Raw genomic sequence first — 232,219 nt, forward strand, 5'->3', positions numbered from 1 at the left:
TTTTATTTACCTCCTCTAAATATATATATATACACCCATACACACATACATACATATATATACATGTAGTAAAACTGGTATTTCAGATGACTATTGACACCACCACATACATTCCAATGTTTGGTAACTTTCTGGGCAAGTAAGATAAGATTGATTGGAAAACTGGACACACCTTAAAAGGAAGGAAGATAGAAAGAGTTATAATTTGTTTTGTGCTAAGGATATAGTGCAAAAATGAGTTTATCAGGGTCAGGTGGGCAGAAATTGAAAGGAAAAACCTTAGGAAGGAACACAACAGGATTCATCTGGGGTTTTGTCACCTAACAGCCACTCAGATTTTCTTGAGGCTTACTGTTGATACAATTGTTGATTAGAGTAAAATTAATTTCTTCAAAACGAACAAACCCTTGATCCTCACATAAATACATCAAAAACCTTATTATCGTCTCAGCAGTTTTCCTAGCAGCTGTGCACCTTCAGGGGACTGCAGAGTGAGGGTGTAAATGATGCGTTCATGGCTTTGTGCTACAGTGTTCAGTGCAGGGAGCAGACGGAGCAGGGATGGGGCACAGGGAGCGCCCAGGACGGCCCATCCCTCGCTCAGTGCTCCCGGGGAGGGTGGCCCAGCACCCCAGCAAAGAGAAATGGGTACTGAACTGGTACCTGCAGCTGGCCAGATGCTGCCTGAGCCTTCTGGCAAGTGGTGAAACATTGTTAGATGCTGCAACTACTAATTGAGTCTTAACCTTATTATGGGCAGACAGAAGCCATCTTTAGAGCAATCATGTTATGCTGAGTGAACATAAATTCAATTAAAAATTATAGTGAGGACAAGCAGACTTCCCCTCCACTTTAGAGGGAAACCCACATGTCAAATCTGACTGTGAATACCATTGCAGTGTACAGGATTGTCATGGAGTTACTTTACCTTTAAGGGAGTTAGAGTTGCTGGGAAGTGCTTGGAGTTTTTTCTCCTGACCAATTATCGGTCATTGCTGGGAATTGACAGCAGTTTAGGCCATTGAAAAGTGGGATCAACTTGTGAACCCTACCTTAAAATGTAAAAGCAGAGCTCTCTGAGTTCTCTTTGTTTTTTCTGGCTGTGGAGAGTGGCTGAGCTCCAGGCCTCCCGTCCCTGCCCAGGCCATGCGGCCAGGCGGGGATGGGGCCGGGCCTGCCCCGTCTCCCGGCCGGGAGATGGGGGGGCCTGGGGAAGGTTTTCCCCGGGCCGGGCCGAGCCGATCTCTGGCTCGGCTGCAGGTTTTGCTGTAACTACATTCACTAGAAACTGCCCAGTGAAGGAAGAAGGAAGCCTTGGACTTGCAGCAGGTTGGAACAGCGACCACACGCTCCAGAGCAGCCATGAGGAACTTTCCATCGCAGACAGCTCCAGCTCCTGTTCGGCAGAGATCACCGAACCATCTACAAAAGCCTGGGCAAGATTTTAACTCTTTCATTACCCAGATGAGACTTGCGGATTAATCTTTTTATCCAGAGAGAGAGAGAAAGAAAGATCAACATGAAAAGAGACTTTATAAACTACCAGTGACAAGAAAGAAAAGAAGCTTCAGGAAAGGTAGAGAATTAAGAAGATGCTTTGATTAAGCTGAAATATCTCCCTGTTAAAACTATGGAGATGGACAATAAAGTCCTGAAAAGAACTCCTTTAATTCATGATATAGGATCTAGAGAGGAATAGTGTTCAAAGTGTAAATTTGAGTAAAAAGTAATTATAGTATAGTGAAGTACTGGGAGATTAAAAGCCTTGAGAGGCAATGAGAAAACTGTTGAGAGATTTGAAGCCCTGAGAGGCCATGAGAAAACTGTTTTCTAGTGAAGCTCACAGAAACAGATGAAGAAGACTTTTTTTGCCTTTGAATAACTTATCCTTAAAAATGTTATCTCTAGACACATGGCCCATACTTACTTCAGAGTGATGTGAAAATGGGAGGAGTGAACTCTAATAATAGCAGCTCTGAGCAGCTAACATTAGGGCAATAGAAAACTATAACAAAAATAGTTTTCTTGTGAGAAACTCCATAAATTAGCAGGAAGAAACTTCTGTTTCTCTATAAAGACTGGTGAACATACTAGCAAGAATTGGGACTGTTTTAACCATCAGAGTTCCAGAGTTTTTGTCTCTGTTGTCATGTGAACAAGAGAATAGTGGGTAGATAGGAGATGGAAAGGTTTTTCTGGAAGTTTATTCTGGTGTTCTTATTATTGTGGTTTGTCAATAAACTTTCTTTTTTTTCCCTTTTAAGTTGTATGCCTGTTTTGCTCTTATTCTAATCCATATCTCACAGCAAGAAGTAAATAATTTTCTTAGTTAGTAGTTTAAAACCACGACAAGGATAAATTAAATATGCTTGGATAGACACTAAGGTATTACAGCATGTTTCAAGTGCTTACATTGCTCCCAAAAACCTTTGCTCAGTTTCACATTTATGTTATTTTTCTTTCTTTTCTTTCTTCCTTTTTAATGCATCACACAATGGGAATTTGTGTGCTTGAAACAGCAAGATTCTGGTTTATTGGGATTTGGAGCAGGTCCCAAATTCTCTAGTATTTATTGTGACTTGATTGTCCCACCAGCCTGCCCCAGCAGCTTTTGGTGTACTGAGCTATTGTCTTATTGCTGCTGGCTTCTGGTGTCACTTTGTCACCAGTCTGCACCCCAGAGCAGCACCTGCTTGTCACTCATCCATTTGCTCTCCAGTGAGCCTATGATGGACAACAAGCTATTCGCTCACAATTCCTGTTTCAATTCCCACAATTTTCAATTTACAATTCACATTTGCCTGCCCATTTATGTGTCCACTTGCATGCTTACCTCTCCCTCTGGCCAGCCAAAGGGAGATCCACACACTGCCTTTGCTTCCTGCTAAACCATCACACTTTGAAATTGGCTGGAATGGAAATCCATCAGCAGAATGAAAACTTTGAAAAAAATTGCAATTCCCAGCACACACAGAGTCAGGTGTGTCAGTGTGCTTTGCATGGTTCTCGTGCCAGCTCCATAGTGAGGAAGCATTATGCATTAGAAAAGTTTTGTACTGGATAAAATGTACATCACAGGATAGTCACAACAGCATCCCTGTGCTGCCAGAGGTGAAATTGCCTGCTGTGCTGAAAGACACACTGCCTTGCCATTATTTATTTTTATATTTATCCTTACGTTCTGTAGCAGACCAGTGTGACAAGTTTGCTTACTTATTTCATGCCTTTCTGTCTTAACTCAGACATGAGTTAACAAAACTAGATCCAACATGTTTGAAGAACCCAAAGCATGTTTTAACAAAACGAGAACCCAGCTGGTTTTGAAAACTCACTGTGCTGCCCGCTGAGGGCATGATGTGCTTGTTCCAGGGTATGATGCTGCACACCCCTCTAATGCCTTGCTCCTGTCTTTGCTTGGGTTTGGTACGAGGATTTTCCTTGGTGGATCAGCAGCCACTTGCAATCAGTGAGTTTCTGCGGTTAATTGCTCCACACAACCCTTTCTCCAACACAGCACGACTTCTCAGTGGGCTTGTTTTTTCCAAGGGTAATCTCATAGGAGGTGGTCTGGGTACAGGATTACTCATAGAAGGACAATCTCATTAATAGCTTCCCCTCCTGAGATAGATGCATTTATGTATTTTTGGCAACTCTTCATTGTTGTTAGTAATGTAATTCCACTAGAGACAATGTTGACCAGAAGTTCTCTTTAAGCCAAGCCAGAAACTCCATTTGCCTTTATTTCCCAATGTGTTTATTATACACACAGACTACAAACTAACAGAGGTTCAAATATAAAGCACCATCTCTTTTCAAAGCAAGGCAATTTGGAAACGGTGAAACCTGCTCTCACTTTGAGCCTAACATGGATGTCACACAGGACTCTGGTCATTATGTTTGTCTAACATTTAAATCCGAGACCTAAAACCCTTAGAGCCCAGATAAAACAGCTGCAACAAATGATTCAGTTAGTTTTCAAAGGAGAGGCTTTGGGGTGTTTCCTGGGGAGACATTTCAAACATGTGTTAAAACCCTTTTTTAATCCCTTTTTTGGTCAACAAATAATTTATCAAGCTTTTCTCCCTCCCCAGTCCTACATAAGAGAAGTATTTTAATTACATCTGACACCTCCTGCAGAAAAATTCACATGAGGAATTTCACATGGGTTCTTTCTGTTCCCTTTGTTTTCTGAAACCTTGGCTCTGTGTGGCATAAGCTTCAGTAATCCCTGACTTCTGTGAATAAACTTCCTGTGGTAAAGGAGATGTGCTGCTGGATGTCTGAGGGACAGAAAAGTCAGTCCCAGTTTCACACAGCTCTTTGCTTTGGGCAGGTTAAATGTGAGGCAGCAGGGAAAGCCAACAGCATGCTGGTTTGTGCCAACTGAAGCACAGCCAGGAGCTGGAGGGGAGCAATGACTGCCCTTTCCTCAGACACAGGGATAACCTGGGGGGGAGGGAGTTCAGCAGGAAGACAGTGCCAGCAAAGCCAGGCTCTTCCCAGGGCTGCATGGCAGGAGGATGAGAGGGTGAAATAGAAATGGCTCCATCTAGACACAAGGAAATCATTGTTCACTCAGAGGATAAAAAACATCACAACAGGGGCCCAGGAACAGGATTCCATCTTTGGAGGGATCTGGACCCAGCTGAACAAAGCCCTGAACAGCCTGGTGTGACTCCAGTCACATTTGAGCCCTAGATGACCTCCAAACTTCCTTCCAACCTGACTGCAGCACCTATGACTTGTACCAGTTTCACAACAGAAGTCATGTCAAACCTAATGGTAAGCAGGCCATCGCTACTTGGTCAACAGACAAACTCATATTGATAGTTTTATCTGAATAACAGCTGTCTTGGGTTTACATATTCTCTGTTCTAAAATTTCAGGCTGTGATGCTCTGGAGAAAACAGGTACAAGTTCAGAGTGTTTTATTGGAAGACCAGTAGCACCCAAGACTGCTCCTTGATTGATTCTGGCCAATAGATTATTTTCAAGTGATTTTATTCTCCAAACATATTTCTGGATAGAATCAAACTGCAGGAGCCTATTTGTCTGGCCACAGATCTGTTAGAGAGAGACAAGCTAGACAGTAGAGCCGATTGAAAATCAGGCAAACACAACTTCTACTTGGTTTCCCAAGTCTTTCCTAATAAACTAGCCCATTACAGCTACAAGAAAAAAAAAGGAACTGTTGCTGTAATTATTTCTTTGATACCTCACTGTATTTTCATTAAATTCTTAAACAATTAACTACAGTATATACAAAACAGCGAGTGAGTCAGTAAGATATGTAGGTTAAGGAGGAACTCTGGCACACAATATTTATTATAGCTGCCAAATAATGAATTCATGTGGAAATTAGCAAGAGCACCAAACTTAATTTGTCCCACTGTTTTAATGGGAGGTTCGTACATTGGCAGGCAAAACAGCAAGAAGTCTTCCCACTAACTGTGGAAACAGATTACCACTGGCACTGCAACAGAGCCTGCCAGCATTTGGCATGATGACAATGAACAAAGCACTGCCAACTGCCCTTCCCTTAACCAAGAAAGCATTGAAAATATCATTGTCTTCTATTTTACCAGTGGATTAGGAGAAAACTGCTATAAAATTGTTTTCAGTATTTGCAGATGTTTCATTAGAGAATCCTAACAAAATTAGAAAAAAAATATTTTTTATACCTTTCTTTTGGCTACACTAAGACACACTGCATTTTGTTAGACTGTTCCTTTAGGTAACAATAAAATTTTAAGGTGCCCTGATTTCATCATACTCAACTGGAAAATTATCCTCATCTCTTTACAACTATACCACTGGCTGAGTTTTCTTCAGGAGGATCTGTTTTGATTTTTAATGCTATTTATCCAGATGAAGGAATATGTAATTATCTTTCATTTGGAAGAAAATAAATAAGGGAAGACAGTTCTCCATCAGCTAAAACTTCTGGGGTATTTGAGATTTACAGCTCTCACTAGGAGCAGAGTTTGCTAATGAAGCTTTTGAAGCCACAGTGGCAGTGTCTGATTGTAATTGCTGAAAGGTGACTCTTGAAGAGCTTTATTTGCACTAATCAACACCACGTTGTGCCTCAAAGCTAGAGTTCCCTTAGAAGCACCATCCCTACTGAGTTATTCTGAAAGAACTAAACAGGCTTTTCTGTTTACTTCTATTTTCCAGAAGCAAAAACTTATCTATGTTTTTCAATGGGATCCTTTGGAATTGCGCTCCAAGCCTGTTATGCAGTTAAAATTTCATCATTTCTTTCTAACACTTTTCTCTGGTATTCCCAACCCTTTCTCTTCTGGTGCCAGAGCCGGAGACCATCTGCAAAGGTGTTGATGTAAAATACCCAGGGGCTCAGGGGTGGCCTGGGAATATCAAACCTGTTAGATGTAGAGTCACAATCATTTCTTATCTTCCTGATGGTGGCCATTTGGAAACTACATTCACAGTGCTGAACTCAGCTGGACAGTATTAGAGAGTGATTCTGCTTCATAGCTGAAGCAGCTCTGTGCTTCCTTTATGTTAAGTTGCCAGCAAACTGTTCAATTACTTTCCTGTAAAGAGAAAACACCTGAACTGAGTAGCTGTGTAAGAAGATCGGTTAGAAAGGTGAGATTACTGTTCATGTGTCATGGGAACTCCATCCACTAGCAGCCACCATATCACCAAATACATTTTCGGAAAAATAATGTTGATGCCATAGAAAAAATGCAACAACTCACCCCAAACTTGTCCCCAGCATGTAGTTTTGGACTTGTTTAATTATCTTGGAATAAACTGTTCTAACTCTGCTCTAAATTCCTTTCAGAACAGTTTGCACTGCAGACCATGCTGTCACATTATAGAGATACCCCTATTTCACAAAATCCTCACCCATCAACACTGAGCTCACTGAATTGTTCTAATGCTTATTAACATGAAGCAGTTGTGGAGCTCAGCACACAGCACAGTAACGGTGTCCAGCTCCCCAGTCTCTGCAGGCCAGTTACCAGCGGATATCTGTGCTTGTGTCTCATATGTGAAAGGAGTTATCTCTACAGCTCCATTTGAAGGCATTTTGAGCTGCATGAAATCCTGCTCTGATGAATCGTAATATCACCTTCAATGCAGAGCAATACATGAAGAACAACATCATTAAGTGAAAGGCAGGACCCACAGTGAGATGACTTTTGGCTTTAATGATGCTAGGTTTGGAGTTTCAGTGCTATTGCTGTGGCAGCCTAAGGCAATTACAGATGTTGCCTTAACAAACAGACCTTTCCTGCATAGACACATTCCCTGGATGTGTATAGTGCCTGTGGGAGGCTGTCACTGAAGCCAATTATGGAAAAAAATTGAAAAGTCTGTAAAGGTGTCTGGGAAGTGAGAAATAAATCCCACCTGTCATTTCTTACTCAATCCCCCTAGCAAATCATAATCCTCAGTCATCACCACCTTGGACCTTGGAGCACGGGAAGGATCTAGCTATGAAGAGCAAGAACTGCATGTCACTTTGGGAACTGTGATTAGCCCAAGCCTTAAGTAAATGAGTTTGGATCTGTCAGTTCAGTCAATACTCTAAAGCCACTAAGCAGGGCTGGCACACACAGTCCCCACCGGCTCTCCGCCTGCGACAGCGGCTTAGCGGGAGCGAGCCCCCGGCTGAATTACGACTGCTCCCGCAGACAGGGTGAAGCTTTCGGGCGAGGCTGAGCTCATCGGCCAGACACTGCTGAGGAGCCATCTGCCCAGAACACAAATAGAAAGCAGGCACTTCAGTAAACAAAGAGGCTTTTGCAATAAATTAACATCTTCTCAAGCGTGGGACAAAACCAAACGCGGGTCTCAGCCACCAGGACTGTGTTTGACCTCTGTAAGGAAAAGGTGCTGCCTGTGCCTGCTGGGCACTGCTGGAGCAAGGGATAAGGGACACTCACGGGGTCCCTCACCTCACCCTGGCTCATTCTTTCCTTCAGCCCACTTCAAAGAATTCCCCCCAGCCTGGCACATTACCAACACTCGGTTTTGGAAAGGCTTTAAGACACAAACTACCGAATACAACATTGTATTACTTGGGCCGCTAGTTGCTGCCTGTGTTGTGTCTCTCAGCCCTGGAGAAATATTAAGGCAGCAGAGAATACCTGGAGTTATCTGACCTGCAGATCAGAATTCAAAGTTGGATTTAACTCCCCTAAGACATAGTTCTGTAAGGTCATTGCCACATGAATTTTGAGAGCAAAGCCTTCCCTTGCTCATTTAAGTATACAAATGCCTTATTTTGGTCATAGATTAAGTATTTCTCATGGGTACAATTTTACATTGGACTGTAACAAAAACCAATCTCAGAGAAATTTATTAACATTTTGGGGCTCTCTGAAGGTGATATGTAATCAAGATTTGAGGCAAAAAGAAGGAGATACTTGTCTAAAGCAAACATTAATTTGATTAGCCTTGAAACCTTTCAATCTACTGGGGCCAAAACCTTTCCTAGTAGGCAAAGGAGGTTCCTGCTGTAAGTCAGGGTAACAAACCTCTTCCAAAACTGACATGCAGAAGGTGAAGCTTCATCTGAGTGTTTCCAGGTCTCATGCCAATGACTGGAAACAATTTTAAGACTTCAAAACTTTAGAAAAAAAACCAACCCCCAAAAAAATTCAGTCAAAAGATTTAGAGTCGCAGATGCTGAAGCCATATGACTTCAGGAGGTACTTAGTTATCATTAGAAACATCTCATCCACATGATTGCTCACAATCAAGTAGTCCAATTTCAGAGAAGAAAAAAAAAGCTCCAAATCTGTTGCACTTTAAATTCAATCTGCTGGGTTTGGCTGCAGGTTTTTGTGTATGTGGAATCAGCAGAATGAGGAAGGAGTGGACTCAATCAATCAGTAGGTCTTTTTTCTTCATCTGAATACTCAGGGAATTGTCATCACCAACAGTAAAGTCTAAATGCCACTTAGCCGAGATTTACAATATGGATGAATAAGGAACCTCCTTTTCTCAAAGTTGTGGTATGCTCAATCCACGTCCAGACGATACTGACTGTATTTTTTCTCACCTTTTTCCTCAAAATGCAGATGTTTTGATTTTCCACAGAATGTAAAATCAAACATCCATTCACTCCTGACCTACATTTGCTGCAGGTCATTTAATTATGAATGAAAATGTCACTTTGTTTATATAAGTTCAATTTATGACAGAGATTAATTTATGAAATTTGTTCTCCTGGCATCTTATTAATACTGCTCTGCTGTAAAATTCCTCAGGCAACAGGCAAAATAATGACTTAAAACTGCAATGAGATAATTACCTAACAGTGCAGGCATTCTGAAGAGAGACGTAACTCTGGATTTGAAAACACAATTTTTAGGACCTTATCCTTTATATAAAGGGTATAAAACACTTACAATTACCTTAATTTATTTTCACGACATTTTGGTTTAGATGCAATCAATTCCTAGTACATTAAAGAAAATTTTGTCATTATTCAATAACAGGATTTAGCTATTCACAGCAATTTTCTTAACCTTTAGTTCTGAAAAGGTAAGTCTTCAAATCTTGGCAAAATTACATTTGTGCCATGATGAAACACTTTGATCTATACACTACCTTTATTGCATCTGGTATGCCAAGATGCTTTGATGAATGAAAAAAAGAAAAAGAGCAAATTCAGCACTTCCCATCAACTTCCAGCTGAAAGGCAGTTGTACATGTGCAGAAGAGCCAAGTCCTCACTGATGCAATGCCATGGAAGAGGATTCTTCTGAAGAATCTCTAAAGCACATGTCATAAACTACATCTAAATCTTAAGTGGACACAATTAATTAATTTATTTGAATTAGCTCCCTCTCCTTTCAAATGGAAGTAAATACGATTTCTCTGTGCTTAGTGCTAATTCACACAGCTCAGGATCATGAACTTTCCTAAGCATCCCTTTATAGGCAACACCTGATGTAGAAATAGCACAAGAGATGAATCCACAAGAGCGGAGCGGGTTAAACTCCTGGGAAAAGATCTTTAATATAGTGCTTTTCCCCCTGGTCAGTTCTGCAAGGCCAAGAGTGCCAGAGGGGACACCCTGCCATCTCTACACATGGATCCAGCTCCTCACTGGCCTGCTTATTCACTGTCACAAGACGACCCCATTAATATGAGAACATTGTTACTGATGAAGATGCACAAGCCCATGGGAACAGTTCACTGTAAACCTACTCTCTGGTGTTCCAGGTACACAAAGCAAAACAACTTCAACCAACCAGGCAGGCTGGAGAAAGTTTTCCGTATTTTTTCTTATTCCGACTCTAAAGTCGCAAGATTCTAGACAAGCAAGGTGCTTAACTTCATCATTTCCCCACACAGCTCCAAAACAGACATGACTTACTCAGACACTTATGGTCAGAGCTCACATTGGTATTTTCAGAGAAACATTACCCTTGTGTTTTTTCTCCCCTGTAAGAAAAGCAAGACTACTGTCAAGATACAGTCAGGACAGTCTTTCACAAATAAAAAACATCAATCAAACAGAAACCAAAGGAAACACATACAGGTCTTTCTGCTTGGACACCAACACATGGGAGATGGCAACCCAGCAAATGGGAACACAAACAAAACTCAATTGCCTCCTGAAAGTGTTTTCTTACCTTTTTGCAACTAAAACTACAACATCAGTTTTTGAAACTAAAGGCTAATTGGGAACATACATCCCTGCCCCCCGCTTACAGCTGGTCTTCATGATGATTTCTGAGATAATCTAAGCATCACATTTAGAGAGCATGAATATAGAAGATTACTGTAATAAATGTGAAAACATTGAAGTTTGCCCCTGATTCTGTTCTTGCTTTCCTGGTTTATTTTTTTAACAGATACTACTAGCGATTTCTGAGAATAAATGTAACGGTTTCCCGACAATCAAAATAATTTTCTGTCTCTATCAAGTGAGTGTAAAAGAAAGGTGAAAGCACTGTCTCTGAGCAAGAAATTGGCAGTTCTCCCCTACAGCCTCCTACCACACTCCACCACCCTGAAAAGATTTCAGATGTTCAAAAGCCATTAAGAGCACAAGCAGACAGGATTTATAGGGGTTTAATTCCTCATGCACTCCAGATGTTGTTCTGAGTGTAAATTACAGTTTATAAAAGCTAGCAAATATTGTCCTTCCAAGCAAAAAACACCCATAATGCCTGTAACATTTAGCTAAGGTCAGACATATTAAAGAAGTGATGACATATGGTTATATTAAAACAAACAGTTTGTAATTTTTCATTACTACAAAAACAGCCTTGGAATGAAAGTTCATGATTTGCATAGGGACAATGATTAGATGCCAACACACATACGGATGTCTTGGATCCAAACTGGTAGCATCATGTGTGGTACTGCATTCTTGTTTCTTGTTAACTCTGAACATGGATTTTTAAAACAAACCTGTCTCACTGGTCCTTTGTTCCCTTCCTATTTAGCAAATGCAGCTTTTATATGTGCAGAATCTCACTTTGATAATATTAATTACAAAAGGAAGCAGTTGCAGTAGGTATAAAAATTCCAATCATTTACAGAAGGCATTGTTAAAAAGTAAGCAAGAAAAGATGTTACTGAACTGGGCCTTCCAAGTGGAAACAACTGAGAGCAGAATAGACAAAGCCTCTGTGGAAAGTTCTGTACAAAGAAAGTTCTTATCTGCATGTTACATGAATTTTCCAGAGAAGATTTACACTAAACAATGTTTATCACTTGGGCAGAAGGAGATGAGGCTTTTCAGTAATCTTTACTGGCATACTCTTACTGTTTTACACCCAATGGAGAAACGCCTTCATTGTATTCCCTTTCTTTAAAAGTTTGAACAGCAAAGTGGTCCTCTTAGCTATTCAACAATTAAAAATAAAGGGAAAAAAACCCCTCCTATTTTTAATATCATCTGTTCAATTTACTATTAATTAATTAATTAAAACCACAGCACAAAAACCTGTTTTGTTATTTTTAGGCACATCAGCTATGCAAAGAGTTTTCAGGGCAATCCATCAGGGAGAGGCAGCTGATTGCAGAAGGCTGAGGTGTGTGAACTGAGCATACCACAGAGCCAGCAAGCACAGCCAGCTTGTAAAGACAGCACAATCTCTCTCTAGGTTCCTGTCCCCTGCTTCAGATTTACAGCTGGTAAGTTACATTAGCAATGATCCTCACTCCAGTTCATGGCGTATTCTTTAAAGCTTCTTCAATGTGTGTGCATGCACAGCACAGCAGGCACACACCCACACACATCCCACAGTGTCAGCAAGAGGACTTGGAACACACCAGTGCCTCCTTTAACTGCGGACCGTGTGCCACTTACCAGGACCACGCAATGAAAGCCTGGCTGACAGCTCAGCTCAGCAGAAATTGATGGTATTGCTGTAATGGAGTTATCAGTGACAAATACCTCCTATGCAACTTCCAGGTCACACTCACTTAAGCAATGATAAATGAGCATGAAACACTGTTAGCACAAAACAAGATCATAAATACTCAATTCTGAGCTTAAAAAACACAACCATTTCAGACAGCTGTTGTATCTTGTAGTCTCCATGATTTTATGGATGCTCTCACTCTTGTCACAGAGGTGCCAAAAAACAGCAAAAAATGACTTTATGCAGATATTAAAAAAAAACTTAAAAAGAAAGAAAAAACCCAAGTCATCCATCCAGAGCAAACATTGCATCACCCTACACTGGCTAATAAACAATTACCTCAGTGAACCTGACAGAGTCTGTAACAGCTTTTGGAATCCCAAGGTCTGACATCCATCTGTCCATCCTTCTGTCATAGAAAGCTGCTCAGAATCAGAGGATGCAGACTGTGAACACAAACATGAGTTGTGAAACTCAGATGGTTTGGGATTCCTCTGACCAAACACTGACAGAGGTGGGAAAACAATGGAGAAAACGAGGGAAAGTCCATGGTGAAGCAGCCCTTGGAATTGTGCTTTATCACAGGTTACCTCACAGGCTACGGTGGCTTTTAAGAATTAACAAAGTGTATTCCTGAGGGTGTTTGCTGATTACAGTGAGATCAGAAAGCTTGGGACAGACTGGCAGTTGCTTCTGCACTGCAGCAGCACAACGGGAGCACCTTCTGTCTCCCCTGCACCTGGGACTTCCAAGGTACATGAAGGGCATCAACCCTTCTCTCCTTCCCAGTTGTCACTCAACCAAAGCCCATCCAGCTCATCCAGAACTCAGCCAAACACTGCTTGTGAAAATGGGATCCCTCTGGCCATTTCCATGAGCAGAGCTATCTAGGCACAGTGCAGGAAGCTCCCTGCTCACCCACCACCAACCTACTCATTCCTGCTCCCCCAGATGTGTCAGTTGGTCACCATCCTTGTTTCCATTGCTGCTGTTTGATGGATGAAATCCCTTAGTATCAACAATGCAAACATCATAAGCACAGCTACATATAAAACCTTAGGAAAAATCAAATTATATCTTTATCCTAATTTCCTGTAATACTAAAAAAATTAATTCCTTACTGTCTTAAAAAAACATTTTGGAAAAAGTTTGAAAGGGTTTTATTTAGGAGAATCTCAGCCCAACTCTTACAAATCATAAAAACCCTTATACAACATGTTAATTATTTATATATTTTTACGGGGTTATTTGCTTTTATTAAGTGACATTTCCTTCATGAAGTTTAATGAATAATCCAACATCTACTTGCTTATCAAAAGTTTGGAAACATCAGAATATCTGCATATGAAGATGAAACCTCACATTCCCACTGACACCCATCCAATTTACAGTAGCTAATTGTATTTTACATTGCTATGCAGACAGAAGCAACCTCACAATACTGTACAGGAAGAATAAATTTCTCAGCTCTGTGTAATGTGTCAATTTACTATTGTAACTATTCGCAGTATTATGCCCTGTGCATTCAAATGTGCTGGAATTCTTCTGTCCTGGAAAGCATATTAAGTGACAAATTGCACAACATGGCTTCAGTCAGAATTTTTTAATTGTATTCCTACAAAATTATGTAAACATTAGCATACAGATCCAGAAAAATCAATACAATATAATGGTGCATAAACTGTAAGTTTAGAAGAATGTCAGGAACACCTCAACAGTTTATAAATTAATATATACAGTATTGGATATGCCTCATGGGATAAGGAAACCTCAAAACAGAGAAATTTAGGTGCAAGAGCTGTAGAACAACAGAAGTGCTCAGACACCAAACTTGACTATGAGACAACATTGCAATCGACATGACTGCCTGTTGTTTCATTTTAAGGATTCAATTTAGCTGCTAAGAAGTTCAAAACAAAAGTTTTGGTAGGAAGTCTATTTTTATTGGAAATCATACAGCAAACATCCCTAAAATAAAAAATCCCAAACCCAGAATACTCCATCACCAGGTTTCTGGAAGAGTGAAACTGAAGCTTTCTAGGCTGCACAAGGAGATTACTGGCATCTCCATTCTACACTGCTTCCCCCGAGCACTGAAGGCATTGCCAGCTAAGGGAGTTTGGAAATGGGGAGTGGTGGGTGGGGAGAAAAAGAAAGATGTAGAGCACATATTGAGCTGACATGCAGCAATCTGGGCAGTTCAGCTTTTTACTGAATTAGAACATCATGGGAATGTAATACCACTGTTAACTAATTCTGGGCTATTTTGCTTTAAAAAAACCCAAACCAAACAACAACAAAATAATCTTCAGCCTGACTGTGATCAAAATCACATTCAAAGCATTCTTACAATGCTGCCCTTTACGAGATCAGGAACACACCACAGAATCCAGGATATATCACTTATATTATTCAGACAACACATGAAATGAAAAAGTAGTTATTTTCCTTTGTTCCTGTCCATACAAGCATAATTCACAAGAGAAAAAAGCATGGTAAACACATCCTAATGAATGATCTCAAACAAAAGGCATTCTTCCCTATATTAGAAAATGCTCAGTACTCACTGAAACAACAGACTGCTTAAAAAGACTAGGATTATCCTGAAAGCATTTGACACTGCAAGAACTCTTTTAATTGCATACCTATAATATGATTATAAGAGAATCTCTCCAAAGTTAAATTTTTCTGTTTCTATAGTTGAAGTAGAATTTAATTCCATCATATTTTGGTACTTTTTTCATACCTGACCAATCACTCTTCACAATGACAATATTGCACTAATGAAGAAGTATTTATATATAATAAGGGGGAGGTAATTTCTAGCAATCTAAAGCTTTTTGTTGTATTTTTTCCAGTTGTTTAGGAACAAATTCTGTTAATCTCTTCTATATGAGATCCTGAGTAGTAAGGTGAAAAAGGTTTGGCTGATAGCACCAGTTTTCCATCACTTGTCATAATTCACAGGGTATATCTATCATCGGCAATACATCTAGAAGCACTATCATACTTGAACCTAAATGCCCAAATAAGAGCTAATAAAACAGTTATTCCTATTGCTAGAATCTGAGCCAACATCGAAACACTAAGAGCAGGAGAAAAGATTTCTGCTAAATCTGAGGACACAGGTTGCAAACAGAAAAAAGCCTGAAATTCTAACCAAAATCTCTTCATTTTAATGGATGGGGGTGGAGAAAACTACAGCTGGTGGGAAGAACAGGAAGAAACTTCTGTGTCCATCATTTCCCAAGTAACACACCTGCAAGCTGCCCACTTAGAATTAATGCCAAGGTACAGCACCCTGAAGGTGTTTACAAATGACCCAGACTCTTTCCTGTTGCTTCCCCCAGAGCAGATCAAGCAGTGAGTGATTTATTCTGAGCCAGACTGGCAACAGCTTCTAGCATTTAATTACCATGGTGTGTTTTAGGCTTGGAGAGTTTTATCTGACATAACTCAAAAGGATTCATTGATTAAGAAACTTAGGTCACTACATTTCCTGCTGCAGTTTTTACTTGTATTGCTAACTTGTAATAGCAACTATGACAGACAAAAAAAAATCTAACACAGAAGAGGTTAAACTTAGGAATCAGGGCTGAAACTTAAACTGGGCTTAAACAACGAATAGACAAAAGTATCACTGGATTTTCCCTGTACAAAGACCTGAAAAAGTTTTATCACAGATGTATCTGCAGTTTTGTGTAAACTATTCATGTACTACAGCAACACTAATTTGGTATTCACAGATAGTAAAAGCACAGGTTTTACACGTTTTGCCAACTCTTCATTGTTATTCCCATGTCTAAAATGACACAGGCAGAAACTCCTAACAAGACCTCATGTTCTTATCTGTAGCCTGTAGGCTTTCCTCCCACTGATATGTGATTTGTTTCCTCACTCACATATCCCATGGGGATCTTATACTCACATATATGCACACTGAGATAAAGGAGAACTGATATGTCAATATAAACACAACTAGCAGACCTTAACTCAAATATTGCCAGCAGCACTGAACCTTGAGAAACTTCCAATAGACTAATGTGTCAAAGACCTTGTTCAATGTGGTAACAGCACCAACAAAATGGTATTGAAGAGTTTCACGTGAAAATCTTTCCCTCTGCTTCCAGCTTTGGTCACATTTCTGATTTTCCCACTCTTGTTGTTTTTTCTCTGCTTTTTCATGCTAACTTTTATGTCTAATTTAGTAAAGACCCTGCAGTTGTGAAATACATTCTTGGCTCCCCCAGAACTTTTCAATTATTAACCATTTATTAAAAAAATAAATTAGACCCAGGACATTTTAAGTTAAATGATGAAAACTTTGGTAAGAACACTGATGGTACCTTGGCACTCTTAAAGATTATGACAATTTTCAGCAATCATTAAAATGCTTCTCTCTAACATCATTCGAGGAGTTACACGGCTGTCTGTACTCCAGCTCTAAGCCTCTGTGAGAAATCTACATAAGAGCTCTGAAAAATAAAGGCAAAGGAGTACAGGGAAATCTAAAGTTTTTCAGTAATCTCGAGTGAAATATACATGTGTACCAAAATATTCTACTTAACAAGGTATAACACAAACCTGACTTACCAAAGAATTTTTTCTGTACACACATGAACAAGGTTTTCATGTATGAAACCATCAAACAAATAAATCTTGACTCTCAAAGCTGTTTGTGGGGTTTTTTTTGTTTGAGTGTTATACATAACTACCAACGCAGTCAATATAAATTAAGCCAGCTCATTCATTATGTCCAGCAATTCACACAATATACCAGTGGGAGGAGATAAACATTCTGATCAAATACATTTCTTTTAATCTTCAAAACACAACCCTTTTTCTTCATCCTCGTCATCATCATCAGTAGAATCTGCATAGGACTCAATGGTGTTGTATATGAAAGAGTACAGCTTGATATCTGGTCCTGAAGTAGAACAGTTTCTGCATTGTTCATTGTAGTATCTCAGCAACAGCCTATAAATGTCCCCTTCAAAAATCAAAAAGAAATCATTAAGCATCATGTAAGAACATGCCATATGAGCAAAGTATGATTGCAAAGGAAGGCTAGAAATGCACATGCACACTGAGATAGTATGCATACTCCAAATGAAGCAGTGACAGTGGAGGCAAACCACTGTGTAATGGGAATGTTGGCAGGTTATTCAGAACATAGGATAGGCTCCCTCAGCTTCCTGCACAAGCTATCCTAACAGTAGGCTTGCATAGACATTACTTACAAATGCATTGCCAATTACCCAGCTTTGTGCTTCTGGCCCAGAAATTAAAAGACACAGAACAATTACAGTAGGACAATGGATACACTGCTTTTCTAGTATTGCAACTGGATAACATGTCACACCACATCTAGCAGCATCAAGACCAGATCAAGACCAGAACCACTGGAAGACAAATTTATATCAAGAATACCAAAGCAGCTTTTCCCTTTTCAAAGCATTACTGAGTTACATCAAAACCTTTTGCACATGTATGTTTTTTTCAAATTCTACAGCATGACTCCTAAGTGAATCACAAAAGCATTTAGAAGTCTTCTAACTGATTAGCACTGTGCAGTAGATCCCGAATCAGAAATTCCCCATTCTGAAAACAGGTACAAATAAACCAAGAGCCATTTCCTTGTGTTCAGGACCTAGTGATGACAGTTTGTATTGGTGAATTTCTAATTAAAGAGATGGTTATGTCTCTTTAGTGCACAAAGATTTCTTTTTGCTCACCAATAGTTTGGCCCTTCTCACAGAGAAAAGTATGCATGCTGTAAATGTCCCGCATCAGCTCCACATCTCCAAAGGTAAAATAAACAATATCACGTCCAGCCTCAGCAGCTGCCAATATCTGAATTAAGGCTGAAACAATGAAAAAAGATTACACATAAATACATGATAAAACAATTTGCTGAAGAAAAAAAACCAGCTTAAGTTTACAGCAAGCAACCACAGCATCCATTTCCATGTGGATACTGCAAAGCAGAACAAACAGGTAGGTAAGTATTACTTCAATTTTTTAAATAAAGTAAAGAATGCTGGGCATTGCAGGTCAAAAGTGCTGAAGCACTCTGCTAGAGCTGTTAGTGACATCCACCCTTACTTCCAGATAAACAATGTGCTTAAAACTGACAGGAGTTTATTTTGGTCCATGTCTGACTCCAAGCAGCATGCAGCCATTAATTAGCCAATAAACGCCTGTGGCAGCAGAAGGCAACAGAGCAGCACCTTCCATCCTGGTTTGAGCTGCCCATACAGCCACAGACAGTGGGGTAAAAAGCATCCATGAGCACTTGGCAATTTCCATTCTGTGCCACCTGTAAGAAGGAATGGAGCCAATCCTTTCACTAGGTAAGCTATGGAAAGTGAGAGCTGACCCAACTTTTAGCTCCAAGAGAAGAGGTTCTGCAGCCTCTTCCTGCACAATTTAAGGTGTCCATAATACCTACAGTAGAAGTATGCAGTGTGGAATACGATGGCTTATTCTGATCTGTGAGGGGTGATGTCAGCAATGCAGTTCATGTTATTTAACTTCCAGCTATCTGTCAAACTCATTGGTTCAAGATGCATCCCAAGTTCTGCCAACAGCTAACATTACAATATACACAGACTTTGTTCCTCTATATTCAAAAGAAAGAAAAATGTTTCCTATCTTGGAAACAGTTTTTTGAAGATTCACCTTGAGAAATCATCTGGACTATTAATCAATAGTGCTGCTGAGCCGAGCTAATGACCCATTGCAATTGGAGAAAGTAGCTCTGGTCCACTTCTCACCCAGCTTCTGACTTCTCTGCAGCTCTCTGGTGCAACTGATGTTCACCAGACATTGTGCCAGTTCCATTCACCAAACTGGCAGAAAAGTTATAGATGAAGAATAAAAGCTAATTGTTTGCTGCTGGAACAGCAGCTGAATTGGCAGAGTGAAGGGCTTGCTAAGAGCCAGAGCTGAGGCAAGGGAGGGCATCAGACCACAGAGCCAGGAACAATGAAGGGGGAGAAGAAACTATGAGGGGAAAAAGAAAACCAGGATCCTTTTAGGCAGCACCAAACTTAGAAGAGTGCAGCTTTCTCACCAGCCAGCACTACCAAGCTGGAGTGCCACAGAGGTGTCCAGTCAATCACAGGTTCATTTCAGGGAACTGCAACAGTCCAAATAATAGACCCCAGCAACTATTTCATCTGCTGCAGCCTTACTTCAGAGCCTGTTGGTGCAGCTCTGATATTAATTTTTCTTTTTTCTACCCAGTAAGTAGAGTTAATTAAAATGTGATTAATATTGTCTTTGTAAAGATTAATTTTAAATAAAACAGCATACATAGAGCATTACCACCAGCTAGTGGAAGCTAAATAGAAAGCTGTTCAGAGCTCAGCTCAATAATCTTGCACATTTTTAAACAGAGACCTATTAAAACACTGCAGTCCTTAATCAAAAAAACCCCACCACTTGTAAACCCATAGCCAAAATTATAAATTACATGATTCACATATGAAATTAATCTCAATCTGGGAATGATATTTTAATTAAACTACTGAACCAGCTGTGGATTTAGTAAAGCTTCAGTAGTTCAGCTTTTAAAGAGTCTAATTAACTAGCTTGCATAGGGGAACAGAACCTAATGAATCTTATTATTCATTCCAAACAAACAATGCAGTTTCACTTTAAAATATGTTAAAAATATCCTACTGTTTATTTTGAATTGCTACAGATCTTATGAAACAAGGATCAAAATTTCTGTCAAGAATCAGACTTCACAATACCCTGGACATGAATGATACACAATATTGGTATACCATGGTACTGATACAGAAAGAAGTATCAGAGCAACAGAGCCTGTGGTATCAGGGTCTGGAGGGATCTGAGCTCTCTTGCCCCTTGCACCCAGCTGATGTAATCCCACTTAACTTCTGGACTTGCAGCTGAAGCAGTGGCTGTACTGACATCCCTTCTACATTACAAAACCATACATGGGATACTACAGTTCAAATACAAGATCTTACACAAATTGAAGTATTTACTAAATCTTCCTAATATAAATCAAGTATGCTCAGATCCTACAGTAAATACTAGTTGTGATATTGATAAGATATGCATCTGACAGCCTATTTTATCTAATGCAAATCAAAAAACAACTGCCATGAACTCATTGAGCATTGAGAAAAAAAATATGTACTTTATGAATTTCATTCTTAATGAAATTAAGCTGATAGCCTGATGACTGTCTCACTGTACCTACCTAAAGCTGTTCTGAAAAGCACATTTTAAGTACTCTCCAAATGCTTGGAAACAACAAAAAAATGTAAATTTTTATTTAGGATTTTATGAACCAAGATAAGAATTTATATGTCAGGATCTATCACTTCTTGAATTGATGGAAAAGGTCTTAAATGAATATAGGCATGTGATATCTGCTGCATTATAAATACTCTAATTAAATATAAAAGAACATGAGAAGTCAGGAAAGAAAGCAGCATGACTGAGTGACTGGCATACAGCAATGTATTAAGCAGTAAAACTAAACATCCATTGCCAGCAAATTTGTGAAGCCTTGCAAATTACCAGGTACTTTAAGCAGCTTTGCAGAGATATGAATTTCAGGCAGAATCTAAAAAGACTGCTCCAGAAAGGTCAACTGATTTACATGACTGACAGCTGCAATGAATATGTTCTTCTGTAAACTAAAGCTGCATGTTTGTTTTGGAAGGTTTCAGTGCTACAAGTCCTTGCAAACTCTTGCATTTCACCATCACAAGCTTGCCCCAATCTTTAAACTGAAAACAGCATAAAAGTTTAAAGCACAAAGAATAGAGTAGAACCCTCTTTTATTGTTTAAGGCACATTACTCGTGGCCTAAAGATCAGCACTAATGAACCAATTCTATAGAATGCCATTTCTTGGTAAAAATGTATTCACTAGAATGAAAGCAAAAAATGTACTTGGACAAAAACATATGGCCCAGGATCAAAATGTAAGTTATTTCATTAATTTGAGTATTAACTAATTGTTATGATTTACCTTTTAATCGGGAGTCCCCTCCAAAGGCACCACATCCCCAGTTTCCTGTGGCTATTGCAGAGAGATGTTGAGGTGGAACGCTGGGACGAGAGAAGCCACAGTAGGCCTGCATGTACACAAGAGTCAGAGACAGATTTGAGAGGCAACCTGGTGCCATACTTTCAAACAATAAAATGATAACAAAAGTCAGTATTGTCTTCTAGCAATACCAAATTCAAACTACTTCAATATGCCATTAGTCTTCCTTCAAATTCAACATCAATAACAAAAAAATTTAGGGCAGGAAGACTTTTGCCTTATTTGGACCCAAGTTAAAAATTAAAATACAGGTCCTGAGTCCCAGGCATTTCCTCACAGCTACAGGAAACTTTTCAGGACAGCCTGAACAGAAAATTAACTCAAGACTTAAAATTTTCTTTATATACCAATCAGTCCTTATAAAAAAACATCAGCAAAGCCAACACACCTTATAAACATTGCAGTGACCTACCGTAACTTATTTTAAAAACCCAAACCAAATCAATACACTGAAAATTGTAGGCAGATCATAAATTTACTGATGTAGGTAATTAGAATTTTGTACTACGATATCAGTGAAGTTTATAAACTGTACTTAACTGTCTTTTTTAGTACTAATTTCATTACCAACCATGAAGAAACAAGCTGATGGATGTTACTCTAGTCAAGATGCTAAGGTTTCACAACTAATTTAAATTAGTCCTTCAGCACTGTACATCATTTCAAGTGGGTGTATTCCCTTTCCAGCTGAGAATTAGGGTGGTGTGTTCTTATGTTTAAATTTATTTAAAATACATTCTATAATACGCTATACCCTCCTGTACTGCAGAAAGCAGGAGGCTTTAACAACAGTAGCATTGAACTCTTATATTCAACACTCACTGCATCTGTAAATGTAGAATCACACTAAGAAGACTCATCAGCATGTTTTGATCCCAAAAATTGGCACACTAGCAGAGTATATCTGAATTAGCATTCTTGTACTTCACTGCCCAGTAAAAACAGCACTGCCACTTCTAGAACAGTACACACACCTCTCACCACCTATGCCTTATGCTGGGAATGCAAGGCCCTAATTCTGGCCCATTAACCTTCCTAGTAACTTAGGAGAATCTGCTTGGTGAACTGGAGACTGATTCCACACACAGCATGTCACCAGATAAAATTTGTGCATGGGATAACTGCAAAAGCCTTGAAAACATGGCACAGGTTGAAACCATAAGGTTTCATAACCATAAACAGCTCACTGATGGCAATTACTAGTCCCTGTAAAAGTACAGCCTTAGAAGCTGGGAAAAGATTGCTTTAGCTTCAACAAAAGAACAGCAGCAAAACAAGAAGAAAAACAAGTGACAGGAAAACCTTGGCTATGCAGATGATAAAGCACCTGACACAGCTTTGGGAATATAACCCAATGTTCCCAAACATTATGTAGCATGTAATTCAGGGCAGAGACCAAGAGCTGGGAAACATCTCAAATATCTTACTTAAGGACAAGATCCCAAAGACCAATGGCAGAGGAAAAAAAAATATGTCCACCACAGTTCCAGCTTCCCAAAGAGCTCTTCAGCCTGGCAACTTTGATGTGTGAGATTATCAAGGACCACAGTCACTGCAAAGTGCAGTTTTGTACGCACACAGCTGACTTAGGGCAGGGTCAAGGACTGACAACTTTGAATATTTAATGATAATGATCAATAATGTGCAAGAATTATTAGTAGGAAGTGTGTTAGTTTTGAACATCAGCCCAGAAGTTTTGTTTCAAGGATTAAAACTAGCCTGCATTGTAATTTTTGAAGGTTGTAAGCTCTGACTGGCATGTACACACACATGTGTAGTTATAACAGCCCTTACAGCTATTGCAAAAATAAAGAGGATTTATGAACAGCTGGATCTGATCTCAAGAAGACATCAGTATAGAAAAAAGTAAACTCCCAGGCAATATGTCAATATCTCAAAAGAAAAGAAGAAAAGTGGAAGAAAAACAAGTGGCACCATATTTATGAACTGCCCCATGTTAAAACATGAGGCACCTCCTTTTCCACCTTGACTGCACAGCTGAGTAGGATTCAACAGCACAAATCATACGGAAAGGACTTATAATTTAGAATTATAGAATAGCTTGAGGAGAAAGGGACCTTAAAGAGTACCTCATTCCAAACTGCCTGCCATGAGCTGGGATGCAATTCACTAGCTCAGGCTGTTCAGGGCCCCATCCAACCTGGGAACACTAGCAGGGACGGGGCATCCACAGCTTCCCTTGGCAACCTGTTCCAGTGCCTCATCACCCTCACAGTAAGGAATTTCTTCCTAATACCTAATTTAAACCTTTCCTCTGTCAGTTTAAAACCAGTGCTCTTTGTACTGTCACTATCTGCCCATATTAAAAGTCCCTCTCCTTTGTTTTTTAAAGCTCCTTTAGGTACCGAATGGATAAAATAAGGTCTCTCTGAAGCCTTCTCTTCTCCTTGATGAGCAACCCCAACTTGCAGCCCATCATTTGGAAGCAGGACAGGGAAGAGTTAACAAAATGTATATCCAAGTTTCATTTACATCTTTGAAAGTTACATAAAATACACCTTTGAATAACACATCAAAGGACAAGAAATATATTTGACAATCTTTTGCTTTACCGTTGGACAGCAAAACCCTGTCATGAGACACAACTAAGTGAGAACTACCTTAGAACAAGACAAAAATATAAAAATATTTGAAAAGGCTCTATAAACATTAAACTGCAGGTTGTTGTAAGAAGTTACTGGCCTTGTTGAGCTCTCTTCTAATTTTCTCTGGACCAAACTGATCAAGGAAACGTCTGAAGTGAAATGCATCTATAGCAACAATTTCAGTGTAGCGTCGTTGCCATTCATCCCTAAAATTGGAGGGGGGAGAAAAGCAGATGACATTAGTTGTTTAATATCAGCCATATAAACCCAATTCAAAATGAGCAATTCCCTTCAGAGCTTCTCTGCTCTTCTTCTCTGCTGAAAAGAAGCTGAAAAGTTGAACTGATAACAGACAATGGAATACTTTGTGGGTTAGGAAGAAAAGCAGAATCAGAAATGAGACATGCATTCCCATAAATTTAGAAATAACTCTGGCTAGACTTTGGGCATGAAAGTGAAACAAATCTAATTATACAGCACTATTTATCAAGTATGTAAGAACACTGCAAGGTCAATGTTTCTCTGTCTTCCTCCAACATTTAAACAAGAGTACACTGTGTATGTTTCTATACCAAATGAGTAATTTTGTGTATACACTCTAATGACATTGCTGGAGAAATAAATTCAAGAGCTCAGAGCTTTCTACGCAGATTCATGGTATTGATTCTTATTTTGCAACACATCAGCTGCACTGTGGCATCTGAGGTATTGCTGTCAAACTTCTTGTGACATTGCAAACCATAGTTCAGTCAGTATCTTAACAAAAATGTGCATTAAATACTTGTATCTCTAAACTGTAAAAGATATTGGTCTAAGAACTGACACAAGGGCAGGTACCACTTATCAGCATTAGTATGGTATTACCAACATGATATAAACTTTCTTAGCTTGTTGGTTCTACTGAAGAGAGCAACATCAAGCAAATGTTAAGGAATACTTAGAAGTACCAAGTTTTCAAATTACTAACATTTATTTCTTCCTTCACTTAAAACACTTAGGTGGAACTTTACCTAGGGGTCTTATCTTCATGGCTCCTTGCCCAGCGGTAAGTCTCTGCATAGCCTGTGTACTCACTGTACTGCTCAGTACCTGAAACAAATGATTTTCCAGATTACATATAAAATATGTACATATTTTTTTCACTTGGCAAATCTTTGATAGGAATCACTGCTTCTCCAAATGAACACGCAGCTCTCAGAAGCAATGGGAAACAGAATTTCTATTTGCACCATGAATACAAGATTTCCTTGTAAAGCTCCCTTTCCACAGGTGATGAGCAGCACCCACCACAGAACATTACGAGTGCAGATCTATGTATGCTGCCCATTATATAATGAGAAGTGGTCAGCACCAACAAGCTACCTCTGTAAAAGCACAAAGACCCAAAAAACCACAGTCTGGAACATATTTGGCTGTTCTTGAAAAGGTCCAACAGGGTGTCTTGGCAGGTAATAAAGGCTGTCAGAAAGCAGCTCCTTAAGGCCACTAAAAAAAGTAATTTTAGCTACTGTGCTCTGCTGTACCAACTCCTTTTCAAAGGTTTATCCCAAGACAAAGAAAGAGTGTAACTGAGAACAAGGATCACAACCTTTCTAAAAGGCTGCCTTTCACCTCATTTTATAGAGCTTCAGGACCTTGCCTCAGAACCTGGGCATTGCACAAGTGCTTCAGAGAAATACCCCTGAAGTAACACAAAATCACACCTTTTCCCCCTGTTCTGAGCTCATAACAGCTGAGTTTCAGAAGAAATCACAGAACAGTCTGGGTTGGAAGGGCCCCCCAAGGATCATCAAGTCCACCCCTTCAGTGAACTCACAACATTGGCATTATTGGCACTGTGCTCTGACCAGCTGAGCTGACTTGTTTGGAAGTTCATGCAGGTATAGGTTGGCACAATTATAAACAGTAAGAGTAAGAAGAGAACTGTTAAGCAACCTCTTCATTTGTGCCACCAGCTATGCCTTTAAATAGAATGGGGAAAAACAGGTTTTAAAGAAATGCAAGCTGACAGCATAAAGCATCTGATTACTAAGACAAGAATACTGCCTAAGTATTGCACACTCAGCAATACCCTGAGAACACAAATGTTGACATTTAATCTAAGTTTTCCCATCCCTAAATAAAAATGCAGTTGAAGTTGAACAATCAAAAACATAAAACTATTAACTTTAAACCTCACTGACAAGGAAATTTGAATGTTTACGTCCAGTAGTCTCAAGCATAGGAAACAAGCAGTTAAAAACTGTTTAGGATGATGCATATATGTCAAGATATTTTCCCCATTTGCCTAAACTGATTTTAACTGACAAGACTTATCAATGCTCATTTAACTCATCTACCCTGTTACCCACTCATTATTTATTTAGTCTAGAAGATTAATAATTCTGAGGGCACATAAATCTCACTCAAGGCTATTTTGAAAAGTTGCTACGCAAAATGCAAAATGAGTGGGATAGCACGAGATTCCTCACTGAGTTCACTTCCTGATAAATCATCTGAAAAATGTGGATAAGAAGATCTGCCTATGTATTCACACACATCCATGCTCTTGAACAAAGGACAACCACAAGCAGCTTCCATATTCAGAAATCAGTCTTCTAATTGAATTGCAGGCTATCAGCCTACACTAAGACTTTTCCTGACATGAGTAAAATTTAGTTCTCTTGATATGCTTGGTAAAATTGTTGAGCACAGAGCAAGAAAAGTCAGATAAGGAAAGTATGTGACTCTACTGAGAACTCTTTTTAGGGGACAACCTAGCAAAACTTCCAGCTTGAAAAAGGAAGCATTTCCTTTGGTGTCTAAGATGGTGAAAGAGAACTCTAGGTCATCAAGATATAGATAAAGGATAGATTAAATGATAAAGTATTAGGCTGGCTTTTTCAAGGTTCATTGTTTTCGTTAATTTTTATGGAAGTGTAGTGCCTGACGACAAAAGCACCAGGAAACAAACAAACAAGCAAATACATACATATATCTATAAAAAAAAAATCAATACTGGAGAAACTCAAGGAAATCACAGACTCTAAAGTCATGTCCCAGAAACCTGAAGTTAATGAAAATCAATGAGTTTTCATAAGTGAAGCTCTGGAAATTTGTCAGACAAAAATGATTATTCGACTGGCAACACTTCTGCCTCTGAACTACTGGGATACAAACTTCTGTTACTGGAAGAACAGAAGCAGTATGGGATAAGCTGCATACATTAATGCTTCTGGTTAACCTTTCTTCCTACTAAAGAAAATAGAGGTGAAAAAAGGCAAACCACAAATAAAGTTCCACCAGAACTGAAAAGCAATCTACAAAACTAGAAAACAAATCTAGAAAAGCCTACCTAAAATCAAAAGAACATATGTACAAGAACCATTCAAAAATTCATCCTCTGTGAGACTTGTAAAAGTTACAGCATCAGACAAAAAGAAAACTTGCCAAGTGTTGGTGTTTATGGGACCTCACCAATTTAGACAGGTTTGCAATTATTACTAAATATAAACATACCTTTCTCAGACTCCATAGTCTAGCTTTACATTTGCATATGATCTGTACAGCACTATAACATTTCCAGAGATTGGGAAAAATTCCGCTATAGTGTTCCTCTGGTATTTCTAAAAAGCTAGAAATTATACTCCTGAAAAGGCAGGACCACTAGCACTAAATAAAAAGTAGATGTGAAAATTGCAAGAGTTTAGTTTTGTATTCATTGACATAAAGGCACTTTTAGTGCCATAAGTGAGAGGAAGGTGCTTCTTTCCCTTTCAATCAGTTCTTCCAATCCTTATCTTGTACCACCATTAGTCTTTGGCTCTCCCAACACTGGCACAATCAGCCTGCTAAGTCCAGCTGAAAACCAATTTTCCTCTCTGAATATATTTTCAGCCAAACCAATTATCTCATCTCTTTTGCTGCCTGGCTAATGTGGTCAGAAGTCTCCAAAACTGCCCTGCTAAAATGTAGTCCTGACTGGCCATTGGTAGATCTTTTTTTAAAGCAAACAAGGAACACAGCTTCTTCATCTGCTCTTAACACTGCCTGAGGATGTGTGAGCTCAAACAGGGGGGAAAAAAGAAAGAAAGAAAAAAATCTGAATGAAAACCACTCACACTTAGTCACAGCTCTACCAGAAATGCAGCTGTGGGAATCTCTGGTGTTGCTGCTGACATTTCTGTAGGTAAATGTCTGTGTTGAAGAACTTGACTGTTTGCATGACCAGTTTCATAGTCATTACAGCAGTGATCTTAACCAGATACTGTGAAATCACAACAAATTTAATTTATCTCCCAATTTCTTGGGCTCCTCTGCAAATTTAAGCTACAGTTATATCCATTAGGCTGCCGACTCAAGATGCATCACACAGAATGTAATTTATCAAGAGGATCGTGACACAGAGGAGACTTGGCTAAGAAACAAGGTGGAAAAGCTCCAAGGATTAAATAAAATTGATGGAATGGATATTTCCATTAGAGAAGAACTCCATATCCCAAATACTAATTGCAAAACACTGAAACATACAATATCAAGAAAGACAAAATATTGCTGCAGTGAAAAAACATTTCCACCTTTACTTGTCCATGCCAAATCACCTTTTTTGTTTGCAGGGAAATGGAAGAAGGTATTTCAAAACACTAATTTAGTGTTTCTCCTAATCAGTTATTACCCAGATTGAAAGCTGTGCTCTGTTTTTACCCTTCCCAAAAAAGTCTCTCCCAGAGGACAGTGCTTAAAATATGTTAATATAGTATCATATAAAAACATGGAATAGAAGTCTCTGATAGCCAAGAACCCTTTTTCTGATTAATTTTTTGAAAATGTAATCACAAAAGGCAATTTATCAAAAACTTTTCACAGAAAAGGTATTAATTCTGGCAGAGTGGAAAAACAAAATAAAACACCGTCTTAAAAAGATTACCAAGCATAAGACTGGAAGCAAAAGGTGCTCTGCCCAGTACAATCAATAACTTAGGACAAAATAAGACCTGCAAGATTTGAGCTCAAATTTCTACTGGGTATGCATGTAAGAGAAAGAATTGTTATTGATGGATTTTTCCAAGAAATGTGTTCTAATACCTACAGAAACTCTTGACTTTTAAGACAGCTCAGGTAGCTAAACCAAACATTTCTGCTATAGCAGATTGAAAGATATAAATAATCTATTATACTATTTACCCAGATGACCTCTCTGATCATATATATTTTTTTTATAGTTGCTCTTTAGTGCAAATAAAGTAGTATTATAGTATCATTTTATTTCTTCGGTCATGAAAAATGCTCATTCATGCATAGAACTGAGACTTGCAGCATGACCTTGGCTGCTCCAGTTCTTAGCAGTGACATTTGGTTTTTCATGCTGTTTTAATCCAATGGATAATAAAAGAATCCAAGTTCTATGACAGAGTGGGAAGCAAAAGAAAAAGCCCTTTCAGCTAAGCTCTGGACAGACAGGAGGTCTCCACACACAACCCCTCAGCGACATACTGAAGAAGCAGGTTGTTTTTGATGTAATTAGGAACCCATAATTAACTTACAAGTAACACAGATGTGGAACTAACAAGACCAGAGACAGTTCCTAGCTTTCTACCCTTTTCTAATGGATGCAGATTTGCTACTCTTCCATCTCCTCCCCTTTTAGGTAATCAGAAGGTAGCTCCTCTTCCTAAGAGTGTTCAATCACGCTGATGACATCAAATGTTACGAATTCAGGAAAGGAAAAAAAATCCCACATCACTGAATATAAGAGAAGCAATATCAGCTAATAGCTGGAAATTTTGGGTGTTACCTACATTGCCCATCAGCATTCTTTAGCTAAAGACACAAATTCCTCAAACACATTTACAGAGGATAAAGTAAGTTCTTCTGCTTGCTGTCACTTCTCTTTTCTCCTTTCACAAATTAACTATGGAACAGTGTCCCTTGTGGTGTTAGATGGGATGAAGCAGGAGGCTCATTGTCAAATGAGTGTCAACTTTTTTTTCCCTTTTTTTTAAATCCTTACAGCATTTAACCATACTAAACTTCAACTTGAAATGTATTTTGTATATATAAAACCAGAATTCGATGTGAAACATTTTCTGCAAAGACTAACCTGTGATGATAAGACATTCATTGTGATCCAAGACTTCAGTGATGAGCCTTGATACAATCAGTTCTGGATTGATTAAAAACCGAATTTCTTCTTGTACTAGTCCTGCCCCAGTCACACCACCTCCAACAAAACGGTTTGCAAAATCAACCTACCAAAAATACATTCAGGAGGATTATGATAGGATAAGAAAAAAAAAAAAAAAAAATCCTTTCATTACCAAATTAAATAAAATCCTGTACAAATTCCAATTATTTTGTTGAAATCTGCTGCTATCACTTAAAACTACAAGCAGAGAAACGGATTAACCTGATCATGTCTCTTTTTTTCCCTTCAACTTCTCAGAAAACTTATGACAAATGAGACATTACACAGCAAAAGAAATTTTGAATCTCAGATGGTCCAAATACGAGTTGTGTGGGTTTCCCTTGAAGAGGCATATATTTCAGAATAAAACACATTTCAGTAAATGTGAAAGATGAAAACAGCATTCTTTTCAGGGACATTGAAAAATTATTAGTTTGTCCTTTGGAAAGCATTCTCCCCCAAATGTCTACACTGAAGTATCTTTAGATTAGCACTGTCACTGTAACAGCTCTATACCAAAAAAACCCTCTAACAAATTCTTCTTGAAATGTACTGACAATATCTTACCAATTGTCCATGAAATGCATTTGAACAAGGCAAATCATTTTGACTCTAAAGGTTTCTGCTTGAAATAGAGAAGCTCTGGACTATTTTTTGCTGCAATAGTACGTATTTTGCCAATTACATTTTCATACAGACAACAGTTTTAAAAGGAGTTTAGTCAATAAAGTAATTACTATTCACTCAAATTAACTACCCATATAAAGTTATAATTTTAAAAGTTATTTCATCTTTTGAATGCTGTTAGCTTCTTACTGGTTTTTACTTAGGTAGCTGATGACAGCATAGGTACAGGAGGGGGACAGAAGTTGCTGGGATAACATGAACACCTGTGTAGATTACAAACTGACCCAGAAGGCAGTGTCCAAAGCTCACCAAGAGCCAGCCTCTACAGCAGCATGTGTTCCTTTAGTCTATCCTGGAAATACCAACACATTTCAGTTGTTTAGGATTTGCTAAACTTGACTATGATAAAAAGTTATATGAAAACCACTCAGATGTGCAGCGTGCCAGGGCCCCGAAGCACTGGAACTGTGCTGAGCAGCCTCCCCTGGGTCCCCGACCTTGTCCCGCACAAACACTCGCCCTTGTCCTGGACCTCACCTGAGACACATCACATGTGGGCTCAGGTCCAGCCCTTTGTTCTGCTGATGCCCACGTGCTGACCAGACATCTCTCACTGTCCTTGCTGCCCTGACTCACCACCTTGCCTTTGTCTGATGGCCACCAGCCAGTCAGCAGGAACTGTGATCGTCACTGTCCCTGCCCAAGGCTGGGGTCACTGTGGACTCCTGCACTGTCCTGCCTTGGTCATCCTGCTCCCTGCTGGAGTGGCAGCTCTTCATCCGAGCAGAGACCTTTTGTTTGATAATACTTGAAACAGCCAAGAGGAAAACTATCACATCCTAGGCAACACTCCCTTATACAGAGTGCAACACTAGAAAAATGGTCTTTATTGAGCAGTTGCTGAGTTCTTCATAATTTCAGCACACATATGAGTGCTCGAGTTTCATAAATTTAAGAGACATTTTAAAGTCTGAGCAAAAATCGTTGCAGAAAAACGTCCTCCTCTTTCCTTCCTCCTCATTCAATGCATTACTTTGTCCCTGGCTAAAAAAGTTCTAATTTTTACTTTATTTTTTGTAGAAGAATTCTAGAAGGCATACCCATTTAAAAAAAAAAAAAAAAAAAAAAAAAAGCACGAAGTAAACAACTAATTTGAAAACTCAAACATGTTCCTTCCCATAGATATGGACATGACATCCTCCTTATGAATTTCTTTTGCTGACTGCCTCCCAGACTGAAACAGTGGTGCTGGCAGTAGCAAGAAAGTCTCCTGGAGCACTGACCTGGTCACTGTCTGGGGCACAAGAATAATATTTTTAAAATAAACTGAAAGTTTATTTTTTGACAAGTCATCACGATTACAGCCTGAATCTTTTGTCTTGTCAATCTTTGATCCTGGCTTGAACCAGAAGACCTGAAGCTGTCCAGGACTCGTGATTTTCTGTCAGCCCTTTCTGTAACAGGTACACATGCTACCTCGATGAGCTGGGAAACACTGACAGTACTAAGACTGCCCATGGAATTAATTTTGATGGGGTTTTTTATGCTGCACAACATCTTGTCATTTAAGTTAATTGAAGATAAACAAGTAACTTTGTTAAGCTGGCAGACCATGAAATTATGACAAAAACATGAAAGCCACACAAACTGTTATATGCACTTACCTGTAGCATACCTTGTCCATTGCTTTCAATGGTGCCTTCATAGGTGACATGCAATCTAGATAGTTTTTTCTGAGATCTACCATTGAGGAAAAATATTGTACAGAAAGGATCATTTCAGAAACCCCATAAAAACACATTCATTTTAAAACAAAATTCACTCAAACCCAAATTGCTTACACACCTTAAACATAAGATGGTTTAAAAAAAAACAACAAAAAACCTGACAGATTAAAGAAAGCATGTTTGCCTTGCAGAAACAAGGTGGGAAAGTTTAACAGTCATTTGTTCAGTTTCTTCACCTTTTACCATAAAACTCCAAAACTGAAGTTTTTCTTGCTCCCCAGCAATGAAGCTGCAATGTTTGTGCTCATGCTGGTCATCACCCATACTTCATTATGTTTCCTGTCATTTCTTAAATCAAGCCATCCCTCTCTTTTTTCCCCCCACTCAAGCAATGCCACCAAGGATTTGCTACTGTTTTAAAACTTCAGTAACGACTTGCTTGCTTTACAGACAAACATATGGGAAAACTCTGGACACAAACTACTTGTGGCAATTCACCCTCTGTATTTCTTTCTGCAACAGTTCATAGCAAAGATTGTTTTCAGTAGTACTTCTAGACATGAATCAATTCCAAATGAATGACATTCAGTTATTGAGGACTTAAGATATGTCTTGCATTTGAAAGGGTGTTTGACTTACCTCTCCCAGTCTGGAAACTCCTGCAGACACTGCCTTGTAAACGTCACCAATCCTGTAGGTTCTACAGGCAAAGCAACCCCAAAGGAAAAAGTATTGAGTGTGGGAGCTTAGCCCTTAGATTATCTTCACTGGCAAGCTTTGAAAACTACAAACACCACTCTTGGTAGATACCAAGAGCTTAACTTTTTTCAAGAGTGACTCTGATTTTTCCCCTTACAGCCCATGCTCTAAATGAAGACAAGTAACATGAAGACCAAAATATTACTTCTCTTCCCACTTTGCATTTTGAGTATTTTAGTTTTTCCAGATCTAAGAAAAACTATTTCTTACGTGATTTTCACTTTAACAACACTAAATAGTACTAGAAAGACCCAGTATTTGAAGTAAAATGTGCTTCTTTAGAGAAATAAAGATTGTAAACCTTTAAAATCAACTGCTCAGTGTGAACAGACAATCTAGAGAGCATTCAACCTATGGAAGGAGGAAGCAGCAGCTTGTATTTCTAAGAAAGTTCAACTATGTCAATAAGCAAGCAGTGTTAGCAGATTCCAATTCAAGCAGTTTTTAACCCTGCCAGGATGCAAGTGAAATTCACTGTATTCCAACTGAGAAAAGACTCCCGCCCTCGAGGGAAAAAGAGGAGCTGTTGCTCATTGCATGAAGGATGCAGTATCATCTTTTCTCCTCATTTCACTCAAAAAAGTTCAGTTTTGCAACAGAAAGAAAATATAAACCTTTTATTAGGTGATATAATCTTAATAAAAACTTCAATTAAGACTTATTTCTCTGCTACAGGAAGTCTACTGTGATTTGTGAAAACATTGAGAACACTATGTAAAGCACAAATGCATCCTTCTAAAAAAGCCTTAATGGGTCCTACACTTTGCTTTAAATTTAGGTTAAAAAAGGGTTACTTTCTCTGAAGAAAAATACGTAACTTTCAAGTACAGTAACCAAGTGCTCTTTCACAAGGGAATTCTGGTATCAGTTGTGGTATTCTACAAATCAAGCATTCACCTTTTGAGCACAAATTCTTCAGTTTCCACTGTGTCCTTTTACAGAGAACACAATTATTATTAACAATAAAAAGAGTCACAAAATTATTATGGTAATTTATAGAGCTAAGATACTTCAGCCTTACTAATTCCTGGGGAAAAAAAAAAAAAAAAAAAAAAAAAAAAGGGGATATTTTAAAGTTACAATAGGAATTTTTAATTCAATAAAAGAGCATTCGAGAATATCATTAAATATTATGTAAAGTTATAATGTTAGGAAATCTAATATGGTAGCTTCGTAAAGCATGTTCCCATCAGATTTCACATGCTCAGGGGCTCAGGAACAGCTGCCTAAATCTAGGACTTGGTTTGCACAAAAACATTATTACTCAAGTATTAGAAAAAGCTGGTACACTGTATCTCTTCTCAGTCCCACACAAGTTACTTTTTACCTCAGAGACTTAGTTCTAGATATTGCTTCCAGTCTGACAGCTGAAATTGGATACAGATGCATTTATTTTGATGAAGATGGTCTGAACCAAGTAAGGGGCTTTTATATTTAATGGCTTAAATCTGTCTTTTAAAACAAACCCTTCTGAGAAAGTATGAAGTTAATAGTAAAATGCTGACATATAAATAAAAAGTTCTTAAAAAAACCTTTTGTAAGGGTATTGCTGCAGATCTGATGTATGCTACTACAGTATAATCTCTTTCTCCCAAAAATGCAATATATAGTAGTATATATGTATATACGATATTTATCACAAAAATAAATCTGTTTTTGAAAGCTTATGCAAATGTTCAAATCTCTGGTAATAACAGAAGATCTGACTATGCACTAAATTCTCTAAGAGCAGCAGATATCCCATGTCTTGCTATCATTTGTTTTATTTGAACTGGGCAAACTTAAAAACAGCTTTGCTTTGGAACCATAGAAGGGAAAAACATGAGATACCAGTACAAGTAGGGGAAAAACCCTCACAATGACAAGCATTACAGTCAAAAGACTAAATATGCATTCTGCAGGAAAAGTGAAGCTTGACTCAAAACCTTTCAGCTTGTTATTTTAATGGCAGTAATGGTGCCAAGTTCCCTTTACATCCTCACTTTGATGTGGTGAGGCAAGTGGTTGCATATATTACTAGCATTATATACATACATATATTTATATCTACACATCTACACCGTGATATACATACACATGTTTAAATATATATATATATATATATCTCTACAGGGAGCTAAAAATATATCTCTGCATTTTACACTCACCCCATATATTCATACATATATATTTATATATATTTATCAGAAAAAAAATAGAATACACTTTGGGCAAATAATTTGCATGCAAGAATCATAAATATGGTAAAAATACCATTAGTATGAACATCAGTGTATTTTGCAAGCTGTCTTTTGTTAAATATTTCTATCATGCCTGCGTAGCCATTTCTAAATTTAATGGGATTAAGTTTTTCATCTATCTGCTTTGCAGCTCAAAAAAAAGAATAAAGGATATACTTTTTTCTGTGACTCTTCTAAAATAGCAGAAAAGGGTCTTAAGTTTCTCAGGCTTTCTTGGTGACCTCCCTTCAAACAACCTGAAAAACAGGAAATAAAAGCAAACAATTAGATCTCAGGGATATAGTGCAGAGCAATTAGTGCTACTTACTAATTGCAATTTGATTTTTTGTAATTATTATGCACACATTTCATTAGCCTTGCATTTAAGTACTGTACTGTTGAAAGAACACTCTAGACAGCCCCTCTGTAATTCAAGATTTTAGGACTAATGAGTTTACTGACTTCCTGTATTTCTGATGAAGATGCCAAGTGAATGCTTCTCTCAGTTTTCTAATACCAAGAAATGTAATTTCAGTATGAACATTTTGGAAAGCTTCTAGTTTTATTTGCAACAAATTGAAACATTTAACAGGCCATTATGTGACCAAGGGGTGAAAACATACATGTTGAGTACTCCAATATGCAAATATCACCCTCCTTTCAGCTCAGGGAGTTGGTCAGAAGAATTAATGCAACCTTGTCGCTTTCAAGAGCTGCACTGCACCAGCAGCATTTCCAAAGGAAAGAACCTTCCCCCACAGAAATGGCTCCATCCACTGGGCTGTTACAGACATTTTAACAGTCATTTATAAAAAGCCTAAGCATTAAAAGGAAGGACCCTATTTTTAGTCACTAAGTGAATGTATTCTTTTAAGGTTAGCTGAAATACTTTTACTGCATCATCTATCTTCCAGCAACTTGAACATGCATTACTTCATTTCACTTCCAGCAGAGTGACAAGGCATTGTTATTGGCAACACATAATGGAATTTATCTGGAAGGAAGAACAGCAGTGACTTCAGAAATAATACCCTTTGAATAGGAAGTTTACTAAAAGATGTCTGATCCACTGAAAGCCCTGAGGATATAAGATTTCTTCCCAATAAACAGTCTAAGTAAAGCAATGACACAACATTATTCAGTTGTTTCTGTGTAGTGGAATGACAATCTGCCTTTAAACCACAATGCTGAGAGGTGAATTGAACTAGATTCAGCAAGGAAGTGAACTAGATTTTTTTCAGCATTTAAAAATCCTTAATATGTATACAGACTGAAGAGATCAATTGCACCTGAAATCTATACTAAGTCCAAGAAGTTAATTTTATTAGCACTTTATTCTTTGAGCAGTGAATCGGGGTTTTAGGAAGGTAAACTCAAGACTTTCACAGTATATTCTAAAATAGGCCTATATGCAAGCTCTATCAAGGCCTTAAGCTTGCACAGGTAAAAAGGAGTTTATAAAAGGAGTTAATGTGTGCAGGTGCTGCCTACATTATTCCCTTCCTCTTATCAAGAAGTCTCATTTAGTATGAAGCCTTTAAACTGGTTAATTTATCTGTCAGCCTGATCATGTCTTTACTAATTTTCTGCCTCTTCACATCAAAGTGACATCTTGCTTACGTTGCAAACTCTCAGGAGAGAGTTCTTCATGTAACAAAGGCAATATGTGATTCAGTATAAACAGCAGGCTGGGCAGGAAAGGTGCAGAACTATGCCTGAGGTAAGTCAGATCAAGCTAAAACCAGTCATATTTGTAAATGCAACAGGAAAAGCAAGTGATATTTACAGGATTCAAAAATGGACTGATCCTATCCCATTAATTTAAATGAGGACATCACCTGGCAAAGTTACAAACCTTTTAACCTTGAACCTTATTTCTGAAATAATCAGTTGGGCAAAATTATGAAAATTTTGTTTTTGAAGTAAATATTTTAAAGAATAAAGCTATATGAAGGCATCATTAAGATATTAAATAAAATTATTCTTCAAGTGCTGAGACACATATCCAACTAAAAATGCACCCAAAAATCTAAGTGGAAACCACATAATTTCCTGACAGAACCACCTAAGGCCAAAACCCATCAATTTCAATTAAAGAACTCATCCAAACAAAGTGCACTTTAAATCACATGCAAAGCACTGCAAGTCCACTTTCAGGTGAAGTAATTGAAATCTTACTGGCAACTGCATATGTCAGCTTTGTACAGGATGTTCCCACTGCCATGCAATAACTTCAATTTCTCAGCTACAGGAGCTGAGAAAGCCTCCAGGACTGATCACCAAATTCATCTCTGGCTCTCCAGCCAAGCCAGGGGAGTAGCAGTGTTAATCAAACAGAAGACTTCCATGGAGATACATTTAAGTATTCGAGGCCAGAGATTTTAAAACATAAGAAAGTAGATGTGTGAACTTTGTGTTTATGACATTGTAGAGTGTTAAAGTCAAAGTGGCTAAATGAAAAATCTTTCCTAGCAAATATTCAGACATTTTATTGTTCAGAAAAGAAATCCCATACATGAGACATAAAATACTAAAAATAGAACAAATATTGGGAAAATGTAAAACAACTGTCAGTAAGCACACAGTAAAGTTACAATGCAACAGTTCATACCATTTCAGCAATTATTACAAAAACACACACATATTTTTGCATGAGCATTTTCCTAAAAATTTTGGGGTGGAAAAAGAAGCATTAAAAAGTGCAATCAATATTCTGGCTTTTGCAGTCTTGACTGTCAACTCAAAATTGTCATATTTGCAACCAACATTTCCACCTTCTAAAGCTGGAGTCAAAAGCTCCAAAGAACCACTCCCAACTCCTTCCAGTGCTGAGGCAAGTGGACTTCGAACTTGCAAGGAACTTCAAAGGGTGCATTGAAAATAACACAAGAGAAAAAATATTTAAGAACATTAAGAGCTTCACAAAAGTGACCTTGGCTTGCATGGAGTTTACTGGGGAGAATTTGAACCAGCTTAAGTAAACAGTTCCCAAATACATTGTTTCTAATTAAGGCAAAATTAAAATACAGTATTTACCTGTAAAATTTAATTTCCAAGGAGTTAAATTGCTCCCCTGATGGTTACTCTAAGAACTGGCTCCAGCAGGAGCCATTACAGTCATGTGATTTAATCTCCCAGTTCAATAACCTTATAATGATATTTCCATACCCAGGCTGGGCTTCCTTTGAATGTTTCTTTTCAAAGAGAATAATCATGTCTTTACATTGAAGTTGGAACCTATTGTAAGACCCAGAAAGGTGTATGCTCTGTAACAATATGCAAAAGTTTTCAGTATGGATCATGCTTCAAAGAATAACTCCCATTCATAAATCCATGGCATTCCATGGCCACTCTTTGCAGAAGTGTGGATACACAGTTTTGTACTTGTGATCCCTACAATTAACCATGTGTACTGTTTCCTCCACTACCTCACAGGCACTAAAAACTTTCTTTACTACTGGACTTGTGTTGTTTCTCATATTTTAGTATCATCTCACTAAAGATAATGGAACATCTGAACAAGTACAAAATATTTTACTAAAACCTGATCTTCTCCTACAAATAAAAGTCAAAGAAGGACTTAAACAGAAGTCATATGGATAGATTAATTTCACCCAGTAAAGGGACTGAACAGGTGGAAGGATGGAAAGTTAATGCAGAAATGAAAATATTGGATAGATATTTCCTTCCACTTCAAGAAGACAGCTAATCACTAAACAGTTTTAATCTAAGGTATTGGATGACAAAACACTTGGAAACGAGAATAAACCAAATACCTTACTTTTTCTATCTTGCTGCATCTCAAGCCTATGCTTACCTGATGTATATATACATGTAGGGGTAGAAATAATATGCTTAAGTATGTTATTATCAAACTTACATTGCCCTCCATATGACTGAGGGGTATTTTGGTTAAGTGGCTGAGCATCCTCAGTGGGAACCACTGAAATTTCAGGCTGATACACAGCACCCTAAAGGAAAAACTAATATAGTGCTGAATGGTCCAATAACCTCATCATTTAGGACTGCATTAGCTGCACGGGGGAGCACATAAGCATCTCTTCCATCTTTCTCCCAACTTCCTGGAATAAAAAAGTGAAATTCTAGAAATAAAAAAAATATAAAACTCTTTTTTTCAAAACCAGTATCATATTTCTAATTAAGTATTTTTTGAGCTTTGACTTCCAATACTAAGCACAGCTTATCAAAACAGTTTCAAAAGGACTCTCAGTATGATTTCACTTTTTTTTATTCAATTGTGCTCAAGGGAACCTTAGTCACATCCACATTTACGGACTGCCTATAGATATTAGTGTATTGAAGGTCAAGCAAAGCTGTGTGCATTAATGTGCACAGAGAGAGAGGAGGCCACCATGTAAGATTTGGAATGTGTCTATAATTATGTGTGCTTATCATGCAATTGCATGGGACAGACAACAATTTCATTCTCTAAATATATGAAAGCAAACCTGTTTACCACATAGGAGTAACTGGAATTACATTAATTACCCCATATCCTTTGCCTTCAGTATTTCCTGAGAATGCTGTTTTGTTGACTATTTATTGGGTGAGGTTCCCCCATATAGAAACATATATCTATGTTTTAAAATGGAGTTTTAAATCTCTAAATCTTCACTTCAGTGAAAAAGATAGGAGATAGGACCAGTCAAGGATTTTTCATGAAGAATGAAGCTCCAACAAGTGTTTCATTGCTGTAATTTATGCTTTCCTTCCCAAGAGAAACAAACTATGTTTTGTGAAGAGCAATACCCCAGACCCTCTATGGTCTCCAAAGTACCCCATGGGGTGTGCAAGACCATTCACTAGGCTGCAGAAGGAATATATTTTTGTTTATTCACTAAAAAAAAACCAAAACATTTTGAAATAGTGGTTATTTCATCCTTATCCTTTATAAATGTTTTGCTTGTTTTATAATGCAATATATTAGTAAAGTAGCACATCTATGTAATTCCTAAGTAAATAAATACGAACACAGAGGGGGCCCATGATCAAAAATGTTTTACTGATAGATATGTGTGACCAAAAAAATTTGGAGACCACTGCCCTAGACAGCTTTAAATATAAATATTTGAACATCAATTAGATAATGCAAGATGAGGAAACTTTAGCAAATTTAAAGTGGGACATTCTTATATCCAATATAAAATATAAACCCTTACTAGAAAGTCCTGCAGTCACTGAAAATATTTTAAGTGATAATTAGAAGAAAAACCATCCATTATATTACAACTTTACTTTCTGAAATTTGGACTTAATGGAAATCAAAAGCAGAACAATCCAAATGAGAAATTCCTTCCAGAGAGATGAAAGGCAGGCAAATTGACCATCCCTCTGACAAAACAAAAGGAAATGCCACTGTCCACATCTTGCACTTCCTGATAGAAAAACAGAGCACAACCTCAAACAAGTCATGTACAGCAACCTCGGTTCTGCTTTTCTGTGCCTGGTGTGTGCCTCTTCCACTCAACATGAATTCTGTCCTTCTGTATTAAAACTGCCTTCCTTCTCTTGGCTTATAAAGGACATCATTTTAGTTTTCTAATTTCCTTCATATCAAGCAGGACAAAAACAAAACATTCAATATTTCAATCTCATGGGCAATTTCTTATTTACTGTGATGTGTCATAGGTAGAAGCTGTCGTCATCTGAGAAGTTATTTAAGAACACTGCACTATTCAACAATCTTATGTTGAATTAGAATTTCATCTCTAGATTAAATACTGACTTTTAAGATGTAAACAAAAAAATGGAGCAATGCAATTTTGTTGGGAAATCCAGATGAAAAAAACTATCTTTTGTCTCAGACACTCCTATATACTCACATCTCTCCTCTCTGTGCTTTTCATTTTGTAGTTCTGTTTATTATGGCAAGTAACTTGGTGTATTATAAATCTGTTTTAACAAAAGGTTTTGGTGATTTATGAGTCTTAAAATACATCAGGTTGATATCTGATCTTGATGAAATGGTAAGATGCTAACTGTGAGTACTCAGCACCACAGAATAGCAGGGGTAAAATGTTTTACCATGGGGATCTAAAATAAAGGACAACCAATAGCATAGTACAGCTAAGTTCTGGACTACATTATTGTATTTACTAAGCTAAAAACTATTCAGATTCAGTACAGTTTTAATCACTGCAGTAATTATGCCAGATTCATCGTGTCCTTTTGAAGTTGTCTATTTAAAGAGTGTTTCCACATTTACCAAACACAAATGTTAATTTAAATTTTTCTACAGAAAATTATACTTGACTTAAAGTAATCTATCCAAGCCTAATCAGTTCACATGCCCAAAGTAGGCATGACAGAACAAGTTTTGTAGGATCAGTGTCCTTTAACTCAGAAAATCTGGAACTACTTATCAGAGGAGCAATAGATCTCAGTCCAAACCAAATTCTCTCAAAGTCATTAGATAATTTATTCCCCAGAGAATATTCATTAGTGTTGTGAAATTGATGTTGTTTATGGAGAGATAATTGCATTACTTGTAAATTAGATTTCAATTCTCCTGCATAAATGTACCATACAGTTTCCCATTTCCTTTCATATATTATATATTCCATAAAAGAAATATATCTTAACTAGCATGTTTTTCTCCTCATTTCCCATCACTTGAAATTACTTTAAAGGTTTGTTTGATAAAGATGAAGAAATTCAGTCCTAGTGGAATACTGGTGGTTTCAGACCAGAGCATGCACTAGTATATGTACCAGAAGATCTACCAGGCTCATGTTGTTAGACTTACTGCCTTCAGTTCTGAATTCCAACCCAGTGGCTTTGATGGCAGCTATCATATCTCCAGTTTAACTACAGAGTTTTTGAACATGGAAAATGGAAGAGTTCTTCTAACTTGACACAAGCTAAACAGATCTGTAGGAGGTCAAAGACACAGCAGAAGCAAAGCAGGTCCTTGACAAATTCATGTCCTTTCCAGAGCACTGATTCAATATTGCAGACATTTTTCCTCACATTTTGCTTTCACATATAACCAAACTAGACAGTTTCCTAAATTAACAAATTCTGTTGTGTCTATAGTGTAATTACAACCATCACCACAATCAACTACTTTAAACTCTGTAACCAACTTCATAAATGTAGAGAGTCAATGTAATTCAGGCTCTACACTCAACCAGAATGCAACTTCCAGGAAAAATACATCAATAAAATAAATAAAATGGCAAATTCAATTATTTATTTCTTTTGTGATGGGTTATTTTGGAATAAAACTGCACAATCTATTGTGATCATCGATATTATAGCACTGTTTTTTAAAAAGAAAAATTGAACACTCTAAATTTAGCTTGATATTTTGAAAAGAAGCAATATTTTATGCCATTTAGTATGATCTAATGTTTGGCCACTGAATGGATGTCATTCTATCTACTCAAATTCATAAATATTAAAGCTTTTAAACTATGAATCCCTTTTTATCAACTATATTTGAAATTAATTATGTTATTAAATGACTTAAGACTCACAATAGTCCCATCCCTGCTGAGCAAAAAAGGGAAGAATTCAATTAAATTACTGAGTATTTAATGATACACAGGTGACTTTCAGTCTGTAGCAAGATAAGGAAACAAAATTGACAGTCAGTGTCACAACACACCATTAAACCAAGTGCTTCAGTGTCAAAAGAGGAATGGCCACATTGATTCTCCTCTCATTTGGCAAGACTAACAGCAGGGGAGGAGAGGTAAAGCATTGATGATGTAAGTTAATACTAACATACACAACAGCCTTCCTCCCAATCAGCTGCATTTATGTATCTATGAATCTTAAATTTTAAAGCATCTTGCAGTGACTGTCTTGTTTTGTCAAACAGATTTCTACCCTGGGGGGAGTAGGGGTAAAACTTACAATATGATAGCTAATAGCACATAAAAGCCTAAAGCAGGGAGAAGACTGGGAGGAAAGAAGGAACATATAAGCATTTAAATGTAAAAACTATAATTATTTTATAGTGTATAAAAAGGTACTAATGTTAAAGTCTGCATAAAATGACCTGATAAAAGACTACTATGTAAAACCAAAAACACAAGAAAATTTACACAGTTGTGTTTCTAACTTAGATGTGGCAAATTTCAGTTTTTCAGTCTCAGAGATCTGAGGGGAGGAATGGGAGCCTTTCGTATGAATGTAGACAGGACACGGATAAAAGAATCAAGGAACATTATCTTTGCTGAAGAAAAACCCCTCAAATGCTAGCATCCATGCACTCAGTAATTTGACTTTGTTAGGGAACAACAGCAGATTATTTTTGATACCTTAAGAACAGAGTCATTCATTCACAGTCATGTAGCAAATAAATTATGCTGAGGAAAGAACTAAGTCTGAAAAAAGCTACAGACCATAATACTTTGGGGACAAAAGGTTGGTGTGCAAACAATCTGTTATGCCCATCTCTAAGCAGACAGAGCAGAGCAGCAGCCTCCAAAGCCTTTACATCAAAACATTTTTATATGCAGGAAAAAAAGTCACAAATATTTTAACTTCAGTCATTGCCTACTGCCTTTTGAGTACATCCAGCTTCCCAAAAAGCTGAAAACACACTGCAGTGAACCAAATCCTGTCATCTTTACAAGTCTGAAACAATAGCTGAAAACATGATAGCTTACTCTGTCCTTGGTACTAAAGACTTTGCAGGGCAGGAAAATACAGGGTTGACAGGAAGAAGAAAAGACATAAGATACTATCTATCCTCCTTCTCCACCCTCAATTTAGATTTTAACTAAGTCAGGTTATATACAGTAGCAGAAAACTATACAGTCTTGTAGTACTCTCTGCACAACTCTTCCTTTTGCTTTTATCCTACCAGTCCCACTCTCACTGACACAGTCTCAAATTTTATCCACTGCCTGCCACACCTTGTATTTTACTTCGCTAATCTGCTTATTATCAAATTCAAAATACAGGGGGTACAGGAGCGTGGATTCGGTGCAACAAATGGTTAAGTAAAAAAAGGAATGGAAAAGGAAATTGTACTTATTTAATAAATGCATAAATTGGCAAACACCAAGGAAGAGCCACTTCTAATCTTCAATAACAAGAGGACATTACCTTCCCTCTTTTCTCCAGTTTGGCAACAATACTGTTGTTCCTGCACAAATAAAAATGCCTTTCTAGCCTATATGACTTGAAGCTGAGTATTGCCTCACTCATAGTGCAAAAGGAAAGCCTGAAGGTTGTCTGCTCTATTCCCCTTCTAAACAACATTGTGGGACCTTACTATGATAGCACCAGGCAGCCACATCAGAAAACAATGCAGCACTGGAGCAGAGCAGAAAATTCTGAATGCTTAATACTTTATACTGGTCATTCTTTGAGTCCACAACAGGAAAATATTTGCCTAATAATTTGCCAAGGTTTTTTATTTAGTAGTAGTTTGCCATATTATTGCCCTGAGTCAACCACAAGTAGAGCACTGTAATACTATCACCTCACATTACTCTGCAATGTTCATAGACGAGTATATGAATTTACTCCAGCTATTTAACAGTATTTTATTCTGTAGTTGGTAAGAAATTATCCAACATGCAAAATTTAACTTCTTGGTTTATAAAATGCTTAAATTACAACAAAAAACAGTAGCTTAAAGTCCTTTAAAAATACCACAAAATACAGCTGGAAGTGTGCAGTCAAAGAGAACTCCTTCCAGACCTTTCACTCTCTAATTTCAATGCTGTGAACATCAGTATTTTTTAATGCACCCATGGTACTTTTCATTTCTTTGTTCTTGGGAACTACTGGTAGAAAAATACATTAAATTGTGTGGCATAATAATGTCCACCCACACTTCCGTAACCCACTGCACTCTTGGGATAACCACCAAGGCAGTGACCCTGGTCTCTCCTCTGAAATACACAATATGGACAAACCTGTGATAGCCCTTAAAGGCAGCAGCCACCAAAACCATCATTAGTACATTGGCATGCCTGACAATTTATTCTGGGAAGCCCTAGTCTAATACAGCTCTCATAATACATGCACCAAACTGTGCTGGATCACAGGCAACACTGCTTTTATATTTCATCTCAGCTGTCAGAGCACATACACTACATCTGCTAACAGTGAGGAATACGATAAAACTCTAGATCAATAATCTATCCAAGCTTCAGCCTAACAAACTTACCGTTGATCTACACTTGTATGGAAGTGCCAAAAAACAATGGACTCATGTTTCTAATCTACAAGTCCATGTGAACCATAATATTCTGCAGCAGAAAATGTCTCCAGCTACTTTTCTCATTTAAAATTGAACTAAGCATATAAATTATAAAAAAGATGTGAAGAAAAAATTCTAATCAAATTTCTAAACAAATTTTCAAATCTGTAAGTTAGCACTAAGATAAAAAATAAATGTTTGCTTAGACATAGGAGAATCTTTAAGTAAATTCTTATTGTGGCCTTCTTAGGCTAACTTGCAGCAAAAAGAAACGGTTAATTTTAATATGCAGCTCTACAACTGCCTTAAAATAATGGTATGGTTGCTGAAGAATGAAGTCTTATTGATCTGACTTATTGTGCAGATCACCACTGATAACACAGGAGACAACAGAAACGTGGCTGGGGAAACACCAGCCTTTAATTTAAATACACACAGAACACTTGAAACACAACTAAAATATACCATTTGCAGACAATTGGCTTATGAGGAGGCAGGGAATTACATCAATCTAATTATGCCAGAGCAAGAGGGTGTCTGTGCATGCTCACGGACAAAATTTGGAAAATTAATCATATATTCCTGTGCACAATATCCTTTCTTACATAGATTCACAGTCTTCTTCTCCCTTAGAGGTAATAGGAAAAAAAAACAACTAAAAAGGAAACTAGTGAATTTAGTGAAAGGAACATGGAACAAATGAGTTTCTTCCCAAAAGGACAACACTATTTTCATGGCAGGGTTATCAGGTTCATTTACTGCTGAGTGCCATACCTGTTGAAGTTAATGTCTGGATAACTGGAATACTCAGACTTCATCTTCGCATTGCGACGTGGAAAAGTACAGAAGAAAGCATTGGCCAGAAAACTGGCGATCTGTTCCTGTGACATTGTGATGGAGTGATTCATCTTTTGTTTCAGCAGAGGTATTGGCTACCAAGAAAAGAAATGAGGGGGAGGAAGGGGCAGGGGAGAAAGGAGGGAAGGAGAGAGAAGAATAATTAGCTTACCCTTTTTGAAAGAAAAAACAGAAGCACAAAATTACATTTGTTATATCAGAGCAAGAGTAATTTAGGCCATTGGTACAGCCTTTAATCAGCAGCACCGTTAAAGTCAAGAACAGTTTATTCAAGACAATTCAGAAAGGGGTTGCCTGGCCAACTGCAGATTTCTAATCAATAATAAAAAGATCAGGAAAACACAATTTAACAAACAAAACCATCAGGAATGCAGAGGGGGGAAAAACAGATGGGATGTTGCAAATCCTGGGCAATGTTAAAATCTGAAATAAAAATCCACTTTAAATAGCTGCATAGTTAAGAACCCTTAGGGAACACTTTCAGCTACAATAACCATGTTTTGAATTTTACACAGAAACATGGAAGTCATGCCACAGATCATAACTCTATGACTTGCTTTGAACCTTTTTTCCCTACTTGAAGAAATAACACTGATGGTGTTTGTAGAAAGTGTGTAATTATTCGTTCTTCTATAATCAGAATGAACAAAAAGCTTAGCTTCACTTTGGTCTTCAGTTTGAAGTTTTATTTTACACTGGTCAGGGCTTCCTTAATATAAAAAGAAATAAAGGGGCAGAGGGAAGAAAGAACTCCCCAACTTGAAGCATTAGATACCTTTCATTTTATCAGACATTAGCCTTCTGATTTTGAGCTTTGGCTCACAACATCCATGGTATTTTATTAATTATGTGACAATATGGAGCATAGCAGGGGTACATAATTCTGACTGCTGAGTCCAGTAACCACTACGAGAAACCCATTTGACAGGAGAAAGAGAACACAGTTTTCACCTTCTTCAAAAATTCTCAGCCATCATAATTAGCTGAGCTCCAGTACAGCTTCATTTTCATCCTTCTAGCTCTGAATACAGAAACTGCTGTTGATTTAGACCATTGAATACACAGCTCTGTTTACTCCAGAAAGCAAATAAGTTTTCCTTCATTCTTATAACTACTACATTCACATTCACTGAATCTCATTCTGTCTTCTGGCTATTTAATTAACAAGCTATATTATGATGTCTGAAGTTATAGAGCTAGAGGGGGAGAGACGCCTGACAAGCTCACTCTAATAAGTTCTAGAAACCTATAAAAACAGAATATTTTGGATAGTGTTGTACTGGAACAAATTTATCTTTATGTCTAACCAAAAATTGAGTCTGACAGAGATCTTCACAATTTACATTGCCAAGCAGTACGTGATCTCCTAAAGTCTTGCAAGTCTTGTGCTTTACTTGTGTTTAGAAACTTCATGGCATTTTCAAACAACTTCCCTCATTGAGCTACCAGCAAAAAAAAAAATGTAAGAAATATTCATAGATTGAAATTACATATCTACTTCAGGGCCCTTGCAGCATAAAAAGTAGAGGAAGATTTTCCCTGCTTATTCCCAACAGAAGCAATTTAGAAAATGGTAACAAAGGAGTTGACAAATCGTTGTCACCCTACTAATATGTTACCTATCATGCATCTTCACTTGACCAGCCCTACTCACTTTCATCAGCTTCACTCCTTACAGAACTAAGTCCTATAGCATTAATACAGAATTAGTTAAGGTTTGTATGTGTGCAAGTATTACATGCTCTAAACGGAATAAAGTATGTTCCCAACTAAATGAAAGCTTTATCAAAATACCACTTCTAAGATTAAAAAAATTCCAAAATTAAAAATTAGATCTGATTGAAATAAAAAAATTGAATCAGATTATTCAGTGGTTCCAGTTTCTAAGCGTGATTTTAGAACCTCATTTGTTGCATGGTCATTTCATTTAAAAAATGCAAGAAGCCACTTCAGCATATAGAAAGTTACTGAAGTTCAGGCTAAAACTATGACAGTGAGTTTTACTTTTTTTTCCACATTCTATGGCATAATTCCAGATGTGTATTGTCCATTCTGCTCCCTAGGTCTCATCTACCTTTAAGAAAAAAATTACAGCTTTTATTAAGAACATAACATGATATGACCCTGATGTTTTTACCTTAGCCATCAGCTGCAGTTTGCAGAGAAGTGCTCTGCCACAGAGCACCTGCTAGCTGTGTTTTCTTACCTGGGTGCAGATACTAGGGAGACAGAGTGCCAGCTTGACCATATCAGGAAGAATGGACTGGAACAGATGTTGAGCCTCTGCATCTTCAAGAACCTGTTAAAAATAAAGAAGGACAAAAAAAGCTTTTTACCTCACAAATAACAACTGAATTAAAAGTTTGTGAAAATGGGACCCATGCAAAAGAAATGAGAAAATAAAGAGGCCCTCTTAGCTTCATGCCAAATCTCTAACATTTTCACAATAGTGCCTCACTGAGTTTACCTTGCAAAAATACACTGAGATATAGAAACACGTCTCAAAAGCTGCAGTTAAGAAAACATGTCACCAAGTGTCTTTTACAGTAAGCTTGAATATGTTACCATTTTACTATTTTCAAGGCAATGAACCAAATTTTCAACTGAAAAATCACTACCTGACCACAGAAGTACTGAAATTATTTACTCAAATTTCATATTCAGGTCATAGTCCAAGACAACTACCTGTGATACCCTCTTATTAAGGACAGATAAAATGCACTTCTGGCTCAGATCAGTGGGCCTCTGCAGCAGCAACAGGAAATCCTATGCAAGAGGATGCAATCCTGGGCATTTCCTGCCATCCATCCCCACCATGTTTCCTCAAGAATTACAGCCATTACATAACAGGTGCAGCCTGCCAGGCCCCACATGCTAAAGCTGCAATCTTCCTCCAGGAAGAGACTATTTCAGCTGTCTCACCCTCTCTTCTAATATACCATCTAAGAAGGGGACACCAGAATTGACAGCACTGAAAACAAACGGGCACATCAATGTTTCACAAGGCTTCTCAAAGCTTTTTTCCCCAAGAACAAGTCACACCAAACCTTTCTTGTCCTGTTCTGAAGTCCCCCCCCTCAACAGTGTCTGGCTCACTGTTGATGTGTTTGGCTGCCAAAGCCTATCAAGCCAATATATTCAGACCAAGTCCAGGATCTCCCTTCCAGTTGCAACTACCAATTATGAGTGCACCATCCCACACCCAGGGTTTAGATGAACCCTCCCACATGCCTATTCATGTATCACGCATCTATTTTTCAAAGATGCAAAAATTTCTTTCAGGTGGACAATGCTCTTCTAAGAAAACCTATGATAGGTTTTAAAAAGAAATGCAACATAAAGTGGCACAGTTGCAATATGTGAAGCAGCACAGAAGCCTCAAAACTCTCATAAGTCTGCTGAATGAACAGGCTGAAGGGAGATGTAGAGAAAAGCACATTTCTATGCTGTGGAAGTTTTTCCCATTATCTGTGGATATGGGCATCAGATGTGAGTGCCTGTTAGATTTGGATACTGCATTCAAGGCAAAAAGCAGAGAGAACACACAACTTGCTCTATAGCTGGGGAATGGAAGACAAAGGTCACAGCTCAGTTGTCTGCCTCCCTCCTTCACCACACCCTGCATCCAGGGAATCCGGACTTTCTACTGGTTTCCAGACTAAAATCCTCAAAATTCTGAAATGATGGATTTAAAACTACACAATACTATTTTTCAAGTAACACTTTAAAAATTTATTTGCTACCAGATTTGCACAAAATGAGCTGCAGACAGAACGGATGAAACAGCATGAAGGTATTATCAACTTTAGTCTGTAACACTTAAGGGTAATTGTGAAATCACAGGAAGTGATCTCTTTAGTCATGTTATCAGGGCTTTGTAATTCACATTTCAATGGAAAATTCCACATAGACTTCAGAATATAAAAAGACACTGGCAATTCTCTTGAGAAAAAAATATGGTGCCTCTGACTCAAGATACACTGATCCTCATAAACACCAAAAAATACTGTTCGAAGGCTGACAACTTCTTGTCTTCTGAGATCATTAAAATAACTATAGAAATATATTGGCTCTGTTGTCTCCTGCTCCAAGTAATATAAAGGGATAAGCGTACTCAGGAAGTAAAAAACCAAAACACAAATGCTCAAAGCACAAATTACTTTTTGGGAAAAGGGAGGAAATATAACAATGCCAAGACTTGCACAGTTACTTTCTATGCATTATGTGGGGTACTTGCGGAAGCACAAGAATGAGGGTTTAATATAAAATTTTAAAATTAAAGAAGAACTTACAAAGAACAACAAGCCCAGGAAACATGAAAATCATTTGATATGAGGAAGAATCCAAGTAATAAACAAATTACTTTTGAAAGTAAATTTATTTTTAGGATGGGAAATGAGCAATATGCATCTCTCTCCTGTTGCTGGCTGCATATGCACCTACATTTTTACACAGCATAAGTCAAATCCTGAAAGCTATGACCTAACCTTTAATATTAATCTGCTTTAGCAGGAAACTCTGCTCTGTTCTTAGGCACAATATTTTTAAGTGCCATAAAGTAACCAAATGAGCATTTAAGTCTGGAACTTCAGATCTCAACCCATAAAATGAATACGTAAGTTATAGCTATTTAAAAACTGACATTTAACCCCAGATGTCTACCAGGCTGTCAAATTCTGATATTCTCTTCCCTTCGGGTAACATTTCCTCTCTTCTAGAGCTGACATATAAATAGTGGCTGCTGTGCTTTGCTGACTGCCACAGACTATACAGTATCACTTATCTGGTGACACATTATGGCACCGGACTTTGTCATAGCTGTCAAGACTTCAACCTTTTCTTTATGCTTCTTTGAAAACAACATAATAGTGTGAGACAATTTCTTCTGCAAAACAGAGGCAGACCAGCAATTGCACAGCTCAGCTCTGATGCAGAATACTTAATTATAAAGGCCACTTGTACTCTGAAATCCTACTTTTCCTTCTTCTTACCTTCCTAATGACGTACTAGAGTATGCTTTCTTTTCTACAGTATTTCTATGTAATGAGTTTTACTAGATCTCCACTAATGAAAAAAATCAACATTTAAGGTTACTATTGCCCCAAAGTGTTCTCATTTACTTCTGATTACTCTTACATGTGAATGAAGTGAATTTTGAAAAGAGTTTTGGGTGCCATGAAGACCCCACAACTTCAAATATATGATTGCACAGTTCACAGACCTTGTCAAGAAACTGCTAACTCAGCATTGCTCTCTATCAAATGGTCACATCCATGTAATTAAAGCTTACCCCATCTGCCCATACACTCTTCCTGTACAGGTAACATTCCTTTGAGGTTTCTGTGAAAAAGAACACCTGTAAATCCCTGGCTGCTTGGCCCTCAGACTCTTCTGACCACTCACCCCACACACCATAACAGGTGCAGCTTTGCACATCTACCACTGCCACTGTATATTCTCAGCTATGCTGAATGAAACACAGAGCCTGGTGTTACCTGTGACAGCCTTTTCAGGCTTTGAAAGCAGCAAAAAAGAAACACTCAGTCATGAAAAGTAAAAGAATTCCAGGACATGGAGTGCTGACAACACAGCTACATCTGGCAGACATGCCAAAATGCAAATGCCTACCTGGAGAACCTAGCACTGGCAGACAGAACACCTGGCAGAACTGAGGGAAGATTTATTTAGAAGGCAACTCTCTTCAGGAAGCAGTGACTTGTACTGATGTAAAATCCAGATATTTAGATATTTAGATATTTAGAGTGACATTACACATTCTACTTATTTGATGCCACTGAAAGAGGGATGTGTTCACTCTATCCACCCAAACACGCACACACGCCTCCCCCCACACACCACATTTCAGCATTTCCCATGTTCACCTGACAATTTCCTGAGATCCTTCATCTTGCTGATTCTACAGAAAAATAACCTGGAGGTGGGGGTAGTCTGCCCATGCAGTAATAAGTTGAAGAAGCCTACCAAAAAGTCATGTATAATTAGATGTGTGCAGAGTGGGTGTAAGTGAGAAAGAATCAATCATGACCCTTATCGATGGGCTACAAAGGCAGATCTCAGCTGCAATTCTCACTTGAAAAAGCAGGAATGTTCTAGTCAGAATGAAGCTGTTAGAACAAGGACCTCACTTGGAAGTAAATCTACTAGTACAGGAATGTCTGTATGAATTCACTAATGTGCTTTTACGTGTGTACAACTTTTTCAAACAACTCTGCAAACTTTAAGAGAAAGGACTGAGTTTCCATTTTTAAAGGAGCTAACACTTGTTTTATAACTTAAGCAATTCTAAAATATGAAATGGTTGTCAACAAGTTCTTTAAGTACTGTAGCAATTTTTGTTTTAAACAATTGATCAGTTTCTCCTTTCCTTGTTATGCACTGTTGTCCTTTGCAGTTTCCTTCAGTATTTGAAACAAAAACATAGAGTGTTGACTTTATTCAGTGCTCCAATCATGCAAAATATGTAGGAATTAAATACACGCAGGGGTTGTACCTTAAGGGAAAAGTATATGGAGTCAGAGTTGCAAAGCATGACTTGCTCTTTACCAATGAAATAATTTGGCAATTCCATCACTATCTTCACTGGAGTGACTGATTAAATGAACAAAACTTAGGGCTCCAATTCCTAAGATGCAAATTGCTCAGTGAGCCGTAGCAGAGGTACGAGCTCTTGGCCAAACCTGCATTGCAATTTAGCAAAATGAACATTTATCCTGCAGCAAAGAGGCCTGACTAAACACGGCTGTAAGTAATGGCCTCTTGTCACTATAAACCAGTCCTCCAAAACGCAGCGGACGAATATGCCTGACAGACCTAATAAGAAGGATCTGAGGTAGCATGGGGTGATAGTGATGGTAGAGAGTTTAAATCTAAATCTGACAGCTCATCAAAGCAAACAAACTGCACATAGGATACACAAATTTGGACAGCTCCATCTATCACATGGGAAGGCACAGCCATCATGCCAACAGGCAGCCAGCACGTTAAGACAGCAATGACCTAATGCTTTCAATTTGTTTGGTTTTATATCCCCATATTAACTTTTGTGGCAGGACAAGGACCAATTGAACCATATTCTTAAGGATGAAGAGGAAAACCAGAGTGCTTCCTTCAGACTGTGTGTCTCTTATTTCCTAACTCTAATGGATTTTGACCTTCTGACTTTTTACTTCACAGCTGCTATAATGCCTCATGCTCTCAGTGCTCTGAACCATCTACAGTTAATACGCAGAAGTTTCCAGTAATAAGTTTCAAAATTATTTTAATGTAAGATATCATATGGTTAGAGGTGATAATGCTGAAGTAAATAATTGGACAAGCCAAATAACTTGTATGTACTCTGTTTACAGTAGCTTCATTCTCTTAATTTTACATATAGGGTTTTTTTTCTTTTTCCCTTCTCCATTATCTTCAATTTGCCTCAAATAAAATAACTCTTTATATTTTTATAGGATATTTTGAGGCACATTAAATACTTCAAAGCTGAAAATGACATCCTTGGAGGTATCTTAAAAATTCGTGGATGTGGTGCTTAGGGACATGGTTCAGTGGTGGAGTTGGCAATGCTGGGTTAATGTTGGATTCTATGAACTTCAGTGTCCTTATCAACCTAAATGTCCCATGATTTTGAGACACTAAAGTGACACTTGAGTGTGCTCAATCACAACTTATGGCTGCTCCTTTATTGCACTGTTTTCATTTTCTCTTCCTTCCAGAGCAGCCTGTACTTATTTCCCTGTTCTCCTGTCTCATCCAGAAGTCCCATGATTTTTTTTTGTACATTAACACTTTAAACATGGTGGAGTCTAAATCTATGACTAGAACTCAGCAGTGCCAATAAAACAACTATGTCACTGGTTACAACATTGAAGAACTTTACCTGAAAGTAACCAACCTCAGACTGGCAATCTGTACTCCCTTTCTTCCTCTAATCCTGTGACAGGTGACAGGTGCCTTTAAACATTACAGAATCCTAAGAGCAGACTTTCTCAATCTGATATTTGGAACAGCTGTTGAAAAACAACAAACACACATACAAACAACAAAAAAGCCTCTGCAACTTCTAACTGGGTGACTTAAATCTATTTAGATTCCATTCCCAAAACAAGGTTCACTAAGCAGCACTCTACAAAACCTTTCTTTCTGAAGAGGGAGGAGATCAATTCTACTTAAAGACATGATGTGACAACTATCACTGTACTCATACCCAGACAGAGACACCAGGTTACTGCAGCTCAGTAACTCATATGCCTCCATAAAACAGACTCATCATAATGTCAAATACTGTACATATTAACAAGACTGAAACATAGAAGAAATGTGGGGTGAGGGGTGTGGTATGAGTGCATTCTAGTTCCCATTTAATCATGTCAATGAACTTCCAAAACTGCAGGAATCTGCCTCTCCCAGTTCCCTTACAAAGCTAATTCAGTAGGAAACATACTTAGCTGTCAAATCCATCCCATTTATTGAGCACTTGTCTGATTAGAAACAAAAGGAAGGACAAAGTAATCTTTGGAGGAAAGAAGAAAGAAACCGTAACATTGGATTATGCAGAAAAGAATCTTATTTGAGAACAAGAATGCTTCTGACATTTATCAAAACCACAAACTGACACTTAAAAAGGAAAAAAGAAGACAGCTTACAAGGCAGAGGTTAATTTGGTTTTGTTTAATTTTTTTTCCCCCAAAGGTTCATTCATGTCTTCTGCCAATCCAACCTTGGAATAACCTCTCAGGTGTATCATCCTTAAAAACTGCTGTGTTGTTCTCAAACCTTTTAAACGTTCTATATAAAATCTGAGAGAAAAGTGTGTGTTTGTTTTTCAATCTCCCCCCAGTTTATACTTCCAAGGAACTGGAAATCTATCCTCAGTCATTTTCACTACTCTTCAGACCACCAATAGCTTCTACCTCTATGCTCCTGCAGAGTGATTCTGTCATGGGTAGAAGCAATTTCCATCACAGCCATTTCCAAAGCAGTGGGAGAATCCTGGGATGAAAAGTCAAATATGACTTTCTAAGTACTTTCAAGTTTTTCCAGGGAAGTAAAGCAGTAAAGAGGACAATGACCTTGTCTCCAGAGAACAGCTGTAACATGAGGGAAAGATAAAGTACCTTTGACCTGCCTGATACAAGTTACAAGTGAAAGGGATCTGTTTCCAGGCTCATTCAAAACTTTTATCTTTCTGAATACAGTCACAGAGAAAAAATATTTACTACTGCTGTGATTTATAAAACATTTTTTGAAAACAGTGTAGAAGCATTTGAAAGCCATCATACTAAATACGATCTGCAACCACTTTTGAAACCTTGGCACAAAAAGTTTCATGAGACAACACAGCTGTTAACCTTATGAAAACTGTATTTTCTTTAACATGCCAAAAAACCAAACCAAACAAGTCAAGCACAGGGAAAAGGGAAGAAAAAAAGGATCAAGACAAAACTATACCACTGCAGATTTTAAGCAATCTATAGACCATTTTTTGCTTGACTGGTAGCTCAAAATGACAAATAATTAAAGAAAAATACCCAGTAATTACTATTACTTATGTTTATTTTTATTTATTTATACTTATATTTATTATGAGGGCTAAATAAGACCCTCAGACCATTTTGAGGCTATACACCTTGCCACCTTTGTAAATATCCTGTTCAAAGAATGCATGGCAGCAGAAAAAATCTCTCCAAGGAAGTCTTCTAAGCAAATTCAGTTTTTCAGATGAAAAGGAAGGAGAAAAAACCCAGGAATATAGTTATAAATAGTCCACTTTATTTATACATCGTAGTCATCCTAAAAAATGGCAATGCCTCTTTACCACTTCCTTACCTACACATACACCTTTTCAGCAAACATTTCTCTTGAAAGCTTTGACCATCAGGATTTGTTTCGTGGGTCTTTTGTATTCTAACTGCTCAATACATTAAAAATAAATTTTTTAAAAAGATCCAAAAGCACTAAACAGCTAAGGAAAACTCCCCCACCACAAAAAGAAGCTTCTCTTAGTCATTTGGGATACATAGGTGAGCACAGATAAATGATAATTTACACATAATCTAGTGGAAGAAATCTATTCAACAGTACTCTGACCCCCAAAACAAAACAAATATCAGAAGGCAGACTTTAAACCCAGAATTTTATATTTACTGGGGTTTTTTTTCTTTTGTTTTTCAAACAGGAATGTTCTCAATACAGTGAAAACCTATGAACAAGATGCTCAGATTGTGTCTTTACATAGATCTTTACTAAAGCATTGAGTATCCACAAGCACTTTGGACACAGTATAATTACATCTCTGCACCTGCTATGTACAGCTATCCCTTCCCTGATAATTCCAACTCAGCAGTCATTGCAACAGTGCTTACAAAACACTACTTAAAAAACACTCAACTGTTCTGCCAAGAAAGTACAGAAAACTAAGAATAAGCCTGTAATTCAATGCTCTTTTTCCACAATGCTTAGTTTCTAATGTTTTTGAATGTGTACGATGCATATTCCCCCCACCACAGAAAAGCTCACCCTTTGTTCAATATGGGAATAAATTCCTTTCTGCTGCTGTGAAAAGAAATGGCATACTCAAAAGACCTTTTCAGTTTAGATTTTAAAAAGGTAATCTGATGTAATGAAAATTGCTTGAAAACATCTGGACTAAAGTAAAATCCAACAAGGAGCAATGGATAGGCTATTTTCAGCCTTGGGACATTCTGTTTCTTGCTTAAAAGCCTACATTTGTAGTGCTGACATCTCTATACAATGTTCACTTCTGTTAGTACTGTCCAGACAATTATAAAAATGATTTATCAAAAACCCAGTCACCAGAACAATTTGGTACTTCAAAATTCCTTCTATTCCAGTTTCACTGATTACAGCAATCACTTTTTCAAGCAGGTCATTCAAACAACAAAACAAACAGGAAAGACTGTCATGGTTCATAAGACCTACAAGGAGACAGAAGTGGGGTGAAGCCTTATTAGAACATAAAGACTTCCCAAGATATGCACATATTTAACTGTAGCAGTGTTCTGTGTTTGATCTTTTCCAAATGAATGAAAATCTAGAACTCAACCATAATCCAATTAAACTATACTTCATTTGCATCATCTTCAGTTGTTGCATTTATAGTCTTATTTTTTTTTTAAATGAAAGTTTGAAAAAAATGGTAAAAAAAATGGAACCATAATTTCCAAAATTACCTGGGTAATTTGAAAATTTTCTCAAGTTAATTTTGAGATTATTAAAGATAAGATTATACACCCACAAAAACTGTGTTGTTCTGTGGTTCTCTGCAATTGAAGTAGAGTATTTCACTGACAAGACAGTTCTTAATTTTATTCAGTTATCTCAAAACACAACTGATTCTTCTTAGAGAGGAAGCAGACACACTGCCAAATATTTGCATGCCTGATTGTTTTGGGCAGTTCTCTATCATTCAGTATGCACTATCTTAACTCAATTACTTGTATCTGACATTTTCTGAAAGTAACAAGTTCAGGCCAAACATGCCAGTATGCTAGGTAGTAGCATACATTTAAATGAGGAACTACACTATGGCCAAAAATTGCACTAAGCACATTCTGTAGACATTATCCCAGGTTTTACAGGTTTGCACCCCAATTAGCAACATACATGTGCTAGGTGTTCTAGTGAAAAACATTAGTGTTCTATCTACTTTAATTATTCCTAAATGCAAAGCATTGACTAACAAGACTCATTGTAACAAGCTCCATGACTCCTCACTTTCAGAACATTCTCTTATATTCTGAAACCTGCACACAACATCTGCAGTAGAAAAAGTGGTATTTTAGAAAGTGTGTGTGCACATACCCATATAAATACTGCTAGGCCAAAATTAAAATGGCAAGGATTTGTGAAAACAAAAACCAATTTCTAGTTAACTTCAATTTTTCAAGATAAGGAAACTAGACTTATGCAAGATCAAACCATATATAATATGGATGCGTGATATTCGTGGAAAATAGAAAAAGCTGTATTTATAGACCAATTTCTTTACATATTTATCTTATTAGTTAGTTTATGTGCCTTTAAATTACATTTATGGAAAATTCTAAAATAGCATTAAGTGAAGTTCCAAAAACTTACAAACAGAGACCTGCCTGTAAAAGCAGACTAACAAAGTCTCACATGCCAGCTATTCTGGACTGCTAAAAGGATCCAGCATGCAGTTAGCACCTGTCATGTAAGTTTTAGTAGAAAGAAGTGAGAAATGGAACTCCTTTTCTAATCTTGTATCAAAACTATTTACAGCTGTAATTCTAAGACAACACTTTTAAAGGGTGTAGAAAAACAGCAATAAATTCCTTCAGTTTGACAAGTGACTTTGTACCCTCACTATATGGCTTTTTATCAGATTTTAGAATAAGCTGAGATTTGTGCCACAGAACTCCAACTGCTAACAGTCTGTTTTGAGGCTAAAGCCAGTGAACTCACGCTTGACTGGAAAAGGAGAAAGAGAAGCACAGAGAAAGTAGTCTAGTAAATTCTTCTCTCATGCTGAAGGTTCTTCTCTGTAATTAAATATAAAGAAGGGAAGAGACTGGTCTTTTTAGACAACATTATATTTTTTCTTTCAGTCTCCTAGAAAACTTTTACCAAAGGTAAAAGTTAAACAGCTTCATTTGTAATATAAAAGGATTTCCTGAATTTACATGGGAATCAAAAGCAAATATGTAATTACTGGCCATTAAATAGACTCATTGGCTTCAAACAGCTTTCCCAAAAGACAAAAAGACCATAAGGCATCCATACACAGGCACTGCAGACACAGACACAGTTTTCTCTATACTAGAAGCAAATATAACAGTTGGAAACTGAGTATTACACAATGGAAAGTGTCTTTGTAAAGATACGATATGATAGCATACTCCCCTTTAAGTATTCCTACTTGAGTTAAGTGGGCACCAAGGATTTAAAGAGAGCCTGGAAAAGCAAATTTTGAAAGGCATAAGTGCCTTAAGTGATTCAAGCATTTAAAATGTCAATGACCTTTAGTATTTTTGCCTCTTTAAAAAGGCTATTGTATAGATGCCATACCCTTCTGTCAGCAACATCTCATATTGTACACCATGCAACAACAGACCCTGCATTGACAAGGCCACTTGTCTCAACTTTCAGCTTCAATCCAGCCAAGCCATAAGAATGCAAAAATGGACAATAGCTCCATATACAACACAACAACAGTACAATGAAAGCACATCAGCAAAGCATTCCTAGGAAAGTCTAACAGCAAGAAGCCTAAATAATCAGTAGCACTTCCTCATTTGCAGCCATCAGTATCAGAAATTCCAAGAGTCCACAAAAATATCTCTGTGAGTGTCAATGAGATCTTTCTAACAGCAGCTTCTCCAAATTCCTTCAAAACCTGATGTAAGGCCATAGCATCTTCTAGCTCCCCTGACAAGGGGTTCCACAGCCCTCTATTTAGTATCTCAATAATTACTTTTGTCTGGTGTTGAAACCCTTACCTGCCAAGAACACTCATCTGGTGTCCTTTAACTGCTGTACCAAAAGAATGGACAGTCATTTCCTCTCCACCCTCTCTTACATTTCTTTTGGCCAGTACTGTTATATCCCTTATTCATGTCCCTCAACTAAGATGAAAAGGTGAAATGATCCTAACTTATTTAGACATTCCTCATATGCAAAATATTACATACCTTTGCATCAGTCCTGACTCTTCTGCCTGTATCTTCTCTATTTCCTAAACTTTCCACCAAGATGATCAAACAAACTATAGTTATGAATTCACTGTATTGTAACTGCAAGATGTATTGTAATCCACTTTTCACACCACTTGCAGAAGCTCAGAGACAATCTCTGCCTATGCCACACAAATTTACCTAAAGTCAATCTTTGGTCTATGCCATTTTCAGATTTAAACACTCCTTTGTTCCTGAAAGGGCAGGACAGATGCAAGCAATAAGAGGAAGAGTTCATTGACATGAATTATGCTTAAGCTCTAAGAGACTTTAAAGCAATATAATAAAAACAAAGCGTGTCCAGCACAAGGAGGTCCAATCTAAAGCAGCAGACCATGTGATTCTCCCAAATGACAGAGCCCTACTTTTTCCTTTACATGAAGTTGCTGCTGTCATAGATTAGTCTAAGGCATAAGCCCTGAATGACCTAACTAAACTTTTTATTTCATGCACTTGGAAAAAAGAAAAAAACCCACTTGATTTATTTTCCAAGTTTTGCCTGAAAGTGGAATGGCAAATCTAGAAGACAGAAAAATAAAAACTACTACAGTACATAGCACTGCTGAGCAAAAGCATGTAATTAATACCCAGCCCATCATCATTCCCAGAAATAAAGCTCATCTGTAACATATTGTGGGCTCCAATACAACTCCATTCATAGTGGTTTTCTCACATTTCCTTTTCTGCTTATTGCTTATTCTTTCCTGGCTTTTATGTAAGTTCTGGGAAAATATATGCAAGGATGACTTCCAAGTGACAAGAATTTTGCATGTAAAAAGGAAATTATTAGCAGTAATAACTTTCATCCAGAAAGTAATAACTTGAAGAAATCCTAAGCATGTATGTCAATATCAACAGAGATGGCAAATTAACACAACACTGGAAATTAAAACAATCAGATGTCTGAAGTAAACTGACACCAAGATCTTTACATACATTGTTCCATGAGTAAGTTCTATGTTCTGTGTAAAGGTTCTATGAAACTGTCAAAAGAAACAGAAAAGAATCCAAACTTCCCAATTTACTTCACGGTACAAACAGGAATTATACTTCCACACATTAACACATTCAAGAGAATATTTTGAAAAGTGTGAGGGCTCCCTCTTCTGACAACACTTTGACCAGGCTGCAGAACTTGTAGGCTTGTGTTGCTCCAGAAAAACATCTTGACTCACATACGTGATATTTATTTCCTATTAGTTAAGAAAGCCAGGAGTGTTTTCATCTTAAGGGAAAATAAACCTAAGCCAAATAAACTGGTAATTACTGTTGTTACAAAAAAAATTGACTTGAACCTTACAAAGTAGTGTTTAAAAATAATGCATATTTTTATAGTGTAACTTGCAAAGAAATACGTAAATATGAAGCCCAGTGCAAGACTGATATGACAGTATTTAAGAGATTAAGAGATGAGGTGAGCTGCATCCATAATCAGAAGATAAAATAACAAATGGTACTTTGACCAAACACAGACCTATTGAAGTAATTTCTGAATAATCCTCAAAAGCAAGACACCACTAGATTTATGGACAGCTACCTGCTAAATCAGACTACAAAATCTTTGGTAAAGCAGGCACTGAAAGTCAATAGTGCCCAACAATATAGATACATATCTGACAGTCACAGACTCTGTTTTAATCTTTTTCTTTTTTGTGACCACATCTTCTGTTGAGCTGCTGCCACTCCCTTTGGGCTGATTACTCAGGCCAGCTTTCCTTTTAACCAACCCCCTCAGTTTTGGGTGGGCAAACATGAAACAGCTCCTCTGTACCCTCAAAATCATAGGATAAACAAGAAAATACACAGACCATAGTCCTTAATCATTAACTCACAAATACAATAAATTCAAAAACACTACAGCTCACTACAGCCAGTATATTCAGGTCATTTCCACAGAGGATATCAACTTTCACACAAGTGCTGCTTACTTGAACAGACTGCAAGCATTCTTTGAAAACAGATGCCTTGTTAATTTACAAAACTTGGAACGTTCACACATCCCCTTAAATTTCCCTGCAACATCTCTCCACATGTCCTGTTCATACAAAATGAAAACTCAATACATTCAACAAAGCAAGCCAGGGCTTGCTTTTGCTCCTGTGGTCTACAAGAGGCGACTCTGTCGCAACCCCTTAACTATTTCTTTAAAATACTGTTGCACACTCTTTTAACTTAGTTGAAAATCTGTGTATGAAACAGATCTCCTCCCTTCATCTGAGAACCACACAAATAAATCATCATTCCCAGGATTCAAAAATTTTCTTTTCATCCTCATGCAAGATTGATGCCCGATCCCTAGTTTATTTCCTGATTGTTCCCTCTCCTCTGGAGACAGCTGATATTACTTACGCTCTCTGGCTGATGATCTCTGAATCTAATCACCCAGAGTTTCTGAAATCCCAAGCACAGTGTGAACACATCAGGACAAGCTCAGTTGTACTTGCAGCAATCTAATGCAAATCTGGTACATTCCTGAGTCAGATTTTTAAGTGAACAGCACTCATACTTTAAAACATTCTAACTTAAGTATGTTTACTTCTGTAGCACACAAGTGAACTGAACAGGCCATGGTAATTTTGCTTAGCAGGAGAGTCAACAGGAGCAGAGATTGACTGTCCACAGCCTTTACAATGGAGCCATGGCAGCAAGCCCAGAGATAGAGGGAGAGCACTAAATCTGCAAGATGGGTGAGCACAGCAGCTCTTGTGGCTTGCAACTACGATACCACTGGGATTTTTATAGATGCCTTTTGTCACTAGTAATACTGCGCTGCATGCAAAAGAAAATTCATTCTGTGAAAGAGCAGTCCTCACACGCAATGGAGACAGGCAACAGAGAGAACAAACAGAACAGCTCCTCCGATCACATGGTCTAAGCAGACATCTACTTATATATATAACGAACAAAATTCACTTCAAATTTAATTTCCACTGAGTCTTAATGCAGCTTAGCAAGCCCCTCCCAAGAAAACAAGTACTTGTGTTTTAGAAGTACTTCTGAAGTGTTGAAGAAAAATACAACAATTTCTACTGCATCTCATTTAATCTTTCATTATGCTTCAATTAATAGTTTCTGATTTTCAGTCAGGATGTACATTAATAATCCAATTTGCATTTGAGACCTACTATTCATTTCTCTTTTCCATCCTCCCCATGAAAGTACTAATACCTAATACTTGAAACTATAAAACCCACCACAGTTTTTCAAAGACTCTACAGTTTAAATCCACCATCTCACCAGATCTCAAAATTTTCCTGCTATACCAGCAAGGCACAGTCAATACAAACACCAACCACTGCAATGTAACACTAAAGTTTTACAAAAAAAAGGAAAAAAAAGACTAACACTTTTTAAAACAAAAAAACCCAAAACATTGCACTGGAATTATTAATACAATTTCTTAATAAATATGGTTGTCATAAAACAGGAAAAGAGCATTTTTCACTTTACCTTCAAGAAGCTCAGATATTACTGAAGAACCCAAATTACATGTATAAAATTTAAAATTAAGCCATTTTATAAAGTATAATTATTGTTTCAGCTGAAGTTACCAGCCACATAGCTGCTCACTTAGATGTCTGACAACTGGAAACATTTACTCTTGAAATTGGAAATAAAGTCAAAAGCATTGAGACATATAGGCAAAATAGTCACTTTTATATTACTATTCTTCCTATTTTAAATCAACTTGTTTTACCTTCTCACAGAAGTCAGTAAGAGCTGTGAAGTCCCATTTCTTGGAATAAGCAACGTTGTACCTCAGTATGGCCTCCTAAGGAAGAAGCATAACAAAACAGAGCTTAAGAGATAATTATTAATGGAAGAAAAACGATTTTAGGAAATTTCCCTGTTGAAAGAACAGCACCATCTGGTGGCTAAAATCTGCCACAGAGCCTACCAAAATCTGTAACACTTAATTTGCTCCACTAATATAGAGCAAATCCTTGATACTGAACCCTCTGTTTTGGGTCTAGCAAGGAATAAGCTTCAGTCTATAGGGTTTTTTCTCATAATACAAAACAAGACAAGGCATATCTCCCAACAAAGAACATAAATGTTCCTCGTTCCACACTTGCTTTTGTTAACAGTACCAATAAAAGGTATTTAAAGTATAAAAACAATATAGCAGAAGTTGTACCGGTTTAGGAACTTAATCAGAACCACAGCAAAATTAAATAGATCCTTTATGACAATATCACCCTTAAAAATTCACAAGAAGGAAAAAAAAACTAAATGAAATAACAAAGTTGCTGGGGAAGCTCTATTTATTTATTTAAAGGTTATCTATGGCTTTTGCATCCTTCTCCTTCCCTGCTTTTCAGGTATAACCTAAATTACATTATTCTTCACCAAAAAACGTAATAGCAACCCTAAGCTGCTCCAAATCAATATTCATGTTACTGTAAGACTTTATGTCAACATAAGAGTTAAAGAGCATTGGTCTCCAAAATCTACAGATTTTTGTTAGCAGCTTGAATTGTGATTTTAGTGGAGTGAACTGATGCGAAGAGTTATTATTTCCAACTCTCTCACCTGTGCATCCCCAACCAGCTGGCTACACAAAACCCTCACACTATGTTTACCACAGACTAGTATACACTGCTGGACAAACATCGTTTTGTGTAGACTTAAAAATGGCAATTCATTTAAATATTCTGAATAAATTCACTGGTAACACTTAGTACTCATTAAGAACCTTCATTCTTTAGGAAATCCCTTGAAAAGCAGAGACTTTTTTATTCTTTATTTTTCTAAGTCATTAAACAAACAGAACCAAGCCAGAATCCCTGGCAGTATACAAACAACCTGAATATATTTATATACATATAGACTGGATTTCAAACTAACAGGCTTACCTTCAAATCATGTGAGCAGGTAAATTTGTTAAGTAAGGCAGTTTGGATTAGTTCCCATCGACTTCCAGCAGTTCTATCTCCATTCTTTAAAATAAAAGCCCAAAACAAAGTCAAAGTTATTCAAAACATAAAGACACATTTACTGTCTTCTGTAAAATTGTTATGTGAAAAGACTGACCGTATTTAATAGAGGCTGTAAGAATTGTTTTTTTCTGAGTCGACTATCAATAATCATTGTAGAGCTTTTACTACAGGACAGACTTGCTGATTATATTCATCCTAGATTGAAGTATTTCAGTGGGTATGTTTGAGTCTCAAGCAGTGACAAGAAATACTAGACTAATAAAGCATGCAGGGCTACTCTCTGCAATTGTCTTAGCAGAACAACGGTCAGATACACCTCACTATCAGCAATACCTGATAGAGTATTATAATCAAACTGTGATTACATATTCATTCACATCTGTTGAAACAGCAAATTGCTTCACACACACAAAAATATATAACATATAAATATGCTAGTAAATAAATGTGTCATTTATAAGGAGTTCAAGTTTACACTCCATGTAAGTACAGAAATATATATATATATCATCAAATCATTGGCTAAGCAAAATAATTACCAGGAAAAAAAAGTTTTCTATTCTATCTGAAGCATCGTGACCCAAAATCCAGTTTTTCAGACTTGATTTTCTAATTCCATAATCAGTCTAACAATTGAGCAAATCCAGTAAACTGAAAACTCATCTATGTGGAAGCAAACTTATTTGATCACACAACTGTAAATACTAAATCTTACCTCATCCTCTACAGGGTATAAATTTTGTTCTGAGCAGGGCATTTTAACATGCTTGTTATCCCACAAATCTTTGTAGTGAGTTGGAAAAGGTTTAGGTACCTCTCCTTCCCTCAGAAGATCTACCTGTAAGACAAAACGACAGGGAAAAAAAAAAAATCAGATTCTACTTTCAAGTTTTTAAATGGAAGAAATAAAAAGTAATCAAAAATACAGTTTAAAAAGCTCTCCTCTACAGCCATCCTTTTTGGAAAGGGCAAAGCTACAAATTAAACATAGGATAGCTACTCAGAAAAAAAATCCATCTGTTAACCTCACATTATACTTGTTGATAAGAACACCACCTTAACACACTCAAATAAAGGTAATATATTCAATTACTATATATCAAATCACCAGCTAAAAATTTCCTCATTTATCAATGCAAGTATCTACATATTTTCATCCAAGTATTTTCAAAATGGAGTTACAAATGTAGCCATAGTAATGAGCAGAAATAGTATTTTTAACCTAACACTGAAAGGGATGAGGAACCATTATACAAAGAGCAATATCTCAAGTTTACTCAACAGAACGTCAGAAAAGTAAAAAGAAAGAACACCACATTCTTAAAGACTTAATTTGCTATTCAGCCCTCTAGCAGCACTAGGTCTCTCAGAATATGTATTTAAACTCAATGTTTATCCTTCTTTTGGTTGGGATTTATCCATCACCCCATAGTTTTCTGGTCACATTTTGTTTCAACAATTGGATTGCATACTGCTCCAAAGGATTAAAGGAAAACTTATCAGATTTGATCTAAAATGCAGTGGCAAAATTGCAAGAAACTCTGCTTCATTCCTTGTCCTTTCCATATCTTGACTATCTTGAGCCTTTTGTGTGTCTTGAACCCAAACCAGAATCACATTAAAATGAAAACATAGCATGAAAACATTGGAAGTACCAATTTTACTTGTAGACTTATTTAAATTCCCAAACTTTACAGTTCAGTCAAGGAAGCACTCACAATCCCCCATAAAACAAAAATACTTGCCCCTGAAAAGACAGAGGCAGCAAAACCATTATTGTGTTTCTTCTGGATCTTAATATCCCAAATCTATGGATCAGAATAACCAATTTTCAGGAAAATCAGTTGCCCTAGTCCACTTGCAAGGAATAGCAAGAAATAGTACAAGCAGGATGTCAAAATCTAAGACTAACACATGGGATTTCATATTACTGAACCCTTCAGGCAGAACTCTGACTTGAGGCAATGCAGTGCATTACTGTACCCTGACAGTCACGGTGTGGTTGCCTGAGGGTCGCAGGTGAGGCAGACGGGCCCCACACGCCGGCATCCTTCTCATCTCTTCAATCGGGGTCCCAAACCATTTCTTGTTGGTTGGCAGAGGAGGTGGTGTATATTTAGCAATCTTCCTTCCAGGCCTCTGGGGTTTGAATTCACACTTTTCTTTCCTGCTGTTAAAATACAATACATTGAAACGTTTTACTTCCCCTGAAAAAAAACTGATGGGCACATACAAACTTCGACCCCAGGGTTACAATAATAGCAGTCAGTTTATTTGCCAGCCTTTGCTGCGGCCTCATGTCAAAGCTTTATCTGGGGAGAACTCCCACCAACAACAACCTTCCCCCTCCCCAAGACACACAAGCACATGTCTACCAAAACACTCTTCTCTACAGGCTGACAAAGCTCTTCACAGAACTGTAGTAGGTTAGCAAACAGGGTATTCCTCTAGAGAGTCCTGCTCTTTCCCAAAAGGATCTGTATCCATGGACAATGCCCCAGTAAAGATGTGCAAAACTACTTTCTTGCCCTACCTGAAGGACTTGAGCCAAGTCAAAGAATTGCATGTTATACCAAAATACAGTCCTTTTGTTTCTGTGCACTCCTTAGATGCTTATTCACTTTCTCCCACTGAAATCTAAGGTCTTCAGAGCAGAGCAGAGATTATCCTTTTGTCCTTCCACAACACCTGGCATGCAGGGTCCTGTGACGTGCTCAGGGCTCCTGTTCTCATTGCTGCATTGTAATCACCAGTCCTTCTCTCTCCCAAATTATTAATAGAGCCAAACAAAACAATCAAAAAATCCCCACTCAAACCCAAAAAATCAACAAAAAAATCCAAACATCTCTACAACTGCTCTTGAAAGTGAATTTTTCCATGTCTATTTCAACTAAAGCATCAATAGCATTGATGGTTCAACAAAAGAGATTCACTATTTTTGACAGATCAAACTAATAAGAATTCTAAGAATTGCACTGGACAAACACATCCTTCAAAAACCCTGCAAATAATCCCATTAAAAATAAGTTATTTCAATCTTACGTCAGTTGTCTTTGTATCTTAAAATACATTTTGCAAAACTCTTTATACAATCCAGCCTCTGAAATTCTACCAAAGAGGAAATTTCCAAGCATGTAAAAACCAGGTGAAGAGGCAGACAGAATGCTACCTTTTCTCCTCAACTTTAGGTATCCTCATGAAGTGAGAAGTGATTTTGGAGTCCCTCTTCACACCCGGTTTTGCACCTTTGCACTCTGATGATGGAGCAGGAGAGATCCCAGGTGCCTTTGTATGCAGACTGTCCTCTTTAACAGAATTATCTACTTCCTCAAAGCTTTCACAGCCCTTGGCAGAAAAACGTGATTTCCTTGACTCCAATTCAGCATCCCCATATTGAATTTTAAAAGATTTGTTTATGGGTTTTGACATATTAATCTCCTCTCGTTCATCCAGAAATGGGCTTGTTTCTTCATCAGCCTCTGACCCATGGCAGCTATTTTTAGAATTATCCACATCCATCGGTGACTCTGGTTCACTTTCTTTCTCAAAAGCAGGCGAGTCCCCTGAATTGCTCTGACATTTGCTCAGTTTCCCAGGATCTCCGAGATCAGATGTACAGGCATCACAACCAGCATCTGAAAGTGGACTTTCTGGAACTACATCCCCTTCCTCTTGTTCACCCATTAAACAGACAGAATTGCAACTCTTCAGCTTCTGTGAATTGCATGAAGCCACTTGTCCATCTGTCTCGACATCTTTTGAAGAAGTTTTTGAATTTCCCATTTTTGAAGCCCGGCCTGCTGATAGTTTCCTCTGAGTCCAAGTGGCATTGGTTTCTTCACAGGCTTTCTGCTTGCCAGTTTTGTGCATCTGATCAATGTTGGCATTTTTAATGAGGTCTGCAGACTGTGGCCCCTTCATGGGATCTGTATCTAAGACTGTATCTTTTTCCTCAGCCTCCCAGTTACACATGCTGCCTGTCTGCGGCAAATTTACTTGCTTTGCACCAACTTCCACAGATATTTTTGCATAATTTTGCTGACAAGTATTCTCTAGCTTTTTCACATCATGCTCACAAAAGTTCTCTTTTTTAATGGAAGTCATCTTAGGATTTGCTTCAGTATTGTTATTAATTTTGCTGTGTAAGCTGTGGAAGAGAAGTAAGGGAATTCAATGTCTTATTTCCAAATTAAATTTCTGTGCTTATTTTTTTTTTTTAAGGAACAATGTTAAACTTAACAGAAAGTACAGATTTTTATTCTATCTACTCTGTAAGTGAGCACTACTAGGACCAACAGCTTTTACTGCACTGAGCTCACTAGCTCAGTGCAGTAAAATCACCAAAGGACGATTAATCAACTGCTTACCTCAGAAATATACTAGTCATTCATATCTTTATCTTCAAATCTAAACATTTTGACACTATCATCTAGCTATTTTCTCCAGATTAAAAAAAAATTAGAAATTGTAATAAAGTCCTCCATAACTTCCATTTCTATCCATTAAATACAATGAGCAAGGAAATCATTGGTTTTATGACCATTCCCTCACAGTTATAAATTCACCAAAGAGGGCACAGCAATCCGTAGTCTTACTCTCTTACTTTCATATAAAGCCCATGACTTCAAGAAAACTCCATACAAAAGTTCAAGTATAAAATGTATTTCAAACCGATAATAAAAAGTAAAAGATGCATAAAAACTTCCTGATTTAAAAAGAACCTGATCTGTCTTCGTGTAAGGCAGGGCAGGATAGAAACATGTCCTAATGGTTACACAGGGAAATTAAATGAAGTGTATGACGAGATGTCAGAAAGTCATTTCACATTTACATACTAATTTATGTGTCAGTGTATTGATAAAGAATTAGAGGACACATGAATATTAAAACAAAAACTGACTAGTCTTGGTGAATACACTACTCTGAACAGTATCTTCTCCTGAATGTGCTGTTACAACACTGTATATTCCTTATGCAAACTGAGCCCACTAAACTCTAGTTATACATCTAATCACTGCCCAGCTTCCCATTTACACTAAATAAGAAAATATACAATTACCACACCATCCTAAATTCAGCCATTGAACATTTTAATAGACTAGAGATTCCTAAAGGCATTAACTTTCTCCATGAATGGTAACAGATCCTCTTCTAAAAGACCACTCAGGATAAGCAGAGATGATAGCTTGGGACTTCATCCACAGAATGATTATTTGAAAACAAAAGGATCTTAGAGGTCTTTATTTCACAATAATTTAACTTCCAATGTATGCATTTATTCCTGCAAATTTTGATGAATAAAACTAAGAGTTACGGTACTGCTGCCTTCTCAATGACTCTTTAAAGGTACTGCCAATATCTGTTGCCAACCTGAGAAATTGAATCTAACACAAATTTAAATTTGTGATGCTAACTGCAATAGAAAGGCACATGAAATATTTACACAACAAATCTGTTTCTGAAAGTTGCCTGGGCTCTAATCTGTCAGCAGGGATAGAGAAGGGCATAGAAGAACAATACTCTAAAGGGAATATAAAAAAAATAAAATAATTCATTCCCTCCTTAAGAATCCTCTTGACATCCTTGATTTACTGGAAGCTGTAAGCCTCTAATTAGCCCTGCATATTTCTGTATTAATCATTACCACAAGTCCTCACAGCTATTTTTAGCACTGCTATGGACTTAGATCTCTATTTATTAGAAAACATCAAAGAAAAATAAACCAGCACATTTATAACTGCAACTAAAGAAAAATAATATCTGATATTCCTCTGCACCAGACAGTTAAATTCTCTGGAGTATAACTTTAAGGCAGTTTTGCAATCACTGCTCCTGAGAGAACACGTTAACCAAAAATATCAAACGTTACCTGGTACCATTCAGCAGCAAAAATTTGTAACATGTTTCATATAAAAAACCTCAAGGCACATGACCACCTGTAAATCCTGTCTATAATTAAATCAAGCTGCACATATTTAAGCTACAATTGCAGTCCAATGAGACAAACCAAAACAGATTTTTGTCTGTAAATTAACAAAACAGTGAGCTGGCCACAGGACTATCAATGCAAATAACTGTAACTGTTAGTGCCCTATGTCAAACAAAAATGAAAGCAGAACTTGACTAACGACATAGTCTGATATTACAACTAAATTGATCCAGTGTTTGGCTTCCACTGGAAGCAGCACTCCCACTTTGCCTTCCCTTGCTCCATTTTCTCACCTGAACAGTGACACGCTTCAGGAATCTATGTCAGCAATAAGTTTGGACTTGGGTGATTAGAGAGGATGGGTGGGGGACTAGTTAGTTAGCTGTTTGTTACTCAAGATAATGTGCCAAGGTAAGGAAAGCAGCAGAAATGGGGCTGCCTCCATTTAGCCAGCTGTACTGGCAACCTGCACTTCTGGCTCCCCCTAGGGCCCCTCAAAGGACACAACTTTTGAACAGGTTTATGTTGTGCTTTTTACCTTCTGGACTCCGTTGTCTTGGGTCCTTTATTCTCCAACCAGCTGGTAATTGTCCGCTGTTTACAAACTGAAAAACCACAATTCACTGTTATTACATGAAACATGATAAAACTGCAACATCATTGCATATGAAAAAGATAACTTGTACTGGGTGAAGATAAAAACACCTCCAATTAATCTCTTATTAGCATCTCTACTACAGGGAGCATCCAGACACTAGCACTATTAAAACTGCATGTAATGCAATGTTTAATTTGCATCAGTCGGCAGCTGTAGGTTTTTTAAATAAACCATACAATTTCCAGGCATGGTGTAGTGGAATTTGTTTCATCCAGCCTCTTTTTAAAATACAGTTAAAAGGTTAAAAATATACAGTGAATGTGTAGAACTAAAAACAAAGGAACTTGAACTTTCTAGTGCTCACCATTACCTTTAATCACCACCACAGTGAGCCCCAAAAGCTTCTGATGAATTTTGGAATGAAGAGGCAACATGACATAACTTAAAATCAATAAAGAATAAACAACAAGGCATCTTTGATGAACCATCCAAGAACTTTATTTGCATGTAGCATACTGTGAAACATAAGGCTCAATATAAACATAACACACACTAGAAGTACGAAAAGGACTTTTTATTTTCTCCTCTATCCATCAACAGCTTGAAAAGCTTTTCAATGCTTACTCCCCTAAACAGCAACAAAACGAAGGACACAATTTCTTCAGATTTACTATCAATAACAGAGTTCCAGTTTTATCTGTGTGTTGCTGCAGCTCAGACAAGCTTTCAACAGAACAGCATCATGTAAACTGATTATGGAGAGACTCTGGGGGTGGAACAGGGAGAAAAAATTCAAAGCAGTTCTTACAAAACTAGAAAAAAAAGTTTTTGTAAGTAAAAAGGGTGTTTAGTTTTGTTGTTTTTATTTAAAGATATTCTGCAAATTTGGCAACTAGCTTCAATACCCTTTCTTTCCATTTGCCAAGAGAAAGCATCTCCCTGCCACTGCTGACTGTGCAAGGAGTTTGTTCACTGCTTTCAACTGGGTAGAGAACAGCTGGAGTACCTTATTGTAACAATAGTTGTGCAGAACTTCGAAACCAGCAAATCAGATCTGGCTCTTCTGAGTATGGGAAGTCTCAGCAGTGTTCTGCAAATGGAGGTTGTGTAACTTGTAACAAAGATGGCTTAGGCCATAGGTAACTTAAGAGACATTGTTTCCTAAACACTTCCCTAGCATTCAAGGCCATCAACACTTTTATACAGCTGCTTATCAAATACCCTAATCAGAGGACACCGTAATTTTTAGAATGAGAAGTAATCTCCAAAAAATATTGAAATTATTTTCTGCTATTCCGTAATGGCACAAACAACAGTGCAAAACTGCCACCATGTGACTGGGTTACCAGGAAGCAGTGCCAAACTGGATGTAGGCTACAAGGATACCTGTGCCATAATTAGCCACAATCATAAACAAGTCATGAACAATCAGCTTTCCTCCACTCAGACACAAATACCAGACTGACAGATTTTATTAAAAAAAAATATTTTTATTTCCAAAGATTCACTAAATATAAGTCTAGTAGTCATGTTGATTAGAAAATTTCACCTTCTTATACTATTTGAAGTGTTAATCCAAATTGCCTACAGGTAAGCAGCCAGAAAAAAACCCAAAAAACAAAACAAACAAAAATCTGAAGAGACATGTTAAAACATGGGACAAATAAACCTCTTCAAAGGCAGCTGACTACCTCTTGAGGTGTAAACTTGTGCTAAGAAAGAAATATTTATTCATTAGCGCAATAAACAGAAATAATGACAGCAGCAGCAGAACAGAACAAAATGGCTTTAGTTTGGACTTCAACATGTGAGCAGCCATGTAAGCCCTCCAACCAACAAAACACACATCACTTTCATACTTCCAGCATGGCTTTTTGCTACAGATAAGGTGGTGAAAACAAGAGGCAACAAAAAGACAACACACACTTATTCTCAGTGTAAACAGAACCAGATTTTGCTGACATTTTTTTTTTCCAATGGCATCTTTATTTCTACTCAAAACTCCCCAAACCATTCCCATAAAACAAATCATCTCCTACAATCTACCTAATTTTCAGACGATTGTAATTTACTCTGTAGGAGTGTACACCACTAACACCAAACTATCATCTATTCAAAGTTGCCTCTTAGGAGTCAGTGAGTTAGTAAGGTTTAACTATTCAGCTGCAGATGACAGCAAATCTGTTTGGGCTTTTTTTCCCCTTCCACGCACTCCTTTCTATTCCTGAAAGAGGTGCATTAAAATTTTATTTTGGCAGCGTTAGCTCCAAACAGAAGACAAAACTAAGGAAACCACGTGGGAACTTGGTCTACACAGCTTTGTTAAGAGGCAGGAGCCGCCACCCCACCCCAAAGGGCCAGCAGCGCTCCAAGCTGGCAGCCACGTGCTTGTGTGAGCTCCTGTCATTAGTCTTGGCTCTCCCTGTGTGACAGCCTGGCACAGCCCCCGCCGAAACCCTTATTTCCCGCAGTATTTGTCCCCCTTCTTGCGGAACACGCTACATTTTGCGGCTCACACCTCTCTTCGACGATTTGCACTCTCAGTGGAAACTTGCAAAGAATCAGGCACAAAACCAACATAACGATCCTGCACCCAAAGCCGTCTCTAAGGGGAACCAGCGCACACTGACCACACCAGCGGGCTGGGATACAGGGGACACGCTGGCACCGGGAAGCGAAGTTAGAGACAATTCCAGCCCAGAGAGGAAGGGCAGCTCCAGGCAGGCTCCGTGCACAGACACATGCGGCCTCCGCCGTCCAACGCTGCCCAGGCAGGCAGCAGCACGGCAGAGCTGCCCTGAGCGCCAGAGCGGGACACGGCGACTCGGAGCCTCCGGCTCGGTCGCCCCCTCCTCCTCCCGCCCAGGCCCCGGCGCGACCCCGACGGGGGGAGCCGAGCAGCGCTCCCATCTCGGGCCAGTTCAGCGCTGCCCGGGCACCGCCGGCCCGTCCCGCACCCCAACAGCGAGCAGGCTGCCGAAGGAGGCGGGGGCGGCACGGACGCCAGAGAGCCCCGCTCCGCGCCTGGCCGCGCCCGCCGCCCCGGGGCCGGTACAAACCTTTATTCCCCACGGCGGTGGCGGAGCTGCTGCCCCCGGGCCCCTCCTGCCGCTGTTCCTGGGAGCCGCCGCCGGGGCTGCCGGGGCCGGGCCGGGCTCTCTTCAGCGGGGGTTCCCGCTCGCAGCCCGCGCTCATCCTCGGCGGGGCCGCCCTGCCCGCCGGGGCCGGCCAGCACCCGTCCCCTGGGGACGGCGCGACGCTGCGACAGCGGCTCCGCCCGTCCGCATCCTCCGTCCCGCACGCCGGGCTCTTCCCAAAGAGCGGGGGGCGCGGCGGGGCCGGGAACGAGCGGCGTCCGGCGAGCGCGGCCCGGCGCTCGCAGCAAGATGGCGCCCGGCGCGCCTCACCCCGTCGCCATGGCGACCCGCAAAGCAGCGGGGCCGGGCGGCATTTTGCGGCGCTTTACGGCGGCGCTTTGCGGCAGCCGTTGGTGGTGGCGAGGGCGGCGGGCGCGGGGCCGCCATGGAGGGCGGCGGGAACTCCAAGGGCACCGGGCTCGGCGGCCTCTTCGGTGCCGGCGGGCTCGGGTACTCTCACGCCGACCTGGCCGGGGTGCCGCGTGAGTACTGGGGCGGCCGGCGGGGCCGGCGCAGGGGGCAGTGTCCGCGCACCGGCCACTGCAGGGCCGGGCGGCCGGGACCGATAGCGGTGGCGGTTCCGATCTCGGGAATCACGCGGCCCCTCGGGCTCCGCCGCCGCCCGGCCGCGGGAAGCCCTTCCCGACCGGCGGCCCCTCCCGAAGGGCTCCGCGGCGAGCCAGGGTGGGCGCGGAGGTGGCAGGCCTCGGCGGGGGCCGCGTGTCGCGCCGGGCGCAGGGACATCGCGTTCACCTCATCCCAGCGGCTCCCATCCCGCTTCCCGGAAAGGGGGGGTTGCCGACCCATGCCGGCTTTTAAGGAGTTGGGCAGCCTCACGGCAGAATTTTCGCTGCTGCTGCGCACGAGATCTGCCCCTTTTTGCCTTACAGGATGTAAATCGTTATACGGAAGTTGGTATTGAAGTGTTCTATTTTTTTTTCCTTTTAGTAACTGGGATGAGCCCTTTGTCACCGTATTTAAACTTGGACCCCAAGTACCTAGTACAGGTGAGAAGGTGGCTTGTATTTATTGTGTTGAACTCGATTTCAGTGTTTGCATGTTCATACGTGAGCACCTCAAACCTGCAGTGCTGGGCACTGTGCACTGAAGTCTTGAACTGAAGAGCAGTGGAAAGAAACAATTTTTTCAGTATTTTCCGTAATATCAGATCTGTCTTGGAGTACTGTGACATCTAGAAGAAAATGAGCGCTGGTAAGGCAGAGGATAGGTTGGGCTGTTGTGTCAATACGAGCCTGCTGCTGTTGGAAAGAGATCTCCCTGCCCTGAGGCAGACAGCCCAGCACCACCTCACACAAGTGCTGGCACTGATCACACCTCCACTGAGCCCTTTCAATCAGTAAGAGCAGCAAAAATCTCTGCCTTCTTTTCATGGGTGAGTTTTCTGAACTGAGTTCTATCAGTTTGCTGAGGTGTTCAGCCAACCTCCAGATCTGATAACAGGCTTTGCCATCATGGCAGCTGCAAATTTTACATCACTGTCCTTATGTCATTAGCCAGCTGAAGGGAGACCATCATGAAGTAAAACTAATAATTCTATTCTGTAAAATAATGTAGCTGTCACTCGTGCATATCTTAATATTAGTTAATATAAAACGAGGCCATCATAGAAAAAAAAAATCAAGTAATGTTTTCCTTTTTCATAAATATTAGCTGTAGCTGAAAATGTTTAAATTAATCCAAGTTAGGATGAAAGTCAATGATTTTATTTAGTATATTTCTACATATATGGCTCATAATATCTTAGAACATGAAGTTCTGTAGAATTAGCACTTAAAGGTCAACGGTTGCATAGTGTCTCCTAACTTTTGTGCCTTGTTGCCTGGTACGCTGGGTCACTGTTTCTTTTCTAAGTGGAAGTTCTGCATGCAGTTCTGTGGCCTGGAAGCTGTTGTAGTCCAGATTACAATGTAACATTCCCAGAAGGCTAGAGAACCACAGCTGTGCCTCTGGTGGAAGTGGATTCAGTACTGTGGCTGCTGTTGTTGAGTGGTCAGAAAGAAGCTAAGATTATTTAGACTTTCTCCAAAAACACTCTCTAAAGTTGTTTTGTTTAGAAAGTTTGTCTGAGAACATGTTGGTGTTAAAAATTGTGTAGCAGGGATTTTGGAACAAAATGTGTGTGTTTACTAGGAGATTTTAGAAACAAAGGATAAGTTTGCTTTAAATGCAAAGGGATTGGCATTTATGTCATGATACAGTTCTAAAAATACCTATTGATGTAACACTAGAGTCTGCAGTCTTCGTTGTAACACTTCTCTGCCCTTCATGTTTAGCACTAGTGTGTTGAAGTAATAGCAAAGTGCATTGAAATAAAATAGAATTCAAGTTGCCCATACAAGCAGTGAGGTCTCCTCCCTTAGAGAGTCACAAGACATGGGAATGGCTCTGAGTACCCAGCACTAACTGACCCTTCTTTTAACAATGGGGATTGCACTAAACAGTCTCCACAGGTTCCTAGGATTCTACATACTGGAGGAAAAAGACATGGCTAGTATTTCAGAATATAAGAAATTATTAGCCTTCAAATTTGGGGTTTCTGTGAAGGTGCATGTAGAGGGAGAGATGAGGTTCTCCTGGTGTTTAAAGACTTTGTTTTCAGAATGCAGCAGGAAAGCCAGCCTTACTGTTGAGAAGCTTACATTTGGTTCATAATAACAAATCCCATAATAACAAATGGTACACTGGTACTTGTTACTTTAAACCTCACATTTCTGGTTGGTCTATGAATGCAGGCACAGAACAAGATGTTTTCTGCAATGCTGTGTTGCAGCATTGTTATAAATTGCATTTATAACAGCACTTGTTATAAATTTGCATGTCAGCCTTTGGCAGAAGCCTAGAGGATGGGCTTTTCAGGTTGTCTCTAGAAACTTAGATGTTACTTAGGCAAGGATTGCTTCATCTTGACTTTTGGGACTCTAGTGAAAACTTAGAAACTGCTGACTCGTGTAAATACTGAATTATTCCAACTGTAATTACAAAGAAGATAGAAACCATATTATAGGTTAATTTTATTGGTAACACTTCACAATTTTAGGATCTATTTTTTCTGTATTGCTCTTCGCATTCAGTGTCAGGTCTGGGCCAATAAAATCCCTTAGAATGCATTTCCTTGAGCCTGCAGCTGTTTGAGTCTTGTATCAGTTAAGTAGGAGCGGATAATGCTGTGACTTAAGTACAGGAGCTTAAAAGAGATCTGCTGCTTTAGCACCCTATCAACAATAGGTATGTTCAGTGTCTCCTGCTGAAGAAGTGCCTTGGCACACCTTATCTCTATACATATCCCAGTTTCTCTAGGCCATTTCTCTAGCTTTTTAGACCACTGATTTGCCAGAACACAAGTGTGTCCTTGTGGGAGAAAGATGGACAAGTAAAAAGTCAACCAACCTCACAAAAGTGATGCCAAATCATCACTAGTTTTCAGTGATTTCCCTGAGTTTTTCACATCCCTAAAATAGGTCACTTAGTGCAAGGAAATACCTCTTTTCATAAAAAGGCAGTTTTTACTTAGTATCAGAGTAGTTGGAAACTTAATTAATGTGCTATTGTATCAGACTGGGTTGCTCAGTGAGGAAACAGTGCTATGTAATCAGACAACAGGAATGTTTTCGGAAGGGTTGTATTGCCTGCTCCAAGATGTAATTAATAATTAAGCAAATAGTCATAGAAAACAAAACCAGCCAACAGCCCACACAGTATGAATTCCTTGGCTGACTGATGTAATTTATAAAAAGTTAGCACAGCTGGGGGAAAAAAAAAAGGCACTCAGCCAATTGACCTTTTTACAGTCCTTTTTCATGCTTAATACAGTATACACATAGTACATTCCATCCTTGTACTGCTGTAGGCAAGAATTTTCCAGAAATACTCATCCATCTTTAGTTTACTGCATGGATTAAGGAAAAATGAATATGGCTTACATTTTGAACTAGACTTGGAAAATACAAAAACATTTGTTTTTGTTTTCTCCCAGGATACAGATGAGTTTATCTTGCCCACAGGAGCCAACAAAACTCGAGGCAGATTTGAGCTGGCCTTTTTTACCATTGGAGGATGTTGTATGACAGGTAGGTAGTTGTGGTTTTCACTTTCCCCTGTGTCCAGCTGTCCAGGTAACACCTATGTACTGCAGTGATTGATGAGATTGTAAATGTCTTTCTCTGCAAAACATTGTCTGTTCTAGTCTTAAATAAAGAGATATTTGGTTTTAGTTTATACACTGAATTCTATTCTCAATATTTACTTCTAGTATTGTTTATTTTTTTCTTCTTAAAAACTAATAACTGATATTATTCCATCTAGGGGCAGCATTTGGTGCATTGAATGGTTTAAGACTTGGCTTGAAGGAGACACAGAATATGGCATGGTCAAAACCTAGAAACGTACAGTAAGTGTTCCATGTAAAAAAATGTACTTCTTAGTAACAAGAGTTTTTTCTTCCAGTTTATCAAGGTTAGATCTGAAAATACTGCAAAAATAAATGTTTTGGGGTTGTTTTTTTCTTTAGTGGGGACAAATGGGAGTCAGTATTTGTCTTGATCAAGTTATTACATGTTTTTACAGGGATGTTCAGTTCAATATTTTTGCTTTTTACTTAGTCACAATTTGCATGTCCTGTGACTTAACTTATATATTTGAAAAATAATTACTACTTTGATGTTCACTAAAAACCTACTTCAAAGTCAAAGCAATGCTTTTCTGTGTAGAAATATTCCCAGAAGCAGCAGTGTTTACTTTGAGCTATTTTTTGCTGTAATTTATCTGAGCACGAGTCTCTCTTCTTTCCCAAGCTTTTCACAACCAGGATAAGATTCAAATGCAGAGCTGACCCTGCCTGGATTAGCATTAGGGATGACATTGGTGCATGCTGCTGAGCAGGCATTGCAGGGGGGAGCTGTTCTGGGTTATGGCATCTGTGAGCACCCATGACATTGCCATGTTTTTGCCTTACCTGATTTAAAACCAGCATTTGAAAGAACGCAGCAAAGACAGGAACATTTGTTTCAATAGGATGCCTCTTCTTAAAATAATGGTAGCTTAGACATAGCCATAGGAAAACCTAAGTGAAAGAGTCATGGGAAACCAGAAAAAACATGTGAAATTTTCACTCCCAGAATACTTTGGATCAAGGGAACTTTAGAAGAGGAATTTCATATTTCCTGGTACAGTTTATATTGGCTCTGCTCCTTTTTAAATTGTTTCTATATTCATCCCCTTCTTTATTAAAATATTCAGCACTATAGTTTATGACTTTCATAATGCTCTAGATGAGCATAATTGTATTTTAGGGTTTGGAATGAGCAGAGTTGGACAAAGCCATGATAATCACAAATTTTGGCAAGTCAAGCCCAGGAGGTGGCAGTCAATGCACACTCTGCTCTTATCCTGGCTCTGCAAGGCAAAGGTCTGCTAAAGGTCATCACCTTCCATTAGTGCATTAAGTTCTGTTTTTCCCTCATCTGGCGCAGAGAACAGACTTGATTAGCTAGATTTCCTCCAAATTTATCCCTAATGTACACACATTTCTTTCCTAATGAATTTTAATTTTGCTGTTATATCAAATACCTCACCATACCATGGTTGTTAGAATTACTGATTCTCTTATCAATTTACAATTAATATAAGGTTCAAATATGGGAATTGTAATTAAGGAGAGGTTATCAATACCCTAGCCTTTTAAATTTTTTTTCCTTTTGTTTCAAAATGAAATGTTCCATTACTGTTTACTTCATTGCCTAACTATATTCAGTAATGACCTGTGTCCTAATGAAAATTATAAAAAAGGAAAAACAATAGAAAGTTAAATCAGAAGGAACATAAAGCAATGAAAGTGTGAGACATTAAATGCCATTCCAGTTCCAGTGGTAGTCAGCTGTCCAGAGCAATACTGTGCCTGTGATAGTGTTACACTGCTGGGAGATAAAGATCAGTCATTTCTTCTGGCTGCTGTTGTCACCGTTCTGGAGACAGTTGGTGGCAGCAAGAAGTGGCATTGTGCTTCCCTGAGAGCGCACTAAAGGTTCTCTTTTCCTCTTTAGTGCTAGTCTGGAAGCCTACACACAGACCATACACACAGACATGCCTCTTGGCCTTTTGCTGGGTGCACAGATGGGATTCTGAGGCACTGTCTCTTCCCAACTTGCTCAGTCCAGACTTGCTTTATTGCCCCCAGAGTTTGCTCAGGCATCCCCACGCTCCCTGACACATGGTCCTTGTAGAGGAGCACTGAGGCTTTCTCGGAGACCTTTCACCCAGCTAAGTGTGCATAAGTGTATCCCTTATTCCAGGAGCTGTGTGTAGTCACCATGGAAGGAAGGAAAACTCAGCTTAGAAAGACATTAGAAGGGAAGAAATTTGAGTCTTGGGAGAGTCAAGTTTGCCTTGAAAACTTTTCTTAAGACTTGACAGGACTGAATATTGCTTTCAGAAGCTTTTAGTTCATCACTTCAGTTTTATTAACTACATATATAATGTAAACACAGAAGCCCTACTGTCATAAACACTGCCTTGATGTAAACACAGAGTGCTAAAGGTTTTCATACCTCTTTAACTTCTTTATAGAATTCTAAATATGGTGACAAGGCAAGGAGCGTTATGGGCTAACACTCTGGGATCACTGGGTAAGTAAAGTCATTCCTTCATAGGGAAAGGAATTTAAAGATGTAATTGTTGGGAAAGTGTATTTGTGTGTTATCTCAATAAGAGTATTCTCTAAATTTTCATTATTAAATCCATCAGGAAAAAGAGCAGGTTTTTTTCTTTGGGGGCTTGAGGGTATTTCAGTAGACATGAAAAAAGAAATTAAAGGCTAAAATAGGATTTGTAGCCAAAAGCCTTTAATTAAAACCCCATTTTTTTGCATTTTTTTACATATTATAAACAAACTCTAGTCATAACAGAAATAATTAGAAATTACAGATAATGTTTGCTTGCTAATAATTTCCAGTTGAATTATAACTTACAGAAAAAAAATATAATTTAATATTTCTGAAATGACTTTAATAACCTACACTGAGACTGTGTGGTCATATGATCAACTGCCCAATGTTTCTTTCCTGTTATAGTTAACAAAATGTTTATGTGAAGAAGAAATGTGAGACTCAGTACAAAGATTTATCCTTTAAATGATGGTACATTAGCTAGAAAAATCATACATGATACTACTGACTCTAAACCTAAATGTTGCTTGTAACTAATGTGGGTTAGGAAAAAATAGAAAAGAAAATGACCAATGGTCTGATGTAAGAGAAAAAAACTTCTATGAACTGAAGTTTGGGTGGGAGGGGGCTGTGAAATAAAATCACATCAGTTGCCTCAGAAAAATGAGATTATTTCATAAAAGTCAGTGAAATAATTAATGCCCTAGAAACTACAATTTTTTTTTACCTGCCCCAGTCTTCCACAATCTTAAAAAATGAAAACTGATGCAGTAACTTTAAAAGGAGAAATCAAAAAATTGATTAAATTATTTTGAAGAAAAATAATGATGGAGCTTGTTGTCCTGCAAAGTTGTAGTAGAAGTTAGCAATATTTTAATCAGAGACTACATCATGTTATAACCCAGTCTACATCTGTTTGACTTTTGAGAAATGCATCAAAGCATAGGCTGAGTTGCATCTATGACATTTTATTTCAATCTTATTTCTGAAGAGCAGATTAGCTGACATTTACTTTAGGCATTAGCTTTTGGGGCATAGTATAGATGGTTGGAGGTTAGGCATGGTTAGAGATAGGATTTTGAGCTACAGCAAGAAAGCCACTTTTTCTATAAGAAATGTGTGTTGCCTGCTGAGTTTTACTGGGACATTTTTTGTTTGGATTTTTTTTCTCTTTTTTTGGTACAAGTCTAACAAAAACATGTCTGAGAACTGAGATGCAGGCACACTGCAGTTCAAGGTTTAAGTGACACATTAACAGGTTTTTTCAGCTGTGTTTGAAAAAAGATTACTCAAGAAAATGTTTGTGCATTCCACTAACAAATTGCTATTTTTCTTACAAAATACGGCCTCCAAAATCACAGAGTTAAGCAGAACTTTATATCTGGGATTCTGGTAGACCTCTGTCTTGTCCTAGCTCCCAGAGAAATTCCTTTCAAGGAGCTCAATTATTTTTGCATCTTACTTCACCTTGTGCAGCCTTTCCGTACCTCAGAGATTATTTTTGTCACTACTGACAATTTTTGTCATTCTGTTCCTGAACAGAGGCAACAAATGTGGAACTGTTTTAAAAAATTATGTTTTGTTTTCTTTCCCTCATTGTTAATATATTTGCTGCTAAGACAAAAATACCCTTGCCTGTGCTGAATGGAGAGCAATGCTGCTGTTAACTCATTGACTTCATTATGGTTGCTTATGAAGAATTTACTTCCTTTTAGCAGAAGGAAAGATTTCAAATGCTTGGAGGGCAAGGAAAGAATTAAATGGCATTACCTTTATCACTTCTAAATGATGACATACTCTACTGTTCTTTGCCAGCATGAAATATGAATGAGGGGTGAGCATGGGGGACCTTTTCCTTTCATCAAAATTCATAAATGACAAATGCATCCATGCTAGAAAGCCCTTGGACTCTTACCTAGTCCTTTCCAGGACAGTCCCTAAAGTTATCCCAAAGCAAAAGGCCCTCTGGGAATAATGGTTTCATGCACAAGCAGAGGTGAAATGGCTGCAAATGTCAAATATCAAGCATTCCAATAGTAATTTTTTAGAGGAATATAGTCCATTGTACTCCAGCTCTTGGTAGCATTATCTGAATGTTGTACTTAACTCAAATTTCATCACTGTCACACAGGACAGCAATTATCTCTGCCTAGAAAGTGATGGGTTTAGTTTCATGTCATCCACAGAAGACAGTATCAAACTGGCAGTTCAAATTTAAACCCTGAATTTTCATGCAAATTCGAACCAGCAAAACAGGCTTAAACTTTAGTCAGTGCTTTATAGCACATGTAATAAAGAATGCTACTTTATAACCAAATTATAGCTCAAGCAAAAAGAAATAGCTGTATAGAAAGAGATGTGGAAAAGAGACACCAATGATGGGATTTTGCAGAGGATTCCCTTCAAATAAGCAGCAAATCTGTTCTTCAGAAGCATGGTCTAAATAGCTGCACCAAGCCTGGATTCCAAGCCTTGGGCCTCAGACCATGGAAGGTTTTTTTAATCTTTTTTTCCCCCCACCCAGCTCTACTTTACAGTGCATTTGGAGTCATCATTGAAAAAACACGAGGTGCAGAAGATGACCTGAACACCATAGCTGCTGGAACCTTGACAGGAATGCTATACAAAAGCACTGGTACAGTAGCAAAATATTTCTCCTTTTCCTTCTCTTGTGCTTATCTTAGTAATTAGGATTCTCATTACTTCTACTAAATACTGTCCTGCTCTGAAAATTGACAGTGTAAAAATGGCTATTAGCCCAATGTCCCCTAATCCATGTTTTTCACCCAGCTAAGGCTACTTAAGGAAAACTTGCACTAAAAAAAAGTCCAGCTGAACTAAATTTGATTCTTTGAAACTGCACAGGACTAACAGTAACCATGAGAGCCAAATTATGACTGTTGTACATATATACTGAAGAAGCAGTCTTTTATTTCCTCAGATATGTGGTGAGGTTGTGTAAAATACACACCCACCTCATTCCTAGCCATGTTTTCAGCAATAGCAGGAATAAAAGTAATTGTTCCTCAAGTCCATGAGTGGGTGCAGGCAAATGGGAATTGCCTTCCAAAGTGAATGGGGACAGGGAAGGAAAACAGAACACAGAGCTTGATTTCATGAAGATGAAACCTACTACAAGTGATCCATGTGATAGTAATGCACATGATAGTGGTACCTGGAGCTGCAAAAACCCTACACACAGAGAAACTGATGTACTTATGGAATTATTACTAAGGTGTTCATGAAACTGCTGTCTTATGGTAGGATTCTTGTCTTTGCATAGCGGTCAAAGCCAACAAACAAGTTTATTTGAGAACAGCATAGATTTAAGGTGAGTTTACTGATGCAACCTGAATTGTTTGCAGGAGAGAAGGTCTGAGCTTCATCAGCAAAATGGCTGTCAATACATGTTCCAAGCTTAACAAGTGGAGGAGTCGTCATTTTTAGAGGATTGCTGGGTACCACAGGTTGACAGTGGCACATGGAAAAAAGTTTCATGTTTTAAGTAACTTAGTAAATGTTTGGCTGGATGACTCACATGCGTTTTATGGAGGAGATAAAGCAAGAATTAACCTATGTACTTTTGCATATCTAACTGAGCCGCAGTGTCTTAGCAGTGTTCCTGAAGGCCTGCTTCATGTATGGGGCAAAACAGTTTGAGTAACTATTTTCCTGATGGCTTAGACTACCTGAAACCAAAAATAATTGGCTGGAGCAGCCATCATAAATATGAGACTCTTAATTTTGCAAGGGCACAGAGCTCTCCTGTAATCCATTTCTTCCTTGGAATTTCATGAGTGATATGACAGATTACCAAGAACAGCCAGAAAGGGTAGCATATAGAAGCCTAATATTTTCTGTAGGAGTTTATTAACAAGGAGAACTGTCATCTAATACTCCAGCAGAAGCATCCCCCTTACCTTTCTGAAGTATAGAGCTGGCATTATGTGTAATCTTTTTTTGGCACAGTGCAACCATGGATAACTACTCCAGTCACATGCACAGTCATCTGACAGCACTAAGGTTTTTATTACCAGAGCACAGTGGGACATTTGTTTTGTAACACAAGATCTACAGAGCTAGTGGCAGCCCTGATAAAAGCAAATTAAATCAGTAAATCTCTATTCATTACAGTATTGTATTTCAAGTGTGTGTTGGGCATATGAACCAGAGCAGTGCAGAGAAACTGTTGCCTCTCCTATCACCTTATGCCAGAACACCCTTTCTTCTTCTGTATGGTAAAACTTAAAAGTTCTGCCTTTACACTGCATCAGTGTATATATTTACCTTAAAAGCTTGACTATTTAAACCATGCAAAAGATCAGCACACATCTGACATATCAAGACTGTAATAATCACCTGTGTTACATGGAATACCATGACATGTTGGCATTAAGAAAATGTAAAAGCTTGCCAAGGACACTGAGTTATAAATCTCCATATTTTAGTGTCAGCTGGAAGCTCACACAAACATGTCATTGTGAATCAAGGCTGCTCTGTCGTCCACAAGGGGTGGATACAGAGTTGCAGGCAGTGCTGTTGAAACACACAAATTTCCCACTTCCATCATTCGTGCTTTGTAAGGAGATCAGGAACATGCTTAAGAAGAAATGGGATAATGTATGGCAGGTCTTTTATAACTTCATGCTTAACCATAGCACTGATGGAGGAATCACATCAGCAGCCCTGATGCACTGCAAAGCACTCCTGTGTACACTGCAAAACCTAGATTGAATTTCTGAAACCAACGATTAAACATCTGATGCATGGACAGGAAAAAAATGCAGTGGGAAGACTTTGTTAAGGCTGAGATTTGTTGCCCAAACTGGTCCCAGTTTTCACAATTTGTCCTTGTAGAAGTGTTAATCATTACCAAAATGGCAGCAGTCAAACAGAACGTGCACGTTCTAAAGCCATTGATTGTGAGCAGTTTTGTGTAAAGCTACTTGACACAGCTTGTGTGGGAGAAGATAAGAGAGGATTGAAAGCTCTGCAAGGGAGGACAGTGGCAATTCAGCCCCCTCCCTGTGTTCACTGGCAGTGCCATCACTCATTGAAACTTGCCATTGAAGTGACTGAAGCAGTTCAGTCCCCATTAAAAGCAGGTGATAGCTGGGCTCCATCTCAGCAGTACTGCATGGCTTAGGTCATAAAACACCTGTTGAGTGGGAATGGAAAACTGATGTGAGGGGTTTTGAAACTACTTCTTGATTCATCTGACCAAGTGATCTCCAGCTTTTACATTTATTTCAATTTAAGTTTAATGCCACAATTACTGACTAGATTTTAGCCCAAATGCAGAAATAAGAGTACATATTAATTTGTTACACCAGTCTTACAGCTTCATGGGAGAAATTTTGTGAGCTCACCACTTGACTTCCACGCAGGACATTCAGTTTGGGTAACAGTTAGAAAAAAACCCTTAGGATTCCTCTGCCAGTGGCATATAGAATAGAAATGTTACCGCAACTCAGTTAATTTGAGTTTTGCTAAAAGGGAGTCTGATATCCTAAGTCCACAAGGATGGCTCTTCCGTTTAATAAGATACTATTCTTTATTCTTCAATTTTAAGCAAAGGCAGAAATTAGTATCTGTTATGCCGTGTTTCTTCTGATAAATGTTACAAAAGACAGATATGTCTTAAAACAAATGTTTAGCCTCCTTGCATGCGTTTCCAGCCTCTTTTTTAAACTGACCGTTTTTATTTGGTTTTCTTATAATTGTATTAGTCATGAAAGTAACAAAAAAAAACCACCAAACAGAAGTGATTGTCGCTGTGCACCATGTTGCTGTTTTACCCTCCCATCATGAAAATGCATGGTTCCAGTTGTCACAAAGGTACAGCTGCCTGAGGCTCCTACAAGCATGCAGGATTAATCACTCAGGAAAAGATACTGAGCTAGGTGGGACTTTGGCCTGACCCAGTGTGACAGCAATTAATTTCTCACTGGAATTCCTGACAGACTTCAGTAAGCAAAAAAGTTAACCGACCTTTACCTCTTCTCTGAAGTAGAAGATCTCCACAGACTGCAGATATTCTTTTTCTTGGATAATTTTTTTCCTCTCTTGAGATTAGGGATAACAGCAACAAAAGTAAACTAATTCTTTGGACAAACAAAATTCCTTTGTTTACTTTCGTGCAGTAGGAACCCAATCCTAGGTACAGCATCTCATGCCTTTGAACAATAGACATTATATAATTTGGTACAGAAAATGGTGTGTGTCTGAAAAATTACATGCTAGCAATAGATGAATGTTATTTTAAGACCTCAAAACACAACCCTGAAAAGTCAGTATGTTATGAATTAGGAAGGGCTAAATGTTTTATTGCCAGCAGTAAAATCTGGCTGAAGCTAAAGATCAGTTTTGTGACATCCAGTGGGTACTTCAGGGCAGTTATGTTAGCTGACAGCTTCTTGAGCTGTAAAAGGCCTGTTCTCTGCGCCCAACCCATGTTTTCCTTTGGGCCAGACAGGGCTGTTTCCTTGCTCCTTTTGGCTGGAGAGGGGGAGAGAAGAGCTTTGGGGGGAGTGCTGTAGGTACAGGCCTGGGATATCCTACTCTTCTGCAGTATTTAGAAAAAACTGAAGAGCTTGCTTGTCATCACTTAAGTTTATGGCTGGCATTTTGGAAATTTAAGAACCCCTTTTCACATAACAAGTCTGTAGGATTATCAATCAAATGATGTTTAGAGAAAGGATTTTTTTTTTAGTCTGAAATAAGGAAGAGATAAGGACAACGTACAAGCAGCACTACAGGTAACAGCTTGTTGAGCCTTTCTTAGTTACTTGAGGACTGATGTCTGAGAGTGTGTGTGGCCACTGAGCACTAGCTCTGCTAGGCAGGAGCAGTGAACTCAGAGCTGCAGGGGTTTTCAGGGTTTGCAGGTGCCATTTACAGTAGCTGAAGTAGCCTCCTGTCAGTCAGGTGCTGCTGCTTTCACTCAGTGAGAAGACAGCAAATTTTAATCATGTTTGCAAAGTAACTTCAACAGCTCTAGTATTTCCAAACCAGTAAATTAAATTGTAGATTCCTACTGCTTTTTTCTAATTTAGCCTTCATACCACAGTAACTGCAGGAAATGTTCCCTCTTTTAAGCTTTGTTGTTTCTGTATTCTAAGCACAATACTGCCTTAGCTGCAGCAATGTGAAAAAGGAAGATGCTTTTCTGGAATATATCTTGCTTCCAAATAGAAGTTTATCAGTTTCCTCAGTAATTTATGAGTCCACTGACTTTGCCCACTGCTTACAAGATTTTATGAAATGAACCCCATGGAGCAGCAAGAGGAATCTCTTGGTATTTTCTAATGACATCAGGCCACCCACAGATGTTCAAACAAATGACTGCTTGGTGGTTCAGATGGTCTGATTACTGAGCTTGAATATGGAGCAAAACTGAGATTGCTTTGTATACTTGAGTCCTTTAAACCATTTTGAAGTATTCTTGTTCCTGAAGGCCCAGAAGGAAGAGAAGCTGTTTTCATTCAGAGTATCCAAGAGAGATTGGAGGGCAGAAAACTAATTGCAATTTAAAGATTATTCTTCTTTTGTTTGGCATAAGTATGTGGGTCTGAGGTCTTGGTGAAGGTATTTGTAATGTTTGCTGCTGGATGGTTCTTGCTTTAAACATTCAAGGAACTATCCCAGGACATTGAAGTAACATTCTGAAAACAGGGACCGTAAGGTTCTAAATGGAAGATTCTGCCCTCACGGTTTTACCTACGGGACAAGTGCAGCTCAGAGTTAGGAGTGGCTCCTGCCATGCTGGAATGCAGAGCTATGCTGTGGGAATGCTGTGAGCTGTGGCACAGTGCACTGGGATGCAGAGCTGTGCCACAGCACAGTGGAAGCTGGGACCTATTGAAAGGCATAGAGGAGGGACAACACTTGGTGATGAAAGGGTGCAGCAGCTGAAGCCAGAGAACTAACTTCCCATTTAGAGAGCATCAGATCTATCTTTGGAAACCCACAGCAGTTCTCAACTCTTGTGCAAGGTGCCTGATCTCAAAATACCTGCTTCCAGAAGTGTCTGTCAGCTGGAACCTTTATCTTACTGGGACATGCAAGATTAGGGGCTCACTGCCATGTCTCAGCAGGGCTTGTCAGGGCAGACTTGGTATCAAAGGCTTGCAGAGAGTGATTGCAGAGGAGGGGTGGGAACGTGTTCTATCATGCAAACACAGCTGGGATGGGAGTGGAGAATTTATTTTTTATTTTGTTAACAAGTTAATTTTCTCAGAGGCCCTAAGATTTTCTGACCAGTGACAGGGCTGCATTCTAAAGTGCATTACTGTTTGTAGTCTTCCACAGACCTGGACACACTTACTCAAACACAAATCTGACCAGTTAGGGAAAAGAAAATTTTCTTTCCCTTTTTTTTTCTTTTTTGTAATTACTTTCAGTAGTTCAGAAACCAGGGGCAACTGCTACAAAAAAAACACAAAAAAACCACAAAAACAAAAAACACCCCAGCATTCTGTAGCAGAAACATTGTATGAAACACTGGTCAAGAAACACTTCTTGCATGTTTTCTTGGATATCTTCTCTCTCAGTCTTTCACCTGTACCAACTGCACAAGTTTAGTACCCTGTTTATGAAACATCTCCAGCAATGTCCCTAAGTTGTCTGCAGGCCTAGAGGTGGCTTTAAGCCCTGTGATTGACTTGCCAGGAGGGTCAGAGCTGCCATCCTTACCTGACTGGGTCAGCACATGAGAACACCAATATCTACTGTGGTGGGAGCAGCACATCTAAAGTCCTCATACATGGATGCTAGAATAGAGCTTGGCAATCCTAATGAAAGATGACACCTTTCTTGTACAGCCCTGACTTTACAGAATCTGGACCCAGGCTTGATCGTCCTTCAACTACATGTTCTTGCATAGGAAGAATTTTAAGGATTTTAAGGGGAAATGAGAGGAATTGAACCTGGGGGATGAGGAAAAAGCCTCACAGTTCTGTAACGCATTTCATTCTGTGGGGATGTTCTAAATTTCCTTGTACACCTGATGGTCATGAGCCCCCTTTGGGGGTCCCTGCTGTGATCTCTTGAATCCTGATAGGAACAGGACAGAGTTGGGCTCTAATGTTGTATTCATTTACCTCAGCAGGAATGAAGAGTCAGTATTTTACAGATTATCTCAAATACTTGTTTTGTACAAAGTGTCCTTTAAATTTCAGCTGTGGCTTTTTGCCAGACACTGCTTGCACATGGTTAGTTTTGTGTACCCAGCTGCAAGCCCTTCATGTGAAAAGCTTTTTGTGCAACAAATTCAGGATCAATTATCAAGCACAGACATCTACATTTGCTTTCCTAAATGCTGATTTAGGCACATAGATCATATTCAGTAGGGCTTTTCTTAGAGCTGTGAAATTCTCAATAGCTACAGCAATGAACTCAGCCTTACAGCCTAAAAACCTCTCAAATTGTCACAGCTGGTCTGTCAATTAAATTTTTAGAAACTATGGCTAGACATGGCTTCTAATACCAAGTCCCATTTCTTGTTTTCATTGCATGCCTGGGCAGTACAGGGGGGTTTAACAACTCCAGTGAAACCCATTTAACCTTACAGCACAGTTAACAGTGTCAGTCTAGCTGATGCCAACAGCTTCTTGTCTCACTAAAAGCTTAAAAGCAATTCCGTGAGACAGCTTTATGACCCATAATGGAAAGAAAAAAACACAAATACAGTCTCTCTGATTACTGAGATATATTTGTTTTCAAGTTTGAGAAACCTGAACTGCTCTGCCAGTTTCTCCAATAATGAAAGCAGGGTTTTTTATCTTGCTAGCAGAAACTGGCCTTGTTCTATATACACTGTACACATTATCTAGCTTGGTTCAGCTGCAATGATAAACATTGCAGAATCAAACTCACTGAAATGTTCCTAGCATTGAGGGTCAAATGCCCAGGTGTTCTGTGCATTTACAGTGCATTTTGGGAGCTCTCTCAAAGCACAGAAATGTTTTGCTGTTTAGTAAAAGCAGCAGAAGTCTCTACTTGTGCCCCTGTGCATCCCAGTCCTTATGTGGATGGAGTGGAGGTAGGATGCTGCCTGACTCCCAGCTCCAGCCAGGTGCACTACCTGCAGGCAGTAGCCAAACTTGTCCTGTATTTCTCAAGGTGCTCACCAATACCTTAAGATTTCCTGTGTGACTCTATTTTTACAATTGCAAGGAGATAATTCTGATTATTAATAAAAGAATAAAGAAAGCTGTTCAATATACAACACAGTAAATACCTGCCAGTTAACCCTTTTCATCTACTTCCTATTTTTTAATCAAAAAGTTTTAAAATTCCAAAGACACAAAAGCATTTACAGGTTTTGTATGATGGCCCTAATGAATCTCTGGAGCCCAATGTCATGTCCCTATCAGCTGCTGTTTTGTTCACTTATTTGCTGCCTGCCCAGAGCTAATTATCATAACTGAAAACCTGAAGGCAATCTTGAAAGAGTAGGAGAGTGTGTCTAACTGTAAAAAGAAATGTAATAAGGACAGAGAGAATGGATTAAGTAGGACTTGGGAAAAGCCACCTTGACTTCCAGTCCTCCGTAATGGTTCCCTGAAGCAGTAGTGCTAACACGGTTTGAGAGGAAGTCATTGCAGCAGAATGAGTGTCAGGATCAGGAGTGAGTGACCATGAGCCTGGCAGCAGGTGTTGAGAGGAAGGCAGAAAAAGCACAGGGACTCTTTCTGGAGATTTAGCTCAAGAAAGGACTGTCCATTAAGATGCCTCTGGGTTTAAACAGCTTCGTGGAAGTTGCTGCTCACTGACCATTTCCTGAAAGTAACACTAATGAGCTGCAATGTGTTTTGTTTCTCGCAGGTGGAGTGCGCGGGATAGCACGAGGTGGGATCGCAGGCCTGACGCTGACCGGCCTCTACGCCCTGTACAACAACTGGGAGCACATGAAGGGCTCCCTAGCCCGGCAGTCCCTGTGAGCAGGGCAGAGGACACGCTTGCTTAGTCACCAATCAAATCAGTTGTGAGATCTATCTGGTGCCCCTTGCTATTTTATTTACAATTAGTGTGAAACTGATGGAAGCTGTGCTGGAAGGAACGTCTTGACACCGTGTGGCTGGACTGGCCCTTCCTGCCAGCCAGTTGCTGGACAGGCAACAATATTTGTTGGACGTGCAAGTGAACAGAGTGGCCATGGCCACCGAGACAGTCTCCCTGCCACGCTCCCCAAGCAGCCCTGGCCAGAGCTGCCAGGCATGCTGGGTCCCCATAGCTGCTCCTGCTCGCTGCCAGGTTTGTTGGGTGCCTGTAAGGTCTGTCCACAGAGCATTCCCAGCACCTCACTGGCCAGGCCAGCAGCACAGCCCCAGTAGCCATGGCACAGGCAGGGCTTGCTATTCTGACAGCACAAGGCAAGCTAGCACAAGGGACATCATCAGAATAAAAAGGGTGGTCTTACTCAATACCATTTCTATCCTTTGCTCTTCCTGCTACAAAAGTGTGCTGCATCCAGTGACCTATTTATGGATTCATTTTAAAGGACCAGTGTGGTGAAATCCTAGGGGAATTGGTGGGTGAGGGGAAGTGGACAAGCAGTGTGGTCATCTCTTGATGGGTGGTTATGGTAAGGCACAGCAGGGCTTGACTTCACTCCCTTATTTGCTCTAACAAATAAGGACCTGGTTGTTTATGGATGAAATACAGTTGCTGTTGCAGAACAGCTGCCAGTTGATTATCAAAACATTTGGGCGCTCCAATATCTGAGAACTGATTCAGCCAACAATTATAAACCAAACAGTATAAAGACTGCACTCATTACCTATTACAGAAGTTTTAATTGGCAAGAAAGTTTTTGCCTGAAGTGCCATTCATGGGTTATTGGTGGAATAAAGACTGCGATGAACCTACATGTTCTCCAGTGTTAAAATTAAACCATGTACCAAGCATCATTTGCAGATAAATTAAACAGTAAGTTGGGAATTAGTTCAGCAATTAGAGTTACTGTATAACAGCTCATTCCTTCCACATTTAAATAAGTAAACAGGTGAATTATTAAGGGAAGACAGGGAAGGCAGAGCTAGGGAAAACCAGGAAATTAACTGGTCAGTAAACAACTTAATGCAAAACAAGTTTTTACATTTGAGTTTTTGCTACTGAAATGGCTCTTAATAATTACATTGCATACACCAAAATAACAAAAAGCAGTAAAGGGAAGGCAGTAGCTCTTACCTTCCCCCAAGAAGTACCACTTTGCTAAGAAGCCTCATTGGCAGCAAATAACCACTGAGACCAGCTTTTAATAGAGCAAGTCTCCAGCTAACAAGCCCTCATGGGTGAATTCAATCAGCCTTGCTTGGATACCAGGTCAAATTAGATGCTTTATGCCAGCACTTAAAGTAGGATAAAGGAAGCAGGCCTTTCTCACCCCCTGTGTCAATGCTGGTTTTTGTTACGCCTTATTTTCCACAGTTCCAGTGCTCTGCATGTTACTGTTGTGGTGTGAGAGCTGGACTTCCTTCCTAGCATGCATTTTTTGAGGGCCGTACCACCAAAGAAACTGTCCCCCACTTGCAGAGGGGTAACTTGGGCTTCATCTGCACAATGCTGTCACACAGGACATCAGAAAAACACATGCACTTTATCCTGAGCTTTTTCTTTCCCCACTGGCATCAGTGAGTTCCTCCCCTGCATGTTTCCTGGTCACTGTTGGTTGGACTTGTGTTCCTGTACTCATGCTGGATGAAGGATTGAGAGCTGCTTTGGGGGTTGATGAGGGGCAAAGGTGGCTTTTTAAATGCCAGGAACTCTGCAATATATCTTAGGTTTTCTAAAGACTTTTTCAGGACTAAAAAGTGACCCAGGAACTGTCTGCCCTAATTGAAGCGGGTAAACCATGAAGCTTAACAAGTATTTCCTTCATCAGGTGCACTGGAGATAACATAGAAGCCTTTTCAAATTCATAGCACAACCTTAAGGGTAGGCTGACTCTTGAACAACTTAGCATGTTATCTGTTCTGCAGTGCACCCAGATTTCCTGGAACTGCTCGCTTCAAGGGCAGAGCTGAGAGCATTTTTCTGAAATAGCTGAGTTAGAGCTGTTAAAAGTTTTTGTATAATCTGTTTGTATATGGAGTAATCTGTAGCTTGAGCTATGAAACACAACCAGCACAGAGGCAGCAGTTAGGGAGGTGAATTTGTAAGATACAATACAGAGAATGTGTTTACAATATTCTGTGACATGACGTACTGCATTCACGGTTTACTTGCAATCAGTATAAAATTGCTACTTTATATTGTGACCAAAAATATATCCAAGTTCAGTAGGAATAAAAGGATGTAAAAATCAAGTTGAAAACAGGATTTGGCTCAAATTAGAGCCTTTACATGCAGTGTTACATAAATGTGAGCATGGGAGACCTTGACTGTCTTGGAGGAGCGGGGTTTTGGTGCCAGTTGTGATGTCTTTGGTGATAGATCCAAGGCAGCTTTCCATGCTGTGGCACCAAGTGAGGGAGCTGAAACAGCAGGAATAGTGGAAGGGTTTTGAGTCTTGTGAAGCTGGTGCTGCTTAGTCTGGAACAGAAGGGCAAATCCACTTACACCATTCCCTGTCAGCAGGTGACTTCTGTTACTGTTGGAGGAATTTGTTTAAAAATTACTGCTTAGGAGGGAAATCTCTGGACACCCTGAAGCAGAAGCAGGTTCTGAAAACAGAAGGCAGAAATGTTAGGGCATATAAACAACCCCATGTTCATAGTCTGTTTTCTGTGATCTAATCTGGGACTTCAAAAAGAGGGGGGAAATCCTTTTGTATGCTTTAACAGAAGGTTAGCCCTATGCTTAATAAATTCTAGATAGGAAACTGGTATGTTTAAAGTGGAGCTTTGTGCACTGTGTGAGTACTGGTCTGTGCCATTCAATGCCAGCCAGTGCAGGGACACCAGAGGATACCCCAACCCTTTTTGGTACTTTCCCAGCATGATTAATACCTGCTCTGTTCCTCACAGGTATTTCCCCCTTTGTCAGCCCCCCTCTCCCTGTGCCCTGTGGGAACAGCTGCCCCACCCACTCCACAGCTGCTCTGAGGACAAGGAGTTAAGGGGCTGGTGCCCCTGGAGCCTGTGGCCACCCTGCTCCAGTGAGGTGTGGGATGGAAGGAAGCGTTCCTCAGCAGAGGGCATCAATCTCATAGCTCAGCTTGTTCAAAGAAAGTGCTCCAGCCATTTGAGAACCCATGAATAACATTCTCTTCCTGCTAGTCTGTCCTCCTTGTCTTGGGCTAATTTTCCCTTTTCCCCATCTTTGAAAGCTAAACATGTGACTACTAACAAAGAACTTCCAGTCCACTTTAAAAAAAAACGTGTGCACACCCCCACAGGAAGTTTGAGGTACCGTGGTTGAAAGGCTGCCAGGCCCAACTGTAAGTGTTCTCCTAATGAACAATACAGGCTGCAGTTTAATTACTGGAGAATGCTTAGTGGAGGAACCAATCACACAGAGAGGCTGATGCTCAAACAGCAGGGAGAGAGAGAGGAACTCGGTCCAATTGCACAGACAGATCATAGATGCTCTTCAGCCATGGGAGAAGGGGACCAACTGCTACTAAAAATCCGTAAATCCTCACTAAGTATTCGAGAGTAGCAAGAAACAAATGGGTCATTTTGTCCAAGTCTATTTCTTCCAACATCTGAGCAAATCCCAGGTGACTGAGACACCCACTGCATGTCCAGGGCATCACAGTGCAAGGCAGTACCCTACAGGAGTTTCCCACTAAGTGTGTAGGATTGTGCCAGCTCCCAGAGGTTCCCTGCTCTGGAGCTCAGTGCAGCTCCAGGCAGTGGTGAAATGAACTAAAGCACAAGTGCAGCAGCTTCCAGACAGAGGCAAACTGCACACGTGCCACAGCAGCTTGTGCTGGTCATCTTGTAAATGAGACATAACACACACTTTGGTTGCAATTATTTTTTTTAATGGAAAAGACTAATCAATGTTTTACATAAATATCAATTAGTGACAAGAAGTCAGTTGAGTAAAGGAATACATACCCCCAGGTTTTAAAGGCTCATAATGAACTGACAAAGTAGCACACAATGACAACTACGTGGAATTAATTGGAAGAGGTGGGCTGCACGTCAATCACCTTCATTAAGTTCAACTGCTAATCACATCAGGCTGTTACTGGAGTAAGTCACAGTGCAGTCTTCCCAAGCAGCAACAAGGACATGTGTGAAGGGGAAAGTGGACTCCTAAAACACCTCTCTGCCTCCAGCAGAAAGCCCTGGCTATGAAAGTACAAAAGCCTCGAAGTGTTTTCCTGATGTTAAGTCCTTTCAGGGTCTGGTTTCAGATGTGCAGTCTCCCCTTCTCAGACTAAAAACTTACTTTTAAATGAATGCACAGGATTGATCAGACAGGAATGTGTTCACACTACAAAGTGACACCAAGGTCAGCTCTAAATAATTTCTTTTCTACAGGGTTGTGAAGAACTCAAATTACTTTTATTCCCAGACAGGCTGCAGGGATGGGGAGAAGAGGGCCTTTTTTTCATAGTCACTAAGAGCAATTTGTTAAGTGAGTAGAAGCTGCACTAGAAACTATGGAATTTCACAGTTTTTCCATGGAGCCTGACAGGCATGATCCACGTTTCCATATAACATCTTTGCACTCGTTCCTACAGGCTCAAAAGGCTAAATATCTGAAGAGGTATTGCTCATATTATGTCCACAGCTTCAGGAAGATCTGAGTTACTGGACCCCACTTTCACATACATAATCACATGGAAACCACAGATTAAATACCTTTAAACTGCATCAGTGGGAGCCACAGTTTGCCAAGTTAGTGTTTCCCAACTAAACAGCATGACATCAATCTGCTGAAGGCATCTAATTCCCCAAATATTACCTTTAAATTTTAGGTAGCTAAGATGCCTCCTTTCCAGTGGTTTAGTCAATAAAAATTCATTATGACTTATCTAGAACTAACAGAAACACACATTTCATTTTACAGCTTTTTCAGTGACATTCAAATAGTTTGTAAATGCTGGGGATAGTAGGGCCTGATCTACTGGTGCATGAAAATTAACACCCTACCCTGTTCTCTGAAAGGCTCAAAATTCACAAGTTTTGATTTAAAAGTAAGTTACCATTTCTCCTGTCACGTGTTAGGTCCCGTAAATCCATGTCTTTTTCAAAGTCTGGATTTTACATATTTAGCTGGGAAATGCACCAACACAGGACGCAAATGAAACCTCTAAAGTGAGCAACTGCTCCATAAAACAAATTGCTTGCAAGTACAGCCTAAATAAGCTGGAACCCAACGCATGATGAAGTTGTAGCAGCTGAAAGGGACAGCAGCACTTCTGAAGTCACTGTCAAAGGTGGACGTTCCACAGCACCAGGAAGATTCTGCTTTATACCTGCCCCGGCTTCAACATACTTCAAGTGACAACCCATTCAAGATCCTTGTATTCCCATAACATACAAATTTGCTAACACCTCTAAAGCATCAGATTGCTTATGGTCAGTGGGTTTACATTTCAGAATTAATGACAACGAAAAGGGATCTTCTGCACCATAACTCTGTTAGGTAAGAAATTTTTCTTTTTGTTATAATTTTAGAAGAGAAAGCAGACGGCCAAACACAAAACACAAGCACTCAGCTGGCTGCAGTCACTCAGCGTGATGTGCGACTGATAGCAGGAAAGGGATGATTTCAACACTTCCAGTTCTTCACATCTAAACAAATTTAAAATAGGGTTATTATCTTTGATAAACAACAACACTTTGAGGAAAAACAAACTACAAGATACCCTTGAAAAAAGTTATATTAACATTACTAGAACTGAATATCCTGCCTTTTAGGGTTTGAAGTACTGCTAAGGACCATTTTCATTAATTTCAAAAATAAGAAAGAGTTTATCATCAGAAAGAAAAAACATGATGTCAGCTGTAAATACATTACTAAGGTAAGAAAGAAGCCGCCTGGAGATTGACACATTAATTCTATATCTTGGTTACAGACTTACCAAGTGTCAATCAGTTGAGAGATTTACACAAGAACAGAAGTAATTCCCTTCCTGGCTTGTGATAGAAGGAGGAATAATAAAGGAGACTGGTCCAAGCTGTTAGAAAAGTCTATGAGGGCATAAATTACTACACTGTTAAACTAACATTTAAAGAATTGAAGATGACCATTAGCTGCCAGTGTCTGTTCAAGTGATGACTAGGTTCAGCTGTTCTAACACATTCTGTATCCTACCTGTAAAGGAGACCGATACAGCCATTTTTCGTTATCTCCGCTGAGTTTCATACAGGCAAAAAGGTCACAAACTGTAGGAAGGCCAAAGTCCTGAAAGAGAAGTTATCATAATTACCAACCCCAAACATAAATACATTTTGATGTATCTTCAGCTTCTGTAGTGTTCAAAACTAAAATCAATTCTTGAGTCTTTGAGATTTATGCTTTCTTCATTTAGTATAACATACTAACTTGTTTAGTGCTAAGTATCTAATAACTGTGAAAACATTAAAAGAGCCAAGAAACCTAAAAACTTTCAGTCTGTATTATCCAGAAGAGCTACGACTTTGGAAGAGAATGAAGTCATTAAACTCAGCAAAGCAATAAACCTGGCACATAAGACACAAAAGTATCAAAAACTTATGCTCACTTGTGCTTTCTTGCGCAGAAGCCATTTATCTTCCACTGGAGGTGGGTTTGCATTTTCTAGGTTATTTGAAGTCAACACCCAACTGTTTACATTTAAGGGGAGGTGGAATGGAGCCAAGATGTCTAGGAAAGGACTCTTGAAACTCTTGTCTGCTTTTTCCCGACTCTCCTTTTCTTCTGTGCTTTCTGCTTTGTGCTCAGTCTTGACCAGCCAGCTTGTCAGAGGCCTCTCAAGCAATGCTTTCCAGGGTTCTGCGATCTCTGCTGAATAATCTGCTTTCTCTGCACTCATGGGTTCCCCTGGGAGCTGTTGTGCAGGGCTAAGCCAGGAACTGGCAGCAAACTTGGTCTTCTCATGCTCAGGGTCTGGTACATCTCTCTGACTGACCAGAACTCCATTTTTGTCCTTCCCATCTTTCTTCAGAAGCCATTTGCAAAGAGCCTCTTTTCCACAGTTTTCATCACACACACATTCTGAAAAGCTGGCACATAGATCATTAGCTTTGCACACATCTTCCACTTTAAAGGGGGCCTGAGGATGCTGAAGAAGCCAAGCATTTACAGCAGATGTAGTGGGTGATTTCTTTCCATCAAGATGCTCATTCAGGCACTTCAGATTTCCCAGGTTCTCAATTTCCACACTTTTGCTCTGGCTGCCACGACAACTGGTACATGTTTCAGCTTTGAGGAGCCAATCATTCAAATTGCATTCTTCCCTAAAAGGTTTAAATTCATTCTTCCATTTCTCATCTGAAGCAATACTTCCATTTTCTGTGTCAGGAGTAAGCAGCCAGTCAGAAAGGTCCATCTCTTCCTGTTCAAGGGATTCTAATTCCTCCACCTTTTCAATAGTGGAAAAGGATGAGTTGAGAGTAGAGGTGGAGTCCTTGCGACCAGGGGAATCTGTTTTCCCAGCAACATCACACTGCTGATTGTGCAGGAGCCAGTTCTCCAAATCCTTCAGATTTCCCCAGGCTTGCTCAAAATAGCAGACTTTGGAAGAATTGAAATCCTAATAAAGACACATTGAAACACATCTATTAAAACTAAAAGGCAATGTTCAGTAACTGTTTGCATAGTTAGAGCTCAGAGCATTCAGCTAGTAAGTGCCAAAGCATCAGTTGAACATGAGGCAGAATGAAGAATACTAGAGAGGGTTTCATTCCCACCATATTCTGTTTGCAATCAGATACAGTGTTTTCCCCTCTGTTCAAAACTACGTTAGTGCACAAAAGGTTTACCTGGCTGGGATCTGACACACACTTTTGGGTAACCCATTCCTCAAGATTGGTGCTGGGAACATAGGGAGCCTGGCGCACACCCACAGGTCTGCTTCCGAGTAACCAGTCAGCCAGCGAGGCACTCACTGTCCCACACAGCATCTGCTGCTGAAAGAATGTCCTTGGTTAGGAGAAATACTGACTGCTGAGCCAATCTGTGCTGAACATCAACACAGGCATGCAGCAGGCATCAGTATTTCTGCATCAAAAGTAAAACCAGTCCCCTTTAATTACAAAAATCCCATAGGAATTGGATAGTTCCAACATCAAGAACATTCAATTAAAAATATCCCATCAGTCACACCCCACATACATTTTCATACTCTGTTCTTGCCTGTCTGTTCCTGGAGCAGCTGCAATATCAGATTACTCTGCTCACCATAGCCACTGTTACTGGCTACTCAAGCATCTTAACAAACAAACACAAGCCATTACTCAAGCTCACATAACATGCTTGAGTTCTCCTCTTCCCTCTAATGCAATTAAACACTCACAGACACAGGGCAATCTTACCTGCTCACAGTTCATTAGGGCACAATTCTGCCCTGGGAACCAGGGAGAAGCATTCTGTCTCTCTGAGGTTTGCTAAAAGAAAAGTAAAAATTAATTTATATCTCCATTTTATCCAGTTTCTAGGACAAATTCTACAATAAAGCAGAAGTAAAGCACAGTTACAAATGCTTAATGCTTTATGGCTAATAATGTTCTCAACACTTACAAATGGAGAAAGACTGACTACCTTGAGCCTGCTTCCTTTAACAGAATTGTCTCAAATAATACAGGAAATATGTCGCTTACATAAGAATCCCAAAATACTTTTATCACAGAAAACATCTACAATGTTTTAACTATTGCAATCTAAAGAAAACAGTAACAAATTTTCATTTGATGGAAATAGAGTAAGAATGCAGTAGCCATTCCCTCATCCTCTGCCAAAATACATTAAAATAACATGTGCTTAACTAAGCTCAGTGAAAACTACATGCAATAATTAATAAACCACTGTGTATTTATCATACAGCTAAAATTATATGATTCATGCACAGGATCCATTCAAGCTGTCACTAAAAGCAAAAATATCACTTGGAATATATTGCACTATTGAAAAAAAAAAAATCTCTGAGGCAAGTATTCCAACCCAGGCAAGTCCTACTGCTTACCATCGTTTTAATGGAACCAAATGAGGTAATAGCTTGGCGAAGGTGAGATGTGTCAGCCTCAAAATTCAGGATGGAAGACTCTTCAGGTTTAAGTGTAAGACTTCCCAGTCTGAAAGAATAAGGTGGTAGTTACAGAAAGGAAAAAATGTTACAATCTTTATCCATCCTGTTTTGGAAGTCAGTCCATTATTTCATAAAAAGGCTTTCAAGCTAATTGGCAGTAACTAGGTAAAAAAGAAGACTTTTGATACAGCATACAATAAAGGAATCGCTATCTACAAACCAAGAACAGAATAAATTGCCAGCAAAACACAAGTTTCACCTTCTTACTTCAACTGCCATCAACAACTAGTATTTGAAATAATCTGCATAAATGAGTACCTCTCCTGCTCATTATAGTCCTGGTTTATCACCTCAGACTACTTTAAAGTTCTTATTTCTAGGAATTATTAAAAATGTAGGAACAGTCAGATCTATTATTAGTTCTATTAGAATGAAAAATCAGATTAAATTCATAAACTAAAATAAACCAAACTGTGTCAACTTGCATCATAAAACAGCTTTACCTCTCCAGGCAAACTGCAATCTGGTTTGCCAGTTCATTACTGTAGGAGCGTTCCAGCTGATGAATAAGGCAATTGAACTGTCCCAAGTACTGCATGGAAGACAAAACACACATTATTGTTTTGGCCTTCAGAAATAAAATTGAGCCAATATTTGCAAGGACAACGTTTGCTTGAAAATGCCAGTGCAGCAACTGACAACCAAAGCTCACCCAGTAGAGCTGCTGTGCCTGCTGCTGCAAGGCCTCCTCTTTGAGCTGCTGGATGAGATCCACCTGCTCGAAGAGCCACACCTCACGGCTGCGCAGGCATTCCAGCTGCCGGCTGATGTGGCTGTGGATCTTGGCCTTGACCTGTCAGAGAACACACACCATGTGTACATCTGTCAAGCAGAGTGAACCTACATGTGCTGCAGTGATTACAAACTGCTGTTTGTCAGTCGCAAGTGATAGTTTTGGAGTTAGTTATTTCTCAAAAATTCATCACAGTCACCCACAGCACCACATGACTCAGGTCAGTAACAGTTCCAAGGCTACCTTTAAAGAGTTATCAAAGAATAATATTCTTTGTAATCTCTCTCTATTCTGAGGTTTCAATCAACAACTTTCTGGAAATTCTAGATGCCTAAGTTAGCAATACAGGAATACCTTTATCAAGAGCATGGCCAAATGACACAGCAATGTGTTTGCAAGTTGCAAAGAAAATTTCAATCCACCATAACAATAGTAAATATTCTGGAATAATAAAAATTCAATTGAAGTCTTGTTAGTTATTAAAAAATCTTTAAGAAGTAATTTAAAATTACCTCCCGCCAGTTTTCTTTAATCTGCTGTTCAGCTTTGACAATTCCAGATATAGCTGTTTCCAAGTCCTTCTTTGCTTGAAGGCACTTTGCCAGAGTCTCACTGCTGCAGGAATTTCTATTTCTATCTTGTGGTGGACTCATTCTTGAAGTGTTCCTAAAACACAATGGAAAAAACCGATTTCTTAATAGTTTCTATTCCTCTTTAACAGAAGAGGAAGGGCATCATATGAAGAACCATCTGTTTTACTTCACTATAGAGGTGAACAAAACAGCCTCTAAGACCCTACAAAGATGCAAGTTTTCTAAACATAGATAAAGCTCTCCTCCAGGAGCAATAACAGTGTCTCAAACACTTCAGCCCACGGAATTTGCACAATCACAGGAAAACCAACAGATATTTGATAAAAGCTTCAGCCACAGGAGTTTAGGCAATCCTCCCCTGCCAGTCACCTTCCTCCAGCTTTTATGCCTAGCCAGCAAACTCCAGAGCTGAGGGGCTGATTCAGGGAAGGTTCAGCAGCAATGCTGAAGCTGGGGGAGAATGGCCTGGCCAAGGACAGGAAATATTTCAGTCATCCTTTTTTCCTCTGCAGGCAAATTAGCTGATTCCCATACATGAGAAAATTCCAATACAGTTTCATCAATTGAAAACCCACATGCTACTATGAAGATCACTCTTTAGTAAGCTGCAAAGGCCAGAACTTTTAACAGCGACCCATTATTTTGTCCTGGTCACAGCTGTGGTAACTTAGCTTCAGCACAGTCTCAAGAAAAAGGGGCTCAAATACAAAATTTCTACAAAAGTTATATTATCAAAGATTCTGCAAGTAAGGGGAAGAATATAGTATTTAGTAACTTTTAGTAAAGATGAGAAGGATCAGCGTAAGCACTTTTCCTAAATAGTGGGTTATTTTGTTACTGAAGAGTTTGAATTCTCCTGTCAGTCTCCTGGGATTCCTAAAGCACTAAACATTCATAGTATTTGCTCTATTTAAAACAAGTCCTCAGCAATGACAGCTATGGAAACTCACAGCAAATTTAAAAGCGTACACATGTGCCAATCTAAAATGTCAGAGATTTTACCACTGCTCTGGAGGGAACTGAAAGTAGTTTTGAATATGACAGGACAACCATGAGCTTGTGGTACTGAGCAGCTATTTAGTCTGCAATTTCCAAGTCCCACGATCATATAAAGTGCAACTCAAAAGTCCTTCTCTACAGCCAAGCTCTACCAGACAAATATAAAAGTGTGTTTCACACAGGAGAGGGCTAAAAGTGGCTTGTAAGTGGAAGGTGACAGAAAAAGCAATGTTCGCCATGGGGCAGGAGCAGAGGCTGCACCCCCCTTAGTTCTCTCAACACTGTGGGCCTTCCTGTCTCTCCAGCGCCTCCAAACACAAAACATACACAAGGCACAGAAGCCACCCCAAGACCCTACACGTAACTCAGTCCCATCCTCACCATAACATCTCATCTTCTAGGAACTCAGAGCACAAATACAAGAGAAGAGAACTCAAATGTAATCTTTAAGCTTATGTTATTTTGCATCAAATCAGTGCAGAAGTCCAAAACACATAAAACCCCACGCTGTGCTATGAATGCCAGTTTTGCCTTGGTATTTGCACACCCTAGCTTGTTCACAGGTTCACTTCTGTAAAATTTCATGATCTTCACCATGTCAGCAATGTTCAATAAAAGGTAAGCTAAGCTTTTTTCTCACAACACTCCCTAGACTTTGTCTTGCTTTTCAACTCTCATGTACAACCTACAGGAAGTAGGAGCCAACAGTGTAAGTGGGAGCCCTAGCTCTCAGATATAATCTAACAAACAGAATGACAGCAATACACCCAACCAAGAAAACAAGGACCTTAGATACCTTAAGAACTATCACATAGTCGAAAGTAAATTTAAAAATTCATACTGGTTATTATTTCATTTTTTATATTCTTACATAACAGCGAGTCAAAGTGTGAAAGACTAAATAAAACTACCATCTTTGCTCCCACAGTAGTTAACATACTTAACAACTCTTGCGAAAATTATGTTAACCTACTTTATCTGTATTAGCAAATTCATAATGGCACAATTTAATTTAAGCTTACACACACTTCTCTAAAATGATCTCTGAAATTACTGTTTACTTTCCCTTTTATCGATGATTGCAAGAGACTTCCTCCAGAATGTACAGAGAGAATGAATGCTGCCTTCCTCCAGCCAGCCAGCTCCTGTTAAAATGGCTGTTCTTAGGCTTTGTCGCAAATAAGCCAGTAAAACTCGCATATTGTGCATGAGAGCCAATCCACCCTTCCTTTCAATTTCCACGAGCCTCTAACGAAACTAAGTGGAGGCAAGCACCTATTTCCTTGCTCCCAACTACTCCCAAATAGAACTGAGAATTTAGACATTTTCAGGTCACATGCTCTGAAACACCCACGATCACACACTTCGGCTCAACAGTAACAAAATACAATTACTTCTGCAAGAAAACGCACGGCTGCAACACGCCGTCACCTGCTCTGGCCATTTCCTTGCCATCAAACTGTTTCCAAGCACACGGGGGTCCCCACCAGTCCCTGCTATGTGCGTCACGGGATGCACACACCCAACACATGAGCTCGCACTTACTTGCCGCGCTCAGAAAGCAATCCCGCAATGTCCTGTTTATAAAGCGGCTTCCATTCCCAGGCACGGCCTCCGGAATGCTCTCCGGAATGCTTCCAACCCTGCAAATTCCGCTCCAAGCCCTGGCTCGCCGGAGCGGCCCCGCGCCTTATCGGGGCGGCCCAGCCCGCGCCCCGCCCCGGCCACCGCGCCCGGCCGAGCCGCACGTCGGCAGCGCCGGGGCGGGCCCGGGGCGGGCCGCGACCACCGGCCCCATGCGGAGCCGCATCCGCTCTGCCCCGGCCTGGCTCCGCTCAGACAAAACACCAAGTGCCTCCCAACATCCCACTAGCATTTCAAACAGCGAAACCTCAACGTTTTGCAACAAAACCGCTATTTCTTGCAACTTCAAATGTGTGGCAATGTGCCTTCTTCATGCAACAACAAAGCAGACCCGAGCGCTGAGGCATCCAGCGCGGATGCAGCAGCAAGAGCTGAAGAGCTGCGAGGCGATCCAGCCGCCGAGCTCAGCCTTCTGTCCCTGGCCAGGCACAGCCCGTCAGTGAGGCTCCGCATCCAACACTGAGCCTGAGACGTGCCAGAAATCCTGACACGGGGCCGCTCGGATACAAGTTAGCTCCTGGAAGAGCCAAAATGACACGCACACATGCACAATTCTTGTCACATCTGCTCTTGCTTCCACAATCTCACACACGCTGCTGAGGAAGGCACACAGAATGGCCTCGGTTGGAACGGACCTTGAAGATCATCTTGTTCCAACACCTCTGCCATAGGCAGGGACACCTCTCACTAGACCAGGGTGCCCAGCGCCCCATCCAGCCTGGCCTTGAACAGTCCCAGGGATGGGCCACGCACAGGTCCTCACCTGCATGTAATCAGTAAAAATGTTATAGCCATGAAATCAAAAGAACTGCCTGAATCATGAGGAAGATGACATTATTGTTCCTAATAGTAAAATAACCACGTGTTTACAGGAAGACTTTTGGCTCATTGGAGAGGTGTCACCACAAGACCCTGCAGCTGTAACTCCTGGTCACAGGTGCTCTGTGCAACCTCCTGGCTACCTACACTCCACCCTGAGATGGTAATTCCCATAGGTCAGAAACTGCTGGACAAAAATAATTTTAAGCTTTTAATTAAGTATCCGGTGGCTGGGGAGCAGAGGAGGAGACAATCCTGCATCTTCTGCACAGTATGCAAACAGGCCGTCAGGAAACTGGTTCTACCAGCTTTTCACTCTCGGCACAACCATCCACACTGTCCTTGAGAAGAGCATTGTTTTACATTTCAAATGGGTGTGGAAAAATCACCTCAAAAACAGAGCTGTGCAGAGCCTTTGTTGGGAAAAAGCTGAAGGGAACGAAGCCTCCCATCGAACAGGCTCTATTTATAAATGTGGAATGATTTCTTCCATTTGGCAGGACGAGGCTGCTCCAAAGGCCTCTCTGACCTGTCTTTATGTAGCTTTAAACCAGCTGGCTTGTTTGAATTGAAATCCCCATGGATTTCCATCTAACCCCACCAAAAAACAGTAGTTCCTCTTAAGAAGCACTCCCAAATTAGGTACATGAGAGTTGTGGTCAGGGAGAGAAGTACTCTAAGCACATGAGCTGAATCTGGGAACTTCCCATTTACATCCAAGCATAACAGGCACTTTGTACAGTGCAGCATCAGCATTACATTCCAGTATCTGTATGGAGGTTCTGCTGGGGAGATTATTTTACTCCAAAACAAGCATACAACACCCTAATTTTAAAGTCACAAGCCATGTGAAGAAGAAAAAGTAACCTTTAGCAGTTTCAAGTAAGAGCAAAAGTGAAATAAACACCTTAAAAAATTGTAACAGAAGTTTCAGGTATTACATTTTCTAAAATTCAGGTAGTTTTCACCTCTCTGCACAGTATATGGCCTGTGCCACACACCTGAACACGTGTGACTACCTTTTCTGCCAGTTTTAGCCCCGAAACAGCCTGGCCAGTGCACAAAGCACTTGTACTGAGATACCCTCACAAGAGCTGGGCTCTGAGCAGTCACAAGTCACTAAAGCAACTGTCAAGAAGTCTGATCACAACTTTATTCCATCTATCATAAATATGTATTTTATGCACAACAAGCATATTACTGAAATCACAAAGTGTCTGAATATGAAGGCCTGAAATCTCTATGCTATAATTAGTGACAATATCAAAGAAGATACCACAGAGTGGGGAAGACACACACTTACCTTAATGCAGATTGCACATTACAACGCATCTTCCAGAGTATTGCACTTAAAAACCCTTCAAAAAACAAGTGAAACCCCTGGTTCTGCCTGAAGCATTTAGGCCCAAAGATACCACTCCCATGCTCTCTGCCCACCCATCTATCCAATACTATGCACTTGCAGCGTGATGAACAGTGGTTTTTACATGGGTGCCAGCTTTCTTCTGCTCCCGTGACTGCATACCTTATCGAAAGTCTTGGCGGAAGGCCATCTTGTTCCTCTGTCAATTTTTTTCTTTAATCCCAGCCATAAACAGAGTTTAAAGCTGTCAGGATGCCTAGCACACAACCCCCGGAAGGGCTGGCTCACACCACTTGCCAGCATCCAACGACACAGGTCTGCCAAACTTTCAACAAGCACGATTCGGCACAACCCCGACCATTCCAAACCCAGACATTTACTGCTTATATAACCTTTGAGAAGCGCAGCTGCTAACAAAAGCCTTTGCCTTTGCAATTAGGAACGCGGCTTTAGGAGCGCTCGCGGCACCTCTCCGGGACACGGAGAGCGAGATCGGTACAAAACCCCGTCTCCGTGTCCCGTGTGAGCCCTGCCCCGCGGAGCGTCCATTTCCCGACCGACCTAAACCACCCAGGCCGGGTGCCTGGGCACTTCCCGCAGCGCGGCAGGGGGTGCCTCCGGGATGCCTTACGCGATTCCTCGCGGGATTCCTCGCGGGACTGCTCTCGGATCCCCCCGGATGTCTTCCCCGCCGTGCCGGCCCCGCCGCCCCCTCACCGCCGTCCGCGCGCCGCTCCCTCAGCCCCGCGCCGGCCGGCCGTCCGCCCGCCGGCCCCGTGCGCTCTCGCGAGACCGCCGGCCCGCGCGCCCCCTGCCGGCGCGGCGGAGCGGCTGAGGGAGCGCTGAGGGGCGGTGCTGCTGCTGCTGCTCACGGCAGCCAAAATCCGGGAATCGCGGCTCACCCGGCAGGGCAAATCCTCGGAGCACAGAACGTGTATCATGGGGCGAGCCACCGGTTTGGATTTTTTTCGTGTCCACCGGAAATTCCCCAGAGTACCTGGCTTGGTTTGGCTTTCCACATTACAGGTTTTGGGTTTTCCTTTCCGCAAGTGTGAAGCACGGCAGAACACCTCCCAGTACTGCCATCCCGCTTTCCAGCTGGGAAAAGGCTCCAGTTACTGCTCCCCTCCCGCGCGCTTTATTTGGTCAGGGGCGAGGAGATCCGCTCAGCTGGCCCGAGCGTGGTGCCCGTAACGCCGACGTGAGGGCTCCGTCCCTGTGAGGGCCATTCAGGAGCTGGACTCGATGATCCTTGTGAGTCCTTTCCAACACAGACAATTCTGTGATTATGTGAGATTTTAGCCTTTCCGTGACCACCGGCTAGCACATTTGTGAAGTGCTGCCTTTTGTAGGTGTGTGCATAGCATTTAAAACCTAACAGATACTGTATCCTTTCTTCAAGCAGGCAGGACTTCAAATGGAAGTCGAAGTAGCTGAGTACATGTGGTAACTGAGTCGCAATTTCCTAACACGTTTCGTCCTCGGGGCACAAATCAAGGAGCCGTTCTTTTGAACGGGACCTTACTCGCGGTTACAAGCACAAATTATTCAGTGCTGGCATAGAAAGCAGAAGTTCAGCCACCTAATCCCAGATGTGCTGTTACCCTAGGAACAAGCATTTCAGGTATTTGGCTTCCTTGTCTAAACACGTAAGAGACACGGAGTGTGTTATATAAACCTCCTCTGTGTACTTGGATTTAAGAGGAAAAATAATACCAACCCTGCCTGACCTTGGAAAACCAGGAATGCTCATACACGTGTCCCCCCATGCACTTACCTAGCAGTGCTCTCCAGAAGAAAGCAAGCTGCCTCTCCTGGGCAAGCAGGCACACACAGGTTTCTGTCATGTCTTCCACGGGTTTGACCAAGACAATATCATAATCCAGATGGTCTGAAAGATTTTTTTGTTGGTAGAGTTGCTTCACACAGCACACTTTTTTTGTGGATTCATTGTGGTTAAGGTCATGCCTTCCTAAGAGGATTTGCTCTTTGGATACATCTTCCATCTTACCCCCTAAAGGAATATCAAGGGTAAGGAACCACATGCATCTTTTAATGGTCTCTCTCCTCCCACCCTTCATGGCAGTACACTCTGCTCCTCCCTCAGCCATAGCCTTTGCTGTACCACATGTGCCTTTTTACACAAACCTGCATAGCTGATCAGAAAAATAAATTCAAATTGCATCAACTTAAGCAAAAGGCGAATTTGTGATCTACTAAAATAGTGGCAAAAGGTTGGGTAGAGATACAGTTTTATGGAAAAATAAACAGGATCATCTGCTCATATTAAAACAGCAGCAAAGATAGAGATGTAGTGGGCATTTCCTCAGCACTGGATAAAACTGCATATCAGTGTTCACAATAAACCTCCAACCAGAGTAGGAAGAAAAGGATTTTGGATGCATAAAAGGGATCTAAATACACATCAGAAATAGTTAATGAGGATAATTCAGAAGTGTGTGACACATAATGCACACCTATACCCAAGATTCAGTGCTATTTCTTGCTGAATGGGAATCCCCACTTACAGTTCTGCAGCATAAAGCAGCAGAATAAAGCAAGCTTCCTTGATTTGGCAAAAGCGTATGATTCTCTTGTCACACTCAAAGACATTCTTCCTTGCTCATCTCTAGTGTGGGAATGAAAACCAGGGAGAGAGTCATCCCTCCCCATTCCCTGGAAAGGGAGGTTTGATATGAGGTTTGATAGAGAACTGGAAGCTTCTTCTAAGTTTCTTAGGTATGGGCCTGCAAAACACATAGTAGTGCCCCATACAGGGCACTACTCAAAACACAAAGAATTTGAAGAATATTCTCTGGCACAATGGCTTTAGAGCAGATTTTATGGTGTTTAAAGAACAGTTCTGTTTTCTGTTTATATTGTTCCTCTTTCAATAACTGCAATAATGTAGTTGAAGGGCATCAGCTGAGTTAACTTCTCTGTTAAGTGCCCCAGAATGTGATTTCCCTGTTCTGCGATGCTACCCCACAGCTGAGCAGTCCACCCCTGCCTCGTAAAGGGGGAGTAAGGAAGCAAGCCTGGCAGAGCTGCGGGTGCAGCCGGTCGCCAAGGCAGACCAAGCCGCCGGCTGCTCCCGTCAGAAGCAGCAAAAGTCCCAAGGCAGAGTATGAAATTCTAGAAGAGTCGTCATTGGAGCTGTCAGGAAGCCTCAGGCAGCTGCCGTGGGAATCGCCAGTTTGCCCAAGCTCTGCCGCTGGAAAGGGACTGTTTTCCCTTCGTCCCTGTCAGCATGACCCTCCCTCGCACGTATCCTCTCTGACGTGTGTCCTTGGTCCCCTTCCAGGCAGGCCATGACCTGGCACTCGGTCCCGCAGCTGTGCGCCAGATCCCTCCCCTGCCTCCCCGCAGGGGCCGCCGCCTCAGGGCGACCTCAGCCCCAGCCCGCCCAAGGAGCCGAGAGGAGCAGCAGCCACCTGCGCGGAAGTCCAAAGACTTCACTGCCCTGCAGGGCACTTTCAAAGCTCTCTGCACTGTATTTACTCACCTTGAATCTCTGCTCTTTGTGTCGAGCTACCCCAGTGCCATAGAGGAACTAAACGTTTTTGAATTCTCACACAAACAGTTTCACATATAGACTGTAAACAGATGTTTTAATAGCCTTTTCCTGCACACCACACACAGCCTTTTTCTTTTCTATAGTTTAGGGATTTCTCATTTCTGCAAACTTTTTAATTACAATTACACTTCAGTCTATTCTATCCAATTTCACAGTGAACAAATGTACCGACTACATCTAACTCCACACTCATCTTTCATTTAAAGAGGTTCTCAGGAAGGTCTTCTGTAACTTCTCCAGACAGCCTAACCAAAAGCAGAACTTATGGAAGTAATGGGCTGCTTTTGAGCATTAGGGTCCCACCACAGACATGAACAAATCTCTTGCTGTGGCTCAAACCTGTCAATGCAAAAAATAACAGGCACAGCACCAACGGACTCATATTGGAGGGAGAGAGGCATGTAAACAGTGCATAAACAATTTTAACTAAACTAAAACTGTTTTCACAAAGCTTCAACCAACTCCAGAAAAGTTGTTCTATCACAAACAGAGATTGAGCCTGTAGGAAACCAGCAGTGTGATTTTGGTCACTAAATATTTTGCAGCTCCCTCCAGTATATATACACACACACACATTCCAGTCAAAACCTGAGCAGGAAAGGACTCATAGTGCAGACTTGGAACACAAGGGCTGTGTTCCAGCTCCAGGGTTTGCTCTCATTTGAATGGGGGAGCAGGTTGTTGAACAACATGCAGCACACAATCGAAACAGGTCTCTTTGGCTTTCTCAGAAGCATTTGTCTCATACTTTCCCAAAATCCTTTTTAAAAAAGCAGTTACAGCAGCATGACAGTAAATCAACCCCTCATTCTATTGTCAGAGTGAGGTTGATGCTGAAAAAAACATGAAATTTAGAAAACACAGACCACTACGAACAAGGAAGAAATTACAACATAACGAATTATAACATCATATTGTGAATTTAAATCAGTGTAAAAGCTTTTCTAAAATTGGATTCTCTGAGGCAGTGGCATTTATAGGATTTTCCAGACAATGTGAACACAAGAGAGCATTCAAACAACCCGCACACAGGAATTTCTGTCCAGTCCCATCTGAAGTGCATCAGTTTGCACTACAACCAGCACCAGAGGCAGTGTAAACAAACTACCTACAAGCCTGCAAAAAGCCATCAGAGGAGGGGAAAGGCCTAACTTTTTATGTATGTGTCATCACTGAGGGTGCTGTGTCTGTGTCTGGGAAGGACCCGAAACTCCAGCTCCCGTTGGAGTTGCTTTAAGGGCAGTACAGCACAGGTCAGGTACTGGCACTCAGGCACAGACAGTTCTGTGTGCTTCCTGCACCACAAAAAGCTGCCCGTCAGCGTGTCTGCTGGAAGGCACAAATAAAAGGGTGTTCGGGCAGGATTCACTGCACCCCAAGCTGTGACCCCATCTCTGCTTTACAGTAAAAATTGTCGGTGGTGAGCAGGGACCAGAAGATGCCGGAGATTAAGAGTGGGTGCGTCCTGCAGAGCTGTGCGGCGGCGCTGAGCACCAGGTGGAGCTCGGAGATCTAATCCTGGCCAACAGGAGTGCACCAGAGCGCCTGACCCACATTCCTTAAGCCCTATTACCTTTAACACCTCGGGGGAAAAATCCCCTTCATCACACCTGTAACACCATTGTTGCTGGAGTTGTCTTTAGTGCCTGTAGGCGAGCAGGAGGTGGCTGGAAGGGGGTGGAAATCTGCAGCATCATTTCCTTACCTGTGTCCCTCCCCTTTGTTTTCTAAGCTTCCTTCACATACCATCTGAGTGGCATAGCCTGTAGTATACTGAAAGCCTGATAATAAGACAGATGACATCTGTTTAGGTCACATATTTGAAAGGATTAATGCTCCCAAAGACTTACAAGCTACAGCTTAGTACTCTGCTATCTGAACACATTGGCCCTGGTACATGTGATGGCTGCCAGCTCAAGCCTCAGCACTTCTACAGCTCGAGAAAGATGGAAGCCAGACATCCATGCAGCCATGGCAAAGGATATGCAGTTAAAGCCACAAGCAACTGTGTGCCAAGTCTGGTGAAAGTCTTCCAGGAGAAAGGAACAACTTCATAACACTGTTTTAGCCTGTGGCAGGGTGTTGCCCCACAGAAAATGGACATGCTCATTTCAGCTGGCAGAGGTGAAAATGGAGCACAACCATTTTTATATGGAGCAGAACTGCTGTGGAAAGTTGTTTTCTGAGCAAGAAAAGGAAGAGAATTCTCACTAGTCCACATCACCCACAAGGCTTACCCATTTCTTTCCCTTTAAAACCACATGGCTCTGTAGAATTTCCCCTGTAAAGCGGCAGGGGAGTGCAATGACTGGACTACAGCATCCACAGAAAGCACCACATCTCTCTTCCTCAGCAGGCATGAGTGGTTTGCAGGACACACATTACTTGTGGACAGGCAGTATTTGCAGACACGAGTAGCCCTCTGCACACAGGCTCACAGGCATTAGATTCCCATTTCGACGAGGCTCAGCTGGATCTTGCTGCCTGTGTAAATAACAATGCTTTGGAAGGAAGTTGAATTATATTCTCCATTTCAGATCCATACTTCTGAATGGAGGGAAAATAAACAAAACTTAGAAATCAATCCTAAAGTCCCCTAAAGGGGAAAGACACAAGAGATTGACGCAGCAAGTTCTACTAAGTTATTTAACTGGTACTGTGAGAGTTGATTAGAATTATTTATTTCCAGCTCATAAACCCACATGCTGCCTCTTTCTCTCTTGCCAATTAACAGTATTACTTAGCACTAATAAACTGCTTTCAATTTCAAGTGGCTTAAGAAGACAAATTAATCACCTCAACATGCCTGCAAGGAACAGATGGCAATGAAGTATTAACATTGCAATTTCACAGTTGGAAAAGCTCCTGAGAGAGGGGGCAGTAGCAGTGTCTAGAGGACACCTAGCCCTGTTCCCTCTGTGGAGCTGGTGGTCCCACGATCTCACCTCCACTCTCAGCTTCTGCTTTAACCCAGCCTCACTACACATTACTTTTCCTAGAGCAAAGCTACACTGTTTTCCTTACTCATTCTTTAATAGTGAGTTACATCCTTCTAGAAGGCCTCTTACCTCAGCACATCTCCAGACAGGTCGTTACTGCTTTGGATTTAAAAGACTAAATGTCTATCCAATAATGCAATTAGTCCAGCCTGTCATTATTCTTACTGGCTATAAGGAGAGAAGCGATCAGAAAGAAACACATCGCTGTCTGTACAGTGGAGATGCTCTTTTTCCCTGGAACATCTTGCTTACATTTCAGTACAGAACAGCTGACTGCCTTTTCCCCTTCTCACTCGCCCGTCTCAGATGACTGTGCAAAAGTGTAGCTCTGTGGGGCCTTTTGGCTCAGCTGAACAACACAACCTTTGTTAAGCTACATCTGGAAGACAGGCTTTCTGTGGAACAGGGGTTCCTAAAGCAAAACATCCAGGTGAGGACCCAACAAATAAATACAATTATTTTAATAGTAACCCATATGACAATGACTAAGCAACTGTTTAGTGTGTTGTTTTGGCATTTTTGAAGAACTGGTTTAACTATGGAAGGTTGTTATTTAAAGCATTGAGATAATACCCTCTATTTCAATATTTAACTGCAGTCAAAAATTATCTCAAATTCAAACTGCAGTGATAACAGTCAGTGTCAAATATCTGACAGGCTTTGGCCTCTCCTCTAGGAATGGTAACAGTATATCTTCCTACTTCAGAAGGAAATGAATTATTCTAACACCTTTTAAGAACTATTTCAACAGCATACTGATATTAGTATCAATTGCCTTCAATCTCTGCTGAGCCACTGAGCTAAGCATCTCAGCCCATTATCAATCTCAGCCATCAAGTATCAATGTACAATGTGCAATGAAATCCTTCTAGAGCCATTAGTTAGTGTCCAGGGACAACGTAACATATGCAGAATACTGCATTAACTGCAGCTGTTCCCATATGTTAAGGTGAAGATGGCACACTGAGACATAAGGGTTAAGCACCCAGTGCGCCAGTGCATCCCTCCCTGAGAATTCCTGGAAAAGGCAGCCCCAATCTGCTCAGCTGGAACTGGTACCTGAGTATTCAGGCTGGGGAGCAGAGGCAGCATGATGCAATGCACTGGTTTTCACATGGGCTTGAGAAAATAATACATCCTGATTTCACTCTAGCTTGACAAGCATCTGTGTTCAGCATTGACCCATTCAGTTATAAATCTAGTGTGAGTTTTCCTGCTACTTTATTTATATTTAAGAGTAGAATGTAATGGATTTGGATTTTCCTAAGTTAGAAAACATTAAAAAACAGAGTTCTCACATTTACAAGAGTAATACTTCAACAGAGAATACTTAATATACAAAATGGCTGCATTTGACTTTTTTAAAAAATTGAACCCAAATGCAAAATTAATCCAAATAGCCTTTTTTTCAAGACTCCAATTGTACAAGTAAAGCAACTTGTTTTATCCTTCTAGCTAATATTCAGATGAATGCTTGTTGTTGGGCTTTTTACCTCAGATTTCCATTATATTCTTGCACTTTAAACCTTTCCAAAAGTGTAGGAAGTCCTCAAACATAAACACTACTTTTTGTAAATAACAGCAACCCTGATTAATAAAGTGAAGATTCAGAATGCTCATAATGAGTGAGCATCAGTTTTTCTGAACTTGCAAATCATTGGTATCCTTTGCCTTGACTTGGAATTTATTTTTCTCTTCCAGGAATGATAATCAGTGTTTATGACTGTAGTAGCAAGTCATACCAATGTATAAAGTAATGTAATTACAATGTAAGTAAGTGACACCAGAACTGTATGAAATACAAGAATTCTTCCAGGTTTTACAGCACAACAGCCAAAGAATTCAAGGGACTTTGCCGTATTATTCCAGTTCCTTCTGCAAACTCTCTCTTTCTGACCAGTTTGATACTGGTCTTATTATATAATTTTCCTACAGCTGGGGGCTTTATTCTGAAGAGGTGCTTGGAATGGCAGTGGTGGGAAGGAGAATACAGATATTCCACATGTCAAAGTATGGATTACAATGACCATGGGAGAAAGGTACTCTTGCTATTTTAAAGCTTTAGTTTGACTCTTCCAATCTTTAATTCTCCTGCACACCCAAGGACAAGCTAACAGACAGCACAAGGTTTTAGATCACTAAAGTGCTTAAAATTCTCAAAGTGTAATGTTTGAGGAAAGAAAAAAAAAATTAATGTTCAATATTCTGGACCATAAAATAAGCTGTATAGAAACTGTTTAGCTAAACTCTAAATAACAGCAGAGTAATTTTTTTTAGTTATTCATTACTTCCTTACTCCTATTAAAGCTTCAATAAATGGAATTTTAACATCTGGAATGATTATCAGAACTGAGATGCTCACAACTACAGAGGCACCCTGATTAAGGCATTATATTCCTGTGGTTTCACGCTTGGTTTGTATAAAACTCATTTTTAGCACAGATGTCTTTGAGGCCAAAATCACAGGTCTGAATGAAGCCTCCTTTGTGCAAGATAAATTTCACAGGATCCAGCTGTTAAATCCCACTTTGCCCAGGAGTGAAAATTTGATCTTGAACTACTCTACATCATTAAATTAATGCATCACAGAACATTCCAGCTAGGAGGTTCTACATTTAAAGATTTTCTAGATGAAAGTTTAAAGCTGTCTTAATCACCAGAGGTTCCTCTTGATATCAAATGTCAGGTGAACATTATGAGGACAGGGTGCTAACTTACTGGAACAGAAACGAAACCAAACCAACAAAGCATAACCACACACATTTGAAGTAACAGTGGGTAACTCCACAGCAGTAAGTCCTCAGGCACTGCAAATTTTCCTTTGAGACAGAAATGAATGTTTCTCTTCTCTCTCATTAAAAAAAAAAAATGTCATATCTCATTCCCCCAAGAATCTTAGGCGTTCACCAAAGGCACGTATGACACTGGAAATAATATTCTCACCTTCCTTGACAAACCTTTCACTTAAAACAGGCCCTGCACCATGACTGCATTACACTATCATAACAGGTTTCTCACAGATAACTTGTTGGTGAAGTTGTTTTTAGAAGAAAATAAATCTTTAAGCTGCCCAAATGACCAAGGCACTCAGAATAACCTTAGGACTGTCCTCTGGAGAAGACACAAAGTCTCACTTTCAGTAGATGCCTGACGTCAGACCAGAGAGGGAACATAAGACAGGCAAAGGTTACATGCAAACTGTCCCCTGTGGCTTATGCAAGAGCCAAATAACCACTGCTCAGGAGAGATGCACATAAAAAGAACTCACTGGAAATTATTTTTAATATAAGCAAACCAAAACTGCTTGTGAGTTGTAGGGTACGGTGATGCCACAGACTAATCTGAACAGCTCCCATTTCAGGTCTCTAAAACAAGCATTCAGTAAGTACTTCACATTACATCAGTCATCTTTGGTAATATTGTACATTTGTGTCAATCACTTGGTAAACATAAGTTCTGGGTATTTAGAGTGTAACTCACTGTAAATACAAACTAACTGGAAAGTTGATGGAATGTCCTCCAGCTGTACATGAGCTTGCTAAGGGAAGAGTTCAGACTAGCAACACTGAAATTACTTCACAGTTATGTAGAAAAAAGTTACAATTCTTTTTCATAGAACATTACACTAGTTTGTTGTTTTGTCTACAGTTAAAGTGGGCTTATAGTCAGGATTATTAAATGAACAGCAAAACAGCTGCCAAAACAATTTAAGGGAATGTGATTGAAAGCGAAGAACTTTGATTAAAGTATAATTTTTAAATTTTGTTTTCTAACCCTAAATTATTAAAATACAGAAAAAAAGTCATCATTATTTCAAAAAAGACACATAATTGAAAAAGAAGTTCCATTCCTTACAATAAGGTTTAAAACTAACATAGAAGAAAACAGTGCTACATTAAATACAGTCAAGAGCATTTGGATGGCATTATTTAAGCATAATCTTATGTTCTCTGTTATATGGTCCAGCCATGGACTTTTCATTGCTTTAATGTACATTTGATGACCACTAAACCTTACCCACTCATCCTGATGTGGGCTGTCCACATACACTGTGTTAACACTTAAGAGTCAGCATTTATGTACAATTTAAGAGCAGCACAGCTATCCTACACCCTACAGCTGTGCTCACTCCACTGCAGTACTGGAGCGAGCACAGCAGCTTGGATATCTCAGGGAATGCATCATTGTTCTGAAAGGCCTTTTTTTCCCAGTTTTTTCAGGGGGTGGCTCCTCATTACTTTTCTCAGCTGCCTCAGCAGGCTCTGTCTGGAACTGTTCTATTTGAAACTCGAGATGTTTTTGGATGGCTACCCCGAGGACTTCCGGATCCACAGATGCCCCATATACTTCCCATGTCATTCCTTCATCATCCCATCTCACTTCGCGAACTGGAGATTTGGGGGCCTCCAAGTCTTGTTCCAGGTTCACCTCTGGGAACACATGTGAGTGACCTTCTGCTGCAGCTGCTGGGCTTGTTGCCACTGATTTGCATTCCATGGTTGAAAGAGTTTGTACCTCGGCATCTCTACGCTCCAGAGCTGGTTTCAGGCCTTTGGTTATGTCATTCATAGAGGTCATAGTCCACATATCCTTAGTTGTCACTACCACATCTGCACCTTGCTGGCTGCTCAGGGCAACACAGGCAGCCTTGGCTTCTGGAGGAGCTCTCTCCTGCTGAGCAGGTTGCAGTTGCTCTCCAGGAATGTTACAGCACTTCAGGATTTTCTTGGCATCCAGGCCTGATTCACTTACTGAAGACACCAGCTTAGGATATGTCAGAATGTCTGAAGCAGAAAAAGAATTAAAGTAGCCAGGTGCTGCCTGCTCTTTTCCTGTCTCACTGACGGAGCACACCAACCGTGGAACGAGCTGTATGGATGGGATGGGCAAGGAGTGGCAATAGGCTGGGATGGTGGCATCTGCCTTCAAAGCATCCTGCCTGAGACTGCAGGGCCCCAAAGAGTTGTTGTGAACCGTCATCACCATGGGGGAGTACACAGAGTTTGGAATATTACCATAAGTCAGACCACCATGAACAATCCCAGGAGCTTGACTGAACATTGTCCTGTTTGGGAAACCATTTCCAGGCATGTGGGGTCCTAGAACAGCAGCATGAAATGTGCTAGGATCTGTGTAAACAGTAGTGTTATGTGGAATACTGCCACTGCCAAAGGTATTTGTGGGTACTTGTTGGTCTCTAGGTAGGACTGGAAGATGAGTCACAAGGTTTTGATAGTGAGATGTATTCTCATTTGTTTCTGATCCATATCTCTGCGTTTGGAAAGACATCCTAGCCACTGGCAGACAATGCCTGCAGCCAGAAGAGTTTAGGCTGGAGTGAGTAGAACTGGTTTCTATGTAAGTGACATAAGTCTGCTGTTTGCAGCTGCAGGTTAGGTCTGAGTGGCTTCTCTGAAGGGCAGTTCCTGATTCTTCCATTTCACACTTGCCTTGCTGGTGAACAAAGCAGGCTGAAGAAACATTCTCAGCAGTGCTGCTCTTTACACACATCTTAGCGTCCCCAGCTTCCCAGGATGCTGAGACCTGTTCAGTGACAAGAACATGGTTTGTATTCTTAGTTCTGCCCCCTGAATGGTCATTGGCTGACAGGCTTTTATTTATGCTCTGGACCTCTGATCCAAGTCCCATAACCCCAGGTTGAGAGGAGGACCATCCGGGACTCCCTGCATCACTCCCTGCATCACTCCTGTTTTCCAGAACACGGCAGATGGTGCTGCTATGGCTTTTCTTCAACTCCTGTTTGTTTTGCCTTTCCTCTAAACTCCTTGAGTGCCCAAGAGAGGCCAGATTTGAGGAGCTCTTGGATAGGGGGTGGCTGTTGACATTCAAGAGACTGTGACAAGTAGAGCTTAGTGAGTCCTGGTAGGAATGGGTGTGGAGCTGGTGGCTTTCAGATGACATGGCAAAAAAAGAGAGATCTGCAAGAAATGGCGGAAAAGAAAAAGGAGCAATTTAAGTAGGAAATAAGTGTAATGGAAACTTTAATCTCTACTGACCTTCTGCATGGGCTTCTTGCCTTTCACAGTTCAAAAATACTTTTTAAAAAGCACAGTACTCTAGTCTAAGTGTACTCAGACCAGTTGGTTTCCATTTTCACTTTCCCCAAAGAGTTTTTCCCTAAATTAGATTCAGGGTTTTTGAAATTCTGGTGGTTTTTTCCCAATTCATAAAACACAAAAGGAAAAAATCCTTCTTGGTTTCTACCTTTTAACAATAACGATCTCAACATTATCATCTTCCCAAATTCATTGGAGCCATTTTTGAAACATCCAGACGTGTCAGGTAACTTAAGCAAAGACACAGATATTTTCATACTAGATAGCTTTTCACCACAGTGGTCATTATTATGACCAATGATATTAACTGTATTGTCAAAACAAAAAAAATAATAAAATTAATTTTTAGTCTCTTGACATCATAATTTCAGAAGTTATCCAGTCATTGATGGAGCTTTTAAACCTTAAAGCCACAACAACTGAACAAGTTCTCCCCTTTCCCCATACCTTTTCTAACAAGCTTCTTGATATTTCATGTTACAAGATCACTGTTTTAGTCCACTGCTTTCCCTGAGCACACACAAGTGTACAGTAGGTATGGACAAAGCTGTTTTAATGTCCTGTGACAGAGATTACCTGAAACACAAGGAAATGACCTCTGCCAGACCAGTGCAGGGTCACTGCCAGTGTTCCCAGAACAAATAATGTTGGGCAGTATTCTAGCTTGTGCTCACCTCTGGCACCACAGGAGGTGGCTACAAAGATAGATCCAGAGAAAGGCTGGAGATGAAATTCCCCTCTCTCTGTAAGGAGAATCTGCACCTCAGCACTGCCTCTGTAAAGGGTGCATGCTCTGGGCTCTTGGGCTGCTCACCTTTGCAAATTCTCAAGCTCATGCTGGCTGTGGAAGGTGCACATTCATGCCACCAGATACAGGGTAAAAATGAAACAAGAAAATCTTTAGCCAAAGTCTTGAAGTTCTTCTGTCCTTTTTTATAGTGTACTCAGTCATTTCTAATTTTAGAAAACCCTTTTTTCTACCAGTTGGTTCAGTACCCTATATGTTATTAAAATTTAACAGTTTCATGTCAGCAGTTTCACATCTAATGGAAGTTGTGATTGAAGATTTTGAATCTCACCAGATTTAGCTGATTGAATCAGATATTCCACTGATTCACTATACATATTGCCTTGCTGTCACAGAGGTGTTGCAACATTTGTACAACTAAAGTTATTTTAACACGCTGATACACCTATATCTATCCACCCAAATACATATATGTCTTTTCTACAAGAACTCACTGTATTGAACAGAAATATTCAGAGTATCTGTGCTTTGCTTCCAGGCCAAGTACTACCAGATATCCTGTTGTGCAGATGTAGAGTGAAAGCCAGAATTTCTCATTTTGGACAACTTTCCCTTAGATATCCTCTATGTACTCTGTCTCCTTAGCAGGTCTCGTGATAGAAACCTGTACAATTTCTTGCGCACTATATCACTAAAATAAAAATGCATGTGTGGAACAGGAAAGGTACATACACATGGTGAACAAAAGCACTCTGCAAATGTAACAGGGAGGTACCATCAAGGACACAGTGGCTGGCTGCAAGGGATCACATTCAACCCTCTCAGTGAGAAGCTTCTCATCTGTGATTCTTTTATGTGATATTTACAGGCTTCAAAAGTCATGTACCAACATAACTGAAAAGAACATGCCTTTGCTACCTCTGCCAACCAAGAGTGCTATAGCTGATTCAGGCTGCTATCAGTGCTTGTAATTCCATTTCCATTGTTAACTTCAGCAGGCTAACAAGTTGCAATTTTCCCAACACCTGAAATCCACTCGTGTTGGCTGTTTTCCATAATGAAATTAAATTGAGCATGACAACATTAAAAAATAATAATATTTGCAATCACATTCTTACAAAAATTCTCATTGTGGGCTGTGTAGCAGGGACTTGTGACCAGCAGCAACATCCTCTAGCACAGGGTTTGCTCCAATTTAGACTGTATGCAGAAAAAAGGTAATTTCCCATCCTCCATACGTTACCTCTCCTGTGGCCAGTTCCACGCATGACTATAGTCTGCCACACAGGGTTCAAAGGAGTCAAGAGGATTAAACACCAGAGCAATAGCTGTCTACAAGGTGAAAATCTTACATTTAATCTCTTTAGAAGATAACACCTGCAAAGGCTCTCACACACACCTGGATGAAACAACACTTACTAATGGAAATCCTTAGACACAAATATTGAGACTCAGGTGAAAGGAAGCTTTAAACATATCCTGTTACAAATGATACAAGGCTGTGGGAAGTTTGAAGGGCTCTCTTACAAAGTTTACAGCATTCAAATATGTACATGTACACAGAAACCAAGGCCTTTATTTGCTTTCTTTATGTAGCAGTAGACTGCAGAAGCCTCTGTAACTGAAAGAAGTGATGCATTTGAAACTAATTTGTCACCTCACATACAATACGTTCAGATGGATCAAACAGACCAAATACAGTGACATCGCTGAAAGCAACATCCAGGGTGATGTTGGCAAGGAAATCTCCAGAGGAAATTCTGAAGATATTTATTTTTGCCCACTGTAGGTGAAATCACTACCAAACACGGGCCGATGTGACATATATTACACATGCACATGTAGAATATTCTAACCAGCTACTCCCAACAGTATCTGAACATTGCTGCACAGGCAGACCAGTGTTCCACACTACCATAATTTTCATGGTTCTCCTATGGCCTTGGGCTTCCCAAACTCTGCACTTCACAGGTGCACCGCTGGCACTGATTGCTCAGGGTGCACAAAATGCCCTGAGAAGAGGCCCAGCACTGCACACACACCTCCCCAGGTGCCAGGCCTCCCTCTGAGCCAGTGTCCTGCCCACAGCTTCTGGGAAAGGCTGGGAAGAAGAAGGGTCTGGATGATCCTTCCGACGCCCCTGCCAGCGAGGGGCTGGGTCTCCTACGGAGAATGAGGTGCCAAACGTTTTAAAAATCCAACCCCAAAACATGGAGCCTCTTCAATGTCACAGCCACGCAACACCCTTTTATTTTGTGAATCAGCTAATCAGGAATGGATTACCCACATGAAACATGGATAGAAACACACTGATTTTGGGTACATAGGCACCCAAAACAACTTTCTTTGTGCATGCTGGGCAGAGCAGACTGCTTGGCTTAACTTTCATTTTTAAAATGTAAAAATATAGTTTATAGGAAAGGAATTTTACTCCAAAATATCTACTTTAAGTTTTGAGTCTGTCTGAAAGATTTTGATTTGAAATTTCAAAGGAAATTCACACCTGAATACACAAACAGGAAAGTATGAATTTTTGAGGCAGATATTCTGCTATGAATATATAGAAAATTGTTAGACAAGCAGAGAAAGGATTAGGATAGAAATGGAATTAACATCCACTATTTTTGGCTTAGCTTCAGATAGCTTATGAGGGGATCTAGGCTGCTTTCACTAATTCCACTGAACTACTTTAAAGCAATGAACATATATTTTGCTATGACTTATGATTAAAGTTTTGACCTATTTAATGCACCAGTAAATTCAGTCTCAAAATATTAAATATAATGTATGTTATCAATTGAAAGACATTCACTGTAAATTAACTATGATTCTAAAATCCATTGGTTTTTTTGTATTCTGCACATGTACTTCAATTGAAATTTTCACAACACTCATGTTTTTGTTTGAAACTGTTCTCCCTTGTCCTATCTGCCCATGTTAAAAGTCCTGTTCCCTCTTTTTTTAGTACTTTGTTACTATAGTAAGTTAACAGACAGTGAACCAGTGAGAATCATCTGACATGCTGAACAACACAAGTTAGTTGCAGAATTTGGGAAGAGTCAGAGAAATTTAGTACTATTTACTAGAAACATGCATGCAATGCCAGAGACTTCTCTAAATCTTCCAGTTATTTTTTCTTTATATAACTCTGATGGTCAACCCACAAGTCAACAAGATTTGTAATAATGACTGCAGCTGTTTCACCCATCTTCACTTGGCTAATCATACAATAAAAAAAAAAGTTTTTCTTAATTTTATGCTTTCAAAACCAGCATCTGACTGCAAAATAAGGTATAAAATCAAAGCCATTTCAGGGGTGAGAGCACTAATATGCAAATGTGGAATTTGGAAAAGTAAGCTACCTGATCCATAGCAACATTTTTGGATAATGACTCTTATTTTTGGATGCTGACCAGGACCCTCCATGGCAGGACTAGCCCATTCAGAGATGACACTTTCTGAGAAGTGTTAGGGGGTTGCAAGGTCTTTGTCCTGAATTTGCTCCTCCATTTGCATCACTCTGGTCCTGCAATAACCAGCTCCACAAGGCAAACACAGAATTTCTGCAACACCTAACTCCAAGACAAACACAATTATATTTTATTCATGAAGAATAGTGCCATTTTAATAAAGAAATTTACTTGGATAGAAGGCTGGCAGATAGAGGTTCTTAACTTTATTTAATCTTATTACAAACACCATGGTTATAAATTTGAAAGTTAAGAGCAGTTTATGGCTAAAATGATGGAACTTTAATTACATCCTAAGGGGCAGTGGTCACTTAGCCATAAATACTGGTGACCCCTGCCTGGAGCACAAGGCAGCATATACAGGATAACCTGCATTTCTGCCCAAACAGCCAAGCTCTCTCAGGTACCAGAAGCAATTCAGTATATTCATACTGGGTTCTCTTCAGGCCTGGCATTTTATAAGCAACGATTCCTTACTGCAATCCATGACTAAACTTCTAAGATACACACTTGAGGTGGTAAAATGACATAAAAAGGAACATCATCTAATATGACATTCATTTATTTTAGAGTTGTACTAATTTTAAAGAAACTTATACCATAAAATTAATAATTAAAAAAAACGTGATTGTGTCTAAAAATTGTACTTGCATGCCCACGTGGAGAACTATTTGCACAAGATAAGAAAGATCTGTTTTGCTTTAGGCAAAGATTGGCATGATAGCATTATGAGATCTGATGGCCTCTCACTAACTACTACTACTACTACTACTGAAGGAAATAGTTCATTAACAGTAATCACTAACATTTACACTGGGGGGGTGAGGGGGGCACTTGAAAGGCAGTGGCAAAACAGGATTAGCCATGGTAAAAAGCTTAGAGATTCAAGTATCTGGGATTAGGAGTTTTGTTGTTGCTGTTTTTAATTGTTATTTTATTTTGGTGAGGTGTAAGTGAAAAGAAGAAACAGAGGAGTTACAGTAGAGGAAAAGGTATCTCTTTTCCAGGAACATAAAAAAATTCCTCTAAATTCTGTCAGTACAAAAAAATAATTTCTCTAAAATCTATCAACTAGATTAATAAAGACTCAGGCTGAGACCCCAATCACTTAACTTTTAATCCATCATCTTTCTGTAGGCTTTCCATTTTGGAATAGCATTATAAACAAACTATGCCTTGTTCAGTTTAATCTGCTAATGCCCTTTTGTAAATATTTTCTATCATCCTAAGTATTTCCAAGTATCAGCCAGATCTACAGAACAGACTGGGTGGGCATCTGGAGATACCAACAGACAAACACCACAGATGAGAGCACACTTTGTATGCAAAGGAATGGGGTTGTTTTCCAGTTCTGCACTGCAAGAAGCACTGGGGACAGTGGGGCCATGTCACTGGGACCATAATTCACGAGTGGGAGGGGGAGTACACATGACAGGCTAGAAAACATGAGAGCAGGAGGGCTGTGACCCTCAGTGCTCAGCACTGCCAAGGCAGAGGCCTTGTGTCTGATGGCCTTACAAGGCCAATGGTCACAGCCTCATTAGTTTCTGCTAATTACCACTTTGGCCGCTGGGTTTTCCTAAGAGACTTTTGTCTTTTCCCCATCTTGTGCTGAGCATGTTGGGCAGGTATCTCTGCAGTGACAAGACTGAGAGTGAAGAGTCCCCTTTATCCTGAGTGTTAATGAAGCTTGGCTCTCTCCTTCTCAAGGGCCACAGCAGAGACCTTGTCCCCCAAACACCGAGGGTGCCACGGGTGCCCTGGCTACCAGTGGCCTCAGCAGTAGTCAACAAATGAGTTACCACATCAGAAAATGAACAGATTCCAACATTTGCCAATGCATTCACCTCAGCATGGAACAACAAGGCCACTGGCCACAGTGCTCCCAGTTATCCCAACGGCTTAGAAGAGCCATGCAGGAAGGTTAAGCATTCTCTTTTAAGGACCAGGCACAGCCCACAGCCCTGGCACAGTCTGAGCCAGCAAAGCAAAGCTGACAACTCTGAATTCTAAAACTAAAAAAAGGCTAAAATGAAAGTGCCATGAGAGAGGATCCTGGTAGGGATGAACCAAAGGACCATTTCAGTAACACCTTCAGCTGAATTCCCAGGGAGGACAATTCACATGGCTGTGTATAAATTATTGGGAAACCAGAGAGAGGTGCACTCTGACACAAGGGAGGCATGTACTGGGACATTGTCCTGACATCACCACATGATTTACTACTGCAACACGTGGCATCTTCTTTGCCACCTCTTTTATTTAATCATCTCCCCCAGAAACAACTTCAAAAATCTCTGGGACTTCATCTTTTTTTAGAAGAATTTTACGAGCAAACATTACTCCCACTATATCTCCATGTGGAGATCTGCCTCAGCATACAAACTACCCTGGAATATACTCAACAGAGCTAAAATATGAGATATTGTACAGTCATGTTTGATGCGCACTTTTACTGTTTGATGGCTCACTTCTTTAAAGCTCATCTCTTCAGTTAGAAGACTTCAAACTTTAATCACAAATTAAATATGATGACAGGGTCATGAAATCAGCTGTTTTCACCAGCTGGGGCTTAAAAAAAAAATCAAATATAATGACAGCAGGCAACACTGACCTAGAATCATGCTTACAGTGAATAATGTGTGCTAAAGAAGTGGTATATTAATATAATTGTCTTTCTGGCTTAAACAGAACAGAATTAACCAAAATGAAACTGTTAATTCAGCTGCCAGGATTATACTGCTAAGAATTGGTGCCTACTGATATCCACTGGTATTGCAGAAATCCTGTGACAAAAATATTTGATAGCTTCTTTAGGAATTCATCTTTAATGCAGAAAATATGCAGTGGCCTATCCACATTTGGATTTCTTTCAGAGAGACAGACACTAGTGAGCTTTTTCCTCTTCACAGCAGGGGATCAAATCCTGGTCCTTCACATGTTCCAACTTTGAGGAGACAGAATTGGTCTGGTGTTGGACAACTGATGCTCCTCAGAGCTCTGCTTTTGTACCCACTCTTCAGTCCTAAACAGACCAGCTCCAAAGCAACCCCACTGATCTGGAACTTTGCAAAAACACATAGCTTTGTTCAGCAAGCCTCTGCCTGTCAGAGGCCCAAGCCTGCCAGCTGTGTGAATCACAGCTGCCTGGGCAGCAGCATGAACTTAAAAATCATACAGAAAACCAGAAGCTTGCTTACAGCCTCTTTCCAATCTCAGAGTACAGCTGGATATCAGTGCAACTGCACAAGAGCCCTCAAGGTCGCACATCCAACAAACTCCACCCAAGCTGGCTAAATGATTAGAATATCTACTTGCAAATTCATGTGTTTTAGTAGAAAATACTACAATAAAAATTTTTGCTGCTTGCTTGAAAGCTTAACAGCGACAGTTACAGGGAAAGCACAAACTCAGCTTACTCTCCCTGCCCTATGGACATCCCAGCTTTAATGCCTCTGCACTTTTGAGTCTGAGGGCAGTGGGATACCCCTCTCTGCCAGGTGAATGCACCTCTGACAGCTAAAGCTGTGTCACAACCCATGTGAGTGGATGTGCAGTCTGTGTGCGTGCTCTGTGCTGGCTGCAAGGAGGCAGAAAAGCACAGAGCCTGTCTAACATGCCCAACCTCCCCATAAAACTCACTCCCTTGCTTCAGTGTTGTGCCAACAAAGATAAAAGCTTTACAACCAGCTGCAGTAGCAGACAAAGGAAGCTCAAATCTGCCTTAAAAACACTGAATAGATATAGCCGCAAGTATAGCAGCTTTTCATGTTCATATACCATCCTTAATTGAAGGATGGCAATTCCTACAGCAGCATCAAACAGGAATAACAGTGATATAGTCTCCAAACAGCTCCATTAGGATAAAGACAATATTTTAGATTGAAGGATGCCTCACCAAAACAATTAAAGATAGTTCATTATTCTTCAACATGTAATCATTGATTCTCTTTCCTACCTAGAAAAACGTGGCAACTTACCTAGCAAAACCTAGAAACTTACCTTCATTGCTTGTTCCCTTATTTTCCCCTGTGACTGAACACTATACAAGGGCCACAAAATCCCCTTCAATTCTTTATATAAATAACAGCATTTCTGAACTGTATGCAAAACCTTAGGGAAAAGAAGAATTCAAAAACACAATCCATCTACCTCTAGAAGCTGCTCTCAATGGTGGCAGAGCAAAGATTGACTTTGACATTGTGGACTGACAGAAAACTGACTTCCAGTACTTAAAAAAAAAAATTACTCAGCAATTAGAAAGAGGAAACAATTGCTTTCTAATTCTGTCTGTGCTCACTGACATGGTGTATGACCCTGAGCAAGTCATTTGCTTTGTGACTCAGTTTACTCATCTGTGACTCTAAGATTAGATGCAGAAGCCCCTCATGTAGGTATTTAAAGGCTTAACTCATGATTGTAGAGCATTCTCAAATCCTAGAATAAAAGATATTAAATATAAGATGCTGAAGATAATGTATTCTGTCCCTTCTTTTGTAATATTTGGATTGGAAGAAATAAATAGAGCATCTCTACAGGAAGTTCTTGTTGCATTTGCAGAAAACTCACCTTACCAGTAAAGTTCAGACACTATGTGTGCTTCAGAAGCATGTTTAAAGCATCCCCTGCAACTTTCTAGCATCGTGAGCATAAGTAATCTCAAGGATTTCAAATACTCAAACTCAGCAGAGTTTCTCAAATGAGGTGTTGCATGTATATACAATATGCATGCTGACAATATGTATATTGTATGTGCATGGTATATTAAATAGCAATGAGTAATTATTTTAAGCAGCTTCATTAAACTTTCTAAGCAGCGTTGTCACAATTGCAGACTGCGCTGTCTTGCAGTGCCACATGCACTTGTAGGCTTTTATTTACTATGATGAACTTCTCATGAAAAAGAGATTCTGTGACTAATTTAAGCCTTCAGGTCACACTGCAAGCTGTCTCCTATATATCCTTAGGCTGGAAAAGAGCTGGCAACCTCTATCCAAGGGGCTAAGTGAGTATTGAAAAGAACTAAAGAGGGGACTAGATAATCATGCTTCATATCATTAGAAGTTGTCATTGCAGTAAGAGCTTTGAAACTATTTAAACAAAGAATATGGGAAGAGAAAGTTTTCATTTCAAACTTGGTGTTTTGTCATAAAAAAGCATTATGTCAAAATTCAATGTCTGTCTCTCAGAAAAGCAACTGTCCCAGTTCATCTGTGGTCGAATTAGACCTATGCAGGGAATTATTATCTATAGTTTTCAAAGAACATCTGAAAGGGATGAAAGGGAGTATTTCTCTACTCTCTCAGGAGTGAGAGAAGAAAAACATTAGAGCCTGGCTAGAGGGGAGCCCCTGCCTCCCAAGGCTTGACACCAGAGATCGAAAGGAGAAAAAACCCAAGAGAGAGTAAAATAACAGTCCAATGCAGCAGACTAAAGTTTCCAAATACTTGGTCAAATCCAAGTATGTGAAGGATATAGAACTAACGTTTACACCCTACTCTATGCAAACAAACGAATTTCCCCTCCTCTTGGTTAATCCTAATCATAAACCAAACTGCAGAAGTCTCCACTTCCTAATTAACATTTAATAATGTCAGAATCACAAAGTTTTGAGGTATAAATTTGGAACAAGTCAAGAGCCACAAGACAATTCAGTTCCTGTCATCATTCAGATAGAGGAAGATCCCACTTGTGTGACACAGACAACTAGAGAATAAATCTTCAGGCATCTGCTGTTAAAACTGCTAGCAACAAGATACTGATTATAAAGAATAAAGGCTCTACTACAGGAATTCTTTGCTTTTAAATATTAGTTTGACCATATTCAAGACTCACACAGAACCCTAAGAAATCTAATCTGGCCTCATAGCTGTCTCTGCTTCAAGGAGGACATCGGAATAGATGAATTCACAAGGTCTCTTCAAAAATGACCATTTTTTATTCTTTTCATAAATACCTGCTTTTATGCATCAGTGCCAATGAATGTCATGTACCTTTTCAACCTGAGAAGCTGAAATGTGCAGCCATTTTGCAATACTGAACAACTTTTAATTGATAAGTGGAATCTGTACATTTTACTGAAACCTTAATACCTTTTATTGAGACAGGAATGACTTTGGAAGGGAAGCACAAGGATGATCCTCACATTCTACATGAAAGGTGATCTATACGAAGGATGCAGTGACTCCAAAAGTTTCTTCCCAAAACATTAGCACGTCTCCTGTTACTAAATCAACAAAACCCCTTTCACAGTTTAGAGGCCATTGAGAACCAAATAAAACTGCTACAACAAGATGTATGTTTTCCCTTGATGTTTCACAAAGTATTGATCTACCCTGCTCAGTCATAAGCACTGAACTTTTTCAGAAGATTCTCTGCAGGAAGCAATAATCTTAAAAGTCTTTAAAAAAAAAGTCACATTTATCAGAGCAAGGGTGGCTTTACACATTCTTCATCTCTCAAATTTCCATGTCGGGTTTGCTTAGCTTGAGTTGAAAAGGATCTGGATCTTTCACTTCAGATCAGATGAACTGGGTTCTGTCAGTCTTCAGACAGGAGTAAAGCTCTGCAAGTCAAATGAAGGTCTTACAACTGCTCAATCCCATTAACCTTCATTTGCACACTCAAGTGGACTCTTGCTAAAGCTTAATTAGCAAATATTCTGCAGATGGAAAAAGACTCCTGCTCCTTCCTCTGCTTTGTATTAAATCCACACAGTGCACAAGCCAAGCCATCATTTTGCAAGAACTTCCCCACACAGGGACAGGCCAGTTTAAAGGTGATCTTTCTTATGAAGCTTTTTTTGGTGCAGAATGATGTATGGCTATAACTCACATGCTTAATGCTCACACACCAAACTAGGAAAGACCTGGCTGATGTCTACTTCATTTAGTTGGCCTGACCCAATTCCCATGCTCTGAGTGCATCTACCTAAGCAGCCCCAATTGGTATTTTTTTTGTGGCTCCTGTTGCTAAAGATAATTTCTCAGAGTGAACTTTATTCTGAAGAACTTTAACAGCTTTTCTAAATGGAAGAGGCCAACTTCTTCCCAACAATCCCCTAAGCAATCAGAGAATACTCATAAAGGAGAGTTCTTAACATACACATGAACTACTAGCTGCACAACTATAGATTAATTCAATTGTTATAAGGCATCCATAGGAAATACTGCATCAAATTATCTTAACCAGAGAAAAACTCAGCAGTATCTTTCAGTTCACTGCCTTCTCATTGTATCCCTCATGCAGCTATTCCTGACCACTCTACTCCAATATTTATTTTGATTCTCCCCCTCATTTTGCTTTTACAGAAAAGATTTCTCTCACCACCGAAACGCTGTCCCAACCCCCCCAGAAAAAAAAAAAAACAAGGCTACTCAAAGTTTGGATAATTCACATCCTCCAGAATCTTAATATCCCAGGGAGATACTGTGTATGCATACAACTTTACTGTTTACACCAGTTAAAAACCTCTTCTGTACAATGAAGCTGCAAGAATTAACTAAAAGGCCAGTGCCTGCAGTCCCTATGGAGTGGCTCATGGCCATGGGAATTGATTTTTTTTTAAAAAAGAGTTCAGGCCTGACAAGGAAAGTAAAGTGCAAAATCATTTGCAGCCTATGATTACTGCTGTACTGTTGCTCTTGGGCCAAAATGGTTTGAGACTAGAAGCAATGAAATATCACACACACCTGCCAAAGCTACTTGCTGCAACAAAAATATTGGTATGATAACAAAAATAAGATTTTTTTCCCTGATTAATTGGAAAAAATACTTGCAGAACAAATACCATTAACAGGTCTTTTTTAAGTCCCTAGCCTTGGAAAGCATCATTCCTAGGCTGCATTCTCCTACACACTATGTATCAGATTGCAATATTCAAATACAAGGCACCAGTGAAGTACGTGCCATCCTCATTTACAAACATTAACTCCAGAGCAAAGGAATGAACAATTCAGTCTCTCTAACCTCCAGAAGAGTCCACTGGAGAAGAAGCAGGATTTGTTGCTGTTCTGCTCAGAAATAACCTGCCTGCAGTCAGGTGTAACAGTATCTCACTGGCACAAGCAAATATCTCTGCTCATCTGCAGTGGTTAAAAGCTACTTCCAATTTGCCCTTTGTCATTGCCCTAACAGGCAAGAAAGAAAATCAAACTTCAGAAGTCTAATGATCATTAACAACAATTTTCCTCTGTTTTACCCTCCTTCATATATTTTTATTTTTCAAGTGTAGTTTGAATATGCATAGTTTACTGTGGAAGATAAAATGTAGTTTTGGCATGGTTATCTGATGGAAATTTATCACATTTCATATTATAAACCAACTCTGACACCACAAAGCCATATACAGTTTACTGTTCTTGTTTATGCACCCCTAAATAACTGTCAGATAAACTAAATTGCAATTCCAGCTTTCCCTGGAATACAGTTAAGATAAAATATCTGGACAATAAAAATCAACAAAACCCTGTAAGTGGAGAAGCGTTTATGGAGTAACCAAGACATGGCATTAAGACACAAAGCCCTCATCTAATCCACCCTCCTAAATGACAACTTCTCAAAACCTCATTGTTTTACACAAAGACTCCATGCAGAGGTCTCCAAACTCAGATCTGACTACAATCGATGTCCTGCAATTATTCAAACATACACTAAAACATGCAAACCATCTGCAAGCTTTCATCAATGTCTTGGTGCAAGGAAAACACTGATAGTTTTTACATTTTTGTATGAGATTATTACTTTGAAGCATGAGTCAATGGAAGAGAGGTAGATTTTGATCTATATAAGGTCCATCTCATTTATGTACGAGATCAACATCTTGCAAAATATATTTATCTGATGGCTACCTTCCCCATCACCTTTCATGCTTAGGGTTCTGTAAATGGAAATAACTGCTTTCTCCCTCTCCCTTTTCCCTCTTCCCCTAAAATCCAGGCGTGCATCAGCACAGATTATTGCTTTTAGTCACAACATATACACAAAATAGTCTTCTACTAAGGATTCTGATATAAAATGTTTAATCCAGTGACAATAAAAAGCCAAACCAAATCAAATTTGTGACTTTGGAAAAATCATGTTTTGATTTAAGAGAAAAAAATTATTTGCCATTTTAAATAGCAATTGACCATTTATCTAGGAAGGAAAAGTGTAAAACAAAGCTGATATGCAGAAAGCACTGAAATTTTCCACAGATTTTTCTAGTATTGGATATTCCTAGGAATTCAGAAAACACGTGGTACACATGGTGGAAAACAGTAAGGTAAACAGTCTTCTGACACATTAGTACTAAAACGTAGAAATTTAAAGCAACAAAATTTAGTCTTTTTTCTTATTTTTAATATCCAAACCCTAACACACACACAAGAGATAATCAAAAAGCATCTTCATAAACGCACAGGTGTGCAGAGGAATAAGATGAACAAGCTTATGGAGGGGTTTTTTTTCCCCCAAAGAAACAGTGACACGTATATTCTGGAAATATTTACTAAAAGACAAAGACACATGTAAGTGAAAGATATCAGCACAAAAAAAACACCTTCTACAGAACCACATTAAATTCAATTAAAGCTCAGAGTCCTAGTTCCCATCATTTCATTAAAAGAGAAAGCTACCATTTCCTGAGATTTTTCAGTCCAGCTAGCAACCCCCTGCTGCCAACACAGCACTTACAGAAGCCTGGGTTTGTCTCTGTGCAGCTCCTCTCCCTTTCCTTCCCCTCATCTGCTTTGTTACTCTCCTGGCAAAACGGAGAGGGCTCGGTGTCCTTACAGGAGACGAGAGAACGGGCAATGCATGACTTCCGTGGTCCTTACCTTCCCCCCACTCAGAGATTGCACATCCAGCCTCCCTGCACAAGTTACTTGGAGGGTATTTAAAAACAGATGCTCAGAAATCTGAGGAGAACAAAAGCCCAGAGAGTTCAGATTTCCTCTCCTTGATCCGCCTGATGCTGTTGACACTAAGGTGAGCATATGATAAGGGGAAGGAGGTGGGATTGTTAGAGAGCATCAGAGGCAGGAGATTGGGAGATGGGGTTCCCTCTGCCTTGACGTGGAGCCCCTTCCTGGCTCCCCCCTTGGCTGGAGAGGAAATAAAATGGAGCCTAGGAGGGAGGGAGAGAGATAATCCTGCAGCTTCATCTGATTAGAGAAACTGGGCCTGTGCAGAGCTGCCAATGCCGCCAGGGAAGCACAGGGAGGGGAGGCAAACAGGGGCAGGAAGAGGAGGAGCAGGGAGGGGGGGAATAAAATTGTAAGGGTTAAAGGAAAATTATAAAAGGTATACAAATGAACTGACTCCTGGGCCAAGGCATCCTGGTATGTGTCCAATATCAACCCTCATATAAAGGTGAAACCACCAGTAGGAAACACCCATTGCTTCTCTTAACATGGAACAATCAGAAAGAAAACAAATCAAAGCCCAAGCCCAGAATGCATCCATCCTGGAGGCACAGACTGGGAACAAGGATGTATCCATGGACTACAAAGAGTGAGATTGTTTGTGCTGAGCAGGAAGAAATGGGAAAAAAAGCAGTATCTACAGATAATTATCTAGTTTGTGCCAAACAGGACACAATTTAGAACACATTTTCTATTGCAAGTCATTTTCCAGAACCTGTTTCCTCTAACTTAAAACACATCTTAGTTGAACCAAAGTGACTTCCAAGGAGTTGGTGCCAGCACACACTGGGGGGCTTGCAACTGAGGCTGCCATCCTGCGTGGCTCCCACTTGTGCCACCCTCTGTCCCACACCTGGCACAGGTATTTCTGGGCTCACACAGACCACGGCCATCCCCACCCCTGCGGTATTGCAGCCCTCAGGGGATCCCAGCCTGCCCTGCCTGAATACAAACATGCATCCCTCACCCTCAGCCTGACACTGGGGCTCACCCAGGCACGGGCAGGGTCCTGAGGGTGCTGCCTTTGAGTATCCCCCACCTCTATCCTCACCCAACTGGAATATCCTGCCTTGAGGAGACAGGCACACAGGTCCTCCAAGCTGCCAGGTGTGACCTGTGGTGCACTAGGGAACAGTGTGACTAGAGGAGTCTCGTCCCCATCCACAGTGGCCCATTTGTGTATAGAATCTTCTCTTTTGCTCACCTTTATGAGGGGCTACACTCAATCCTTTCCCAAGGGTCATTCCAAGTTTTCACATTGTAAGCCACTTCTATTCCTTTCTAGCAATCTATTCCCTCCATATAGAACTTCACACAAGGAAGGGTGGCTGGATCTCTAGTGGGGCAAAGAGAAAGATGCTGAAACATCAGAAAAGAACCCTTTCAAGTCCCGTTTCTTTCTGTTCAGGAAGCAGTTAATAATTCTTGTTACATTTGAACACTTACAGCAGCTCTCAGTTTGTTCCTAAGCCTTCACAACACCCTCCCATCAGACCTAGCTCAGCTGAGAGAGGGGGATCAACACCCCTCCCAAATGCTTTTAGGAATGTACAATTGCTCCCTGAGTCTTCAGAATGGGCTGCAAAACCAGTAAATTTCCTATGTGCTTCCAGGCTTTGTTCCTAAGATGCACAGCCCCACAGACTCACTGAGCAATCGTGCCCTCAGGCTGCAGGTCAGGAAGCATTTCGGGGGTTAAGAGCCATACATGGGTCAGCAGCAGCTTTCTGGCTGTGTTATTTTACCTGCCATGTATTACAGCAGTGCAGCAGAGCAGGCACATGCAGTCAGCTCTTTGTGCTGACCCTGACATCCTTCCTGCCAGGCTGGAAACAGCAGTTCATTGAACCTGTCCCTTCCAGCACATCCTTATCAGCACTCCTGCTGGCCCTAAACCAGGCCTGCTTTTCCCCTAAACCCATTACAGAGCAAAGTTGCAGGGCTTTCTTGTCCCAGATTTTCTATGTCCAGCAAGGTTGACTGTTTTCATTCAAAGCATCAAAAATGTGCTTACTGGAAGATACTTGTGACCAACTTTAACATCAACAGGTCTCAAATCTGGGCAGCCATAATGATGCAATTGACATACAGCTTTCTCACTCTAAATTTGATGAGAAAAAGTATAAAATTGCTTGAAATTCAGATCTGGAGAATTTATTCTTTTATCTTTCTTTAAGAAAATTGATAGTTAAAGGAAGCTGAGTAACCAGTAGCCTACAGATCCATTAGGCCAAATCCAGACAATGCTGATGAATTTCTCTTGAGAAGAAGGACAGCATTCTTTTTCAAGAGAATGATTTCAGAACATTTCTGCCACTGTGGCTCAGCCTGACTAGCATTCATGTTTTCCTGAGAACTCCAACCAGAGCTTAGACATGTGAGAATGTATTTAATTTCATGAAATTAAAGTCCTATGCCCAGCCATGGAAGAAAGCTTTCAAAATTACAGTTTACTGATATGGGTGCTTGGGGGTCATATGAAAGCAAGCCACCAGCTCCCTGACTTTGAGTCACCTTGTGTGAGGACAGGCAGTCAGCTCTGCTTGCCTGCTGAGGAAGGGCACTACCCAGGCAGAGCTGTCAGACCTGCAGGTCAGCTTTTGTCAGTCTCCATCCAGGCAACCAGGGCTTCCACATGCAAGAGAGGAGAAATCCAGTCCTAACCCAAAAGACCTTTATCTAACCTAAAATTCACTGGCACACTTTGACCATCTACTCCTCTTCAGAAGAGGAAATGGGGTAGGAAAACCATCCTGATTGATTGGTGCATCCTAAAACCATGTAGAGAAGTCCTTCTCTCACCCCTTCCCGTTTACAACCCCACAGTCTTTTCTTGCACTGCCTGTCTGCTGTCATTTAGAGCAACTTTTTCCTGCCAGGTGGGTGACCTGGACCTGCCCAGACTGTGTCTCCTGAACACCTTCCATCAGCCCTGAACCTGCTGCTCTTTGGGGGGCAGGTTTGAGTGCCCACAAACACTGCTTGAAATTTGTTCACATCTGTCTGGAGGCTCTGCATGCAAACCCTGGAAGGCTGATACTTGCTGTCTGTTGATTCAAAGCCACTCAAGCCAGTGAAACTGCACCTTCCACCAGGCAGATTTTATCTTAATGCATTTTTGGGATATGTTTTAGTCTTCCACAATAAGGCAGCCCTCCAGGAACAATATGCTGTCTTGTGGGTAACACTGCTCATTTGCCTGAATGTCATCTGCCACAGCCAATTTGGATCAGGTTTTGGATATCTCCATTGTAAAGTATTTTCAAGTGTTTCTGAAGAATAACAGCCCCTTAGCACAGTCTGAGAGAGTCTTCAAGATAATAACTAATGCACCATGGACAAATTTAACTTTTTCAATGCCTATAACCAGTCAGAAGCTCTCCACTCCAGATGCTACTTGTACCTTATTGAAATTGGCATTCTGTATGCAGTTCCAGTTTTCAGTTTTTACATATACTGAGACACCCAAAATAATTCCAGTCAGTCAGGCGTAGGAGCTAGCACAGTAAGTGTTCACACACAAACTCGAAGCAACTGAAATGCACCTGAGACTGTTTAAAAACATGAAACTGACCATCACCTTCCATTTGACATAAACAGCAGGGTTATTTCTTACAGAGATCTATAAAGAAAGCAATCCTGTCAGGTAAGTGATATCACATTAACTTCAAACTTTCCAATACATCCCAATTAATTACCACAGATATCATTCCATTAGGCTATGTGCCACATGTCTAACACATCTGTCAACCTATTTTGTCTATAAACACTCTGTATAGAGTTGTGGATATAAACATAAACACTATACAGAGTGTTTCTATCCAACGTGCATCATGACAAGTTCTGCTTCTTGTGCCTGGGAGAAAACAACTGCTGGTTAGACATCCCAATTATAGCAGGCATGATCTCTGAATAAGCCTCTATTCTGCAATTTTATTTTTCTGAGGAAAGGAAGATGATTTGTGTGGGTTTATCTCATACAGTCTCCATGAGATCTGCCAGGTCACCTACATTTATCTTCATTGGGAATAATGCCGTAACACTACTGACATGACTTTTTTCAAGGAGCAACATAGATGCAGCTCTCCTCTTTGCAGAATTAATCTTTTTGAAAGCTGTCAGAATTTTTAGACCTGTAAAAACTGGTGGTTTTGAGCTCTGTCATCTCCTTGCTTTTTCATCTTGGATATAAGACCAGCTTTCTCAACAAAGCAGACCAGTTCTTTTGCCTTTATTTTACTTTGGCAGTTAGCAAGGCAGCCCACTGATACAAACAATCTCATGTGCTTCAAAGACTTAGCAAATCTCTACAAAGCACTATTTTTAGTTTGGTTATCAAACAAATAGAACAGTAGCTTATGGAGAATGAAAACAAGGTCCCTTTTTTAAGCATGTTTTGCAATAAGCCAAAGATGATATTGCACAAAACCTTACATCTCCTCTTAAATCAAGGGACTATCACATGGACTCTCTGCTCTGCTTCTCCCAGATGTCATTTCCTCCCATGCACAACCACCAGAATGTCTTCCTTACACTTCCTTAATATCCATTAGCAAAAAGCAATAAATAATTGCACCAAAAAAACCTCAACCCTTCAGGCCAGTTTTGGGGTAGCTTTAAGCTGCCTTTCATGCAATAAGGGCTTTGTCCTTTTGATAATTTAATCACATGTTTAGCTTCACCCTGCATTTGATTGCTATCCTTCCATCTGTTCTGCACTCTCAGTTGAAAAGGAGGCAAGCTAGGACCACATAAGCAGGCAGGGCTCCCAGGGCCTGCTTCCAGAAAACAAACCACTACAGAACACCACACTAAGAGAAGTCACCACTAATTCTGTCCTTATGTGACTTGCCCACCAGGATATTCTTGCAAGTTTGGGCCTTATTTTTTTTTTTTTTTTTTCAAAACTACATTCATGTAGATACTAAACCTCCTTGGTTTACTTTTACAAATGATGTCATTCAAAAAAAAAAATTACTTGGTCTCTGAACAACAACGTATCAGAGTCTGTTCTAGATGTTAACTGGTGCCCAGGGCTGAGGGCTATGAACAAAGCCTGCTGTAGAGAGAGTTTGCTTTACTTAATGGGAGTTAAGCATCTAAATAAAGACTTGAACTTTGATGCCTCAATTCCCATATGTAAAATAGTGAAATGGGATCTGCAAGAAGCTGGGGAAAGTGCAAAGGAAAATACTACACAAGAGGAAAGTACTGCAGCCTAGGAGCATAATTTGCCCTCATGCATTTAGAAAAAACGTAGTTCTGCAGCTCCAAGAAAAGTGTGCTCCAGTAAAGGGTGTGACCTAAAATATTCCCATACAACTCAGCCATCATAATGTCTCATGGCCTGTGGATCAGCTCCAGTCCACTCAAAATTCCTAATCCAGGCTCTCTTTCCCCAGACAACACTCCTGGGTAACATACCCATGTTGGGAAGGTAGAATTAGAAAGAAATTATAAATGTGATTTTGTAGCCAGAAAGGCTAAGGAAGAAATACAAATGATAGCACGGTTTGAATAATTCAAAGAAACCAACCGGGCTGGTATGCCAGAACACATTCTTTCCTGCAATAAAACCAAGCTGAGACCCCTCATCCCAGCCTTATAAGGAAAGGTCTGAAAGACCCTGAGATAACTAAAAATATGCAAAAATAGCGATTTCTATAGGTTGTACACAAATGTTACTATATTAGTATACTTAGAAAGATTGGTTAGTTAAGGAATAGAATATTCAAAGGTATAGGTTATATAAGTAGTAGTATAGAAGAGCTCGGTCTCTTTTTTCTCTGACCCTCCTCTTTTTTTGCTCTCTTTTTGCTCTTTCACTCTCTTTTCACTCTCTTTTTTTTCCGGGCTCTCTTCTCTTTTTCACTCTCTTTTCACTCTTGCTTGCTCTTTTTTCTGTCTCTCTACCTCTCTACCCCACGCCCTGAAATAAACTTCTAACACTTAACTCGATTATAGAGGTCTTTGCCGTGTCTCTGACCGTCCCCAGAAAGCGTCTCCTACAGATTGGCGAGCCAGGCAGGAGCAGATCGTTTTCTTCAGCTGTAAGAGACCCTCATGGACGGTAACTAACACTTATCTGTCGTGCCTGCTTTCCCAGTACCGTGAGCAAGGACCACGCTGCTTAGCAGCGAGTTGGGCCGAAGCTCTTTAAAGTTGCAAGGGGAGTTCCTGAGTCCAGAGACGCTGAGGATCGGTGTCTTTTGGAGCTCTGGGAGACTCAGCCCGGGATTGGAGCACAGCGAGGTGCCTGGCACCGCTTGGTGCTGTGCTGGAAAGGGGTTCTGAGCTCGCTGCAGTGTTGCAAAGCAACAGCTAGAAGCGGAGCTTGGTGAAGGAACCCGAAAAGCAGCGTCTGGAGCCGCAGCAGGGGAGCCTGGCCAGCCCCCACGAGAAGCTGGGATTGGATACGCTGTTTTCTCCGGTACTGAGGTTAGTGTGCACAAGTTTTAATCATGGGACAATCTTACTCTATTCACGACAGAGACCTCTATAAGCGACTAAAACATTTATTACGCTCTGAGTCCAATAATTTACCGAAACAAGAGCTAAAAGATCTTTTAGAATGGACTCTACTTAACTTCCCCAACGCTGACCGTTCAGCTGTATTTACTAGAGATTTTTGGGACACGGTCGGTATTAAACTCTTTAATAATATCTCACACCGCGATATGACAGCCGCGCAGCTGGTCCCAGCGTGCAGGGCCCTGGTAGAACTCTTTCATAATAAGCAACAACCATCAGTGGCTGTCGCGTCGGATCCAGTCCCTACTACGCGTTTGTCCCTGGCCACGGAGACCCGAAACGTGGCCAGGCCCGTTCCGGCCCCCCGAAACTCAGCGACATCCGCAGTTCCGCGCGTCCCTTCCCCACCCCCCCCAGCCCCCGTGATTTCGCAATCTGTTCCGGTGATCCCATCCCCCTCGGCAGACCCTGCGGCCCCCGCCCCTGCTCCCCCTCCCCCTCCCGATACTGTTCCCGCCCCCAGTGTTGCAAGCGGCGAGCTCCCCGCTCCCTCCAGAAGCCCCGTCTCCGCTGTCACAACCCCCGCGCTGCCCACCCCCGGCTCTGCCCTCGCGGTGCACCCCGCCCCTCCCGCTCCCGTCACCGCTGCGACCCCGCCCCTTGACTCCGCCCCTGCGCCTCCGCCCAGCGATGTCATCGTGGCTCCTCCCCCCGTCGGTGCTGTCGCCTCAACTTCACCACCCCTCCTCCCCACCGGAGAATCTCCCGCTCCTCCCCCGCTGCACCCTGCGGCCGTCATTGCGGCTACTGCCTATATTCTATCTGCGTTACAAAATCACACTTCAGCCTCTTCCTTAACTCTTCCACTACCTCCTGTCACCGCGGAGTCAGCCCCGCCGGCAGCAGCGGGTCACACCCCGGCCCCTGAGCCGACACAGACCACTGCTGCCTCGAACATCTCGTTGTTTCATTTTTCTCCGCCTCCCGTTTTGCCGCGACCCGTAGACGTTCCAGCCTCCGCTGCCCGGTCCACCCCGGCCGCCTCAGCTCCTTCTGCTGTTTCTCTCTGGCCACGTGGTCCCGAGCCGCAGCAGGTCCCGGTTCTGTCTGCCACGAAAGCGGCCACCACCGACCCCGGACCGGAACTTACACAAACGCAGTGTCAACCACAGGTTTCCACACGGTCACAAAACACCGCGCTACTCCCGCCAGCGTCTGGTCCTGTGTATTCCCCCGATCCTCTACCAGACCCGGCTGTAATATCACCAAGAACTGCCGCTTCGCTGTCAGATGCCCCCGCGTATTACAACTGCGAACAACTAAAACCTGCTTCCCTGCCCCCGGCCGTGCCGCAGCTCCCAGAGGCTTATCCGCAAGTCCAGCACCCCGTTCTGCCCCCTGACCGTCCCCTATCGCAGCTACTGTCAGCCGACACTACAACTACAAGGCCGCCGCTACACCTGACTACACAAAAGGTACAAAAGGAAAGGGGAATTTCTAACACAGTATCTGCATTAATAAATACAGGAGAGACAGTGAACTATTCTATGCATGCAACAGCTAATCCCCTGACTTTACCACTTCAAAGTGAGATTGTAAAATCCGAAGCTCCACTACACATAAATTCCCAAGAATGTTATGATGATAGCCAACTTACAAACTGGCTGGAAGTTAAAAGACAAATTTGCAAAGAAGAAAACATAAACCCCCTAGCAATGCCGGTGTTATTTAGTCAGCAGGCGGGCGGTCCAAGAACATGGACAGCTATTCCACCCCAGGAGATAAAAGAACTGCGAAAAGCGATAAAGGACAGTGGCATTTGCTCTCCATATTTTAAACAACTACTGAAAAGTACACTAGAAGAGCATACTCTCACACCCAATGACTGCAAAAATCTTGCTAGCATCACCCTTACAGATTCGCAATTTATGCTATGGGAATTGAAATGGAAGAGACTACTCAGAAATGTATTGGACAATTATAGACGTAGTAATGATCCAGATTTGCGTGCTCTCACCCTGTCAAAGCTCACAGGTGAACCTCCAGATGACCGAAATGAAAATCAGATAAACCTGCCTAGGGTAGCATTAGATGACATCAAAAAAATGGCACGCCGAGCCTTTTTGCAAATTCAGCCTGCTGGAACTTTTGAAAAAGCTTATAACCTTATTAGCCAAGAAGCCTCTGAGCCATTCACAACATTTGTGGATCGTGTAATTCAAGCTGCTGAACGCCAGTGTGGTGATGATATAGCCCGTCCAATTATGATACGGGACATTATCGAAAATAATGCTAATGCCGAATGTAAGAAGGTGATCAAAGCCCTGGGAAAAGAAAAGCCAACAGTGCCAGAAATGATAGACACTTGTAACAAAATAGGAAGTCCACAACATGTAGCAGCAATTCAAGCAACTGAATTGAGGAGAACCTTAGGAGAGAAGCTGGAAAAAGCTCTTTTAGCACAAACATCACAAGCTGCAGTAATCGCAGCTCAAGCAGAGGCACGAGATCAAAAGCTCACTGAAACCCTACTGCACATCGAAGTCTGCTGAAACCTCCACACCAGCCAGTGAACCTGCAAAAAAGAGCCAAGAAGCAGACGCCCAAGCCTGATCTACGCAGAATCTTCAAGAAGAAAGTGATCTACCAGAAGCAGCTCAAAAAAAAAAAAAAAAAAAAAAAAAAAAAAATGGAGTTCTGTCGTTTACCCAAGTGCATGTTGTTTTTATCTTTTTGTTTTACTCTGTATAGTGATAATTGTAGTTTTAATAGCTATACCTTGTATACTCCAATGCATGCAGAAACTAATGAGTAGAACCGTATCTAATATCTTAGTTATTCATAGACAAAACGGGGGAGATGTTGGGAAGGTAGAATTAGAAAGAAATTATAAATGTGATTTTGTAGCCAGAAAGGCTAAGGAAGAAATACAAATGATAGCACGGTTTGAATAATTCAAAGAAACCAACCGGGCTGGTATGCCAGAACACATTCTTTCCTGCAATAAAACCAAGCTGAGACCCCTCATCCCAGCCTTATAAGGAAAGGTCTGAAAGACCCTGAGATAACTAAAAATATGCAAAAATAGCGATTTCTATAGGTTGTACACAAATGTTACTATATTAGTATACTTAGAAAGATTGGTTAGTTAAGGAATAGAATATTCAAAGGTATAGGTTATATAAGTAGTAGTATAGAAGAGCTCGGTCTCTTTTTTCTCTGACCCTCCTCTTTTTTTGCTCTCTTTTTGCTCTTTCACTCTCTTTTCACTCTCTTTTTTTTCCGGGCTCTCTTCTCTTTTTCACTCTCTTTTCACTCTTGCTTGCTCTTTTTTCTGTCTCTCTACCTCTCTACCCCACGCCCTGAAATAAACTTCTAACACTTAACTCGATTATAGAGGTCTTTGCCGTGTCTCTGACCGTCCCCAGAAAGCGTCTCCTACATACCCATCCTCATTTCTGCCCTGTTCAGCAGGAGCTGCTTATACTGGTCTCCTTGACTTCATCCAGGATATTCTGGGGAGAGAGTATGAAGGAAGAGGGACAGAAGCTTCAGGAAAGTTGGGGGGAAATTTGAAGAGGATCTAGGATGCCTGGATCTAGGCCCTGTGGCTGCCTATAGTGGACCAGTCACATAAGAGGTATGATGATCCTTGGTTAAATGAAACAGAATTATTGTACAACCAATATACTGGAGTGACATCCCAAATCAGACAGGAGCTGAGAGCAACACCACTGTATATTAAATAAGGCTTGCAGCACTAAGACCTAGATTTCAGAGGAGCCCCACAGCAGGAGAACAATGCTACTTCAAATGTATCCAGTGTCAGAGGCAGTCCAGCAAGATGGACTGTAAGCCCCAGGCTAGCTTTGCCTGCAATAATCTGTTGGCTTGACTCTGTGACAGATTGAAATGCAGTAACAGTGTTTATGCAACTAAATCTTGTTCTAATCTATTAGTTTATGTAACCTTTGCTCATGGACATACTGACTCATAGGTCTCAGGAATCTAAAGAAAATCTCCTTTAACTCTCTCCCATCCTTCAACCCCTGGTTGCCCAATAAACAGGTTGTCAGAGATCTTGTTCATTCTCTTTGAGGAAAAATTATGTTTGCAATAGGAAAAAAGGTGTCAATTAAATTTCTCAAAACCAGTGTATTTCTCCATGCATGCAAATGTAGTTATATAATAAGCTCACCCACGCTGTGCAGGTGTCCTTCAGGTTAGTATTTCCAACCACAGTATGCACCACTTCAGCCCTAGGCTGGGAAAGGCACAGGAATTGTTTGCTTAGCTCCTACAGAAAAAAACCAAACCACTGCTTTCTAGCATTTAGACTTTTTTTTTTTTTTTTTCCCTAAGGAAAACAAGACAACAATACCTTGTCAGTAACACTTATTCTTCCTGGCTTGAAAGATTTACTTTCATCCTTCTCATCTTTCTTGTATTCCCTAGAACATTCTCACCTCTATTTTAAGTGAAGAGCTAATCACAGGAAGAGTGTGCAGCATTCTTTCTGCAGCAGTCACAACTCTAATAATTACCACACAAAACGTGCCTGCATCAGCTTATTTTATCCCTTCCTGGCTAGGCTGTAATCTAGATTTTTGTCAGATTTGAGTTAGATCAACCCTTTTTGAGTTTTTTGGAATGTGGGGTTTTTTTGTTTGGGGGGGGGGGGGTTGTTTGAGGGGAGGATTTGTTTGGTTTTGTTTGTTTGTTTTGCTTTTGTGTGTTGGTTTGGGGTTTTTTTGTTGTTTTTTTTTATTTTTTTGTTGTTTTGGTTAGGGTTTTTTTTCCTTTGCTGTCACTGGAATAGTTCACACAGCTGCTGTAGTGTTTCCCTCGTGACATTTGTTAAGTACCCTATACCCGATTAAATTTCTAACCCTTTGTATCTAGGATTCTGACACAAGCCAAACCTAGTTTCATCGATATCAACTGGAATGAAATTTGGAACCAAATCCCATAGTATTGGGTGTATTTAGGAGAGATCATTATGTATTGTTGATTCATGCTGGACACTATCAGTACTAGATAAACATTCTGTAAATGGATCAAGCATTCCTTATTACTTGTTGCAAAAGCAGCGTAAGAACGGGCAGAGTGCTTCTTTCTATTAAGATCCTTTGCAGGTGGGATGGTGCCCCGGTGGATTCTCGGTCACACTGCACCGTTTACTCCGGCAAAGGCAGAGGCTGTGTCCGAGCGAGGCCGGTCACCTTCCAGCACCGCCCTGCGGGGCTCCTCGCCAAGGAAATCCAGCAGGGACAGCCCCAGGATGGCGCCTGCTGGCCACCTCCTGGCCACTTGGCAAAGACAATAACATCACTTACCCACATGAAACAATGACTTAATTATATGAAAGGTTTACCCCTTTTTCCCTACACTCAGCATTTTAATTTTTTTCCTTACACCATTGATCCTCAAGAGCTCCCTACAGTCTTTCCCAGGCTTTTGAGCAAGCTTTATTTCTTTTTAAACACAAAAATGTATGGGATGACACCCTTAAATCTGTTGCTGCTATACAGAGAGCAGTTTTCGGTGCATGTGCCTGCAGAAACATCTTTAAGTTAGAGCAAACAGCTCTGCAGCTTCCAGTATCTAATTCCAGATGTAAATGCTTCCAAAAAGAAACATCACCTTTTGCTCTCAGTTAAAAGTTTGCATCCCATAAAGCTGTACCAGTTAGGGCTGTATTACACATGGTGTAATTGTTATGCTGCATATATGATTTTGTGCTTCCCTGAAAATCTTAAGATGGATTAGTGTCTACGAATTCACCTGCCTGCTCAGCAATCCCTGCCCATTTGTCTAATTCACATTATGTCTGGCTTAAATTCATTATCCCTCATTCAGAGAGGGAGAGGCTTTGGAAAAAATGTCTAAAATATACACCAGTCTTGCCTTAGAGCAACTTCTGCTGTTCACTACAGCTGTGTGAACAGTTCATTTTTCGTGTGTACACACATAATCTTGCAAGGCCCTGCCAAAGTTATGGAGTTTAGATTACTCTTATCAAGGCCAGGAAGTATACAAAACTGGAACAAAAAGCCAAATATTGCCCCCAAAAAGCTCGAAAACTAAGCAAAATAGACCTTCACAAGTAATTTTCTCTACAAAAGCCTCTATTTGTGCATATTATCTCTGAACTTGGAGTTTATTAATAAAGTCACTTTAAAAGGAACATTTTGTAACCTTATTTTCTTAAAACATCAATAGCCAGCTACTAACTTTCTTAGTGCAATTTACATCAGAAAAAAAACCTTGCAACCATAAGAACACATTCTAGTAAAAGCAAACCTGAAATTCCCATCACAAAACACAGGAAGGAAAAGTCACTCGAAAGGAAAAAAGTTCACATTTTTCCATTTTACTTCATACATTAAAAAAATGGTCACCTTTAAGAGAACTTTTTGCTTTGCTCTATTATTTGCACCAAAGCTCAGGTTTGGACAGGAGGTGGTGCTATAGCCTGTGTAAATTTTGCTATTAGACAACACCAACAGCTAAAGCTTACTAAAAGCAAAAGGAAAAGGTAAAAAAAGAGAAACATTCTGAATCCTGTAGAGATGCTGGCATGTGGATTTTACCTACAGATGCTTTCATATCAGTAGGTATTCTGTAACAGTGCTAAAAAGGTTTGTAAGGCATTCAAATGTTCGTGTCTGTCAGGGATTTCAAATACCTAACAAAAGATGGCTATCAAAGCACAGGAAAAATCTGTCTGACACAGCTCTGTCCAAGCTGTAACTGTTTTTATGTGGCAGAGGCTCTGCTGAGCAGTTCTGTGCCATGAGGAAACCGATGGAACAGTGGAAGATTTTTGCAGATCCAGAGAGAGCATTCTGTCTGCCTCTCCCTGAAGAATATCAAGGTTAGCTGCAGGGTCAGTTTCACTGGGCTAAGATGAAATGCCAAAGTACAAATCCAAACCCCACGGCTAGGTTAATGCTATTTCCCCTCAGCTCCTTTCTTCTTTTGCTGCCTTTCTCCTCACGCCTATCTAGAAGCACCAAACATGGCACCTTGTGAAGATTTTTTTTCTTGTTGTCCATGTTCCCCTGTCTCTACCCCCATTTCACACCTGTAATTTTACTGGGAGAGCTATTCTGGGTTGCAGTCTGCTCGGCCAAGCTGAGAGAAAACAATTGTGGAAGACTCATTCCCTTCTGGATGCACTTCTCCCATTCCCATCTTTTCTTTGGAAAGGAAAATAACAAATAACTCCCAGAATGGATCCAAAGGGCAGATATTTCTTTCACATATTTTTTCTGAAACTGTCAATTATCCATATCCTCCAAAGCCAAGAACTAGGTGTCAGACTAAGGCCAACAGTAAGACTGTGGGAGAAATTCTTATCTCAGTTACACAAGTGTGGATCTGGAGGAACTCCAGTTATTAAACAATCTATAAAATAAGGATAACAATAACTATTATTTCAAAAAGGTTTGTGATGGTTAACTACCAGTAATTAATGCTGGTATAGAAATCAGGAAATGATTGCCTGGAAATGAAAGGCACTATAGAAATTCTAAGTACTCATTATTTCTGCCATTTGCAATTATACTTTTCAATGTAATCTATTTCTTGTAGTCAGGGTGCCCATCAGTGCTCCCTGCAGACCCTAATCTATTGTTCCTGAATAATTCAACAGTCTCAATAACATTAGTTCACATTTAATTGGAAAAAAAAAAAAGTTTACCTCTTTCTAGATACCATTACAGATGACGGTACCACCAACATGGAAGTCAAAATTTACAAACACGAGGGAGTGGGTATGAAGGCAGAATAACTTGAACATATTTCACTTGAAATGGATGGACTTGAAGATCATTCTACAGCTGCAAAATGGGATTAAAAAAAAGAAGAACAAAAACGCTTTTATTAAATGAGATCTGTTGAAAGTTTATTAATAAATTGTAGTAGGAGTTAGACCTCAGTGTAAAGTGATGCTACAATTACTTACCTTTCTAAAGACCTATTGATGTTTGTGATCCTACACCTATATCTTCTTTAAATACTTTTCTATCCTTTTATCAAGGGATGTTCTTATAAACAGCTTTAAGTAATTACATGCAATAAAATTAATGGTAAATCAGAAGGGGATAAAAGGGCTTATATGTCAAGCAAATATTCACAGATTTTTTCAAGGATATCCAACTTAAAAAATACACATGTTGAATTTCACCCAGTCTAGTGGGAATTACATGAATATATGGTAAATTATTTACTGTTACTTAGATAGCTGTCAAATGAGCAATGTGACATTGCTGTTTTTGAGGTACCACAGTTTGGAAAATTATTTTGTGACAGATTTTTTAAGTGGTCTTTTAAGGCTCAAGGTTTGACTGTAAGATGTCCCTGCACAGGACCAGAAAAACGTGTATGTTACAAAATATGCACCAGAAACATAGAGTATTTATAGTAAAATATCCAGGTCCACAAAACCTTAAACTCTCAGCTGTTCCAGGCATTTAGGCTAGGAAGGAGACTAGCAATCAGAGATAAAAGAGGGTACAGTTGTGTTTCATGTCCTGTATTTATTCTGATTTCCAGCCTTTGCAAGAACTCAGCACAGAAAGACTGGAAACAGGAACTTCACAGTGGAGCACAGAATCAAAATTAAAGCTCCTTGCTCGACAGCTTTGCCATTAACTCCTTCCACAGGAGCTTGGGGAGGGTGAGATCTGCCCCTCCAGGTCTGTCCCATCCGGGGCTGACTGAAGCAGGAGCTGAATCCGCAGATGGTTACTGGGCATTGCTTCCCAGATTCCCAACTTCCCACGCCTCCACACAGGCAGCACGGCTTGTACGGGAGACTGGATATCTGGCACGGATCACTTTACCGCTCGACAGTGTTCTGGGAAGCAATCGGCTGTTTAAAGCTACTGTAGCTCTCCTCACACAGCCAAAAAAGTGAGCTCAAGCAAGAACGCTGCAAGAGAAAGCAGACAGTTGTCTTGCCACACAACTCAAAATTTTTGATGCTTATAGATGTTATCCCGACAAGTGCAAAACTGCTGAGCAAAAATCCTCCACTTCAGTGTTTGCACTAATTCAATGGAGAAATAAGAGTAGCAAAAGCACTGACTGTGCAATATTTATTTAATAATTAACTATCTTATAAGCATGAAACTAAAATATATAAAGCTTTTTCTTTTTTGGGTAAAAATTCTCTAAATACTTTCTTCCAGAGGACTCAAAAGTTTATAGAAAAAGCTTAACTATGTTACATTTATGGCAGAACATTTTAAATGCAATAAAAAGAATTCTAAGATTCCACAGAAACAGAGGATATTTCATTCGGATTCTACTGGTTTTAATTCCTTTGCTATTCTTTGGCTTTTAGATTAAACAACACCATGCACTATACATGCAACAATTGTGAAGAGAACATGTAATACAAACAGCTGTTAAATTTAAGGTGTAGGTTCTCGTCATACTGTGAATGAAGCATTAGCAGACAAGAAGTGATGGCAAATACTTTGTTTCTGAACTATGCATGAGTAATTTTGCTGGTTAAGATCTGGTTGGTTGTATTCATTAGAAACTCAGAGCTTAAAGATCATTACGTTCATAAATACAAATAGGAAAGGCTGTGATCACAATTGTCTAAGGAGATCCATGTTCCTTTGTGCTTACATGTTTTGTTAAAGATATAAAAGACACGCATGTTGCTTTCTTGCCCACAGGAATATTCAGAATTCAGCCACTAATACTGAAGAACTTTTCTGAGCGTAACTGCAGTTTTTGGAGTTCTCTCACACAGTCAGTGTCGCACAGGTACCTTTTTAGGGCTGACAGAAGATTTATAATAATTCCTGCCCCATTCCAGCCCTCCCTCCCCAGAAGATCGGCAATGTCTGTCCCTCTCTGGCCGGGCTCGGGGAGCCTGGGGCGGCGCGGAACCTTTCCCGTCCCTTTGCTTTTCCTCCATGGGGCGCCAGGGATGCCCCTCTCTGCAGTCCGGTTCCCAGGCGGTGGCGGGGGCGAGGCGGGGCGGCGGGGGCGGGCCGGGGCCGAGCGGCGCTCGGGGCGGTGGCGGCGGCGGGCACTCGCCCCGGCCCGCAGGAGCAGCAGCAGCCATGCCCGGTAAGTGCCGGGCCGCGCACGGGGGAGGCAGGCAGGCAGGCAGGGATGGGGTGCCCGGCTCCTCCCGCGGCCCCGGCCGGGCGCTGCCGCAGCCCCGCTGGCGCCGGGGAAGGCTCGCCAAAGCATCGGCTGAAACCTGTCCCTCCGGAGCCGGCCAGGGGAGAGACAGCCTGGAACTGCAGGTCTGGGAGGCACCGCCCGGAGCGCCTCACCGAGAGCCCGGCTCTGGAGACAGACACAGCAAATGCGGAGCCTTGCCTCCACTCCCCCTCAAATATTTCCTTTATACTGTACATGTGCCTAGAATGTGTCTTTATATGGGGATTAAAACTCTTGGTGGAGAACGGGCTGCTCGTAACTCCAAAAGTTACTTACAGCAGAGTTTAAGTAAAGCTTATTAAAAGCATATAACCAGACAGTATGCAAAAAGGGATGCGATCCCAGAGGAGACAGAGGATGCCTGCCAACACCTCCTCTATGCTAGGACAAACCTATTAGCAGGAGACAGTCCCCGGCTCAGGTGGGGGGAGATAAAGCGATGCAACAGGTCGCTTCTATCTCCTGTTGCCATGATCCTGTGCCACAGCAGGATACGATACACCCATTTCTCATGATGATAGGTAGTTTTTTTAAAATATACATATTTTCTCCCTGCACACAATGGATGCAACTTATCTCAGTGGCCGATTTTAGGGCACAGTGTTGCACTAGTCACAAGTCACTGGTTCTGTTGCTGATCTAATCAGGTAAGATGGTCTAAAAGTGAGACAAATTCTCCTTTCTCTCATTAAATTACAGGTAACTACTGAAATGAGTAAAAATTTACCTTTACAAAAAAATTTACAGCTGTGTAAAGTTAAAAAACCATCAGAATTTGATTCGATGGCTATGGGTGTGTCACAAATTCTTAACATCATTCTGTTCCATAACTTAACATCCTAACCTTAAAATCTTAACATCACTGTTCTGCAGTGAACAAATTCAGTACATACAGACTAAGAGGCTGGAAACTCATTCTCTTATTCCAAAACCAATGCACACCTCATCTTACTGTCTTTAATGGTAAATGGTGACACACTGGCTATAGAGGAACACAGGACTGCTGCTGAGAGCATGAAAGACTTGTGAATGAAGAGGACAAGTTAAACAAAGACCTGTACAGCTTGCTTGAAATGTAAACCTTTCAGATAGTTATGTCAGACAGTAAAACTACCAGCCAAATAAATATTTGTTTATAATGCACCTACATGAAGGAAATAATTAATTTCTATTATGTTCATGGGATTAAACAGAAGCATTTTCTCTGGCCTTCTGGGATGCAATAAAATGTGAGTCTGACTGAAGACATATTCGAGCATGCCTTGCAAAACTGAAAGGAACAAACACACAAAATTCCCATGCTCATATGCATTTCCTCATACTGTGTACTCTTATCAAGGAAAACCAATTTACCCACATGACACAACCAGACTTGTCTCTGTATTAATATTAACCCACACCAAGTAGATGCTTGTTTCCTGTTGCTCAGAAAAAGGATTGTACTAACAGTCTGGCTGAACGCTGGAACCTACTCACTTCACCTACAGCTGCAAGGACAGCACAGTGCCGTTGCTGTGGTGCAGCCGTGAGCAGGGTGGCTGCTCCGTGGTGGTGCTGGGAGACAGGAGTGTGCCTCACTGAGTGTGCCTCAGGGAAGCAGACAGGCAATTCCTGCAGTGGGATAAGGCAACACACCTGGAGGGGAGCTGCAAAACCAACTTGGCTCCAGTGGCTCTACCAAATGCAGGAAAATGAGTCAGGATCAGATTAAGGCCTTTGAGGCTCTATAGCCAGGTTAATTTTATAGCACAAGGTAATTACTTAAGTGTTCCGTAGCTGAAGGACATTTCATGTCATTTATTACAACAGGGCAACACTGAAAAAGATCAGCAATATACGTATTTGCAACTCACCTCCCATAGTCTCTACAGCTCTAATGAATAAACTAAATGAAATAAAATTAGTTTTTAACTATTCAAAACTATCACTAGTGTTGACTGATTATTTTGTGCTTGTATTGTCTTTATTTTACTTGTACTGTTGTGTGGAGATGGCTTACTGCAAGGTACCTACCAAGCACAGATAAAAAGAAAAAGGAATAAAGCATAATCACAGTTATCTCTACCTAGAAGCACAGAAGAGGAAAAAAATTCAGTACCAATTGTGAGAAAATGCCAGGACACCTCACTACTTCAGTTTCAGGGGAGACCTTGAGAATTACCAGCACCCAGTACTTAGCTGCTCCTGAGCTGCCTCCCATGGCTGCAGGGTGGAAGATAATTCTGGAGTTTAGGCACAGAGCAAAATTATCTTTGCAGCCTATCCCTCCAGCATTCTCAACAAACATGTCAAAGCAATGAACTGGGCCCTTTATCAATTGTCTACCCTTGGTCTAATGAGAAATTCTCATATTTATATTAATTAACTAAACAGCATTTCTCATATTTATATTAAACACATTAATTAGGTTTATTGGGGTTTTGGTTTGTTCACAGTAATTATACAAGATTTTGTTGTAGGTTAAGTTCTCACAGTTCAGGAAACTGTGCTTAACAGATATTTAACTCTGACCTCACAGATCAGGAAACACATGCATCCTTAGAAAGAAAACAACCCATAGGTTTACTTCATTCCGTGTGCCATGGTCTAGATTCAATTCAACATAGATGAATAGTTGGAAGAACAAACCAAACCAAAATAATGGTACCTTTCATATTAGGTGTTCCTGGGTTCTCTTTTTCTTCCATTATGCAAGCTCCAGCACTTCTGCCATGCTAAGGTAAATGCTAATGCAAAACAAGAGCCTGAACAATTCTTTGGCACTTGGGTTTTTTCCATGTCTGTAGTTTCTTACATTCCAGTAAGTGCCAGTGCTTCTGAACACTGTAATCTGTCATTGTCATATGTCTTCAGGTGCTGCACCATGCTATAACCAAGAAAAATGTGCACATGAGCCAAATACTTCATTTAAAAATAATTTTGGAATGGTTTTTGTTAGCTTTAATACTGCTGTCTACACACAAAATACACTTTGCTCTTGCTGTGATGTTACATGTGCTTTTATGTTTGAACAGAACAAGCAGTTGCTGTGGCTGGAGGTATAATAGGAGGAATCCTTTTCTTTGTTCTCCTTGGAATAATGGCGTATCTGCTCTGGAAAAAATTTTTCCGCCTCTTTTCTTACGAAAAGCTCATCAATCCTGTCAAAACAACAAATGCAAATGCCATTTTCCACGACCAGGCAAATTCTGAAATTCAACTAAAAAGCACAAGGTACATATTTTAATTTTGTTTCTAAAGCATACGCTATGTAATTTATTTCAGCTTGTCAAATCTCAAATGAGCAGGTGATCCAAATAATATGCATGTACAGAAATAAAGACGATCCCTAAATTATATGAAAACATCAGTCATGTTCTGTTTGGTTCCTTTAGGAAAAGGATAAACTATGAAAGTGATGATTATTTCTGATTTATTTGAAAGAGAGAATATATTCAAGTGTAAGTGGTGCATGGATAGCATTACCTGTTAGACAAACCTAGCCTATGTTTCAGAGTCATTTTTAGTCTAATAACAAAAGCAATAGGACTTCAGCTCAGGAAGGAGACTCTCTTAGAGAATTAATCATTGCAGGGGTTTTAGGCTCTAAAACAAACAGCTGTAGTTAATTCTTCCTTTCTTTTGAAAGATAAATAAAGGGAAGAAAAGTGGGAAAGAGAAGAATCAGTCAGAAGAATTAAGACCTAATGTGCCTCACTGGGTTTTTATGCATTAAGCAATTGATTTTATTTGCTTTTGAATTCATTTTTACCTTTGCATGTCCATAGAATTTTTACATTGTGACATAAGAACAGTAAATTTACTACTCTTACAAAGTTTGGTTTCCACATTTAAACCAGAAGAGTCAATAGGCACTGTTGTCTTGAGCAGATCCAGAAGTGTTCCATTTATCATTCCACCAACACTGCATGGGCGAGACTGGATTCACCTGACAAATGAAGAACAGGTTCAGGAAGACAGGGACCCCTACATGACCCCTCAGTCTGGGCCACGGTCATCATTTCATTCTTTGGGTATGGCATTGCAAAAATGGGAATATTTTTAAGGGTAGGGTGGCTTTATTATTATGAAGCATGTATCTTGGGGGCACACCAGAGATAGCATTACACAGCACAAGCCCTGAAAACTCCAAGCACTTTTAAGTGTAAGAATTGGGAAAGAATGTAGTTATTTTGGTCCCAGTGCTGTGATACCTTACACATCTGGCAGACGAAGCAGTCTCTCCTCCCATATTTTGTAAAGGCCACGAAGTGTCTGTTGTCCCCAGAAACAGCAGATTCACCAGTTGTAGACTGCAACAACAAATAGCTAGAACTAACAAGGTACAATCACAGGAATAAGAGAAAGAAAAGTGGTGCAGCTTACAATTACTCCCCCAAATTTGAGGGAAAAGGAAATAAAATATGAAATTCTTACCAAAAATTGATTGTTAATAAAGAGGGTAATCTGATTTACCCAAATACAGCAGTGGTTATAAAAATGCCTGCAACGGTTCTTGAGGCTAATCTGAAGGTGCTTGTTTTGTCTTTTCTTGAAGCTGGAGCTTATGTTGTGGGGACCATTAACCCAGATCTGTACAAGTCTCCTGAAGACAAAAGTGAAACAGATTTTCCTGATGGCAACATTGGCCGCCTCTGGTTCTCCATAGAATACGAGCAAGAGTCAGAAAGGCTCCTTGTCTCCTTGATCAAAGTCAGAAAGCTGCAGCCTCCTGCTGATTCCTGTAGTTCATTTGTGAAAATCTACCTGCTGCCTGATGAAAGAAGCTACCTGCAGTCCAAAACAAAACGTAAAACTCTTAACCCGCAGTTTGATGAAAATTTTGTTTTCCAGGTACTTTTGATGAGGCAGATTTTTGTTTGCAAATATTAACTTGTCAGTACATGGACTACAGTACATGTTTGTATGTTCACAATGCTTCTATCATGGTAGAAGTTGTTTCCACCAGAGACAGGATTTTTTCACTGGGGCTTCTGGAGATCTTGGGCTACTGAAGCGTGTGGCTCCAGAACTGATCTTACTGCATGTCTGTACCAAACTTAAGGATTCCAGAACTTGCCCTGGGAATAATGAAAACTCCAGCTTGAACTACAGCTGAGCAGTTCAGCCCAGCAGTTCTAGAAGTCCAGAAGGAGCCAATACAGATATATTGCTTTCACAGCTTTTAGTTTTTTTGCTGTGAAAGTAGGCTAAACAGCAGAACCTGGGAGGAATGTCTGGGCTGCTATTTGTATTACAGTACTCTGCAGCTTGGATCCCCATGCTAAGAGGCTTTCAGCACACATCACAAGACAAAAGCTTGAAAACAAAAAAAAAGTTTGTGTTTCAGACAACTGAAAAGAATGTTTACATATTGTAAACATTTGTGTCTGAAAGTGAATGCATCACACAGCAGTAGATCCATATGAGCTAAAAACCCACCAACTAACTTCACAGCTTTCAAATGAGCTTGGGTTTTAGCTTGGATCTTGACTTCTACACAGCTAAAACTTCGGCAAATTTTAAAAGTAGACTTCAAATAATTAAAGGAAATCTCCACCTACACTTAACACACTTTGAAAATTATTTCCTTTGAAGTCATGCTAGAGTAGAAAACTGTCAGATGTTTTGTAATTATTAATATTCTTCCTTTTCCTGTACAGGTTTCCAGTAAAATGTTGCTCCAAAGGACTCTAAAGTTTTTGGTTTATCATGTTGATAAACAGAAGAAGCATCATCTCCTAGGCCAAGTTATCTTCCCACTAAAAAATGAAGCATTAACCGAGGACAACAAACTAGTCATATGGAGAGATCTGGAGAAAGATAACTTGGAGGTATGTGATACCAGGCTTCTTGGCACTGTGGAACTTCTGTCATCTTACAAGTATTGGAAGGATATAGCTGAAGTAGAACTATGTTCTACCAAGTACCTCAAATGCAAAAGTATTTGATAAACATTTGGAACTGAAATTCCCATCTTACCAAATGGCAGATCTGTAGCCATCGTAAAGAGATTACCCAAATGCTTGGAAAAAGTCACATGAATCAGGAGGTAATTACATAAGAACTTTTGTTATTTGCTTCTATTTTCAATTAGCAAGAGCAAAAAAGAGCAGAAGAGGCAAGGAAATAGATGACCCCTAAAAAAGAATAATTCTGAGGGTTAGGAAGGCTGATTAATTGGTGCCATCAAATGTTATAACAGCATAAATAAAGTCATTACATTTCACTCACATGCCTTAGTGTAACAGATACCATCAGTATGAAAAAGGATTTTTCTCCCCATTTGATGGGGAGAAATGGCAAGAGTTTTCCAGACGGATTTGACAGGTGTTGTTCTGCTTCCAAAGCCTCCTTCAGAGCATGGTGATATCCAGTTCTCCCTGAGTTACAATGACTACCTGGGCCGTCTCACTGTGGTGGTTCTGAGGGCGAGGGGATTAAAGCTCCAGGAGGAGAGCCCTGCTGTTGGTGAGTGGGATTTCCTCCCTGCTATCAGCGCCATAATTCCTGTTTTAATTTGCTCCTTCCTCTGTCTACCCAGGCTTGTGCTGTGGGACTCTGATAGGAGCAAATAAACATCCTGGTGATTCGAGTGGAAACAAGCCATATTTTGCCCTGAGTCAATTAGATTTTGATTGCTTAGTTCTGCAATGTTTGGGGTTTGTTTCATAACAAATGATTTGTCCTGTGACAAATGATGTGTCCTGTGGTACCTTTTTTCTCCTGTTTTAGTACAGTGAGCAAAATCCTTCTGCTGCTCTCCAGTCCAGAGAAGGCAGCATTTCAGAGGATATTGACATAAACAGTTGCCTCAAGTCAAATTCCCAGAGGTAACAGCTGCAGGACAACTGCTTATGGTGAACAGCTGTCTTGGGAGGAATGGAGTTGGGAGAAAAAATCCCACTTTATGATAACCTGGCTATTGTTTAAAGGACCATGGCGTAATTTTCTCCCTTACTACAGAGGGTTTTTTCTGGTACATCGTATCCACGTGTCCCTGGTCTCAGAGATTACCTCAAAATGCTGTTTTTAAAATCCAACACTCAAAGCAAAAACAGATGAGGATCCAAACTTGTATTTCAGTCTGTAGTGATTTTTTGCAGAGTTTTGAAGCTAAACAATACAAATGCAGAATACACCTACCATTTAAAAAGAAAAGAGGTTTAGTCCTCTATATACACACATCAACTATGAAGTTTTTTTGACTGAACAAATTAAGCCTACAAAGAAGTCTCCATCAGATGAAGGGAAGGCACAGAAATGTAAGATCAAGGATGCAGGGTGGCAGATCCCAATCTGGCTGCTTATTTTAACTGCACTTATATTGTAAAGTCCACTGCAAAACTGCACCCTCGGTACTTTCTGTACTCCCTCCTGTCATGAGTGTTCCATGAATCTTTCACAATCTGATGTTATACTTGATATTGACTCCCAAAAGGAAGAAATACCTTAATCCATCTCCCAACTGCTTCTTGAAGGTGTCTTTTAGTCTTGAATTTCTTTTTCTCTAAGGTGTGTATGTCAAAGTCTCACTAATGAACCATAATAAATTCATCAAAAGTAAAAAGACAGCCACTCTTCTGGGAACTCCCAATCCTGTGTACAATGAAACCTTCAGTTTCAAGGCAGATCAGACAGAGCTGGATACAGCAAGCCTGAGTCTATCTGTGCTCCAGAGTAACAAAGGAGAAAGTAAGTTACATAAATTATTACAGTCATATAAATTATTACAGTCAAGGTGTCAAATCTCTTACATATTTGAGACATGTTTAAACCTGAGAGGAAGTAAGTCCTGTTCAGCAATAATCATAAAACAGAAGTGTTTTGGTGTATTTCAAAAGCTGTCTCTTTAAAAGAAGAACAACTTATTTGTAGTTAAGCACATGTCTCTTTCAGAGCCTAAATTTCATGGAAGACATTAATAAAATCACTGTAGACTAGTCAATGCCAGTACAAGCTGTGCCTCTGTTTCACTCCAGTATCCTATCAAAACAAGCTTATGTGAACACTTGTGTGTATAACATACAACCTCCAAAATTTTTTGGCCATTCCCTCTTTCTAAGAAAATCTGAAAGAGGAATAGGAATTTTAATTCTCTCAGCAGTGAAGAATAAGGGAGATTAGCAAACATCTCCATTCCCTGGAAGAAAACCTGATGCTTGAGGCCACCTCTTACTAATTGCTAGAGTATCCGTTAAGGAGTTCTGCTTACAGAAGCAAATCAGAATTCAGTATTTCCACTGCTCAGAAGAAAAACATCTTCCCTGCAGTGCAAATATGATGTCAACTTTCCCCATTCATAGCTAAAAAGTCCAGGCATGAATAAACAATCTGCTCCTCAGCAGACATCTCAGCTGTCTCAGCAACTGCATTTGTTTTCTTGCGAAAATCAATTGCAAAGCATCATATGAATCCTAGTGAGGTTGCTGATGCCCAAAATTAAGGCACACTTCCACAATAAACCTGAGGTAAAGGGGCAGAGCAGATACAGATATTTGTACCTTGAAGATGTTTTAGTTTAACTGCAGGCAAAAGGACAGGCCTGCATTGACTGAACACCCACTTACTTCCAATACCTTTTAATGCTGAACCTCAGCAGGCAGAAGTTACAGAATCTGAAGTCCAGACTTACTCCCTCCAGAAATATTTTTGTTTTAAAATACCTTTGAGAACTGGCAGTACTTGGAGAAATACAGGCTGATATTCTAATCCAGGCAAGCATTTCAGAGAAGCATCACAGATATTCATCACTAACTGCTTTCTTTTTTCCCCAGAAACAGTTCTGCTGGGACGAGTAGTAGTTGGGCCTTTCATGTACACACGTGGCAAAGAACTGGAACACTGGAATGAGATGATCAGCAAGCCCAAGGAACTGGTTAAACGATGGCATGCTCTCTGTCATAGCATGTGAACAGCACTGAGAAAAAACCAACCTTAACATGGAAAAGCTCTTACTATCTTTCTCATCTAAAGGGTACAAAAATCTTTGCTAAGATTTTGTATCCAAAGTAGAAAACAGTAAACCAAACACAAATAAAAGATTTGGTCCCTGGTAGACTGGGAGTCTCTCTTTCCTCTTCAAAATATATGTTAAATTTAATTAATGTGCAGCTAAGCAAAAAAACCCCAGCGAAACATGATCTCTCAGTATTAATTATTTTGACTAATAAATTCCACTTCTTGGTCATGAGTTCTGGGCACAAATGACCACACATCATGTAGACAGAGCCCAAAACGACCCAAGAATTGCCAGTGATGACACCAGACCTATCTGCCCATTGCTCCACATTACCACAGTGGCTTCACCAAAGGGGAGAGAAGCCTAGTGAGCATGCCAAAACAGACAAAGCCCAAAAGATACTGACTAATACATGTAGAACTTATCTAATATAGAGGCATTATATTTAAAGCCTCTTTTGAACAGGAAGGGTGAAGGCACTGCTTATTGGTCACACACCTAGAAGCAGCTGTTCACATCCCTCAGCACAATGTATTTCCTGCAGTAACTCAGTTCGGTGTTTTCAGCTGACCCCAGCACTTTGTGTTGACAATAAGGGACAAGCAGAGAAGTCACAGAGTCACCAGTGACTGGAGGCTATTCCAGTACTGGAGTGTTGGAATACTCTGAGACAGTAAGATGAAGACCTGTCCTGTCCTTTTATATTTCTCTCTAAACACATCTCTTGTGGAGACAGAGCACTGATTACAAGAGCATTGGGTTTGACCTAGTATGACCATTCTTACTCTGAAAATCCAATTAGCTTAAGGCCCCTGGGCATGTGTCTGTTTTAGTAGTAGAGTCTTCTTCACTAAGTAAATTACTGCTCTGTAAAGTCATTCAGAGCAATTATTCCTAATCAAAATAACATAGGACATTTTTCTCTTCTTGATTTTTCACTGGGGACCTGAGCTCTGTACCCTTCTCACTGTACAGTCATAAACCAGACACACAGACTGCAGCAAAACATTTTGCACAATCGTGTTCCATAACCTCTACAGCTGAGATCAAACCAACGTACTTTCAAACAGGATATTAATTCAAAATCTTAAAAAAGTTAGGCTTCTCTGGGGAGATGAAACCACTTTCCATTGTGATATTTTTATTACCTAAAGGAAATGTTATGAATGAGAAGATATCACAGAGGAATTGTAATACAACAGACTTCCCTGATCCACCATCTGATACGTTACATGGTACCCTCACAGTCTGTCTTGCTAATTACACCACTGGATACAAAATGAGCCTAAACTCATTACATTTAACTGAATTTGACAAAGTGCTCAATCCTCCTTATATCTTTGCTGAAGGAGTAATACCAGCAACTTAAACCCAAAGAGCTGTATTCCAATTTAAGCCCCACAAAACTACTGCAAACCAATCTGATAAACAAAGTTACTGCCTTTGTTCTGTAGAAAAACTACACAGTTATTGTACAGCTTACATATTACTAGAATATAATGATTTTACCAAATAAATTTTGTCTTTTATTATTTCAATCACACCAATAAGGATCTTAAAAGTTGTTAGTAGTGTTTCAGACAGTTGGTTTATGAGCTTGTGCAAGAAGATGCATGCAATGTAGTGTCTGTTAACAAATACCTCTAAGGTGGGAAGTCACCTGTATGACCTGATGTACAGTATAGTCCTCTCTTCTTCTTATACATTAAAGTAACAATACTTTCAGCTTGTATGTTCAGCAATTTCAGCTAAATTGTGAAGTAAAAAATTCTAATGCACACACCAAGGTACTTGTACTCATGGTCATCCAAGTGAAACAAATAAGAACGGCCCTTTTTGACTCTTCTTGAAGAAGAGCTATTTCAAAGTGAGAAACATCACCAAATAAGGAGATGTAATACAGTGTTTTTAACTGTCACATAATGAGTAATTTTTTGTACCTACTGCCTTTTATATAATATCCATCTAATCCTGTGCTTGAGACTTACCTTGAGCTGAAGGAGAATGATTATAAGACAATTCTGTTTTACAAGAGAAAAGAGGAGCAGCAAAATTGCTGAGAGCAAATGGCAAAAAATTCTGCTGTTAAACCACAACAGCAAAACAAAACCACCAAGCTACAGATAGCATATGGGACAAAACAAACAAAAAAATTGTGTAACTAAAATACTACTGAATTCTGTCTGTCTTCCTCTAACGTGCCAGGTCTAATGAAAATTCAGTCTCTCAATAGTAGTGAATTTTTCTGAGGAGAAAATACTTCAGATACTAAAGAAATTGCTGGAGTTTATTAACATAATTATTAACATAAAAATACATGTATAAAAATATACTTCATGAAAATTCATTAGTATTACTCCCACAGTATATACTATCAGCAGATATTCCATACCAGTCCTTTTGATGGTTTTGCTTTTTCCATAAGTTAAAACCAAAATCCTATATTATAGAGATTGCTTCCTTCAGCTAAGTCATTTTTCTTCTGCTTCATATCTGTGTGTCCTTATGGTCTTTGTTACTCAGTAAGTGCAGAGGTCAAAGATCAGGATGAAAATTAAGCAGATGGAAATCTTTTTGTAAAGGATAGCTGTTGTCATCTAGCACAAAGTGGCTTCTGATTTCCAGCAAATAGGATGCTTCTGTATCTGCCAGCAGTGAATGACACAGATCTGCTACTATTGTGCTGTAAGTTATATCTGAAGAGGGCACTGCAAAACACAAAACAATTCAATTTACACATGATTTTCACAATAGCACCTAACATTGAAGTTCTACCTCCATGAAGCTCCATGGAATTACTGGAAGTGAAGTGCAACATCTGAATAGAAAAATAACTTTTATTTTTAATTCTTTTTTAAAAACAATGAGCTGAGCCTGTTTCTCATTAAACTGTTAACACCTGTGAATCACATAAACCACCTCTCAAGTGAAACAGTATTTATCAAGTGAAGCTTGTCTGAAACACAGCTCAGTGTTTCAAACCATGAAAACATGCCTATTACTTCTAAAAGCTCCTAAGAGTCTCTATTTTGCACATAAGGAATCCATTTAGTTATTGAATATTTAGGTTTATAACTACAACTATTTAGTTAAATAATAGGTATTCACATCATCTCACCTCCTGTTGTTGCAAACTCTCCTCTGAAATTCTGAGTCTGCCAGACAGCCACTGAAATATTCTTTGATGTTGGTTGTTTAGGGATTTTTTAAACTGTCAATGATTAAAAATTTTGCTTCCATTGTGAACTTTGCTGCCTGTTTCTATCACAAGTAATTCATGAATCAGTACCTACTGATCTCTTCAGCCAGTCTGCAGGAATATTGAGGAAGATTTTTTCCAGTAACTCAGACACCACATGAACATAAATTTCATATCCTTCATCTTCTACTGTCATCAAAGCAGGTCTAGATCAGAAAACAAAAGTTTCATGAAAGTTACCTGCTATGGTTTGTTTTTTATTGAAGTAAAACTTAAGAAAGCACTACAATTTAATCTTACTCTGCAACAAAATACCAAGAAATAGAAAAGTGAGAAAATCTCTACGTACTCATCTGTCAAATCTGGAATCAGTTTGAGGAATACATAAGGAAATGGCCTTAAACTGAGACAGGAGATTCAGATTATACATTAGAAGGAAATTTTTCACTGTTAGGATGGTCAGGATTGTCCATGGAGGTGGTGGAAATGCGAAGTGAGGAGACAAGCAGGGTGTATCACTTGGAATTGTACCATCTGTATCAACATCACTCAATACTATGTCTTAATACATCACTTTATAGCCACATAATACCAAGGCATATCTTTGTACTGTAATACCATGTTTTCACAAGCAACTGAACAAATAAAAATCCCTCCTTGAAATATTCCCAAGTTGATGCATTCTTACTAAATTGATCAGAAAAAAAAATTTCAGTGAAAAATGTCAGGCTTTTCTCTGAAAAAAATGGATATGCAAATTCTACATTTAGAATCTGCATTCTCAGGCTGAGAATACAAACATTGGAAATCCTTATTATTTTTTTACCACCTTTTTTGCAGGAACAAATTGAGGTCCTTCGTACCCACTGAGATTTTATAGTCTTATGAAAGACTGGCAGAACCTTTTCAGTTAAGAAAAAAAACCTCATTGCACTTAATCCTCCCTCACAGGAAAACAAATAGCACATAAAGATGTAAGACTATTTTGCTTACAGGAAAAATACTAAGTCACTACCTGGTTAGATAAATAGAATATTTAATTCATAGTTCATTAAGTAATAGTATTTAAGCCAATGACTCATTAAGCTCATTATGAGTTTAAAAAGTATTTGAGAAAAAATCTAGATAGAAAATTTACATATTCAAGAATTCTATTACATCCATAGTTGCCTCCATAAACATTCTCTACCTACATGTCTTTCTAGTCACTATGATAATTACATTTCAAAAGCCTATTTCAAAAGAGAATGTGAGAATTGAACAATTAGCTAATAAAGATGTACCTACATCAACTGGATTCACTTAATTTAACTTCCCTAAGTGTGAATATCTGTGTCTCACAGTGCCATCTGGTGATAACTCACTATCTCTGCTCTCGGAGAAAGTTTATTGAAAACATTTCTCAGTATTATTTCTGCACAGCTGTAACTACTAAATCAGTTTAAAAACATGCTTCTGCATTCAAATGATTTCAGATTTAGGCTGGAATGAGATTCTCAAGGAATTTTCCTTTGGTCCTCAAGCTTCTAGTCCATCTTAGCTTTATCTGACACTGTACTGGGTAAACATCATTCCTGCATGATATAGTATTCAAAGAAATTAAACACTTAGATTTAAACTAAGAATATAATGTATAAATAATGACAATACAATACAGCAATTCAAGAACAACAACTTAAAAACTCATTAGAAAGACAGGGATTGCTAACCACACCTTAAATAAAGAATTTTAGATATGGGGGAAATTAAAATAAAGGAAGTTTACTTCCCTAATAATACACATTACTTTAGCTCTATTTTGTTTACCTGTAGAATGTTTTTACTTTGCTGTATGGCAAACATCTAATACACTGCTTGTAGATCATGTTCTCATCTGCCTGTAGCTCCAAACCACATTTGGCACAACCTGAATATGTAATCATAGGCAGAGAAGCCAAAACACATTCCAGTGAAGTGTCAGCAGAGAAGATGAGTTGCTTGTACTGACCAGTGGAAATGGTAAATTTCAGTTCCAAGATATGGGCTTTCACTTGAATCACTCCTACAAAAACAGTTCAAATCTGAATTAAGTTTTATTTAGAACTGAAAGCAAAATCAATGGCTACAGTTGATTCAAAACCAAAATTGCTATCAAAAACTTTCTTAGTTTTTCCCCTTTTGTTAACACATGATCAAATTTTTAGATTGTGAAAAATCCTTGTGGTTAAATATTATTTTAAAATACATAAAAGTACTACATTTTCAGGTACTTTATCAGTAAATGCCAGCATAGAAGGTGCCTGAATAAGAGATCAAAATTGTGCAAAGTGATTTTCCTCCCACTGTTTCAAAGACACTGAACAGCATAGATTAAACAACTTAGCTTTCCATTATTTATACATAAACTAGTGTTAAATGCTGCAAGAACAACTTTAATCACTTCCTAGAATTTAACACCAACCATAGCAATCTTCTAGGTTCATCTGGAAGAGTATGACTGTGTAAAATGTCATCTTTGTCCTTTTGTAAGAAGTTTTCAATAGCAGCAGCTATTTTACTCTTTACTCTCGAGAGTTCTAGTGTTTGAGAAAGACTGATAAACTTTCAGTAATTAGTCACATCATTACTGGGCTGGTTGGTGTGGACAAGTCAGCATTTCCCTCTGTGTTCCAAAGCTGTCATCACACACAACTATCTCTCCCCTGGGCTCATGGGATGAAGGCTGCATTCAGTTTGGCCAAGTACAGAGCAGCAGCCTCCAGAAAAAATTCAGAAATTCAGAATAAATTCAGAACCAGACCTGGGCTACCTTAAAAAAACAGCCATCTTACTTCATCAACAGAGCATCTATTTTGCCTACTTATGCATGGCACAACAGACATTATAGAGTTATGGATAACATTTACCTGAGCATTTTTCTTCCAGGTGTGCCGAGAGCTTTGTCAACTCCATGAGGGATGTTTGACTTTTCTGAAACTTTTCCTTAAATTCAACTGCCCTTTTGTCATCATCAAACAAGCACTCATAGGATGACCAGGGAGTCGTGTGCAGTTCCAAGTCACCTGAGACAGAACTATGTTGGACCAGAAGGTATTTAAAGTCCCATATGTGGTCTACAGAACAAAAGAGCAAACAGAAGAGTTTACTTTCTATACAGTGGCTAATTTACAGGAAGCCAAAGGTCACTTGCAAGACTGAGAAACAAATCAGAAGACATTCTCATATGGTCAGCACTGGCAACTTCATTTTAAGTGTGATGACATGTAAGGTTTTTCCTTTCCCTATAAACTTTGCATGAATTGTCTCATAACAGAAATTTCATTTCACCTCTACCAAATTCAGCTGTCAAGACAACTCAGCCTTTTCAAAAAGAAACTAGCTCTGAAATTTGTTGTTAGCTCTAATGCTGTCAATGTCTCAGAGAAAAAAATCTTCATCTAACTAATCAGCTTCCATTTCTTTAATATGTCCATTTTTTAATCCTCTATCTTCACAATTAATAATTTAACACAAACCTAGTTTAACCTAAGAGAACAAGACTAGGAATAAATCAAAATTTCGTAGTAGTCACTGCTGAAATACATTCTGTGTAATTCTTGCAAGAGATGCTTTCACTTAGTTACAGCTGGACTTGATCTCAAGACCATCAACAAAATATATAAAGCCTGACACAAGTAAGGTGGAAAGCAGAAAATGAAAAAAGGATTAAAAAAACCCAGCAATTCATGTTAAACCGTACCTAGACAATTGTAAGGAAGACCCAGCAAAACTGGTAACACACTTAAAACTCATGGATTTTTATAGTTACATAACCAGGCCCTATGCAAATAAGTGCATCTTGTATATAGATTCAAGTTTTTGAATATTTATGCCTTCTCAGTCTTCTAAAGTGCATTCAAATTCTGCTGCTGATGGCACTGCTTCTCAACAGAGGAGACATGTAAGAATTAGCATAAAATATGTTGCCCCTCCAAGGGGAGTATTTAAGGGTTGAATGGATAAATGTTACCAGCTGAACACTTAAAAGGAACTAACAGCATCACAAAAATCCTTCTACACCTACCAACAGGTACAAGGACCTTACCTTTTTTCCTCTGAAGCTGGGGGCACCAGGCAGCCCCTGCTCCCCACAGAACCATCCTACAGGGTAGATCTCTGTTCTGTTCTACTGTTAGAATAACTTTTCTTTGGCTGCCACCTCTGTAGCTGTACACAGACTCTGAAAAGAATTGAAATTACCGTACTTCTACAGTGAAAAGTATATAAGCACACAAACCCCATGTGCCTCAGTGTTACGGTGAACTCATGGTGTTACCACATTTTATGCTACCATTAAAAGCAAAGAAGAATACACCTACAATTTCTTCTGGACAGAAAATAATCTGATTTCTTCTTCAACAGGAATCTAGTTTGAGGGAGTGCATAAAGTATATTAATTTACTTTTATCCATCTAAGTACTCAGTAATTGGACAACTCCCTTTGAAGCAAGAGGTAGTATCTCAGCATCTTTCAGCTCCTACTCATCCTGCCTGGTATTGAGTAGAAAGAAATTGTACTCAATCTCTCAGCAACTGCTGTAATTGGAAGTTCCCATAACTTCTGTAGAATACAATGAAAGAAACATTTCCCTAGAACTTTTCACATAAAAGAAAACTATAGTCATGTATAGTCAAGGCATACTAAAACTATTAGTAATAGTACATAAAAATTGCAACAATTGACATCTCTACACTACCCTTATCCAGGATACTACTGCATGTTTGTTTCAGTTCCACACTAAAACTACAGCATTTTTCATAAATAATTTTTAAACAAGATGAAATATCTAACTAATATCTAGCTCCAAGATTTACATACTAGAGAAAATGATGAAGATTTCTGTCTTCCAAATTCTGCATTTACAACTAATAAACATGATATTGATGATGTGGGTAGAAATTTGTATTTTATTAATTCAAGATGAGAGTGCAATGTGATCAAATTTTTGTGCAAAGCTTGAAGTCAAGCAGTGAGAAACATTTTGCCTTGCAAAACAACTATTTAAGTTCCACCTATTTCAGAAGTCAAAGTTCAGTGCATGAACTTACCTGTTAACACAGAAATATTGGTAATTTTCAGGATTGAGTGCACCAAAGTATTTGGCTGGAGCTGATCTAGCTGCACATACCGAACATCATCCAGTCTCTGAACTTGTCGTTGTGGAATGTCTCTGAAGTGTGGAAATTCTGATGAGATGTATGCCAATAAGCCAAGGAGAACACCACCATCCACTAGAGGATAAACTTATATGGAAAAAAGGCCAAGTCACATACTGCTTTTTACACTTAGAAGTATATCACTTATGACTTGGAACATGTTTACACTGACAAAATCAAAAACAGTTTAAGAACAATTTGAAGGTAAGAAATTCCTGAGATATCTAACACTTGATCTGAAATTAAACTGCACTTCAGGGTATCAAGAGGAGGCAGATGAAGCTAACCTAAGTGCAATACTTTAAAATACACAGAAAAAAATCTCATATCATAGCTTGGTAAGAAGAAAGCCGTTCTTGATCACTGACCTCAGAATCTGCTGTAAAGAGCTGGCATCTCAATAGCAGACACCACAAAGACAGTAAGAACAATAGTGATACTTCCACAGTATTTTCTCCTCAGTCTCCAATCCTCTTTGGCCTGCAATTAATCACTTTCCCTGAATGGATCTTCTTACTCCATTTTGCAAAAAATTTAATCCTCATGAAATCTCAGACATCACACAGCCAGGTCCTGGGATAACTGCTCTTTCTTAAGCTAAACTTTTTTTTTTTTTAAGAGTTCAGAGTAGTAGACATCAAACTTTACCATGGTCTCCACATGCCTATCTGATGTTATGTCCACATCTTGTGCTCAGGTGTTCCTGTCACACTTTTCTATTGTGTTTTGTACCTCTCAGTTGCACACAGTTCTGTTTTATCCCATGTGTGAGACATTGCCAACAAAATGGAGTGCTTGAAATAGCTCTTTGACTGTGATTTTCATGGCAACTTATGCACTAAAATCTTACATTCTTCTGGATTGAGAGCTGAGCAGTTCCCCAGATTCAGTAACTGACTGGTAAATGTAGACTGAAGCATGACCTCTCCGCACCAATGATTCTCATATATTATTACATCTGCAAGAAAAAAGCAACCTTATCAACTCATGTGTCAACAATATTGAAGTGTATCATATTTTTCTTAACTATATAACCATCTTACATACAGATATATAAGGAACAGGGTCTGAAAGAGATCACTTGGAAACACAGTGATTATTTTTTTAAATCTACCAGCACCATTTACAATGAGCTAAAAAAAAAAAAAATCCCGTTAGTTTGATGTAATTCTGAAATTCATTAGCCTCCTAGCAGACACTGCTTAGGTCTGGTAGCAACTTGTACTTTTCAGGAACAACTGTTTTAAAACACTGGCACCTTACAGAACCGACCTGCCTCCCCATGGCTGTGTCTGAGGGCAAGCTTCTATGGAATAGTCAATGTTCCACTGGCAGGATGACTGAGAACTCAAATGATCTAATTGATGTAAGAAAGCAACTTACAAATGCTCAGCCGTAGTTCCAAATTACTTCTAACATTCTTCTACTTTAAACAGGCATTTTAAAGATCCATACTTTAAGAAGGCAAACAAAAGAACTCTTACCTGTAAGCAGTACGATATCCCCAGGAAACACAGTGAGGGACCAAAATGCAGCACCACGCCACAGCACCACCTTTTTCTCAGTTTCTGACTGGTCAGTAACAACAATTGTTGCTACAGGAACCTTACACGAAGATTTTGGTTTAGTCTTCATCTGTATTTCTTTGATATGAGACGGATGTACAACTGTGACCAAAATATTGTACTTTTGATTTTTGCTGCAGCAATTCTTAAGTAGTGATAGTTTCTTCTGGAGTTTCTTGAACTCTGTCATCCTGTCTGGATCCACTCTCACCCCAGAACCAGGTGGAGAAGAAGTCAATTTAGCTCTCTTGGATTTCACCTGTCTTTTAAATGTGGAGTGAAAAAGAGGAAAGGAATCTTCATACTTGCGGGGTCTTTTAGAGGAGTTCTTTTGAGAACAGTTCCCTTGAGAGCACAGTATTCCAGAACTCAATGGCTCAATATGGATTTCATTTACAAATTGCTCAGCAGGAACATTAAGTTCTTGAAACTTTTCTGCATTTTCCTGAGCACTTTCTTCCTGTCTTGTAGCTTTAATCCAAACATTTTCCCCATCATCCTCGGAACTGAAAAGTTCAAGAGAACTTGCATCCTCCTCCTTATATTCATTTTCAGTCACATTAGTAGTACATGTTCCAAAACCAGAATCACATTGGAAGTGATTATACTGTCGTTCTTCAGCTTTTTTATCTGCTTCTATTTCTGATAGTTTTACAATTTTTTCCTGCATTTCATTCTGTGCAAAAACAGCCACCTGACTCAAAGTCACTACACTACGAAATTCAGTGTCTGCTGACACTGCAGAGTCTGCACAGACCTTCTGTTCTTTTGGTTTGGACTCCAGACTTTCTTGGAAACACAGATCCATACATTGACTTAGATGTTCATGATGTTCACTTCTGTGACCTGCCTGAAGTCCCAAGGACCGTAGATGGATGCTGACCTGCTCACTACTGGCAACCAAAGCAGGAATGCCAGAGCTGTTAACTTCCAAACGACTGGCTTTTCTCTCAGTGAGGTCTGGGCAGCAGGCACGTGATGGCTTCCCTTGTCCAGCTGATTCTGCACAGCTCTGGGGCAGGTGCTCCCCTGCAGCCTGACTTACACCTGCAGGTGTGCATCTATCTTTGGATACTTGACCATCAGAGCAAGTTAAACTTGTGCTCTTTTTAAATGTGCTGGTACAAGTTACTGCCATAGGGGCAGGAGATGTCAAATCTTTTCCTTCTTTTGCCATGAACCTGCCCTGCTGAGTGCTGTTCCCACTTGCAGGGACTCCTGTGAGTGTGGAGCTTTCTGCCTGGGGCACCGAGGGGGCAGCAGCACCCTGGACCTCTGCAGAAACAAACCCACGTGTATCACACAAACAGTGCAGTTCTCGCCATTTCTCACCAGCAGGGGCTGAACTACTCTGCTCTAACCCCTCCAGCAGGCTCGGAATACTGGGTGCTCCCACAAAAATATGAATCTGAGATCTTTTTGACATTTTTGACTGCTGTGTGAGTTTGGCTTTAAATAACGTGGTTTATGCAATAAGCACAATAATAAATACTAGCAAATGCAAAAAAAAAAAAATTTACTTTTTCCTTTACAATTTTAAAAACGCCTAAAATTCATAGTTTAGGGAGTTTAATTTATAATTTATAATTCATTTAATAATTTAACTGGGAAAAACACTACTTGACTATTTAAACCCTATAAAATTAGACATACTAAATCTAAAAAGGGGAATTTATTTTAGATATATTTAACATTTATTTGTGTCAAACCTGCATAGAAAAATAAAATTACAGCAACACCTAGTTTCTGATTCTGACACATGGAAACACATTATAGTGAAGTTAAAATTATTGACCTATTTGTCTTTATTTATTATTGCTAATTAAACAGTCAAATGTGACTTCACTATTCAGTACTTAACTCATCTGAAACAGATGTAAGAAATCTTCACAGCATGGTTAGGAGATCATTTAATCTCCCAGAAAATTACAGTTTCAACTAAATGATTAAAACTCTAGAGCTATTTAAAATTAAAGTTTGCTAGAAATACAGTATTTTACATGCTGTTCTAGCATGAAACTACTGTTTCAGGCTATTAATGATCAATTATAATTATTTAATAATCACTAAGAGGTCAGTAAAGCTTGAGCAGATGATTTAGCATTTGCTTTAATTCATTTATGTAACAGCAAACTACTCAAGAAATTACTAGCTTTTCTAGCTAATTAAAAATAAGCCCACTTACACAGCACACCAAAAGACCTTTCATTTTTAAGAATTTCTGCTGTATAATTATATTTTTAAAATATGCAGAAACAGCTATAACTGTTCTTTAAAATGGTGATTACAGCTACTTGTTTTAGGAGTAGTTTTTACTGTTGTTGTTAATAGAAGTTGGTTCAATAGGCAATTCTGCAGACGTAGAGAATACCAGAAAAAAATCAAGAGAAAATCCAGCTGTAAACAGAAGGAAAAGACCATTGAAACAAATGCAGCATTGAAAAATATGGAAATTTATCATTTAGCACTAATTAAATTAGCAACCATTTTCCTAACAACCCCACTAGGGGTCGATAAATCTACACATTCATAAGGCTCATTGTAACATGGAAAAACCATAAACATCCTGGAATACTGATCTCTGGTATATCATTGCTATCACTGGAAAAGCAATATACAGTCACTAAAATTAGACAGGGCAAAATATAAAGCTACAAAACCCATATTTTATGTACATGACAAAATAAATACCACTTAAAACATTGGAGTGTCCAAACTTCTGCAGTTGTACATTTAAATTTAGTCACAGAAAATGGTAACCTTTAAAGGACAATAACCAAAGCTGTGAAAACTTTGAGTTACATAAATAATGGTAATATATAAATAGCCAGAAGAACAGAACTGACAATCAACACTGAAGTAGAGCATTAGGTAAGGGAAAGACAAAGCAAAGTAATAGTGAGGTTGAATCCCTAAAGAAGTGATGCTAATAAGTTTTGTAGATAAAAGGCTTCCTAATATACATGATGTTAAAAAGCCTAGTAACAGATCTGTGAGAAACAGAAAATGTTACTGTTAGTTCAAATGAACTTGGTAAACAAACAGTTATATAGTAATTTATCAGCCCCTCATTTTAAGTATCATTTCTCTTTTGCTTTTTGACATGTTTAAAGGTTTGTACGTTACACAAAATTTCAGAAAGTTTTACTTAATTTTCCAGTTCTGCAACTTCTCTAAACTTAGGATTTGTTTTCCTGACTCACATTTTGCAGTGCCAGTACATTCAAGGCTGGACGGGGCCCTGAGCAACCTGGTCTAACGAAATGTGCCCATGACAGGGAGTTTGGAACCTGATGATTTTTAAGAACCTTTCCAACCTGAGCTGTTCTATGATTCTATGACCAAAGGAACTTAATCTTGATGTTATTTAATGAATGTTTGCAATTAAAATACAGTTTATATTTTCAAAATATAAATTACCTTAGGAATGGTAAGTGACCTCTGCCAACTTTCTGATTTGTGCAATAGGTCCACTACTAAATGACCTACTTTGCCGATTTCCAAGTGACTTTTTGAGTCAGAGATGTCAAACTCCTTCCTGTATGAGGAATGACCAGTACCTAAAATCATTTAAGTCTGTAATTCAGAAAAAAAAATAAAATTAGTTTACATAAATACCCTGTACACAAAACTATTTAAAGAACCTTTGCTTTGTTGCTTTAGAACAGAATTATTACTCACTTAATGAGTTTTGTTAGTGAAGTTCTGCACCTTGTTATAAATGAAAGTCTGAAAGAACAACTCACTACAGATTTTAAAAGGTGAGCAAAAAAACTATCAATCATTTTAGTAAATTCTACTTCCACAAAAATAATCCATTTTATACTATAGTTAAATTATCTATGGGCAGACAGTGGGTTAACTAACTACACCAAGGATAACAGGAGCTAAAACTCAAAGATACAACTGAAACCTGAATGCACATATCCATTATACCTGTTAATTATTACACCATTTCCTAATTTGTGGAAAGCTGTTCTTTTCCTAAAAGCCAATGAAAGCCAAGCTCTTTATCTCTGAAATGGTCAGAGTCTGATTGATGGGTCAATGATCTATTAAAAAATGGTAACTACATCAGCAAGTTTTACATTTGCAAGACATTGCAACTGATAGTTGTATATAGTGTATTTCCTCCAATTTAAACAGTATTTTAGTGTATTTCCTCCAATCCAAACAGAAAGACAGGAATTCTAAATTTAAAGGTTTTTAAAATAAACTGTCATTTAACAGATTGGTAATCTCTAGTGTTCTGCAGCACACAGAACAAAACTAAAAATAGCTTTAAAAATCCTCTTCCCATGGTTACTTTTAAAATGTTCTGATGCTACATACATGACCCTAAAGTACCCCTAAAATACCCTAGAAATATTAATCAACTTTATTCCATATTTTTCTATTCATTAATAGTATTCACTCACCATGATAATCATTAAGCATTATGCCAAGGTAATTTAAGAGGGTGACACAACTTCAGCTTCCTATCATTGCTGAATATTCACAGTAGCCACATGTCTAAATCTCTGTTTTGAGAAGATACATCCAAATAGTCTCATCAAGTCTTTACTTAAGCAGTCTACACTAAAAGTAAATCACACTAATTTGACCTCCAGTTAAAAGTTTCTTTATGTCTGTTACACACTACAAAGTTTCAAGCTACAAATAGAATTGCAGAAATAAAAGACAGCAATGCATCAGAAGACAAAGGACTATAGCAATAGAATGCAAAAGTGTACCTTCCCCTCAAGAAACACTAAAGTTTTAGGAAATAAACAGTGTATGCTTTTAACTTCCTTTGATTTGCTGCAGCTTGATGATGAACATCCTAAGTGGTGCGTGGTTAACGAATTGATCCCTGAAATATGCAAGAAAACATTATATTGTCATTTACCTGCTGAAAAGCTGGCCCAGTAAGTAATAAATACATAAAGTAGGATATTCCTTAAATTCTAAATTTGAGCTTCTATTGTGAACTTTGCCCTCCCTTATATATTATTATACTTGACTTTATACTCCTCCTACATGTAGTATAAAAAATTAAAGGATTAATTCATCTACCTTACAACAGAGGAAACTGAATTATTCATAGCCATCTTTGGAGTATTTAGTTTCAGTTCAACTCAAGCTGTAGGGTTGTTTGGCTGGGCTTTTCTTTATTCAACAACTCAACCTATGAGGCTGTGGAGTAGAAAATCTACGAAGACAGTTGCCAACAAAGGGAAAACCAGAAACTCCTCTGGCATTTCCACCAAGCTGCTCAAATCTCCCTCCAAAATTCAACATGATCTTTTCAAAAAGCCAGGTACTGCAGCTGCACAGTAACTGAAAGAGAAAAAACAGCAAACAGTGTAGTAACAGTTTCATACACTTAGAAACTGAAACAACTCTGGGATGAAGTGATGAATGCACTACACTTTTGCTTGCAACTTGTGCAAGAAAAAGAAAGGTGATCCTTCTGCCAACAACTCCTGCTGGCACTGCAAGTGAATCAATATACCAGCGACAGCACCTATCTACTAAATCAGTAAGCTGGGTCCAAACATATTAAGAGGAACACAATGAAAAATAAAAATTGACAGAAGAAATCAAGCTAAGCAACTTGTAGCTGAAGCAAACTTACTCTACATAACAGTGAGGGATGTATCATGTGGGCTTAAAAGAAGATTAAACAAGTAATGAACGGCAGCTCAGGGAGATTTATGTATATTCCACTGGCCAAGGCTGGTGGGACCTAACAAGAAGCCAAGGGAACACAGATGTGGGGAGAACATACATGTACACATGGGCAACTGGGGAAATGGATAGGATAGGTCTTACTTCTGTCACCCCTTGTTTGGTGATTGTTACAATCACCAAATACCTTTTATCTGAATTTCAATACAACGTTTCAGGCAAAGACTGTAGTCCTGTTCATAACTGACCTGTATAACCCCATGCAATTTTACACCATGGTGGTTGTTTGGTTCACATAAGTAACACCATGTTAGCACATGGAATACTGTGCACAGAGGCTGCTGTCAGCCAGACCTGTGGTATAGCAAGAATCCTGCTAGTTCATATCAAAATTGATGAAAATCACAAGTCTTCATTTGCCTACAGCAGTATCTGTAATTAGTATAAAGTTACTTCTAAATGAGGTACTTAGGCTATTATTGACAATAAAATAATTTCTATTAATACTTACTATTGAAGTTAAATAGCAACAATACTAATCCATTCAGTATTTAGTTTTTCTCACTGGCTGTTACCAGAGGGCTATAATACCATTTGGACTCAAGATAGGTACAGGTGGCTTACAAGTACATAAAACCTGTATTCAGCAATACATAGCCATAAAACATGAGGTACCAAATTTTTTTTCCTTATTTGGAGCAATTTCAGTAACAAGATGATTTTTAGCATATGGAACACCTATGGTTTAGGCATCACAATAGAAACCTTCCTAAATACTGCTGCAGCATCAGGGAAATAATTTAAACAAGAAATCAATGTTCTAAGCAGTTCTACAGCCTGACACCGTAAAAAATGTTAAATCAAACTACTGAGTAAGAAGAGGCAAGTTGTTCTTCATAACTATTACTGAAATATTAATATACAAAAAGAAGGCAAGCAATCAAATGGCATTGCTATTGCTAACATTTAATGTGTATCTACTTGCCTGCAGGATCAGGGCCTGTGGTTACTAAAGTTAGTAAAGTAAGTAAAGTTAGTATTGTCCTAGAAGGACAATATTTCCCTGGATGTGAAACAAAGATATTTCTTCTCTAAATACAAGCTTGGATCATATAAAGACTTCTATTGAGCAGTTGCATCAGCCATTTTATTTTACCATTACTATTTTTTGGAACCAAGTGATGCAAAAATCTGAACACTGATAATACACTTTTGATACAACCACTCAGAGAGTCTTCACAGTGTTTGAAAATTGGAGTAAAGGTAGTGGGCTTTTGTGACTACCTTGATAATTCTTTCCTCATTGCCTTTGTGCCTTTCGAGATGGCCCCTTAAGTAAATGCTATTTATTGATTTTAGTTTTGCAACACACAAAAGCATATAATTAAGGAGATATGAGCATCCAGTGGCTGCTACAAACAAAAGAAGTTAGAAGTTCTAGAGAACACTGACCTTTTGAGTAGAAAAGAAAGATAAAGGTAAAAGGTCAAAGATACACAAACGTGCCATGCACGTTTCGTTGAAGAACATTCATTTCCCAAACCCTTATTTTTGGGAACTAGTTAAACAACTAGACTTTCTGTCAAGAAAGATATTGTTCCATATATTTCAGCATATAAAATACCTCACAATATTAAAATAGCATCATTGTGGCTTTTTTTAGAAAAACTATTTAGCTGGCAGAAAATTTTCCACATGTATCATAACCAATGAAAATTTATGTTGGGACTGAAACCTGATAAACAGAGGTGGACAAAACAATACAGGACCTAAGATGAAAGCAAAGTAACTGGTCAAAGAAACATCATAATAGTCTGACTTCCATCAGATTAACTGCTGGTAGATTTGACTTATCAGGACAAGAAGATAAATATATAAGAACTATTTAAAATACAAAGCCACCAATATTATTTTCTCTTTACAAAAGCCTTATTCAAAAAAGATGAAGTTTTATAATGAAAACCTGGATGCTGACTGCACATTCATAACCAAAAATGAGATATTGTCAGTGTTTTGGACAACAGCCATAGGTAAGACTGTCCTTTTGCTTTTGTACTTTGGGAGACAAGGTGTTGAAAAGGTGCATTTCTTAAGTCTGGCATGTAAAGTAATCTACTTTATTTTGTCACTATGTAAGTAATCTACTAGTGCCAGAAAAATGTCATTCACTCTTCACCATGAGTGATTATGTTAGCAATAGACCTTAACAGAAGCTGCCTCTTGCCTTTAGGACAAATGGGATACTTCTCACTTGTCAGCATCACTAAACAATTCAAGTTCACTGTCTGGCTACTGAAAAAATCAGACACTCACTCCAAGAAGTCATATTGGAGCACACAAGCCATCACTAGATCAAGTCATGTACTTTTATACTTCAAAACTACAAGCTACACAAGGAGCTACAGAGAAGGCAGGTGGCACATGAGCCCACAAGACACTTTAGACCAACAGCTCAATCATGACTTCATTTACTTCATCACTTTTTATACAGGACCCCTCCAGGAGAGCAAACATTTAACCTTCCTGCAAACATAAATGGCAGCAAGTACTTCTTGTCAGGACTGAACCTACAGCACCAGACCTATCTATCCCCTCCCCACCCCAAACCACATTGTGCACATTTTATCTGTTTCTCCAGTGTGCAGCTACATCCTTTATGTGGTTATCATTAATGTATTTCTGTGAGGATCAAAGGAGCTGGCAATCCAATCCAATCAATAGCTGATCTCCTCAATACTTTCATACCTCAGGAAGATGAAAGCTGACTTTACACACTTCTATAGATCCAGTGTCTCAAAAGAAGAGTTCAGACACATGCTTTGGATGTGAGCATTGTAATTTAAACAAAACACTTGACAGATATTAACTACATGACAGTACTGACTTTTATATCCAAATCTAGAATTTCAGTTCTTGAAAAGGCAAAGAATTTTCAAGAATATTTTAATGTTTCCCTTTTGCACATACCCCAAGAACACACTTCAGCTGTAAGTGAAAAGGATTTGCTCTTCAATCTGTAAGTCAAGAGGCTTAAGATTTTTTAAGATATAAAGCTCCCTTAAGGAAACATAACCTTCAGACTTGAGCCAAAATGTCTCTGTACAGTGATGAACAGCATTACAAAGATCACTGATGGTTCACTGCCCACACCTGGTCCTTGTTGTGGCCACAGAAGGAACACACCTACCAACTTCTTTGCAGAACTGTATGAACGCCAAACACTCCTTCATGGCTATTCCAGCTAAGTAGTTAAGTTGTTAATTTACAAGGGCATTGCAGTAAACCAAGACAAAAAAAAAAATCAGATTATTTTAAGTGAGAACTACAGTGAATCTTCTGGAAACAGAAACAAAGTTTTCAAATCTTTTGGCATTTACCTAGGAAAAAATTAAGATATGGTAAATAAGGAGAATTAGCATTCATTTTTTAATATATAAGCCTTTACATTTCAATGGTTTAGATGAATGTTAGTTTAGCAAACTGGTTAAGCTTTAACAGGGGAACAGGTAACACTGAGTAACTATCAACAGAGCTGACTGAGCCAAAGGTGTCTTTTAGATGCAAATTTCCTTATTTCAAAGGGGTAGCTTCTCTCTCAGACTTTAGGGCAGCAATGCACTTTGTCTATTTATTAAAAATAATTTGACTAATTATACTTCAAAAAGTTGTAGATCACAATTTCTATCCTACTGTGCCCCAAAAAGTTAAAGGAAATCATCACAACTGAACAAAATGTGCATGAAGTATACTAATTAAATGCCAGAAACACTGATTTGGCCTGTACCCTTTTCCATGGTAATTCAGCTGTCTGAAAACACCTCAAGCAAAATCAAAAAACTCAAGGTATGATGTAACAAGTCATCCTGGATCTCCCTCTACTGTTCCAAGTCATAGTGTGGAACAGCAGGGCATACCAGCATAACCACTGATAAAAACCTTCTTGCACCTTTGTTCTCAGTCAAAGCACATAATTTTCATCACTGTTTTTGTTCAAGACAGTTCAATTACTATCTGTACAGTGCTATTATTGCTGTGCACCTTCACTCAGCTGCCTTTGATTCAGTAACTTTCATAAATGTTTTTATTACTTGCAGTACTGCACAGTTCTGCCCCTGAAATTTTAAGTAAACTTCCAAAACTCCTGAAGAGATAAGGATGGAAACTAAAGAGACTTATCTATTTATTAATTTGTCTTCATGCAGAAGCATCTCCAATCTGAAGTAAAATTGCTATAAATTGTTTCTGCAACATAATGCAGAGAGAGTAGAGATTAAAGAAATGGTCACCTCATAGTTTAACACCTTGTGTTTTGGAGCTGTAATCCTGTTTGCAAATGGAATTTTTTTTCAGTCTGCCAGGTGTTGCAAGTTCTATACTTGATTTTCACTAGAATAGAAACAACAGAACCGATGTACACAAGGCCAATATTGGCTACTGGAATATTAGCGTTTTCTTTATCCATAAATCTTATGAGCTGCTATACAAAGCTAAAATCACAAGAGACTTCAAAACATATTTTATAAAACATTAGCAGGAAGTTTTCACATAGAACAGAAGCAGCAGTGCCAGTGTTATAAATCTATCTTTTTAACAAGAGTTCTGTTTAATGCCCCAATACACAAATGAGTTTGGTACTAAAGTAACTCTGAAGAGTGTTTTGTAACCCACTCTTATTCCATGTCAAATGACATCATTTACAGAAAGACAGTTACTGCCCTGTCTGACTTGTGGTGCTTTAGTGCCACACACACACTGAATTTTACATTCTGTAAAAACATGAAAGAGGAAAATTAGAGGTGAAGAAACAAGAAATTTGCACTCTATTCCATATCAAAATATCTTATGTATCCAGCTAATGATTCGAGTAACTCCAGGTTTAACTTGCTTGTCTTAGGGAAGCACACAGAATATAAATAAACAGCTACTGTAGTACTGAGCATATGACAGGAAATTAGTAAATACATATTGGTTTCCCTTCCAATAAATTTCACATTAAAATCTGTTTATATGAGCTCACTTTGAAAGATTTTAAAATTAGCAGATAAAGCAGAAAACCCAAAAAGCTATTACACTAAACATGTGACCCATTATCTTTCTCTGGAGATTAGTAACCTTTACAACAGACCAGAGAGACAGGAATTCAAAAAGCAGTACAGTTTGTTCTGTCTTGGCTAATGTTCTGGGTTACCTGACATTGCATTGCAAGAACTATGTTAACTATGTTAACACTGCATTTTATATAAAAACTGTATCTTGAAGGTAAAACTAACATACCATCTAAATGGGTGTCACTTTAGGAGTGTGCTCATAAAACAACATTAAGAGAGGTATGGCAACATTTCACGTTAAGTGTTGTGAAACACTGGAGCACAAGAAAAATTTGAGCTAAATAGAAGACATAAAATGAAATCAAGACTTTTCAGCATAAATCTAAAAATTAGCAAATGGAGATTTAGTTTATATGATGGAAACAAGATTAAAATATAACTGAAGGCCTCTTTTCAAAAATATAGTCATTCATTCAGTAAATACAAGGTATTCAGAGACAAGTGAGAATCAAAATATTAATATACTTCTGTCAACAGGAACTCTATCTATATATATATTACAATATATAAACAATGTATTATGAAGTTCACCTACCAACACAAAAACCATGCAGAAAACTGAACAGTCTGATCACAGTGAGAAAAAAACGAGTAAGTTATGGGTATGGATGGAAAGTTTCACAAAATGAGCAAGTGTAAGAATTTGATTTAATGAAGCTGAGAAGAAAAACATCCAAAACAATGTCCATTTAAGTTGCATTCCTCATTTAAAAAAGGCAAATATAGAAGAGGAAAGAGGTAACACGAGAATTAAGAACTGTGCAATCATACTGTGTAGTTTTTAATTCCTTCATGCATTATGATATTACTTCGTCGATTCTTTCTCCATATAGCAAACAAGTCTTACTTTACCAGCTCTCAAGGAAGTTATTAGTTATTATTAGTTGTTATTATTAGTAGATTCCAATCCCAAATGGGAACCAGCTGTCAAGTCCCTTTACCTACATTTATTCCTTTAACTTGGGAAACACAGTGTTTAAAAAACAAGCACTTACATTTTAGATCCAGGTAAGTTTAAAGGATAAAACTCTGATCCTGGAAGCTATTCTGTGCAGTTCCTTTCTCCAGGCAGCCCTAAACTGAAAAGCTGTTTAATGGGCATTTCAGCCTTCTTTGGAGCATGCAAACATGGAGAAGGAAGTTGTCCATCAGCAGCATTCTCCACGGCTGAGCATTACAAAGCCACTTACACTGTACAGCAGGATAGAACGGTGGTGTTATGTAAAGTTTTTCCCCTCCAAACAGAGCCCAGCTTCTTAAGATTATAATATAAAAAAATGGAAGTCCCTTAAAAAAATGTCTTGATTCACCTTTCAAAAAAAGGAAATTTCACTCTTGCAGCCAACATCAGTATTTTAGAAAGATGTGAGGAAACTTTACCCAAATAGGTCAAACCCTATTCTTTCAAATTCTCAATAGCTCATTTTATATAAATCATAATACACTTTAGTGGGGACTGAAGCTGTTCCAATGTGGAAGTTATTTAGGATTTTCCACATTACATTGGCTTTCTAGTCTAGTTCCAGGCTCCATGACAGAAATTTGCCACCACTCTTCATGTTAACAAGAGTACTCATGATACTTCAAAAGTAGTTCTATCCAATTATTCTAAAAATTAAATAGCGACTTCTCAGCTCAGGAACTAGATGTCAAGAGCAGAACTATTGGCAGAAAGCTTGCCACTGATCTTTAGGATTGCTTTAGGACTGCTTTACAAGCACTGATGCAATGCAGGGTTTGAGCTCACTGCAGGAATGAAAGTCTCACGCCTGAGAAGTCAGAGCTCTGCCTCCTGGGGTTGCACTGCTGGACACAGGAAGGCCAGGGAACAGCTCAACTGCAAAGTCTGTATTCCCAACAAGTCCATTAGAATTAGCAATCCATGCAGTTACAGAGCTAATAAAGTCACCTTCCTCTATCTCATCTCAATTTCATGCTCTTTTATGACCTAGGGTGGGAAAACACAAAAAACCAAACAAGTCTAAGTTCAAGACTGCTTCACTCCAAAAGTGCTGTTCACTGCTTTAAACAAGTAGATCTGACATTCTCAGCAAAAAAGCACAATCATATCTACACTGGCATATTCCCAAAGAACTCATGCCAACCCCAGCATTTACTTTGCTTGTTGAGTAATTCCACCTTACTTGGCATTTCAGAAATTCTTCTAACCAAATACAGCCACAGGTCAAATTATATTACCTACTCTTCACCTGCCATCATCCAATTTGCTAGATGAAGACTTGCTTAAAGAATGACTTCTTTTCAGACATATTAAGCATTTTCATACAGTATGAAAATAATTCAAATAAAATCTGCTGGAAAAATATAAATGCAATGTATTTGACAAGCATTCCTTTCATCCAAACTGACTCATTAAAGTAGGTTATGAATGAAGCTATGGATAGTATTTGTTATTCCAAGAGAACATCTGCTCATTCCTCTATCACTAATTTCTATGGATTCTTTTAATCCAACAGAACCTGCAAAAGCCTACATAACTTCTATTTTTCATCATCTGCAACATAAAATTAATGATCTGCAGTTCCATTAGACATCCCTATTTCTGTTCCTAGGAATGAGTAAACTGAATATGCTCTGAAAAAAGGATAATCATTCAAGACAAGAAGTATTTTACTTACCACTTTGGAAAATAATCTAAGACTTTCCTATATTTCTTGAAGAAAATCAAGTCTGATAAGAAAGAAACTGTATGAGTTTATTAGAAAAGCAAATTCCAAGAGTTTCTCCTTAAGAATACATAGTGTCCATACCTTCTGGCCTGTATTCATTCAGATATGAAGACCATACGTATAACCAGCTCAGTTCCAAGCAATACTTAATGTATTTGTCCTCCCAATATTTTTAAGAAGTCGGGAATAAATTATCATCTGGATTTTTTATGGGAACTGAGGCAATGAAAGGTTAAGTAACTTATTTTTGCTTGGACAGCAAATTGAACCAAGTGTAGAACTTACTGAGTGAATCTTACATACTCATACCTTAAACATTGCACTGCAATTCCCCAGTGCATAATCCTTCACCTTTTTGATAAGATACAAAACTACCCTTTTCACCCCAGCTTTTCACCCTACCTCTTGAGATCTTAACAGTCACCATCCCTGGTTCTTTAATTTCTATAACTACAACTCTCCCTGCAATATGAGATTTATTGCCCTCTGCTGCTTTTATTCCTTGCTTGAGGTCTCAAGTGCTGGTTTATAAGCACAAAATAGTCAAATGATTCAAAGTCAGGATTAACACAGGGCATCTGATGTAACTATTTTTTTTTTTGTTTAGTTCCTGAACCTCATACATTATTTGAAGGAAGTTCTTTCTTACCTTATATTGTCCAGAAGACACCCACACAATCAAGCCTTAGTTTTCAAAATGTTAAGAATTACTTTAAATCCTGAGGCAGTGCCCTATATGCTATTGTGACTTTAGAACTCACTCAGGGAGAAAAAAGATGTTTTGCCACATAACAGACTTTATTTTTTCTTTTCATTAACAGGCCCATTAACTTCCTTAACCTACATAACCTTCACTGAATTAGCCATCTAATAAACTGCACCTAAAACTGAGCAACATTAATGGACTTGCGCTACAAGCATGAGTTCGGTGTAGGTGAGAGGTAGAGTATTTAGGGAGAACAGAACAGTGAAGCAGAGTGGCTTCTAATTCCACCCTTCACCTATTCATCTATTACTCTGAGGTTTTTGGTCACATGAGGAAGAAGCTCAGTTTCTGCTTAGATAACCCAATGTTAGATTGAAGTAAATGCCACAAAGATAATGTAGCCTTAAAATCTGAGGTGAACACATAACATCCTCTGTTCAAGAAAGCTGATCTCTAATGATAACTGAACAATCTAAAAGCATACATTATTTAGATTGCCATTTAGTGTTCCTTTACTAAACTAAAAAACACCAAGCTTATTTGAAAACTGATAAGATGAAAGAAACCAGGATAAGCTTCTACAAATTACATGGTGATTTTAACTCATTTACTCAGAAGACCACAACATAGTAGTCTTTCTGAAACCAGAAAATCTCTTACTAATGACATGCAGAGACGCTAACTTTCCAGTACTTCAAAATAAGCTTAATTTCAACCTACTAGCTTTCAAACCAGAAAAAAAGAAAAAAAAAAAAACAGAAGAGATTAAGTAGAACAGGTTAGATGTTATCTTGCCAACATTGACAAGATCAGACAATAAATAATAATCAAGAAAAACCTGATAGAGTGTTTTCAAAAATTGTTCAAGAGTGCTCAAGAAGGAACAATTTAATTAAAACAGAAACACTTCCTTTTTTGACCTATTTTTTCATTCTGAGATTCCTCTGGGATGACCTATACAACAGTGATTTTTTGCTGGATCTCTACATCCAGCGGACACCATGAACAATCCCAAAGTCTGTGAAAGATGACAAAGAAAAGATATCACATATACATTTTTACATTAAGCATAACCAGCTATGTTTTTCCTCTCCCAGGAAATCCATAATGTGTTGGAAAATACCAGCCAATGTACTCCTGGAGTTTTCCAATAATACCAATTTCAATTCTGCCAACAAACTTGAATGGCAAATCTTAATGCTTTGTATCTGGACTTCAACCACCAACATATTTCACAGAAGATTTAAGCATTCAAACATATTTTAACAATCTGGATTTCCATAACCACTCTTCTAAATTGAAAGAGGCTAAAGTTGATTTTGCTAATAGAAATGCAAATAAAAACACTACAGAAGACTAGTAATCTCTGGTTCATAAGAGCTTTAATGTTTGTTATTTAAACAACACATACTATATTTATGTCAACAACTTCTGACTGTCAATTGAATATTAAACCAAGAAAAAACTGGTTTGCAGCCTCTGATACTGTGATTCCAGGCTGGAAAGATCTCGGGTATAATTTTCAGCCAGACAGCCAAGGACACCAAGAGTTGCAAAAAAGATCTATTTCAGTTGTAAATGTTACTTTCATACAATTCTTATTTCACTCCTGGCAAACCACTTTCTACTGTCTGTTATTTGCTATGTTCACTGAAGTAGACAGGAATTTTCTAAAAAACAGAATTTCCAGGAAATAAACTGAGTGAAGTACTTTCTTTTCCTCTGAAATTTATTTAAGAGAACAAAGCTGGCGTGCTCAGAGTGCATCTGTGGAAGATTTATACCTGTGTATCTATCAGCTTTCCCATTACTAGATTTTTCATCAGCTGATTTCAAACACATTTAACAGCAGGATGATTTCAAGATTGGGTAACTATATCATGCCCTCATTTGTCTTTTAAATTAGAAATGAGGAAATACCAATCAAAAGCGAAAGATTATGCCACAATGACACAAACCAGTTCCTTACACAGATTCTCGCTGATACAGGAATTGAGAAAGGAGAAGCCTTCACGCTGACCCACAAAAGCCTCTATCATGAATGGACATGTTGATGGAAAGGTGACAGAAATCAGATTAATTTGTTACTGACTTCAGCAAGCTTTGGGTCAAACCTGCATCCTTCAAAGGGAGTTAATTTTTGTCCTACCTATCTGAAAACCACAAGTGGTGTTACAGGGATAAGTGTCATTAAAAAGCATACTTAAAATCTATCAGTTATCAGATTATCTGGCAATACTCATTATCAATATATTGATAGTAACAGTACTGAAAAATGGCACTGAGAATTTCTGTGTATCTATAGACTGCCTGACCAAGAGATGAGGGCATCAGTTCCCATATACATGAAGAGCTTTTTATATCTGCTCTGTCACAGAGCTGAAGTAACCAGTTGGCAACATCAGTCATCATGCACAGCAACTATATAAACAGATGGCGACAGAAGGCCTTTAAACCTAATAAACATAAGCACAACCACTTTTCATGGCGATTAAAAATATTTACTCATGAAACAGTTATCAGAATTTATTCAATATTTTGATTTCAGCAGCAGAATTATTAAGTTAAAAGCTCAGAAAACTTCTCTGAACCACTAACTGAGGGTTTTCCCAAGTAACTTTCACTTACGAATCCCTGTCAAATTCACATCCTAAATAATGGGCTAATAGATCTATTATCAGAATTTTGAAATAAGAATGATATCTTGTCATAGAAGTTCTGGAAAGGTAAAAAAAAAAGTAACAAAAAAATAACAAAAACAACTACAAAAAACACCACCCAAACAAACAAACCCAAACAAACAAACAAAAAAACTAACCAAGAACTTCTGTTTGATTAAATAATAAGTTTACATATTATTTTGCTCAGCTACAGATTATTTTTGTAGCAATGCCTCAAGTAAGAAAACAAGACCGACTTTAGCCTAGTCCCTACTAGGCTAGACCTAAAGAACTTCCTACTTTACTTGCAGAATTATGAGTTTCACTCCCTACTTTTACAGTGCTATAGACAAGCAAAAATATTACTATTTACAGATAAGAAAATGCAGCTTATTACTTCAACTCAGCAGTCAGGAAAAACTTCATTTTAATGCAAGGTAATAGATAAAAGCATTAATGGACCACAGGTACCTAAGCATTTCATTAGTGAGACAAAGTATTGAAAGGTTTAAAGCCTTTATCTTAACACGAAATAATCTGCATACCTCTTCTCCAATTTTGCAACATTGCAGAAAGCACATCTCAAATTTGCAGCATGTGCAAATTAACTTCTGCAGCCTGCCTGGAAAACCAACGAATTCAGGTTCGTTTTTATTACGGGAAAAGCAGTAAACAAAGAAAATGTACAAGTCAGCTCTCTAGATTGGCTATGGCTCAACACAGGTGAAGTTATTTATAGAGAAAAGGCTCTAAACCAACAGATCTCAGTATTGATATGCTATGAGTAAAAAGGCTTTTAATAAGCCTTGGTCTCTGATTGGTTGTAAACAGATGACTGAAATGAAGATTTCTAGTTAAGTGTTGATTTGGTAGAAGTGCTCATATAGCCAGTCACAAATTAAGGGGAATCTTCTGGGATTCACCTAATTCATGTGATGCATGTAACAGCATCTTACAGGGACAGCCCTCCAGCAACACTGAAGCCAAGCACACATCCTGGTTCATTTCTGTTACATCCTTGGCATAAAAAGGGAAGAATATAATCAAGAAATATGGCACTTAGAGTACAATTTATTCACTAATTTGGAATTAAAATTAATTGGAATTAAAGTTAATTACATGAACTATTTCTTAGACTCTTTAACCTGTAGTATATTTGTTTCATTAAAATATACATCTTTGAAAGAACAAATGCTGTATCAAGATTACCTTCCATTACTCTGAAAACTGAATGCTGGTACATCTTCCTGCACATAAAGAAATTGCCATCTCTATTTCCACATCCTATGCCAAAACTCATTAGACATGAAGTTTTTACTTTAAAGCATTGGGAAGGTGAAAAATTAAACCCATGAGCTTGAGAACATCTCAAGCTAAAGATCTGGAAAATAACTGGATTTCTATTTGGCACTATTTTCATACATTTTCCCACAATATGCAGGCAGCTCTCATGCAGGAGGATTTCTGTGAAGTCCTACACACTTGCTGCTCACCTGCATCTCCATTTAACACAAACACACAGGATTTTAGCCAAGAGGTGTGTCAATAGTACTACACTTACATTGCTATCAGATTCACATCCTCCCATTCACTCAGAAAGTATTCTTCAACTGTCCAAAGATCTGTTGATTCATAAACTGAACAGTTTCTGCAGCAGTTTGGGGTAAGAAAATAACCCCAGCTCTCACCTATTTAGTTACACTACCAAGGTCTACATAAAACAGTACAGCATAACATCTAAGCAAAGAAAAAAAGGCCTTTTTTTGCAATTTATGGTGAAATGAGGAAGGGAAACAAATGCTCATATAAGCAATTCAAAGGCAAACAATTTGTTTCAATTTTTATTTGGAATTTATCTCAATCAATTCTTTAAGCAAGGGGTAAGAACTGTCAAGTGCATCATGCAGTATGGCTCACAACTTAATATGATATTTTCTGAAACAACTGTAATTGCATTTTCAGTTTCTTTCAAAAGCAATTTTGTCTTCCCAGAAGACAGTTTACCACAGAAAGGAAATGGTCCTCTGTACAGATGAACTTTTCTCCTGAGTGTGTTGTCTAATGGAGGCTCAAACTCTGCACCAGAGGCAACCCCAGGGTTACCCTGTATTTGAAAGGCCCAGGCAGAGAAGGGAAGTGTTATCCAGATCCCTGGGAGGATCCCTAATTTGCAGCTTCTATGGTCCTTCTCATCTGCTCTGGTCAGCTTTTAAGAGGACTGGGATGTAAACTGGGAATAGAAATCCTAGTTTCTGAGGGAATTCAGCACCAGTACACCCTGGGAATGTTTTAGCCCAAATAGCTAGTACTTCAAATAATATAATGGATTAAAGCAGGAAGTATTTGATTCTTGTCTTAGATCCCTTTTCTCAATAAAATCTTAAAATCTGACACATAGAAAATTACTCCTCTTGCTATGAAATTGCTAATATACACCTTAAAACAGTAGATTGCTTTAGGAAGGCACAACACAGTATTTATTATTGTTCTTATCTCTAATAAAAATAATGTTAAAATTTATATATAGGATGTTTTAGAAACATCTTAAATTAAATCAAGTTGTTTGTCTCCTTCAGTTATACTTCAGAGATTTTAAACAGAAACTGATACCTGTCATGTACACACAATTGAAAATTACCTTGCTGCAAAGTCCATGAATCATACAGACAGTTCCTACCACACAGGTGTTGAGTTTTCTCTACTTACGTCTCTCTTCAGATGGACCAAAACTTTGTATGAAATTAATGAAGTTAGTGAAACTTCTGGTTGTGAAGACAAAAAAATTACCTTTTAATCCACCCCAGCGGTGTTTTTTCTTTTTTACTGATGCTACTCAAATGTGAGTCTTCTGATGGCATCTCACATGCTATACGAAAGTAAAGAAGATACAGCTCCTCTCTTATCATTGTAATTACCACCTTCTTGCCTGCTAGAATTCATTCTGAAGTATGCCATTTTTAATTTCCTCCAGCAAACTGATTTTGATTCAACTGCTTAGCACATAAATACTCAAATGGAGGACACAGATAGTGTAATAACTCCTGCCTTGAGAAAGGACGAATCAAACAGAAATACGGTTCAGACTTGCTGAGTTTGACAAACTGCCTGTAAATTGCACACATTATTTCAGTTATAAGAACATACAAAATAAAACTCCCTAATTATCTTATCTCTTACAATATTTAAAGACTAAGAAATTTAACATGCTGATTTAGTTATTCTCAGCATTCAATGCACAGCTTGTTAAATGTTTTACTGTAATCCAGTCTTGTTTAGAAAGGAGGGTAGGCATGGTACTGTCATTGCTTCAAATACAGCTGTGTGACTGAGACCCCGGAGAGACCCACGTGGTTCTCACATTGCCATGTCCCATGCTCAGTCTCAAATACATCCACATACATGTGCTACAAACAGCCTGACACTGCAAGCAGCTGATAATTGAGTGTGCTCGTAAATCAGAGAGAACACAGCTGAAAGCAGGATAGGAGCTAAGCACATTAACCTTAAGATCTACATGCTTGAGCAAACCAGCTAATCGCATTCTTCATTTAACCTCTGTGTTTGTGCAATGATATTCCAACCTACAGAACAAAGCGGAAATAATTACCTGATAAGGACTAATTGCTACAATACCTCTCACCACCTTCTTTCCTTATGCATTTACAAAAGATTTTGTACAGAAATTGAGCTCTAGCTAATGAGAACACACAGATGACTGAAGTAGTAGCTCAGATACGAAGACTGAGAACAGTGCAGTTCTGTGAACTGAAAATTAACACCAAAACAGAAGTTTTCCACAAACCACCTATACTATGGACAGAAAACCAAATCAGTATGCTTGTTTCTGAAGCCCTGTGTGAACATCCAATGAACAAACCAGCTTTTTTTCCCCCCGTATCACTATCAAGGATCTTTGTTCTCTAGACTACAATTATAAACCATCCTCATTACAGATTAAGCCAGCCATAATAGTGGTCCGGACAAGAGAACTTCTTCAGATTCTTAGGACAAAGAGCAACATCAAATCAAGAAAAAAATTGAGCATCAGCTGTCTGAAGAGTTTATGTGAGTTAAAGAATCTGTGACTAATCTCCCTGCTGACAAATACACACAAAAAGTTAAATAACTTTCCCACAAGCCCTGCAGCACAGCCCATAGTGGTTTAAGAGATTCCCACAGTGATAAAGCAACTTCCTGGTTATTCCTGGCTTAGGGGCATTGATCTCCCACAAGTCTAAAAAGAAAAAAAAAAAAGCCACTGTATTTTCCAATTAGCAGCCCAAACCGACAGAAAATTAACAAGCCACTTAATTCTTCTAAAATGAACCTAGTTCAATAGTACAGCACACTCTCTCATGCTCTGAAAACAAATCTTACACAGTTTAAAGAAATATTCTTAAGAGATGTTGCCTGAGCTACATTTAAAAAATGGACTTGAACGGACTAAGACCTAGCAAAATGAAAAACAGTCGAGGAAACAAAGTAGGTAAATCTCAAGGTCTTTTCCAACCTCAGTGATTTAACGGTGCTATGAAAGCAGCCATGTTGACAGCTTTACTCGAAGCCTCTGTCCCCTCTCGGCAGGGCAGTCACATAAACACCCGTGGAAAAGCTGTATTCCCCCACAGGTTCCTTTCCCTGTGAGCGCTGAACGCTGTGTGAGCACGCCCTCACTTGCACCGTACTTGCGCTAAGAGAAGCCTCGTTTTTCACGCGGCTGAAGGGCGGCACCTGAAGGCTACTTGCCCCAGGCTCTTCACGGGCCGCCGCGCACCCAGCCGGCGCAGGGCCCCGCGGGCCGGGCGCTGTGGCAGCGGCCGCGCTCCCGGCGGGGCGGGCGGCGGGCCCGGCCTCACGGGCGGGAGAGAGAGCGGGAAGGGGAACGGGAAGAAGAACGGGAAGGGGCGGCGCGGCGAGTGCGCACTGGGCAGGCGCGGCCCGGCGCGGCCCAGCCCGGCCCGGCCCGGCCCGGCGCGGCCCGGCCCCGCCCGCCGCGCCCCCTCCCCTCCGCGAATCCCGCCGGGGGCGGTGCGGGGCGCGGGGCGCAGGCGCGGTCGGGAGGCGCGGAGAGCTCCCTCCCTCCGCGCCCTGCGGGCGCGCCGCCCCCCTGCAGCCCGCGTTTAAAGGCGGCGGCGGCGGCGGCGGTGCCCGGTGCCTCCTGTGACAGCGGCAGCGCCGCTTCGATCCTCACTTCTGGCGGCCGCCGCCATGTACCGCTACTTAGGGGAGCTGCTAGCGTCCCGCCTGGCCGCCGGCTCGGTGCTGGCGGGCGCGGAGCCGGGCGGGCCGGCGGCGGCCGGGGGGGCAGTGGTGGCGGCGGCGTGGGGCGGGGGCCGGTGTCCCCGGCGGCACTACTGTGAGGCGGCAAAGAAGGAGGACGACCCCAACTTCTTCAAGATGGTGGAGGGGTTCTTCGATCGCGGCGCCAGCATCGTGGAGGACAAGCTTGTGGAGGGGCTACGCACCCGCGAGAGCATGGAGGAGCGGCGCCACCGCGTCCGCGGCATCCTCCGCATCATCAAGCCCTGCAACCATGTGCTCAGCGTCTCCTTCCCTATCAAGCGCGACAACGGCGAGTGGGAGGTGATCGAGGGCTACCGGGCGCAGCACAGCCAGCACCGCACGCCCTGCAAGGGAGGTGAGAGCCGCCGCCTCCCTGGGCCCGCGGAGGGCCGGGCCGCCGTGCCCCCGGCCAGCCCCCCCGTCCCGCCGCGCCCGCTGCCCGTCCGGCCAGCGAGGGCAAGCGGCTGTCTCCCTGTACCCCCCGTGGTATCCGATAGCCGAGGGAAGGCAGGCGTAGGGCGGTTCCTCCGCAGCCCTTCAGCGCTCCGCTGTCCCGGCCCCGCGGGTGACCCCCGGGCCAGCTCCGGTGCCGGGTGTCGCGGCTGCCGGTCGGGCCTTCGCCGCACCCACCGCCGGTCCGGCCCTAGGCATGGCGAGGAGAACCCCCGCCTAATTGTAACTCGATGTGACTCAGACCTCCATAGTGTTTGTAGGAAAACGCGGGCGCACAATGCCAGAAGTGCCTGCTCGAGTCGAGAGCTGGAGGAGCCACTGTCCCTTCATACTCAGCCTTCTGTGTTAGCGAAAACCTGGTACTCACACAGAAAACATCCGTAGAGAAAAATAACAAGTTAACTGTGTTTCTCGTTACCGGCTGGATACATAGTTAGACAAAAGTGATTTTTCTGGAAGTAGATCCCTCAAGGTAGGTAGGTGAGACCAACGACATGCCGAGGGACCGAGAGGGTGAATCCCACTGGAGCTGAGCAGGGCTGGGCTCATGGGATCGGCCGTCATGTCAGAGGAATCAGAGTCCCTTTTAGTCTGGGATAGATGGCATCTCCTTGAAAAACAAATACAGATGTCCTTCAGCATAACTTACTCAAGAGCTCTGATGTTTGTGGACATTTGAGTATTGGAAACCATTTCAGGTCTGTGCCTCAAACCAGAGCTTCTGTAGTCTGTAAACACATTTTTTTTTCAGTGTACATCAGCTTTATGGTAAATAATGGTTACAGAAATCAAGTGATTTCTTATAAATGAAGTCCTCTGACTTCAAGAATAGATTAGGAAGGGTGTTCCTAGGTAAACGTGTTTGTGAGAATCAGTTCAGCTGGTATATATTTATGACATGAGGATTTCTCTCTGCAGCACAAATAGTGTGTCCTGTTAATGTGATTCCTAACATTCCAAAATAAAATAGCTGATGACTTTCCTGTGACATGATAAATTCTTAGCCAAAAGAGGCTAACTCAACTTTTGGTTGTTTACTTGAAGCAAGAATTAGCATCAGACTTAGTTGTAGCTGAAGTTGGGTGTGGCTGAAGCTTACTCTGTGTGAATCTATGCCATTGCTGTAATTTTTTTTAAAATCCTGATGGATATCACACTGCTGTTGTATCACTGCTTCAGTTAAGTTACTCTTTGCTGCTGCTTACAAAAAGTCGTTTAATGTACGGCCTGTGTTACTCTTAAGATCCTGCTTGCATAACAAAATGCAGTTCAGTGGCAAATTAAGTAATGAAATAATATTGATATACGATAGCTTCTAATATTTCACATTAGTATTGCTCCTAAGTGAAGGAACTAATGTTTACGCAACAAATAATTATAAAATGCACTGTACGTGAACAAACCCCACCAGCTGGGTGATTGGACACTCTCTGTTCTGATACCTAAATTACTAAATCCTCACCAGAATTTCTTGATTTTCAGTGGCATTTGTTATGCCTGTCTGCACTCACACTGGAGCACTTATAGACCATTGAAAATGACAGCTACAGAAAGGAAGTCTCAGTAGTTTGTACTTTTCTTGTGTTGCTCCCTCACCCCCTCTGAATTTAGGGAAGGAATTGCAAATGATATTTCCTTTCCATTCTTAAACACAGAGATCATGAATGGATTTCACCTTCTACTGCTCTCTAGGAATTTGCTTACTATCAGGTGACAGATCTGAATTTGTAGTAAATTTAAATGGGATGCATGATAAGCATAGATCAGTTGCTTGAAACCTGCTATGAAAAAGGTGTGAGGAAGCAGAACATTTCTACTTTAATGGCAAAGGAGTGGTAAAGGTATTTCTGCATTTATAGTACATTTGATCCACCTGAAATTCACCAACAACTTGAGCTTTTGTCTGAAAGGCTTTTTTGAACTAGAATCTTACAACAGTCCACAGGGATAAAAGCACGAAGTCCAATGAAATACAACTCCAAACTCTATATAATGGTATGAAATTGGGAAGCTTGCTGAAGTGAGTGTCCCACACACTGTGGACCCCAGAGTCCAATGCAAGTAATTAACACCATCAAGGAACAGCAGGGGACATAATGCCCCTTTTAAAAGAAGGGATGAGTTAACAAGTGGAAGGCTTGCAAAGACGTTGGGAAGAACACAGTTTCCACATCTTTTCACATGCCGAATTGTGACCTTTACATTTGTGCTTCCCAAAACGTAAACTTTGGTAAAACAAGGTTACTTGTTTTGCACTTTTTATTTAATTTTTTTTTTGGAGTGTGTGTGTCCTTGCTACTAAGAAAAAAATGGTTATTTACTAAAATAGTTGAGTTTAGTTACTACTAAAGTACTAGAATAGTTTAGTTACTGCTAGGTGAGTACTAGCAAGTGGGGATGCTTTGCCATGTCTATTCTTTCAAGCAGCATTGTGCTTTAAAGGCTTATATCTCTTGAGGTTTATGTAAACTGAAGGATAAGAGATGCTGGTTACAGAATATTAAATACTGTTCTGTATGCAGATTAAACAAATGATCAAAGTACACTTTAAGATTAAAATTGCAAATGTAGGAGTACAAAAGTTTTTTGGTCTTTTAAAGGTTGTCCTCTTTTAATTGTTCCTATTTTTTTCAGTGCATTCATACCAAAATACTTCATTAGCTATTGTATGTTACTTCTGAATGCCTTTCTGTTTATAAGGGCATTTACAGATTTAACCATGAACTAATCAAGAATTTTAAAATCTTGATTTAAATGCCCTAGTCTTGGAGACAGCTGAATTAATCAAAGAAAGAGTCTAAATAAACATTTTAATTATAGGCACTTTAGCAACACCTTCTTATTTCTACTAAATATTTGTAGTTAACAGTATAACAGATGATATTTCTTCTATCAGAGATGTCAGTTTCTTTGCCTGCTTATTCTCTTCTGGAGTGAAACCTCAATCTCAGTTTGGTGTTCCAGCCCAGATGTGAAAATTGCCAGACTTTGAATGCAAGGTTTATCTTTATAAATCTTACATGTGCAGGCAAATGATATCTGCTAGCACAAACCAGCAGTTCCTTGACTGGTAGTCCTTCATCTCCTCTGTGCTGGCATCTCTTTTGCCTGCAAAGTAGAAATACCTCAGCAGAGTGAATGCCATGAGAGGACTGCTTTGAAAAATCATGCATGGATGACTGTGGCCTGATACAGCTGCATGAGGGAAAATCCAAGATCATTAGCTTTACGTTTTTTGTATGGGCAAACTCCTACACTATGGTGAGAAACTTGACTGTCCTATTTCTATTCAAGAAGTACAATGCTCTTAATACCCTAATTCTAACAATCAAAAGCATTGTTAATGAAAAGAGGAAGTTATTTAAAGGCTTATCCTACTTTCCTCTCTCCCCCAAAAGCACATGTAAGAACACAAGTCAGCTTGGTTGTGTTGGATGTAGCTGTCATTACATAGCAGTGCAGGTGACTCTTCACTAGGTGAAGAAAAGTGCTTTTCTGGAAAAGAAGCATGAGGTACTGAAGCATGCTTTCTTTTCAGTTCACAACTTCTGGTGGTTTTTCACCTTATGGAGAGAACCCAGAAATAACACTTCTTGTTTAATCTTGTGGTGCTTACCAGTTTAATTGTTGTAGAAGTTAATCCTTAATTCTGCTTTGGGGGTTGCAAACTCCTGCAACTTGAGAAGGTGGTGATTCTTTTTCTTAGAAGTGCTTCTCTGCTGTACTTTAGGACCCTTTACAGAACAGTCATAAACATCCCCAAGTGGCAGATCTTGTAGTATGTCCAGCATGCAAATCCAGGTTTAAAGGACACCGTTTTCTGCAATGTAACTTTTTGCTAGAAAGGAAAAATCAGTTAGATGCCTCCTCATCCCACTGAGAATATGGAATAAGCAGTTTTCTTGTGTGTTGGAACTCAGGTTGCTTACGCTCCACGTGTAGTATTTATACAACTGGATTGATGCTGCCTGGTAGCTGAAGTAATGCTGTGGGTCACATCACTCTTTCCTTTGCTGATGTGGTGACTTGCATGCCAGTGGCCAGTACTAACAGGAAACCACAGCTGCTCTTGTTCACTGCACTGACAGCTGCCTAAAGAAGTAAAACAAACCAAATAGGGTACAGGAAATGAGATGTCTGAATACAGATGACTTTGTTGGAAAGTACTCTGGCAGCTCCTACTTAAAATAATAAATTCTAAATAATTTCATCAGGTTCTATGAAAGGTGTAGAACTGGTTAAACTGCTTTTTATGTGGTTGCTGATGGCTGTTTATCATTAATTGGTCAGTTTTAGAAAACAAAATAAACTTAATGAATTTTTACGTGCTTAGTAGAATGGAAGTGATTCCATGCTTGTTAGGCAGCATTTACTATGGAAATAATGCTGTTAGGTGGTTTTAAAACCTTTTCAAGCCTTTCCATGTTAATCAACTGTCCAACAAGTCTGTTATAAGTGAAAGCAAATGAATCAGAGCTGGAAACAGCCTAACTTTTGTTTGTGCTCACCCAAATCGCTGTAACCAAGTCTCAGCTGCTTCCTCATTTCAGAAAGGCTTTAAAACCATCCTTAGATCTGGACTAGGTTTAGTATAACTTTCATTTACAGAGGAATTTTGCAAAGCTTTGTCAAACATTACTTCAGAGTTCACTCTTTTATGTGAAGACAAATGAATCTTACTTTATTTGTTCAGTTGACTTGGAGGTGAATGAATTTGATTTCCTGTGTGGTGCTGCCTTGGCTGGTTAGTGGAAGGAGCTATTCTGTGCTACAAAACTTCCCTGTTGTCTGGTCTTGGCTGCTTTTATTCTGCCTATCAGGATTTATCCTTCTCTCTTGGCTCATGAGTTCATATTAATGAGTTTCTTACAGCATAAGGTGACTTTTATTCATGCCACCCTTGCCGCAGTTTTCCAATTGCAGAGGTCCAAGGCTGGCACTGATCTCAGTGCCCAGTCACAAAATACCCTCTGCTGCAGACATTGTGTTGAAAACAGTGTACATACCTGATGATGGAAACCTTACTTGCAAAAGAAAACTTGCACATGCAGGACTTGGACCAGTACAACCTCATGGGCTGTCTCAACATTATTTATTCCTTTTCTAAGAGGGTAAGGAGTAGTGCTGTAAGGTATCTTGGAATCAGCAGAGCTGTTTATCTTGGGGTTGAATTAATGGCTTTGCTTTTTTTTAAGTCATGCATGGGTGAAAGTTAAGAGCTTGTGCCTTTGGCCTGGGGTCTTTTGAGTAAGACATGGAAATGTACCCTATGGACCATGCAACAGATGGAACTATGACATGGACCATCTGTAACCTGAAATAAACCTTGGAAACTGATCTAATTCCAAAGGAGTGTGAGAGTTTTTTGGTGGGGGAAAAAAGGTAATTAGCCTAGTTGTGATAACGCTTCCAGTGTTATCGCTAAAACTTACACGAGTGCCTTACTTATGTGGAATCATTAAGAATCGAAAAGACCTCTAAGATTGAGTCCAACCTTTGATGAATTTTCATAGGTTTCTATTCTGGTTTTGTAGTTTATCTAACTTCACAATTAGTGCAACAGGGGATATACATTTAAATTGCAAATTAAAAAAATAAAGAAAGAAATGTGTGCCTTGTCTTTTACTCTTTTAATATGCTAGTTGTAATGTGAACCATATCAGATTTGTTTTTACCTTTGATATTCTTGTAAAAGGCTATGCCTTGCTCTTTTCACTGTCAATCTTTTTAGTCTCAGCTTTTTCATATAATCAGTTCATACCATTGCTGTGGTGGCCAGCTTTGTCCTTGATCTTAAATAGTTGTTTTCCCTTGCTACTGTTGGCTCTTTGTCTATTTATAGAGAGATCATACCTCTCTCAGCATTGGGCTTTCTGCATAAACACGTGTTGGGGAGAGGAATCTCCTGTGTGATAGTCTCCCTCCTGTTCTCTGGGTGATCCTAGCAAGCACTTCTTTGTTGCATAAATTGCAGCAGCTCCATCTTGTTAGGAATTAGACTCTTAGGAGGAGCACGGAATTTGCCTGCCTCATGTCAGCACTGTGGTGGCTTCTTGTTTTGTGGCTCCTATGGCATTTGGACCAGCCAGGGCCAACTTGTGTGTTATTTCCCCCCTCTGCACAACGCCCCCTCCACACGTGATAATAATAATATCTGTGTGGAAGCAGTTTACTGTATCTCCTGGTTTCTGTCCTTGTTACTGAAGTGTTGAGTGCACTTTTAATGAGTGACCAAATCCTTTAGGCAGGGCTGAGGTAGTTCTGTAGGTGAGAGACTTCATAGCCAGATTCTAAGTGCATAAATTCGCATCTTATTTGCTTGCCTGGTAGTGTACTAAATTTGCCATATTCACATTTAAAATACTAATGTATTAGTATAAAATACTAATACTTATCAATGCATCATAGGTAATTTTTGAATAGAGAAAATTCTTGCCTTTTCTCAGTATGGATTGAAATAAACATATTTTTGAACATATTTCAAGTGCAGCTTCTTAAAAGCATACAGTAAGTGGTATACTGAAGTATTCTGTCTGTCTGAGTACCCATGGTCAATTTATACATACTGGTGCTTAAAGCAGAACAGTGGGGTGTCTCTATAGAAGAATGTCTGTCCTGCCCCACCTTTGTAGCTGGCTAGTGCTGTGTAGGAAGAGATAAATATTTTTATCTCCTCTCTTGGCAGTTAGTGAATTGAATTTAGGAATTAGTGGTTCTTGCTGCTGATTGGTGTACAGTGTTCTTGTTTTCCCGTACTGAATTACTCATCTTGCTTTGTTAGGTTTATCTGGAATTTCTTTGTCTTCAATAACTACAAATTGGTTGCTGTGCTGTTTACGACACTTTCCAAATGGTTAAATAAGGCTCAGCAGTTTCCTTCTTGGGAAGGTTGGAATGTTTTTCTGATTGCTTTTCTAGAAAAATGTGTGTGTTCTGAAAGAGTTTATTGCTTGGATGATATGTCCCTACGGAGTTAGGTGTCAGTGAATATTTAGTTTGATGGTAGTACAATCCCAATTGCACTTATGTACTTACCAAACATGAAAATATTATACATAATCCAGAGTTAAAATATTAAGGAGCTGGGGCTGATTCATGGATTTTGCAGAATACATAGATGAGATTCTATACTGAAACTCCTTCAGACTGTGGACTTAAGCCTTTGGACAGGGTCAGGCAAGCTGCTAACCCACAGAGCTGCTGCAGAACCCAGTGTTGCTCCTTGGGAGATTAACGTGCCTGTAGTCAGTCCTAGAAACTTCCAAAGGAGATCATGACATCTGTGGTGCTGAGCGCTGTACGGGTAGTGTCAGATAGCTGCTGCTCTGGAAGGCTTCTTTTGATGAGCAAGCACTTCGCAAACAGAGGTGAGCAGAACAAATGAACCATATTAACAGGAATTGTCATCTGTAAAGGACCCAAATTAGTTCCTAAGTTCACAAGAACATGACAACCAGAAGAAAACACCAAAGTCAACCTAGGACAAAACCCTTGGTTAGGTATTAATAATTTAGACGGAGATGCAAATGTGTTCCAGGTTCTGGGGAACTTGAAAGACTTACTAAGATTTACAAGATATTTAGTATGGGAGGAGTAGTTTACCAAGTGTTTTGCTTTGAGCTGTTGCTATGACAACTGTTTAGGGGTTTTTAAGAGACTTTGTATACCTCATGCTCGTTAGTAGTGGGGGCACATGGAGGTACTACCATTTAGGATCACTGCACAAGAAGCTTAGAAAATAGTGACACGAACTTCCCCAAATAGATTTGTAGGCGTACTAGAAAGGCAGTAGTCATCCTGTTGTGGTGGCTCTGTACACCACATTTTCTAAGGAAGTGTAATAAACACACTTAACATTACAGAACATACTGAAATCTGTACAGTGTAAAATCTAGTAGGATGTATAACCAGTTTTCTTGGAAATCAAGGTCTTTGTTATGTGTAATGTTAGTACACCCCTTGCTACAAAATGATAACATGATTAAAATGATAACTGACTGCTGTTGCTATAGAACCCAAAGTAGCTGTGCTGATAAAAGGACTACTTTGATGTGAAGAGGTAACTGACTGAAGTATAATATTTTCATAATACAGATAATAAAGAAAGTTTTAAAAGCATAGACACTGTAGTGTAGTGATAAAGCCTTCTCTTTTTACTGACCAATGCTAAAAATTTAAGTGAAAACATTTCCTCATTTAGAAGCCTTTGTGCTTAGAGAAACAAAGTCACTCTTAGCATACTGTTTAACTTCTTAGGGCGTGGTAAGTAAGGAGAATTCTCATCTAGAACAAGAATTCATATGTTTTCCAATGAAAAGTATTTTCCATGGCCATGAGTCATACTGTAACTTGAGGCTTCCTTCAGACTATTTTTTGGTAGTAGTTTGCTGTAAAAGGCACAAGTTTCCAGAGGCTTACTGCGTGGGACTTGCCAGGGTTTAAAAAAATTGTAATCATGCTACGTAACAGTGACTTTGTTTGCTTTTATGTAGTGAGAACCTTAAAAAAAAGCCAAAAAAACAAACCCAGTATTTTATCTCTGCATATGGTCCATTTTTAGGCTCAGGCTATTGAATGCATAGTAACACTGCCAAAAGAGTCACACAAATGCGTGGCAATACTCCTGCCAATTTAGGAAGCTGTCAAACTAAATTTCAATGATGTCCAAATAGAATAAAAATTAAGTAAGTCTTTTATCTTTGTGCATCTGCTTGCAGATGGAATCTACAGCATTTTCAGATGCCTGCTTCTCATCAGTCTTAACAGCTTAGCACAAATAACTTCCCTATCAAGAGATGGCCTTCCTGTAGAGTAATTACAATTCCTGGAAAACAGTATGGCTGAATTGTAAAAAGGAATGAAATATTAACACATCTTATATGTTATGTACTCCTATATGTTATATGTACTCCTTATATGTTATGTATGCCAGGGAAGGGAAAAATTCATCACACCTGTCTGAGAACCTGGGTTCACACCCTGAACTTCACCTAATGAAAGATTTTACCACATTAATTAGAGAGGACTGACCAGTAAAGTCAGCACAAGTCTCAGAATTGACTGATCTTCCACTTACAAAGATAAAGCCAGCAGTCAAACTATTTTCATTGCAACTGTTTAAAAGCCTGGAAAAGGAGTTAAACCTTATTCAGAAGTACAAAGTTGCGCAGAAGATAACAGTTTTGGCTTCATGTCCAAAATTTTTCTGTTTTCTGGTATGTGTACATGGCTGACAGATAGGCAGCTCAGTTGAAAGCCTGTCAGTACTTTGTTAGTTTTGGGGCTTTTTCCCTATTTACCTTGATATGAAAACTTAACATTTATTACATCAAAGTTTGTGGTAGTCCTTGACTGTAATACAAGGAACCAGAGATCTAACTTTTTGACATGCACTGGAGTGAGTACATGCACTAGCTACTGTCCTGCTACTTAACTACATTCTAGTTAAAGTGCTGCTTGTTTACCTCTTCAGATCCTATCTTCAGTATGATTTGCAGAAGAGGCTTCCCTCTCTTTTTGTATTTTGCTTCTCTCTTTAAACTGTACAAGATAATTATCCCAAACTACTTAGTCTCCTTGCTGCTTCTCATATATCAATAAATAACATTTTGCATGCCTGCAGGAGTACATTTATAGCAAAACTGCTTTTGTATACACAGCTTGGACGTTTAAATAAGTATATGGGTTGAATAAATACATGGTGATCTAGTTCAGCTGGGGGTGGAGGGGCAGAGTTCACTTCTGGCCAACATAGGCTGTGACTCCAAACTTGGCTGGCTTGAGCAATACTCAGATGAGACCTGTCCCCAGAGTACCTGCTCAACCAAGAGGGAATGATTTCCTCAGGCAGGACAGACAGTGCCATAGGTAGTGTTCATTCTTGGTCAGAACTTGACAGAAGGATAACTGCTCCTCTGAAGGATCAATCTAAGACATTGAAAAAACCCAACAAATTTATGTTCTAACTTTGACTGGTCTTTTGGGCTCTGATAGATTCTACTTAAATTTTTAATATTATTTCTGATGAGAAGGTTATTGAAAGCTCAGACATTAACTCCTTGCAGCTATCTAAGTCAGAAACTACTTAGTTTGCTTTTGGAGACCACCCTTCCCCCATATACACAATAAATTTAAATTCTGTTCTGCAGAGGCATGGTACTTTCTTTTACTGATTGAACTCACATAAGAAAGCAGCACTTGGCCCTCAGCTTTATTTGAGCAGCACTTAGTTCCTTTGAAACTGGGATTGTTTCCAGAGCATTCAGGAATGGCTTTCATAGCAGCACAGTGCTTTAGTTTGGGTAATGTATGCTGGCCTTTTTTCACTCCTTAGAACCTGAATATGGTCTTCTCTTTACATAATAGGAAATTTGTGGTGCCATGTTCTGGCATCTAAGGGACACTCTGTGCCTGCTACAAACCACCGTGCAACTTGGCTGAGCCTGCAGCCAAAGATTTGGGGAGTAGAGATGGGAATAATAAATTATTCATGGCTCTGTTGTCTGCTTAGTTAAGTAGGAGAAGCTTGGATGGAAACAAACATACAGCTATAGGGCCCTTTTGGCTGTAGCCATGTGACTTTGGGCACATGTTGATCTTGAGCGTCATGTTTAAGCTTCTCTAGGTCTCTATAACTGCCCTGTCAGTTTGGTTAAATATTTCCTACCCAATAGCTCTCTTCAGATACATGAATCTTAACTTTGATTGCACTCAATTTATTGATCCATTTTTCAATTTTTCAGAAGACTGGTAAGAGGCAGGTAAAAAGTCTCCTTACCTTTGTATAACCATTTTTTTACTCAGCTTTGAACTGCCTTGGGTGCTGGGCTCATCTGTTTTGCATCTGAGCTGCTGCCAGCACACAACAAATTGAATTTGCACTTGTACCATGTGTCAGCATACACTTGCAGCCCTGCTGAGTGACTTGGAGCAGGGAATGCAGGTGTGGGCTGGCTTCCATGTGGATGTGGGATGGGTGGCCTGGTCTCACAAGCTCACTGGTGTAGGATTATTCCCTCAAAATGTTTTTAAAAAATTCAAACTAGCAGAGTGGTTTGTTGCGTTTTGGTTCATGGTTGTGCCTAGCAGCCAGGGCCTTGAAGCCAAGGCTTAGAACTTAACAGGAGCTTGTATTACTCTATCAAAAAGACCTTGATTATAACCTGTACTGATAAGTTATGTTCAGGAAAAAAGTTAATCTTGTATATACAGTGAATGAAGTTCAAAGCTAAAGATATTGTGGAATGCTGAAGAGCTTTATCAGCCTCTTGAAAACTCTGCTCTTAGCTACCTGTCAGCTTGATGCATCTTCAGCACAAGGAATATTCACTTTTTTCCCTAAGGCTGGGTGCTGCCATTAAGCTGCTTCATAGAAAATGACTAAAGTAGTGAATTTCTGCTACATAAAAGATATTTAAGTAGGGAACAGGGTCTTGTTCTTTACCTCTTAGAGTAAATAAATTGATAAATGACCTACTTGCACGTTAAAGATTGTTGATGTAGAATTACCCTTCCCAATTTATAAATACTTATGAAGCTGTTTAATGAATTCCTATTTTTTCTCCCGTGTCTTTTGCAGGTATTCGTTATAGTATGGACGTTAGTGTGGATGAAGTGAAAGCCTTAGCGTCTCTCATGACATACAAATGTGCTGTGGTTGGTAAGTGTTCATTTTTCAAGCAAGATTTCAATCTTCAGTTTCAATCAGTACTGATATAATTACATAAAAAACCAAACATGTAAAGTATTAAAATGTATTTCAGACACTAATCTCTAACTTAAATCTGTAGCAAGGTGGGAAAAATCTAGTGACCAAAATAATAATACATATTCCTTCTGCTATTACTGAAAATAAACTTCTAATAAAGTTGCATTTTCATTTGAAAAGTCCAAATTCTGCTAACTACCCTTTCCTATAGAAAGTACTGCATCTTGAACTCAAATTCAAGCATGACCAACTTGGATTAGTAGGGGACTAATTTTAGGGGGAACAGATGGAGGCTGTAAAGGATTTAGACAGGGGGAGTTGTGGAGAGAGAAGGATAAAATTCCTTTATGGGTTATAAAGAAGTATAATTTGTACACAGCTACTAAATAGTAGAGGAGTTTGGAGAGAATCTCCATATGTAAGAAAAGAAAGTACTTTCCTAATGTATATAGATGTGCTTAGGACTTCCAAAGTAAAATTTTTGAACTAAACCAATAAAATATAAAAGGTAAAACTTATTATTTCTACAAGTGTCAAGGACAAGAGATATTTAAGCATAGAAGATCTGAATAATGAATTTTCGACTTTTAAAGACCATTTTCAAAGTGCCTTGAAAGATCTCCCATTTTTATAAGAGTACCTAGATCAGATTATAACTTACACTTCAGAAGCCATGAACGCAACAAAACCAAAATCACTGCTAAAATCAAAGATATAATTAACACATCTTTCTCATGTGTTCTGCCTTTATTGTTGAAAAAGTAAAATGATTTTCCTTTGCATTCTTGTAGATGTGCCATTTGGTGGGGCAAAGGCTGGTGTCAAGATCAATCCCAAGAACTACACAGTAAGCCTAATCATAGATAAAAATTTGGTTATCTGCAGTACTGAAGCCAGCCAGTTAAAAAAGCTCTTCTAAGGGCATTATTGACCACTTAAAACCTCCTGCCACTTCTGCCTCTGTAAAGGCTGAATATAGCCTGTGCATGCAAATAGGTAGGAAAAGAATTTTTAAAAGGTCTGTGTTGCAGAGGTGGAATACTTTAATTACTTAATTTATTTTTTTTTTTTCTGAAAATTAGGAGACTACAAATAATTTGGAACCTGGATTTTTTTTTTAAGTTGAAATTGTTAATAAAAGCTTAAATTAAGTTACTCTTCAAAAAAAGTTAAATGTTTTTGTTTATTTTGACTAATAGTTTTATGCTCCATTAAACCATTCTATGCAGTGTTCCAGTGTGAATAATAACTAACTTGGCTTATAAAAGGTTTACAGCAGGCTTGCCTTCTTGCCCTAATTAAAACAACTTGTACAGAAAGGAATACTAGAATACATAACAGATATTCCAAGCTCAAAGCTCCTGTAAGGATTTGTGTCAAGTCGTTTGCTTGTGTTGATTACACAACTGGCCAGGGCCAGCTCTTGCTGCTGCTGGTTGTAAATCGTTCACACGGGATATCAGATTTGCTTGCTGGAAATCTCTGCTGTGGGCACAGGTGGCTCTTCCTGTGCCGTGCTCCTGACTTGTCACGGATCAGAATGTACAGAAAGAAAGCCCAATGTTTCTTGTGCTGCCTGAATACCAATGGTCTGCTAGGGAGTGGCATATAAATTATATAAATTATGAATCATCCTTTTAAAAGAAGAGGGCGTTTGCTTCTGCTTGGGCTAAGTTTGAGCAAATACTTGTAAGCACTAATGATTTCTTCTGATATTTATTGCATTTTCTCTGTAGGACAATGAATTGGAAAAGATCACAAGAAGGTTTACCATGGAGCTGGCAAAAAAGGGCTTTATTGGTATGCTGAGCAGCTTTACTATTCAAATTTAGGAATCTGGTTTGTTGTGCACTGGCAGTGTCCATTAGGTAATATCCTTAAATAACAGTATTTTTGAGAACTGTAAACAATTTGGGTACAGAACTTTCAGCAAGAACCACAAAGAATTGAGTCATTGCATCCTACTGCATTTTAAAGGGAACCATGTCTTAACATTTTCTGGTGGCTGTTCTGCTATGAGAAGCCACAGAAGCTGAGGTCACAGTATCCAAAATGAATCACATTTCTCTCAGAGTTAGAGCATAAAATGGTGACCATGTTTGTTGCAGTTTTAATCTCTAATAGCAAACTCTTCACTGTTACTGTTTCCTGGCGTCTCAGTTGAGGCTTTTGGCAGGTATCTGAGGAAAGAGAGGAAGGAAATAGAAGATCCACCCCAGCAAAAGCTGATGGCTTCACCCATGGCAACCAGGGGCTGCAAGGGAAGCGTAGGCAAGAAGCATAGGAGCTTGTTGTAACAGAACCTCTGTTCTGCTTCTGTAATGTCAGTAGGGGCTTCATTCACACTCAGCCCCGAGCTGTTCCGGTAGCTTTGCTGCCTGGACATCTCCTCTGCAGAAAGCTGAATATTACCTGCTCAACCTTTAGTTAGGGAGCAGCTTTACCCAGAGAAGGTTCTTACTCAAATGAATAACAAGGCATGTAACTACTTAAAGGTCTGTCATGTATTCCTGATATCTAACTGCCTTAGGAATATCTATCCTTTTATCTGCATTTTCTTGCTCTTCAGCCAGAATGTTTGTCATCTGCTCTTCCAGAGTATTATCATCTAAATTAAGCTCCTTTATAAACACACTTACTGATGTTACATGTGACTATGGTTTTACTATACACAATGCAAGCTATAGTGATCATTAGTTCAGTGACAATTAAAATGCCTTGATAAAATTGTCTTACATTTTGGCTCTCTGGTTGGTGCTACACAACTTTCACAAACCTTTTAAAAATACTTAGAAAAAATTGTTGGGGCAGAGTTGCATATAATATCCTGATTAACAAGTTTCTATAATCTTAAATAGTCTGGGGAAACACTATTTTTAGCTATCTACAAAAAACAGATTTTTTTTTTTATTTCAACAGATGTGAGAGATTTCTTTTAAGGGTTTATTTCATCAAGAAAGAGAAATTAAACCTTTCTTGAAGTAAGTAGTAAAATCAAGTGCATGTTCTACATGCAGTGACTAGGAACAGCCTACCTTCAATATATAAACTTACCCAGGAACAGAAAGGAAATTCTTACGCTGAAGAATCCAATCAATGTCACAGTAGACAGCACTCTCCCTGCAAAAAAACCCAAACCACATTTGATGCGTGATTTTTTATTGATGATGTGGCCTTCACCTTTTATCAAATGGCTTATGTAAAGGTTGGGGGTTTTGATAGTATTTTAGAAAGGTGTGACACAGCATCTAAAACTGCATTGAATCCAGAAGAATATGTTGCGTGCATAATAAACCAAGGATTAAACAGGAAAACGGTTCTTCTCTGCACAGTTCCCAAGGGAATAATGATTGAAAATAACTATTTGTGTTTGATCCTTAAGAGCTGTTTTCACTGTTGCCAACAGGACCTGGTGTGGATGTGCCTGCTCCTGATATGAGCACAGGGGAGAGGGAGATGTCCTGGATTGCTGACACCTATGCCAGTACCATAGGACACTATGTAAGTCTTAAGCAGAGACTTTCAAGCAGAAAAGTTGCCTAATTATATCAATTTGTTTACTTCTTGGATCTAGAAATATTCTTGCAAACTGTGACAACCTCAGTGGTGTGAGGATTTTAGGGTACAGCAAAGGAAAAATAGCTGTAAGGATAATATTCTTACACTAGCCTTAAAAGAAGCTTCTCTGATACAATACTTATTGCAACTGTTCAACAAAAAGAAAATACACTGTTTTTAAAGGCATATAGTCTAAAATGGGTTTCTGTTTCTATAATTTTCCTCTGTTCTTCATTGGTACTGTAATTACTAATTTAAAGCTGTTAACTGATAACTGAATTTACAGCTTTTATTAAATACATGCTTATGGTTTTGTTCATTCAAGAGACCATGCAAATTAAGTTCACACTTGGTATAACTTGCAAAAGTTTTAAGATTCTCTGCAGTCTCCTAGAAGTAACAAGTTTTATTGTGGACTTCAGCAAATTCTTCAGAGTGTAAAGCAACAGGACACTGACATAATTTACAGCCAGGGAGGCAATAAAAAAAAAAAAAAAAAAAAAGTTTTAAAAAATTACTTTTTGATGCTAGCCCTTGGTTTGGCCTTTGTCCTTGTGTCAGTGGGGTTATTTGTGCCTGTTAACCAAACACTTCCGTTGTATTCTTTAAACAGGTCAGTTCAAAGGAAAATACATTTTGGACAACTCATTTGTTAGTAGCTGTGTATGAGTGTGTTAATGTGCTAATCTATTGCAGATTTGCCTATCCCAGCTCCTTTTGAAATGGAAAGACTCTTTCCTTGTACTTTGTGCAGTCCTACAGCAGGGTGTGTGCCTCGGCCACTGGTGCCACCCACCACATTCCTCACCCTGGCACATCTGCTCAGGACAGGCCTGGCTGTCCTCAGGCAGTCTCCTGGCATAAGACTTGTCTGAAGCCTTGGACAGTAGGAGGTGGGGTGGCACAAGTTATTATTTTAAGTCTGAAATACATTCTGAGGTACCTTATGGAAGGAAAAAAGGAATGCTTGAGGAATCAGCTGTGGCATGTGGATTAGTTGAGTTAAATCACTTTTACACAGAGCTCTCCATTAGGGATACCACTGTAAAACATTACTTGCTTTTTGCTGTTCACATATTTTAATTAAAGTATGATATCTGATAAAAAGCCAAAAATACGACTTCAGAAGGACTTCAACATGCAGGGTGGCAACTAGTTCCCTCAGTCAGAACTTCAAAGTCCTACTTAGACCAAAACTACTGCCTCAAAGCATTGAGTTTTAACATTTCACTTACTGCTCTAAAATGTGTATTTTACTGTGATACAACAGCACTGTATTATTAAGACTGACAAATAGGATCACAGCAAGTGACCTGCTTTAAGATTTGCTGTTTTGAAGAGTTATCATACAGTTTAATACAAAAGCTTCATTTTTAAAATTTAAACAAAACCCTGATAGAGAAGTCTTCAAATGGATTAATTTCTTATTCTTTCCACTTGATAATTGCACCCTATTGTGTAGTCCTACACATTCTTATGATTCAATGACAACAGAAAAGAATATAACTACTGAGGATTAAAATTGAAATTATACTACCACAGCTTCATTTTAGACTCCTTCTGTATGGCAGTATCCTATTGAAAAATAAAAAAAAAAAAAAATGAGAGGATTCAGGAACACTTTTCTGCAAAGTTAATTTAAAAATGCAAATAAGGGGGGGTGGGGCAGAATGTTAGTTTACTTAATTTTTGTCATGTTGCTTGTTAGTATGCTCAAGAGAGAGTGGTAGCCGCAGTGGAACTCCAGAGCTGTTGTTGAGAATGACTAGGTAATGGAGAAGGAAAGTGAGAATTCTGACAAGGCTATAAAAAGGGGAACAATCCATCAAAACCAGTTTCTAGAGGAAGATGTTTCAGATAACCAGCTGGTTGGGAAATCAAGAGCAAAAAGGAAGGTGATTAAGGAGTACTAAAAAGATAAGTGACCATGGGAGAAGAAGGGAAGGGGGCTAAGAGCAGAAAATGAGCAACAAACAAAAGAGAAACAAGCCGTAATTCCAAACACAGATGGAAGCTGTGCAAGGGACTACATTCAGTGGAGTGGAAAGATAACTCTGGTGAGAGGGATCTGAGATATAGACCTAATGGCTCTGTGCTTGCACACTGCACACAGCTGTGTTCAGGGAGTTTCAAGTGGGAAGGATAAATCAAACAGATAAAAACACATAAGGGAAGTTTGCTCAAAACCTCCCATACAGACCCAGGAAGGCTGGAGAGACAAGGAGAACATCATTGCAGAGGAGAAAGGGGTTAAGAAAGGAGCAAAAGTTGATGCCTGAACATCACCAACTAAGTTCATGAGATACCAGTGCTGATATAGAAGTCTTTGATGCTAGCTATAAGCTGTTTTTCAAGGTTCTCAGAAAAAGCCATGCTCTTTGGTTTTCACCCAAGGTGTGTTAAAAGTTTTTGTTTATTGACTTGAAACCAAAGATTTTAGGACTTTGACATCAGCTGTGGCTTTTATATGTGACTTTAGGAAGACCTGGATCTGCCCTCACTTCATGCTCTGTTTTCTTGACAAACCATGCAAGTTGTTAATAAACTACTGTGTTAACTGTTCCAGAAAATCCATCTGAAGTTGCTGGATCACTGAATTATATATGGCTGAAGTTTTTTATTAAATTAATCCTTTCCGCTCTTCTGAACTTCCTGACACAATCAACTGACTTTTGGTACACAGGAAAGGACTTTGATAAGTACATTCCTATATATGGTGGGAAGCTGTATTTCTTCATGTGTTTATAAAAATATATTTCCTCTTTTGTGAATGCATGAAGCCCAAAGCATAGTTTAAAATCATATAAGAGAATAAAAACCTGAAAGTCCATCAAAACATCAAGCCAAGCTGTTCCACAGAAGCACCCCTGCCAATCTTTGTTACAGTTGACATGCCACAAGAGGGAGCATACAGCTTATGGAGAGCAGCAAGCTGTATTTTGGGAGGCTGAATTAGGAATTCTGTAGCAAGCCCAGCATCACTTCTGTTGTTCTTAAAGAGGGTTATATGTTAACTCGCTATCATTTTCAAACAGAAAATAGTTTTAGTCTTCATTATGGCTCTAGTCTCCTCCAGCCCTTCTGCCTCCACTTACTTTTGTCTGCTCCTTTCCTTCCTCTCACCAAGCATCCTACACCACAGGCATGCAAATGCCTTTGGCACAAGGGATGGAGCGGAGGGAGCCTCCCAGTGAATGTGTGGCTGGTGGAATGGAAACCCATCCGGCTGCTGGCACACTCGTTTCAGTGGATTCTCTTTCATCCCTACTTTTTCACTTGTGTTGGAAGCCAAGCCACCGTGTGACTGTGCTCCCAGGGTGTGGGAGCATGGGAACCACTGGTGACAGAGGAGGGAGGTCCAGTGTCTGGTTTGGAAGAATTTCTTTCAAGTCATTAATTCCAATTGGAAAAATCAGCTATGGTTTTAAACAGTGCTATTTTCTCTTGGCTGACTGGCATATGGAAAACTTAATTTTATTGCCACCAAATTAAGAATAGAGGCTTGATTGTAAATGCTGCTTTTCTGAATAAAAGTAGTAAATACCCAGCTTTTCCCATATGACTTTAAAGCTGCAGACTTCCTCTGAGAGCACCCTGTATTTTGACTACATTACCTTGTTTTATAATTGCAAAATAACTGACTTTTTTATAAAGGAACACTAAACGCTGTTTAAAGATAATTAAAAGCTAGTTCAAGGATATGTCTGAGCCCTTAAAACAATTAAGACTTCAAAAGTAATGATGTAAAGAGAGTATGGCTGTAAATAGGAGCCGACTTTGAGATGCATTCCTGAAAGCTTTTTGATTTGTTTGCTTGTGGATGTCACCGTGATACACAGACTGAAGTTAACATACACACTTAGAGGCAGCAAAAAAATCACAAACCACATGCACTACTGCATTACACGTCTTTCCTGAAAGAATATTCTGAGGTGTTCACACACAGTGAGGAAGGAAATCATCTTTACAAACTAAGTGCGTTTAAGCTATATCATGTCCGATTCTTACAATTTATGTTTTCCCTTATGTCTAAAGTGCACAAAACTTGTTGTTCCAGCTGTTCTTTGATTAATTCCATGTCTCACAAGTCCTTTGCTGTTTTACAGGATATTAATGCACATGCATGTGTAACTGGTAAACCCATCAGCCAGGGTGGGATCCATGGACGTATATCTGCAACTGGTCGTGGTGTCTTCCATGGAATTGAAAATTTCATCAATGAAGCCTCATATATGAGCTTATTAGGAATGACTCCAGGATTTGGAGATAAAACATTTGCTGTTCAGGTAACTTTTTTCCTTGGACTGTAGGAAAAGAAGTAGTACACGGACTTTCAGTAGAGCTGTTTTTAAAACAAGTTGTAGTAGCCCTTAAAAACAGAGAGCTTTAAAACTTCCAAGTTAACCTTTATTCTCAAATTCAGCATAAGTGTCCTTTATTTTGGACTGGTTTTTATAAACTGAAATTTCAATTGCATTGCAAATTTCTTTGCACAGGCACAAAGCCAAATCTCTGTAGTCTTTATGGTCTTATAAGCTGCAAACACAAAAATGATACACTGTTTTGGGAGTTCTTTAAACTAAGGCATAGCACACTTTTCAGTGAGCTGTGACACTGGCTTTACCAACACAAAATTTGTTGCAATGTTTTACAGTAAAATATTTAAGGAGAGGAGGAATTGAGGGTTATGTTCTTGTTCCATTATGGAATAAGCAGTTGGAAAAATAGAAACTAAGACCTTATCCTAAGTTTGTATGGTTGAATGTATGTTTTTGGTGTTCCGAAGACTCTGGGATTTATATAGTTGAATTTTGAAAGGGTTTGATAGTCAGTAGTATGCATTATAATTCCTAAAATTTCAAAGAAAAGAAACTTGTTCAACTTTAAACAGTATGTTACTTGGAGGGTTTGAGGAACTGATTTGTTTTGTTGTTTTCAAAAAGTGCTTGTTAGAAATAGCAGAGTAATTGTAACCTCCAGGTTGTCCTCTAGTTGACCTGTGGGCTGGAACAAACATCTTTACCCTGCACAGGCCCAGCAGCACATTTGTCTCCCTGCACTTCAGCATTTTCATGCCTGGCAGAGGACTAACCAACAGGCACTTAAGCAAAACTTAGGCTGAAAACATGGCCATAAGAAAAGCAGAAAATTTTCGTAGGCAAATGAGCCTAGAGCATTTCAAAGAGACCTAAGGCATGACAGACTCTTCTATCAAGGTTTGCTTCTAACATGTAAGCAAAAAGTATAATTTGAAGCTATGTTATACAGGAATCGATTATTCAGCTTTTTTTCAGCCCAGAATCATATGACAAGCTTTCAACATCAATCATATGACTTTTTGGTCTGCTACATGTGTTCTTTTCCTTCCAGAACATCAGCATTCTGGAAGTAAAGGAACTTAATGGCGTGGAATTAAGTCAGTAGTCATACAAAAATCTGCTATCATAAAGTACATACACAGAGTGTTCCCAAGTTGATAAACATCATGGTTTTGAGAATTTCTTAGTAGCATTACCTCTTCCTTTCTATATTTCCAGTATAAAACACTTACCACAACTGTACCTTGCTGGCTACAGTGCATAATTTCTGCAATGGTATTCAGACAAGAATCTAATGTGTGTAGATTTCTTCCATCTAAACACATCATCTAATGCCAAGGTGTGTCAATAGATAAATAAAAATAGATAGATAAAGAACTATTTAAAACTATATAAGTCTTAGTAGTAGCCATCATTTTAGCTGGAGGGTTAACTACTTTTCCCTTTCTCTTTCCACCTTCAGGGATTTGGTAACGTGGGCTTGCATTCTATGAGATATTTGCATCGTTTTGGTGCAAAATGCGTCGCTGTTGGAGAGTTTAATGGTTCCATCTGGAATCCTGATGGGATTGACCCAAAGGAACTAGAAGATTTCAAATTGGTATGAAACTTAGCTAAGCAAAGAAAGTTTCATTTTTGCCAGCTTTGCAAGTACACAGAATGACTGATGACTGTTGACTGGTTTTGTGATATTTAAAGCATGTTGCAAATAGTCCTTACAAAGTGGCTTAGAAGTGTTGATTCTTCTGACTTTCCTTCTTACCCTCAACAAGAATGCAAATGCAGGTGGTACCTTTTTTACCCTTTGACCTGACTCTCAAAAAAAAGTCTGTATGTGTGCAGGCTAATTACTTTGTTTTCAGAATTGGAATTATTATTATATTGCCTTTTTCCTGCCTAAACTAGGAAGGATGTCTCAAGGAACCAGGGCAAGGAGGTTTCCTGAAGGATTCCTTACTGAGAATCACAAGCACATGGTCTTTTAAAATGTACAAAGTGTACTTTTGCTGTTTCTCACGTATTGGATGTTTTTGAAAGAACGAAAGCCTGTCTGGCAGTGTGACTTGAATGTGTAGTTCATAATGAAAACTGGATGTGGTCTTTTTATTTCAGTTTCCAAGTGAAGCAGACTTGATGGGACAGTTCACAGGCACTACAATACAATCTTCTGCTTAAGCTTTCTTAGGGGCTTATTTGATGTGTCTTCTTTTATATAGGGAATATTTGAATTTCTTTATCACCCTCTTTCTCAAAAGAATGAAGATTCTATCACTAAACAAAGGCTATCATTGTTGTACTGAATTTTAAAAACCACTTATCTTATGTGATGCAACTTATCCTGGGTGTAGCAGACTAGTGAGTCATTTCTGTTTGAAATCTATTTTAAGAACTGAGAGGGACCTTTTTTTTTCACTGTCTTTATGCATACAGCAGTTATGCTTCAGTCTTGGGAACTGTGTTCCTGAAGCTTTGTTGCTTGCTTTTTATGTCTAAGTAAGGATAGGAATTATGTTATGTGCTGTCCCTCTAGTACTGTTGCTTCTCCCTTTCCTCTCTCTGAAAGTCAGAAGGGAAGAAATTCGTATGAGTGCACAACACACTAAAACCACTGTGGTTTGTTTTCTTCACACAGCAACACGGGACAATCATGGGCTTCCCTAAAGCAAAGCCACTTGAGGGCAGCATTCTGGAAACAGACTGTGACATTCTCATCCCTGCTGCCAGCGAGAAGCAGTTGACCAAGGCCAACGCACACAAGGTTAAAGCAAAAGTAAGTCAAAGAGTTCAAATGGAAATGAAAACTAGGGATGGTCTATTTAAATACTAATATTCTATAATCAGCATATATAAACTATAAACTAACCCAAATCTATACCTCTGAGTTACTCTGTGCTGTGATTTCTTTCAGATTATTGCTGAAGGTGCCAATGGGCCTACAACTCCCGAAGCTGACAAAATCTTCTTGGAGAGGAATATCATGGTTATCCCTGTAAGGTTCTATCATGACCTTTGAGTTTCATTGGAACGTTGAAAAATGTTCAAAAGGAATATTTTTGTGAAGAGTAGCAAGGTGCTAGTTATTGAAGGCTTTTATTAATGGCCATTCATTCTCTCAAGAGTGGTTTTTAAAAATTGATGTCTAGGAAGTGGGTGTCAATGTTCCTGAAGAATGATAATATTTATTAAAGACCTCATTACAACTGTAAATGACCAAAATGACCGTGATTATTAGCTGACATTTGCTCAATCAAAATGTGCATTAAACACAGGAAGAAGGAAGAGTAAATATTTTGGCCACTTTGTAGACATGGTGAGTCTGGGTGAAGCTCTGACAGAACTGTGTACTGCAGAGTGTATAGAATATGTCTGGTGATAATTTGAAAGAATAAGACCTATCCAGCTATAATGACAATTTTTACACAGAGAAAGGGTGTCCTGATCAAGTGATCTTGCTAGATAGAGTAGCTGATCTTCAGCTTTTGCTCACTGAGATGACCTAAGAATGCTCTAATTTTCTTAAACATTTGTGCTAAAATAGAAGTCTGTCAAGTGCACCTGAACTTGATGTGTTTTAAAGTCACAATAAAAGTAAATCAGTAGATGTAAATCAGTAGAAGTAATCCCTGAACTGAAGAAGAGGGTGTTGTCCTGTAAGAGTAAGAAGTGGATTGTCTTCTGTACTGCAGTTTAAAATGGTGCCTCATACATAATACTGCTTGCTTTTGCAGAGTATGATAGCACTGTCTTTGTCACATGGTCACAGTTCAAAATATTTATTCTTCCTGTGCAGGACCTTTACCTGAATGCTGGTGGTGTAACAGTATCCTACTTTGAATGGCTGAAAAACTTGAACCACGTCAGTTATGGCCGTTTGACTTTCAAATACGAAAGAGATTCAAACTACCACTTGCTCAGTAAGTGCTCACTTCTGCTTCCAAGCACTGTTTAATTAATGGACTGGACCAGCAAACACCAAATGTGGGATAAAAAAATAGAACTCTTACATTCACCACAATTTCCCCAGAAGTCTGTAATTGCTGCTTACTAAAGAATAGAAAAGGTTTTATAGGTTAACTGATCTACAACTCTAATGACTTAAGTTAAATGCATACTTTTTTTGGTAATCTTTTAATTCTTCCCTCAGTTTTGTAAAATAGTAAAGTCAAGGCACTTAAGTGAAATATTTATTACTTCTTAATAAATGTCTTTCAGCTGTACACTTTGTATTTAGGAAGCATTCAAAGTTCAAGTGGGTGCCATTGTTCTGCACATACAGCAATAAAGGATTTCTATAAAGGCCAATAATATAATAGAGACAGGCACTGGAAAAACCTGCTTATGGCTCATAGCTCCACTTATGGTCATTCTGTGCTGCCTACTTTCTGGGAAACAATAACAATTACGTGAAGAGAGGAAGCTCAGTGAAGAAAAACTGGAGGATGTTGCTCCATTTTAAACAATACTCTGTAGAAAACCTGAGAATCTTGAGACACTGGACTTGACAAAACATACACCTGCATAGTTTTTAATATAAACCTTTCTCATAAATCTTACATTGTAAGGTGTTTCTAAGGTAGTGGAGAGTTATGGCAATTCTCATCTTTTTCTTAACTTGGAGATTGTGTTATCTCAAATGCTTTTTGTTGCTGTTTAGGAATTTCAGAATTTCAATTTTTTTTTAGTGTCTGTCCAGGAAAGCTTGGAAAGAAAATTTGGGAAACATGGGGGAACTATTCCAGTTGTGCCTACAGCAGAATTTCAAGACAGGATATCGGTAAGTCGTTGCTGCTGGGTTTTTTACTGTTAGGGGAGCTGTACTCTGATATTATAACTGAAATCTAAATCTTACCATTGTAGCTATCATGGAGCACTTCCCCAAGCAAATCATTAGTACATAATTAGCCTGATGGCCAGACAAAGAAAGTAAGCAAATGATCTGAACTGCTCCAGAATATTGGAAATAAGCTATTTTTGATTTTTTTTTTACTTCAGCCCATACAAAATACCTCCAGTATCATAAAAAAGCAAGTTTTAATATAGATGCATTTTGTATTTTGAAGTTCTTGTTGATATAGTTTGCCTGGTTTCCCAAAAAACTTTGAACCAAGATATCACACCACAGACAGTTTGATGTTTCTGTAACTCCAGAATAACAGCTGGGTGAAAAACTTTAGTTTGTCCCTTTAAGAGTGAATCAACAGACAAAGAAATGTCAGGCAAAATTCATTGCTATCTATTGTGTAGCAATACATGGTGGGGAAATTGCCACATGAACTGGTGGGTTGTGAGCTCATCCATTTGCATTTAAAAGGAAATTTGAAAGTGATGACAAAATACAAGCATAGAAATCTATAGTAATCAATAAGCAAATCCAGCATTAGAAATTTTTTCTGATTTTTTTTTTTTCTCTTGATTCTGCTGCTGTGCTTCTTCTGCACTTTTTTTTCACTCCTGGGTTTCTCAGTCTCCTGAGCTGAGCTTCTTGGGGATACTACTTCACAGGGAATCCCACTTACTACAGTTCTCTGGGTCAGGACAAAAACTCCAAAGCCTGTTAGGATCTTGTTTCTTGTGTTTATTAGGATGTTATCACAAAACTTGGCAGGTCTCTCCAGACTTTCTGCACAAGTTCAGTTCACTGCAACTTGGCTCATTTCTTTCTGATGGTACAAAATGGCCTTGTGGCTCACTTTGGCTTTTAAGGCACAAAATGGCCCTGAACTACAGTTTTTTTATCTTTATACTCATTCTTATCCAATTAACAGTAGACACATATATTATTTTTCCTAATGACCCAATGACCCATCACCTGTGTACTGCATTGTGGCATTTTTTATCCAATCACCTACTATTACCCAAAAACTTCTAGAAGAAGAACATGAAGAAGATAGAAGAAGGAAAAGAAACAACATTCTAAATCCTCCATCTTGTCTTCTGCATTCTAAACTATTTTAAACTCTAAACTTTTTCACCCAGTGACTTAAAAAAACTCTCTAATCTATACACTCACACTTTTAGCTTTTCTATTTAACTTTAACAGGTTTTTTATGTATCACTAGGAAAACATGCTCATAAATTTCATGTTATATGAAATCCAGTGTTCTTCTGGATCTCAGAGCTAGGTACCAGAAACAAGGGCAAACACTCTGTGTTTCAGACTCCAACAAAAGGGTAAGACTGGCTAATGATGCTACCATATGAATTCAGAGTGTGCTGCCTTCTGAATGCTGTATGCAGGTTAAGTCTCTGCATCTTCAAACACTGGAAGTGTAGAAAAAGTTCAGAGCAAGATCACAAGGATAGATAAAAGTACAGGAGCCTCTCCAGCATGGAACAATGAACCAACCTAGGTACTACTAGCCTGAAGGAGGCCTGAGGTGGAGACAGTGATCTGTAGAATGAGGGATATGAAAAGAGGTGGGTATGGATAGATTGTTCACTGCAGGGAATACTGGAAGAGACTGAGATGTGTTCCAACAAAACCAGCACAGTGAAGTGCAGAATGAAGAATAAGGAGATGGTTCCTAGAAGAGCAGACAGTTCAGGTGTGCAATACTCTGCCAAGGGATACATGGAAACTAAAAGCATTGGTTAGTTTGGTTTATAAACTCAAATTCAGGAGGAGGAGGGACAAATGAGGAGGGGAAAAAAGTCCAGCAAGTTGTGGAAAACATTAAACCATGCTTCCTCAGGAATAAATCAGGGGAAGTGCATATAAACTTGGACCACAGCCAGATGATAGCAGTAGACTTTAGCCTGATCCAGAATTGTGCATATTACACGTGTTAGGCTACGTGAGTAGCACGTGTGATGGGTTCTCTGGCTTAAAGCAAATGCTGGAGTTCTTAAGCACAAGCCATAGAAACGGTCTTGAACTTTCTACTTCCAGACCCAATTAGTATTTGAGGGAAAACAAGTGTTTTGTCAAGATGTCAAATTATTAGTAAATTACAGCAATCAGGACGGTGGAACATTGAACCTGTAATGAGTCATCCTAATTCTTCAACTGCTTATTGTTCTATGTATTTAAAATTTTAATGGGAATAAAGATGTGGAGTTGCTGAGGGCTAATATAATGTGGAGTACATGAATTTGGGATCTATGCCCTTCCTAAAACCTGTTTTCAAAAAACAATTGCAATAGGTTGTTGACTCTTGGAAACTTTTTTGTTGAATATTTACTGTGTGGTCTGAAGGCTGAAAACAGTAATTACTACATCAGTAGATAATGGTAGCAGCATGCTTCTAAAAGCTAGGCTCATAAAAGTCTTCAGTGCTTACATCTGATGTTTTAGAATTGAATTGTCCATAGCTAGCTCTTCAAGAAACACAGTAAAGGCTATTTAGGTTCTTCACCCATCATTACAAGAGCGTGAGTGAGCAAGCTTCAGTAATTATGGGAATCCAACATGTCATTGGCCCCAGCACACAACTAGGACCTTTTTGTGTCTTGGATTAAACCTTCATTTTACTCTCTGTTGTTACAGGGTGCATCTGAGAAAGATATTGTGCACTCTGGGTTGGCTTACACGATGGAACGTTCTGCCCGGGTAAATACTGCATAACCATATATACTTACTTGAAAGAAAACTCACATGACTTTGGGACAGTTTTTTTAATAGGTTGTACAGAATTTCTTTGCAATTAAAGAGTAGATAAATAGTACATGATTAATGGAAGTCAGAGTATGAAGAATTTCTGCTCTGTGCCATCATGACCAACTTTAACTGGGTATAATAAACATTAGAGATTATTCTGGTAGAAGCTGTAGTAAGTAGAAACTTTTTAGTTGTCTTCTTGTACCTGGCTAATCTGGGACATGTACATAAGCGTGCTTTACTTCACCATTAACAGTTTTAGATTAATTCCTCTATGCTGTATGTTTAATTAGTGGGACAAAGGCTACTTGAAACATCTCACCTCTCCTTACCATGAAGAGTGGTAATATAGTAACCTGGGAAATATGTTCTTCCCTTTCAGTTCTCAGTTGTAAGGGGAATTGAGAAATTTCAGAATTGATCCATAAAGGATCAGAGCTCTGATAACAATCTAGCAGATCCTCTTACTCCTTACTTGGATCCAATGAGCAAAATTGTTGAGCTATTATGGAGAAACTTGCAGAAACTACATGTGACTTTTTCTGTTTCAGCAAATCATGCGTACTGCCATGACATACAACCTGGGTCTGGACCTGAGAACAGCTGCCTATGTCAATGCAATTGAGAAAGTCTTCAAAGTGTACAATGAGGCTGGTTTGACCTTTACATAAACAGGCCATGACCGCTCCTTGTTGTATCCCACCCCTCGCTGTTAATGTACCCTCTTCTTGAGAAAGCTTATCACAAGTTTACATGTAACCACAAAATTTCTTTTCTTCTGATATTATAGTGGATTCTATTCTCAATTAGTTTCAGTTCCAAACTAGTCTTTTTTACAATAAAAATCCATGGATTAGGAAATTGTATACAAGTATGTATCTGAAGATAACAGTTCATCTGCACTTGTGGGGGCCATTCTGGGTGTTTCGCCTACAAAACAAAATGGTACATTTTATGTATGAAAGAGTGGTCTTGCCACCTGAGCCACTTCTCAGACTTCAGATCAGATACTGTACTATATGAGCACTTAGCTCATTATTACTTCATGCACTTTTGTTTAATGACATAATTTTGGCTTCAGCACTTTCAGTAAGGCCTTGTATGATCAATGCTGTGGCATTGTCAAAGGAAGAATGGGCCTCCAGCAGGGATTAACTTTGATAGGAGTCTAGTTTTTATTTGTAGTAAAGCTTCAGGCCTGATTCTCTTAAGGCAATATTTTTTCTTTAACTGTGCTACTGTTACAGGACTGCCTTTCGTCGCTGGTTCAAGCTAGTTTGACTATCATCATGACGTTTGTAGCGCTGACAGACTAATATTTTTATAAGCTGAAACTATTGAGCAACTCTAGTTATGTTTTTAATCAAGTGTCTACATAACTATTCTGACTATAGGTTGTTTCCTTTTTTTTTTAAGAAAGGGATATTCTGAATTTGGTAAGCAATCATACTTAGGTTTTTTGGAATTCTTTTTCAGTCTTTTCCTTTCAGAGGCTTTCTGAAAATTAAATACTGCCTCAGTGAACAACTAGAGTGAAACTGAACCCAGAAATCATTGGCCAAACCACAGAGGAGCTAGAATGCTGCTATAAACTTAATTCACTGTCTTAACACACACAGCCTTTTTTTTTTTTTTTTTTGGCATCTTGAGGTCTTGAAAGTTTTGAACATAAAGTACAACAAAATGGACCTCAACAAAATATTGGATCAAGCACAGTTTTTGAAGTGTAAGGCTTTTGTCCCTTGGAGTCCCCTTGAAGTGCCAGATGTTATTTATGTAATGAATATGAATGTTTTTTTTAAAAAGACAATTAGTCCCTCCCAGAAACTCATGCTTTTTCCTAACTACTTTGTAACTGCATGACATAACCTGGAGAGAGAGCAGTTATTAAAAAAAAGTTGACCTTTCCAAACCTACTATGCTGGTGTATTACTGTTTTCTTTTTCATGCAATAGGTTTCTGTAGCTACCATCTGCAGCTCTTCAAAGCACACATGGTCTATTCGTTACCTGACCACTACTAAGATACTGTCACTGAATTATCTTAAGGGGCTCACTAATATGGATCTTTGTCTCTTGAACTTGCCTGTCAGCAAGATTTTGAAGTTGCATATATTTAGTAAATCATTTCAGGTCTTTTTAGCTTGTCCTCTTAAATTTGTGTGAAGAGCTATTTAGTACTTAGCATGGAGCAATAAACCTGTGTGAGGTGTTTTAATTAGTTGCTTGCTCCATCACATATGCTAGCATCTAGGGTTGTAAAACTACTACAGATTAAATAAGTGCAGCATATATATGTATGTATGTATATATGTGTATATATACACACTGATACTATTTTAAAAAAATATGAACCCTTTGAGCTTGAGAATTATTGTGATCAAGGTGTGAATCTCTAAACACAAGATCTATATCCTGGATCATATCCTTCAGTGCCAGTTTTACATAAACCATTATAAAGTAAAACAAAATTATGACTTTAACAATTCAGCTCTGAAAAATTGTACCCAAAATGTGGGAGCTGAAAGCTCACAAAGAAACAGTTGTATTATAAAAAACTAGAAATATTCTTAAAAGCAGTGTTGCATTATCTAGCAGCAATTCCATTTAATGCAAAATTCTTTCTGTTGTTCTCCCTCCCCTGCTTAATTTCCTCTATAGCTAGTAAAGCAGCCCTAGTTTGGCTGAGCAGACTTGACAAATGGGACCCTTTCAGTGCTGGAGCATACAGAAAGCTGCCATAGATAGCTAACTGGGATATCTTCTACCTCCTACCACCTTGGAAGGGAAAAAAAGCCAAAGCCTGCACCATGCCTGTATTCCCTGGTTCATTAGCATCCTCTATTCTTGTGTACACACATATTAACACTTATTTTCTGAGGATATCTTGAAATAGAAGCAGACTTACCACCTGGCAGGATTGTACTAAACCCAGAGATGTGCCCTTATGGTTCACTGGATCTCTACTCAGCAGCTTGACTGCAGTAGTTACTGACCTCTTGTTAAACAGTCAGTATTGGAGACATGAATCCAAGCATTTCCAAGGGTGGGTGTAACAACAACTTAAGGTATTTTCAAAGAGTTGAGATCCTTGAGGAGACAAATGCTTGGAGGCTGACTTAAGAGCACGTCAGTTGATTTGTCCTTTTTAGTTAAACACAAGAACCAAATCCTTATCAGTGATTCCAGACTTCTTGTGATAGCCTACTCTGAAATAATCTTGTACCAGTTCTGAGCATTGTTGACCTTAGTCCTAATGTGATCAGTTAAGAAAAAAAAAAGAATCACATGTTCCTTACCACATTTTGTGCACGTTCCATTCAACACCTAGCAACAACAGAGAGAAGAAAGTAGCACAATTTTGTACGATTTCTATGAGTTAATGTGATTTTAGAGGTTTGAGTACAAAGCAGCTCTAGCCTTTCCCAGCCCAAGCCACAGTTGAAGAAAGCAATCACTCTCTGGGATGCATGTTATAAATACTGGGGGTTTTTTACTAAAACTGTAATTTCAGTTAGGTGTTGGACCCTCCTTACATATAATGTACACACACACACACACAAGTCTTATCTGCCAGCTAATAACCTTATCACTGCTTGTATTCACTTATATGCCACTAGACATTTACTAAGAAACTTGCTGGCAGTGAGCCAGTCAGGACCTGAAGTTAGGTCTGAACACAGATTTGTGACTGCTCTGAACCACACCTAGAGCAAAGCACATCCTTACCAGGTGTTTGCAACCTCTCATTCAGCACTAATACTGCTTAGGTCCATAGTTTGTTTTGAAAGGCAGCTCAGCAAGTACTCTAAAGCTGCAAGTGAATCACATAAGGATGACAACCACAGTGCTCAGGGTCATATACCAGCTGCAAACTACTAAATGCAAAATGTTTCTATTATACAGAAGAGCAAGCAGAATGATGATTTTTTTATCCCAGCAAAGAACTCAGTACTACACCTGTTTTTCATTGATGGCAACTGTCACCATCATGAAGAAGTGTCAAAGCAATGGAAATTCTTGCTGTGATTTCAAGATGCTGGGTAAGTAACTTCTAAACTATTGTTACTAATTGAGAAGTCTGTAGTATCAGACTCTAAGATTTCATTTTAAGTTCATATGCACAGAGGGTTCCTGGCTTTTGAGGATTTTTCTGGTTGTTCATGAGTTACTCAAAATTACCTGGTTCTGATTCTTTCAGCTGCTGTCCCTTTGTGGGTTTAACAGGAGCCCTGCAGACGTGGTCAGTGCCTCCTCTGTGGCACAGGGTGGCTGCCTTGCCTTGTCATGCCTGTGCTGTGCTCTGCTGGCAGCAGTGCAACCTCCTGCTGCTGGCACAGGCTCTGAGTGTCACAGTGCTGCTCTACAGCAGTCACATATACCTTAAACATACTTGAGCCTTCCTCAACACAGGAGCTAAATGAGATTTTGCCAGTAAGATCAGAAGAACAAAGAGAGGTGGAGGTTCTTACCTTGTCTGGAGAGGGCTGTTGGGTGCTCGGCTTGTGAGACTTGCACACACGCACACACACACACACACACACACACACACCCACACCACAAAATTAGAATTTAGGCTCAGTGACAGAATGGGAGACCAGCTCTGAAGTGCTTGACTTTACATTCTGCCCACTTTAAGCCAGCCCTTACCCCACCAAAAAAACCAAACCCAAGCCAAAAAACATCTTTGCATTAGTAGCTTGGCACAGCTCTAGCTGCCTGCTCTGTGCAGTAATCCAGTCTTTCTAGACGAGTGATTGTAAATGTGTTTTTATATGTGTAACCAAAGAAATACATGCAAGCCAGACAGAGTTAAGTAATGTCTTTATTTAAGAATTTATGTAGTAGAAACTTGTTTACAAAAATTTCAGTGGTGATACATTTTGATCTTTATTGTCCAAAGCTTTTGCCCCATGAAGTTGCTTGGTTTGCTACATTTTTTACAGCTTTTTCACCAGTTTCAGCAACTTTGTAGACTTCATCAAGTGCTTTTAAAAGAGAAAAAACAAAGGTAACTGTAGCATCATTGCAACACCTTTCCCACCAGGTGTGGGACAATGACCAAGGCAGGGTTGGGGGCCCTATCTGGGATTTCACTGTTGTGACATTTTGAAATAAACACCATCCGTACCTTTCTGACCAGCACTCTTTGCCTGTTCCGCTGCTTGCTGCACAGTCTGGTTCACCGTGTCAACTGCAGTTAGGAGAAAAAAAGTCAATTAAGCAGTCTTTACCCTTCCCCTAATTTTAACAGTCATATTTTCAAAGCGTTCCCTAAATGTTTCAGGGCTTGAAGATGAATAATTATTCCATAAGGATGGGCATCCTGATCTAGTGGTAGAGGTGCTATTAGGACTCTAGTTGCAGTTCCTCACAGTATCCATATATCTTATGGTATTGATGAAGATTATGGATGTAAATGTGGGACACCTAGACTGTCAGGAAACAACCCCTAGTAGAGAATTGTGTGTAATGTAACCTTCCTTAGCCTGACTACAATCTGCTGAGAGCAGTTTGATTGGTAAAGATTCTTTTACCAACTGCATAAACTGGTGAAACTCTCTGAACTGGCATGCTGTACAAGCAGCACATCAAAAATGTAGTGATTAGTCTAATACTTTCTCTTGTACCTAAAGAAAATGTATTCTGTAAGAGACCAGAGTAGTTTTAAAGGCATGGAAAAGTTCAATAGAAGAGACATACTGAAAAATGAAGAGCAAGAGAAGGTACTGTCTTAAAGGTCTGCAGCCTAGAAAATAGTGGTAAATATAAGTGGACTGGGAGTGTCTAAAACTTCAAAGGTCTCCAGGCTTGCATTGAATGTCTCTTCAACAGTGGTTTTTTTTATGTGTCTTTTAAAAACCAGTGGCCTAGTTCACCTTGAGCTTGTAGGACATTATCTACTGCTTAAAAGACATGCTAATTATCATTACATGCCATCTTTTGTTGCAGTTTCCTAATGTGAATGATGTTCACTGCTCATAAGGTGCAGCTAAAGAAAATACTTCCCATAGAGTCTTGGGTCACAGCCAAGTTTGTGACTCCTTTTAGGACCCATGGGATAGGTGCTAATTTTAGATACTTGCAAAGCCCAGTTGTGCCACTCTGTACTTGGCAATGGCTCACAGGACTGTGCCTTTGGGGCACGTGCAGGCACAACAGAAGTGGTTCAGAACAAGGTAATTAGTAGTTGCAAAACCACCAGTTAGACAGTCTTTTTTAACTTGAAATCTGATATTAATCCCCCTTTATTTTCATTTGAATGGGGGTTTAGAGGGTACCTCTAGAATCCTTCCAGTCAGTGCAGTCTAACAGTGGCGTGATGAGTTCAGCATCATGTGCTGTGTATTTACTGCCTGACATCAAGGTATGTGCCCATTGCACAGAAGTGGCCAAAGGCAGGCCAGTGGCCCTGTGTTGTTCCAGAATCCTACTCCAGCTGGAAGAGCCATACTGCAGTACAGGACTTGCTGGGAAGATGTAGGGGAGGTTTCAGGCAAAGGGCTTCAGATTGATGATATCCAAAGCCCTGGTTCAGCTTCAAGTGCTTGGGACACAGGGAGAAGGACTGCAGCTACTATTTATAAGCTTTGCTCTCAGAGTTTGTTGACTCCTAAACATTTAGTTCCATCAGCTGATTGAGATTAATACTAAGCTCCTCTGAAGATGACAAATATCCCTTCTAAAACATCCATATTGTCTTCTAGCATAGGAAACAGTAGATGTTTCTGCTGTGTTAAAGAAGTGAGGAACATCAAAAAGCTGCCACAAAATGCTCATTTCTAGGACGACTGTATGGCAAAATCAGAAAAAAATCTTCATTTGAAAGATTGATGGTTCCCTTCCAATTGCCCACATCCTGGTGTTTATCTTTCATACTTCAGCATAAAAATAGCTGAATTAAGAATAAATCCAAATTCTTTGGAAAAGAAGATTGTAAAAAAATCCCATTGAAAAAGTGGGATTGTTCATCCTTCATCTTCCTAGCAAAATGAACCAAGTCATGGTAAATAAGTAGCAGGCTTCCCACTTGCTTCATTGGGCACATAGCCCACAAGTAATGTTTCTACAGCATTTGAAGTCACAGGCAAAATAACTAGTTTCAAGAGTTTACCTAAATGTCATGTAAGGAAATATGAAACAGTTTCCAGTGCTCACATACTAAGCACAAACACTTCAGGAATCTCAGCAGTGCAGGTCTCCATGTTAAAAGCTCCCCTAACAATGGTTATTTAACTTTGGGGCCAGTTCAGCAAAACTCTCTGCAGGAGTGAACTTGGCTCATTCCCTGAGCCCCAGCAACTGCACTTGTGCTCTCGGTGGGATGCGTGACTGCGGTGCTGGCAGGGCTGGAGCACTGACATCAGGGCACTTAACTGCGCCTCTCTGGGCAGCACCGTGTGGATCAGAGCCCTCAGAGCTGATACTGCACTGCTGTGAGACTTGTATTTGTCATGGCTGGTCATATTAGGAAGCAAAGCCCTAGATAAGCAGCGTCGCCTCCGCTCTCAGCTTTCTGCTGTCCTGTCATCAATGCATCATCTAGGCACCCACGCACTATGAGCCAGAATAGGAAAAGTTGTTGGAAACCCAGTAGTTAACATCAGACCATCACTTACTATAGTGTTAGAGGGCTTGGAGATTACAGGATGTACTGACCCCACCCTTGAGGGCAGCATCTATGGAGTTCATGCCCCAGGGGCAGATTTGCTCCCAGCAGCAGGGGTGGGAGCAGGGAAAATTACCACCCAAGGCACAGGAGGAAACAGCAATTTGTATTTACCTGCCACCTGTGCAGCACTTTCAGCTTGTTGCACAGCTTCTCCAGCAAGCTTCTTCCCAATCCCGAACATGGCTGCGCTCAGTCGTCTCTCCCCGGATGAGATGGGCGAGTGAATCCCTAAGTTCGGTTCTGTTACACTGTTCAGCAAAGTGCAGCTTTTTATAGACAAAGCAGGACTCCTCCCAGTAGTTAGAGGGCAAATGCAAACTGGAACAGGGAAAAGTCATGAGCCCTTGTTGGGTGATTAATATACCAGGCATAAAAGGGTGAAGAGACATTTATGTTTGTTATGCTTTCCTCCCCGGAGAGAGGGCGTGGATTCATCTGTAGAAGTTTTCCATAGCCCAGGAATGAAAGCTTTGTTTTTCCATATCGGGGAGTTGGTAAACAGTGTGCATGCCACAGCTGTCCTGACCAAAGGCTTCAGTGCCGCAGGGGGATATGCAGGCTGGCACAGCCCGTCGTGAACCGGGCACAAAAACGTTGCATTGTGAAACACTCTGCTGAAGAATTGCTTAAATCAACTCTGTCATTTCAAAACCTTACATAGAAAAGTATCCAGTTTCTGATGATTCTTGCCCACATTCTTTTGATCCCCACTGGGACTTAAAAATCACGGTTATAAAAAGAAATGGGAGGCACTAACCCTGCTTTCTGAAGCGTCTGATGAAATCTTTATTGTGTTAGAGAAGGCTCATAATTTTGTGGTGTGTCATAATTAATATTTTAACCTCTTATTTCCGTGGTCTGACTCAGGAGAGTAGGTTTGTGTCCTTCCCCACTGTCCCCACAGCAATCATTTTGCAGGACCAGCAAGCCTCCAGAGTGTCAGGCATCAGCAACAGCAGGTGGGTTTCAGGCAGGCTCACTCCAGCTGCCAAAAAACCTGAGCTGCCCAGCCTTGTCCCCTCAGCTGTAACCAATGGGATGGGATGTGCAGGATGCAGGCTGCTGAGCATGTGGCCCCCACAGCACCCTGCATCCTCTCACAGGGTGCCTTTATGTTGTCCAGCCACACAGCAGCTGACCTCACCCCAAAACACTAAGATCACTTTTTTCTGGGATCACCAGCTTTCCAGCAGAGCTACTGTTGTGTTCTTTCACACAGAACAGAGGGTTTCACTCTGTTATCAAATAATTATTGCTGAAAACAGGGTGAAAATGCATAATCTACCTCAGAACAAAAGTGTATTTATCAAACTGTTCTTTATCCTACAGCTGCCACCACAGCAGCCGCCAGGAATGCATCTCTTGATGCCTGGCATGGCACTCCATGAACAACAGTTTCTCTACAATGTCCCTTTCCAGCTTTACAGTGAAAGCTCTGTTTTCTTCCCACCACTGCAATTTTTTTACACACCACAAAGTCCTATTTTATATCAATTAAATAAGATATAGAGTTACTGAGGGTAGAAAGGAGGGTTCCCTTTCCCCTCTTGTCTTCTGACAACAGGGAAAGGATTATTATCCATATCTGAAAGCAAATTCTACCAGAATATGCTCACAAAAAAAAAAAAAGAGGGAAAGTAACAATATTGTTACTAACAATATTAAGGTTGTTGACAAAGTTCAAAACAGACCTGCAATGCAAGAAAAAGAAACAAGCTCAGAAATATTTCAGATAACTCAGACCAGCATCTGACCAGTGGAAATTCTTTGCACAGCAGCCAAGCAGTAAAACGTACACACTGTTCCCAGTGACATCCTCAACTACTCACAGCCAGCCTTGTTCACAGGAAATTGCAATTTCCTAGTCCTGTTCTGCTGCTGCTCCAGTTACTGATAGCAGAGACATGTGAAGAGCAAGACTCAGTCAGCAACAGGTTTGTGTATTTGCCGAGGTGCGTTTATATTATCACTGAGAGTACCCCTCCTCATCCTATCCTAATTCCAAAGTGAAGAATGGTTCCCACTCACACACACTCCAGTACCACAAATACAGCTTTATTTTTTTAAAGTCACATTAGCTCATGAGCAACTTCCACGAGTGTGGACTGGTACAGCATCAGCACTGGCTTTGCAGTGAATATCAGGGCAGAAATAAAATTACAGCACCAACCCTAATTACATTACACCGATGCACTGCAGGTACATATTGAATTGTAACATGCGAGAGGAGAGTGTACGTGCCATCACAACACTCCCTACACACAGGTAAGGGTGAAGTTTGCCTCACGGAGTGAAAACACACAGCATTAAAATACACCGTACTTTTCAAATACAAAAAAAGACCTATTTTCTCTCACTTCGTATAGACCAAAGCCATGGGAAACCATGAGGAGGTGTAGTTCCCTGCAGGCACCAGGCCTGAGCACGTATGCATTTAGACTGACGTTAGCTTGCACTCTGTCAGGGTTTCTGCCATCGCAGCAGCAGTCTCGGTAACTGCGTTCCCCAACTCCAGCTCCTGTAATGGAGCCCCGGCACCACAGCCGCTATTTCTGCCCTGCTGGGCCCCTCTCCGCCCCCAGCACGTCCCGAGGAGTTCGGCTGGTTCCTGCGCGGGGGCTGCCGAGAGCGGGGCCCTATGTGCAGGGCTCGTCCTGCGGGCGGCCCGGCCCGGCCCGGCCTCGCTCCCTCCCGGCCGCGCCGAGCCGGGCCCAGCCCGGGGCCGGCCATGCCGGGGCCGGCCGGACGCGGGGGCTGGAGCTGCCGAGGCACGAACACAAGCACTGCCTGAGCTCAGCCGCCATCCCGCACGGGCAGACACACCGAGCTGTGGAGCAGAGACGAATCCCAGCACCTTCGCCACGGGCACGGGCGGCAGGGCCCTCATCCCTCGGCCTCAAGCGCAGCCCCCACAACAGCAACACTCGCCCACCCTCGCAGCCGCCAAGCGTGCCCGGGTCCTACCTGCCCACCATGTCTGTGGTCAGCAGCTCCCCTGGGAATCCTCTCACAGCTCCTTTAAAGCCTCCCCAGCCTGCAGCCAGCACCGCTAGGCAGCCCCAGCCCAAGCACAGGAGGTTTTGGAGTAAGGCCCTTATTTGCCAAACCTCATGGGCTTTTGATGAAGGGTTCATCTGTGTGATCGGTGGGAAATGAACTTCAAATGTGAAAGGACATGAAAGGCAACTTGTCCTGTAGGCAAGAAACCCCACTGCTGCCAGGGGCCTTGGGGGCAAACAGTGCTGATAGCCCCAAAAGGGAGCTAGACAACATTGTTCATAACCAGAGACTTCAAGGAGTAGCTGGGATATCCTCTCCAACATTGCTAATCCAGCAATCATGGCTACCTGGGAGGTGGTGCCAAGAGGGGGCCAGTTTGCCACATGTCCTGTTGCTGCCCTCTGCTGCTGCTCCCCTTTGGGGAGGAGAGAGCCTGAGTGGGGCCGCCTGACATTGTTGGAGGCCTGGTGAAATGGCATAAACCAGACAGAGTGTGCAGCCTGCACAGCAGCTCCAGCTCCAGGACAATCCCAGTGGCACATGGACTACAGCATCCAACACACCAACAACAGCTGCCAAGACAGGTTTCAGAGAGCTTGGATTCTTGATAACCTTTAGACCATTAATCACAGTATTCACCCACAAGGAGGATAAAAATCTGGTAAAATCTGTGCCCGCCCCCAATGTCCCTGGCTTGTTGAGCTGTGAAGAGGAGATGGGGAGGGCTGTTTGCCTCTCAGCCACCCTGGGAAAGTCTCTGGGGCATTGGAGTGGGACATGGAGCAGAGGTGCTTGGGCTTGGCAGCCCAGCCAGGCTGAAACAAATCCCCTTTGCTCAGCATTTCACAGTTTAGGCAGCTGCAGGCACGCCCAGCACCAAATATAAGGAAGTTTGAGAACTCCAGTGTTAGATAACTTCACGTGTCTGGGGCTGATGGCACAGGAGCTGCTAAGAGCTCTAGGGATGTCTGCTTTACTTTTACAGAGCATCTGAAGGCTTCAGTTGGGATGGGAAGATGCAGTCCTGGGTTGGGTCATGGGTCCCTGTGTGATGCATGAGCAAGAGAGCGCCCCAAATACTTCCAGACCAAAGAGCACTGTGACTAAGGCACCTTACTTGTGGTGCAAAGTGCTTAAGTTTAGACCTGGAAACACTTGCCAGCAAGTGACTCAGACTCACGGGTGCCCATGGCACAGCGTGCACCCTCAGGACAAAAGAGATGTGAAATACTCCGATCAGACTCCTGAAGCAACAAGGGCATCCCTGCACTGGGGACCAGGAGTCAGGAACTGCCTCTGGATGCCCCCTGGCTGGATGGATAAGGTGATTTCTACTCTCTCAACTCAGTGGGTGACCTCCAGTAGTCCCTCCAGCCAGGCTGTCCAGTCCCTACCCTGACAGCACTGCTGCCAACACTGGGCCAGAGCAGTGGGAACTGACAACTGTGTAGTTTTACTGAAGACAGCTGGAATAAAGGGGTATCAAACTGCACACCAGGAGTCAGTGCTGTGTTCCC

At 39.7% G+C, this 232,219-nt stretch overlaps 8 protein-coding genes, 2 long non-coding RNA genes and 1 other non-coding gene across 36 annotated transcripts; 6 read left to right on the forward strand and 5 right to left on the reverse strand.

Moving 5' to 3' along the window:
- Positions 1–13,953: 13,953 nt before the first annotated feature.
- Positions 13,954–75,202, reverse strand: PARG (poly(ADP-ribose) glycohydrolase). 3 transcript variants are annotated; one of them, XM_086900840.1, is made up of 19 exons: positions 74,863–74,969; positions 72,810–72,893; positions 71,744–71,810; positions 68,446–69,423; positions 67,260–67,446; positions 65,992–66,114; positions 65,193–65,276; positions 64,034–64,108; positions 48,810–48,902; positions 46,520–46,677; positions 35,737–35,816; positions 33,221–33,281; positions 32,519–32,594; positions 30,144–30,291; positions 25,075–25,153; positions 24,162–24,270; positions 21,381–21,486; positions 18,101–18,229; positions 13,954–17,355 (listed from the first exon to the last, which is right to left on the reverse strand). In XM_086900840.1, the coding sequence occupies exons 4-19, from the start codon at positions 69,378–69,380 to the stop codon at positions 17,183–17,185; spliced, it is 2,616 nt and encodes an 871-aa protein (XP_086756966.1). In that variant the 5' UTR covers positions 69,381–69,423; positions 71,744–71,810; positions 72,810–72,893; positions 74,863–74,969; the 3' UTR covers positions 13,954–17,182. The 3 variants fall into 3 exon arrangements, with proteins under 3 accessions (XP_086756966.1, XP_086756963.1, XP_086756964.1); XM_086900837.1 differs by lacking the exon at positions 72,810–72,893 and having other exon boundaries at positions 74,863–75,202; XM_086900838.1 differs by lacking the exon at positions 72,810–72,893 and having other exon boundaries at positions 67,260–67,443; positions 74,863–75,079.
- Positions 75,203–75,221: 19 nt separating this feature from the next.
- On the forward strand, positions 75,222–93,490 carry TIMM23B (translocase of inner mitochondrial membrane 23 homolog B). 2 transcript variants are annotated; one of them, XM_086900863.1, is made up of 7 exons: positions 75,222–75,422; positions 75,889–75,947; positions 78,935–79,028; positions 79,264–79,348; positions 81,523–81,581; positions 84,145–84,255; positions 92,448–93,490. In XM_086900863.1, exons 1-7 carry the CDS (start codon positions 75,326–75,328, stop codon positions 92,561–92,563), a joined length of 621 nt encoding a protein of 206 aa, XP_086756989.1. In that variant the 5' UTR covers positions 75,222–75,325; the 3' UTR covers positions 92,564–93,490. The 2 variants fall into 2 exon arrangements, with proteins under 2 accessions (XP_086756989.1, XP_086756988.1); XM_086900862.1 differs by lacking the exon at positions 75,222–75,422 and adding an exon at positions 75,469–75,624.
- On the forward strand, positions 80,819–81,021 carry LOC111931607 (small nucleolar RNA SNORA74). The gene has a single exon (XR_002865684.2). It is a non-coding gene; the product is annotated as a small nucleolar RNA SNORA74 (small nucleolar RNA).
- A 3,040-nt stretch (positions 93,491–96,530) lies between the features above and the next one.
- NCOA4 (nuclear receptor coactivator 4) lies at positions 96,531–109,134 on the reverse strand. 12 transcript variants are annotated; one of them, XM_086900845.1, is made up of 10 exons: positions 108,960–109,134; positions 103,057–103,210; positions 102,464–102,604; positions 102,255–102,343; positions 101,689–101,797; positions 101,042–101,113; positions 100,490–100,636; positions 99,250–100,260; positions 98,841–98,930; positions 96,531–98,317 (listed from the first exon to the last, which is right to left on the reverse strand). In XM_086900845.1, exons 2-10 carry the CDS (start codon positions 103,195–103,197, stop codon positions 98,312–98,314), a joined length of 1,806 nt encoding a protein of 601 aa, XP_086756971.1. In that variant the 5' UTR covers positions 103,198–103,210; positions 108,960–109,134; the 3' UTR covers positions 96,531–98,311. The 12 variants fall into 12 exon arrangements, with proteins under 12 accessions (XP_086756971.1, XP_086756977.1, XP_086756974.1 ...); XM_086900851.1 differs by having other exon boundaries at positions 100,490–100,633; positions 108,960–109,106; XM_086900848.1 differs by having other exon boundaries at positions 108,865–109,089.
- On the forward strand, positions 108,753–116,157 carry LOC147651944 (uncharacterized). Of its 2 annotated transcripts, XR_015290156.1 has the most exons (3): positions 108,753–109,216; positions 109,368–109,993; positions 111,267–116,157. It is a non-coding gene; the product is annotated as an uncharacterized LOC147651944 (long non-coding RNA). The 2 variants fall into 2 exon arrangements; XR_015290155.1 differs by lacking the exon at positions 108,753–109,216 and having other exon boundaries at positions 110,954–116,157.
- Positions 116,158–116,204: 47 nt separating this feature from the next.
- Positions 116,205–156,424, reverse strand: GPRIN2 (G protein regulated inducer of neurite outgrowth 2). 4 transcript variants are annotated; one of them, XM_086900856.1, is made up of 7 exons: positions 155,817–156,424; positions 155,594–155,692; positions 155,213–155,328; positions 154,362–154,540; positions 154,048–154,266; positions 148,912–149,050; positions 116,205–120,477 (listed from the first exon to the last, which is right to left on the reverse strand). In XM_086900856.1, the coding sequence occupies exon 7, from the start codon at positions 120,458–120,460 to the stop codon at positions 118,664–118,666; it is 1,797 nt and encodes a 598-aa protein (XP_086756982.1). In that variant the 5' UTR covers positions 120,461–120,477; positions 148,912–149,050; positions 154,048–154,266; positions 154,362–154,540; positions 155,213–155,328; positions 155,594–155,692; positions 155,817–156,424; the 3' UTR covers positions 116,205–118,663. The 4 variants fall into 4 exon arrangements, 3 of the variants coding, with proteins under 3 accessions (XP_086756982.1, XP_086756984.1, XP_086756985.1); XR_015290154.1 differs by lacking the exons at positions 116,205–120,477; positions 148,912–149,050; positions 155,817–156,424 and adding an exon at positions 149,089–150,144 and having other exon boundaries at positions 154,048–154,540; positions 155,594–155,714; XM_086900858.1 differs by lacking the exons at positions 148,912–149,050; positions 154,048–154,266; positions 154,362–154,540; ... (1 more) ...; positions 155,594–155,692; positions 155,817–156,424 and adding an exon at positions 134,506–135,041.
- Positions 142,922–143,758, forward strand: LOC111945457 (endogenous retrovirus group K member 5 Gag polyprotein-like). The gene has a single exon (XM_086900583.1). The coding sequence runs from the start codon at positions 142,922–142,924 to the stop codon at positions 143,756–143,758; it is 837 nt and encodes a 278-aa protein (XP_086756709.1).
- On the forward strand, positions 151,226–160,437 carry SYT15 (synaptotagmin 15). 2 transcript variants are annotated; one of them, XM_086900861.1, is made up of 8 exons: positions 151,262–151,301; positions 154,415–154,613; positions 155,271–155,413; positions 155,938–156,233; positions 157,043–157,213; positions 157,730–157,850; positions 158,895–159,074; positions 160,157–160,437. In XM_086900861.1, exons 1-8 carry the CDS (start codon positions 151,295–151,297, stop codon positions 160,291–160,293), a joined length of 1,254 nt encoding a protein of 417 aa, XP_086756987.1. In that variant the 5' UTR covers positions 151,262–151,294; the 3' UTR covers positions 160,294–160,437. The 2 variants fall into 2 exon arrangements, with proteins under 2 accessions (XP_086756986.1, XP_086756987.1); XM_086900860.1 differs by lacking the exon at positions 158,895–159,074 and having other exon boundaries at positions 151,226–151,301.
- On the reverse strand, positions 160,046–191,956 carry SHLD2 (shieldin complex subunit 2). 6 transcript variants are annotated; one of them, XR_015290152.1, is made up of 14 exons: positions 191,625–191,956; positions 175,336–175,599; positions 175,014–175,132; positions 173,701–173,856; positions 172,466–172,677; positions 170,200–171,553; positions 169,566–169,673; positions 168,608–168,802; positions 167,604–167,738; positions 166,426–166,632; positions 165,347–165,581; positions 163,460–163,746; positions 162,734–163,049; positions 160,046–160,223 (listed from the first exon to the last, which is right to left on the reverse strand). XR_015290152.1 is itself a non-coding variant. In XM_086900842.1 (13 exons), the coding sequence occupies exons 5-13, from the start codon at positions 172,487–172,489 to the stop codon at positions 163,032–163,034; spliced, it is 2,388 nt and encodes a 795-aa protein (XP_086756968.1). In that variant the 5' UTR covers positions 172,490–172,677; positions 173,701–173,856; positions 175,014–175,132; positions 175,336–175,599; positions 191,625–191,956; the 3' UTR covers positions 162,602–163,031. The 6 variants fall into 6 exon arrangements, 3 of the variants coding, with proteins under 3 accessions (XP_086756968.1, XP_086756967.1, XP_023786056.2); XR_015290153.1 differs by lacking the exon at positions 191,625–191,956 and adding an exon at positions 187,660–187,736 and having other exon boundaries at positions 170,200–171,555; XM_086900842.1 differs by lacking the exon at positions 160,046–160,223 and having other exon boundaries at positions 162,602–163,049; positions 163,635–163,746.
- Positions 191,957–192,274: 318 nt separating this feature from the next.
- On the forward strand, positions 192,275–221,947 carry GLUD1 (glutamate dehydrogenase 1). 2 transcript variants are annotated; one of them, XM_086900866.1, is made up of 14 exons: positions 192,275–192,310; positions 192,423–192,752; positions 204,429–204,509; positions 205,349–205,404; positions 206,294–206,357; positions 207,964–208,058; positions 212,222–212,401; positions 213,897–214,034; positions 215,067–215,204; positions 215,343–215,423; positions 216,225–216,348; positions 217,117–217,208; positions 219,921–219,983; positions 220,583–221,947. In XM_086900866.1, exons 2-14 carry the CDS (start codon positions 192,512–192,514, stop codon positions 220,700–220,702), a joined length of 1,473 nt encoding a protein of 490 aa, XP_086756992.1. In that variant the 5' UTR covers positions 192,275–192,310; positions 192,423–192,511; the 3' UTR covers positions 220,703–221,947. The 2 variants fall into 2 exon arrangements, with proteins under 2 accessions (XP_086756992.1, XP_086756990.1); XM_086900864.1 differs by having other exon boundaries at positions 192,304–192,752.
- Positions 221,948–224,837: 2,890 nt separating this feature from the next.
- Positions 224,838–230,406, reverse strand: LOC111942371 (uncharacterized). The gene is made up of 3 exons (XR_015290157.1): positions 227,814–230,406; positions 225,162–225,224; positions 224,838–225,018 (listed from the first exon to the last, which is right to left on the reverse strand). It is a non-coding gene; the product is annotated as an uncharacterized LOC111942371 (long non-coding RNA).
- Positions 230,407–232,219: the final 1,813 nt, after the last annotated feature.

The sequence above is a fragment of the Cyanistes caeruleus genome, chromosome 8 (genome assembly GCF_971803275.1).
Source record: "Cyanistes caeruleus chromosome 8, bCyaCae1.hap1.1, whole genome shotgun sequence".
NCBI classification, from domain to species: Eukaryota; Metazoa; Chordata; class Aves; order Passeriformes; family Paridae; genus Cyanistes; species Cyanistes caeruleus.

Bases quoted from the DNA above. Each gene is read 5' to 3' on its own strand.
- PARG (XM_086900837.1), bottom strand. From the start codon at position 74,998: ATGAGCGCGGGCTGCGAGCGGGAACCCCCGCTGAAGAGAGCCCGGCCC. The intron at 32,595-33,220 runs GTAAGTCAAACA...CCTCAATGGTAG, and splicing joins GAGTTTCCAGACTGGGAGAG to ATCTCAGAAAAAACTATCTA. The intron at 17,356-18,100 runs GTGAGCAAAAAG...TGATTTTTGAAG, and splicing joins TGAGAAGGGCCAAACTATTG to GGGACATTTATAGGCTGTTG.
- TIMM23B (XM_086900863.1), top strand. From the start codon at position 75,326: ATGGAGGGCGGCGGGAACTCCAAGGGCACCGGGCTCGGCGGCCTCTTC. The intron at 75,423-75,888 runs GTGAGTACTGGG...TTTTCCTTTTAG, and splicing joins CGACCTGGCCGGGGTGCCGC to TAACTGGGATGAGCCCTTTG. The intron at 79,349-81,522 runs GTAAGTGTTCCA...ACTTCTTTATAG, and splicing joins TCAAAACCTAGAAACGTACA to AATTCTAAATATGGTGACAA.
- NCOA4 (XM_086900854.1), bottom strand. From the start codon at position 107,931: ATGCGTTGTAATGTGCAATCTGCATTAAG. The intron at 103,211-107,902 runs GTAAGTGTGTGT...ATTGTGTTTTAG, and splicing joins AATGTGCAATCTGCATTAAG to GAACACTTCAAGAATGAGTC. The intron at 102,344-102,463 runs GTGAGCTTTGGT...TCTTCCATGCAG, and splicing joins AGGCACAGCAGCTCTACTGG to TACTTGGGACAGTTCAATTG.
- GPRIN2 (XM_086900856.1), bottom strand. From the start codon at position 120,460: ATGTCATCTGAAAGCCACCAGCTCCACACCCATTCCTACCAGGACTCA.
- LOC111945457 (XM_086900583.1), top strand. From the start codon at position 142,922: ATGCCGGTGTTATTTAGTCAGCAGGCGGGCGGTCCAAGAACATGGACA.
- SYT15 (XM_086900861.1), top strand. The intron at 155,414-155,937 runs GTATGGCATTGC...CTTTTCTTGAAG, and splicing joins GTCATCATTTCATTCTTTGG to CTGGAGCTTATGTTGTGGGG. The intron at 159,075-160,156 runs GTAAGTTACATA...TTTTTTCCCCAG, and splicing joins CCAGAGTAACAAAGGAGAAA to AAACAGTTCTGCTGGGACGA.
- SHLD2 (XM_023930288.2), bottom strand. From the start codon at position 171,706: ATGTCAAAAAGATCTCAGATTCATATTTTTGTGGGAGCACCCAGTATT. The intron at 168,803-169,565 runs GTAAGATTTTAG...TTTCCATATAAG, and splicing joins AGCTCTCAATCCAGAAGAAT to TTTATCCTCTAGTGGATGGT. The intron at 163,050-163,630 runs GTACTGATTCAT...TGTGTTTTGCAG, and splicing joins CTGGCTGAAGAGATCAGTAG to TGCCCTCTTCAGATATAACT.
- GLUD1 (XM_086900864.1), top strand. From the start codon at position 192,323: ATGTACCGCTACTTAGGGGAGCTGCTAGCGTCCCGCCTGGCCGCCGGC. The intron at 192,753-204,428 runs GTGAGAGCCGCC...TGTCTTTTGCAG, and splicing joins CCGCACGCCCTGCAAGGGAG to GTATTCGTTATAGTATGGAC. The intron at 205,405-206,293 runs GTAAGCCTAATC...TTTTCTCTGTAG, and splicing joins TCAATCCCAAGAACTACACA to GACAATGAATTGGAAAAGAT.